The 288,358-nt window shown below is 39.9% G+C and overlaps 6 protein-coding genes across 20 annotated transcripts in view; 2 read left to right on the forward strand and 4 right to left on the reverse strand.

The window, feature by feature from the left end:
• The first annotated feature begins 35,353 nt into the window (after positions 1-35,353).
• MLLT6 (MLLT6, PHD finger containing) lies at positions 35,354-185,819 on the forward strand. 8 transcript variants are annotated; one of them, XR_009154832.1, is made up of 21 exons: positions 35,354-35,488; positions 53,105-53,184; positions 73,456-73,510; positions 75,036-75,145; positions 76,214-76,317; positions 77,784-77,877; positions 81,993-82,100; positions 96,815-96,916; positions 137,634-137,811; positions 139,167-139,766; positions 153,914-154,098; positions 155,346-155,463; positions 162,919-162,985; positions 166,398-166,537; positions 168,852-169,040; positions 169,560-169,648; positions 170,419-170,783; positions 172,804-172,912; positions 177,589-177,933; positions 178,463-179,463; positions 180,474-185,818. XR_009154832.1 is itself a non-coding variant. In XM_058180188.1 (20 exons), exons 1-19 carry the CDS (start codon positions 35,380-35,382, stop codon positions 177,946-177,948), a joined length of 3,162 nt encoding a protein of 1,053 aa, XP_058036171.1. In that variant the 5' UTR covers positions 35,354-35,379; the 3' UTR covers positions 177,949-177,964; positions 178,463-185,819. The 8 variants fall into 8 exon arrangements, 7 of the variants coding, with proteins under 7 accessions (XP_058036171.1, XP_058036168.1, XP_058036170.1 ...); XM_058180188.1 differs by having other exon boundaries at positions 177,589-177,964; positions 178,463-185,819; XM_058180185.1 differs by having other exon boundaries at positions 178,463-185,818.
• A 5,238-nt stretch (positions 185,820-191,057) lies between these two features.
• On the forward strand, positions 191,058-200,749 carry CISD3 (CDGSH iron sulfur domain 3). Its single transcript, XM_058183786.1, has 3 exons — positions 191,058-191,206; positions 199,958-200,086; positions 200,447-200,749. The coding sequence occupies exons 1-3, from the start codon at positions 191,075-191,077 to the stop codon at positions 200,630-200,632; spliced, it is 447 nt and encodes a 148-aa protein (XP_058039769.1). The 5' UTR covers positions 191,058-191,074; the 3' UTR covers positions 200,633-200,749.
• Positions 200,750-202,484: 1,735 nt separating this feature from the next.
• LOC131198763 (coenzyme Q-binding protein COQ10 homolog B, mitochondrial-like) lies at positions 202,485-209,289 on the reverse strand. The gene is made up of 5 exons (XM_058183785.1): positions 209,155-209,289; positions 207,377-207,565; positions 206,488-206,680; positions 204,137-204,238; positions 202,485-203,149 (listed from the first exon to the last, which is right to left on the reverse strand). Exons 1-5 carry the CDS (start codon positions 209,244-209,246, stop codon positions 202,991-202,993), a joined length of 735 nt encoding a protein of 244 aa, XP_058039768.1. The 5' UTR covers positions 209,247-209,289; the 3' UTR covers positions 202,485-202,990.
• Positions 209,290-215,656: 6,367 nt separating this feature from the next.
• Positions 215,657-230,671, reverse strand: COASY (Coenzyme A synthase). 3 transcript variants are annotated; one of them, XM_058180768.1, is made up of 10 exons: positions 230,336-230,665; positions 227,884-228,551; positions 226,270-226,484; positions 223,578-223,709; positions 221,821-222,010; positions 220,738-220,802; positions 220,182-220,266; positions 219,473-219,570; positions 216,292-216,438; positions 215,657-216,169 (listed from the first exon to the last, which is right to left on the reverse strand). In XM_058180768.1, the coding sequence occupies exons 2-10, from the start codon at positions 228,548-228,550 to the stop codon at positions 216,113-216,115; spliced, it is 1,656 nt and encodes a 551-aa protein (XP_058036751.1). In that variant the 5' UTR covers position 228,551; positions 230,336-230,665; the 3' UTR covers positions 215,657-216,112. The 3 variants fall into 3 exon arrangements, 2 of the variants coding, with proteins under 2 accessions (XP_058036751.1, XP_058036753.1); XM_058180770.1 differs by lacking the exons at positions 220,182-220,266; positions 220,738-220,802 and having other exon boundaries at positions 230,336-230,664; XR_009154877.1 differs by lacking the exons at positions 215,657-216,169; positions 220,738-220,802 and having other exon boundaries at positions 216,302-216,438; positions 230,336-230,671.
• A 1,505-nt stretch (positions 230,672-232,176) lies between these two features.
• NAGLU (N-acetyl-alpha-glucosaminidase) lies at positions 232,177-248,490 on the reverse strand. Its single transcript, XM_058180767.1, has 6 exons — positions 247,496-248,490; positions 243,760-243,907; positions 243,531-243,677; positions 242,375-242,460; positions 240,874-241,130; positions 232,177-235,958 (listed from the first exon to the last, which is right to left on the reverse strand). Exons 1-6 carry the CDS (start codon positions 247,909-247,911, stop codon positions 234,769-234,771), a joined length of 2,244 nt encoding a protein of 747 aa, XP_058036750.1. The 5' UTR covers positions 247,912-248,490; the 3' UTR covers positions 232,177-234,768.
• A 72-nt stretch (positions 248,491-248,562) lies between these two features.
• Positions 248,563-288,358, reverse strand: part of KAT2A (lysine acetyltransferase 2A) — a 45,709-nt gene continuing 5,913 nt past the window's right edge. Inside the window, exons 2-20 of one of the 6 annotated variants that reach the window (XM_058182097.1) lie at positions 277,747-277,870; positions 274,813-274,958; positions 273,518-273,607; positions 273,075-273,256; positions 271,847-272,038; positions 270,959-271,065; positions 269,620-269,730; positions 269,180-269,316; positions 268,406-268,614; positions 262,550-262,676; positions 260,882-260,992; positions 259,402-259,545; positions 258,288-258,402; positions 257,851-257,887; positions 256,804-256,867; positions 254,852-254,936; positions 253,807-253,899; positions 252,129-252,216; positions 248,563-251,316 (exon numbers count right to left, since the gene is read on the reverse strand). In XM_058182097.1, coding sequence (XP_058038080.1) covers positions 251,271-251,316; positions 252,129-252,216; positions 253,807-253,899; positions 254,852-254,936; positions 256,804-256,867; positions 257,851-257,887; positions 258,288-258,402; positions 259,402-259,545; positions 260,882-260,992; positions 262,550-262,676; positions 268,406-268,614; positions 269,180-269,316; positions 269,620-269,730; positions 270,959-271,065; positions 271,847-272,038; positions 273,075-273,256; positions 273,518-273,607; positions 274,813-274,958; positions 277,747-277,870 — 2,208 coding nt within the window. In that variant the 3' untranslated portion in view covers positions 248,563-251,270. The other 5 variants (XR_009155013.1, XM_058182099.1, XR_009155014.1 and 2 more) reach the window with 5 other exon arrangements.

The following is a 288,358-nucleotide window of genomic DNA, read 5'->3' on the forward strand; positions in this document are numbered from 1 at the left end:
GGAATCCATCCTTTCTGAAGATCCAGCTTTCTTGCTTTATCCTAAATTATTGTTTTAGGCTCCAATGCATAGACCTAGAAAGTTCTGGCCATAAAGAGATAAGATTTCAGCAAAAGGGGAGGGAGATTTGGGGAAGATCTGGAGCCTGCAGATGCTTTTAATCTTGAGACTTATGTGTAGCAAGGCTATATCTGGCCTGTAGACAACAGTTCCCTGCCCATAAGAACTTTTTTATAATTCTTTTTACTTTTAGAAAGGTATTGAATGAGGGACAATTTCTTGATAAAGCGAAGAGTAGATCTCAGGGGAAAATAAGGTAATAAGTAACAAGATTGAGCACTATATGAAAAAGTTTTAGAAAAAAGTTTTATCTCCAAAGAAAATAAATCAAAAGAGGATGTAGGGGAAGAGGATATGGAAACTGCTTGGAATAGAGTGAAAAGAATTATGCCAAATAAGAGGGTGGAGTTATCCTAGTGGGAATTATGGAAAAAGATAATGGATGGATGATAAACTGAAGAAGACTGTATATGGGGGAAAATGCTGCTAAAAATGAAAAAAGAAAAAGACTGTACAATATGTATATAAAGAAAATGGTAATTCCAAAAATTGTCATCAAAGACAGTGAGAAATCGTTAAGAGTACAAGAGTAAGAACTGCAAAGTGATTTGATGAAAGTTAAAAAAAAGTTAGATGAAAGAGGCTAAATGAGGACCTCCAACAGGATTAAACTAAGAATAAAAACTAACGAAATTATATGAGGTAAACCTGACATGAGAGAATGAAAGATGGAATGTTTCAGAGGTTTGTACAGGAATTATGGTGATTTGCTGTGAAAGTGAAACAAATGCTATAAATGTCGAGTCCAGAGAAACAAATGAATTAAAAGGAAGTTGTAAATGCTGTGACAATGTTGAAAAAAAATGCTAAAGTTAGAGGCAGAAGATGCAACTGGAGATATGTTAAAAATGAATATGGTCGGCTTATAGAATGGATTACGATCTGTTTCATGTGTATATAAAGGCTGCACCTGTGCCTAATCATTAGAAAAATGCAGTCATTGTTCCCAATTACAAAAGAAAGGACAGCAGGAGTACAAGGAGAAGGATTAGCTTGTTAACTGTGCCTGGGAAGATGTTTGGCACAATTCTGATTGAAAGGGTATGAAAGGTGTCAATGAGCATAATTTAGGAAGTAATGGTGTGACTTTAAGTTCCCTGTGAGGGTCAGATATTTGCTTTTCATCAAGTCACTGAGATATATATGATTATGAGGAAGAAACTTTATTATAAATTTGATGACTTTGAGAAAGTGCGTAATAAGTTCAGTAGATTTCAATTAGATTTATTTTTTTGCGAATGTGGAGTTGAAGGTTGGTTGTTAAACACAGTAAAGAATTAATGAAAATAACATAGTAGGGAATAAATGCTCAACAGTTGTTTCATCATTGAGCAGTCAGTAAGACAGGTAGAATAGAATAGAATAGAATAGAATAGAATAGAATAGAATAGAATAGAATAGAATAGAATAGAATAGAATAGAATTTATTGGCTAAGTGTGATTGGACACAAAAGGAATTTGTCTTGGTTCATATGCTCTCAAGTGTACATAAAAGAAAAAATACCTTCATCAAGGTACAACATTTACAGCACAAATGATGGTCATAGGATACAATTTAACACTTAATGATACAACACTTAATGATAATCACAGGGCACAAATAAGCAATCAGGAACAATCAATATCAATATAAATAACAAGGATTACCAGCAACAAAGTTACAGTCATACAGTCATAAGTGGAAAGAGACGGGTGATGGGAACGATGAGAAGATTAATAGTAGTCCAGATTTAGTAAATAGTTTGACAGTGTTGAGGGAATTATTTGTTTAGCAGTGATGGTGTTAGGGAAAAAACTGTCCTTGTGTCTAGTTGTTCTGGTGTGCAGTGCTCTGTAGCGTCGTTTTGAGGGTAGGAGTTGAAACAGTTTATGTCCAGGTATGTAACAGACTTATTTATTATTTAATGTACTTATAGGTGGGTGTATAAAGAATACTTGTAATGATCTTAGATGCTGGGGATTAGAATGCTTTTACAATTTTGTATAAATTGTTAATTGAGAATCTAAATGTTTTGCTGTGAATGTTAGATAAATACTATGATGCTGGGAGTAATATGTATATAAAAATGAAACTATCAAAAATGGTAAAAGAGTTTGGGAAGATTTGTAGCAAAGTCATTTAACACTGTAATCCCTTTTCTTGCAGAGAAGAAATATGTAAAGTAGATGGGAGGATACTAACTTGGAGAAAGGCTTAATAATATTAACATGAACATTATTTACTTCCCATTCTGAATTATAAAAAAAAAATTGGACTAGCCAGGATTTGTGGGGGGCGGGGGGGGGGCGGGACTAGGAGTTCTTTTTACCTTGAATATGTAAAAATTTGAGGCTAACAGTTTTATGTATTTATTTCTCATTGAGTGATCTCAGTACAGTAACTATTTCAATAATAGACTTGTCCATTTTTACTCTATCCCGTTTATACCTGCAAAATGTTTAAATTTTATCAGGGTTTCCAAATGAAAAAGATCTTTTCAATGCTTTGCTGTTGGTTGTTTTGAAAGCCAGAGTTCAGAAAATACCTTCACCCTGCCTTTTTTTTATTATATTGTTGGTTCTATAGAGATCTTAAGAGTCTGTTCATTTATCCTCATATACTAAAATATCGAGGGCATACTGATCTCATTTATAAACAAGTTCTTTGAGCTGACCAGCCAGATTCCTGCGTCTTGCTACTACGTTTTGCTATATAATTCCATTTTTAAAGCAAGACAGAAATTAACATCTTCTGATTGCCATTAGACACTGACTAAAATAAAAATATCAGTTATTGGTGATAAAGGATTCTATTGCAAGGACCATACTAATCAGATTTGTTCAAAATGCCACTTTACCTCCCAAGACATTATTCCAGTTTCTGGTGATGTTTCCATTAAGCAGGGTGTCTAGTTTTGACTTTTTCAGCAAATTATCTAGCAAAGTTGTCATAGCAAACCAAACAGAAATCTCTAATCCATCCTGCCCTCAAAGGATGGAGATCACTTTAAACAGAGATGCTGTCCCAAGGGTGGGAAGCACTGAACTACTAAAATAGGCTCAAACATTTGGTTACACTTTTGGTTACTTTGGCGGTGTTTTCCTTCAATTTAGGCATGTTTTGTTTTTTCTTCATGTTCTAGAGCCCTTCAGTAAATCAGGGACATCTTTAAAGAAGGTCATTGGGGGGAAAAAGAGGCTGCAAGAGTGTAATCCAGTATTTTTCAACCATGGCTATTTTAAGATGTGTGGACTTTAACTCCCAGAATTCTCTAGCCATTATGGCTGATATGGTACTCTGGGAATTGAAGTTTACAATCTTGAAGTTGCTAAATTGTGTAATCTTTCCAGTACTCTCAAAGCTCTATATTCCAGAGGTTAACTAGGTTCATGGAAGAGTTCCCTATCTTATAGCTGGGAAATCCTCCATTTTTACAATCTGAGCAATTTTATGATCTGCCTGCCTGCTTGCCACTAGCAACTCTCAACCTTCTCAAAGAAGGAAAAGGGGACGGGGAGTAAATATGCAAAGAGAAAAACTAATTTAAAAATGCAAGCCTGCCTTTACTCAATAAGTGCACTGAGCATCGTACTTAGCTGCCTTTACTCAATAAGTGCGCTGAGCATAGTAGAACTAATTTCCATATAGATAATTTGTACCATTGATAGAGGGAGATCTAACTGGATGGCTCCTGCTGAAGGAGCTTTTTGCATAAATTTATGAAGACCTGTAGTTCTCACTGCTGATCAGCAGAGGTCACTGTTTCCTGCCACAAAATTCCACCTCTGGAAACAATTAAAAAAAAAAAAAAGGCGGGGGACAGGAATTGCCTAGACTGCATTTAATTTTCTTTCTTTTTTTTTTCCGTCCTGGAATCAAAACACTACAAAGTCATGATTCAAACCATTTCTCCTTTGAATTCATCTACCACAGCAGCAGTAGAACATGATAAAAAAAAATTGGAAATAACAAGTGTTTTTTCAAAGTCAGCCAATCTCTCTTCCAAATCTTGCATTCTACTTTCCTCTTAGCCTTCAGTTTTCCATACCGTGCCCCCAAATAATACTTATCTCTCAGTTCTTTTGGGGGCTTTTCTGGGGTCCTCCCCTTGTTTAGTTTTTGTTTATTTTTACAGAGAAGAGATATATATGTTTCAGATTTTATCAGAGTTTAATGAGATTTCACTTTGTGCTACTTTGGTATAGTTTGGTTCAATTTGATGTAAAGGTTAATGCATGAGGCTAGAAGCCAAGAGACTGTGAGTTCTAGTCCTGCCTCAGACTTGAAGCCAGCCAGGTGTCCTTGAGCCAGTTGCTTTCTCTCAGCCTTGGAAAAGAGGCAATGGCAACCCATTTCTGAAAAGCCAAGAACAGTCTCTGAGACTTGGACACTACTGAATGGGGAGGGGGACCCAGTACTTTGACCGTATAAATATTGAATAAAGTTGGATATGTAGTTCAATATTTTTGGAGTCATGGATATACAGGAAGACCTATGACTACAATTGAGCCCATGCTAAGTGAGGCAGTTATTAGATGAGTTTTGCCCCATATTATTTATTTCTTGCCACAGTTGTTAAATTAATCATTGCTGCTATTAAGTTAGTAACATGGCTGTTAAGTGAATCTGACTTCGCCACTGACTTTGCTTGTCAGAAAATCAGAAAAGTTGATCTCAGTTGCCAAGCATCGGAATTTTGGATCATGTGACCATGGGGAAGTTGCAAGCGTCGTAAATCTGAAAAACAATCATGGGTCACTTTTTTTCAGTGCCTTGTAACTTCAAATCAGTGATGGGTTGCTCCTGTCTGGTTCTTCCGAACCAGTAGTAAAAGTGGAGGGAGGCTTCCCACACCCGCCCGTACATCATAATGCAGGGCTGGGCAACTATGGCCCCTTTATGACCTATGGACTTCAACTCCCAGAATTCCTGAGCCAGCATGCTGGCTCAGGAATTCTGGGAGTTGAAGTCCATAGGTCATAAAGGGGCCATAGTTGCCCAGCCCTATCATAATGGATGATCTGCACATGCGCAGACGTGGACGCACCCGTTGCGAACCGGTAGTAAAGGTAAGTAGAACCCACCCTTGCTTCAACTGGTCACTAAATGAACTGTTGTAAATTGAGGACTGCCCGTAGTAGTAGAATAGTTAAGATAATAAGGCCAAGATTCAAATCCACTTTCAAATTTTGAATTAGTCAGATTTTTCTATTCCCTTTTAGGATTGTGTTGTAGAAAAAAACTGGAGAAGGGAGTGCCATGTATGATGCTTCAAGCTCCAGGAAGAATGATTGGCTATAAATCTACCAGGAAGGCAATGGCCTTCCCTTGCCATTTGGAAATCCAGCCTATGCCCATAATTTTAATGGAACAAGACTGGAGGTTTTTTAAATATATACAGTATCAAATCACATAACCAGTGTGATAGAGAAAATCTATTATGTAATAACTAAGAGTTGATAATTACTTGATGGCCCATTCAACCAATCAACATAACCAGTATGTTTGGGATTGTGAAATCCATTATTCAGAACAGACCCTCTATAAAGTTTTTGGAGAAGAAAAGCCAGTGCAGGATGGAGTCAGGTAGCCATTGTATCGGATATGCTCCAGGAGATTCTATTTAGTGTCATTTGAGTAGCTATTTTCTAGTATGGAAGGGATAGGTTGAGCAGGACAGGTGAAGAACTAGATGAAAAAGCACATTCAGCTCAGAAATGGCCAGCAATTTCAAAGCCTTTGATCCTTTATACTGGAAACCTTCAGTTCAACTGCTTTCATGTATGAAAGATAAGTTATAACACTGAGGTCTTTTTTCCAGAGCTAACCTTTGAAAATAAGCCAGATACAGGAAGAAAAACAATGGAAATGCTCTGTCTTTTTTGCGAGGATCTGGACATTATCTCAAAACATTTTCATCCTTTCTGGCTTTCTTTTCTATATAAAAAAATAAGTTATTGAAAATACAGGAAAAATGCAGCATAGGTGCATAGAAGCTTTTGAATAGTGATGCCAGGACATCTATCAATAACCTGGTACTCTCTAGATGTTCTGAAATACAGCTTCCTTCCTTCCTTCCTTCCTTTTCTCTCTCTTTCTCTCTCTTTCTTTCTTTCTCAACCTATTTTACTTTTATAAATAATTGAAGGTGATAAACAAACATAATACTCCTCCCTCCTTCTATTTTCTGTAATGTAGGTTGGGCTGAGGGAGGGTGACTGGCTCAAATTCATTCAGTCAACTTTCTTGCCTAAGGCGAGACTAGAATTCACAGTCTCCTTGTTTCTAGACCAGTCCTTTAAACTGGAGGTCTCTAACCGTGGCAACTTTAAGACTTGTGAACTTCAACTCCCAGAGTGTCGTGTCCCACTCCTCCCCTGACGGCCGGGTCGGGGAAGTCTGTATCAAGCGTGGCTACAAAGCCTCTGCAGCTTTGCCAAAGTTCTGTCAGAGTTCTCAGGGCAGGCAGGAGTCCAAGGTGTGACTTCAGCAATCCAGATTAGACTTTGCCTGACTCAAAGAATGCCAGAAAGCAAATCCTTTAAATAGGCCATGGGATGTGGCTCCATGACTCAGCACTTATCCAGGCCTGCCCCTCCCTTCCTTTTGCTGACGGCCTCTCCATTCTCCGGAAGCGTGGATCCATCCACCCTCCAGCTGCCGGCAATTCTAGCTCGTGACTGGCTTCATGCTCCTCATGTTCACATGCTGTGGGGGAAGGGTTTATTTGCTCGGTCTGTCTGGGCATGGTGCCAGGATTGGGGCTAGAGGCATGCCAGGCCGTTCGTCTGCACTATCAGTCCCTGGCTGAGATAACAGGAGATGAGAGGGGCCCGGCTACGGAGAGGGGGGCGGGCGAGGCACAACACAGAGTTTCTCAACCAGCAAAGCTTTAAACAAACTGCTTCCATACAGTTCCCATAATTCCACACATCTAAGACAGAGGTGGGTTTCAGCAGGTTCTGATCAGTTCTGACGAACCAGTAGCAGAAATTTTGAGTAGTTCGGAGAACCAGTAGTAAAAATTCTGATTGGCCCCACCCCCATCTATTCTCTGCCTCCCAAGTCCCAGCTGATCAGGAGGAAATGGGGATTTTGCAGTAACTTTTATTATTATTATTATTATTATTATTATTATTATTATTATTATTATTATTATTATTATTATTATTATTATTATTATTATTATTATTTAATTTTTATACCGCCCTTCTCCCGAAGGACTCAGGGTAGTTCACAGCCAAGTAAAAACAACAGTAAATAAATGCAATACAGATAAAATAAATAATTAAAAAACTTATTCAATTTGGCCCCGATTTAAAAATACATTTAAAAACCATAAAACCCATTAAAATTTAAAAACCCAATAATAAAAATTCTAAAAATTCTATGCTAGTCCTGGGTGGAAGAATGGATACGTCTTCAGCTTGCGGCGGAAGGTCGGAAGGTCAGGAAGTTGTCGAAGTCCTGGGGGAAGTTTGTTCCAGAGGGTGGGAGCCCCCACAGAGAAGGCCCTTCCCCTGGGGGCCGCCAGCCGGCATTGCTTGGCTGATGGCACCCTGAGGAGTCCCTCCCTGTGAGACCGCACGGGTCGGTGGGAAGCAAACGGTGGCAGTAGGCGGTCCCGTAAGTAACCCGGTCCTAAGCCATGGAGCACTTTAAAGGTGGTAACCAGCACCTTGAAGTGCACCTAGAAGACTACAAGCAGCCAGTGCAGCCTGCGCAGAAATGGTGTTATATGGGAGCCACGAGCGGCTCCCTCTGTCACCTGCGCAGCTGCATTCTGGACCAAATGGAGCTTCCAGGTGCTCTTCAAGGGGAGCCCCATGTAGAGAGCATTGCAGTAGTCCAGGCGAGGGGTAACGAGCATGAGTGGCTGTGCATAAAGAATCCCGGTCAAGAAAGGGGCGCAACTGGCGGATCAGGCGTACCTGATAGAAAGCTCTCCTGGAGACGGTCGTCAAATGTTCTTCAAAAGACAACTGCCCATCCAGGAGAATGCCTAAGTTGCGCACCCTCTCCATCAGGGCCAATGACTCACCCCCAACAGTCAGCTGCGGTTGCAGCTGACTGTACCGGGATGCCGGCATCCACAGCCACTCCGTCTTGGAGGGGTTGAGTTTGAGCCTGTTTCTCCTGGATTCTCCTGGACTTTCCCCTGGATTAGCGAGGGAATGGAGATTTTTAAAGTATCCCTTCCCCTGAAGTGATTGAAAATTGAAATTTGAAGCCCACCACTGATCTAAGGTATATTAAAATTTAGTTCAAATGGAACATTTTTGTAGTCTGTGGAGGGAAAAAATGCTTCTCTATAAATGTCCAATTAGCATATGAAAATTAGCCAGTTAAACTTCTATTGAGCTATGTCTGTTAAATGAAATTAAATAAATAGCATTTAGCAGCCAACATAGTAGAGAGCATAGGGAAAACTGCCCCAAAAAATGATTGATTGTATTCATGTTTAGATTCAATGAAGGTTTTAATTATCCTGATATATTCATAATGTTTTTCTTCTTATTTTTATTGGATTAAATAATGATCAAGTTAGTTTCAAGGGATTCAGAGGCATATATATTGTTTTATAAGATCCAAGTGTGGCTGACACCTAAAGTTTTGGTTTTTTATCAGTTTGGATTTTTTAAAAAAGATGTTATTGGTTATTGCTTTTTTTTTTTTTTTGGCCATTTTTGACATAGCTGCCTGGGTTTGAAAAACATATGTTTTCACTTTTTGTTGATTTTGTTTGTATCTTTAACATTTAGAAAACACGTTCTTGACTTTTTTAAACCTTTCTTTGTATGAACAGAGCAGCAGCTAAAAAGTGTTAAGGATTTAAACCACCACTGCTAAAACTGAAATAACCCTTTGTGAAATATAAGCTCTGAAAGTTCCTAAGAATCAAAATGGTTGCCACCTACCGTTCCTTATCTGACCCAGTCATTTTTATGGGACTTTCCCCTCCTATTACAGCTGCTCAGTTCAATTCAAATTGAGTAGCTACCAAACCCTGGAAACTTACCATCTCCTGGGAGACAGAAAAAATGATTAGTCAGAAATTAGTCACACATTGCTATACCGCTGGAAGAAGCATGATGCGACTGTTGAATTTCGGTGAGTCATGAGTCTATTTCCCCCCCCCATAGTTTCTTGATGATGGAGTTGTCTTGGCCAAGAATAAGAACTGTAATTCAGCCCTACCACTGCATGCTTTACAGTTTTAGTTTGTGAATTTTCAGTTTTATGGTTACATTATAATGCATATACTTTTTGCTACAACATTTGGTTTTTTATTTGACATGAGCATCCTGCTCAACCATCTATAATTTCAGCCACTATGACCAAAGGAACCATCTAGATCAGGGGTCTCCAACCTTGACAACTTTAAGGCTGGAAGACTTCAACTCCCAGAATTCCCCAGCCAGCAAAGCTGGGAGTTGAAGTCCTCCAAGCTTAAAGTTGCCAAGGTTGGAGACCCCTGATCTAGGAATTATAAGAGGTGAAGTTCAACACATTTGGGAAACATCAGGTAGGCCATCCTGTATATATGGTTTGTATACTTAGGGGTAAGGAACGTGTAGCTCTCCAGAAACTATTGAATTAAACCTGCCAGCAGCTTTTAGTAGATGAGAATGGAAGTTCAGCAACATCTTAATTTCTAAGCTCTGGTTAAATACAGGTACTTACAACAGTTCGGTTTAGTGGCTGTTTGAAATTACAACAGCACTGAAAAAAAGTGACTTATGACCATTTTTAATACTTATGACCATTGCAGCATCCCTACAGTCATGTGATCAAAATTCAGACACTTGGCAATTGACCCATTTTGTATTAAAGTTACAGTGTCCCGAGGTCTTGTAACAAGCAAAGTCAATGGGGAAGCCAGATTCACTTAAACAACCATGTTAACTAACTTAACAACTGTGGCAAGAAAGATTGTAAAATGGGGCAAAACCTATTTAATAACTGTCTCACTTAGCAGTATAAATTTTGGGCTCAATTATGGTCATAAGTTGAGGACTACTTGAAAATAAATTGACTTTGTAAGATATATCTATAGATGACTAATGGTTGTCCTAGACCCCTAAACTTGAGCACTGGACACTGCCAATGTAGTCACTGCTGTATATAAAATCCAGTTGACAAAATATGGAATGTGGAGGTGAGAAATCCTTGTCTTATCTTTTGTATAAAACATCAAAGGAAGCTATCTGATTGGCAGAGTCATTGCAAACCAATATCTAATTCATTGGTCAAACAAATGCCCTGGAAAGCTGATGGTCAAGATATAGATGCAAGAAAATATATCTCCAACAATTACTTTCAGGTAACTGATATTTGAGAAGTGTGCTGCTTCTGAAACCTGGAGGTTGTATGGGTCTAGATATGGAGTATTCATTGTAGGGCTGCTAGCACCATCAGTCAGAGATGCTGTGGTTTTTTTGACATTTCTTCAACATACTGAGGTTTATAAAATGAGAATGGCATGAATTGTGTGGATGTCTGCAATCGGTGTATTCCAGAGACATCCTTAGTTATCAATTTCCTTGCCTTGAATTAAAGTTCAAGACAATTTTGGAATACTGAGACTTTTTACTATATTATTTGGAAACAAATAAATAATATTTTGTGGGAATCAAAATGTTTTTTCTATCTTAAGTCATTACAGAGATTGCGATTTTATGATTTCAGAAATTGGTCATTCAGGAATTAAATATTCTAGGCAGAAAAAGGGAAAGAAAAAAAAGTTTGATTTGTGGTTAATGTGGAGATTTTAAAAATGACAAAAATGCTATCATATTAGAAATGTTTCAGGAGATTTTCAAAGAATGTGGCCAGACATTAGTAGCTATAATGCCAAAAATATCATTAATGATGGCTGACATTTTGTTAGACTATGTCCTAAATATGTTAAATCTGTTACAAAAATTTTTGAACTGGAAATACTAGATTAAAAAGTGTGGATTACAAGATAGAGCAGGCAATCAAAGTGGAAATACAAATGGGAAACCAAGACAATGACCTGGATAATGACTTTTTATTGGATGTTTTTTTTTAAAAAAAGAGGTTTCTAAAACTTCAAAGAAGCTTCTGCAATAAAAAGAAAAAAGAAAAATTGAAGAGAAACCAAATCTTACAATAATATGTGAATGAATCAAGACTTGAAGAAAAGGAAGAAATATAAAGTTGGTTTATTTGGCCAAGGATAAAATAAAATAACTTTTTCTAAAGCTCTTTGCTGACATCAGGACTGAAAAGTTGATTATTTATGGATTTGCATATAAATAAGGGATGGATTGTGGAAAGAAAAGATTTGTTTGTAACCTTATAGGGGATGAGGAATTATTAAATTATTATATTAAAGTTGTTTTTACTTGCTGTGATGCAGATTAGAATTCTTCACGATTATTTCTTTCTCTTTCTTTGCATTTTCTATTTCTTTTTCTGAGTTTAATTTGTATTTCCTTTTACTTCTATAATTAAAACCTTTAATAAAAATATTTTTAAAAAGATTTCAGAGGACCAACTATGGACCGATAATCCTGACAAAATGAAATCCACCAGGTCACAAAGAGTCAAGAGCATCAACCACAATTGCTGCACCATTCAAGATGAGACTATTTTCTTCTCACTCCACCCCATCCCACCCCACAAAGGCATTCAGAGCTTCCAGAATAATAGCTGCATAATCCTGTTGCAGCAAAAAGTAAGAAAATATGTTGGCATCTCAAAGACAAATCCATTAGCATTAGCTTGCATGAACTACAGTCCACCTCCTCAGATTAAATGGATTCCAGCCCAGAAACTTTAAGACATAATAAATCTTTTAGCATTTAAGAGTTCTAAGACTGTTGTTCTTATATAAAAATGTTTCCCAATGATCAACAAATCTAAACAACAAAATAGACATCACAGTTGTTAAATACTTCTCTCAAACAATGGTATTTCTTTGCTTGTTATTTAATAACTCCCATCTACCAACCAAAAAGCAATACTCCCCTCTTGTGCCACAGTTGCACCCTTTCCTGGAAACAGGAAGCTCTACTCACTGGTCACTGAAGCCTTATCCACCTCCCATTTGGATTACTACAACATGATTGGTGTTGGAGCTGTCCTTGAAGAATATTCAGAAGTTGCAATTAGTGCAGAATGAGGCAGCATGGGCTCTTAACAATGCACCTTGTTGTGCACATATTATATCTGTGCTCCATGCTGATTCTCACCTTTAAACTCTTCATGGCATAGGTCCAGTTTATTTGCAGAACCATTTCCACCTGTCCAATTGCATCCAACAGAAATGGCATGCTGCACTTCTTGTTGGATTACAAAGAATGACCTCAAATGTTATAATTTTGCTTGCTGTCCCTATAGAACATCTTGAGAACAATTATCTCTAACCCTGCAGGCCTTTTGGAAGATAATTAATACATGGTTGTGTTCTTGGTCTTAGAGGAAAGACTATTAGTGAGAGACTTGATATGCTACTTGGTTTAGTCTAGTTGGATCTTTCTCCAACTATATGTAAAATTGTATTTTATGTTATGCTTTCTATTGTTTTTAACCTATTGTAATTGCCAAGTGTTGTTTTGTTGAGTAGCTACATAAATTGAAGAAATAGAAAATAATAATAATCTGGATTCCATGTCTTCCTCTGAGGAAGTGGCTTTCAACAGGAAACACCAAGCAGGCATTGACAAAAGTCTTGCTGACATGCTGTGGTCCATGCTGCAATAGAAAAAGTGCCTGCAGTTTTTACCAAATCATCCATTACATCCACATGATTTGCTCTTAGAACATAGAATATAGAATAACAGGGATGGAAAGGGTCCAACTCCCTGCTTGAGCAAGGACCTTACACCATTCCAGACAAATGATTATCCAATCTCTTCTTTAAAACCTCCAGTGACAAACTTCTGGAGGCAAACCGGTCCATTGATGAATTGTTCTCACTGTAAGGAAATTTGGATCTCTTTTTTAATAATCTTCTCCTTGAGTAAAGGGTACTCCAAGCACTCGAGTAATCTTCCACTCCTCAGGGCCTTTGGAGGAAGCCCTGAGGAGTGTAATAGCCCATCAAATATAGGAAGACTGAAAGACCCTAGTCTTTCTCTTCATTAAACTAGACACATCTAGTTTCCTCAACCATTCATTATACTTATCACCTTTGTTGCTCTTCTCTGCACTCTTCCTAGGTCTCAACGTCTTTTTTATATTGTGATGACCAGAACTGAACACAGTATTCCAAGTGTGGTCATATCAGTAGTGTATAAAACAATACTATTGTTTGTTGATACAGCCTAGGATTGCACTAGTGGCTCCAGCACATTGCTGACTCATATTTAAGTAATTATCAACGAGGATGCCTAGATCCCTCTCCCTCTCACAGTCAACTACTGCTGAGCCAGTGATGGCAAACCTTTTTGGCACTGAGTGTCCAAACCGGAACACACAGGCATGTGCGTGCGCTGGCACCAGAAACCCCGAAGACTAGCTGGCCGGCGCAAACATGCCTGTTTTTGGGCTGGTTTTCAGGCCATTTTCAGGTCATTTTCCAGTGCTCCGGCACCCACAAAGACCAGCTTGTGCCAGAATCCAGAAGAGTAGCCAGCGACGGCACGGGTGTCCACAGAGAGGGCTCTGCGTGCCACCTCTGGCAGGTGTGCCATAGGTTCGCCATCACGGACCTATTCTATACCTGTGCACTTGGTTATTCTTGACTAAGTGTAAGATCTTATTTTTCTCACCACTGAATTACATTAAGTTGAATAAGGCCCAGTGTCTGTCAAGATGCTTTTGCATTTTGTCCCTATCTTCTGAAGTTGGCTATTTCTTACCCTCCACTCTCCCCAGCTTTGCAGTCAACTGCAAATTTGATGTGTTTCCCTTCTATCCCTCATCTAATCCATTCATAAGATATTGAAGAATACCTAAAAAAAAACCTTGAAGTACCCCACTGCATACTTCCCTCCATTTAAGATGTAGTTCCATTGAGGATTAGATGCTGAGTACAGTTGGTCAGCTAGTTGCTATCCCAATTTTTCTATCATACCAAAAAGTAGATTTTGATCTACTTTGCCAAATGCTTTACAGAAGTCTAAGAAAATTTTGTCCACAGTATTTCCCCGATCCACTAATTTAATCCGTTTGTCAAAGAAGGCAATAAAGATTGTCTTGTATGATCTGTTTTTAACAAACTCTCGTGAGCTTCTGGAAATAGCTTTGCTTCTTTCTAGGTGCTCACAAATCTTGCTTGATTATCCTGTTTGGTTATTCTGCTCCATTATTCTGCTTGATTATCTTTTCCAGGATTTTGCCAAGTATTGACACCTGATTGATTGGTTTGTAGTTTCCTGGATCCATTTTTTTCCTGAAGATTTGAATTACATCAGCTCTTTTCCCTCCTGTAGTTTCCTGGTACTCCAGAAGTTAACACATCTGCCAACACTTTCAGAACCCTGGGATGTAATCCATCTGGTCCTGGCAATATAGACTCATCTAGAGTGGATAGATATTCTCTTACCATTTTCTTGCCTATTTGATTTGTATCCCTATTCTGTCTTCTTCTGAGATTTGAATAGGCTTTCTTTTCAGTCTGCCCTGAAAATGTTGACTGAACATCTGAACAAATGTTGACTAAGATCTTTTCATGCAAACCATATTCAGAATTATGCTTTTCCCAGACCTTCCTGCAACATTATGTTAATAGGCATTTTTTTTAGTGAAATATAAAAAAGCTCTTTGCTGATGTTCCATTAATCAGTCTTCAATAAGCAGCTCATAACCACCTGAACACTTTGCCACATCCGCTCTTTATTTCCCCATCCCCCATTCTGCAAAAACCACACAAGTAGGCAAAATGTTCTTTCTGAGGCTTTAGGATGAATCTCTCTGAGTCTTGTGTATGCACAAAGAGAGATGCAAATATACTCTACTATTTCACCTTCAAACCATCAATCTTTTCCTGTTTCAATTTGTCAGTGAAAACTTTTAGACATTGCATAGATTCTAAGAAATGAAAAGGAGCTGAAAAGCGAGGCTGGTTTTTCTTTGCCTCAGGAAAAAAAAATGCATGCCCTGGTTCAGTCACTGGCTTGTACTGTTTTATTACCCCACCCCACCCTATCCCATCTCATCCCACACATCTTTTTTTTTTGTAGAAGGAAAAAAGCATAACTAGAATGTTATTTCCTCTCTTGCTTTTACTTATCCACACATATACAAACTAACCACATGCAAACAAATAGCAAGGCAGACTATTAGTCACATGCAGCAGGTTGGATAAACATGATTCACCAAATAAAATTGTAATCACTGACTCATATTTTAATTAACTTTTGAGTTTGATGTAAAAGTAAGACTCTAGAGTACGAGGCAATGCAGGGTCAGGCACAGATGTTTTGAAGCCCCAGAAGAAGGCAAACGAGGCTGCAAGTAAATGGACAGGGAGGATGAAAGATAAAGGGATCTGGAGAAAATGTTTGTGAAGAAGTAGCGAGAGCATAAGAATGCAGGCCCCATCATCCAAGCCTTTTATATGTCTGCCAAACATTTGGAGCTTACATTGTGGTGCTTTCTAAGCAATTTTGACACACACACACACACACACACACCATTATTTTATTTTATTTTATTTTTTTATTTTTTTATTAAATTTTTATACCGCCCTTTTCCCGAAGGACTCAGGGCGGTGTACAGCCAAGATAAAACACGAAATATATACAAGTTAAAACATTTAAAACCTAGCAAATTACAAAAAGGCTGAATATTAAAATTTAGTTTTAAAAATTTAAAAATATTAATAAAACCCCAAATTAAAATTTGACACTATTATGCCAGTCACCATGTGAATATTACTGATCAGTCATCTGACTCTGTATTTGGAAATCTAGTAATCATTGTGGTTCATGGTTAGTTTTGGGATGAAGATCATCATGGAAAACTAGAGGTATACTCAAGACTGGAAAGTTGAAAAACATTATTGAAGAAGGTAACACAAATAAGTTCTTTGCCGGTTTCAAACAAATTGCATGATTCTGTCCATATAATCACCAGGAGTCAAGCTTAATTAGCAGCAGTTTTAGCCTTATCTTAGGTTACATGTCTTTTTATTTATTTACATACTAAATAGTTATGTGTAATCTGCCTAATAATCTATCATTTGGTCAAAATGAAATACTTTGGTGTTCTTTTCAACAATAAGAACTATAACTGAATATCTTTTGAAAAAATACAACTGTACTGTAAATGAATTGGAGTTAAAGGCTTTCAAAGCAATCTTTTGCACTCATTTACTTTCCATTCTTAAGAAAATATACAAAAGGTGTTAGGAAGTCCTGTCAAATTTAATGTCTTTCTGAGAAGATATAGAAAAGTTTGAATGTCACAGAAATGATCCAGATTCATCTGGATACTAATTAAATCCCAAACAGCTAATCACAGTTAACGGACAATACTCAACTAGAATGGGATAACACTAAAAATATAAGAAGGCCCCTGCTAGACCAGGTCAAAATTTCATTTAGCCCAGTATTCTGTGTCATACAATAGCTAATCAGATGCATACAGGAATTTCACAAGCATGAACAGGAGAACAATAGCTCTTTTCTACAACTACCCAGCAGTTGGTATTTAAAGTGTGCTGCCTGTGATTCTAGGGGTAGTAAAAAAAAAATCAACTATCCAGGCATCTAAATATTGATAGCCTATTCCTCCATGAACATTGTTGGATTTTTGAGAAAAGTTGTAGCACGGTGTTCAAGACAGCTTATGGAGCTTATATTATAATCATTGTTCAATTTCTGGAACTAGGTTAGTTACAAAAGGATCTCTGTGACTTGTGTGACCAGTCATAAAATTTCAACTTTTCCAAACATAATGTGTTTCCAAAATGGCTCTGCCTCTATCCACCTCCACCACCATCTCATTTTCTATCATGTTCATTTCACATATGTCCTCCTAGCAGGTGAACTTACTTTTAAACAAAACATTCACTGTAAGTGTCATATGTAGGGTAGAGACATTCTTATAAACATGATGGTTTACAATACACCATGCCAGTTTCCTCTTGAAAACCATTAGAAGTTTGTAGAACAGGAAGCCATTGCTATTTGTAGTGTATTACCTATTTTTAAGGACATTGCTGATCTGATTTATTGTTTATCAATCCATGTTTTCAAACATACACCAAATTATTATTAGTACTGTTTTATATTCATAAAACTATTTAATGAGCCATTAAGATTGATGGGTAAGGAGGGAAGGATTAAACATTCATATTTTTTCCATCTCATATCCTTTTCCATGTACATATCTCATGTTTTCCAGCACCACAGCTTGAATAATATTTATAGCCCAACAGGTTTCCACATATTCAGATTTGTATTTGAGACTTCATGGAACTCAAGGAAAGACATTTAGAGGTTATCAGCATAATTGTTACCCAGATTCTGCAACGTGTTGAAAGGATAGACTGTTTATTGCTATCTCATACATGAGTAGACTACAAAGTCTTCCTTTTCTTCAATATCTTTAAAATGAGACTTTTCTTTGGAGCTGTAAGAGACTTAACATTGAATTGATTTATTACTTGATCATTTGGTAACAAACTAAATATTTAAGCAATTAACATAGTAAGTGAAGTCAAGCATCACCATTTCAGTGTAGTTGAACTGAATTAAACACACATTTGCTGTTTTAAAAAAGATGCTTAAAGATGACAAGAATGAATGTTCAGGCTCCTCTCTCCTGAATGTAGTATTTGTTTTTACTTTACATTAGATCTACTAAAATTTTCTGAATCTGCTTACTGATGTCTGGTGGTCATCTCGGTTGTTGCAACCTGGTAACTCTATCTTATATTGTATGTGATTGAATTCCAATTTTGATCAGAAAAGAAATAAAAACTTTTGATTCCACTTTCTTTCTTTTGAAGAACGGTTTAATTTTTCTTTCGTGGAGATGTAAGAATTTAGCATGCTGTATTGGTTGACCTTGCCATATGAACATTTAAGGTGTTAATTAAAACAAAAATGAACAAAGAGATTAAAAGCATAAGGCCCACAAATGTATTACTCTTTAAATTAAAAAGTTAAAAAATTAAAAGGAACTAAAATTTTGGAGATGTTCATTCTTCCCTCCCTAATGGAGAAGAATATGGAACTGAGCATCTCTGAATGTTTTGGACTTATTGTGTAGTTAGTACTTTCCTGAGTAACTGATTTCCATAGGATTGTAGGGATTGTAACCCAACCTTTAAAGGCCACTATGGCTGTCAGCATAACTTTATTACAATCTATAATTAACCACATGTAACAAAAATGCATAAAACGACCCAAAACACAATTTTTAAACTTATTTTAAAATCCTGAAGTAAAAACAATACTTTCTAGGATAAAGCAATGCCAGTTTAAGAAATTTTGCCACACTTCTAGAAATGTTTAAGTTCCAATCATACAAAATCATTCTTGGAACAGGTGAAACTTCTAACAAGACCTAGAATTATGAAGATATGGACATGAGTTACCATAAAAAGGACACTGAAAAACATATGGGCTAGAAGTTCAGATTCCTCAAAACCACAAAGGCAAATTTGAAAACTTTCTGAAAAGATTTACCGTTATAAAGGTAAAGGTTCCCCTCGCACATACGTGCTAGTCGTTGCCGACTCTAGGGGGCGGTGCTCATCCCATTTCAAAGCCGAAGGGGCAGCGCTGTCCGAAGACGTCTCCGTGGTCATGTGGCCAGCATGACTCAGCGCCAAAGGCACACGGAACGCTGTTACCTTCCCACCAAGGTGGTCCCTATTTTTTCTACTTGCATTTTTACGTGCTTTCGAAACTGCTAGGTTGGCAGGAGCTGGGACAAGCAACGGGAGCTCACCCCATTACATGGCAGCACTAGGGATTCGAACCGCCGAGCTGCTGACCTTTTGATTGACAAGCTCAACGTCCTAGCCCCTGAGCCACCGCGTCACCGTTATATCTTCCCTCCAATATCATGGACAGCAAGACATTAAAGTATGGCAAAGAAAGTTCTACAATATATTGGATGGAGACTCCAAATAGGTAATGTTGATGATGTGAAGCATTATCCCTCCAATGTAAGTTACCAAGGTCAATCTGATCTACCTGAAGATCTATATTGAACATCGATTGTCAGACCGTAGCTCTAGCTCTTAATGACTCTTTGGTCTGCAGAGCTTGACATGAGAATGCATTGACATAGGAACCTTCTACTAGTTTTCCAGGAAGAGAAAAAATATTACTAAGCAGAGAATCACTGAAAAATTAAAGCTTAAACCAGGAGGTGGGGGGCAGGGGTTGTTTGTTTGCTTTGTTTTAATGCCTTTGAGTCAGGGTTGATTCCTGGTGACTGCCTGGATATGTGCTTTCCTTGGCAAGGTATTTGGAAATGGTTTACCACTGCCTGCTTCCTAGGGCTGGATAGAGTGACTGGCTCAAAAATCTTCCAGCTGGCTTTCTGCCTACGGCAAGACTAGAACTCATGTCTCTTGGTTTCTAGCCTGATACCTTAACTGATACACCAAATTGACTTTCTAAACTAGGTGATGTATGGAGACCTTTGAATCCAGTGGAATCACTCCAGTTTCTGAGTGAATTGTTGAATTGAAATCGGAGAAGATACCCAGAATAGCACTGTTAGAAATCTATACTGAGTTACATCTACTGTAAGAGCTTTACATTGTTATATGCATGTAAAGATATGTTGGCAGGTATGTGATTCCTTTAATGGAAAAACAACCAGAATGGCTTTAGCAAACTACTGTTGACTTTATCAGGAATAGATTTAATGTATTCATGCCAGTTTCTAGATTAGAGACTTGACTTACGGGACAGAATTATTTTACAGATGAAATCTGGTCTATATTGTTATGAGTGAATAATTGAGTATGAAATTCTGAATAATGAGGTTCTATATGAGTGAAAATTGATGTATGAACAATTTTACACTTTTACACTGTACGAAATAACATATTTGTAACATTAAGTTGATTGAAGAAAGATTCCAATAAACTGTAAATTTTGGAATTTTTCTTCTGGCCAATACAGGGAAATTAGTTACAGCATGCAAGGATATTTAGTGAAATATGGCACTTTTCTTGATCCAAGATGATACTACTCTGTGTTCTGTTTCAATTCTAGAAATCAGTTGGGAGTTTTCCCCCTATTCTATTGTTGTTCTTGAAACATATATGAAGACTTAAAGTTACACAATATGTATGTTGAATCCACATTGTGCTTTCATCACAAATAGATAGCAACATAGAATTCAGCTTCCTTCTTCCCTTTTACCCACTCCTAATCCTTTGAAATTATCATAGTGAGTATTTGTCATTGTTTCCTCCTCAACGTCCTGTCCACCTGGGATAGATAGCTACAGAAATCACAGTTATACTCGGAGCTCCACAAACATGGTGTTAGTAGCAACAATGCCCTTAATGGCAGTTGTCAATAAAAGACTATAAACTGATTTATTCTGAAGAGAATGGGCGTTGGCTTACCTGAACGCCCCTTCTAGGAGAGGGGGAAACGGCGGTCAGATTGGGGAAAATCCTCTGGCTTGCCGTAGGACCGAGTCTGCAAAAAAAAACTTTTAGTAGCTCCGCCTCCTGTAGCCTTCCAGCTTTTCGGCGAGGAGTTGACTGCAGACTGGAGTGTCGTGCTGAAATGAGAAAGAATTAGTGGTCCCCCACCCCGACGGTCCCAATCCTCAGTCGGCCGACTGCATAAGGAGGACTGACCGCTTCCCCTCTCCTAGAAGGCGTTCAGGTAAGCCAACGCCCATTCTCATTGTCGGGGAAACGGCGGTCAGATTGGGGACATACCCAAGCTTGAAGTCCACACGGGTGGGAGGAGGCCGAATGAGTCATGTTGAAACTTCGTGAATTGCCTGAAGCACTCGTCGCCCAAAGGCCGCATCAGAAGCTGCGATGCATCAAGTCGATAATGTCGTATGAAGGCAGTTGGGCTGGACCAGGCCGCCGCCCGACAGATCTCATCGATTGAGGCTTGAGTGGCCCAAGCCGCAGAGGTAGCAGCGCTCCTGGTTGAGTGAGCTGATATGCCACGAGGCATCTGAGCCGGATGTCCTTCATAAGCCTTGATAATTGTTGCCCTTATCCATCTGGATAAAACGGATTTGGTGACCTTCAACCCCATGGAAGATGGTTGGAATGACACGAAAAGTGATTCAGTTCTCCGAATTAATTCCGTCGGCTGATGTAAATCTTCAAGGCGCACGCCTAGGGTCTGCCAGATGAATTCTTCAGGCCGTTGAGGACTCGGGCAGAAGTTAGGTAGGACCAGTTCTTGAGATCGATGGAAAACCGTATTAACCTTGGTGAGGAACGTTGGATCCAAACGTAACACTACTCTGTCTTTGTGAAAAACACATAGATCCTTTCTAATCGAGAGTGCTGAGAGTTCGGATACCCTGCGGGCTGAAGTAATGGCCACAAGGAACGCAACTTTGAAAGATAAGAAGCGAAGGGATGCTTGTCGAATGGCTCAAAAGGACTCTTGGTCAAAATGGAAAGAACCTTGTGTAAATTCCATGAAGGAACCTGTGAACCACCGGAGGTCTCAAATTAGTGGCTCAAGGAAATCCCTGATGAGGGGTTCCCTGGATAAAGAGTGTGTTGATCCATAGTAAGAACTGAAGATATAGCCGCTAGTTGCCGCCTCAAAGTATTTGGTGATAGTCCAGCATCGAAACCCTCGTGGAGAAATTCTAGTACTTGGATAACAGATGCTGAAATAGCCGATATGGACCGTGTTTCACACCATGAAGCAAACGCCCGCCAAGTGGCCTGATAAATACGCCATGTGGTGTCCCGCCGGGCAGGTTGAATGACTGGGATAATCTGGGAAGGTACCCGAGCCTCTGTTAGCAGGCTCCGCTCAACCTCCAGACGGTTAGGCAAAGCCACTGAGGATCCGGGTGAAAACGGGCCTTGACAAGAGCCACTTTGTGTTCTGGAATCCTCCATGGGGCTTGCACCGAAAGTGACCGGAGATCGGCGAACCAGGGCCTTCTGGGCCAAAACGGGGCGACAAGAACCAACTCGGCCTTCTGTTCCAGAAGCTTGCGGATTACCCTGGGAATTAGAGGAAGGGGAGGGAAAGCATACAGGAGACCCTGAGGCCAAGGGCTGCGTAGGGCATCCACTGCCTCCGCTCCCCGTGACGGGAACCTTGTAAAGAAACGTGGGAGTTGATGGTTGGAGACTGAAGAGAACAGGTCCACCAGTGGGAGGCCGAAACGATATGAAAGGTCGTTGAACAACGAAGTTGTGAGGGCCCATTCCGATTGATCTATAATATTCCGACTCAGGGAGTCGGCCGTAATGTTGGTTACTCCCGAAATGTGCTCGGCCTTCAGAGAGCATAGGTGAGCCTCTGCCCAAAGACCTATTTGGAAAGACTCCTGCAGGAGAGAGAGAGAATGTGTTCCGCCCATGCGGTTTACATGGGCCTTTGCCGTAGTATTGTCCGTTAAGATCAGGACGTGATGGCCGGAGATGAGAGTCGAGAATGCTTGGAGCGCCAAGAAAATAGCTCGAAGTTCCAGGAAGTTGATGCTGTGACGGGCCTCGGATGCCGACCATTGACCTTGCGCCAGATGCGAATCGAGGTGGGCTCCCCAGCCAAAGAGACTGGCATCCGTGGTGATGGTTATTCGTGACGGTTCCCTGAAATAGGACCCCCGGCGAATGGCCGGAGAAGTCCACCATTCCAAAGACTCTCGAACTTCCCTGGAAAGAGCTACCGTCCTGCAGGACGAACTGATGTGGTGGCGCTGATGTGGAAGGAGCATCCATTGAAGGGGCCTGCTATGGAGACGAGACCATGGTATGATGTCGATGTAGAGACCATTTTTCCTAGCAATTGGGACAATTGGATAAGGGGAATAGGGCCTACCCACTGGCAATGAGAAGCCAGGTTGGACAAGCTGTTACGCCTGTCCTCTGAGAGAAAAACCATGGACGCCTCCGTGTCAATAATTGCCCCCAAATGAACAATGCGGGTGGATGGAGAAAGGTGACTTTTATTCCAATTGATGGAAAACCCATGATCCTGTAAGATCTGGATAGTAGAAGATACATCAACCTCCGCAGATGATAAAGAAGAGGACATGATTAAGATGTCATCAAGATAGGCTTGAAGCCTAATGGGTGTGGAACGAATGTGGGCTAAGAGGGCTGATAAGATCTTTGTAAATGCCCGAGGGGCTGATGATAACCCAAAGGGTAAAGCCCTGTATTGATAGTGATTTCCCTTGTAACAAAACCGGAGGAATTTCCGTGGAAGGAAGGATAGGGATGTGTAGGTAGGCCTCAGTTAAGTCAATGGAAGATAACAGGTCACTCGGACGGATACATTCCAATATGGTCCGAAGTGAATGCATCTTGAATTTGTGGTAAACTATGTGACGGTTGAGGGACTTCAAGTCAAGAATTGCCCTCCATCCCCCCGAAGACTTACTGACCACAAATAGGCGAGAATAAAAACCTTGACCCCTTTGCTCAGATGGTACAGGTTGGATGGCTCGTATGGAAATCAAGTGATTGATGGCCTCAGACACTAGAGACCTGGTAACCGGATTACGAGACACGGGGCAACGTAAAAAGGTGTTCGGGGGGTGGGACAGAAATTCCAGGGATAGACCATATCTTATCGAGTTTCTGACCCACTTGTCAGAAGTAGAGGCCTCCCATTGAGCCGAGAAATATTTAAGCCTGGCTCCAATGGGGAAGTCCGAATGAATCTCATTTTGAACGACTGAATCCCCTCCCCCTCCCACCTCGAAAGGGCTTCTTGTTGGTATATCTAGACCCCTGCCTAACCTGCCCGTCTCGAGGTTGGGGTCCTCTGGGTGGAGTGAAACGTTGAGACCGGGGGAGAAAACTTCCTGAGTCGGATGGACGAAATGACTGGGAACGAAAATACGGCTGCTGACGGATCTCTCCTCTTCTCGATAATGAAGGCAGTATCTTCCGTTTATCCTTAGTTTCTATTACTATAGGATCCAGGAGGCCCAAAGAGATTGGTCCCTGAGAAGGAGAAGATGCAAGTCGCCATTTGCTCTTGTTGTCAGCCTGCCAGTGCCTGAGCCAAAGAAGTCGTCGAGAAGAGATAGCAGAACCCATGGCTTTGGCTGAAAATTTAACAGCGTTGAGTGAGGCATCCGCTGAAAACTCTAAGGCGGCTACTATTTTGTTTATATCCTGGTGTGATCTGAGATCTGATGAAGGATTCTGCTCTGCAGCTGCTTGATCCATAGGAGAGCAGATCTGCTAAAGAAAGAGGCTGATGTGGAAGCTCTGATAGCCCAGGCAGAAGATTGATGACAATTCACAATCGCGGCGCGCTTCTCTTCTGGGCGAAGGATTCATCCGCCTGTCCTGCTAGGTGAGCAGTGGTTGTAAGAGCCACCACGGGAGCGTCTACTGATGGTACTTGCAATAGCTTATCCAGCTCCGGAGCTACATTGTAGAACCTCTTGTCCGCCGAACTCGGATTGGAACCGGAACCAGGAGACTGTAATTGGTGTTCGACTACATCCAGAAAAAGTTTTGGGGCTGGGATGACCTCCGACACCACAGCTGGTTGAGCAAACAAATGGCCCGAAGGGTCCTGGGACGATTGGGCTGGTGGTGAGATTCCTAAACCTGTGGAAGTTTGTGCTTTGTACAGCAAGGATCGAAACAGATGTGGTTTAAACAATCCCACGAAGGAGGGCTGGTCTGGGGCCAAGCCCTCATCGTCCGAGAGGGCCAGTTCACCTTCCTCTTCATCCGAAAAGGAACCCTGGCTGACGGAACTGGGAGTGTTCTTGCGCCTGATCTCGATTAGTCGATTGTCCAGGCAGATCTGATATGGGAGACGACGCTACGTGGCTGACTTTCTGGTTGATTAAATCCAGAACTCTGATGAAGGCATTGAGCCATACCCTGTTTAATAGCCTCTGATATATACATGCCGAAAGAATCTGGCAATTGAATAATGGGTTGTTGTGGTAATTGATTATTATTGGGTAGTGCAGGTTGTGGCAGAATTGGTAAAGCGTTAGTGGAGCAGAAAAACCAGCACATGGCAGAGATGAAGATGGTAGCATCTGACAGAGGGTTGCTGGTCCTGCTTGTTCTGCAAAATTTTGAGGCATGGGAGCAGCTGGAGTCAACTGCCTGAGTGGCTGTTGATCAGAATTGGAGGGCACCGGAAAGAAAGATGACACCTCCAACTGGTTATGAAATAGGGTGCCCACTTCAAATGGAGGGGTAAAGGCCGTGGACCTAGAGCGGTCAGGTGACCAGGCTCCTGCAACTGGAAGGGTTGCGGGTGTAGAGATTGTATTGGAATTATCCGAAGGAGTAATTGCCTCAGAACTGGGCCTCTTAGTTTTGTCAGCCTTCTTCAAAGATTTGGAAATAACTTTTTCCAAGGCCTTGTGTCGGCGTTCTTCAGCCCGGGAATTAGATTTGGGAGGCTTATTCTTACTGGATGATAATATTGTGAGGGAAGCCTCTGATGTGCCCTCTCCTGGATCGCTAAGATGGCGGCTGCGATCCTTGTCATTAGGGCCCCTAAGAGAAATTTCTTCCGCCATTTTGGCGTTTTCCCGCCAAATTAAACTTCTATGGTTGAGGTAACAATTTTTATTAAAAATGTTTTACTCACGACCTTCTGCAATCCCAGCTGATTCAGCTTCAAATGATTCCGCTTCGTTGGGCCGACAGCCGCAGTAAAAAAATATATCTCAGTCAGATCGCTCGCCTCAGCGGCTGCAAAAACGCGATCTATTTTGGCGCGCAAATACGGCAGAGGCGCAATCGGCTGCTTCTTCTAAGAGCCGCTCTGATACTCCCTTTGAAGTGTTGAAAGCGCCAGGTATAACGATCTCTTAATCGCTCGCCCGAAGGCTGCTAACGCGATAATGATCCTGGGCTTGAAAAACCAAGAACAGCTGCCTGGGCAAGAACTGCTGCCTGCTCGCTTAGATTGAGCGATGGCGAGCCCTCTGGGAGCGCGGCGGGGTAAGCCTGCCTCCGCTAGCCCAGGGATAGCCGGCTTGCCTCTGAAAAAAAAAAATGCTTGCAAGCCGGTCCTCAGCGGAGCTTGTTAAACCGCTCGATACGCTGGGAAATAAGCAGGCACTCTTTCGCTCTAAATTTAGACAAAAAAACTAGCCATAGGTGGAAGGAGACAGCAACGACACTAGTGGTCCTGGCAAGGACCGAGTCGAAAAGCTGGAAGGCTACAGGAGGCGGAGCTACTAAAAGTTTTTTTTTGCAGACTCGGTCCTACGGCAAGCCAGAGGATTTTCCCCAATCTGACCGCCGTTTCCCCCGACATTGAGAAGGCTTAAATTTAAAGTTTCCAGATTCAGGATATTTTGGCCCAGGGAGAATATTGCTACTCTTGTTTTCACCTAAGATACTAGGAACAGGGGTGCAACACTGAACTATGTCTCTATATTCCCAGTGTCATCAAAGCTAGATTATTCTGAGTTATTAATCAAGTAATAAAGGCAGGATCCAAATCTAATTAATAAATAAATGTCCAGATGAAATCAAATACACACTTGTCTGATTGTCAATCACAATGAAAATGGCCCTTGAACTATAGTTGGCCTAATAATATATTTTATATTATATTATATTATTATATTTAAATCAATTTTTAAACACACTTCACTCAATACATTTAAGGCAGTGTACAAATCACATTTATAGTGTCAAATAGTATAGAAGAAATTTATGCACAAGGGGGAAAACAATACTTTCTATCCAAATAATGGATACCGATAATTTTTTAAAATGGCAGATTACTGGTGGTATCTCTTATGCCATATAATAATAATAATAATAATAATAATAATAATAATAATAATAATAATAATAATAATAATAATAATAATAATAATAATAATAATAATAATAATAATATCAGAGTTGGAAGGGACCTTGGAGATCTTCTAGTCCAACCCCCTGCCCAGGCAGGAAACCCTACACCATTTCAGACAAATGGTTATCCAACATTTTCTTAAAAATTTCCAGTGTTGGAGCATTTACAACTTCTGCAGGCAAGTTGTTCCACTGATTAATTGTTCTAACTGTCAGGAAATTTCTCCTTAGTTCTAAGTTGCTTCTCTCCTTGATTAGTTTCCACCCATTGCTTCTTGTTCTACCCTCAGGTGCTTTGGAGAATAGTTTGACTCCCTCTTCTTTGTGGCAACCCCTGAGATATTGGAACATTGCTATCATGTCTCCCCTAGTCCTTCTTTTCATTAAACTAGACATACCGAGTTCCTGCAACTGTTCTTCATATGTTTTAGCCTCCAGTCCCCTAATCATCTTTGTTGCTCTTCTCTGCACTCTTTCTAGAGTCTCAGCATCTTTTTTACATCGTGGCGACCAAAACTGAATGCAGTATTCCAAGTGTGGCCTTACCAAGGCATTATAAAGTGGTATTAACACTTCACGTGATCTTGATTCTATCCCTCTGTTTATGCAGCCCAGAACTGTGTTGGCTTTTTTAGCAGCTGCTGCACACTGCTGGCTCATATCTAAATGGTTGTCCACTAGGACTCCAAGATCCCTCTTACAGGTACTACTATTGAGCAAGGTATCACATATCTGGTATAATTTTAGGATTATAATACAGTGTCCATGCTCAGTTCATTCAAAATTCCAAATGTAGTAATATATTTTTTCCAGTTGCCCTTTTCTTCCCTGCCACCATACTGTCTCTTTTTGTATGGCCTTCTCTCGCCAGAAGAGTAGGGTGGATTTGAATTATGTAAATTGGAATTTAATCCCTCAAAAGGCAAACTCACAGTTCAAGTCCAAGTGTCTTTTTGTGCAGCCAGATGGAAAGCTGATCTTCGGAATCCTGCTTTTTTTCTTCTTCTTCTTTTGTCCAAGAGCTGAATAAAGCTTAAGTCGTGTTTTTTTTAAAAAAGTTAAAACTTAAGAAAAGTTAAAACAGTGATTAGAAAATAAATATTTTTTTTAATGTTTTAAAACTTTGTCACTAAATGTTGACAAAAACATTAAAGCCTCTTCCTTTCTAACGTGCAATAAAGCCAAGCGTATTTTCAGCAATGTAGTGGGCATCAGCCTATATATCATCTGCCTGTGTGACTTTAAAAGAAATGCAGTAGAGGAGACAGAATCCCAGCAGGGAATCTCTGCCTTCTTGTCCCTTGATGTAACGCTTGGACAGGTGCAGCACAAAAGATCCTAAACTTGTGATTATTGGACCATTTGGAAAAGCCCTTTTTTCTAATAGAAAAGCAGGAAGAGTTTTAAAAAGACCAAAGGAAGTGTGAATGTGTATATGTACATGCTATATTAGAAAGGTAATAATCTGCAATGCGTGTGTTGCCTAACTCTTAATAAAATTACTGCTGGTACATGGCAAAATCTTATCACAATTGTAGGAACTTCTATGGCCTGTAGTGCCGTAGAATAAAATATATAATTATGGAACAGTGAATTCCATCGCAGGCCTGAGAATTGGTCAGTTGATAGCAGTTTTACTTAGCTTTGATTTACATGTGTGAATTGAGCTAATGTACACAATTAAAGTATTGCATGCGGAATTTTCTTATCTGAGGTACAGCAGTTTTTAATGGAATAGATTCCTCATGGCTACTCATCATTAAAAGTCCAATGGACATTTTTAGGGAGAGGCAAGTAATGCCCCCAGCACCACGATATCATGACACAAATGATAATGAACAATGATATTATTGTGGCTTGTTTCAAACATCTATAGGTGTAACTTAGATTTTCCACCTCTATCTCATTTCCAGTAAGAGTTGTCTTCTGCTGTTTTTTTGTTTGGTTTTTGTGCCTCACGGCACAGGTATTGATTTCTCATGACTGACTGGACCAATCCCTGAAGTTTTCCTGACAAGTATTTTCAGAAGTGCCTCCTTGCTAGGGCTAGGAAGATGTGACTGGCCCATTGTCACCCAGCTGGCTTTGTGCTTAACGCAAGGCTGGAACTCATGGTGTCCCAGTTTCTAGCCTGGTACCTTAACCAGTATACCAAAAGGCTTTCCTATATCAACATTTAGTAATTTTGAAAGTTTTGAACAGCGGCAGTCTCCACTAAAGCATGTAAATGTGAGATTTGAGATATTTGTTAATCAGGAATGTAAACTCATTGAATATGTACCATAATTAGGTAGATGATTATTGATGTTTGTAATGATGTTGATAATAATGACAATTATGATGTCCTTAGTTCAATTGTCTCATTTAAAGCTTGTCTGGCTTGGGAGATCCTATCAGCATAACCCTTAGTTTTATTGAAAACTTACGTCCTGCCCCCATAACAAGGTGACATCTCATCATAATGTAATAGACTTATAAGACCGCTACTCTGGTAACATCTGAGGCAGATTACAATTAAAAGTAATCAAATACATCAACAGTAGCATACAACAAATACAGTGTTACAAATGTGAAAATTTCCTAATTGAAAATCTCAAATAATATAATGCATCATTAAAGGTTTCCTTCAACAAATGTCTAAGCAGTTAGCAGCTCAGAAATCAAAACAGTAAGGAGCTAGGTGAATAAAATTGTACAATGTTCACATTCAAAATGATGAGCTTTTCTGAAATGCCTTTTCATAACTAGAGTGGCACCACCAAAAATAGTCTCTTTGTAACTACTCAGAAGCTGCCACATAGAACAGAATATCTGAGCAAAAGTGCAGACTCTCTAAACAAATGCAATACAATGGAATTCATAAGTGATAAACCAAGCTTTCCCTTCCATGGCAACATAAGGAGGAGGAGTTGCATACATTCATTCCACTGTCAAATATCTTAAAAGGTTGCTAAAAAGTTAAGTATTTCTTTGTAACTGGACTGATTGATGGCAAACCTTTTGAATTGTAAGCTGTTGATGAATAAGACATGACAAGTGTGAAGCATGCAAGTAAATGTAAAAACAGTAAATTCAATGTAAAGTAAGGTCAAAACAGAAAGCTAGTTTGGAGTAATGGTTAAAGCCTCAGGTTAAGGCCTCCTCAGGTCAGAACCTAGGAGAACATGAGCTCTAGTCCAATCTTAGGCATAAAACCAACTAAATGACCAGTCACACTCTCGCAACCCTAGGAAGCAGGTAATGACAAATCAGGTAAAGACAATCACTTCTGAAAAAAACTTGCCAGGAGATTGAAGGAACTAATCCAGACGTCATCATGAGTCAACACTAACTTGAAAGCACATATGTACACTCATGCATGTATGCGCACACCCACATACAGAAGTCAAAACCAGATTTTATATTAAAAAATCAAAGTGCTCTACTTAGCAGAATGAAGAAAAAATGAGGCCACTAAATGTACCAGGAATGAACCAACATAATCTAAAACACTCATCTAAAAATATTAGCTCAGTCCCTTTATGACTATTAACTCCAAATCTAAAATTATCTAATAATATCAAGGTGCATTATCTATTCATTTATCATTATAGTTAAATATTTCTTTTTTTCCAAGAGAATGAAATGGCTTTCACAATTCATATTATCTTCATCAAAACTTTATGATTCAAGAGAGGAAAGGAAATACCCTATGAGCTTTATGGCTAATTGGAGATTTGGATCTTACTAAATCTATCCCTTATACTGTACCTCCTGCACTGTGTTATCTCAAGCCCTTGCACTGATTCATGGAAACAAAGGCTTTTGTTATCAGATACATGAAATAAATTGAAAATATAGCAGGTGTGAAGATACAGAGGATGATGTTGCTATAGATTTATAGCAACATTTAAAACTAATTAGGAAGGTGAGAAAAAGGTATCAAAAGACTTCCTGAGTAACTTGAGTGCTACACCTGTCAAAGATATACTAAGCAGCCACATGAAATAAATTAAGTTATATTATACTTTGTTCAAATGTTTTTATTTATCAAAATATAAAATACAGAAATATAAAGAAAAATGAGGATAATGGGAAAATAATAGCAAACCTATCTAATCAGCAAAATCCAAAATCAGATTTCATTTTTTTCTACCTCAAGCACAAAGTCCAAAAGTGGTTTCCAAATAGAAACAAATGAATTGCGTTTTCTTTAACCAAAGCAGTCAATTTAGCCATCTCTGCTAATTCCATCAACTTTTGCAGCCACTCATCCATAGTGGGAATCAAAGTATCCTTCAATTTTTGTACATGAAGTATTGTTGCTGCTGTCAGCATATATAACATCAAGGTTCCATATTTTTTCAAGTTCTTTAGCCTTAAAAAAAGGTCTCTGGTTTTATCTTTATATTCACTTTAAGCATCTTCCATATGTGAATCCTACTCCAATATTTCTTTGCTTTGTCACATGTCTACTGGAAATGGTAATAAGTTCCTTCTTTATTTCCAGCATTCATTTTGGTGGTACCTTTATTCATTCTTGACAATTTCTCTGGTGTTAGATACCAACAGTACATCATCATAAAATTTTCTTTTAAATTATAATTTAATATGAATTTTAATCCATGTTTTCCCATTGTTCAAACATATTATATGCAAAGTTCTCTGTCTACATACATACAATGCTTTACATACTCATACAAAGATTTACATACTCATTCTCCAAGTGCAATTTCAAAAACAATTTATAAACGTTAGTAATAATATGTTCATCACTACCATACAATAAGATTTCCAATTCATTTTTTACAAAATCAAATCCTTAACTTTTAAAAGCTAACTTAAATCTTTAAATTATAAATATGCAAAACAATGGGAAACATGTCCTTCTGATTCCAATTCCTCTTTAGATTTGAGGATAGGGTCACTGTAATCGAAAGATAATATTTGACCATGAGTCAACCATTCTGGCCACACCACTTTTTCTTTTCTAAAAGAAGCTTCTAGGGCAACACCCAAAGGGGTATCTTTGCAGAGAAAAGTTATACTATATTTTGAACAAAGGAAAGAAAGCTTGTGTGTCTCCATCTATTTCTCACTCAGTTCATCCTCCACTCCACTCTATTCTCTTTGAAAGTTATTACTCCCAATGTAGCAGGTTTTAAAAATGGAGTTTCAAAGAGATCCAGAAAGGCTTCTTTAAAGTCTCATGTTTAACCTCCAAATATGGTTTGTTCCTTCATGCAGGGGGTCATTCCAGCATGAATAGTGGTAAGTCCATTGAACAGAAGAGTTTGTCACAAGCCACCAAAACTAATAGGGCCTTTCTTCACTTGTTTCTAACCCTGACACAAACATGACTTTTTTTTCCTGCTATTTTCCTGCTATCTGCTGTGTCTTCACTTCATTCTCATGAACTGTCCCTAGGTACGCCATTGCTAAAAGTAGTATTTCTCCCATTAAACTGAGATTATCCAACAACAGGCAAAAGCAATTAAATATCTTCTATGCTTTGTCAGGCATTACGTCAGAAGTGGAGTCAATAAAAAGCGTTTATTGGCAGTTTCAGCCCATAGTCACATCTTTGGTCCTTGGTCAGCTTCGGCTGCTGTTATTCTCATGTTGCCTTCTCAATGAGATGTGCCCAGTTTTTTGACAAGGCAATGCTAGAACAACAGCTGCTGAAGTTGACCAAGGACCAAAGATGTGACTATCAGCTGAACCTGCCAATAAACGCTTCTCTAATCATCTGACTCCACTTCTGACAGAATGCCTGACAAAGCATAGAAGATATTTGCTGATTTCCTTTGAATCTATAGCAATAGAGCTATATTTTTTAGTGCAGCACAGGGATTTCCTTTCTGCTTCTCTGTTTATGTAATTGTGTGCAAAAGTGTACATGTGCCATTTCACATCCACAACGAGTCCCCAACCCCCGGCCTGTGGACAGCCAGTGGCATGCCAGCAACTAGGTTTCACAAACAAGAAAAACCTCATCCATGAGATGCAGGCAGCACACAAAACCATGCCCCCTCTGGTCCGCTGAAAAACCTCTCTCCACAGAACCAGTGCCCAGTGCCCAAAAGTTTGGGGACCACTGCACTACAGAGTGATGGAACAAATCGGTAGCTAGTGAATTAAAATGATTCAGAGCAAGTCCAAATTGTGCTATAGTTCAACTGACAGCACAATAAGTACTTTGACCCTATGTTCTTGCTGTTTCAAGGCAAGGTAGCATAACATAATAGTGAGAGGATATGACTAACCCCACACCTCCCAATTGCTTTTTGAACAAAATGTGGAGGTATCTGGGAACTTGGCATTTGTTGCCAAATTCTAAATAAAGTGCTGCCTGTGACTCACTGTCGTGATGCCAATCATTTTTTTTAATTCAATTCAGAACAAAGTGTAAGATGAGTTGCATGAGAAGACGCATAATGATGATACACACAATTTACAGTCAGACTTGCTCTGTTCCTAGTGCAGGACTGTGATTATTGGTGACAAGCTTAGAGGAACAGTAAAAGGAGTAATCAACCAATCATTTTGCTTATCATGTGCTACATGTGTATAATCAGAACAGCACTATTTCAACAGTAAGCCAGAACAGCAGGCAAGCTTAAGAATCTGCAGTGGAGGCAGTGCGTTTCATAGCAGTACAATCCAGTTACCTGCAAACCCAATGAATAATATTTTCATTCATCAGAAGGGAAACATCTAATAACTCCATCCCTCACAAATTTGATTAGTCTTTTCTTAAAACCATTTCTTAAATGGGTGACACAATGAAATCTGATGTTGGCAAACTCATTTAACTTTATGTTGCATCAATAAGTACTTCCTTTTACCAATTCTTAATCTTTCCTTAGTTTTATCAGCAACCTGAATTCTAGAATTGTAAGAAATGGAAAAAGAACCTCTCTTTTCACCATGTAAAATTTACAAACTGCTTTCATGTCACCTCTTACCTTTCTTCACAAAAATCTCATCACTTTGATTCTACTGCAAACAGATGCTTAAGAAGAATCCACATCCAGGACAAGATTGAATTAACATTCTCCTTCTCCCATTTTTCTCTCAAATAATTTCATTTTGAAGCAACTGTCCAGATGCCATCCAATGCTTGTCTAAATAATTTGGTTTCTAGCCTAATTTGCTTTCCCAAATTTTCGGTCAGTATATAAGTCAAAATGCAAGTGAGAATTCAGCCAGATATTTACTTATAACAAAGTTTCTTTGACATTTTGATTAGTGCCAGGGAAGTGTATCTCTAATTTCCTCTAATTGATTCTTTCTTGTGACTCAACACAGCTACCTCAGATTTTGTCTGGTTTGAGATATTTATACGTTTCATTTTTTTTAATGGCTATCAGCCAGATGTTATATAATTTTTAATTGCTGTTTTATTGCACACTGAATAAATGTAGATGTTGTACCCTATAGGTTGCAACAATAAATTATAACTGATTGATATAAACTAGGCAGATTTTGAAGCCCACAAGCTCTCTTTCCTTTCCCCCTCCCCAGTAAAGATTTGTTTATTCGCTGCTTTGGCCAAAAGGTGGCGCTGATGACGTTTTTATCTGTCAATCGTTAGATAATAGGTTTTTAAACGAGTGTAATATTCCTCCTCCTTTCCCCCCCTCTTTTCTTCTTTTTTTCCTCGCTCCATTGCCCTATATTGGACAATGAACAAGAGAGGGAGAACGGAAAAGAGAGAAAGAAAGAGAAATGGAAAAAAGTGTTCCCGTACTTTTAGATGCTAAACTCCGTCTCCGTCTCCCTGGCTTGAGGAAGCCGGAAAAAGAAACAAATAGCACCCCCCTTCCTCCTTCAGCATGGTCACAGAAAAGCGGGTCGCGGGGTGCAAATGAGGAACGGAAAGACAGCAATAAAGCCGAATAAAGGTGCCGCACACCTACACTCCAGCGCTCCCCGGCTGCCCCCGAACCTAAGACTTCAGAGCCATAATTGCTGCGCGGTCGGCTGCAAGCAGCCCGGGCGACGTTGTGTGCGTGTGTGCGCGCGTGAGCGTCGGGTGTCGGTGAGTGTGTCGGTGTGCCTGGGGACCAGCCACCGCGTCTGCCAGAGCTCAGCGCCAGAGATGCCGCCAACCTCTCCTTTGCAAATAACAATGTGGCATTTTCGTCCGGGGGGGAGGCGTCCGAGCCTTCTGCCTTCTTCCCCGTCATAGCGGATTGTGTGGGGGCATATCTTTTACATATCAAGGCGGGTCGGGGGAGGAGAGAAGGCCCGAGATCAAGAAGAGGAAGAAAAGGACGAGGAGTAAATGCGTGCTTGGAAACAGCCGTGCCAGCAGTAACACAACAAGGGGGTGGTGGGGTGGGAAATCAGCAAAAAAGAAACTTATGGAAGAATGAAGGAGATGGTGGGCGGTTGCTGCGTCTGTTCTGATGAACGCGGCTGGGCAGAAAACCCCCTGGTCTACTGTGATGGGCATGGCTGTAACGTGGCGGTGCATCAAGGTAAGACCCCCCACCTAGCCTTTCCTCCCCGCGGATACCTTGGCCAAAACCTCCCTCCCCTTCCCCGCCAAACCCCGACTCGCCTAACTCTCCGGGCGCTTGCCAGAAGTGGCTTGGCAGATCTGGAAAAAGACCGTGGGGGTTAACCGGGACCACCTCCTCCCGCACTGATTGCCTCCCTAAAACCTTCGCAAGCTTTCAGTAAAATAAAAAAGCGGCGGGATTGGTTTTCGACATGGAGGAAGAAGAGTTGGAGGCGGGCTAAAACATACATCATCATCGCCGCTGCCGCCGCCGCCACCACCACCATCATCTTCATCATTGTTATTGTTGTTGTAACCGTGCATTGAAGGAATTCTAGCGCCTTTTGTTCCGTTGGGGTACACTTGACAGGGGAGAGGGAGGCGGATGCAGTGCTGTGCAAAAAAGAAAGAAAGAAAAAAGAAAAGAAAGGGGGTGGGGGAGAGAAAAGATTTGTGGAAAAAGGTTAAACCTGTGTATGTTGCCTATGAAAAGCATGATTTTAGCCTTTCCTTCTCCACTGACTATGAGTGTGTCTATGTGTACATGCTTCTAGTTATGGCTTTGTTTTGCTTTCCTATTCATTAATTTTTAATTGCACCACCATGTAAAGAGAGTGAGGATGGGATACATCTGAATGCCAACAGACTCCAGAAGCATAGAGGGGACAGGGAAGCGTCAGTTGTAATGGATGTTGTAAAAAATATATTATTTGACGTAGATTCAGAATGGCAGTGACCTCTGACTGTCTCCCTCAGCTTCCTTCCGGATTAGCTGAGCTTCTATTATTAGCTGCCCTGTAACATTGGGGGATTTTTTATTGTTTATTTTAATGGTGGGGGGTGAGGAGGGGGAGGGGGGACTTTTCGGCCTGCAATTGCAAGGTAAGTGAAGCAAAACAGAAGGTCCCAAGGACCAACCTGGGAATATACTTCTTTGAAAAGCCACCTGGTGTACAGAAAGCTGAAATGTGTGTGTGAGAGAGAGAAAGAGAAAGACAGAAAGAAGAACACTCTCTTATTACCACTTTCTAGTTACCTGTAGTAGATCATTAATCCTGGACGTATAAGACTGAGGTGGAAATACCTCAGTTACAACCTGCCTCAGATCTAAGTTTATTGCTATAGCCTCACATCCTAGCTAAGCTGCTGAAAGGAGAATGAACAGAATTTAGCATTCTTGCTGTGGTGAATAGTCATTTTAAAGGAGAAATCTTCACTTGGTCATGTACTGGACTTTAGTTTGTGGCAAGCCCACTGTTCTAGAACATTCATTTACATAGGAGAATAACTGGGGCTTCCTTCTTCCCTAGTCTCCAGACTTCATTTGGGATAGTTGAAAGTTTAACTTCTGTGGATATTCTCCCTGCCCACAGATGCTGTCTTCACTTGGCAGAACTTACTGGTTTAATCAGACTTTTGAAGTTTGATGGAAGTTAGAGGAGGTACCAAACAGAATTCATTTCTTTTTTCCCTCTCTTATAAATCTTACACTATAATAAATTTGTATAAAGTTTTATAACTGGTTTTATAACTGATATCTAAAAAAGGGAAATAGCTGTTACAGGAGATGACAGTATCTAATCAACTTTGACTGATCTGGATAGATTTAAGTTGCTGGATCTGGAATGAACCTAGAGAAGAGACCACCAGAACATCCCAAGGCAACAGAAAGATTTGGGGGAGGAAGCGGAATCCCAGAAGAACATAATGGCAACATGTATTGTGCGAAGATCACAGTATTTACGTATGCTTGTAATTACCTGGAGTCGAGCTTGACTTTAGTGGGCATGTCAGATATTATCTAACTTAATCAATGGTCTGTGGAAAACCAGTGATTTGTGGAGGTTCATCAAGTGGTCCACCACAACCTTATTATATTTGTTACCATTAAAGAACTTGCTAAGAAGAACCTCATTTCTGCTTCTCTGCATTTGACCATCAGCTGATTTCCAAAAACGATTCACTGCCCAAAAACTTATTTATGGAAATGCGTATGTGGATAATACATACATAATGAGTACTTCAATTCATAAAACTGATAATAGTGAACAGGAAATTGAATGTAGTTACTGACTCAAGTCTCATCACGCAAGTAACAAAAAGGATGAATTAGAAACCTAATACTTAATATCAAAACATAGGATTTTAATAAAGATCTTCTTAGTCCTCTAATGTTCAATACATTTCTATTGAACATTGTTGACCAGTAAGCATGAGTTGCTACAATGGCATGGGATACTTAATGTTTAATTTTGAATTAATGTTTAGTAAAACATTTAGTTTAAAAATACTCCTAAAATGCAGGGGATGGAATATACAAATGCAACTATAATCTCTATATTACTTGCTAAAAAAATGTGAACATCTCAGCTTTTAAAGACAAAAATGTAGGGGTGTGTGTTTAATTTGGCGTTTCCTGCATTTTCCAAATATTTATCTAGTAGTTCTGAACAGCAGAAAGTTTCGGATATACTGATCTAGACATACAATGAATCACACTTTATTCATATTACATATTATATATTTCATAGCATAAGACTTAACTTAGGTTGCAGCTGATCATTTTATCTAGTAGTTTCCACAGTAAAGTTTGAAATGAATCCTTACTGAAAATCAAGTCTATTTTAGTAGCTTTGATGCCTTTGATCTTGAATATCCAACACATAAAAAGAATTAGGCAAACAAGCAAAGGAGGGAGAACATTTAACAAAAAGAAACGTGTAAGGTAGAACAGCATCTATAGGCAAGGTTTTAAAAAGTTGGTGGTTGCAACCTCTTCCTTTTTATATGTTCTTCAATAAAAACCCACCTACAAAAAGAATAGGATATCAGTCACACTGCCAAATCCATTAACTTGACCTTTTGACAATACCTTCCCCCATGCTGCTGGTTAGCTGACTGTTTACCTGAATTAGGCAGCTACTGTAGATGTAAAGTTAAGCTATAAATACATTCATAGTGATTTAACAGTTTGTAAAAATGTTGACTAGCCTCCAAAATGGGTAGCATTTCAGATTTCCCTTTTGTCCATAGAACTTTGAAATATTGGCAATGCAATTTAAAAATCCAGGATTTTTATTTGACTTATATCAACGAGATTTATTAGGATGGGAATGCACATTTTGTTCCTCCAACACCATATTTATTTGTTAAAGTTGTATAGCTGCCCACCTTAACATATGACTGGATGACAAAGTGCATTACTGTGCTAGTTTTGCAGGAAAAGTTTACTTTTGTCTCAGATGTACAAAACACAGTTTGGTCAGATAGTTACCTTAAAACTTACATGAAGGTGTAAAGTTATCATAGTTGCCTTACCTGCACAAGTGTTGATGGTGACTAACCGGTAGCTTCATGAAAATCTATTGATTTAGAGGAGGAAACAGATATTTGCAGCCAGACTATATAACTTTTGATCGGTGGTGAAATCCAATTTTTTTTACTACCGGTTCTGTGGGCGTGGCTTGGTAGGTGTGGTGTGGCTTGGTGGGCGTGGCTTGGTGGGCATGGCAGGGGAAGGATACTGCAAAATCCCCATTCCTTCCCCACTCCTAGGGGAAGGATATTGCAAAATCTCCATTCCCACCCCTCTGGGGCCAGCCAGAAGTAGCATTTGCCGGTTCTCCAAACTACTCAAAATTTCCGCTACCGGTTCTCTGAATTACTCAAAATTTCTGCTACTAGTTCTCCAGAACCTGTCAGAACCTGATGGATTTCACACCTGCTTTTGATGAAACTGAAACTGAACCCTCCCTCCCTTTCTTCCTTCCTTCCTTCCTTTCCTCCCTATTGCAAAATTAACCCTAATGATAATGAGGAAGAGTAAGAGCTTTGTGTATCTTTTTAGTTTCTAGGCAAGGTGCTTGTGGATGGGTAACTTTTCAGTTTTTTGCTGCTCTCTTTACCATTTTAGATTCTGTCTTATTAAACTGGAATTGGACAAAATATTGCTCTTTATGAAGTAAGACACATGACCATCCAGTCAGAATTCCTGACCTCACTTTTCACAAATTGTATTTTTGTTTTATTTTTATTTTTTGCTGCTGCTTTATTCATTAATATGTGCCATTTTTTAAAAAGAATGATCTGGCTGAAATTTCCCAGTTCAGAAAATTAGATGCAGGCCAATGCCTGTGGTTTGTATCTCTCCTGTTGTAATGATGGAATTCCACAATTTTCTGCTTTCCTTTCTTATATACAACATTTAGCATGTCTGGGCACATAAGACAATTTCTTGAGAAAAATGAGTCCAACTCCATACTCTTCTTTTCAAATTCAGTCTCCTTTAAATAATACTATTAACACTATTTGCTTATATTTGTTGGTAGGAGAAAGTCAAACCAGACGGTGTTTAAAAGTTTAAGAGTTTTATTTGCCAGGTGAATGAACATTTTAATACCAATAGAGAACAATATTTGTAGCTCAAACCTCACTCCCTATCAGAATTGATGATGCTACTTGGTATGGGTGATGAAATGTTTGCAAGGAAAAAAACCCATGTTTGTTTTTTTTGAGCATTAAGGACCCCTGAATATTTTAGTATTCTGAGAGTAGAAACCTGATTGTTGGCAGGTGTTACTCACCTGTTAGGTACCCTTAGGTTTCCAGTTACTGTTCAAACTACCGCTTTTGACCTCGAAAGCCCTATATCAGGGGTCTCCAACCTTGTCAATTTTAAGACTTGTGGACTTCAACTCCCAGAGTATCTCAGCCAGCTTTGCTGTGCTGGCTGAGGAACTCTGGGAGTTGAAGTCCACAAGTCTTAAAGTTGACAAGATTGGAGACCCCTGCCCTATATGGTTTGGCACCTAGATACAGAAAGAAGATGTTGATTCTTCTGTCTGTATCAGTTATCCAGTATGCTCTTCCTAGATTACACAGGGAGAAGTTTTGAGTCATTATTGCCCCGAGTTTACCAAAACTACATACATTTTAAAAAGGGATAAAATATTTTTAACAAAATATAGGCAACCAATAAATATTTTTAATAAAATATAGGCAACCAAGGCCAGAAGGCACTGATTTTCAGTCATTGTTCCAGCCTTTTAACTTTTACTCCATGCCTTTTATGGAAGCCATGAAATGGAGGTTTTATTTTTCATTATCACAATTACTATAATTTACCTTTGTTTTGTTAAAACTTTGATTAGTTACGCTTTTTTAAAAAAAATTCAATTAATTATACCTACCAAGAATGTTTTTGAATTTTAAGGAAGCACTTTTTAAATTGTTTTATAAACTGCCCTGAGCTTGTAGAATAAATAAAGCATAAGCATAATAAATAATGGCATCAAAGGTACAAAGGTACAAGTAGTAGACTGGCGGCTGGCGGCCCCCAGGGGAAGGTCCTTCTCTGTGGGGGCTCCCACACTCTGGAACGAACTTCCCCCGGGTTTACGCCAAATACCTGACCTTCGGACATTCCGTCGCGAACTGAAGACACATCTTTTTATTCGCGCGGGGCTGGCTTAAATTGAATTTTATTAAATTTTAAATTTTATTAACTAATTTTAAATGGGGTTTTTAGTTCATTGTATACTTTTCAGGCCAATTTTAAAATAAGTTTTTTAATTGCATTTTAAATTGTATATTGTACTATCTGTTTTATTTTTGCCTGTACACCGCCCTGAGTCCTTCGGGAGAAGGGCGGTATAAAAATCAAATAAATAAATAAATAAATAAATAGACAGGATGGTGCATTCATACAATCATTCTGGATACTGTGCTTGATATCCTGTAGACTCCCTGTTCTACCTTTTAATTAAAAAAAGATGGAAAACTGGCATGCAGAAAAGTTAAACTCTAAACTCAAATTACTTAAAAGTACTTAAGTACTTTATTTAAGTAAAATACTCAAATAAAGTATTTATTTATAGATTGCCTCTTTAGAAAACCAAAATGCTAAGAAGATATAATTCATCATTTTATTTGAAAATGTAAACAATTGCCTATCAGAAAAGATCAAGATAATTTGGGGTGCTAGATAACATCAGGAAATATTAAAAGGGTACTGAGGAGCAGCACCATTAGTTTATCTTCTGGTAAATTGGTGGCTTCTACTGTAACTTGCTATGCCCTCGCAGCTGCTATTTGATAAGCAAACAAGTCCCCTTCCCATAAAAACCATTTTATTGCAATACTAATAACTTACTCTCAAAACTACACATACATCCACTAGCCCAGAAAATTAGATAAGACTGAAGAAAATTATCTTGATCAGGTATACATTGTTTAGCCGAGTTTTAAAAAGGAGCTTGTAGCCCAACATGATTCCAAAGAAGGAAAATTGATGAGGCATTTCCACTGAATGGTTAGATATATTTTCATCCTCATATCATTCCTTCACCAAACAACCAGTTGTAAAGGTCAACAAATTGTGTTTATTAATTATCTGTTTTTTAACTAGTGCCTGATTAATGAAAGTTTGAAATATTTTCATTTCTGTGTGCAAAGAAAAAGGCAACTCAGCTTTCCTACAGAAACTATCATAAAAACTGTTCTTAATTTTTTTTAATTTTTTCTCAAGAAATATACTAGATCCAAAGTCACGTGTAAATAAATACGTGATCCTTAAATTTGATTTAATTGATCTACTAAACTAGGCAAAGGGGCTTCTAGTTTGTTAATTTGTTTATCACATTTCTACCTTTCTAACAACCTAAAAAAAACACCTTTCAGCAGCTTACAATGAAATAAAAGGTGTGTAATATAAAATAAAACCCTCAATATCTAATCTTGCTAGCAACAATTAAGTGACAACATAACTTAAACATCCTCCAGAAAAGTTTCATCTTAAACACCTTCCAGAAAGCAAACAGCATCACAAACAAACCTCCAGTGGAAGACTATTCCAGAGGAAGAGTAGAAAAAAAATACTTTGGAGTTTCAACCACCTTGACCTTCCCAAAGTGGAGTATAATCAATTGCTTCTCCTAGCATAATCAAATTGGTCAAGCAACTTATGTGGAGGCATTGTGGTCCTATAAGTATTTTGAGGCTGAGTCTTGAAGGGCTTTATATGTTAAAATTGGCACTTAAACTACATTCAGGAGCTAAAAGGGATCCAATGCAAGGCTGCAATACAGATGCAATATGCTCCTACCAACTATTCCTGGTGAGGATCTGATTCTGATCCATTGTATTTTCCACCATTTTCCCATCATCTTTAATGCGGCCCTATAAAGCACATGTTACAGTAGTCTAAAGAAGTGGTGATGGGGACATGAGCCACTGAAGCAAGGTTCATATATGCCAGATAAGATCACATCGCTGTAACTGGGCAAAGGCCTTTCATTTGCTAATCTAGCAGAAGCTTCAAGTCCAGGAGGACCTGCTTCTGTAGGGATAGTGCAGCTCTGTCTAGAATTACCACTGAGGCCATAGAAAGAATCTGAAAATACAGTCTTGCTAGATTTACATTTTAGTCCATTCTTTCCCATCTAGGCCCACAGAGTCTCCAGGGATCTGGACAAATCTTTGACAGTGTCTTCAGGGTAGTTTTATGCTGCAATATAAAGCTGGATATTATGTCCAAAGCACTAGCTGACCTCCTCCAGTGGCTCCATGTAAATATTAAATAACTGGGAGAGAACTGACCCCTGCAACATCTCACAAGGGAATAAACACCGTGCCAGTGTCTGCTCAGCTCCCACACTGACTCTTCTATTGCTTCTATGCTCTCGTGAAAATGAGCCAACATAGTCTAAGAAAGGGATTTGTTCATGAAATTTCACTGAGTGAAATTCTTCTTCTTAGCCTAACTTACTTTGTGTGATATTGTGAATAGAAGATAGAAAGATGGAAGAAATATGAATATCCCTATCAACTTTCTTCAAAAAGAAGAAAGATTGATATTAAAAATATACAAATGGGTCAGTCCTATACATGCCCATTCAGAAATTAAGTTTTACCCTTTTCAATGAACATGTTCACAGATAAATGATGGTCTAAGGTACCTTACAACTGGCTGATGCTCAAGTTTCTGGAAGTTATAGTCCAAATAACTTCCAGAAACTTCTTTCTAGAAAACTGATGCATGTGACTGCAGAGTAACTTTTTAGGATCCCATCTTTTTGATATTTGTTCCTTGTAAATTAAAGCTCTTATCCTCCTTTGGGATTCTTGTGTTTTCATGTAGGATGCTGGAATTATTTATATGTTCATATCCTTATGGGCATATTTATAGGTTTTTTTAACTAGTTTTTCCTTTTATGGTAAAGCAACAGTAAATGCAAATAGTAGCAAAGGGAGTGGTGGAGAAAGGAAGTTAAAATGGAATATGAAATTTGAAAAAAAGAATATTAGTAACAGATCTTACTGGATGTCAGTTTAAGTGCCTGTTTTAAAATAAAGTTAAGCCAACTTGGGAAACCAGATCTGGGCAAATACCCAAACTAATAAAATAGCCAGGATTTTCAAACATGGAAAGGAGCATGAGAACTTCAGACTCCTGATTAGTAGCAGAGATCTGTCTTCCAGTACAGTCCTGTAGTAATGAGTCTGGCAACCATAAATATTCCCATGAGCCACTTGTCTTCACCATCAAATAGATCTTAGAACTCAGATATAGAATTGATTAATAAGAGTGAATCTGTAAATTCTGAACTTGCCTTTGAAACAAGGTTGAGAAGATGAGAATATTGGTCTAGAAATAAGGCATCACGGGAAGAATCACATTATAATGATCAGGATCTCAGTATGTTTCATTCTGCCCTATCAGCATGGTTTATTTTAATTAATTAAATATATCACTGGTATTTGTATTTTCTGTTGATTAGTCTTTTCAATCTAGTGCCCTTTATTCTTTTTCCTCTGCAATTATACTTACGTCCAGCTTCTCTGCATGCCCAACCTGGGTGAAATAGAAAATAGATGTGGATCTATATATCTGGAGAGGATATTTGCAGATCCCTCGCATCCTGGACATAAACTGTTTCAACTCCTACCCTCAAAATGACGCTATAGAGCACTGCACACCAGAACAACTAGACACAAGAACAGTTTTTCCCCGAAGGCCATCACTCTGCTAAACAAATAATTCCCTCAACACTGTCAGACTATTTACTGAATCTGCACTACTATTAATCATTTCATAGTTCCCATCACCAATCTCTTTCCACTTATGACTGTATGACTATAACTTGTGGCTGGCAATCCTTATGATTTATATTGATATATTGACCATCAATTGTGTTGTAAATGTTGTACCTTGATGAACGTATCTTTTCTTTTATGTACACTGAGAGCATATGCACCAATACAAATTCCTTGTGTGTCCAATCACACTTGGCCAATAAAATTCTATTCAATTCTATTCAATTCAATAATTTGCAGACAACTGCCTTAGTGCATAGGTATGTCAGCATTTGTGCATAAATTTAGAGAGAAATTTTCATGTTTCTCCCTTTATGTTTTTTATTTGGGTGCAAAATATTGAAGCACATACAACATTAAAAAAGTTTACTCGATGCACGTGTTCAGCCCATGAAATAATATTCAGCATAAGAACCGAGCTCACATTTGTTTGATGGAATAATCTACTCTTAATTTTTACATAATCTTAGGTTGTTTCAATTGTCTAATTTGCTTTTAAAACAAAAAAAAACAAAAAAAAACTTTTGATAATCTTGTAAATTACTAGTGGAGCGTGCTCTACTGGTATCCATAAATCCAGATAGACAGCTCCAAGCTTTGCTTATCTAATGGTTATCCAAATTTTTCCATAAATACAGATAAACTACTAATGGACAATTCTAGATCTTTGTTATTTAGTTATTTTGTTATTTAGTGGCTATCCAGATTTTTGCAGCCCAAATTTTGAATTCTTACGTTAAACCACACTTAACATAGACTTGTCAGTGCCATTCTGTATATTGTAGGTATTTGGTAATAGATTATATGATCCTTGTATTTTTCCAGTATATTTAGTTTTTGAAAAGCCAAGCTAGGCTACAACAGAATGCAGCATGTGCAATGTGTAATAATGATGGATGGGGACCTTGAATGGTGATCATTAATATGAAAATAGAAAAGTTGCAACTATAGGTTTGGAATATTTTTCTCAGTATGATTTCAGTGAGGGTGTGAAAGAGTATGATTTTAGAAAATATTATTTGTCACTTAACCACAGCAAGTTAGAATGGATTGACCAAGATGACTCATACATCTATCAGCTGTTTTTCTGCTGCTGAAAAAGAAAAATTTCTTCATTGTCACAATGGGAGGTTCATCTTTACCTGTAAATTACCTGAGCAAAATGAGTCTAATTTTTGACATTTTCTTCTCTGTATTCATACACACAAATACACATATACTGCCCAGACTCTTAACTATTTCTATTATATGTGTGTGAACATTCAATCTGTTATACTTTGTGGATTTGTTTTGTCCAGGTTTAGTATATGTATATGTTTATGTTTATGTATAATTTTTTGATGGTTTCCCATGGAAACCACTTGGACTGCAATCTTATACAAGTAGTCTTCAACTTATAATCACAATTGAGACCAGAATATCTGTTGATAAATAAGTGGTTCTTAAGTGAGTCATGCCTAATTTTACAACCTTTTTATCATGGTTAGGTGAATCACTGCAATTGTTAAGTGAATCTGCCGTCATTAAGCAAAATCAGCTTCCCCCATTGACTTTGCTTGCCAGTAGGGGGATTACAAATCGTGATTGCATGATTCTCCTAGGATCCTGCAACGTTTGTAAATACATTCCATTTACCAAGCACCAAAATTTTGTTCACGGGACCATGAGGATGCTGCATTGGTTCCAAGGACAGGTTGTAAGTCACTTTTTTCACTGCCATTGTAACTTTGCTCAGTCACTAAACAAATGGTTGTAAGTTGAGGAATCCCTGTACACATTTATTTCTGAGTCCTCTTCAACTTTGATAGAAGTTGCTTTACAGTCAGAGCATGTATAACATTTCTTTATTGAATATAGTTTTATTCTGTTTCTCATTAATCATGTTCCTTAAGGGGTTGAAATAAACTTTTGCAGTATGAAATACAGACACTAGATAGATTGAAGGAAAAGGAGGAAAAGGAGAAAAACAAAGGTGAAATCCAGACCATATAGACCATATAGACCAATTTCATTGAGGGCCACATCAGGATTGTGTTTGACCACAGGGTGGGCATAGCTGGGTGGTAGTGGGGGGGGGTTGCAGGGCTGGGGGCGGGAAGCTCGATGTCACTCGTGTGGCCGAGTGCTAAGGCAGGACTTTCCTCAGGCCTTCCCTCACTCTCATTATAATCTCCTTCCTTCCTTGCTTCCTTCCATCCTTCCCTCTAAATTCTCCTTTCTTCTTTCCTCTCCTATTTCCTTAGTTTTTCTTCTTTACTCTCTTTCCATTTTTCCTTCTTTTTCTTTCCTCTTTCCCTTTCTCCTTTCCTGCCCCTTCTTGCATTTATTTATTTATTTATTTATTTATTTTATTTATTTATTTATTTATTTATTTATTTATTTTGTCACAAAGTATATATAAGCATAAGCATGTAATAACTATACAATATATAATCATATATATAAGTAAAGGTAAAGGTTCCCCTCGCACATACGTGCTAGTTGTTGCCGACTCTATATACATATATATAGAGTCGCAGGAGGAAACCCGAATAACCAAAGACCTACATACATACACCCGTAAAAACCTCAGAAAACATATATATATATATATATATATATATATATATATATATATATGTATGTATGTATGTATGTATGTATGTATGTATGTATGTATGTAATAACTATATTAATTGGATATAACGAAAGGAAACAACAGGACAGGAACGGTAGGGAACGCTTGTGCTCTTATGCAGACCGCTTAGAGATGGGGTGTGGTTAATGGTAGACAGTTTTTGGTTGAAGCTTTGGGGATTTTGGGAAAAGACCACAGAGTCAGGTAGTTTATTCCAAGCATTAACAACTCTGTTACTGAAGTCATATTTTCTGCAATCGAGATTGGAGCGATTAACATTAAGCTTAAATATATTGTGTGCTCGTGTATTGTTGCAATTGAAGCTGAAGTAGTCTTTGACAGGAAGGATATTGTATTGATTTTATGAGTTAAACTCAGATCATGTCGAAGGCGGCGTAGTTCTAAATTTTCTAAGCCCAGGACTTCAAGTCTGTTGGCATAAGGTATTTTGTTGTATACAGATATATGCATGCTCAAATGCAAAAGAGGAAACATTTCTCCTTTTGTTTTGTTTTTAGTTTGTTTTGCTAGCCCTCTGCCAGCAAAAATGGAGCCCAGGAGGGCCACTCACGGCCCCCCTAGGCCCCATTTTCAGCTACAACAGCCTTGTGCAGCCCTTCACCAGAGAAAACAGAGCTCAGTGGGCGAACATGGTCCTCCCGGGCTCTGTTTTCGCTGGCAAAGGTACCGCAGGCAAGTCCTTTGCTGTTTCCAGGGCGGCTCTGTGGGCCAGATCTAAGCACTCTGTGGGCCGCATCCAGACCCCAGGCCTTGAGTTTGATATAGTGACAATATTCATATAGGAAAGAAGGTTCCTATATGAGAGTGTAGCTGAAAAGGACTGCCCAAGATTCTCAAAATTCACAATATGCACAATACAAAATTGTGCATATGAAAAGGGGCAGGGTTTTGCATGATTACAGCTCCCTTCTGGGATTATTTATAGGCATCGTTCCATTTTTAGGGCTGTTCATCTTGCATAAGCAACTTTGAGCAGCAAACAGTTAAAAACATAATATAATGCAAAACACAAACGAAACTACAATAAAATAAAAAAGCAGCTGCCTCTGGATGCTCTAACTCCTTCTGTACTAACAAAGGCAAGACTGTAGGTTATTGCAGTCAGAGCATTAGATGTCAATGAGCAAAACCATGAATCTGACTAAGTTGAATTGTTGTGGTTAGAGTATAATGGGCACAGCCAAGTGCCCCACTGATACCAATTTCATTGCCTTAAATTTCTGCCATATATAACCATTTCTTGCAGATCCATTTGATTTAGTAAGCTCCTGCAAAGCACATCTTTTGTGACTGCTTCTGTATTAATTATAGCTTTGGCATTAGGATTTTGTGGTCGCAATCATAGATCCTAGTGTCCTCCCCTAATGTGAAAATGAGATATTCCAATAATTATTTTATTCTTTTGAATATTTTTTTCCTGTACAAAATGGAGATGATTGCATTATTAAAATGGTGGGCTCTCTGCTGGATTTAGAACCCTGGCAATTGACCAAATTTTGCTATCTTTTAGAATTGCTGGCATTTTCAGCTAGCCTCTGGATGCTACTAGTGTGGCATCTCTTAAATACGACAGAAATAGATCCACTGCAGGACTTTTGATAAGAAGCAGCATAGTATTTCTCACACATCTAAACTGTTGAAAAGAACTCAGTGAAGCTTCAAATGTTGCTTGACCAAATATTAACCTTTCTGGTTTGCAAACATGGAGTAGGAGTAGGAGTGGAGATTCATGTATTTCTAATTCAGTCAGTATTTCAGAAGAATGTCTTGCCTTTGGAACCATTCTGAATCACGTCAAAAGAGTTGAGGTCCATATTGTATATATCTAAAGGAAGTTCAACCTAAATTTGAAAAGCTCCTCTATAGCTCCAGCACAGGCTATTTACACTGTATATGAATAATTAGATCCCAATTCCCTTCATAGCAACCAAAACAAATAGTCACAAGGGAATCGTTTCTGTGCACATCAGAAGTCTCAATGGATAACTGAGAAGATAGAGTATATATCACTGCTTTTTCCCTCCTGTGGCTCTGTTTTGATATGATGCATTAACTTAAAATAAGAGATTTTGTTGTATAACACAACAAAATTAAATTTTTTGTTATGAGTCCAACTCCAGGGTCAGTGCAGGGAATTCAGAGCTGGAATTCAAAGACATCTAACAAGGGAGAATCTATCAGCCATCAACTAAAATCCATATTCCTTGTAACACAAGTCCATTGCATTTATCTCTTCAGATGTAGTAGAGAAAAGTTTTGCTGTCCATCAGACATTTGAAGAGTGCCATGATATTCCTCTCTTCAGTCTTCTGAATCTCTTCTCCAAATTAACCAAGACCAGTTACTTTAATTTTTGTTCCTTACCATACTCTCTGATATTGTGATTACTCTTCCTTTAAATCAGAGATCTTCAAACTAGGCAGCTTTAAGACTTTAAGGTTATGCTGGCTGGAGAATTCTGGGAGTTGAAGTCCACAAGTCTTAAAGCTGCCAAGTTTGAAGACCTCTGATTTAAATTATAAAGGACATGGGTGAACTCATTTCACCTATGTCTTTTATAATGTCTAAGGCCTCAAATGGACCTAGTAAATGAAATATATGGCTACTGCAGAATAATGTAAAATTTTCAGAACACATTATGGTGTCCTGAAAACTTGTACTCCATTAAGGCAGCCTGAAATTGCATTAGCTATGTTTGCACGTACATCACGCTGCTGACTCACTTTTAGCAATAGAGCAAATCAAGCAAATGTACATATTCTAGCTTAATCTGAGTACTATTTTTGCTTCAGAGAGGCAGGGAAGAAAATAAGAAAGGTCTTTTACTTTGATTTATAACAAGGTTTGCTAATTTAATTCAGGCTGTATTTTAGGTACATCAAGGCTATTTCTATATACAATAAAATAAATAAATATATGTAATACAAAGTACTATACTTCATATATGTAGTACAAAGTATATCAGTTGCCAAAGGCACAGATCCTAAAAGTAATTTTCAATAGAAGAATTATTACAGGTATTTAGAACAAAAAATAACTACATCAGATATTCTTAAAATAAGCTGCCTGCTAGTAAAGGCAGCTTACTATTACTGATATACGGTATACTAAGTATAATCAATACATAAATTTCCTATTATAGAGTTGCACATCCCACAAAGAGTTCAATTATTTGGACAAGCTTTTACTACCGGTTCGCAAGAACTGGACCTAACCAAGAGCAACCTACCACTACATAGATCCAAATTAAAATAATCTGTTAAAAATAGTAAAATTTGAGTAGATTAAATTGAATTGCATTGATTTGAATGGACCTTTAATGGCAGCTGCATCTGGATCCAATATAATTGATGCATGTATCATTTTTAACAATAGACTTCTATAATGTACAATATGTATCTTTCTTGAGAAGGTGATTATAGAAATATTTTTTTTTTTCTGAATGGTAGAACCTTGTAGATTGAGCATCTGTCCTAATAACTTAGATCTAGAGATGAAACCTTTCAATTAGTTGGAACAATTCCTATTTGGAATTGTTATAGACCAGTGGTAGTCAACCTGGTCCCTACCACCCACTAGTGGGCGTTCCAGCTTTCATGGTGGGTGGTAGAGGTTTTGTCCGATACTGAAGCACTTTCCTTTTTTTAAATTTAATTGACTTTTTAAAAAATTTTCATAGCATTATTTACAAACATTTTCATTAGGTTTTCATAAAATTCCCCGTGACAATTTAAATTTCTGAAAATATACTATTTGTATCACCCATGCATAAGTTTAGTTCACGTTACGTAAGTGAAACTAAATGGCGCTATAGTGCGACTGCAAACAAAAGAGCCTCGTCCCAGAATAGATCGCGCATCTCCCCCCACACCACCCAGCTGCAACAGACAAGCAGAGCTGGTAGCCAGTGCCCCCCCAACCCAATCCACAATGCGCGAGAGGCATGCGCAGACGACAATACATGGCACATTACGTCACACTACTGTGGACCCAGTGGGCAGTTAGAAAATTTTATTGCCACCAGAGATACAAAAGTGGGCGGTAGGTATAAAAAGGTTGACAACTCCTGTTATAGACTATAACATTGTAATGATAAAGTCATCTCACTGAATAAATGCAGTTGGGATTTCAGCACTTTGAAAGGATTTCTAAAGGTTCGGTGATTATTAAGTTCAGTGATTTAAACTTGGATTGGTTGGACTCCTATACTATCAGTGAAAAATCAACTCTGTGTTGTTCATAGTTTATCATTAATTTTGGCAGAGTGCTTTCTGGGAAAGCTGGGAGTTCAGCTTAGCTACTCCTAAAAATCACTTTTATTCTCTGTCAATCAGTGAAGACATGTCTCTTAAGCATTTTTACTTCTCTTGATTTATTCTGTTTATTAACTGATACAGTAGCTTGGATTTTTATGTCTGTATCTTCCCTAGGACATTTTTAAATGATTATTATTTTTATGCCTTTTATATCATGTAAGTTGCTTTGGTTTCTTTCTTTACATGGGAAAAACGGCACCATATTTTCATCAATCAATCAATACATGTTTTTTTTCAGTGTAGCACCTTTTGTTCTGTTTCCTCTCCTACGTTCATGATTTTCCTCACTTTCATCTCTTTCTTTCAACAGGAAGGAATATTAATAACATGTTCAATGAGATTGGGATCTTTTTTCCCCTCTCCTTGCTAAAGAGAGATGCAGGACTCTCTTGTTTGCCAAGGCCTTTAATGCTTTTATTCATTTTCTGTTTCCTATAGTTGTTTGCCCGGCCTTCTCTTGGAACCCTTTGCATAATTTCCTTGAGATACACAACCTATACACTAATATTAAAATTTTGATGACTACAGAAGAAGAAAAATTACCACATTTGTTACATTTGCATCTGTATGGATTATTAGACTGCTATCTACCCTGTTTTCTATTCCACACATAGAAAATGCTTGTGGATTTGACCCCATAATCATTCTGCCAGGATTCTGTATATAAGTGTAACCAACTAAATGTTTTGGGGAAGTTCACTGACAAGACTTTTAGTGAAAATGCTTTCCTCTACTTTCATTTACAACAATTATTATTCTGCCTCTATAACTAGTTATATGTAGTTATTATGATTAATATTAATTTTTATTAAACAAATTTATATGACTGCCCACGTACCAAAAGGAGCTCTAGGCACAAACAAGAACAAAAACACAATGATTAAAAACCGCTCAAGTAAAAAAGACAATACTGAACCTCCACTATATGAATAAAAGTCATATCCATAGGTCAAATACACCATTCCTGTCCCATTAAGTTTCAGGCTATCCACACTTGGGGGAAAACCAGGTCTTCATTGATTTCCTGAAGGCCAATGGACCCATTGCCAGACTTAATACTTTTCATTCAATAAATCTTGTACCTTATAAATATTTTTGATTACAATTTTCAGAACCCATGAGCTTATAGGATTTGGTGCTGAAAATTTCTAGGAGATTAATCCTTAATACTTAAGCTGTTTTGCTAAATTTCAGTAACAACTTACAGATTTTGATAAACTTGGTACTAACCAGCATGAATTGTGGCCTGCCAGCTCCTTTATGATCTTTTGTTTTGTGCTATTGAGGAGCCTGCAAAAATAGGAAACTCACTGAGTACAATACTGTACATACATGGCTGGTTGACTCTATTCAGTTTGGTGGATCACAGATTGTGTAGACTGAAGAGCCATGCTTTGAGAGTTCAATCAAATTGCTAAGAGCCTGAAAAATACAGAATTGTATTCCATCTTAGATTTATGGCTGAAATCGGAAACTACCAAGCATACCAAGAAAAATATATAGCAACCCAAATTTCATTCCTGCATTTTCTTGTTTCTTCTCTTAGCGTGCTATGGAATTGTTCAGGTTCCCACTGGACCATGGTTCTGTCGAAAATGTGAATCGCAAGAAAGAGCCGCCAGGGTGGTGAGTACACACTGAAAACATGTCAGAAGAACAGAATAAAACTTACTCTGGAAACAGAGGACTACTACAATTGCTTCGCCCTGCATCTGGAGCATTGGTAGCTTCTGAACATGGAGCCTCTGTAACATTTTTAATAGCTGATGTCTGCATTATTAGATAGTTCACCTGCACTCGTAGGTCTAATTATAAATGCACCACTTAGAGAGCGTAGAAATGTCTATGTCCTATCCATGTTCTATACCCCTGAAAAGCCCCTTTATTTTAGGTGCAACTACATTTCTGTCATATTTGTTTCCTTACTAATACAAAAAAAGATATCATTTATGAAATGCGCATACCTAATTTGATTTTTTAAAGGGAGAAACAGTTGCTTTTTCTTAGAAAATAATTGAAATTTTCATACACCAAAGAATCTTTTCAATTCTAGATTTGCCAGTTTTTCAGGCAGTCCCTGGTCTTGTAGCTATAACAGGCAAGATTGGGAGAAAGAAGTTTTGTTTTGTTTTTGTTTTTTTCAAACAAATTTGATTTTAAAGTCATAAAGGACATGATGATTCCCTTTTACTTATATTATATTGGTACATTAGCAACATTTCCCATAGAAGATTTAAAAGGCCCAGTCACTAAAGTAAACAAGAATTGGTTTACTCTGTTAAATAAGGAGCAAAAGGCCCAGGAGATTCTGGACTATATAGTACTCAAGACACAAATAAATCCATTGCCATCTACTGGCTAAACTAAGAAAATTCTTCTACAACTTGTTTCTTCTTAAATAGCAACCTCAGCTGGTTCCTTTTAGTCTTTTGTTGGCTACTCCAATTTTGCTTGGGGGAGGGAGCAAATCTCATACTAGCCAGAAGTCTTCTGATGTCTGGTATGGCATCCCTCTTTTCCCCAGATTTAAAACATGAATGGATTTTGTGCAGATAATGAAATTGTCATGGTATAATTGACAAGAATGCCCAAAAGTTGCGTTGGCCTCAAAATGGAGAAGGTGTAGTTATGTCAGATGCAATCCCTTCGTTGACTAAAAACACCACACTTGGCCACTCAGTGCAGAAAGAAATGCAAGATTATGAAGGGAGTAAATTGTTTCCTGTTCCTGGAATTTTGCAAAATGCCAGTTTTGACAGCCTTTAGACCTAGCCCTGTGAAAAAGCAAAAAAAAAAAAAAAGATAGGGCAGTTGCCTACATTACGCTTATTACACATCTGGAAAAAAGATGTAAAACTTCAGAAAAAGACAACAAAAAAGGATTTAGATTTCCATAACATTGGCATATCCTGATTTGTATGTTAAAGGCAAATTTATGCAGAATTGCTATAATAGAGAGAAAATTACATTTTGGGCAGAACCTTAATCCACAGGACCTGTGTGTGTGGCCTTCTGGCCCAGGTGTGACTTCAAAGCTGCTTGTCTCAATTTTCCTGATTCCATACTTTTAGATTGGACATAAATCAGACATTTTAAAGTTGCCACAGTTGAGAAACACTGGGTCAGATAGTTCTGCCTAAACCAGGATGACCCAGAAAACAGAAGGGAGGGCGGGAGGGAACCAAACAAGCAAGCAAGGAAAATCATGAAGGAGTCTAGCTGAGACACAAGACAGATTGTTTTGTGAGACGGCTACATTTGTTAACTAAAATCTCCTTTGAATATCCATAATTTAGTATAGGGGGGCAGTAGTACAGAAGTAATTGGCCTTTGACTTCCTACAGAATAATTTCTGAGCTTCCCAAACTAATAAATCTGTTGGTCTCCCATCCAAGTAGTAACCAATCCAAATTTTCATGATTTTCATGATTATCCAAAATTGATGAGGTCCTGCTATCTAACTGAGGAAGTAGGAGTAAGAGGATGTTAGTAGTTAAGCCAAGAACTTCAGGATATAAAGAAACATATAGGGAGCCCTGGAGCAAGGAGGATACAGAGAAAGAAAGGAGGCTCATCTGGTTTTTTTGTGTGAGATAAGTGGAAGAGGACTCTGGCTTGTTGTTGTATTACTATTTTGATTCACTAGCTTTCTGTCTGGGAAAATTAAATAATTTCAAGAAGCACTAAACGGAGAAAAGAATGAAGTATCTGGTAATTCTAGCTAAAAGAGATAATGGAAGTAAATATGTCTTAAGTAGAAAAAAATGCAGTGCCTCTCAACCAGCACTCAAGATAGAACTAACTGAACCTTAGGAAGATTGCCTTTAACATTAGCTCAATGAGTGTAATTGCTGCTTACAATTGTAAAGAAATGAAATGCTCTAGGTAATATATCCACAAGAATGACTGCATATTTCCCAGTGGACTTGCAATGTGGATTCATAAGTTGAATATGTCCCCGGCTACTATAGTAGAAACAGATGTGGGGGGGGGAATCCTGCTGCCTGGGTTCTTGCTTATTGTAGCTAGTATTTCACCTAACTCAGGGATCTGCAACCTTAAACACTCAAAGAGCCATTTGGACCCATGTCCCACAGAAAAGAAAACACTGGGAGCCACAAAACCTGGGTGGGTGTGGCCAACTCCACATCACTCCCAAGCAGTCACATGACCTGGCCCAGCCATGCCTACTCGGGTTTTGTGGCTCCGACTGTTTTCTGTGGGAAATGGGTCTCTCTCCCTCCCTTTCTCTTCTGTTTTTCTCTCCCCCCACTTTCCTCCCCCTTCCTTCCTTCCTTCCTTCCTCTTTTTCTTTCTTTCGCTCTCTCTCCCTTCTCCCTCATTTGTTTACCTCTTTTCCCTCTCTCATTCTCTCCCTCCAGCTCTCTCTCATTTCTCTCTCCTTCTTTCTCTCCCTTCTCTCCCTCGTTTCTCTTTTTTTCCTCCCTCTCATACGCTTCCTCCATCATTTTCTCGTTTCTATTTCTCTTTTTCTTCCCTTTTCTCTCTCATTTCTCTTTCTCTCTTTCATTTGTTTTTCTTTTCCTCTCCCTTTCTCTCTCTCCCTTTCTCCCTCCCTCCTTCCTTCATTCCTTCCTTTCTTTCTTTTTCTTTCTCTTCCCTTTTCTCTCTCGTCTGTTTCCTCTTTTCCTCTCTTATTTCTCTCTCCTCTCTCTCCCTTTCTTTCTCTCCTTCTCTCCCTCGTTTCTCTTTTCCTCCCTCTCACGCTTCCTCCATCATTTTCTCGTTTCTATTTCTCTTTTTCTTCCCTTTTCTCTCTCATTTCTCTTTCTCTCTTTCATTTGTTTTTCTTTTTCCTCTCCCTTTCTCCCTCCCTCCCTCCCTCCCTCCTTCCTTCCTTCATTCCTTCCTTTCTTTCTTTTCTTTCTTTTCTTTCTCTTCCCCTTTTCTCTCTCGTCTGTTTCCCTCTTTTTCCTCTCTTATTTCTCTCTCCCTCTCTCTCCCCTTTCTTTCTCTCCCTTGTCTCTCATTTGTTGCTCTTTTCCTCTCTCTCATTCTCTCCCTCCATCATTTTCTCATTTCTCTCTTTTTCTCCCCTTTTCTCTCTCTCATCTTTCTCTCTCTCTTTCTCCCTTCTCTCTCATTCCCTGTTAAACCATTTCCAAAAGCAGGTGAGGGTTGGTGTTTTGTTGTTGTTGTTGTTGTTTTTTGCTGATGTTCTTTTTTCTTCTTTGGGTGCTTTTTACCATGTGATTTAAATCAAGAATCATTTCAGGTTCCCAGATAATTTCTTTTGTCCCCCTACTGTGACTCCCTGTCAGCTGGCTGGCCCCGCCCCTCACCCTCCCCTCCCAGTCACTCCTCGTGTAGCCTGAGAAGGCAAGGGTGACGGCAGGGATGGAGACTCGCTCTGAATGAGAGAGAATCACCCCTGTACTTTCCTATCATCTCACGGAGGCTTCTTCTGGCACTTCTTAGTGCTGCATGCATTTCGGTCGCTTGGGGAGATGCGCGACTTGCTCTCTGCCCTGAGACGCTGGCCCGGATCAGCTGCGGCCGATGCTCCGCATCATAATGGGGTTCAGGAGGAGAAGCAGACACCGTTTACAATGCGGAGCATCAGCCGCAGCTAATGAGCATGTTCAGAATGGAAAATTTTTATAATCTTTTAGATTTCTTTTAGGCTTGAATGTAAGCACTTGGGTTTATTTTTGGGTGGGTCTTATTTCTTTTGAGATGCAGGAGGCTGTGAGCACAATCACCTCATGGCTTCTCAGCCCCTTAACCGCGGCCCAAGGATCAGCTGATTCAGCGAGGGCCGGGAGTTCTGTCTCTCTGGGCACCTAGAGATGTTTCTCGCACACTCTTGCCAGCCCTAGTCCTGCCCACAGCACTAGGCAACTCCGCAACTCACCTGTGACTATTGAGCAGGCGGCAAGCATGGTTTGCGTTCGGGTGTTGCTCAGGTTGCTGCCAAGATGAGGCAAAAAGCCAAGCAGCCCGTCAGAATTGGCTCCCCCGTCTACCCGTCTACCTGGCTGCTGCTGATTGAGAAAAGGATGAAAAGACAGGCCAGGATTGGGTCAGAGCTCCTGCCGCTGCCAGCTGAGATCAGCAGGCCAGATTCGGTGAGGAAAAGAGGGAGAGGAGGTGCTATGAGAGAGCCCATTTCTCACATTCTTCTCCTCCCTGGTGATAGTGGTGCGTTCAGCTCACCAAATCTGGCCTGCTGATCTTGGCTGGCAAGAGAGAGACAGAGAGAGACAGAGGGATGAATGAGTGACTGAGTGTGTGCCTTTCAGTTGGCTTCCAGCGCCAGAGAGGGCAGAGAAGGGAAGCAGCCAGGCTGCTGTTACCTTTCATTGGGACGCATGGAGCAAGATGGGGCTCCTCATGCCATCTCTTCTCTACCCTCACTTAGCTACCCTTTTATCGAAGGGGATGGCAGTTGGGGAGGGGTGTGTGTGTCTCGCTCCATGCGTCTCACTTGTCCCATGCCCCACCCCTCGATAAAGGGGCCGGGTGGCTAAGTGAGGGGCAGGATGCTGGTATGAAGCTTGCAGCAGTGCTGCTGTTCATATGTGCAACTGCACAACAAGCCTTGCAGAGTCCTGCTCCAAGAGACAGTGGCTTGACAAGTCCCACATTTTTGGTGGAATTTGGAAGAGAGAAAGAAAGACTTCTGCTGCTTCTGCTGCTTTCGTTGCCTGTAGCCAAAAGTTCACAAAAGGCAGGAAAGTGAAATGCCAAACTTAACTCATACTCATACCTCGTGTATGGGCTGCTCCCAAGCAGGGCAGGGGTGGGGAGACCATCAGTGGTGCCCCATCCGGCTCCCACCTACTTCAGCTTCGCCTTTGCCAGGGTGGCAGGCACTAGAAGGGTGCTATCCTGAAGCCTCTCCGCTGCTTGGTTTGGGACAGATGGTGCCCGGCAGGCCCAGGTGTGGTGCACGGGTGGGTGGAGTGGAAAAGAGAGATGGTGCAGAGGAAACCCTTTCTTTCAAACCGTGATCATCACCTGCTCCATAGCCACAAGGTAAAACTGCGGAATAGAGGGGCCGTCGGCTGCAAGGTTGCCTGGCGCCGTGGGCAGGGCTGGGGCTAGCAAGAGTGCCCTGGAAATATCTCCAGGCACCCGGAGAGACAGAACTCCCAGCCCTCGCTGGATCAGCTGATCCGTGGGCTGCAGTTAAGGGGCCAAGCAGCCATGAGATGACCAGGGAAGAGAAGGGCTGCCTTCTGTGCTGGCCACGCCCACCCCCTTCACTAGGATTATTTTTGGGATAGGGCGTATATTACTCCCACCCCCAAAAAATTGGGCTACGCCTTACTTTTTGAATAGGTTGTATTTTCAGGGAAACACGGTATAAGATATAAAAGTTCCTCCTTTACAATCAGGAAATGATCTGTATATATTACTAAGTAAAAAGGAAAAATGAGTCAATTTCTCATCCATCTGGTATATTTAGATTCAAGATAACATGTATAGCAATACCCTTGCATGATGAGACTGATTTACAGTAATCTTTTAAGATATATCATTCCCCTGTTTGATTGAGGACAAAGGAAATTCCTCCTAAAAAATAAAGAGAAAATAAATATTAAAATTAATTAGAATTAAAACAAACTTTAAATTTGTCAATTAAAAATGAAAGCATTTACTCAAAGGCAAAAATAGAAAACCACAAAAGGCAATATGTATTTATGGTCCTGGAGAAATAATATTAAGGAGAGGAAAGCTAATGTTTATACTAAATTTTCTACTTGAATGCTCAAATTGCAATCTCTTAGGTACAATGAGATACTTCGAAAAGCTCAAATAACAGTAGAAACTAGATAGTAACAAGGTAGAAACCACTACCGGTAATATCTAAGTGCCAACAATAAAACCAGTTTTGCTGCTCCCATAAAGAAAGCAAAGCACCAGTAACTAGTTCAGCAGCCTCTATTAAATCCACTTACTGAATTGTGACAATAAGGTTTCTATGCAGAACTAAAGTAAGCCAACAATAATGCGTAATAAAAGGCAATCAGACAGGAAAACATCTGTCAGATTTCTTTGGGAACCAAACTATTTAAGTATGATGAATACATAGACACCTATGGCAAAATAATTCATAATATTGGCACAAGCGGTAAACATTCAATCTGCTATTTTTATGTAAGCTATCACAAAACGTGAAAGGTAAAAATCCTGTACATTTTCTTGTGCAGAAATTAATGCTTTTGATATGGCCTTTCAGCCTTTTTGAAGTAACAGAATAGAAATTAATCAGATTATGTCCTGAGTATAGAATTTTTAATTATGTTGAAATATTTTCATTTCCTTTAGAATCAAACACATACACATGCAATCATACACATTTTTATGTGCCTCAATGAAAGTTAAGGGGAAAAATTATGTTTGCAAATTTCCCATGTATTGGCAGTGAAATTGCACAGATATAGTCAGCATTTATATATTAAAAGCCATCTAAAAGGAGGAAGTTGTCAGAATTGAATACTGATCTGAAGAGACTTTAAGGCATGTCTGGATATGCGATAAGTCAGTAGTTGATTAATCTAAATGTAATAGATTAGTACAGCAGTCACCAACTGGTGGTGAGAAAATTTTGGTGGTCTGCAGAAAAATTATTTGGATTTTTAATATTGCACTAAATCAGGGGTCCTGATGCAATATTGCACTAAAACTACGGCCCCTGGGATGGATACATGCAATGAATGTTTGTGTTGCTCCACAAAGTCTCCCCCTTTGAGGTCTTTTTGTGTGGGTTGGAGGGGGGCAGAAATTCCAACTTGGGGTCTGCTTCAGCCTCCTGGTGCGGGGCTTTGGGCGAAGGCTGGAGGGAAGTGCTGCTGGTGGCGAAGAACCAGTGGGACTGCATCATGACCTAGAACTGGCTAACCATCTCAGCCCGTTGAGCCTCCAGGTGCCTGTACCTGGCCTTGCACTCCCACAGGTCTTCCCTCTGCTTGAAAACCTATGCTCATAGTCCTCAGTGAGGTGCTTCTACTGAGCCTCCTTGGTCAGATCCAATTTGAACTGAGCTGTTTTGCCAACTCTGTCTTGTAGTGATGCTTAGCTCCAACAACTGCTTCCTGTTGTAGTGATGCTTAGCTCCAACAACTGCTTCCTGTTGGGGCCCTAAGGAACCTGGGCAGGAGGTGAGGAGTTTTGGCCATGCCCACACATGACCACCTAGCCACGCCACGCATTAGGCAGATCATATTAGTGTTCCACGGGATTTAAAATTATGAATTTAGTGGTCCCTGAGGTCCAAAAGGTTGGTGACCCCTGGATTGGTATAATGTAGTAGGTAATATAATATTGTTAATGATTATTGCAAGACAATTGAGTTGCATTGTTCCAAGTTGGTTTCATATTAGCAATAGCACTTAGATTTATATACTGCTTCATAGTGCTTTTACAGCCCTCTCTAAGTGGTTTACAGAGTCAGAATATTGTCATGCCACAATCTGGGTCCTCATTTTATCCACCTCAGAAGGATGGAAGACCGAGTCAATCTTGAGCCGATGAAATTTGAACTGCTGAACTGCAGCTAGGAGTCAGCTGAAGTAGCCTGCAGTACTGCACTATAACAACTGCGCCACCTTGGCTCTTATTGCAAGTTTTTGGATTCTCATTTAAAAGTATGCTTCTTACTTAGGGTTGAAATGCTACTGGTTCGGGCTGGTTCGCCTGAACCGGTAGTAAAAAATGCTACTGGTTTGCTGAACTGGTAGTAAAAAATTTTTTTAAAAAAGTTCTGACAATCAGCTGAGCGACGCGCGATCGTCAGAACTTTTTTTAAAAAAGTTCTTGCTTTAAAAAGGTAAAAAAAAAGTTCCGATGATCACAGCTGAAGCATGAGTTGAAATCTTTTAAAAACTTTTAAAGCTTGCCCTGTTGTTCTCCTCGGGACCTGATGGCGTCGCTGGAACTCTGGGACCTCAGCTAAGTCTTGCGCCCCCGGTCATTGTCAGCTGTGGATTCAAATTGGTATTGGTCATGATTTGTTTCGTTTGGTTCGGTTTGGTCAGTTATTCGCTTCCTTAACTGATCTATGTGGCGCCCACACTCGGTTGTCTGGTAGCTCTACCACATACGATTTTGGCCCTGTTATCTTTATTATTTGTCCTGCGAACCAACTAGGGCCGTCCCCATAGTTTCGGGCCCACACCTGGTCGCCTATGCTCATAGTCCTCAGTGAGGTGCTTCTACTGAGCCTCCTTGGTCAGATCCAATTTGAACTGAGCTGTTTTGCCAACTCTGTCTTGTAGTGATGCTTAGCTCCAACAACTGCTTCCTGTTGTAGTGATGCTTAGCTCAACAACTGCTTCCTGTTGGGGCCCTAAGGAACCTGGGCAGGAGGTGAGGAGTTTTGGCCATGCCACACATGACCACCTAGCCATACGCAGCCAGTCATTAGGCAGATCATATTAGTGTTCCACGGATTTAAAATTATGAATTTAGTGGTCCCTGAGGTCCAAAAGGTTGGTGACCCTGGATTGGTATAATGTAGGTAATATAATATTGTTAATGATTATTGCAAGACAATTGAGTTGCATTGTTCCAAGTTGGTTTCATATTAGCAATAGCAATACACTTAGATTTATATACTGCTTCATAGTGCTTTTACAGCCCTCTCTAAGTGGTTTACAGAGTCAGAATATTGTCATGCCACAATCTGGGTCCTCATTTTATCCACCTCAGAAGGATGGAAGACCGAGTCAATCTTGAGCCGATGAAATTTGAACTGCTGAACTGCAGCTAGGAGTCAGCTGAAGTAGCCTGCAGTACTGCACTATAACAACTGCGCCACCTTGGCTCTTATTGCAAGTTTTTGGATTCTCATTTAAAAGTATGCTTCTTACTTAGGGTTGAAATGCTACTGGTTCGGGCTGGTTCGCCTGAACCGGTAGTAAAAAATGCTACTGGTTTGCTGAACTGGTAGTAAAAAATTTTTTTAAAAAAGTTCTGACAATCAGCTGAGCGACGCGCGATCGTCAGAACTTTTTTTTTTACTTTTTAAAGCATTTAAAATGCTTTAAAAAGGTAAAAAAAAAGTTCCGATGATCACAGCTGTAGCGCATGAGCTTGGAAATCTTTTTAAAAACTTTTTAAAGCATTTTTTTACTATCAGTTCTCCAGAACCAGTAGTAAAAAATGCTTTTAAAAAGTTTTTAAAAAGGTTCCCAAGCTTGCACGCCACAGCAGATTCCCCCTCTAGCTGTTCTACTTACCTTCTCAAGCCTCATATTGGCACATACTGTACATGCACACGCATAGCGTGTGTTTGGTGTGCACTGCACATGCGTACGCTTGGCATATGCTTAGCACACAGCGCACATGTGCAGCCAGCGAACCGATAGCAAATCACTGCTCTTACTATTTCTGAATTGTTCACATGGATTTAAATTATAAGGAATTCGTTACTTATAAATGCCCATTGGGGCATTTCTTAATTTATTTAGTCTGTGGAGATTCTCAGTCATCTAGGTCATAGTTGTCTCAAAGGTACTTTTTCAAAAGGCAACTAGACTGGTTTTTTCCCTTGAGGAAGAAGAAGTTTTATTTCTCATCCAAAAGCTTCATTGATTCTGGCAGGATGGTGGGGGGCAATGGAAGGATTAGTTCTGACAGGATGGGAGGAGGAGATGGAAGAATCATATTTCTTTGTAGTCATCTGGCCGTTAGCACTTTCCCTGAGAATTTTTGGGGACATTTGGGTTTCATTTGCGCCTTAAGGTCAGGGGTGAAATCCAGCAGGTTCTGACAGGTTCTGGAGAACCAGAAGCGGAAATTTTGAGCAGTTCAGAGAACCAGTGGCAGAAATTTTGAGTAGTTTGGAGAACTGGCAAATACCACCTTTGGCTGGCCCCAGAGTGAGGTGGGAATGGAGATTTTGCTATATCCTTCCCCCAGGAGTGTGGAGGGAATATGGATTTTTCAGTATCCTCTCCCTGCATGCCCCACTTCTTTTCCTGGTCGATGCTGCAGCTTGTATGAGTAAGCGGCTAGAAATATAGTCCATCGGGTCAAACGTGGCGAAAGTGCCACAGGCGTTGGGCGGTCGCCAGCCAGTATCCCTAGTAGCGGTCTGTGGTCAGTCACGATTTCAGAATTCCACCCAAAAACATACTCGGGGAATTTTTTGACCCCTGTCACAATGGCTAGTGCTTCTTTGTCTAATTGGCTGTAGTTCCTCTCTGGGAGGACATCGTTCTAGAGTAGAACGCTATAGGGGCTTCTGTGCCGTTTGAGTCTATGGCTGAGTACAGCCCCACCCCATAAGGGAGGCATCGCAAACCAGTACTAGGGGTAATGAGTCGTGATATTGGATGAGCAGGCTATCACTTGAGAGCAGGTTCTTTACTGCTTCAAAAGCCCTATTTTCTGACTTTCCCAAGACCAAACAGTATTTTTCCTAAGAGCCTATGCAGCGGTTCCAACGGTTGCTTTGTTCTTTAAAAAGACCGCGTAAAATTAACCAATCCCAGGAATGCCTGCAGCTCTGCTTTGTTTTTGGGCGCTGGAGCCTTCCTAATTGCCTTAACCTTGCTCTCAGTAGGGTGAATTCTTCTTGTCTATCCGTAGCCCAAGAAATCGACGATTCGACCCCTATCTGGCATTTGTTTGTCTTGACTTTTAATCCGCTGTCCGGAAAATGCTCAAGACCTTTCTTAACCGCTCCCCAATTCCTCCATGTTTTCCCTGAAATTAGGACATCATCAAGTAGGAACTACCCTGGGAGCCCTGCAGTAGTCGTTCCATCAGGTTTTGGAACAGCCCTGGTGCCACACTGACCCCAAATTGCAATCGGTGCACTTGAAGGCCCCCTGTGCGTCACAATCGTTTGGGCTTCGGCCAGCGGGCGCTCACTGGCAGTTGTTGGTAGGCTTGGGCCAAGTCTAACTTTGCAAAGACTTGCCCTTGCCCCAAAGAGTGCAATAAGTGTTGCACCACGGAACCGGGTAAGCGCTTTTCTGTAAGGCTTTGTTAAGCGCCGCCTTGTAGTCAGCGCAAATTCTAATTGACCCGTCCGGTTTGATGGGGTGACGATTGGCGTCTCCCACTTTGCGTGATCGACTGGCACCAAGATCCCTGATTAATGAGCTTATCCAGCTCCTTATCAATTTTGGTTTTAGGGCAAAGGACTCTCCTCGCCTTAAGCCTAATGGGGGCTACCTGGGGGTCTAAGTTGAAGGAAATAGGGGTCCCTTTGTACTTGCCCAGGCAGTCCTTGAAGACATCTTCGAACTCGTTAAAGAGAATGTCTTTCAGGTTACAGTCACTTCGGTAGATGCCAGTCACTCCCATGCCCAGGGCACGAAACCAGTCTAGCCCCAACAGACTGGGCAGAGTTCCTTCGACGATCGTGATGGGCAGGGTCTTTTTGTGAGGGCCGTACTCGACTCGGACGGAGGTGGTCCCTCGAACAGGGATGCGATTCCCCTGGTAGTCGTGGACTCGTAGTCGTTGTGCTTGCAGGTGGCGCTTTGCGACGGACGGCAGCGACTTCGCCAAAGTGTCCCAGGACATGATGGTGATCGCTGATCCCGTGTCTACTTCAAGCCTGCACCGTACTCCCTCTATCTTGGGCTTTGTGAAAATCTTCTTTTCCACTTTGGTTGAGGCGCGGCCTATAATGACAGTCGTTTGGTTAGACTTCGCCTTTCTTGTTTGAACCAATCGCGGGCCGCCTTTCCGGTTCAGCGTTTTGATTGGCCGATTTGAATTTTCGGCGGAAGGTTGGGCGCTCTGCAGACCTGAGCTAAGTGTCCTTTCTTCCCACACCGCCGCATGTTGCGTCTTTAAACCTGCAGCGTTGGCGCTGATGCTGCCCTCCGCAGCTTCCGCACTCGTCACGGTCCTCAATGTCGCGTTTCTCGGTCCGGCAGACCCTTCCTCATCCTCGCCTCACCTTCGGATTCGGACTGAATCTCCTCCTGGTGTACTGGCGTTGGCTTTGCTTCGCCTTGGATTGAAGAGGCTTTGCAGGGTCTCTGCTGCTTTAGTAGACATTTCGTGTGCTCTGGCTTCGCCCAGAGCGGTGGCTAGTGTCAGGTTGCTCTTGGCTAGCAGCCGTCGCCGTGGCGGATGTCCTTGACCCCTCGGATGAGTTGCTCGAGTAGCACTCGCCCAGGTCTCGGTATCCGCAGTCCTTGGGCGCTCTTCTTAAAGCGGCCATGTAGTCACCGATGGACTCGCCTCCATCTGTCTCGTTCTCAATTCAAACCGCTGCACGATTTGGACGGCGCCGGTGCGAAATGGTTCTTCAGCAAAGTCTGCAGAGTCGGCCACGATACCGATTGTATCGGCGTTGGCTCTGCCAGGGCTTCCGCAATCTCGATTACCTCCGGCCCGCAATGGCTTAAGAAGTAAGCCCGTTTGCGGTTATCAGGGATCCCCTGTAGTTCGTTGGCTTCTAGAAAGCTTTCGAAACGGGTCATATACGTTCCCCATTTCTCCTTGCCCGGGTTGTACGGTGCGGGTGGCGTGTTTGCCATTTCCGTGTTTCTGCCCTGAGTTTGCTGGGTTCGGAACTATCGTGCTTCAGCTCGGTTCTGGTTCTCCTTAGCCTCGAAATCCCACCTTCGTCGCCAATGTTAAGTTCGGGAAGTAACGAGGCTGGAGACCAGGGTAGTGACAACAGCTCTTTAATATAGGGTGAACCCAGCAATAGGCTGGGGGAAAAACCTCTCCTTTTATACAGTTCTCTTGGAGGCTTCGTCCAATCAGCAACGTGCTGATTTCCCGCTCAAATATTTAAAGGTACAAACATAAATACATAACAAAAGCCATCTAAAAGGAGGAAGTTGTCAGAATTGAATACTGATCTGAAGAGACTTTAAGGCATGTCTGGATATGCGATAAGTCAGTAGTTGATTAATCTAAATGTAATAGATTAGTACAGCAGTCACCAACTGGTGGTGAGAAAATTTTGGTGGTCTGCAGAAAAATTATTTGGATTTTTAATATTGCACTAAATCAGGGGTCCTGATGCAATATTGCACTAAAACTACGGCCCCTGGGATGGATACATGCAATGAATGTTTGTGTTGCTCCACAAAGTCTCCCCCTTTGAGGTCTTTTTGTGTGGGTTGGAGGGGGGCAGAAATTCCAACTTGGGGTCTGCTTCAGCCTCCTGGTGCGGGGCTTTGGGCGAAGGCTGGAGGGAAGTGCTGCTGGTGGCGAAGAACCAGTGGGACTGCATCATGACCTAGAACTGGCTAACCATCTCAGCCCGTTGAGCCTCCAGGTGCCTGTACCTGGCCTTGCACTCCCACAGGTCTTCCCTCTGCTTGAAAACCTATGCTCATAGTCCTCAGTGAGGTGCTTCTACTGAGCCTCCTTGGTCAGATCCAATTTGAACTGAGCTGTTTTGCCAACTCTGTCTTGTAGTGATGCTTAGCTCCAACAACTGCTTCCTGTTGTAGTGATGCTTAGCTCCAACAACTGCTTCCTGTTGGGGCCCTAAGGAACCTGGGCAGGGAGGTGAGGAGTTTTGGCCATGCCCACACATGACCACCTAGCCACGCCCACGCAGCCAGTCATTAGGCAGATCATATTAGTGTTCCACGGGATTTAAAATTATGAATTTAGTGGTCCCTGAGGTCCAAAAGGTTGGTGACCCCTGGATTGGTATAATGTAGTAGGTAATATAATATTGTTAATGATTATTGCAAGACAATTGAGTTGCATTGTTCCAAGTTGGTTTCATATTAGCAATAGCAATACACTTAGATTTATATACTGCTTCATAGTGCTTTTACAGCCCTCTCTAAGTGGTTTACAGAGTCAGAATATTGTCATGCCACAATCTGGGTCCTCATTTTATCCACCTCAGAAGGATGGAAGACCAAGTCAATCTTGAGCCGATGAAATTTGAACTGCTGAACTGCAGCTAGGAGTCAGCTGAAGTAGCCTGCAGTACTGCACTATAACAACTGCGCCACCTTGGCTCTTATTGCAAGTTTTTGGATTCTCATTTAAAAGTATGCTTCTTACTTAGGGTTGAAATGCTACTGGTTCGGGCTGATTCGCCTGAACCGGTAGTAAAAAATGCTACTGGTTTGCTGAACTGGTAGTAAAATTTTTTTAAAAAAAAGTTCTGACAATCAGCTGAGCGACGCGCGATCGTCAGAACTTTTTTTAAAAAAGTTCTTGCTTTAAAAAGGTAAAAAAAAAGTTCCGATGATCACAGCTGTAGCGCATGAGCTTGGAAATCTTTTTAAAAACTTTTTAAAGCATTTTTTTACTATCAGTTCTCCAGAACCAGTAGTAAAAAATGCTTTTAAAAAGTTTTTAAAAAGGTTCCCAAGCTTGCACGCCACAGCAGATTCCCCCTCTAGCTGTTCTACTTACCTTCTCAAGCCTCATATTGGCACATACTGTACATGCACACGCATAGCGTGTGTTTGGTGTGCACTGCACATGCGTACGCTTGGCATATGCTTAGCACACAGCGCACATGTGCAGCCAGCGAACCGATAGCAAATCACTGCTCTTACTATTTCTGAATTGTTCACATGGATTTAAATTATAAGGAATTCGTTACTTATAAATGCCCATTGGGGCATTTCTTAATTTATTTAGTCTGTGGAGATTCTCAGTCATCTAGGTCATAGTTGTCTCAAAGGTACTTTTTCAAAAGGCAACTAGACTGGTTTTTTCCCTTGAGGAAGAAGAAGTTTTATTTCTCATCCAAAAGCTTCATTGATTCTGGCAGGATGGTGGGGGGCAATGGAAGGATTAGTTCTGACAGGATGGGAGGAGGAGATGGAAGAATCATATTTCTTTGTAGTCATCTGGCCGTTAGCACTTTCCCTGAGAATTTTTGGGGACATTTGGGTTTCATTTGCGCCTTAAGGTCAGGGGTGAAATCCAGCAGGTTCTGACAGGTTCTGGAGAACCAGAAGCGGAAATTTTGAGCAGTTCAGAGAACCAGTGGCAGAAATTTTGAGTAGTTTGGAGAACTGGCAAATACCACCTTTGGCTGGCCCCAGAGTGAGGTGGGAATGGAGATTTTGCTATATCCTTCCCCCAGGAGTGTGGAGGGAATATGGATTTTTCAGTATCCTCTCCCTGCATGCCCACCAAGCCACACCCACCAAGCCACAACACGCCCAGCAAGCCACGCTTGCAGAACCAGTAGTGAAAAACTTTGGATTTCACCACCACTGCTTAATGATCACCTATATTGTCACCTGTGCAAATGGGGGTGAAATTTTCTTGGAAATGCTAAAAGGACTGACTTGTAGACAGGAGATAAGTGATGTCTTATCTCTTCCCTTCTGTTGAGAGAGGGGTGGTCGATGTTAACATAAATGGCCTCTTTTTACCCCTCTTTCAAACCAATGGTTCTCTCTATCCAGAATGTGGATTTTGCTGTTTTTGTTTATTTATAATAATTGATATAAAAATCAGGCAAACCCTTTTAATTTAAATTTAATTTTAAATTAAATGTTTAATTTAAACATTTAAATTATTTTAAATGCAGCTTTTCTGTCTTGCCGAACTCAAATGCTAAAAGTAAGCTCTTTCAAAAAGTAGCTCATAACTAAGGGAGATAACATGTACCATGCAGTTATTTTATCTTTTCTCCCTTAACAGAGCTTATTTGGTACAAAGAAGGAAAAAAAGAGAACCACTTCAAGGTTACGAATGGAAACTGCCATTATATGGATTTTGCCCCCTCCCCCAGATATGCACACAAATAAAATTCCATGAAATAAGCTGAATGTTTGCACAATGTAAGATTTTTTTAAAAAAGGGAAAAGAAAATATTCCAGGTGCTAGTGAAAATGTGTATAAAGGTTATGGGCTAGGTTGCTTTAAATAAAATTCTTTATAAAAGGCATTACAAAACAAATCCATGGGAACATATACATTTTAATTTACCAAAATAATCAGCTAACCAAATCAAACAAGGCACTTTCCTGTTTGTTACATAACAGGAACACAATTTCAAAATAAATTTAGTGCAGTAGGGCAGAGGTTTTTAAACTGCTTCAGCAATGAAACTTATTAATTAAAAATAAATGCTGATAAACCCCGATCAAGAATAGAGCTTTAGTGATAGAAAATTAGCCGTGTTTGAGAGGTTTTATTTATTTATTTGCCCTTAACCTCTCATGAAATTTCATCAAGTTCTTGCAGAATCCTAGTGTTCTAGTATTGAAAAACCCTGTATTACAACATAGGGTTGCAGCAGTAACTTCTGGTTATCAGGTTCTATGTAAAATAAGCACAGGTAGTCCTTGTTTACTGACCACAATTGGACCAGCAACTCAGAGTCACTAAGTGAAACTGATTATGCTAATGATTTTACCTCACTTTTCCTCAGCTTTACCAGATCTGTGAAGGTTGCAAATGTGACGATTTGTTGCAAAGTTACTTATCACCATCATAACTGCAAACTTGCTAAATGAGGATGAGGTGGGGTGTCACTAATTAAGGATTACCTGTACTATGTATCACTATAATTTGGTGTGTGTGTGTGTGTGTGTGTGTATTCCCACTATAGTATAAAAAGTAATATATGGATTTGCCTTAATTCATTTTCTGCTACCTTCGTTCATTTTGTACTTTCTGCATTAAACAAACTTTACTTAGAAATACCCTTTGAAGTGATTCTTTATCTCTGTTTTCAGAAATGTTTTGGTGTGTGTTTTTCAGAGAAAGAGCAGGACAAGAGGGTAGAGTGCATCAACTCACAGTGCAGGCTATACAGTAACTTTAATCAATTTTTGGTAAAGTCCATTGAAGCAACACCCGTCTTCATTTTCCAAATCAGCACAATCAATGTGTATCCTACATACTCAAGCAATGCCAACTGTTTTATTAGCCACAGAGAACTTTGAATTAAATTCAAATACAGTTTTTCTGGAAGAATCACTCCACAGCTTCTGTTTTGCTGGCTAAAGCAGAATGACATGTATGAAATAATAATATGGGCCCGAATGCTTAGGGAGATGATGCTTACTTCTGAATATCTACAGCTGGATCCCAAATGTCGGGGATCGATAGGTTCCAGATGTGATAAATCCAAGATTAGAAATTAACAGAATAACAGAGTTAGAAGGGATATTGGAAGCATTGGTGAAATCCAATTTTTTTTACTGTAGTTTCTGTGGGCGTGGCTTGGTGGGTGTGACTTGGTGGGCATGGCAGGAGAAGGATACTGCAAAATGTCCATTCCCACCCTACTCCAGGGGAAGGATACTGCAAAATTCCCATTCCCTCCCCACTCCTGGGGGAAGGATATTGCAAAATCTCCATTTCCACCCCACTCTGGGGATGGACGAGGTGGTATTTGATGGTTCTGAAATTACTCAAAATTTCTGCTACTGATTCTCCGAACTGCTCAAAATTTCTGCTACCAGTTCCTCAGAACCTGTCAGAACCTGCTGGATTTCACCCTTGCTTGGAAGTCTTCTAGACCAGGGGTCACCAACCTTTCGGACTTCAGGGACCACTAAATTCATAATTTTAAATCCCGTGGACCACTAATATGATCTGTCGAATGACCAGCTTGGTAGGCATGGCTAGGTGGTCATGTGACTGGTTGGGCGTGGCCAACTCTGTGTCACTCAAATCAAGGGGTGTCTTGCTGGCCTCTACTCACCCCTCCCCTCCCAGCCACTCCTTGCCTCCCCGCCCAGGCTCCTTAGGGCCCCAACAGGAAGCAGTTGTTGGAGCTAAGCAGCCACCACGAGAAAGAGTGGTAGCTGGCTCAGTTCAAATTGGATCTGACTGAGAAGGAGCTCAGCAGAAGCACCTCACTGAGGACTAGGAGCATAGGCTTTCCAAGCAGAGGGAAGACTTGCGGGAGGGCAAGGCCAGGTACCGGCGCCTGGAGGCTCAGTGGGCTGAGATGGTCGGCCAGTTCCAGGCCATGAGGCAGTCCCACTGGAACAAGACCCTCTTCACCACTAGCAGCGCTTCCCTCCAGCCTTTGCCCAAAGCCTCACACCAGGAGGCTGAAGTAGACCCCAAGTTGGAATTTCTGCCCCCCTCCGACCCACACAAAAAGAACCCAAAGGGGGAGACTTTCTGCAACAATACAACCGTTCATTGCACATATCCAGCCCAGGGACCGTAGTTTGAGGACCCCTGATTTAGTGCAATATAAAAAATGCAAATAATTTTTCTGCGGACCACCAAAATTTTCTCACAGACCACCAGTGGTCCATGGACCACCAGTTGGTGACCGCTGTTCTAGACAAACCCCATACTCAAACAGGAAACCCTATACCATTTCAAATAATAGTTGCCCAATCTCTTAATAAAAACTTCCAGTATTGGAGTAATCACAACTTCCAGTATTGGAGTAATCACAACCAAGTCATTGCACTGATCAATTGTTCGAACTGTCAGGAAATTTCTGCTTTGTTCTAGGTTGGTTCTCCCCTTGATAAATTTCCATCCATCGCTTCTTGTTCTGCCTTCAGGTGCCTTGGAGAATAAGTTGACCCCCTCTTCTTTTTGGTAACCCCTCACATATTGGAATATTGCTATTATGTCACTCCTAGTTCTTCTTTTACTAGACTAGACATATCTAATTTCTGCAACTGTTCTTTGTATGTTTTAGCCTCCAGTCCCTTAATTATGTTTGTTGCTTTATCTGCACTCTTTCTAGAGCCTCAACATTCTTTTTATATTGTGGCAACCAAAACTGGATGCAATATTTCAAGTATGGTCATACCAAGGCATAATTAAATGGTACTAACAAGATGCTGCTGCTTTTAAGAATTGTAGGAATTCTCATTCTTCACTGTCTTACCAAAGAATTTGGCTCCATTAGATAAAGTAAGCTCAGTTTGCTTTGTGAAAGAATTGTCTCCTATCCTTGGCAGCTGGATTGACTGCAGGGCAACTGTTGGGGAAATTGGGGAGATTCATGGATGGTTTTTACAGTCTTGTTTAAGCAAGGAGTAAATGGGCAGGCTGGCTGGCTAGCTGGCAAAGTGTTGCATGTTTACATTTTTTCCTAATAATCTGGAGCAGAGAGGTTTTGAACCAAAGAGGGTGGAAGGGTCTTTTCAATTGCAATTTTCCTGATGTGAGGCCACCTGCCATACACTGACCCCTTACTCTAGTTCCTCTTCTTTTTTTCAGTTGCCTCTCAAGAGGCATGTATATCTTGGTGAGAAATAGGCCTAACTTCCTAAATCCAATTCCTCAATAATCATTCTATCCTCAAAAAATCTTATTTGTTGGTTGGCCCTTCCTCCAATGTGTATACAGGCTGGTTATGACCCATCTAAACCTGATACTTTTCCTATAGTCTTTTTCCTTTGGGGGTAAGGAATGGTATATGTAAATCTGAGGACTATCCATTGTGGCTAAGATCAAGGTAAAGGATAAGAGAACAGAAATTCTGAAACAACAATTTGAGGAGTAAATTTGCCTTACATTGATCATTGCTCAATTAATACTGGTCCTTTGTGTTAAACTGAATCAAATTAAAATATTGCAGAATTAGCAAAATAAGATCATTTTTGGGTTTAGATAGTTTGCATGACTTTTTTAGGGGCACATTGTGATGCAATTAAGGAGTAAAGTATGGCTAAAAGCAAACAAGTATCCATAACCTTCCTAGTTGAAGAGCTACCTGTCACAGTGCTGAAAAGAATATTTTTTCCAAGCAATATGTTATTAATATTTCTTTATTTTAAAATCCGTTTGATTTCTAGTTTTTATAATACATTTAAATGTAAATTTCCAGCAATTTTTCCCTAAAATGTGTGATTTAAAATATACTTTTATCCAGTTTTCTTAAGTTTATAGAACTAAGAGCTGCCTCGAAGAACTTTGAATGTTCTTCTATCTAATCAAGAATAATGAGAATTGTAACTTTCTGGAACCCTGAAAGTACTGCATCACTCCTAACTTTGGATCTTTTTTAAATTTTATTTTAATGTACAGAGATGTGAGCTATGTCCTCATAAAGATGGAGCATTGAAGCGGACTGATAGTGGAGGTGAGTGTACTTTTGAAGATAACAGGGCAGTTCAGGTACCATTTCTCAATCTAAACAAGGAATGTTTGTTTTTGAGCTACTTTTTACATCCTTTCCTTCTGCCACATATCATGAGGACCATGGCGTATGGATTTAAAATCAAGATCAAAACGGTAGCACAGTAATAAGGGTCCCTTGTCTATGAGATGGATGGTCATATAAATTTGATTACTATAAGTATAAGCAGACCAAAAAAAATAAGCAAAATAATTAAAATTCAGCAGAACTATTAAGGTCATTATTAAGAGACATATTATGATTGGATTTCAATCATCCGATGCTCTTCAGAATAGTTCCACTTTTTAGATTCCTGAAACTCATAGGCAAAGTTACACTCCCACTCTCAAAAGCAAACATTTTTCGAAGGGTGAATACAGTTCATGGAAAACATTTCTCACTCTCTCCCAAATTTCCCAAGAGAAAAGGCCCTCAGCATATCCACATAGGACACAACATTAACACAGATACAGTCTTGAAGTCAACTATCCTGCAGGTACCTGAGAATCAAATTACTTTTCGTCAAAAATTTGAATTTATACCTGGAAGTCTATTGGCAGCCAATGCAGTGCCTGTAATAGAAGTTTTATGTTTGTTGCAGCAATTATTCCAAATGCTTGCCAACTCTATTATTATGAAATGACAATACTGACACTTCCTTATTCCATCCCCAGAACATAAGGCAATATGTCTTTCTTGATCACCATTACAAATAATAATGAGTATATTTTTGGTTCACTCAATGCCATTTTTTCAGGAAGTTTTTAGATTAATCAAGGCTCTTAGAACTGTGAACAAATAAAACTTGGAAGCATGAGAAAGAAATTATGGTTGGTTTGGAATCTTTGAGAGAGGAATAACAAAGATGTCATTTTCACTGTGACAATAAATCTTGTATATTACCAAAAAATAGAATGTCAGTCTTTCATTCAGGTTTTTATATCATCAAATCAATTGCTTGTTCAGTGCTGGAACTATAGTTCAGGCATCTACACAGCATAGAATTACAATGTTAATCTATAGCTGTGAATGCATATTTGAATAGAAATACAGTACTTCTCGCAAAGTTGGAGAAAATACTGTAATCTATATATTTATCTATATGTTTGTTGAGTCTCCAGGTGTGGATTGGTGAAGATGAAATTCAAAGCCCCGATCTTCTCCCTTGATAGGATTATATATTTTGAACTAGATTTGGGCTATATCTTTTTCTCTTAAAAGGAAATGCCCTGTGCATCAATAATTAGCATATGGGAGAACACCTAGAAGTCTTTTCCCCAGTCTTGTGTTCTCTCTATAGAGATAATTGACTCTTATTTGGAGGAATAAAGGCCTCACTTGTGGTCTGAAAAATGTAGTTTTATTACCTCAGTGAAAATCAGGCCATAAAAGCTTGATCCCCCACAGAAACCAATTACGGTCTGATTTATGCCTTTTTCTGATATGTTCCTTATTTTCTCCATATCATTTTTGTCCTTCTGGCATCCAGGCTGGGCCCATGTTGTCTGTGCTCTCTATATCCCTGAGGTGCAGTTTGCGAATGTTCTCACTATGGAGCCTATTGTCCTCCAGTATGTGCCCCATGACCGCTTCAACAAGGTAAAGGAGAGATCTATCACAACTTAGCTAACCCACCTCTATTTTGAAGTCTTGGGGCCAGGTCACACATTAAATTATGTCACACATTAAATTAAATAGTAGAGAATGCAGTTTCCCTGTCTTTTGTTAACATTATTGTGTGTGTTTTTAAAATTGTGGGTGCCTAATCCTTTTTCAATAAAAATGAGTAGAAATTTCTCCTTATGGTGTCAACTAATTGTGACTATATGGAAACATCCATGAATTTTGTGGGTCATAGAAGAAACCTGGTTTCTCAATGCTTCCTTCTGGGTTGTTTTTACCAACTTCTCAGTCTCCCAAAATCTGGCAGTTTCTAATAATGTACTATTTTAGCACTTCATAGGCTCAACTCTGCTTAGCTTCCAAACCCAGGCAAGACTGGCCAAGTAACTTAACAAAATATTATGCCTTCCCACCCCATTGCAAGATTTTAAAAACTTTTTTAAAAAGTGTTTCTTTCTCTTTTATAACTTCATGAAGAAAATATAAGGAACAACAAATTTGAAAAGTAGGAGTGGAAGTCTTAAGTCTTCCCCTTATAAACATGGACATATCAATCAAGATTGCATTCCCATGTGCTTAGAATAATATTATTCTCTCTCTCTCTCTTTTTCACACACAAGCACACACACATAAAACTGCATCTTGCTTTCAGAATTATGGATTTGGAAGAGACCACAAGATTCCCATCATTCAGAGAGAGAGAAGAAAACCAATTAAATCATCCTTGAGAAGTGGCTATTCCACCTCTTAAAAATCTCCAGAGATGCAAAACCAAAGCTTCTGTAAACTGTTCTATCATAATACATATCTTACTATCTGATGGTTATATTATGTGGCTTTGTTCTTAGGATCTTTTCAGAGATCATATTGATTGGCTATGAACTCTGTAGCCCCTATATTTGACAGGTAACAGACTATTCTATGCGGTCACAAATTATTATATATCGTCAAACAATGTCATTCTTAAATCTGCCATTTTGGGATCTCTACAGAGAGGCATATCGGTATTAGAAAAGCAGATGAAGTTCTATTGTTTTATTGCAGACTTGTTACATCTGTGAAGAACAGGGCAGGGAGAGCAAAGCAGCTTCTGGAGCCTGCATGACTTGCAATCGTCACGGTTGTCGACAAGCCTTCCATGTTACCTGGTGAGTCCATAAGTATATATTTCAAAATCATTTTCTTCCTTCCTTCCCAATTTCTGTTTCAATCTTTCAGTTTCTTCCATCACTTTTATGAATCAATGAAATACTGTTAGCTAGTAAGAATGAAGAATTCCTCTGCTTGATTGTAGCTTCTTCCTGGAACCTAAAAGTTTTATGGATGTTTTCACTCTGGCTTATTTCTCTTCTTCAGTCATCTTAAAAACACTGCTTCTAATGGAGGAAAAGGTTGTGTCCATTTTCCACCAACCTATCCTCCCAACATCCTGTTATTCACCCAATGAAAATCACAAGTCTCCATTTTCATTTCAAATCTGAGATTGGAGTGGCCATCATTTTGGATATTTAATTTTCAGTTTTTCTTTTTAAATAACATGTCCTTTGCCTTTGCACCAAATATGAAACAAAAAAATTTAAGTAGTGTTTTTAAAAAAAAAAAAAGAATTGGAGTGGGGAAAGAGGGAGGGAAGACCTTCCTAAGGGAGACAATGCTGCTTGATTGTCTCACTATTGCACCCCTTTTCTCATCTAGTTGTCATAAACATGAGTTAGGAAAATGACCAAGAAGGAGATTTCTGGGAAAACAATGGGAGGCAAAAGGGGAAATATGCATCCTGCCCTTGCTTTCCCTTTCCCTTCTCTAAATCTTTTCCTGTCCTTCCTTTTTTTGTATGACCCAAAGAGGCCCAAATTCCTAGTCTAAGTTCAGTGACAGATTTTTTGTTCAGTGAAGAAATAGACTGCAGGACAGAAAAGGCATAAATTAATAATACTCTGATAAAGGACAGAGTCTGACAAAAATATATATAATCCTTCTAGGTTTTTTTACTCTTTTTTTGAGTGGGGTGAGGGAAGTGGATTAGCTCCATTTTTCAGAAAAGAGGTCATTTTTGGCAATTAAAAAATTGAATCTTCTTTTGTTTGCCTTATCCTTTTTTCTCATCAACAATAGCAAGGAAAAATACCATTACCTGTTAACAAAACAAAATAAATTTTCTTATTGCTAATTAATTTATTTCTGTTAAAACGTTAGGATATATTCCATCAACATGTACTATATGATGGTAGTTCGAGTAGATTGTGTCTCCTCTCCGATGTTATTAGTCATTACATAAAATTTTGGATGTCTGTATGCAAAAAAGAAACTAAGGCAGTACTACAAGTCTCAGATCTTCATTTACAAATCAGAATCTGAATTGGCAGTCACCAAGAGGAGCAAGGAGATCTATGTATTGTTTTTTTTTTAGTAGTTCGCCCTATAACCATGTCAGGGCTAATAGTTCTGTTATTAGAACAGGGGTAAGAAGGTTTGTGGAGTAAATTATTTATTTTATTTATATAAGTCCTTTAAAAGATCAAGAAAGTTAAATTAGTGAGTTAGGGAAATCAAAGCCTGATTTGACTGGGATGCCCGAGGCCTCAGTTTACATCAGTTCACTTCCATATTTCAGTGCTCAAATGGCTGGACTTTTGTGTGAAGAAGAAGTCTTGGAAGTTGATAATGTGAAATACTGTGGCTATTGCAAGTACCATTTCAATAAAATGGTGAGTCATTACTTCTTGTTATAATCTTAAATAAAATGTAGATAGTTTTTCAAGGTCGAACAGAAGCTATGGAATATAATAAACCCAGGTATTTTTGCATGTGCATTATTCCTGGGTTATGATCCTTTCCCAACTGTTGGTCTCTAAGATCAAAAGCTTCAATCACAGGAAGTTCAAAAGTCAGTTTCAAGAAAGGAAACCACTGTGGCTGAATATGTAGGAGGAAACATTGTCTGTGGGTATGACAGAGAGATTAAACTTATTAAAACAGGTATGCACAATTTCTTCCAAGTCAAACACTCCCATTGGTTTTTGAGAGGCATCTTGAAGGTTGCACTGCTAACAAATAGCGCAGGTTAAAGAAGTGTGCAAACAGAACAAACATTATTTAATATTTTAATTAAATTTAGAAGTACATGAAATACAACTGATATGATTACAGCACATATACTGAATTGTATTTGTGTTCTGTTACATTAAAAGCAACAGTTCTATGGCAACTTTTGCATAGGTTCTGAAGGATAAATCTAAAACTTTTGGAAATGTTTTCCAACAATTCCAACATGGAACTGGATCTTGGGTTGTGCATATGTATCAGAACAACTTAACCAAGATAAAATCCTAAAAAATACTGGCTACTGAAAGTGAACAGTTGGTTTTGGTAAGGTTTTGGATAGTGGTTTAAGACAGGTTTTCCTTCTAGTGACTGCAATTATATATTCCTTTTATTGATACATTTTTGGTTTTAAAACCTGCAGTATTGGAAATATCAGATGACTAAAAAAAAACCCTTCACCTATATGAAGGAATTTTCATCAGAAGTCTACTTCTTCCATTGAGCCCCATCTCTTTAGATTAAGTGAGAATGTTATCTGAACCTAGGTAATCATTAATTTAAAAACAGGAACAGAATGCTATATCTTACTGTTTTTCTTTTTCTTTTGTTTTTTGCAAATTATTTGTAGCTCTTCCCTCTGCTACATATTTAGAAGCACTATCATTGTTCTTCTAAATGTTAAAACTATTTCTTGTGTGGACAATATTAACAGCCAGTTTGGAATAACATTAATCCATTTTTTCTGCCATATCAATCTGCTTCCCTAGCCATTTGATTTTTTTTTTTCCTGTTATTTTTAACATTTTCAATAGCATAGCTTAACTGAAGATTTCTCTGAAAATAGGTACCAAAATAAAATCTAATGGTGCAGTCATATTAGTTTACTTGTATCTGCCAGGTTCCTGAATAAAGTAGGGATTAGATCAGCTGAATTACGTAAGAATAGCATTTTAAAGGTAAAATAGCATATTAATAAGAAACTAAATCCTGCTGAGTAACAGCAATTTCTGTCAACTAGAGCATTAGTTGCTCCTTTCATACCAAGATTTCCAAGTTTCTTTTTTAAAAAATAGATTAAAACACTACTAAAATGGTATGGGAAAACAAGGAAGCACAACCTCCCTTTCTCTAATATATGTTCCATCATTTTTTCTTTTCTTGTTCATTCTTGTACATGAAGAAAGTTGAGATAAAAGTCATCATGTAAAAGTCTGCTTGCTCTTAATTTCCTCTCCCCCATTTTTTTTTCTTGTCCTGAAATTAGTTTTCCTCTAGAAATAGAATCTGATGTTGTTTTATGTTTGCATAAGCAGAATTGTAATATCTGGTCTATAAAGCTAAGTGTGTTTTTATCTGTTTTTATCAGATATATGTTGCTATTTTTTTGGTTCCTCATGAAACTTCCAGAAGTGACCAGATAGGAAGGAGAACATACAGTCCTTCCTGAACGTTTGTAACGGGGTTTATCTGTTCATTATTTCAACTTTATACTTAAAAAATAGTTGCCGTATCATACCATAAATTGAAAGGAATGTCTCCAGTGTATTTGAGAGCCCAAATAATTTTTTTTAATTAATGCTGAGTTCTCTATATGATGCCAATGCCATGTCTACATCAAGAAAATTATCAAATCGCTATATCTAGAAAATTAATATTTCAGGGCTAAAGTTTGGTGAGATCTCATTGCCCCAAGAATATTCCATAACCAACCACAGAATATTCCTCTGCTCTGGTGTCAGTGTGGTTTCTAGTGCACATTATAAATAAATCAATGCTTGGTTCAGAGAATGGCTTCCTGTCTCAAAGAAATGCCTCAACTTTTAGTTCTGCCTTTCATTCTGCATAGCCAGATGCTGACTACCTTAAAGCAGATAAATGAAACATTTATAGACAGATATAGATTTTATCCTCTACCACAGAATCACTTCAGACAAATTTTGGGATGCCTTTGCTTCTTTGGGTGGTTCACATACAGGGGTTTCAGGGAGAGGCCAATACTCAGGGCAAGTTGGAGAAGATTTAGTCAATATATGGAAATCAAGCATTACTTCCCGATAAAAATGCTGAATAGTCCAAATATCCTTTTTGAAATGAAATACTCCGCCCTTCATTACTAATGATCAAGTACAGGATGTCCTCTGAAGAAATGTTTCAGATATTACCTTGATTTTTTTTTTCATTTGGCATTATTTTTTTCATTATTAATATTAATAAGTGTATGGCTCCAAGCAAATGTGCTCTTACAGATTTTTTTAATCTTGTTTTCAGGACAACCTGAAGGAGGGAGGGAGGTAAGGAGGGAGGGAGGGAGGTAAGGCATAGCACTCCCAGGGCATAACTGGGGCCTCATCTCAACCTTGGATTAACTTTCAAAGCTAGGATGACGGAACCTAAGGAATTTAATAACAGATAGTGCTGATTCTGAATAGGTTGCCTCTCTTGTTACAGGGCTTAAAAGAAAAGACTCCATATCATATTAAATTACTGTCTTTATAGGCCTGGCTAAAATCTTCACTCCTATTAGGGCATCTTCCAGACAGTTTGATTCCTGAGACAGGAAATCCACATGGCAATTCCCCTTCCCCCTCCAACCCTCTGATTAGGACACTATCCATGTTCTACCATGAAATAAACAGAAGATAGATAGATGTAAGCACGTGCTCCTGTATTCTTATCTGGATTCTACTTCTCTTTGAGTTTTCAGCAGATGAATAGCTAGCTCAGCCATCTCCAACTAGTGTTTTCGATATGTGTTAGACTTTGACCCCATCATTTCCAGTCAATATCAGTTAAGATTTGGTGAGTTATAATCCATCATATCTGAAAAAATACCCTGCTTGGAAAGCTAAAACGAGTAGATCACGTCCTTAAGGACAAACCTCTCTCTCATTCTGTTCCTCAGAATCTGTCTCTGAGGGTATCCTAATTGATAACTTCCTAAATTTAATTTATGATGTTTTTTTTACTATGAAAGCTAGATAGCTCTGTAATAAAGCAGAAGATCCTGTGTTCATTAACGGCATCTCTAAACCAGTTTATACCTAAAATTCAAGTGTGCTGTCCCCAATTACCATCAATGGTACACTAGCACAATAGAGTCAGCATAGTATTAAGGATAGGACAGTACTGTATAATTAAATGTATCAATGTTGAGCAGTGACCTATGTTTCTAATTAGAATGTTCTTTCAGCAAACAATTGAAGTTTAGGATTAGAAAATAATATTCCTGGAGGAATAAACAACTGTTCCTGACCTAAGTTATGGTTTTCTCCTACATGTTGAAAATATAACAGTAACAGTAACAGAGTCATAGCAGTAGTTTGATTGTTGATAAAATATGGACAAGAGGGTATAGAAAAAAAAATTAAATACTCCCTCTGAAAACAACACTACTAATCTTTTAAACTGTAACAGATTACTATTAAACAACAATTGCTTCAAAGATCTGTGCTTTTGCACATTGTTTGTTTTTGAGGCAATCAAAAACTATGAGTCATTTTTATTAAGCTTTAGGGCTGACCAGTTTTTAAGCCAGTTTGGATCTTTTTCTTTAAAGATTGAGCCATGGTCCAAAATAATTATCTCTGGCAGCATCTCCAGTTTGAAGCTTATTTGATATAAAATGATAATTGAAAGATCTAGGAGGAAAAGGGTTTTGTAAATTATAAAAACCAAACTGTTATTGGTAGTAGAAGCCTATTCTTTCTGTTTGCTTTTACTTTTCTTTTCTATTTTCATCTGATCCAAAATCTTCTCCCTAATTCCCACTTGCCTCCAGAAGACATCCCGCCATTTTGGAGGTGGTTCCTTTATTGGAGGAAGGAGGAGTCGGTCAGCATCCCCTACACAAGAGAAGCATGTGTCTCATCATGAGAAACCAAAGAAGGTAAGAGAGAAAAAGACAAATAAAAAAGTAAAATACAAAGGCCACACATCAAAAGTTGAGAGTAAGGTCACATATTCCATGGAATATGTATTTCGCCTTTCTGATATCAAAGCAGATTAAATCAAATAGGTAAACCTTACCTAATTGTGGTATACTACAGTCTTGCTTTTCTTCTTTATCTGTCAGAATTAGCATTGGTTGCATAATTCAACATCTGGAAAATACTATTTGCTGAAATAATTGGATATTTCCAGGTAACAGTGAAGACAATGTTTGGTTAATTTGTATTAGTTTTCACAAACTCAGTTATACATTCAGTAACTAGCTAAGGGCAGAAGTTTTACAGACTCAGGAAGGTTGATGACTTATTCTATTGTACCAATAAATGAGAATATTTGTGGCTTAGGATTGAAATGAGAGGTCTTTGGTGCTCTCTGACCTTGCTTTTTTTTTTTTTTTTGCAGATGTTTCATTACCCTAACTAGGTAGTCTAGGTATCACTAGCACTGATTATATTACCTAGTTAGGGTAAAGAAAATAAGCAGAGTCAGAGAGCACCAAGGGCCCCTCATTGGTCTATTGTGGCCAAGAGGGAAGTTGTAGATATGCAGAAAATCCAGTTAACTACAAACCACATAAATCCTTCTCTGTCTTCATATAAGTATCGCCTTCAAGGTTTCAATCCAGGCTTAAATCCACTCTTATAAGTACAAGGGGAATAGAATCAGCCTTCTTAATTTTATGACTGTTTTCATTTTGTGACTCTCTCAGTACCTCTGAGCCATTGAGGAGCATAGTGAAATAAATAACTTTTGCCACTTTAATCACTTTTTATAAACTAGATACTATTATAAATGTGTATAGAAGTTGTCAGTGTTATTGTTTTCAAAAAATGGTGGTACTAGGAGGAAAGATGTTCCTATTAGAGATGGCACTGTTATCAGTGTCACTTATTTTCCATTGGCACAGCTTTTTCCCACCAGTCACACTCCAGAAATAATGTAATTGAAACCTAGGAATTCTCAGTCAGCATGGCTATTTGCCATGTTGTTAGGAATGCTAAGAGATGCAACCCACATCTGGAAGGCGCCAGTTAAGGGAAGTCAGATTACATCTGAAAATATTTTGTTGCAATGGACAACGGAAATTGCTTTTTAAAAGAACTTGAAGAAGGTGGAACAACTTGGGAGCACAGACATTTTGGATGAATGAACGGATGAACCAAATTATCTTTTCCTTTTTTAATGAAATCAGCTGTAAAAAAGGATTTAACTGAACACATCTAATGCAATATAAACTCTGTTGAATTCATTGTGATTTATTTCTGGATGGAAGAAATGAAAAAAATTGGATGGAGAAAGAATTCTAGAATTGGACTTAATTTTCAACTTTATAAATGGATCTTCAATGCCCTGGGTTTATAAAAGGAAAGCATTCCCATGTATTTTTTCCTGTTATATTTTTTAATGAATAAGAGCTAAATGTTTCTCTATTGCTTTGTTGTACAATAGTTCATACTGCACAGTAAGAAAAATCCAATTGTAATATCCTAGTTTGTTATGCATCAACTATGGTGTGGGAAGATCGTACTCAGAAGTAGAGCAAAACGGAAAAGCTATTTTTAATCCTAGGAGTTGAAATTCAAGAAGAAATATTAAAGACAACCATAGGCAAAGTGCCTTCATAATAGCATTTGCTCTCACCACTGCCACTCTCCCTCCTTCCCTCAAAAAAGTTGGAATTAAAGTTTCCAAGTAAGTGGATATGATTTACTGGCATGACTTCAGTTCCTTTTTGTAAAATTAATATTTATCTGGAACAATATTAGGATCAGTTTCCATGTCTTTGCAACAGAAATTGGGGGTTCATGTTTTATCTTGTTAACATGCTTAATCCATTTTAGAAGTCAAACTCATATGTCTAAAAGCAGACTACACTAGAATATTGCTTCTGCAAAATGCGGAAAGTTTTTTCGTCATTAGAAACTGCTGTTTGTCTGTAGATAGCCTGTCCAATTTCCTTGCAATGCAGGCTTTGCTGCTCTCCTAAAGTCATCAGCTGCCAGGGAAAGCAATGGAAACTGGAAAGGAAAAAGAGAGACAAGAGGAAACTTGGCTTGGTAAATGTAGTAATGGAACAAAGTATTTAATATGACACCAGACAAAAACAAAGCAGAAGGATGAGCTGGATGGTAGACAACTTGGGAAAAATAGACAACACCTGATAAGCTACAGAAGGACTGTATTTACATTAACTTAGAAGGAAAGACGAGGGGAGAAAAAGCAGTGTCTAAGTATTTCTATTTTATTCTTCCTGAACTATCCCTTGTCCTTTCATCCCTCTGTTGTAAAAATGGAGAGTACAATTTGATGATGCAGAACAAGGACAAAAAGGGTAGGGTGGGCCATTGGATTGTATAAGGAATCACTGATATTTTATCTTCTATTTCAGGGGTGTCAAACTTGCGTCGTCATGGCTACACGTGACATATTGTCACTTTTCCCCCCTTCACTAAACCGGGCTTGGGCATGGCCAGCGCGTGACGCATCCAGCCCACAGGCCATGAGTTGACAGCCCTGTTCTGTTTCAACAGAAAATAGAAAAATCTGTGTCCAAATGTCCTGATTATATTCCCATGGCAACAATCCAATCAAATGGGATCTTATCTTGCGTATCTTTGATGGTGTCTTTACGGTCCTGGAAGGATCTACCATTGCATATACTACTGTCCTTGACTGGATTCACCACATAAACAATGTTTTGTTTAAACATGATTTACTAAAAACTACTACAGGTAGTCCTCGACTTACAACAGTTCATTTAGTGACTGTTTAAAATTACAGCGGCACTGAAAAAAGTGACTTAGGACCGTTTTTCATACTTAGGGCCATTGAAGAATCCCCGTGATCACATGATCAACATTCAGATGCTTGGCAACTGGTTCATATTTATGATGGTTGCAGTATCCTGGCGACACGTGATCAGCTTTTGCAACCTTTAAACAAGCAAAGTCAATGGGGAAGGTGGATTCATTAACAACCATGTTCTTAACTTAACAAATGCAATGATTCACATAACAACAGTGGTGAGGAATCCGTAAAAATAGAGCAAAGCTCACTTAATGAATGTTTCACTTAGCAATATAAATTTGGGGCTCAGTTATGATCATAACTCGAGGACTACCTGTATTGATTGGATTTGCAAACCATACTTGCCTTATTTAGAAGCTACAATGGCTGAGTTCACACAACACTGTAAAGCTAAACCATTCCCTTGGTGCTGGGAATTGAAATGTGGATATCGGTTCTCAGAATTCTCAGGTAGACTGGGGATTCTACAGAACATGACCAGGTAGACCTAAGCTTTGTGTCTTATCTTCAACAACAATGCATCCTATTTTCAGATACAGATAGTTCTCATTTAATGAACATAATCAGTTTCTAACTGATTTGTTCATTAAGCGAGACATCAATCACCACAACAGACTTAAGATCTCACTTCTGCTGCAGTTGTTAAGTGAGATATCACGTGATTGCAGCTTGTGATTTTACAGTTTCTCCATTGATTCTCTTGATCAGGAGCCAAATGGTGATCATGCAAGGACCAGTCATAAAAGTTACTTTGTCAGCACTATCGTAACTTCAAATGGTTGCTAAACAGGGCAATCCTTAAGCAATAATTACCTGTACTGAGCATACTATTGCATTTGCAATATATTATTATTATTAGTAGTAGTAGTAGTAGTAGTAGTAGTAGTAGTAGTAGTAGTATTTTATTTACACAAAATGACAGTATACACAGCAAATGAGATAACTATGCTGGATTTCGTATCACAGATCACTAGTCAAACACTTCCCAAGCATTTAGGACTGCGTGATGTATCGGCAAATTATGCGAGCAGATCCCAGTAAGGTGGTCTTCTGCAGCTGACCAATGGTGATCTTGCCAGCACCAATTGCTTTTAAGTGCTTGCCTAGGTCTTTAGGCACAGCTCCCAGTGTGCCGAGTACCACTGGAACCACCTGCACTGGTTTATGCCAGTTGTTTTTTATTATTATTATTATTATTATTTACACAAAATGACAGTATACACAGCAAACGAGATAATTATGCTGGATTTCGTATCACAGATCACTAGTCGAACACTTCCCAAGTGTTTAGGACTGCGTGATGTATCAGCGAATTATGCGAGCAGATCCCAGTAAGGTGGTCTTCTGCAGCTGACCAATGGTGATCTTGTCAGCGCCAATCGTTTTTAAGTGCTTGCCTAGGTCTTTAGGCACAAGTCCCAGTGTGCCGAGTACCACTGGAACCACCTGTACTGGTTTATGCCAGAGTCTTTGCAATTAAATTCTCAAATCTTGATATCTGTTGACTTTTTCAAGTTATTTCTCATCGATTCTGCTGTCACTAGGTATAACAATGTCGACTATCCACACTTTTTTCTTTTTCACAATCGTGATATCCGGGGTATTGTGTTCCAAAACTTTATCAGTCTGTATATTGTTGTTGTTGTTGTTGTTGTTGTTATTATTAACTTTATTCATTAAACATGAAACTCAGTCAACTGAACATTCAAAAATGCATCACAAATACCATTGACTGGCGCTAATGGTTGATACGGGTTGCTGCCAGCATCCTAGGTATCAACCAACCAACCTACCTATGTACGATGTTCCGAGTAGCACAGTTTTTTGCAGTTCCACTGGTGTTATTGCAGTAAGCTGCAATTTGTTGATGTATCTTATAAAATTCTTGGACATTCTATTATTATTATTATTATTATTAATAATAATAATAATAATAATAATAATAATAATAATAATAATAATAATAAAAATAAAAATAAAAATAAAAATAAATTTATTTGCTGCCCATCTCGCTATTTGAGGCAACTCTGGTTTGTCCATCATGTTTTGTTTCCCTTTCCAATGGTGTCTCATCTGAACAAACTCTGATGAGCTCTACAAGTATAGACAGCAGCCCTTTCTACAAAACAACATATGCATCAATTAAATTCACCCTCCCCCCACATTTTTGGCAAGTCAAGCAATTGTAAAAAAGAATACTGAATCTAGTGCAGCATCCTTTCTCACTATGTTTATGAGTAACTGATAGTCCATATCTGAGCTTCTCTGATACAGGAAAGAAAATATTCTCCTGATTGACAGTATCCAGGTTTTCATTTGGCTTAAATAATAATTTGTTCTAAGTTTCCTACTGCATTGCTTATACATTAATTGACAGTACTGGCCAAGGCAATATTATCAGTAGCTGGACCAACGTCTGTCCCTTTGAAAAGTGACAGACGCCTAGAGAGCACTTGGAGGTCCAGTCATTCCGAAGCTGATCGGACACTAGTTAGGTCTTATTCTAGTACCTACCTAGTGGCAATGAGGGAGGCGAAGCGTTCTTACGCTTCCACCCTCATTGCGTCGGCAGATAACCGCCCGGCCGCCCTGTTTCGGGTGACCCGCTCTCTCCTTCATCAGGAGGTGCGGGATGACCTGTTGCAGGGACGTGCTGAGGAGTTTAGTGGTTATCTATACGATAAAATCGCTCAGCTCCGGGATGGTCTGGACCGAAATTGGGATGATCCAAGCAAGGGGGAGGAGGCACGTCTTGTCGAGTTTGTTTGGGATGAGTGATCTTGTGACTCCCGAGGACGTGGACAGGTTGTTGGGGAGGCTCCACGCCACCACATGTTTACTGGACCCGTGCTCTTCCTGGTTGGTGCTGGCCACTCAGGAGGTGACACGAGGCTGGCTCCAGGGGATTATCAACGCTTCTTTGTTGGAAGGGGTTTTCCCTGCCGCCTTGAAAGAGGCGGTGGTGAGACCCCTCCTTAAGAAGCCTTCCCTGGACCCAGCTATTTAGGATAATTATCATCCGGTCTCCAACCTTCGCTTCGTTGCGAACGTTGTAGAGAGTGCTGTGGTGCGGCAGCTATCCCAATACCTGGATGAAGCTGTCTATCTAGACCCGTTCCAGTCCGGCTTCCGACCCGGATACAGCACAGAGACAGCTTTGGTCGCGTTGGTGGATGATCTCTGGAGGGCCAGAGACAGGGGTTATTCCTCTGCCCTGGTCCTATTAGATCTCTCAGCGGCTTTTGATACCATCGACCATGGTATCTTGCTGCGCCGGTTAGGGGGACTGGGAGTGGGAGGCACCGTTTATCGGTGGTTCTCCTCCTATCTCTCTGACCGGTCGCAGACGGTGTTGACAGGGGGGCAGAGGTCGGCCGCGAGGCGCCTCACTTGTGGGGTGCCACAGGGGTCGATTCTCTCGCCCCTACTGTTCAACATCTATATGAAGCCGCTGGGTGAGATCATCAGTGGCTTTGGGGTGAGATACCAGCTGTACGCTGATGATACTCAGCTGTACTTTTCCACCCCGGGGCACCGTAATGAAGCTGTTGAAGTGCTGTCCCGGTGTTTGGAAGCCGTACGGGTCTGGATGTGGAGGAACAGGCTAAAGCTCAATCCCTCCAAGACAGAGTGGCTGTGGATGCCGGCACCCCGATTCAGTCAGCTGCAGCCGCAGCCGCGGCTGACTGTTGGAGGCGAGTTATTGGCCCCAAAGGAAAGGGTGCGCAACTTGGGTGTTCTCCTGGATGAACGGCTGTTGTTTGAAGATCATTTGACGGCCGTCTCCAGGAGGGCCTTTTACCAGGTTCGCCTGGTGCGCCAGTTGCGCCCCTTCCTTGATCGGGATGCCTTGTGCACAGTCACTCATGCTCTTGTCACCTCTCGCTTGGATTATTGTAATGCTCTCTATATGGGGCTCCCCTTGAGGTGCACCCGGAGGCTTCAGTTAGTCCAGAATGCAGCTGCGCGGGTGATAGAGGGAGCTCCACGTAGCTCCCATGTAACACCACTCCTGCGCAGACTGCACTGGCTGCCTGTGGTCTTTCGGGTGCACTTTAAGGTCTTGGTTACTACCTTTAAAGCGCTCCATGGCTTAGGGCCTGGGTACTTACGGGACCGCCTACTGTTACCTCATGCCTCCCACCGACCCGTACGCTCACACAGAGAGGGCCTTCTCAGGGTGCTGTTCGCCAAACAATGTCGGCCCCCAGGGGAAGATCCTTCTCTGTGGGGGCTCCTACCCTCTGGAACAAACTTCCCCCTTGTTTACGCCAAATATCTGACCTTCGGACCTTCCGCCGCAAATTGAAAACACATCTATTTATTCGCGCGGGGCTGGCTTAAATTTCTCTTGGTTTTTAAACTTGTATTATGAATTTTAATGGGTTTTTAGTTTTTATATGTTTTAAAATCTTAGGCCAATTGTGTAATAAGTTTTTTAATTCGTATTTTAATTGGATATTGTATTGTTTGTTTTTATTTTGGTTGTACACCGCCCTAAGTCCTTTGGGAGAAGGGCGGTATAAAAATCGAATAAATAATAATAATAATGATAAAAAAAAATACAGAGGTTTTGAAGTTAATCTGATTTTTTAAAAAAAACCTGAAAGCATATAAAGGACAAAAAGCTATTTCTGAAATCTGAAAGAGTGAACAGAAATAGACTCATCTTTTTAAAATGGTTTTTAGATGTTATCTTTTTTCTTTCTGCAATATCAGACAGAATTAAAATGGTTAAAATGTTCAGTATTGTGATTTTTCTTGCTACATCTTGAAAATACACCAGAATGTTTACATTTCATCCTTGTTTTCCAGAATCAGTAAACCTCAACAAAGTAGAGAATATGAAGTTCATAATCTGCAACTAGAGTTTCAGGAATTGAAGATACAAACTTGACACCAAATTAGCATATGAAAGAAGAGAGTTCCAAAGTAGCTTTCTTTCTGAATTTCCAATTTTCTTCAGAAAGTATTGTGCTAGGGTTTTATTTTTTTTTATTTTTTTAGTGAAGTATTTATTTTGCATTTATTTTGTTTAGTGTATTAAACCATGTGAGCCATCTTCATTAGATCCTCTATTCATACATTTCCTATTTCATTGAGATCACATAGTATGTTGTGTGTTTTATCAAAAACTATATATCTCTTTGAAAGCCAATTTGGTGTAATGGTTAGGCACTAGGCTAGAACCAGTCCTTATCTTGCCTTAGGCACAAAACCAGCTTGCTGATTCTGGGCCAGTCAGGAATCAGTGGCAAAATTGCACCCACACAATTGAGCAACTAGACCAGTGTGTCCATCAAAACCTTGTCTTAATAAAAATCTTTTTATCTGCCAGTAGAGAAAAGGAGTTAGCCTAACTTCTAGTCTATGACCTGGGAGCATAGGGTATGACAGTCAATCTGTTTTGAACCAAATTATTGGTTTAACATCTTGAACAAGAAAATAACCTCTAAGTTTGGAAGTTCTTTCTCCAGGTATCATCTACACTGTGAACTCCTGTGAACTCCTCTAAGGCAGGGGTCAGCAACCTTAAACACTCAAAGAGCCATTTGGACCCGTTTCCCACAGAAAAGAAAACACTGGGAGCCACAAAATCCTTTTTACATCTAAAATGAAGATAACACTGCATATATTGTTTTCTACCTTTATGTTATGTATTTAAAAACTTATTTATGTTGTTGCACATTGGTTGTGAAGCATATTTTGAGTGACAGGGAGCCACAGCAGAGAGATGAAGGAGCCACATGCGGCTCCAGAGCCACAGGTTGCTGACCCCTGGTCCCTCACTTTCCTAGACCTAAAAGGCCTACCATATAAGGTTGTTGTAAGGTTTACAAAAAGTCAGAGGGATTTTTCTTTAAGGATCCCAAGAAAACTGATTTATGGTTTGTGACTGAGCAGAATTGAAAGTTTAATTTCAGATAGTGTGATGGAGGGTTAAAAAAAAAGGAGGGATATTTTTGCACATACTAAGAGCTTCTACTATCTTTGACATTATCATTGTGTTCCAAAATAATATTTACCATTGAACCTTAATTAAAACCATTGTGTTCCAAAACAATATTCCAGCACTGAATCTTAGTTAAAATTCTGCCCTGCATGTGATTCAGAGGTACTTAGTTTGCCCCCCTCCTTGCGGCAATCTTCACCCACCCCTTCACACTCGTTTTCCTGGATAGGCTATCATGTTTCACCAAAGCTGAGGGTGAGGGAGCCTGCATTCAGATAAAGGCTTGTCCTTGTTTGCAGAAGAGGAAGGGCAGCCCATCAGGCAGGGCACACCAACATATCTGATTGCCCAGCACTGTCTGCTTTTCCTTCAGTGCCCATACTTACAGGAAGAGTTGGGGACGGAAGGTGGGGGTAAGCCCTTGCTGGCATCTGAAGAGCTCCTATTTCACTCACCCTGACGTTGGAGATCTACAAGTTAGTATGTGCAACGAGGGCACCGCCTTCCTGTGCTCAGATGAGAGCTCCCTTTCCTCCTCCCCGTCCTTGCTTTACTTTTTTTTCCCCTTCTCATTTAACTATCGGCCTTTTTCTGTGCTTGCTCTAATGCCACCCAACCCCCAGCTGCTTGAAACTGAGTGTTTAAAAAAAAGAGACTCAGAGAGAGAGAGAGAGACTTCTTGTTGGTGAACTTTGGGCAGTGAGATGAACTTGGCAGCCCCAGTGCGAATTGCAAATCCAGGCATTCCCAAGGCAATTTCTGCTGCAAAGGAGTGTGAAGCTGCAAAGGAGTGTGAAGGTAGGGGTGGCCTTTTATTTAGACACACGAAGCATGGCAGCACCCCTTCCTCCACTCAGATTTTCTAATTAATGACAATATGTGTTGTGGGGGGAGGGAGAGGAGTTTAGCATAAAGCAGGCAGATACGGAAATAACTTTGTATGGGTACCTGGGCGTCTGCAATGTATACCGAAGGGAAGTGAAAGTTCTCAAGGAATGGTAAACAGGTACTTGAGAGCCAAAAGGGAAAACGTGAGGTGGGGAATACTGCTGTGTATATCAGAATGGCTGAGTGAATTTTTCAGTTTTATTCTAAGATACTGCCGCTAACATTCAAAGCGACAAGTCCATGAGTATTTTTGTACCTACAGAGAAGAAATCCATGCTTTTAAGCATGTCTGTACGTGATTCTTAGTTTGCATGACTTCACCTTTCATGCTCTGTTTGGCATTTAAGGAGAATTTAATATTAGTAAGAAGTTTATAGATGTGGGCCATGTATATAATAATGATATACAGCAATGATATCCTTAATATTACCCTGCCCCCATTTCTTCTGCCTCTGATAGGCCACACCCCCTAAAATATAGATCATATGTTTATATATATATATATGGCATATCTATGATAGCAATGGCATTTAGACATATATCACTTTACAGTGCTTTACAGCAGTGTATAAGCAGTTTACAGAGTCAGCAATGCCCCCAATGATTTGGGTCCTCAATTTGGGATAACTAATCTATGTTAAGCTAGGAGATTAAAAACTGCATCTGTTTAAAAGGACATTAGGACCAATATTGACGTGTATCTTTTAAAGCTAAGCTGAAAACCCCAAAGTAGCAAAAAACAGTGAAGCCAGGATATTTTATGTTAATATGAATTATAAATGAAGAACATTAATTTAAAAATGGCTGGTAATCTTTTGTTATACCCCAAAGTAGCAAAAAAACAGTGAAGCCAGTATATAAACAAATCTAATTTGATGTTGCAGGTTTATGAATATTTACTGGGACCAATATCTACTGAATGTGGTAACAATTCAGTTCATAGATTAGAACTGTATACAGTTATCCAGGAACCAGATATGTGACTATTTGTTGTTGTTAGTTGCAAAGTCGTGTCCGACCCATCGCGACCCCATGGACAATGTTCCTCCAGGCCTTCTGTCCTCTACCATCCTCTGGAGTCCATTTAAACTCATGCCTACTGCTTCCAGCCACCTCGTTCTCTGTCGTCCCCTTCTTCTTTTGCCCTCAATCTTTCCCAGCATTAGGCTCTTCTCCAGTGAGTCCTTCTTTCACATTAGGTGGCCAAAGTATTTCAGTTTCATCTTCAGGATCTGGCTTTCTAAAGAGCAGTCAGGGTTGATCTCCTCTAGGACTGACTTGTTTGTTCGCCTTGCAGTCCAAGGGACTCGCAGGAGTCTTCTCCAGCACCAGAGTTCAAAGGCCTCAATTCTTTGGCGCTCAGCCTTTCTTATGGTCCAACATTCACAGCCATACATTGCAACTGGGGAAACCTTAGCATTGACTATATGCACTTTAGTTGGCAGGGTGATGTCTCTGCTTTTTAGTACGCTGTCTAGATTTGCCATAGCTTTCCTCCCCAGGAGCAAGCGTCTTTTAATTTCTTGGCTGCAGTCCCCATCTGCATTGATCTTGGAGCCCAGGAAAATAAAATCTGTCACTACCTCCATTTCTTCTCCATCTATCTGCCAGGAATTGAGAGGGCCGGATGCCATGATTTTAGTTTTCTTAATGTTGAGTTTTAAGCCAACTTTTGCACTCTCCTCCTTCACCCGCATCAAGAGGCTCTTTAGTTCCTCTTTGCTTTCTGCCATTAGAGTGGTATCATCTGCATATCTGAGGTTGTTGATATTTCTTCCGGCAATCTTAATTCCAATTTTTGATTTCATCTAGCCCCGCCTTTCTCATGATGTATTCTGCACATAAGTTAAATAGGCAGGGTGATAGTTTACAGCCTTGCCGGACTCCTTTCCCAATTTTGAACCAATCAGTGATTCCGTGTCCAGTTCTCACTGTTGCTTCTTGACCCGCATACAGGTTTCTCAAGAGACAAATAAGATGGTCTGGTACTCCCATCTCCTTAAGAACTTGCCACAATTTGTTGTGATCCACACAATCAAAGGCTTTAGCATAGTCAATGAAGCAGAAGTAGATGTTTTTCTGGAACTCCCTAGCTTTCTCCATGATCCAGCATATATTGGCAATTTAATCTCTAATTCCTCTGCCTCTACGAAATCCTGCCTGTACTTCTGGTAGTTCTCGATCCACATACTGCTGGAGTCTAGCTTGTAGGTTTTTAAGCATAACCTTACTAGCATGTGAAATGAGTGCAATGGTGCGATTGTTTGAACATTCTTTGGCATTGCCTTTCTTTGGAATTGGAATGCAACTGACCTTTTCCAATCCTGTGGCCATTGTTGAGTTTTCCAAATTTGCTGCCAAATTGGATGTAGCACTTTTACTGCGTCGTGTGTGTGACTACACTGTTTATAAAATAACTGTGTTTTTCCCCTTTTAAATTTTTCTTGAATTCAAAAACCTGTGGAACCACTGCACCTCCATGGTATCTTGCTTGCTGTTGATTGTTTGTTCCTTTTATCTCCTTTTTGATTCTGCAAAGGAAATGCCAATCTCCAACATACATTTATTTCCAGCTTATCTCTACTCATCATATATGCACATAGGCATTATTAAAAAAATAAAAACAGTAAGAGCTACAATCTGTGCTTTGTTTTGAAATCTGACTGTGTACCTAAAGTGAAAGTAGAAGCCAAAATAAGCTTCTAGGATAATAGGAACCATTATGGGAGGTTAGAGGAAGGCACTCAAAGGCAACTATTTTGTGTGGGGACCACAGCTTGTTCTCAAAATATCAGCTCTCATCTCTAACGTCATTACCTCAGGGGTAAGTTTTCAGAAGTAGGTCCAGGTAGAACAGACTAAGAGGTGGCATAGGTCACTATCATCAAAGCCTCTCCTCAGAAAAGAGCACAACTGGCACAAAACTTCCATCAAACTGTCCAGCTGTAACTGTAAGTCTAATGCAACCTCTAAGGCATGGACTTGCTTCTTCAATGGCAATGTGATTCCATCAAAAGACCCTAGAGCAGGGGTCGGCAACCTTAAACACTCAAAGACCCATTTGGACCTGTTTCCCACAGAAAAGAAAACACCAGGAGCCACAAAACCCTTTTGACATCTAAAATGAAGATAACACTACATATCTTGTTTTTTACCTTTATGCTATGTATTTAAAAACTTATTTATCTATGGTTGGTGTACTGGGGGTCGAAAAGCTCAATAAATTATGTGCCGATGGGTGTTGCACATTGGCGGTTGTGAAGCATATTTTGAGCGACAGGGAGCCGCAGCAGAGGGATGAAGGAGCGGCTTCAGAGCTGTGGGTTGCTGACCCATGCCCTAGAGGAGCAGAGAAAGAGCCAGTTAGTTTCTGGATAAAGAGGAACTTGGCTTTGCTGGGATGGAACGTGAACATTTTTTCCCCCATCCAAGAGTTTACAGTCCCTAGGTATTGGATCAGGACTTCCACCCACAACATTGTTCTGTCCCAATGTGGGGATAAATATCATCTCAAACTAACAATGATTGCTTCCACAGCTTCATTTAAATGTTAAAGAGAAGAGAAGATAGAGAAGAACGCTATAGCACCTTCCAATGGAGAAACCTTTAGACCAGCCAAACTCTCATCCTCCTCCATCATCCACTCAGGAAAAGAGCAGAAAACAGGGGCTCAACTTCCTACCCCAGGCAACCCAGAAGAATAACATGACTGATGGTCATGTTGAATGCTCCTGGGAAATCCAAGAGGATCAAGAAGGATGCTTTTCGTCCAACCAGATCACTTTCAGGTCATCTACCAGTGCAAGAATGTAGTTTCATAACTGAACAGTGACTAAAAAACTCTTAGGCTCAGAGTTTCAACATAATCTGCTATCTATTCTTTCTTAATGCACAACCTAAGCTCTACTACTGAGCATTTTCCAAAAATAAAAATTAGCAATGAATCATCAAGGAATTGACGTATTATAGAAATTGAAATTCACAACAGCAAATCCTTATTTTAACCAGGGCATAGATAGAAGGAAAACTGAAAGTCTTGCACATGGGAAAATAAAATAAAAAAATAATTGCTGATCCCCAAAGGCAGATTGGCTGCCTCACAAATGTAATTTGTCCAAACCTTATTTGGAAGTATCCTAAAGTCTTACAAGGAGAATTAGCCCTTTCACACAAACTGGCATGGACAACCATCTTTACCAAGTAGTTTAACCAATTAATTTGCTGGATCCTCAGCAGGTTTAAGAATATTGTCTGATTTTTACAAATTGCATTGCCCAAAGGAAATTTTTGTTATAATTTAATTAAGGCTAAAAAAAGGTCACATCTGTAATCCCTCAAGTGGCAAAACGATGTGATTGCCTGTCTTTTTTGAACCTAACATGGGTTTGGATTTTCTGAGAGTAAGGCAAACTGGAAGGGGGGCATGTTTTTTCTTTTCTTTTGGCAAATGCAGGGGTATCAAACTTTATTTCATTGAGGGCCACATCAGGGTTGTGTTTGATCTCAGGGACTGGGGTGGGCGTGGCCAGCTTGACATCACTCGTGTCAGGGGCTTCTGTGGTGGCCCAAGCACTCTGCCAGTGAAAACGGGCTCCCGAGCTCCATTTTCAGCTGCGACAGCCTCCTGCCGCCCTCTGCCATCAAAAATGGAGAGCTCCATTTTTGCTGGCAGAGGGTGGCAGGAGGCTGTCGCAGCTGAAAATGGAGCCTAGGAGGGCTGCACACCGCCCTCCCGAGCTTCGTTTTTGCTGGCAGAGGCACTGCAAGTCCATCCTTGATGTTTCTTGGGCAGCCCCGCGGGCCAGTTCTAAACACCCCACGGGCCGGATCTGGTGTCCGGGCCTTGAGTTTGACATCTCTGCTCTAGAGTGAATACCAGGCTGTAATGGATGGCAAAGGAGAAAAACTATACTCTTCTGTATCAGCTTTCCCTTACTTGTACTTTTACACCTGTTGCTAGAAAAGGCAAAAAAGTTAGCTGTGATTTTGATCTTCTTTTACAGAGTCGAAAAGACAAAGAAAGGCCTAAACAGAAGCACAAGAAGCATTCAGAAACTGAACCCACAAATCTCACACTGTCTTCCACACCCATAGTCACTGAGAAGGTAACAAGAAATACATGCGAGATATTTATAACAGATGTCTGAGATGTTGTTTTTTTTTTTACAGTTTTTGTTTTTTGTTTTGTTTTGTTTACATTTATACCCCGCCCTTCTCCGAAGACTCAGGGCGGCTTACAGTGAACGGCAGTCTGTGTCTACTCCAGACTTTGCCCAAGTATCTTCATGCAGTAGTTGATGTTGAATGTGCATTCAGTTTTCCCCAAAACGCAGGATTTTTCATTTGTCTAAAATGGACTGTTTTTCATAGCAATAGCACTTAGACTTATATACTGCTATACAGTGCTTTTACAGCCCTCTCTAAGCGGTTTACAGAGTCAGCATATTGTTGCCAACAGTCTGGTTCCTCATTTTACCGACCTTGGTAGGATGGAAGGCCGAGTCAACCTTGAGCCGGTGGGACTTGAACTGCCAAACTGCTGGAAATCAGCAGTCAGCAGAAGTAGCCTACAGTACTGCACTCTAATCACTGTGCCATCACAGCTTCATAACTCCAAAGATGAATTTATAAATGATGAAATTTGGAAATGAGCACTAATCACTCACATCATTATACTGTAGGGTTCCCCATAGCTATTAAAAATATAGTGCAGCAAGCAAACACATGTTGATTTTTTAAAATACTGATTTTCCACATTGGAGAATTCACTCTTGTTTAAATTTAAATGCAGAATGAGAATTTCTTATACAGCCTTTTTGAGAGTTCTTTTAAGAAGAGAAGACAGATAAGAGGGGGGGGGGAGAAATAAGAAAAAAAAATCATACTCCACATCAATTTGTTTCCGCGTCTAATTGCTTACATTTTCCCTACCCTCCACTTCCTCACTGCCTGGCAAACTCCAAGTCACAAGAATTCCATATTGCAGCTGTTGGCTGCTAATGATACAATCACTAAACTGAGCCCTCCAGTGATTTTAGAAGCATGTCCTAACTCGTTCTTGAAGCACATGTGCCAGTTCAAGCCTCCTGCAGCATTAATAACTTAATGGCAGAACTTTACTTTCTCTTTGTCTTTTTCTGTCTATTTGTAAACCAGGATGGAAATGCAGTCTCTTTTTGCTAGGATCGAACCCAGTTTAAGTCTCTATATCAGCCGCGGCCATTATCAGGCAAAACAAGGACATACAAAACCTTTAGGAGAAATTTCATTTCTACATCTTTCCTTTCAAGAAAGGATTGGCAAGAAATGTTTATGTGCAAAAACTCATCTTTCAGTCTGCTTCTTTGTCCTGCCATTCTGGTATTTAATCTGATTCGAGACAGCTAGATGCTTGCACACAGACATTTTTGCCCTAAAGCATAATGTGGAAGTAATGCATTTTGGGGGGTATTTAGGCTGGAAATAGGTAATAGGTTTGAAAAGAATACAGTAGAAGGTGGTTCTGAGAAGTGCTGCTTTCCACCTATTGTCCTATTGCCACCTCAGGCCAAATGGCAGGGTTTGGAAGTTATGCAAACCCTGCACAACCTAGTTACAGGAGTTGTATATGCTACAAGCAACAACCGTTTTCAAACTACCTACCTGTTTCTTGAGTCTTAAGCTTGCAAACTCCTTTTGACTTGAGAACAGCAGCATCTTGCCATAATAGGCTTTGAAATGACAAAATGTATCTAAAAACATAACCCAAAATGCCATAATTCTGTACTTGTATCCATCATCTGATACAGGTTAAGAACAGATAGCATTGAATTGCAACCCCAATTGAGCCAAAAAATTTGTTGCTAAGCAAGACAGTTGTTAAGTGTATTTTGTCCCATTTTACGACCTTTCTTGCCACAGTTGTTTAGTGAATCACTGCAGCTGTTAAAGTTAGTAATAAGGTTGTTAAGTGAATCTGGTTTGCCCATTGACTTTGCTTGTCAGAGAGTCACAAAAGGGAATCACATGACCTTGGGACACTGCAGCAGTCATAAATATATGCCAATATCTGAATTTTGATTCACATGATTAAGGATGCTGCTATGGTTGTAACTGTGAAAAATTGTCCCCTCTTTTTTCAGTGCCGTTGTAACTTTGAATGGTCACTAGACAAATGGTTGTAAGTTAAGAATCCCTTGTTTGCTCTCTTCAATAGACACTCTTGCTTGGAAATGCTTATTTGGTTCTGGACTGGGCAATATCATAAACTGTACACTTTTAGAAGTTCTAAGCAGATGGTTGTTTCAGTGCATGCCTAATTTACAAAAAAGGTTTATCCCGTTAATTTAGGAGATGATTTTTTTCGAAGAGTTAATTTGTCATCCTGATTTGGATTGGAAGGGCTGATTATGTCTGATGATTTGGAACAAAATGCAGAATGCATACAGTTTGAGATGGGAAGGTGTTCTAAAGCAGTGGTTCTCAATCTTAGTCTGCAGACCAAGAATGCAATGTAGTCACTGGCTGTCCACAAAGACTTGAAGAAATGTTATGATTTAAATTTTGAGTTAGATCTTAGGGGCCCGTGGCCACAAAAGGTATTTAAAGGGAGTCCATATAAAGAAAAGGTTGAGAATCATTGCTCTAGAGCAGTGATGTCCAAACTTGGCCCCTTGAAGAGTGGTGGACTTCAACTCCCAGAATTCCCCAGCCAGCAACTTGCTCATATTTATAGCTCACGCAGGCTGGGGAATTCTGGGAGTTGAAGTCCACCACTCTTCAAGGGGCCAAGTTTGGACACCCCTGCTCTAGAGCAAATACGTACTAATCAAAGCATACCTTTAAACATTAATAGTAAATCTAATACACTGGTACCAAACTTCAGGTTCTATACTGATATACTTAAGCCATTTTAGATGATACTATATATTACATTGCTTACTTCAAAATAATGGTTAGCAGTCTTTCCTACATCCAGGGCTTCTGATATTTTATTCCCAAATTCTGCTACAAGAAATCTGAATAATATTTACTGCTGTACTGAGGTATTAACTTGATTTTTCAATCAGCTAAAAAGCAAGATACTTTTTGCCCTACAGCAAAGGGTTATTTTTAAATTCCTTGCAACACAAGTTCATAATGGATCTTTAAAAAGGAGCACTGAGGCTTCCAAATGAAAAGTTAGGATATTTGCCAAATAAGACAACAAAATCATTCAGAAACGAGAGAACATAATCTATGAAACTGGCAAACTGTTCTCTCCTTTCATTTGAATATCATTTTACTAGATGACTGCACAAGACAAACCCTCCTGCAGACTTGTACTTTTTCCTTGGTTTTAGTTCCAAATAGATCCGCTAATAGAAGTTTTCTTTCTTTTTTTAATTGATGGTGGACATACTTGGAATTGGAGAGATGAATTTATAAAATGGCTGCTATGCAAACCCAGTCATAAAATAAAACATGGGATGGGGCTTGGAGTCTGTAAAATGTACAAGGAAAGATTTAGCTGAATTAATAATGCCAATCCCATTATTGTTGCTTGCCCAAAACATGGAGTGAAATCCAGCAAGTTCTAACAGGTTCTGGAGAACCGGTAGGGGAAATTTTGAGCAGTTTGGAGAACCGGTAATAGAAATTTTGAATAGTTCAGAGAACCGGAAAATACCACCTCTGGGGTGGGAATGGAGATTTTGCAATATCCTTCCCCCAGGAGTGGGGAGGGAATGGGGATTTTGCAGTATCCTTCCTGTGGAGAAGGGTGGGAATGGAGATTTTGCAATATTCTTCCCCTGCCACGCACACTAAGCCACACCACGCCCGCCAAGCCATGCTCACAAAACCGGTAATAAAAAAATTTGGATTTCACCACTGGACTAAACCTCCAGATTTTGCTGCTGTCCCTCAGCTGAAGCAGCCTCTTGTTGAGAAAAGCTATTAAGCCAGCATTTCTCCATTGTGGTAACTTCCAGATGCATTGTACTACATTTCTTATCCCTGGCTAGCATGTTGTCAATCCTTTGAGGTAGGACAGACTAGGAAACTGACTCTACAGATTTAATTTGAACTATATTTATAGGCTATGCTAACAGTACCTTGAAAGCATGCCATTGTTTTCCCTGCCCTCCCTCTTATATCCCATGAATTATGGCAGAACCAGTCTGAGTTTCTTCTGAATATCGTTTGCTTGTTTGTGTACCTGTTGTCGTAACTGTCTCTACATTGCTTCTCCAAGGGCATTTTTTCTGGCTCTCTGTGCATGAGGTAGACAGAATTCTTGATCTATCCATTTGGGGGGCACTTGATTCACACATTCATATTAGATTTTTCTTCCCAGATTTTCCGATGGCTTCCCACGCCATTTCGGAAATGTGTCACTTTCTAAACCAGATGGATCTGGCTAGCCCATTGTTCTGGGCATCAAACTAGATTTCATTGAGGGCCACATCAAAGTTGTATTTGACCATGGGGGCTGGGGTATCGTGTCCTATAGCCACCTGTTGTGGCCCGAATGCTGTTCCAGCGAAAACAGGCTCCCAAGTCCCGTTTTGGCTGCAATGGCCTCCTGCAACCCTCTACTAGCAAAAAGAAAGCTTAGGAGAGCCGCTCCCGGCTCTCACAAGCTCCATTTTCACTGGCAGAGGCACTGCATGCGGATCCTTCGCTGTTTCCAGAATAGCCCCACAGGCCAGATCTAAGCACCCTGTGGGCCAGATCTGGCCCCCGGGTCTTGAGTTTGAGACCCCTAGTTCTAGAAGATGTGGGCTGATTAACTTACAGAAGGAATTCCTCAATTTTTGAGTGTATGGCTGATTTAGGTGGTAGCTTTAGTCTAGGACTGCCTCTGTGGCATCTTTCTTTTGGCCCATCCTACCAGGGAGGTTATTTCATAATTTCATTTCATTTCATTTCATTTATTTGATTTTTATACCGCCCTTCTCCCGAAGGACTCAGGGCGGTGTACAGACAAATAAAAACAGACAAGACAATAATCTATAAAATGCAAAATTAAAAAACTTATTATAATTTGCCTAAAATTTTAAAATATATAGAAATTAAAACCCCGTTTAAAATTAATAATAAAACTATACAATCCATAAAATTTAAGCCAGCCCCGCGCGAATAAAAAGATGCGTCTTCAGTTCACGGCGAAAGGTCCGAAGGTCAGGTATTTGGCGTAAACCTGGGGGAAGTTCGTTCCAGAGTGTGGGAGCCCCCACAGAGAAGGACCTTCCCCTGGGGGCCGCCAGCCGACATTGCTTGGCGGACGGCACCCTGAGAAGTCCCTCTCTATGAGAGCGTACGGGTCGGTGGGAGGCATATGGTAACAGTAGGCGGTCCCGTAAGTACCCAGGCCCTAAGCCATGGAGCGCTTTAAAGGTCATAACCAAAACCTTAAAGTGCACCCGAAAAGCGACAGGTAGCCAGTGCAGTCTGCGCAGGAGGGGTGTTACGTGGGAGGTACGAGATCCTCCCTCTATCACCCGCGCAGCTGCATTCTGGACTAGCTGAAGCCTTCGGGTGCACCTTAAGGGGAGCCCCATGTAGAGAGCATTACAATAATCCAAGCGAGAGGTAACGAGTGCATGAGTGACTGTGCACAAGGCATCCCGATCAAGGAAGGCGCAACTGCGAACCAGGCGGACCTGGTGGAAGGCCCCCTGGAGACGGCCGTCAAATGGTCTTCAAACGACAGCCGCCATCCAGGAGGACACCTAAGTTGCGCACCCTATCCTTTGGGGCCAATAACTGCCTCCAACAGTCAGCTGCAGCTGCAGCTGACTGAATCGAGATGCCGGCATCCACAGCCACTCCGTCTTGGAGGATTGAGCTTGAGCCTGTTTCTCCCCATCCAGACCCGTCGGCTTCCAAGCACCGGGACAGCACTTGACAACTTCATTGGGGTGACCTGGGGTGGAAGTACAGCTGAGTGTCATCAGCGTACTGATGGTACTTCACCCCAAAGCCACTGATGATCTCACCCAACGGCTTCATGTAGATGTTGAACAGAAGGCGAGAGAATCACCCTGCGGCACCCCACAAGTGAGGGCCCTCGCGGTCGACCTCTGCCCCCCTGTCAACACCGTCTGCGACCGGTCGGAGAGATAGGAGGAGAACCACCGATAAACGGTGCCTCCCACTCCCAATCCCCCCAGCCGGCGCAGCAAGATACGATGGTCGATGGTATCAAAAGCCGCTGAGAGGTCTAATAGGACCAGGGCAGAGGAATAACCCCTGTCCCTGGCCCTCCAGACATCATCCACCAATGCGACCAAAGCTGTCTCCGTGCTGTAACCGGGTCGGAAGCCGGACTGGAACGGGTCTAGATAGACGGATTCTTCCAGGTATTGGGGTAGCTGACGCGCCACAGCACTCTCTACAACCTTCGCAACGAAGCGAAAGTTGGAGACTGGCCGATAGTTTCCCAAAATAGCCGGGTCCAAAGAGGGCTTCTTAAGGAGGGGTCTCACCACCGCCTCTTTCAAGGCGGCAGGGAAAACCCCTTCCAACAAAGAAGCATTTATAATCCTCTGGAGCCAGCCTCGTGTCACCTCCTGAGTAGCCAGCACCAGCCAGGAAGGACACGGATCCAATAAACATGTAGTGGCGCGGAGCCTCCCCAACAACCTGTCCACGTCCTCGGGAGCCACAGGGTCAAACCCATCCCAAACAGGCTCAACAAGACGTGCCTCCTCTCCCTCGCTTGGATCATCCCAATTTCGGTCCAGACCATCCCGGAGCTGAGCGATTTTGTCGTATAGATAACCACTAAACTCCTCGGCACGTCCCTGTAATGGGTCATCCCGCACCTCCTGATGAAGGAGGGAGCGGGTCACCCGAAACAGGGCGGCCGGGCGGTTATCTGCCGACGCAATGAGGGTGGAGGCGTAGGAGCGCCTCGCCTCCCTCATTGCCACTAGGTAGGAATAGGACCTAACTAGTGTCCGATCAGCTTCGGAACGACTGGACCTCCAAGTGCTCTCTAGGCGTCTTCTCCGGCGTTTCATCTCTCTCAGCCCCTCGGAGAACCAAGGGGCCGGTCGAGATCTGCGCCGGGTCAGAGGCCGCAAAGGCACGACACGGTCCAAGGCCCCAGCCGCGGCCTGTTCCCAGGCCGCACCTAGTCCCTCAGTCGTGCCGCGGGCCAGATCCTCAGGGAATGGCCCAAGCTCCGTCAGGAACCTCTCAGGGTCCATCAGGCGCCTGGGACGGAACCAACGTAGAGGCTCCGTCTCCCTGCGATGGTGGGTGGCAGTTCGGAAGTCTAGGCGAAGGAGAAAATGATCAGACCATGACATTGGTTCTGTTACTAAATCGTCTAGTATCAGATCATTTGACCACTGACCAGAGATATAAATCAGGTCCAGCGTGCCTCCCCCCATGTGCGTAGGGCCATCATTTACTCGTATCAGGTCCAAGGCCGTCATGGAAGCCTGGAACTCCCGAGCTGCAGTCGATGATAAGCCAGCTGATGGCAAGTTGAAATCCCCCATAACTATAAGTCTGGGGGTCTCAACTGCCACAGTGGCAAATAACTCCAGCAGTTCGGGCAGGGCTGTGGTCACGCAGCAAGGAGCCAGGTACGTGATCAACAAGCCCAACTGATTCCTATGGCCCCACCTCACATAAAGGGATTCACAGCCGGCAATCTGAGGAACAGTGGCCTCCCTCAGCTCTAGATCTTCCTTAATGACAACCGCCACCCCTCCACCCCTACCCTGGGCCCTCGGCTGATGGAATGCTCAGAAACCTGGGGGGCATAGTTCAATGAGGGGCACCCCCCCTCTGGCCCCAACCAGGTCTCCGTAATGCCCATAAGGTCCGCGGACTCCCCCTGAATAAGATCACAGATCAAGGGGGCTTTATTTACCACGGACCGGGCATTACATAACATCAGCCGAAGATCCAGGCTCTGAGGATCACGGCCGCCCGAGGAACGGGTAGGGACTAAGGGGCCGGAGCACGTGATCGCTTTCAGACATCGCGCACGTGCTCCCCAAACTCGATACGGCCCCCCCCTCTGCCATATCTGCCTCTCCCACTTACCGTACAGATTGAACCACCCTCTAGTCCTGGAACAAACCCCTCCCCCCCTGCCTTCAGACCAGATGTAGTAATGCCGCGAACTGGCACCGGGGCTGGATCCCTCCCCGACGGGTTCTCCCTCCCACCCGTCTTGTCCCTCCCCCCCTTTAAAAAACCCTTGTTTAAAAATCTATTTAAAAAACCCCATACATTCTTCTTAGCAGCATGCCACCTCTCTGGGTCCCAAAACCCTTCGTTGAGGTAGGCCCTCGATAACTTGGAGGGCCATTCCTGCGAGGCGGGGGAACCCCGCAGTTGTAATAGGTCGGTGGACGAATATCTCATGAGAATGTCAAGTTCAAGACAGCAGAAAGTGTACATCCCAAGCCGGCATAGATGTTAAGCAAGTTCTAGACCCGCAGACTTAGCCACTTCGTCCCTGTCCTCATCACAGACGGAGAAAGGGAGGCTGAAATGCCAAACCCACAATCCGTTGAAATCCGGGGAACATAACCAGCCCAAGTCCAGATGATCCAGGAAACAGCCAAGGGGACCAGAGGTCCGGCCAAATCCGATGGCCTCCCTCCTAATAGTTGGTACAATAATATCCTCCTCGGTTGCCGACCGCTAAGATGACATAATGTCCCTCGGAGACCCGGGCTCACTCCGTCCTGAGGAAGGGGCTCGTACGGTTCGGTGGTCAGATGGAAAGCCACACGTAATACCATTGCCGCTAATGTTGTCACTGCCGCCGCCGTTCCTATGGCCGCCATTATTCACGCTGGATCTATGTTAAGTTCATGATCCAGCCTGCCGCAGGTGGAAATCCTGAGCATGCCGCCAGTGATGAAAAAAAAGCCTAGGCCGTTGATAGATGTTACGGCGCAGGCTAGGCCTAGCCAAGAGTCAGCTGGGGGGGGGAGAATAGCCGATCTTCGGGTCCTCAGGAGCCCCAGCCCACATGGCCCACCACACTGCCGCCGACATTATACGAGGCCAGGGATCAAACCAGGGCCTGTCCGGGCGGCTACCCCGCCCCAAGATGGCCCCAAGATGGCCGCCGCCATCCGCTGACTCACCGGTCGTAAAAATGCGGCCCAGGATCTTGCCGCTGCTAGAAACTGCGGCAGGGGCTAAACATGCCCGAAAGTCAGCTGGGGGGGGGAGAAACGGCTGATCTTCGGGCCCTCCAAGGCTCCGGCCCGGACGGCCCACCACACTGCCGCCAGCATTCTGCTCACGGCCGGGGATCTCCAAGCCAGTCCGGGACGGCCGCCCCAACCCCAAAATGGCCGCCGCCACCATCTGCTGCTTGCCCAGGACTCCGGCCCCGCTCTCGGCAGCCGAGAGACCACCGAGGTCCAAAGACCTCGCTCTCGACTGCCGGCGTGTTAACCGACCTGGGGCCGAAGTCCATGCAGCCCGGCAAGCGGCACAGCGGCATCACGGCTGGGAGCACCAGCCGCTGCCTTCACGAGCCTCAGAACGCCGCCGCCATTACACGCATGCGCAGAAGAATTACCTAACTAGCCCAATTAGTTAGCCCATAATTTCTTGTCCTTCCTCTCTACTTTCTCTGCTGCCTTTCTGTGAACTTTCTTCTGACCAGTGAGCTAGCAGTTGTTTGGAAAGTTAGCATAACCTTCTTTGTTGTCATATAACAGCGATTAATAGGCAAATTTATTTATTTATTTATTTATTTATTTATTTTGTCACAACAATATATATAGGTATCATACAAAAAGATTATATAGTATATAAACACATATATGAGTAAATATAGGAGGTATAAGCATATATATATATATATATATATATATATATATATATATATATATATATATATATATATATATATATATATATAGAAAGAAGAAAAGAAGAAAAACAATAGGACAGGAACAGAAGGCACGTTTGTGCGCTTATGCACGCCCCTTATGGTCCTCTTAGGAATGGGGTGAGGTCAATAGTAGAAAGTTTTAAGGTTAAAGCTTTTAGGATTATGGGAAGAGACCACAGAGTCAGGTAAAGTATTCCAAGCACTGATGATTCTGTTACAGAAGTCATATTTTCTGCAATCTAGATTAAAGCGATTGACATTAAGTTTAAATCTATTAGTTGCTCTAGTATTATTGCAATTAAAGCTGAAGTAGTCTTTGACAGGAAGGACATTACAATAGATGATTCTGTGAGTTAAACTTAGGTCTTGTCGAAGGCGACGGAGTTCCAAGTTTTCTAAGCCTAGGATTTCAAGTCTGGTGGGATAAGGTATTTTATTGTTTTCAGAGGAATGGAGAACGCTTGTTGTAAAATTTTCTGGACACGTTCAATTGTATTGATGTCAGAGATGTGATGAGGGTTCCAAACAGGCGAGCTGTATTCTAGAATTGGTCTAGCAAATGTTTTATATGCTCTGGTGTGGTGTTTTTGGAAAAGAAGCTACGCAAAATTAGGTTTACAACTCTTAGAGCTTTTTTTGCTATGTAGTTGCAGTGGGCTTTGGCACTTAGATCATTTGACATGAAAACTCCAAGGTCTTTAACGGGATGGGGGTCGTCTGTAAGGTAATGTCCATCTAGTATGTACTTAGTTTTTGGGTTCTTTTTTCCTATATGTAAGACTGAGCATTTGCTGGTTGAAATTTGAGCTGCCAATTTTTAGACCAAGTGGTTAGATGATCAAGGTCGTTTTGAATGATAGAAGTATTGTCTGTGGTGTTAAATAGTTTGACATCGTCAGCAAAGAGAACACAATTACTTGAGATATGGTCACAAAGATCATTAATGTATAGTATAAAGAGTGTTGGTCCAAGGACGCTGCCTTGAGGAACGCCACTCTTGACAGGAACAGGATTTGATAAAGCATTGCCAATTTTGACCACTTGTTGTCTGTTAGACAGAAAAGCAGATATCCATTTGTGAAGGGGTCCTGAGATGCCATAGGATATTAGTTTTAGGAGAAGTTTATCGTGTACTACTGAGTCAAAAGCTTTGCAGAAGTCTATGTAGATTGCATCTATTGATTTGCCTTGATCAAGATTTGTAGTCCATATGTTTTTACAGTGGAGAAGTTGTAAGTTACATGATAATTTTTTCCTGAAACCAAATTGTTTGTTGGAGAGTAGGTTGTTAGTTTCTAAGTATGAGGTAATGGATTGGTTGATGATTGATTCCATGACTTTGCAAGTGATGCAGCAAAGAGAGATCGGTCTGTAATTTTCGACTAAGCTGGGGTCTCCTTTTTTGAAGATAGGGATGACTGAGGCTAGTGACCAAAGTTTAGGAAGGGAACTGGTAGTGAAAGCTTTATCAGAGATAATACTTAGGGGTTCTGCTATATTAATAGAAAGTTTTTTTATAAAGTATGCACATAGTCCATTGGGTCCAATAGACAGCGATGGTTTTAAGTTATGAAGAGCTTTTCCAACATTATCTTCTGTGAAATCTATATGAGTTAAGTCATCATAATCATTGCTGGTACGTTTGTGGAATGTCGGATATGTGTTATCGGAGTTAACAAAAACTGAGCCAAAGAAAATGTTGAAGAGGTTTGCTTTAACTGTTTCGTCATTGCATTCTTTGTTGTTAGAATCTTTTAGTGGTGGGATGGATCTTGAGTCTTTAAGTTTATTGTTAACAAAATTATAAAAGGCACGATTGGAATTAGTGCGCAGAAGGTTCTCTTCTTGTTTGGTGTGGTAATTTGTGCATTCAGTTTTTATTTGGTTGCATATATTTCTGTAGCGGTTTTTGAAATTGGCAACATAGCCTTTTTTGTTTCTTTTCCAGAGGGATTTTTTTTTTGATTGAAGTTTTTTTATTGATATGGGTAGTTTGTTTTTCCTGATCACGGTAGTCATTTGTGGAACATATAGTTTAATGACTCTATTGATTTCAAGTAGGAAGACTCTATAGTGGTCTTCAGCGGTTATGCAGGTTGCAAACAAATGAGCACATATAGGTTGGACTTAATCAGCAACCATCTTGTTCCCTCAGCCTATTGATTTATTAGACATCTTATAGTGAGGGTTATGTACACTGACCATATTTTCATGGGAAAAACAAAGAACAAACCTGAAAAAAGTCTGCAAGTTGTTCATAAACCTAAACATTTTAATTGTTCATATTTATGATCTTGCTTTACAAAAGAACGTGCAAAAGAAAATAAGAAAAACTACAAAAACGTAATATGAATATCTAAAATTAAATAATATATGTAGATTTATTTTAAAAAGGCAATCAGTTTCTATATTTTTCAAAGTAATATGTAAGATTGTGCGTTAAATGGTATCATTTGTATAGCTAAAGTTAAATGATCAAAATAAAGAACAAAGGTGAGTTTTGGAAAAATAAATCTAAAGGACAGTGTTGTAAAATGAAGGACTGTCCTTTGTAATAAAGGACTTGTGATCACTTGTAATTTATGGGCTTACTTATCAGGTCAGCAGCAAAGTTTCTGCTAGAAGCTATATGCTAACATTTTCTGCAGAATTTGTTTTCTGGTTCATCTCTGTTTGTACAACTTTTGGAATCCACACAGAAAACAAACTGGAATGTCATCAGTGGAGCCTACTCACTCTCACTTATTATATACATAAACTATTTTACCTCAGGAATCCTGCTGCTACTCTTGTTTGAATAATTCCTGGGAAACTGCCATCTGCCTTAGTTAAACCAGCTTAAATTAATTGGATTTAACCCAATCTGATTTTTGCCAGTTGATTTAATTCAATTCTGTTGCCAGAGTGTTTGCCCAAAAGAGGCCTAGTCACTTATTTTATTTTTCTTTTCCAGCTTGAAAAAACATTTGATGGGCATGAATTAAAACTGTATTTTTATAAAGATTATGGCTAGCTACACCAATGGGTAATAGATCGGCATCTATAGTAACACTACTACATTTTTTATGGATTAGGCTTAGTAACATTTCCTAGTTTAAAGCAGGGGTGAATGCTCCCAGTTCATGTGATCCAACAGCGATTGTGGCCGCTGGTTCGGGGATCTGGTAGCGATGGTGGAGTGAAGCTCCACCCACCTGCCCGGGTGTCATTACTTCCTAGTTTTAACCAGGAAGTAATATGTTTTTTACCTTCTGCTCATGCACAAGAGAGTGCAGCACATGCACTTCCGAACCGCGAAGGAAGGTAAGTAGATTTCACCCCTGGCTTAAAGTAATACAAATCGTAAATAATCTGGAAATAAAATTTTCACAGATTTTGTTAACCATGATTGCTGGCACAAAGACTATTGTAGATAAATGATTATCTAACAGAAAAGAATATGTATAGCTCAGGAATGGACTGTTGAATCCTTGGTGCTCTCTAAACTTGGTTGCTTCCTTGCAGACATTATCTTGAATGGGTCTGCAAGCAAACAATTGAATTGGATATTAAAATAGAGGGTGACTGCCTAGTACCCACCATACATTATTAACAGCCTCCTTAGACAGTGGGCAGAGTTTTTAAGAATTACAAATTTTTAAGAACATCTGGAGGATATCTAGTTGCCAGTGACAGCTTTAAATTTGGGCAACTGGGGTTCTGGGGTTCTATTTGATCCCCAGAGATTTCTCAGCAGGTTCACAACACAATTAATTTAAATTACTACTCATTGTGAACCACAGCTGCATTTTACCAAGATGCTTTAATCTCTCCTCCCATCACCAGCACTAATAAGTAGCAAAGAAAACATTGCTAAGTCAAAGTGCTGGCAAAGGAGCACAAAGAGCTGCCCTCCGCTCCTAATCTTACACTCTTCCAATTAGACTTCCTGAGTTCAACAGCTTAAGACAGCTGTTCTCCAATAGCATCACTGATCCTGACATTCCTACTGCAAATCTTCAACCTGGAGTTGCCAAGTTTGTGATAAAAAGGCAAAACATCAGCTTTCCTCAAACTGGAGATGCAAGAGTTGATGAATTGTTTGGTATTAGTATGGCAAAGTGCCTGTGATCTGAAGCACTGTAAAATATTTCTTGCTCAGAATTACTCAAGGGACTATACTTACATACGGCCTAATTACAAACTGCCTAGCAACTTGGGTATATTTGTATTTGTGTATATGCATATTTTTCCATGCATTTGATTCTTAAAATATTTTTTTTAAAAAAATTTGAGGTGAGATTCAATATTTTTACAGATGAGTATTTATAGCTTATACTGCCAAATTTCATAGTATTCTTATTAAAGGAAAAAGTAACATACAGTCATGTAACAGCTATAAATACTAACGTACTGCACTTATTGTGAGTTGAAATGATACATCTAGAACAGGGGTCTCCAACCTTGGCAACTTTAAGACTTGTGGACTTCAATTCCCAGAGTTCCTCAGTCAGCAAAGCTGGCTGAGGAACTCGGGGAGTTGAAGTCCACAAATCTTAAAGTTGCCAAGGTTGGAGACCCTTGATCTAGAACAGAAGTCTGATTAAATTTGAGAAAAAATCCGTCTCTCTCTCTCTCTCTCTCTCTCTCTCTCTCTCTCTCTCTCTCTCTCTCTCTCTCTCTCTCTCTCACTCACTCACTCACACACACACACACACATGTTACACACAAACCAAACTTAGATACTCAGAGTATGAAATGGCAATTTACTGTAGGTTAGTAGACATATGGTAAATGCAGACAGAAGGTTTATTAAAAAAGTTTTTCACGTTTACACCAAAAGGCCAGCGAATATCAGGAATTATTGTGTAGAGTACCAATGTAATCCAGTCAAAAGAGTAGAGTGGATGTGACCCACAGCAAACTGCAGGAATTGGCACAGTGAGACATAAGTGCCCAGCACCCTCCTGAAGATGAACAATACTTCCTGTACTGCACTGTGAGACAGTCCCTTTCCCAATTAACCAATCTGATAGTAACAAATCTGAACATAAATTCCATCTCAGTAGCTTACTTCAAGCTAGTATTTCCCTTTGGAATTTCTTCCTGAGATGCAAAAAGGCCAAGTCTAGTATAAACTCACTGGACATTTTATAAACTTCGATCATAAAGGCATGTCAATGTTTTGTTTATAGGTAGGTAGGTAAAATAAAGATTTTTAGAACAGAAGATTAAAACTAATACAAACTAATAGGTATAAATCAATAAAAAGAAAAAAAGAAAGAGAAAGCTAAAAGTGCAAGAAAGGAAAAAATGGAAATAGAAAAGAAAGAAAAGGATACAAATAAGTAGCTTCTGATATTCTTTACGCCAGTTATAAGTACAAATATAAATTTAGCTTTTACTCTGTGGTTACAACATAACTCTCTTCTTTCTATAATATATCTTGTCTAACCATCAAAACCATAAGTCAGTCAGTGGTGGTTCTTTGATGATGCTTCATGTCTGTGTTGTTTGATCTTTTAAGAATAAGTGGAGGCAAGGAAAATGAACCGATAGGAACATCCACCCTTTCATGCTAGTTTCCTAGCATCTGGCTAGTTGAGGTAGCCAATCTCTAAACAAAGAAGTAATAAGAACTACAATAATTAGTTGTAAGGGGTAGACCAAAATTACCTTTGTGATGGCACACATGCTTGTGAGATTTGTATCCCTGCTTCTGCCAGAGGGACGCATGCTGATGGGAGCTACTTCATCCATCCATTGTCCTCATCTTTTGCAAGTGACTGGAAGTGGGAAGGAAAGTAATAAGAGAGAGAAAAGTATAACTATATATTTGTTTATTTCATTTATATCCTACTACAATCAAAACAGACTCTGACAATAATTATATTTTTTACTTTCATATATGCATTACCACTTTGTAAGATGGGAATTTGTCTGAGCCACCTGAAATTATTAGTTCTGGACACTGAAAAACATTAAGTCCTCTCCTTCCAGAGCTGAAGGTAATTTGAAAGTAGGATCTCTGTTCACTTTCATTTCCAAGATTAGGTGAAAATAAGTTTTACAAAATGTTGTATTGTACTTTGAAGAAAAAGCAATGAAATAAGAAATATGCCTCAGATATTTAATGAACTATAACTTAGCAATATATATTCAGGCTTAGCATTACTTGCTCAGATCAGCCTCTTCTAAGAAGTACTGCCTATCTTCAGAATAGGGAGAAAAGAAGAGAAACAAAACTATGGCTAGAAGCCAAATCATTTTAATTTGTAAAATGACATTTGAAAATATAGGACTTAAGAATCAGAGAAGTACACAGATCTGACTATAGCAATATTCAGAAAGAGAAGATGACCAAAGCTTACAAATTCAGGAAGCAACCAAAAAAGTGAAATGTGCTAGAACAGGGGTGTCAAACTCAAGATCCCGGGGCCAGATCCAGCCTGCAGCTTGCTTAGATCTGGCCCGCGGGGCCGCCTTGCAAACAGAGAAGGACCAGTCCGTGTTGCCTCTGCCAGCAAAACCGCAGCTCTCCCAAGTTCCATTTTTGGCAGCAGAGGTTTGCAGGAGGCTTTCACAGCTGAAAATGGACCTCACGAGGGCCACATATGGCTCTCCCGAGCTCTGTTTTTGCTGTCAGGTTGCAGAAGGCAGTCACAGCCGAAAATGGAGCTCAGGAACCCATTTTCACTGGCAGAGTGCTCAGGCCACTACAGCCCCCCCCCCCCGGACATGAATGATATCATGCTGGCCATGCCCACCCTGGCCATGCCCCCCCTAGCTCCCCCCGAGGTAAAACACAACCCTGATGCGGCCCTCAATGAACTGACGTTTGAAACCCCTGTGCTAGAATATCAAAAGATAATGAACCAAAAAGAATGTGAATATCTAAGGGCCAAAAAGTAGAAAATAATTGAATTGACCGAAAGTGTTAGTCTTTGCAAAATAGAAATAAAGTGAGAGTATTTCTATGCTATGATCAGTTATATTTTGGTTACGAACATAATAATAGTCATTGATTATAAGTCTAATAGGGTAATTCGTACTTTTCAACCTTTCTAGAAATGGATTCTTTCAGAAAGTGAAATAAGCACTTTTGGTGCTGTTTCTCTTCCTCCATTCTCCATAATTCGGTTTCCCTTTACTATAGTATCCATTATTTAATCTAATGGAGTAAAGGGAGATTCCTTATGTTCTACCATGACTCTAGCTTTAGGAATCTCATCAGGGGTTAAAATTTGCCATTAAGAAAATTATGCTTTACCATAAGACAACCTGTTAAGGGGCCCAGAGTTAAAACTGCAAACAGCAGGATATTTCTCTAGGTCAGGACAAAGGTGAGGCTACAGAGAGGCCTACTGCAACAACAACAGAGGCAGGGGGCTTGAAACAGGTCAGGATTACATTATATTAGTGCAATTTCTTCTGGAATCAATCACATTTTCCAATTAAATGCATTCAAGTTTTTTCTAACCATGTAAAACAATATATCTTTAGTCCTACGATTCTGGAAGGCAACTATGATTTCAAAGAAATACTCATATCCCCACATACAGTCACATTCATAACGGATTGTTCTTTATTACCAGTTGTACTATACATAATTCTGGATGTGGGTAGTGAGTTAGGGACGTTAGGTGAGGCTGATAATAAGATCTTGGGACTGAGACAAGCTAAAAAGTGGATTGATTGGTAGTATATATGGGTAGTCCCTGATTTCCAACCATTTGTTTAGTGGTTTTGAGCTATGAAAAAATTACTAACAACTGGTTCTCGTGCATACGACCATCTCAGTGTTCCAAAATGTGATCAAAATTCAGGCGTTTGGCAACCAGCATGTATTTACATGACCAACAAGCAAAGCTAATAAGGGAAGTTAAATTCATTGAATATATGTATTAACTGGGAGAAAATCATAAAACCAGGCAAATTTTACTTCTCTCAGTCCAAAATCCTAAAGTCACTGCTGATAGCAATATTTGGTCATCAAATACTAGCTCCTAGGCAAATATAGGAATTTTACAAATTATCCTCAGTAAGATCAAATTACTTACTCACTAACTGAACTCATGTAGGGCATACTATATCATTAATGCAGTGACTGAGGTAAAATGGGCAATCCCTCTGAATTCTTCTGATTCAGAACAGCCTAGATATATACAATTGCTCTTATTTGGTTGCATTCCTGAAAGCTAATTTCACAGGTGTGGTCTATCATGAAATCTATTGTCTTTGAATAAAGTTAGCATTTGGTGTGCGAATATACTGCTGAGCTTCAACTGTTAGCTTGTATTGTGGCCTGGAATGGAAGAGGCTTAACTGATCAGTTCAAGAGGGATAGTCAAATTAAATTCAGAATAAATGTATTTGTAAAGACATTCCAAAGATTATTCTTGTATTAATTCATGTTTGCTTGGGCATCAGTGGACAATTTTAAGTGTTGTGGCACAATCTGAATGAAAAGGGTATGCATCATTATTTTCTCTTTCCCTTCTCTTACCCAACCTCGTTCCTTTGCACATCTGAAAATCCACTATCTTCTCATGCAGATGCACATGTCTATACTATGGAAAACCTAATCACTTTGTATACGAGTGTTTTACTAAGACCTTTCCTTTTCAATGCATAAAAGAGTGTTATACTGTTTTTTGAGGGAGGTGGGCATTTCGCAAGCAAGTATCTTAAACACTTGATTCTGACCTGAATTAATGTAATTCCAGCCCTTCAGACTCAGAGACCAACACAACCAAAAATGAATCTAGATATGTGAAGCTACAAATCATTTTGTGACAGGACAGGACAGGACAGGACAGATATGTATCGTATCCTACATATCCATCCTGGTTCTGAATTACAACTAGAGGTCATAATGGATTCTGGAATCGTAAGCAACTTTATTATATCATCTATGACATAAAAATCTTCCACCCATTCAGCTAGTCAACTCTCCTGTTGGGATGAAATTATTGATGGCCAATTTTTATGCCCAGGGCTCAAAGGATGAAATTATTTCAATTTATCATCAGTAAACAGGGCACCTTGAATTTTCTTGGCTTCCCCCCTTGCATTTCCTAAACATCTTACAATACTTGTAGATGCTCAATCTGCATATGGATTGGGACTGAGATAACATTGCCTTTGACTTCCTAGGATGTAAGATTCACAATTAGAGGGCCTGAGATCCACATTATTCATTGTTCTGCAAATGAGTCGCCTACTTTGCCTGCTAAATATTCAGACAGTATACTTCTATGTTTGGAAAGTGAGATGAAAAGATGTCTATGGAGATTATCATGTGGATTCTATGTACCTTTGGGATGTAAAGATCTTTGTCATCCCTTAGTTTTATGACTATAAAATCAATCTTATTCTTGAAGTCCAAATTCCCATATCTCTGCCCAGAAATGAAATGTAGAGTTGGTCAAAAGATACAAAATTATAAGGAAGCTTTTTTGTAAAAAAAGGATGGTTCCCTACATCTATAACATAACCCCCTATGTTAAGAAGATTGCTCCTCCACCATTGTTGTTATTACTCATAAAGTCATATCTGACCCATTGCGAACCCATGGACAACATTCCTCCAGGCTTTTCTGTCCTCTGCCATCCCCTGGAGTCCATTTAAGGTCATGCCAACTGCTTCAGTGATTCCATCCAGCCACCTCATTCTCTGTCGTTCCGTTCTTCTTTTACCCTCAATCGTTCCCAGCATTAGGCTCTTTTTCAGTGAGTCCTTCCTTTTCATTAGATGACCAAAGTATTTTAGTTTCATCTTCAGAATCTCAATCTAGAAGGCCAGAATCTGACCTTCTAAAGAGTAGTCAGGAGTGGACTGACTGGTTTGACCACCTTGCAGTCCAAGGGACTCACAGGATTCTTCTCCAGCACCATAGTTCAAAGCCTCAATTCTTTGGCATTCAGCCTTCCTTATGGTCCAACTTTCGCAGCCATACATTGCAACTGAGAAAACCCTCCACCATACTGTTACCTGTTATCAGGAACCACTGTCTTCTTCAGTTCTGAGCTATTAGGACTTTTAGGATTGTTAGGACTGTTACATAAGGCGTGCATTTTTATCAAAATGCATCTCAGAGGTTTCTAATATGGTTTGCATGAAACAGTGACATCCATCAACTGCTTTGGGGGAATTTGAATATGTGTGTGTGTGTGTGTGTGTGTGTGTGTGTGTGTGTGTATGTATATATGTATATGTAGGTCTTTGGTTATTCGGGTTTTCTCCCGCGTAAAATTGGAAGTGTCTTGGCAATGTTTCGACAAAGTCTCATTCGTCATCTTCAGGCTTCAGCTTCGTGCTTCTGGGAGCAATGTGTGATCGCAGCTGTTTCTTCCTTTTAACTGCTAGTGGGGGTCTAAACTGATTGGGTGCTCTGATTGGATGGCGGGTTTTTTGTGCTCTGATTGGCTGGGGATTTGTCCTGTTTGGGTGGGAGCTTGGTTGTGCTCAGTTTAGTCTGTGTTGCAGGGGGATTTGAGCTGGTGAGCTGCATTGCTATTGTTTGGCTTCGTGGTCGTGCTACATCTTCATAGTGGGTCAGTCTGCTGCATGTATGGATTGGAGGGGTTTGAAATGGCTAATGTTGCAGCTGCGGTCTGGCTTCTGGTCTTGGTCATGCTTCATGATCAGTGTGGGTTTGGGTCTGCTTTCTGGGTGGATGTGTGGTGGTGACATCCTGTGTGGACCTCGTGAGTGTTGGTCTGGTGTCATTCCTTGTGTTAGGGACTCGTTTGTCAATAAGGGCGGGTTTCCAAATGGCTGGTAGGCGGGATCATCTCCTTTGTTCATGCTATGTGGGCGTTTTTCTATCTCAATGGCTTCTCTGATTATTCTGTTGTTAAAGTGTTCAGATTCTGTTATTAAAGTGTTCAGTGTGTGTGTGTATGTATGTATGTATACATACACACACACACACACATATATATACATACATATATACTTGTTTTCTGACCTACATACATATATACATATACATACACACACATATAGCAACAGTATTTGGACCACCCATCAGTCTTTCAAAAAGTATTTGAACAGATTTTTAATTCTCTGTTTAGATTATTTCCTGATTTGTTCTGCCTGTCTTTATCATAAAGAGAATTAGGGAATGTTAGGTCTGAGACACTTTCTCAGATTCCATTCCTGCTTTGACTGTTGCCTTGGCTTTAGCTCTCTCCTTTGCTCTTCAAAGTTATCCTCGTAGGCCATTATACTTTGAGACTTACAGCCTCCATGCTAATTTAGATAAATGTACCTTAGGTCTTCCTCTGTTGAACAACTTGGGCTATTGTGTTTCCATAAAAATAATAGAGATAGATCCAGCCAATTATTATTTATTTAGCATATGATGGGAACATGACAGAAGAGGAGTAAACATATATACACAATCCACTTAATTATATGCGCAACTTCTATGGAGTATAGCAGTAGCCTCTTAACTGGATGTCCAATTCAGCAATCCAGCTGGTTGCCTCTGGCATTGCTTCTTGCAGATCTTCTAGGGAACCAGAGAACACACATCATGGGCAATAGTCTCTAGCATTTCTTAAGCTTCTTGGGCTTTCTGGGTGGTGCTAAATGGGTGACCACGGCCAAATGTTATGGCCTCTTGGGTCTCACAGCAAACACGAGATGCATAAAATCAAATAGCCAGTCAATATCCATTCTGTGTTAGGAAATGGTGGGATTGTTATGTTTTGGGAGTGCTTTGCTCCATCAGGCAGCACGATGATAGGATCTACTTGAATCCTTCATTGTACCAGAGAGGCCTCGAGGATAATGTGAGACCATCTGTCAGAAGATTAAACCAGAAGTGGACTTTGCAACACAATGACCCTAAAAATTTCAGTAAATCCACCAAGCAGTAGTTTAAAAAAAAAATAGAGGGGTCTTGAATAGCCAAGTCAAAGCTTGGTTTTGAATCCCACAGAGATGCTATGGGGTGATTTGGAAAAGGCCGAACTTGCATGAAAACCCTCAAACATTGCACAGTTGAAAAAAATCTGTATGGAAGGATGCTAAAAATAATTCCTCCCAATAGATTATCTGGTTTTGAAAAGTCAATGAATTCTACTAATCAAAAAAAAAATTGACTCAATGTGCTCTTTTATGATATTTTGTGATATTAGAGAAGCATCTTTTTAAATGTATATTTAGAACCTCTCTTTCTCTCTTTCTTTCTCTCCCCTCCCCCTGTGTATGCATATAAGTGTGTTTGTATATATATCCCTCCCTTCTGTCATTTTTCTTAAATTGATTGTGGGTTTTCTTTGTTTTTAATTTTTTCCATTTTCCACTTCTGTAAAATTTGCTCAAGATAAATAAATAAGGCACTTTTTACTACATACTCTATTCCATAGACGTGGTGCTGAAAATGGATTTCAGTTTAACTATGAAGAATTCAGAGAGTTATTGTCTGAACACAGATTTTTCACTATATATATCCAGTTTATCTCCAGCCTAACTGGTTGCTGGAGAATAGAGTGAAAACTATTAAACCCAATATTGTTTAGTTTGATTAAATTATAGGTCAGCCTTTTGGATAGGTCAGCTATTTTTCCTCTGCTTTTTGTTTAAACAAAAAATATCAATATCAACAGTAATATTGGGCATACTATTGGATAATATAAAGTTTTAAAATGTATTGCAAATCTTATGATTAGGAGACGAGTTTTATTATGACTGTATATAAAGCAATAAGATGATATTAAGTTAAGATAGCAGAGCAATAGTAACATAGTGAGTTTCTCTACATTCTTTTGTGGGGTTGTATGATAAAGAAATGCTGTACAGAAAAAATCAAAAACAGTTATCACTTGTGCCATCTTCAGCTTCTTCAGTGAATCAAGATGATTTATAAGTTGTGCTCTTCTCTGGTAAACTAGAAAACAAACCACAAAGATTATTGGAAACAAAACTCAGAATTGAAGTAGTCTTCATACATCAAAACTGTTAAAGGATTATTACACAGTAACGGGGGTTTGTTGTCAGGGTAATGATGATTTAATAGCTGGCCAGCTACTGTAATGCTGTAATGATGATGCAATGATAGTAATGAGTCAGCAGGGTTATTTGACTGCTATCCCTTTAAGAGACTGTATTTTAAGAGAGCCCTGTTTGGGCGTATCTCTCTCCCCGTGAACTTCCCTGCTATAGCTGCTGATTGATTGACCTTTGCCTAGTACGTATATGTATATTCTTTTGTAGAGATAAACCACTATTTATTATTACAAACCTCAGTTTGCTGTTTTTGCTCCTGGGTAGTCTCACATAGTCATATTGTGCACACTCTGACATTTGTTGATTTGTTAGATGTATTTTTTTTCTTTATAAAAGGAAAATGTAGCAATTTTATGTTACGGTTATCTAGAGTTTTTCCTTATCTATTTCACTCCTAATTCTTTCCCATTTTCAATATACCCGTGACTAATATTCATGTAGTTACCTATGGAGTTATTTGGATCAGGGAGCTTTCTTATCACATGCTAAGTACATTACTCTCAAGAATTTAATGAAACTTAAAACTTGGTTGCTCAATTTAACCCACTGCTTTCCATTAAAAACATTATACCCTATCAGATCTCAGTTGCTATAAAGAAGGGGAAAGTTCTTCTAAGAGATGGGGCAGCTATATTAGTAGCTGCTAATATAGCTATGTATTCACAATTTTCCAGCAGTCCTGTGTAAGTCTTAATTACATATGTAGGAGTTGTGCAAGATTTACTGTCACTTAAACTTATTGGTGGATGCTGCATAACGTTAAGTCATGGTAAATGAAGATCATTTTCTACCTTAAGTTTGTACATCAAGGCTAGTGAGTAAATTGTCTTTCATGAAAGCTGTAAAGTGTTCATTCTCTGCACTTCATACTAGTTGAAAGTCATGTGAACAGCATTCTGCAAGTTGATTGTTGTGCTTGGCAGTAATTCTGTAGTCATGGTAAGCATAATAATGTGGTAGCATAATGCTGTCCTGAATGGGGAAACATCCTGCTATGTACCTGGCAAAAAGCAACATCTTGAAGGCAAATATATGCACCGAAGTTTGTATTTTTGAGACGTGCCAATATAATCAGAAATCAGTGCTGGTTCTGCAATGAGTATATATGCCTAAAGAGATCCTATGTGTCATGTGTCAACTTATGAGAATCAAAGGAAATCCTGAATGAACCTGGATTGGTATATATGCATGCAGCCTTTCTGTTCCTGAATTCAGTATTGAAGAAAAGATGGTGGCAAATATGTAGCCCAATAAGTTCTCCTGCCTTGGGCAGGGAGTTGGAGTCCTCCAAGATCCCTTCCAGCCCTCTGATTCTATGATAAAATGATCAAAGGGTTGTTGTATTGCCTGTGAAAGAAGATAAAGCATTTGGAGCTTATTTATTATTCTGATATCTGACAGATTAGGTGGGAGGATTTAGAAAATTATGAATAATATAGAGACAATTCAGAGGTTTTTTTCTGGTCCACTTCATTCTGTTTCTCAAATCACCTGGCCGGCAATATTAATATACTATAAAACAAATATTATGCAAATAATAAACTCTTTTACATCTATTCCTTAAAATATACAATTTCATCATCCAGATGCCTTTTGATAGGTCTGATGATGCTTATCAAATGCTTTGGTGCTTATATAAAACTAAATATGGAAACAGAAGTATTCTTTTTTTATAGGACCTGACATAAAGAGTTACTGACCAATATCAGTGAGGTCTATACATATGAAAGGAGGAGAAAGAGAAAGAGAACTATTTTTGGCTATTGCCATTTACAGTGATTATGCTGAAATCTAATTAACGGGTAAAACTTGATGTAGGTTTGTGGCTGTGGAATAGAGAATTGGATTTTGTGATTTTTGATAAATTTATTTTCTATATGACTAGTTCCTTTATAGTGATCATTCATGAAACCTGTTTGACAAAAATAGGTCTCTAATTCACATTTTATATAAGATCCAAAAGGTTTTGTTCACATATTTGCTGCAGTTAGTTTATATTCAATTTCATTTGATTTTGTTTTGTAAAAACATTGACAAACATGTAGAACAAATATGTTATCTGGCTTTCTAGTTACCCCTCATTTTTAATATTAAAGTTAAAAATCTTTAACTTGCATTATTGCATTTTTAAATATGATTATAATTTTCTTCCCTTTTTTGTTGTTCATAATAGTAGCAAACACAGCCAAGTGCAATTGGCTACATATTTTATTTATTTATTTATTTATTTATTTGTCACAACAGTATATATAAGCATAAGCATGAAATAACTATACAATATATAAGCGTATATATAATCATTAGTATGTAATAACTATATGAAATTGGATACAATCAAAGGGAACATTAGGACAGGAACGGTAGGCACGCTTGGGTTCTTATGCACGCCCCTTACAGACCTCTTAGGAATGGTGTGAGATCAATAGTAGATAGTTTTTGGTTAAAGCTTTGGGGATTTTGGGAAGAGACCACAGAGTCTGGTCGTGCATTCCAGGCATTAACAACTCTGTTACTGAAGTCATATTTTCTACAATCAAGATTGGAGTGGTTCACATTAAGTTTAAATCTGTTGTGTGCTCGTGTATTGTTGTGATTGAAGCTGAAATAGTCTTCAACAAGAAGGACGTTGTAACAGATGATTCTGTTCTAAAGCGGAGTTCTAAATTTTCTAAACCCAGGATTTCAAGTCTGGTGGCATAAGGTATTTTGTTGTAATCAGAGGATTGGAGAACTCTTCTTGTAAAATATTTCTGGACATTAGAAATGTGGCTCAGGCGGTGTGGCTCAGGCTGTAAGATAGCCTGTTATTAAACAGGGAGAGCGGGATGACCCATTGTAGGGACGTGCCGAGGAGTTTAGTGGTTATCTATACGATAAAATCGTTCAGCTTCGGGGTGGCTTGGATCAAAATTGGGTGGATCCAGACGAGAGGTCGGAGAGCTGTCTTGTTGAGACTGTTTGGGATGAGTTTGACCCTGTGACTCCCGAGGACATGGACAGGTTATTGGGGAGGTTGAATGCCACCACATGTTTACTAGACCCGTGCCCCTCCTGGTTGGTGCTGGCCACACAGGAGGTGACACGAGGCTGGCTCCAGGGGATTACGAATGCTTTCTTGCTGGAGGGCGTCTTCCCTGCCGCCTTGAAAGAGACCCCTCCTCAAGAAGCCTTCCCTGGACCCAGCTGTTTTAGGTAATTATCGTCCGGTCTCCAACCTTCGCTTTGTGGCGAAGGTTGTAGAGAGTGTGGTGGCACGTCAATTACCCCAGTACCTGGATGAAACTGTCTATCTAGACCCGTTCCAGTCCGGCTTCCGGCCCGGATACAGCACGGAGACGACTTTGGTTGCATTGGTTGATGATCTCTGGAGGGCCAGGGATAGGGGTTATTCCTCTGCCTTGGTCCTATTAGACCTCTCAGCGGCTTTTGATACCATGGTATCCTGCTACACCGGTTGGAGGGATTGGGAGTGGGAGGCACCGTTTATTGGTGGTTCTCCTCTTATCTCTCTGATCGGTCGCAGATGGTGTTGGCGGGAGGGCAGAGGTCGACCCCGAAGCACCTCACTTGTGGGGTGCCGCAGGGGTCGATTCTCTCGCCTCTCCTGTTCAACATCTATATGAAGCCGCTGGGTGAGATCATCAGTGGTTTCGGTGTGAGTTATCAACTGTACGCTGATGATACTTAGCTGTACTTTTCCACACCGGGCCACCCCAACGAAGCTGTCGAAATGCTATCCCGGTGCTTGGAGGCCGTACGGGTCTGGATGGGGAGAAACAGGCTCAAGCTCAATCCCTCCAAGACAGAGTGGCTGTGGATGCCGGCACCCCGGTACAGTCAGCTGCAATTGCGGCTGACTGTTGGGGGCGAGTCATTGGCCCCAATGGAAAGGGTGCGCAACTTGGGCATTCTCCTGGATGGACGGCTGTCCTTTGAAGATCATTTGACGGCCATCTCCAGGAGAGCTTTTTACCAGGTTCGCCTGGTTCGCCAGTTGCGCCCCTTCCTGGACCGGGATATCTTATGCACAGTCACTCTTGCTCTCGTGACATCTCGCCTGGATTACTGCAATGCTCTCTACATGGGGCTTCCCTTGAGGAGCACCCGGAGGCTCCAGTTAGTCCAGAATGCGGCTGCGCGGGTGATAGAGGGAGCCCCTCATGGCTCCCATGTGACACACTCCTGCGCAGACTGCACTGGCTGCCTGTGGCCTTCCGGGTGCGCTTCAAGGTTTTGGTAACTATCTTCAAAGTGCTCCATGGCTTAGGGCCGGGCTACTTACGGGACCGTCTGCTGCCACCGATCGCCTCCCACCGACCCGTGCGCTCTCACAGGGAGGGACTCCTTAGGGTGCCGTCAGCCAGGCAGTGCCGACTGGCGACACCCAGGGGAAGGGCCTTCTCGGTGGGGGCTCCCACCCTCTGGAATGAACTTCCCCCAGGACTCCGTCAACTTCCTGACCTTCGAACCTTCCGCCACGAGCTTAAAACACATCTATTTATTTGTGCAGGACTGGACTAGAATTTTAATTTTAAAATTAATTTTAATGGGATTTTATTATTTTAATTGTAATTTTAAATTTTGGCCTATTTAAATAAGTTTTTTAATTAGTGTTTTATCTTGTATTATATTTGTATTTTTATTGGGCTGTAAACCGCCCTGAGTCCTTCGGGAGAAAGGACGGTATAAAAATTTGATTAAATAAAATAAATAAATAAATAAATAAATTTGATTAAATAAACACAGCTGCCTGCAATTACTGCAGGCTCGAGTCTCACTAGGCCCAAGGTTGACTCAGCCTTCCATCCTTTATAAGGTAGGTAAAATGAGGACCCAGATTGTTGGGGGAGCAATAAGTTGACTTTGTATATAAATATACAAATAGAATGAGACTATTGCCTTACACAATGTGAGCCGCCCTGAGTCTTCGGAGAAGGGCGGGATATAAATGTAAATAAAAATAAATAAAAAAATAAAAAAAATTAGTGATTAATGGGAAATAGGTGCTACAACTCAAGTTCCCATTGGGAAAGAACAGAGAAGGGTATATCTAATACTCTTTGAATGCTCAGATGAAGATTTTGAATAGAAGATCTTCTTAATCAACAAGATTAAGTAAGGTTCTACATTTAGGCAAAAAACAAAAAACAAAATGCACAGTTACCGTATATGTGGTACCTTGCTCAATAGTAGTACCTGTGAGAGGGATCTTGGAGTCCTAGTGGATAACCATTTAGATATGAGCCAGCAGTGTGCAACAGCTACTAAAAAAGCCAACACAGTTCTGGGCTGCATAAACAGAGGGATAGAATCAAGATCACGTGAAGTGTTAGTGCCACTTTATAATGCCTTGGTAAGGCCACACTTGGAATATTGCATCCAGTTTTGGTCGCCACGATGTAAAAACGATGTTGAGACTCTAGAAAGAGTGCAGAGAAGAGCAACAAAGATGATTAGGGGACTGGAGGCTAAAACATATAAAGAACGGTTGCAGGAACTGGGTATGTCTAGTTTAATAAAAAGAAGGACTAGGGGAGACATGATAGCAGTGTTCCAATATCTCAGGGGTTGCCACAGAGAAGTGGGAGTCGGGCTGTTCTCCAAAGCACCTGAGGGTAGAACAAGAAGCAATGGGTGGAAACTGATCAAGGAAAGAAGCAACTTAGAACTAAGGAGAAATTTCCTGACAGTTAGAACAATTAATAAATGGAACGACTGCCTGCAGAAGTTGTGAATGCTCCAACACTGGAAATTTTTAAGAAAATGTTGGATAACCAACATCTCATGACTGAGATGGTGTAGGGTTTTCTGCCTGGGCAGGGGATTGGACTAGTAGGCTTCCAAGGTCCCTTCCAACTCTGTTGTTATATTAAGAAATAACAGTCAATTTCATCATAACTTTGAAGAGGAGGTAGGAATTTCAATCCAAGAAAAAAAGGTTAAGTGACAATAACCCCTTCCTTGCCAAGTTTGTATGTAAGGTTTTCAGTTCTGGCAGGACATTATTGTCAGTTTCCTTTCAGGGATCATATAATTTAAATAAATTCAGCTACTGCTAATGCAGCTTTTATGAGCTGAATAATCTGTATACAAGAGGGAACTTTGAGGATTGCTAAGGGTTAAACATACTTTGGGGAGGGGGGAAGGGGGAGGGGGAAACCCAAAAGAGGAAAAGCTTCTAAGAGTAACCTAATGAGACTTGAACATGATCAGAATGCTGCATGACAGAAACAAAACTACAGGGAGAAGAGGTTGATGCACATCTTGGATTAAGTCATGGCTGGCTGGTTTAGTGTAGTTGAAAATTTGAACCATTTCAAAATTTGATTAATTGTTTCACTTGTAGAAATGTAGCTAAAATAATGGTATCCCCCACACTTGAAAGCAATATTAGCAATTTGTAGTTAGAGAAACAAAAAAAAAATTAGAAAAAAGTTAGAGAAAACAAAAATACAAAAAAAAAACAACTCAAAAAAACAAAACAAAAATATTTTTGGAGGGAAGAAACATCTTAAAGACCCGAGAAAGATTAGGCAAACAAACAAAAAAATGAATATATATCTTCTATGGTCCATGGCTTCTCTATAATGACATGATTAGTCCCCCTTGGATTGTACAAAGACACTTGACTTTTTCAAAGATTAAATCTAAGATTCCAGAAATAAACCCCCTAAAATCAGGGCTGGTCTATTCTGGCTCTTTTTTCTGGACTGCATCTATTCCTGTTGTGACAAGTTTCTCTAGAGTTTACTTATTTATTTTTTAACAAATAACCTCCACGATGACATTTTCCCCTCTGTTCCTTAATTGTGAAAGCAGATAGACTCAAGTCCTGCAGCCCCTTTTTAGCTGTTCCTTTCAAATGACCACTGTTTCTCTCTGGGAATTCTGCAAAGAAAGGTTTAAGCGCTAGTCTAACAGAAGCTATGATTCATCATGGAGAAAGGTAGAGCAGGTAGACCAGATGCATAAGAAAGAAGAGGAAAACCTTCTCACAAAGCCCTATATTGATACTATATTAATACCTGTACACGTGTTAATGTCCCTAGAAACTGCAAACATTAGTCATTGGCATCTCATGCTATATTTTTGTTTTTGTTTTTTTCCTTCAGATCCTCTTCCTCCTACCACCCCTGAAATGTTCTAACCTCTACAATGCGCCCTTATTATCCTTTGCAAGCTGCTTGGTTGAGACGTATTATTTCTGGTTGAGTTTCTGATTTTTTTTTCTGATTAAAACATATTATTTCTGGTTGGTTGAGACATATTCTTGATTTTCTGATTGGTCTCTCCTTTGCATCATCAGACACAACCAAAAGTAGAGGCATCAGTTTGAATCATAGGGGTCACTGATTTGTGCACAGATCTATTGATCTCTGAAATCAATCCTAGTCTAAAGCAGAGTCTCCTTGTAGGAGATATGGGCAGCATAAAATGTAATAACTAAACAAAATTTAACCAAGCAAGTGCCAAAAGATTATTTTTTTAAAAAAAAAGTCATCTTTTTTGGCACCATTACCATGTCACTATCTCTGGCCACACAACGGAGCTCCAAAATAATAAAATAGGCCTGGACCTGTGTGTGTGTGAGAGAGAGAGACAAAGAGACAGAGAGACAGAGACCTGGAAGCCTTTCATTGGGGTTGTTACTTGGAACCCTGACATTGTGTGTATATGTGTGTGTGTGTAAAATTGTAACATAGCTAATTAAAGCAATTTCCTGCATCTCAAATGATTAGAACTCTTCTCCCAATTGCTCTGTCACCCTGTTGGATTCTTACCTTCTCCTAAATCAAACCCCAGCTCTATCTGGGTTTGGCTCTTTAATTCGTATAGTTAAAAAATGAAAAAAAATTTTTTTTGGTTCATTCAGTTTTCCAGTTTAAATGTGTCACAACCCATTTCTACCTCAATCTGTGATTTTTTTTTAAAAAAAAGTACATGTTTTAAGTATTTGTATGCATTTGACCTATTTACCTCACATATATATTTTGCAGGATGTATTATTTAGATTATTTTATTTTATTTTCATAAGTTTATACATTTGCACATTTTCCCTCCAAATATGCACATTTTAACACTTTTCTTTAAATATATCATCACATTTGTTCTGAGAAGTATAAGTTAATTAAGTTCACATTAAAATGCAAATGAAATCTATTTCTACCCAATCTTCTAGTATGCCTTAAACATGGAGATTCCATTTCATATTTGTTTCTCTTAGCAAAAGTTGGCCCAATCTTTAAAAATTGCCTCATTCGTTTTATTTATAAAATATATAACTCACTATCATTTATTACACAACCTCAAATTAGGGAAAGGAAAAAAACTGTACAGTATAATAAGCCATTTCATCAAGCACACAGACAACTCCTCTGTTGTTAAAACTGGTGAAGACTTTAGTTTTTAAGAGGATATTCAGTATTTAGTCTTTTGCCTCTTTTTATTAAGTTAAAGTTTAAAATATTATATTTAAACATTTTTATTGCTACTATGTTTTGCTGCTGCTTTATTATTTTTCTTCTGTGATTTATGGATGTTCTAAGCCACCTAGAACTCGGCAGAGAAATATATAAATATTTGAAATGAATATCTTAAAGTAACTTAAAAACTCACAATGTAATACAGAGTAATTAAAGTATTAACAGCAGGATAACATACAAATTTAACTGAAAGCCTGAGAAAATACTTATGGTGATAAAAACTTGTAAGCTGTGACACCAATTGTAACTAAAAAAAAAATGAGACAATTTTACAACTGGGCACTGTATCAAAAATCGGCTTATAATGAATCGCTGGCAAATATGGCATTCTCAAGAAGTTTGTTTTTTAATAGACAAGCTGGTTTGTATTGTAAGTGGGGGAAACTACTTGGATATAAAGTTTGTAGGGCTTAATTTAGGAATCAATTCTTAAGCTAATAAGGATTTTAAGCAATGTAGATGTTAAAAATTCAATAAATATTAAAATTCCTCTTTTACCAAAGAAAGTGTCTGCCCTGTTGTATATATAGTTACTGGTATATGTCAGTTTTAAACTGGAAATAGTTCACTTGCTAGAATTTCTGTATTGTGACTGTTTTCACCTTAATAAAAGTTGTTAAAGAGAACTCCTGGGAGAAAAATTGCTTTTCAGTTCTGACATCTATCAGAGATCTGATCATCCCTAAACTAAACAAGCTTGGTAGTAAATAGGTGCAATTTGTTCCTGATAAATACTTCTGCTAGGAGGTGAATTGCAAAGCTTTGCACTGTCTACAGTTTCCAGAATCATACCTACATTAGGTTTTAAATTATGGATGCAATGAAAGTCATTGTGGCTAGCCTAGGGGTCTGCAAACTTGGCTTTTAAGACTTGTGGACTTCAACTCCCAGAATTCCTCAGCCAGCAAGGAACTCTGGGAGTTGAAGTCCACAAGTCTTAAAAGAACCAAGTTTGGAGACCCCTGGGCTAGGCTACTTGGAGGCACATTCAGTCTTCTCCAGTATACATACTGTACAGTACATGCATGTCTTGAAACCGGAAAACACAGATACACAATAGATTAATTTCTTTAACTAGATCCTGTACTTTGTTATCATCTGGGTTTTGATGTGGAATTTCCCATTCGAATGTGTCTGTGCTACGTTTTGTCTAGTATATAATCTTTACATTGGCTGTGGGGGAGAGGATGAAGTTTTATTCCAGAAATATGGAAAAACCTTCTGAAGCTCTAGCTCTCTAGGCTTTTCTTTCTTCTCTGCTAATTCTTGCCTTCATGAGCTGTTGCATGGCATCTCTGTTTGAATGAGGGACACTCTTGTCTGATTTAAATTGTTCATTGTTCTCTCTTCCTCCTCTTGCTCTCAGCAGACCTAATCTAAACCATAGTGCACAGTTCTGGCTTCAGTGGCTTTTGTGCACCCTCCCCTCCCTACTCTTACATTCTCTAGTTTGAGTCATTCCTTAAACGCAACTCATTTCACAAGAGAAGATCCTCTTGGCTCACAGGACAGGATATGCAGGAGTATTGAGAAGAAACTGATTCAGGGTATAATTTTCCCTCAAGTGATAGCTTATTCTAGTTAATATATATTGACTGTGTGTGGTTGATGTTTCTACATCTGTATTCATACTCTAAGGATGTATTTATTTACTCTCTGAATATTGCTGGTCTTGCAACTCAGAGAGTTGATGATGAAGAGCTCAGAAAAGTTCAGAGGGAAAACAGTTATGTTTCCAAAGGGTTGAAGCAAAAAGCAAAGCCCAACTAGTGGCTGGCTGTCTTATGCCCCACTGAAGTTATTCCAGTTGCTATCGTACATCTAGTAGATTGGCCAAAATCCAAATGGCTGGGAGCCTGTCTGGCTGGAGCCTGACAATGCCTCCTTAGCGCTCCGGACGGAACGCTCTGCAAGGCCATTCGACGCAGGGTGGAAAGGCGCAGAGAGGGCATGTCGGATGCCTTCCTCTGCCAGGTACTCTTCAAACTGGGCTGCCGTGAATTGGGGCCCATTGTCGGACACCAGAGTGTCCGGCAACCCGTGAGTTGCGAATAGGTGGCGCAGTGTTGCGATTACTGCCTCGGCCGTGGTGGACTTCATGAGTATGATCTCCAACCATTTGGAATATGCGCCCACCACCACTAGGAACGTTTGGCCGTGAAAGGGGCCAGCAAAGTCAATGTGGATTCTTGACCACGGCCCTTGGGGCTTTTCCCATTCTCTGACAGGGGCTGTTGGGGGTAGCGGTCTGGACTCTTGGCAAGCTTGGCATTTCCCTACCCTCTCAGCAATCTCTATCCCATGAGTGGCCACCATACATAGCTTCTAGCTAACCCTTCATCCTTACGATCCTGGGTGACCTCGTGGAGGAGGTCCAATACCTTTCCCCTTAACTTATCAGGAATTATTACACGATCACCCCATAACAGGCACCCCTTGAGCCGAGAGCTCATCTCGCTTTAACAAATTCTTGAACTGCTCGCCCGCGCAGCGGGCCACCCTCTCTGTACCCAACCGAGTACAGTCCTTAACACAATGTCCCGGTATGATGCCCGAGCCACTTCCTTCGATGTGACTGGGCCAGAGTCCAACGAGTCAATAAGGAGGATGGGTGTCCCCGGAGTGGGGTCTTCGGTCGCCCCTGGCAGTGGGCATCGGCTCAACGCGTCTGCATGCCCCACTTCTTTCCTGGTCGATGCTGCAGCTTGTACGAATAAGCTGCTGAAATTATAGTCCATCGGGTCAAGCGTGGCGAAAGTGCCACAGGCGTTGGGCGGTCGCCAGCCAGTAATCCTAGTAGCGGTCTGTGGTCAGTCACGATTTCAAAATTCCGCCCAAAGACATACTCATGGAATTTTTTGACCCCTGATACAATGGCTAGTGCTTCTTTGTCTAATTGGCTGTAGTTCCTCTCTGGGGAGGACATCGTTCTAGAGTAGAACGCTATAGGGGCTTCTGTGCCGTTTGGAAGTCTATGGCTGAGTACAGCCCCCACCCCATAAGGGGAGGCATCGCAAACCAGCACTAGGGGTAATGAGTCGTGATATTGGATGAGCAGGCTATCACTTGAGAGCAGGTTCTTTACTGCTTCAAAAGCCCTATTTTCTGACTTTCCCCAAGACCAAACAGTATTTTTTCCTAAGAGCCTATGCAGCGGTTCCGCAACGGTTGCTTTGTTCTTTAAAAAGACCGCGTAAAAATTAACCAATCCCAGGAATGCCTGCAGCTCTGCTTTGTTTTTGGGCGCTGGAGCCTTCCTAATTGCCTTAACCTTGCTCTCAGTAGGGTGAATTCCTTTCTTGTCTATCCGGTAGCCCAAGAAATCGACCGATTCGACCCCTATCTGGCATTTATTTGTCTTGACTTTTAACCCGGCTGTCCGGAAAATGCTCAAGACCTTTCTTAACCGCTCCCCCAATTCCTCCATGTTTTCCCCTGAAATTAGGACATCATCGAAGTAGGGAACTACCCCTGGGAGCCCTTGCAGTAGTCGTTCCATCAGGTTTTGGAACAGCCCTGGTGCCACACTAACCCCAAATTGCAATCGGTGCACTTGAAGGCCCCTGTGCGTCACAATCGCTTGGGCTTGGCTGTGCGGGCGCCTACTGGCAGTTGTTGGTAGGCTTGGGCCAAGTCTAACTTTGCAAAGACTTGCCTTGCCCCAAAGAGTGCAATAAGTGTTGCACCACGGAACCGGTACGCTTTTCTGTAAGGCTTTGTTAAGCGCCGCCTTGTAGTCAGCGCAAATTCTAATTGACCCGTCCGGTTTGATGGGGTGACGATTGCCTCCCACTTTGCGTGATCGACTGGCACCAAAATCCCTGATTTATGAGCTTGTCCAGCTCCTTATCGATTTTTGGTTTTAGGGCAAAGGGACCTCCTCGCCTTAAGCCTAATGGGGCTACCTGGGGTCTAAGTTGAAGGAAATAGGGGTCCCTTGTACTTGCCCAGGCAGTCCTTGAAGACATCTTCGAACTCGTTAAAGAGAATGTCTTTCAAATTGCAGTCACTTCTGTAGATGCCAGTCACTCCCATGCCCAGGGCACGAAACCAGTCTAGTCCCAACAGACTGGGCAGAGTTCCTTCGACGATCGTGATGGGCAGGGTCTTCTTGTGAGGGCCGACTCGACTCGGACGGAGGTGGTCCTCGAACAGGGATGCGATTCCCTGGTAGTCGTGGACTCGTAGTCGCTTGTGCTTGCAGGTGGCGCTCGCGACGGACGGCAGCGACTTCGCCAAAGTGTCCCAGGACATGATGGTGATCGCTGATCCCGTGTCCACTTCAAGCCGCACCGCACTCCTCTATTTTTGGCTGGTGAAGATCTTCTTCTCCACTTTGGTTGAGGCGCGCCTATGACCACCGTTGTTTGGTTGAATCGCGCTTTTTGTTTGAGCCAATCGCGGGTCGCCTTGCCGATTCCGCGCCTGATTGGCCGATTTGAATTTTCGGCGGAAGGTTGGGCCGCTCGACAAACTTGAGCTAGGTGCCCTTTCTTCCCACACCGCCGACATATCGCATCTTTAAATTTGCAGCGTTGGCGCTGGTGTTGACCCCGCAGCTTCCGTGATTCATCTCGGTCCCCTTTGTCGCGCTTGCGCGGCAGACCCTTCCTCGCCTTCACCGCCGGATTCGGTCTGAACCTCCTCCTGGTGTACCGGTTGCCTTCGCGCCGCCTTTGGGACCGGCTTGCAGCGTCTCTGCCGCTGACATTTCATGTGCTCTGGCTTCGCCCAGAGCGCCAGCGTAGGTTGCTTTTAGCAGCCGCCGCCAGAACGGATGTCTTTGACCTCGGATGAGTTGCTCGAGGAGCACTGCCTAGGTCACGGTATCCGCAGTCCTTGGACGCCTTCACGCGCCATGTAGTCACCGATGACTCGCCCATCTGCCTTCGCCTCCGAATTCAAACCGCCGCACGTATTTGGACGGGTGCAGCAAAGTGGTTCTTAGCAAAGTCTGCAGAGTTGGCCACGACACCGACTGCAACGGCGTTATTCTGCCAGGGCTTCCGCGATGTCAATGACCTCCGACCGCAGTGGCTTAAGAAATAAGCCCTTTTCGTTATCGGAACTCCTGCAGTTCGTTGGCTTTAGAAACTTTCAAACGGGTCATATACGCCCCCATTTCTCCTTAGCCGGGTCGAACGGTGCGGTGGAGTGTAACTGGCCATCTCGCTTTTCTGCCCTGAGTTTGCTGGGTTCGGATCGTGCTTCAGCTCGGTTCTGGTTCTCCTCAGCCTCGAAATCCCACCTTCGTCGCCAATGTTAAGTTCGGGAAGTAACGAGGCTGGAGACCAGGGTAGTGACAACAGCTCTTTAATATAGGGTGAACCCAGCAACAGGCTGGGGGAAAAACCTCTCCTTTTATACAGTTCTGCAGGAGGCTTCGTCCAATCAGCAACGTGCTGATTTCCCGCTCAAATATTTAAAGGTACAACTGTTAATACATAACAGTTCATTGTTCTCTCTTCCTCCTCTTGCTCTCAGCAGACCTAATCTAAACCATAGTGCACAGTTCTGGCTTCAGTGGCTTTTGTGCACCCTCCCCTCCCTACTCTTACATTCTCTAGTTTGAGTCATTCCTTAAACGCAACTCATTTCACAAGAGAAGATCCTCTTGGCTCACAGGACAGGATATGCAGGAGTATTGAGAAGAAACTGATTCAGGGTATAATTTTCCCTCAAGTGATAGCTTATTCTAGTTAATATATATTGACTGTGTGTGGTTGATGTTTCTACATCTGTATTCATACTCTAAGGATGTATTTATTTACTCTCTGAATATTGCTGGTCTTGCAACTCAGAGAGTTGATGATGAAGAGCTCAGAAAAGTTCAGAGGGAAAACAGTTATGTTTCCAAAGGGTTGAAGCAAAAAGCAAAGCCCAACTAGTGGCTGGCTGTCTTATGCCCCACTGAAGTTATTCCAGTTGCTATCGTACATCTAGTAGATTGGCCAAAATCCAAATGGCTGGGAGCCTGTCTGGCTGGAGCTGGCAGCTGTAACAGGCTGGTGGAATTAAATCTATGCCACAATATTTTAAGATAGAGGCAATGACAGTAGTGTAGTAATGTAGGCAAATGCAACAGCTATTAGGGTAGGAGGGGATCTGACAGCAAAAGAAAGAAGCAGTCAGAAGGGATGAAGAAAGATGCTTAATGGTGGCTAAATGAAAAGCAATTGCCATAAACACAAAATACTTAACTGAACTGAAAAAGATTTAAATAGAAGAGAAGGAGAAACTTCTGGTCCTCCAGAATTTACTACTATCCTCACTATTGATTGTGCTTGCTGCATTGCTGGGAATAGTCTTTTAGTGGCATCTGAAGGGCCACAGACTCTCCACTCTCTCCCCCCACCCCCACCCCAATATAGAGCACCCACTCTGAGCCAATGAGATTGTGAGTTTGGCAGCAAAATTCATGGCAGGAAAAGGCCTTGTAACAGCAAAGCAAGTTGGAAAACTAAGGTTTCTTATTTAGTTTAAATGGTAAAATTTACAGGCAACTGCAGTTGTCAGTCAAGCCATGTAAAAGTGACATCCTTGAGAAGAATGGCAAACAGTTTGCTTCCTAAATTGGTTGTTATGTTTGAACTTTAATGGAAAAGTCTGAGCTTCTCACCAGTAATCTCTGAAAACATCTGGGTCTTTCTGTTGGCTGTTTGAAAATTTAATGAATTTTCCATTTAAGGTTCATTTTGGAGTCACATTTTGGCCCAGCATTAATACATTACTATTATTTCAGTCATCTTTTGGCATTATGGCTTTTAAAAGGTCTTTGATGTGGTTTCTGAGTTATTTCCACCCCCAACATGTGCCTCTCTGCATTCCTAAAACTTTTGCATGTATTACGAATAGCTTCCAATGTACATTAGCAGTGAGGTACTGATAAGTAGGAAACCCTCCTTCATATTTCTCTTTGAAAGGGAGTAGTTAATGAGATTGGTTTTCTGAACTAGCTTGCTATATGGATGATGGGTGATGGTGTTTGGGGTTTTTTTTGCATTTCTTTGAGGAATACTTGTACCATCCTTGCATTGCCTTCAGGGGCGGATTTCAAAATCCATCGCTACCTGTTTGCTCATGGGTTTGTGCTTGTGGCACTTCTGCACAGAAGTGTCCGGGTGGGTGGGTGGAGCCGCTGCCACTACCGGTTCGCCCAATCCGGAGTCAACAGGTTGCAACCCAACACTGACTGCTTTCCATTTTATTGGCCTCTGCAATGTTTAGTAGATGTGAAGACTCAAAGAGATTGTTACAGATCCAAATGAATTTATAAATCAACTCAGTTGATTACAGGTAGTCCTCAATTTATGACCAGAATTGAAGTCAAAATTTGCATTGCTAAGCAAGGCAGTTGTTAAGTGAGTCACGTCCCAAATTACCATCATTTTTTGCCATGATTGTTAAACAAATCAGTACAGTTATTAAATGAATCATGTGATTGTTAAGCACTTTGTTTGTCAGAAGCTCCCTAGGAAGGTTGACAATGACAATCCCAAAACTCCTGGATGCTGAAACTGTCGTAAATACATGCCAGTTGCAATGTATCTGAAATTTGATCTTGTGACTTTGGGAGATGCTACAACTGTCATAAGTGTTAGAACTGGTCATAGGTTACTTTTTTCAGTGTCGTTGTAACTGTGAACAGCCATTAAAGAAATGGTTGTAAGTCAAGGACTACCTGTATTCATCCAAAGTGTTATATTCTTGGAGAAATTATAGAACATCAGGACTTTCAAGCCCTGATTTTCATGTACTCATCTGGAATGCATATTGCATATTGCATAGAACTGGTTGATTGACAAAATGCTGTAGATTTTTATTTAACTAAATAATATGATTGTACACAATTAGCGTATTGCGTAGAGAATGGAAGGAGAAAGATTGTCTCCTCAAAATGATATCACCCAAGTGAATTGCCCATGCAGGATTATCTCTCATTCTCATGTATAATTGCTATATCTGTTGCAGAGCACCTAAGGTGTATTTTTGGCTTCACTCTTGGTCTTCCACCTTCCACTTTACTGTCATTCATTGTTTCAGTTTCTTCTCCTTTTAAAGCTTCTTCTCTGGGTTTTTCCAAACGTTGTTTGCTTGGAGAGCTGCAAAACCACACTGTAAATCAGCTGATAGATAAATTGCTTCCAGTTGTACATCACAAAATGTGTGGGGCTAAAGTGACCTGGAAAAAGATTATTAAGTATGATCCCTTATTCAGTTAGGAAACTTGAATAGGAACTACTGAAATAATCCTGAAAGAATAGTAAAACAATATTTACATGGTTTGTATTGGTTATAATCTCTGGAACAGTAAAATCCAAGTTATGGCTTTCCCTGGCAATTCTGTATGGTATAATTTTACATTAATGCTGATACGGGTGATTGAGCAGCAATTCAAAAATAAAATAGGGAGAGAAAGCTTGAGTGTTTAAATGTTTGCTTAAAAGAAATAAAAAATGCCTCACAAGGACATGGGAACATGGACATAAAATATTAAACATAAAATATTAATTACATTAATCGCACAAGAATAAGGTAATTTAAAAGTTTTGCTTGAAGATACTATCTGAGATACAGGGGAGAAATCTTTCAGAGACCAGTTTTAGGAGTAAAATAGGAAGAAAAAGCATGAGACACTATTAATCTATCGCATATATAACATGTTGAAAGCAGATTGGAGAACTTATTCTTCCTCTTTTTAGTTTTCCAACCTGCTGGATGTATTTACATATTTGTACACAAATCCTATAACTATGGTTGACCTATGCTGCTTCTGGATGATCATAGGTTTTTAATTTTAATGTTATTTTATCTGCAGTTGTTATAGCTAAATCCACCCAGTCACTTATTGACTCTATTCAGCTATATAAATTTGAAAGAGAGAAAAAGAGATTGTTGTATGAGGGATTGGTTCTCTTGTAAATGGTTATCATAAGACTATGTATTATTAATCCGGTTTAAATTCATTATCTCCTAACTTCACAATGGCATCCTTTGGATTTTTTGCTATTATAACTCTGAGAATTCCTACAAATTTTATTTTTATGCAAATGAAATCCATGGGTTCAAATGATAAGATTTACTTTTTAAAACTATTTATATAACACCCCCCTTCTATCTCATCAAGGTGATTCTTGGTAAGGTTCAAAAATGAATCTGGATTAGGCACTAGGAATATTTTGCTAAAAGTAACTATATGACAGTGGGATGAAATGTTTCAAATAGTGATGGACTCATTTTAAGCAAATGCCTTTTTCTGGCACGTCCTCATTTGAGTTTTAAAATACTCGTCCATGGAAGAAAACACGATATTTTTCAGGCAGGATTCAGAATGAGAAACAATTTCTGAGGCTGTCATTTTGGTGATGCAGATTGTTGCCTCTTTTTAGACATTCTGAGCAAATATTTCTGAAATATAAAATATGCCATGCAGTAACATATGTGAAATAAATCTCCAGCACATGACTTCTGAACTCTCTTATTTGTTCATTGCAGCAGAGTTCCACCAACCACCACGAGAGCAGTAAAGAATCCTCAGAGATCATCAGGTCGGAGGTGAAAGGCAAAAGATCTTCAAGCCATGGCACAAGCCACAAAACTAAGAAGTCTGGAAGTGGGAAAAGCTCAATAAGTTTTGGCTCATCCTCATCCAGTGTAACATTTCCACCAGCAGGTAAAGAACAGAAAGAAATAGGAAGAATGGGAAGGGGAAGGTATCAGACTAACATACTGAATTAGCCAGGCTTTATTGAATGGCAGGTGGGCAAGTCTTCTAAATGGTAGATAAGTCTTCACTATTTTACATTACCTTTGGCTTCTCTTAGGGAAGAGGCCTATTATTAATTCTCCTCCTGCTGTGCATTGACCAGAAGTAAGTCCAAGCAAGTTCTTTTCTTCTCTCTACCCACCCACCCCAAATGTTCTTACAGATACAAAGTTAGGCTTCAGGGATTGTTGGTAATCCCAGTAAATTTTCATATGTTCAAATGGATGAAGTAGAGTTGATCAATGGATAGTCAGATTTTCATATCTTGCAAAATTCTTTCCTATCCCTGATGACTATCAGAGTACAGATGGACGATACAAGAAAAGGAAACACAACATATATCACTTATGTAATTCAGCTGTATTTGACTTTTTTTTTCATTTCTTTAGACAAATAGTCCCTGGTTGCCACTCTCCTTTCTTTGACCATTGATAGTGTATTGATACTGTGGATCCATTGCTCTAATTGGTGGTTTTAGGAAATTATGATTATTGCCCTCTCTGTGTCTCTGAAATAGAGATAAGAATATAAGTAATAGCAGTAATAGTAACTTAATTCAGTACCTATAGCTAAGAATTTATACAGTACATATTACAATATATCATATCATATATGCAACCAAAAATGCAATATGCACTTAAAAGTCCAATTGTTCCTCTTAGTAAAGCAAGAATAAGACAACATTTAATTGACATAGTACATACACTCAGCTTGATACCATAAAATGGTAAGGCTCACATCTAACATTTCTCACTAATTCCAAACATTTTCTATATGTACTACAGGTAATCCTTGGTGAGGGACTGGCAACTCAGTCATTAAATGAAGCAATCACTAAGTGAAACTGTGACTGTGTTTATAATATTAAATTCATCTTTCCTTTGCTTTATAGACCCATAAAAGTCATATAAATAAAAGTTCCAGAGATTATTTTTTCATCACTGTTGTAACTGCAAAAGACCACTAAATGATGACTACCTGTATGTAAATAGCAAAACGTGGCCCAAATATATTAGATGACTTTGAGTTTATTTATTATACATAATGGAGCTAAAGGTGACAAGGCCCATGAATGCAAATGCATGCAATTAGTTCACAAAAGCTAATTTTTAGTTCAGTAATGGGATGAGGAATTTAATTGTAGCTTTGAATTGATTTAATTGTGATGAGCAGACAGGGAGCTGAGACATGTGAGAGCTCTAGTGAAAACATCTCCTGTCAGCTTGCTGTATATTTCACGATTCTGCTTGATCCCCTTTCAGGTACCTCATGCAGCTCCTTGCCCTTCTCCCAGGATTTTGTAACCTTTCCAAAGCTTGAGCAGCAGCCGCCTGAGGAAGAGAAATACCACAAACCCATCTCTTCGTCCTCGTCTTCCGCCCACTGCTCTCCATTGTCTGAAGGGCAGAAAAGTGATGTCTTTGAGCAGAAGGTGATCTTTTCAGGTTTTGGCTCCATCATGCGTTTCTCGACCTCAGCCATGAGTCAGCAGAGGGGACGGGATGCTTCCCCTGTGGACTACAAGACCTCCAACTCTGTTGGTGGCACCCCAAGTGGGAGTGGTGGAGTCAGCAGTGGCAGCAGCCACAAGCGCATGCCATCTCTTAGCGGGGAAGAAGTAGAAGTCGTGAAAGAAAAAAAGCACAAGACCAATAAGAAAAGCAAGCATGGACCAGGGAGGCCCAAAGGTAGCAAGAATAAAGAAGTGCCAGGTACCCAACTGGTTGGGACTTCAGCTGCCTCTTCTTTGCCTTTCTCTGGGGGTTCTCTGGTCAGCTCCACCATCAGTGGGTCGTCACGTTCATTCAGCCATGGATCCACCCTTCCAAGCCTCAGCCTAGAATCACCACTTATGGGATCAGGTAGGTAACATGCTTCTCCTGAGGCCTCTGGCCAGGATGCTACATATTTTGGTTGATTCAAGTATAGGATTTGTGATCCTAAGAAAATGAGATAAAAGATGATGCAATGATATATTTACTAGGATTTTTTCCCCCCTTCAGGTTGACCCTGATCGAGAAACTCTTATTAAAAGCATATACAATTGAAAGATGACTGGGAAAATAAATTATGTTAATCCATAATGTGGTTGTTTGGTTTTGGCTCGAGTGTGCCATGTGAACGCAGCTTTTTAAACCTTAATTCATAGCTAAAATTACTGTATGAATCTAGCAAACAGTGATTTAATCTCAGGAGTGCTCTGTTTCTGCCAGCACAAAATCATCTTAGTTTCTTAATTAGTTTATAATTGCCCAAGCCAAACACTACTGTGTTTTTGGTATCACTTATTGTTCTTGTAACTCCAACATACCTCTAAAACTGAGGGAAACTTATCACTGCCCATTCTAGTAATGTCACAATCATATATCCTTATTGCAGGGGTGAAATGCTCCCGGTTCTGACCGGATCACCTGAGCCCGTAGCAATGGCAGGGGGTGGTTCGGAGAACCGGTAGCAAAAATTCCTGCCCCCCTTCCCATTCCTAGGTGAGCCGTGTGATCATCAGAGGTTTTTGGGTTTTTTTTACTTTTAAAAGCATTTTTTCTTCGGCGGAAAAATGCTTTTAAAATTTAAAAAAAAGTCTCTGACAATCAGGCAACTGAGCTGGGATTGTCAGAACCTTTTAAAAGCATTTTTTTCTACAACCTCTTTGGCTGTAAAAGTAAAAATAAAAGTCAGCTACTTTGGCTTAAAAGTAAAAAAAAAAGTTGGCCATGCCCATCCAGTCACATTACCCACCACTACCATCACCAAGCCACGGCCACAGAACCAGTAGTAACAAATTTTACATTTCATTACTGCCCTATTGCCCTTGAAGGCTGAAAATAATAGAAAAAATCAAGTTTATACACAAAACGCACAAAACAAAAAGAATTATCTGTGTCTTATAAATTGTGAAGTACTGCTTTTCCTTTATCCTAGGTCTGACTCTTCATAGTTCTTCAGTTGTATTGGTTACTGTTCATGTCTATTAACTCATTTATACTGGATTGTTTGTTTCTAGGCTTATTAATCATGCCTATCTGCATTTCTTAATGCGAAATGAGCTGTTTGCTAGGCAATCAAATAATTCCAAGATGAATGATGAATTATAGCCTGGATGCTAATGACTCTCAAACACAGAGTCACAACACCTTTGTGAAATAGCTTGAAGAGGAGGGATCTTATCTGAATGAAATTTATAGATCCCTTAGATTTTCCCTTAGATAGTTTGTAGATTCCTCAGTTTCACATAGTTTTTCTCACTTGATAAAGAAGTTCAAGAATAGAATTTTTTTTTTTTTATTGGCCAAGTGTGATTGGACACATAAGGAATTTGTCTTGGTGCATATGCTCTCAGTGTACATAAAAGAAAAGATACGTTCATCAAGGTACAACATTTACAACACAATTGATGATCAATATATCAATATAAATCATAAGGATTGCCAGCAACAAGTTATAGTCATACAGTCATAAGTGGAAAGAGATTGGCGATGGGAACTATGAAACGATTAATAGTAGTGCAGATTCAGTAAATAGTCTGACAGTGTTGAGGGAATTATTTGTTTAGCAGAGTGATGGCCTTCGGGAAAAAACTGTTCTTGTGTCTAGTTGTTCTGGTGTGCAGTGCTCTATAGCGTCGTTTTGAGGGTAGGAGTTGAAACAGTTTATGTCCAGGATGCGAGGGATCTGCAAATATTTTCACGGCCCTCTTCTTGATTCGTGCAGTATACAGGTCCTCAATGGAAGGCAAGTTGGTAGCAATTATTTTTCTGCAGTTCTAATTATCCTCTGAAGTCTGTGTTTTTCTTGTTGGGTTGCAGAACCGAACCAGACAGTTATAGAGGTGCAAATGACAGACTCAATAATTCCTCTGTAGAATTGGATCAGCAGCTCCTTGGGCAGTTTGAGCTTACTGAGTTGGCGCAGAAAGAACATTCTTTGTTGTCCTTTTTTAATGATGTTTTTGATGTTAGCTGTCCATTTGAGATCTTGCGATATGATAGAACCCAGAAATTTGAAGGTTTCTACTGTTGATACTGTGTTGTCAAGTATTGTGAGAGGTGGAAGTATGGAAGGGTTTCTCCTAAAGTCTACCACCATTTCTACGGTTTTGAGTGTGTTCAGTTCCAGATTGTTTTGGTTGTACCACAAGGCTAGTCATACGACGTCTATATGTGGATTCGTCATTGTCTCAAATGAGACCAATCACTGTTGTGTCATCTGCGAACTTCAGTAGCTTAACAGCTGGATCATTGGAGATGCAGTCATTGGTATACACAGAGAAGAGAAGTGCGGAGAGCACACAGCCTTGGGGGGGCCCTGTGCTAATTGTACAGGTATTTGATGTGATCTTGCTTAGCTTCACCTGCTGCTTCCTGTTTGTTAGGAAGCTTGTGATCCACTTACAAGTCTGTTCCGGTACCTGTAGCTGGTTTAGCTTAGTTAGAAGAATGTCTGGAATGATGGTATTGAATGCTGAACTAAAGTCTACAAAAAGGACCCTTGCATAGGTCTTTGGAGACTCAAGATGTTGTAGGATGTAGTGCAGAGCCATATTAACAGCATCATCTGTTGATCTATTTGCTCGGTATGCAAATTGCAAGGGGTCTAACAGCGGATTCGTGATGGTTTTCAGGTAGGAAAGCACTAGCCTTTCAAAGGTTTTCATGACTACAGATGTTAGAGCAACTGGTCTGTAGTCATTCAGTTCCTTGATGGTGGGCTTCTTCGGCACTGGGATGATGGTAGAGCGTTTGAAGCAAGAAGGAACATAACACATCTCTAGTGATTTATTGAAAATATGGGTGAAGATGGGGCCAATTGGTCAGCACAGACTTTTAAGCAAGAAGGAGTTATCTTGTCTGGGCCTGGAGCTTTTCCTGGCTTTTGTCTGTGAAATAGGTCCTGCACTTCCTTTTCTGTGATCACTAGGGGTTGTGAACCCAATGAAATGGGGTCAGTTGTAGGAGGCTTGGCTGTTGTTGGTGTGTCTGAGATGGGGTTGTGGAGATAGGTGGCTGTAGTTTCCTTTCAAACCTGCAGTAAAACTCATTCAGGTCATCTGCCAGTTGTTGATTACCTTCAGCCTGGGAAGGAGGTTTGCCATAGCCGGTGATATTTTTAAGAGTTTTCCACATGTTTGCTGGTTCATTTGCTGAAAATTGATTCTTTAGCTTTTCAGAGTAGCTTCTTTTTGCTGCTCTTATCTCCCTTGTTAGTGCATTTCTGGCCTGATTGTACAGCATTTTATCACCTTTTCTGTAGGCTTCCTCTTTGGAATGTCGTAGCTGCTTAAGTTTAGGTGTAAACCAAGGTTTGTTGTTACTGTGTATTCGCAAGTTCCTTGTAGGTACACATAGGTCTTCACAGAAGCTGACATATGATGTTACAGTATCTGTGAGTTCATCCAGGTCTGCAGAGGTATCTTTAAAAATATTCCAATCAGTGCAGTCAAAACATGCCTGTAGCTTTAATTCTGATTCCTCCGTCCAGGTTTTCACTGATTTAATTATTGGTTTTATGGCTTTAAGTCTTTGCCTGTAAGCAGGTACAAGGTGAATCATGCAATGATCAGAGTGTCCTACAGCTGCACGTGGTAAAGACCGATAGGCATCTTTTAGTGTTGTGTAGCAGTGGTCTAGAGTATTCTTGCCTCTGGTGGGACAATTGACATGCTGAAAGTATTTTGGTAGTTCTTTCCTTAAGTTTGCCTTGTTTAGATCTCCCAAAACAATGGCCAGTGAATCAGGGTGTTTGGCTTCAGCCTCCATGATTTGGTCAGCTAGAGTTCGTAATGCCTTGTTTACACAGGCTTGTGGTGGGACATAAACAGCAATTAGAAGAAATGAGGAAAATTCACGAGGCGAATAGTAAGGTTTGCAGTTGATAATTAGAGTCTCTAAATTGTTGTCACAGAATTTGTAAATTATGTTAAAATCTTGACACCAGGTTGAATTAATATATAGGCATAAGCCTCCTCCTTTCTTTTTACCAGATGTTTCTGGAATCCTGTCTGATCGTTCAATTTGAAATCCTGGAATGTTCAGGCTGCTATTTTCAATTGATTCATTTAACCAGGTTTCAGAGAAGCATAGGACTGCTGAATTGCGAAAATCAGAATAGTATTTGTTTAAGAGGAGTATTTCATCCATCTTATTTGCAAGTGAGCGTATATTTGTTAGGAAAATTGAAGGCAGAGGAGTTTTAATGCGACTTCTTAATCTGTTTAAGATCCCAGATCGTTTACCTCTTTTCCTTCGTTTCCGTCGTTTGGTTTTTTTAGTAATCCATGGCTCCGTGGGAATTGCCTCCTCCTGTGTTAGAATCTCCTCCGTGTTTGTAAAGACAGGCGGGGGTGAGATTAAAGAAAGCTGCTCCTTAAAGAAATGTTCCTTAATTTTTAGCAGATGGTCTCGTGAGTAGGAAATCCGTAGTGAGTCACAGAGAACAATTAGAAATAAAGAAACAATTAGAGAGCATTTCACCGAGGCAGCCTTCGTCGGCGCCATCTTAGGCGCCATCTTAAGAAGAGATGTGAACAGAAGTTAGCCAAGTATACAGTATGCTGTACATTGCCATTTCTGCAATACTCTCTTGACTTCCTAATACCACAACATATTTGGAACCATTTACACAAAAAGCAAATAAAGTGTTGCCTCAGCCTTTTTTTTAATGAAAGTTCAAACTATTGCTCTACCACCATGTTTCACAGGTTGGATAAAGTTCTTCTGCCAAACACAACCATTTTAATTGAAGCTAAAAAGTTCTTCTTTGATGTCAAGGATGCGCAGAATTTTCTTCCAATCCTCTGAATTATTCATGTGATTTTACTAATTGTAGATGGATAGCAAGGTTCTTTCGGAAGAATAGTGGTTTTCTCCTTGCAGCCCTGAAATGGATATCTTGGTTATTCTGTATTCTCCCCTGCTGGTGATCTCATGAATACTTTTCCATTTTGCCAATGGAAAAGAAGACTTTATGTTAACCTGGGGTTGTTTGAAGCTTCCCAAAGTATTATACACCTTCCTCTTGATGTGATCTTGGTTGATTGATTATTCTTGGGAATGTAACAGTGGTATTGAATGGCCTCCATTGTACACAATCTGCCTGACAGTGGACTGTTGGAGTTTACACTCTTTGAAAATAACTTTGTAACCATATTAACCCAATGAACATCAACAATTGTTTTTCGGAGGTCCTCAGAAATCTCCTTTATTCAAGCCATGACATACTTCCACATACCTGTTTTGTGATGATCAAACAAATACTGAAGACATCACCCAGAATTTTGTTCTTTAAATAAGACAAGACCTCCCACACTCAACTTGTTTATTGAAACACCTGACTAATCTCCCATTCAAATGATAATCCTACTTCAAAAGATTACCTATTTTTGAAGCATCACCATAGGATAAAAGATACTTGTATGTGATGCATTTATTCTTTTAAAGCGTTTTATTGATTGGCTGGTATTAATTTTAATTTTTAAAAAATTAGCTAAGATTCTCAAAAGTATTTATGCTCCATTGCCAGTTTTCTGTTGCTTTTGTAGCATCTGAGTATGGACCACTCATTAGAAAGAAGGCAGGCAGCAGAATCCAATGCATTCCATTTCTTCCTTTGTCTCTGTGGTCTGGCTGCCAGGTTGACCTATGTAAAGATTGCAGCCCAGTTGATATGACTGCTGTTACTCTTTTTCAAGCAGTGCCTGATGCTTCTCCAACATTCCTACATAAGTTGAAATTGCATGTTTTCTTGACCCATGAGAAGCTAAAGAAAGCTGGGGGGGGCATCATTCAGGTAATGAACTCACCTGTTCTTAGGATGATTACTTGTGAACTTTGCAAGAAAGGGTTAAGAGTAAAGAGCCTCAAGGCTGAGCATGTTATGGCTCGCTTACTTGGCAACTGCTTTGCCGATATCTGGCTTGCTCTCAAGCACTTCTATTCAGGTCACAGTAAGTAGAAAGAAGAAGAAAAAAAGGAAGGCGGGAAGAATTGGACGTTAGCATCTCCCTGGTTTCCTAGTGACTGCAGCCTTTTACTTTCTCTACTTCAGGGCAGGGGAGGAGCCAAGGAAGAAAAGGAGAGAGAATTCAGGATGTAATTATTTTTCAGGGCGGAGCTGTTACAAACCACAAGCCTTCTATAATCTCAGCCTCTGGCAATAGATTTCCTCCCACCCACCCTTCTTATCCCTCCCTCTATTGTGTTCAAAGAAAGGGAGGCTTTTTATGTCTGGTAGGTCCGCCTGACAACCAGAGTCCTGATTTTTGACATACATTATGCTGGCCTCTGAGTACAGAATCTTCAACGAAGACCAGTTCTCAGATGACTGAAACTGTGGGCCAAGGCATGTTTTTAAACGCTATTCGTTGCATGCAGGACATTGCATCTGAAGTAGCATCCAAACTTGCTCTCTGATTAGACAAATGCCATGATAATGCCAGGATCCGTTTAAACGGAAGTGAGGATAGGGGCAGATGCTTTTCTGCTTGCCAAATTCTTGTCATCCTCTTTCTACTTTTTTTAATGCCCTGCATGGTTTGCTGCGTAGGCAGCAGCCATCTGTATGGGCAGAATATTAGTGGAGAGTTATTTCAGATCTGTGCAGACAGAGTAAAGAAGGAGGTGTGGAAGGTGCTTAAGAAGAAATATGTCTCAGTCTCAGTTAAGATATCTGAATAAGTGGGTTATAGGATGGTTGATTGAGTCTATAGGCCTAAGGTGCAAGAGAATGTAGTAATCTCTTTTCTGTAGTGTAAGTATGCAGTAAGAATGTAGGAAATTGGGTTTCTTTTCAACCCTGTTTTTTTTTCCTTCATAAAATTGCTGCTGGGTGGGCTCAATCTATAAAGTTCTGTATAAGAGAGTTGTCTTGGTTAGGGCATCAGGTTAAAAATTGCGAGACTATGATTTCTAGTCTTGCCTTAGACATAAATTTGTGTCCTTGGAGCAGTCACTTCTCCTAGGAAGGAGGCAATAGCAAGCTATGTCTGTGTGGAACCCCAATTCACATCAACCCTAGATATTTGAGCCAATAGTATGGATGTTGAGAGTTACAATCCAGAACCATATTGTTAAGGCATCTATTGCCAACAGATTTGGATGTCAAAACATTGAGGAATGCTTCTAGTTACTGTTTAGGGCATGTCAAATTTTTTAACTTTCAATTTCCAAACGTTAGAAGTACTCAAAAGTTGTGACATGCCTTGGGGATTGTAAAAATATTTTGGTTACCAGATGTGCCTGGTAAGTAACTACATAAATTTTGTAACTTCTTTTTTACATTTTGTTTGTTTTATTAATATATATGTAGGTTTGAAAAATGAGTAAAGTGCTCAGAAGAGCGTAAGACAGGAATGAAATGGAATATTTTAAGTTAGCAAAAACAGCACATTGTAGTTACACTAATTCAGCCTTTTTAGAAACATATTTCTATTAGTCAGAAACAACAAAGACTTGTACACAAAATGATAAAAAGATTTTCACAGCGGTGTTTTGCATCACAATCAGATCTCTCGGATTTTGGGGTTTCTGATTGATGCAGTTTTATTCAAAACCATTGGCAAGTTGACATTTTCCTTTGAATTACTGCAGTTCTGCAAACTGTTGTGGGTAGTCTATACCCTCATGGGTGAAAATTCTCATTTTATCCTGACTCCTGGGCCCAAGAGAGCAATTACTTATCTCTGCCACTCCTGCATAGAGGTTCAGCATCTGTTTTTAAGAGTTTTTGTATGTAGGGTTTACAGAAACAAAATATAAAAAAGACAAGAGTGGTGGGTGCTTCCCCAACCTTCTGTTAGAGAAAAGGAAATCTTGTTTTGGAAGGTATGAAATCAACTTGGCATTTCATGTATATGATTTGAATCTAGTTAATCACAGCTTCTTCCTACCATAAACATTCTGTAATCAAATGTTGTCTTTCCACATTGAACAGGTAGAACAGGAAGACAGCTATATATTGGAAAAAGAGAGTGATAAATTACATTTGAATTTTTCAGCTGCAGCCTAACTCATTTTTCTCAGTTCTCAATGAAAATGGGAGCCATGCACACCTCAGCCTTTAGCTCTGTAGATAGGAAATTCTTAGTATGGAGGTCTGTAAAATAGAATAAAAGGATAATTAGTACCCATGAAAGAACCATAGTATCAGATCATCAACTTTTATAAAATAAAAAGAGCTAGTCCCTATTCTTTCTGTAAGGTAGTATTATGCCATTTTTAAGAAAGGCTATATCCAGGGGACGCTGTGGCTCACTGGCTAAGATGCCAAGCTTGTCGATTGAAAGATTCAGCGGTTCGAATCTCTAGTGCTGTGTAATGGGGTGAGCTCCCGTTACTTGTCCCAATCTCTGCCAACCTAGCAGTTTGAAAGCACGCAAAAAATGCAAGTAGAAAAATAGGTACCACTTTGGTGGGAAGGCTCTGTGCGCCTTTGGCATTTAGTCATGCCGGCCACATGACCACAGAGACGTCTTAGGACAGCGTTGACTCTTTGGTTTGTAACGGAGATGAGCACGACTAGAGTCTGGAACAACTAGCACATATGTGCAAGGGGAACCTTTATCTTTACCTTTATATCCAGGGGGCTTTAGCCAATAAATAAATAGTTGTAGATATTTTTGATGAATACTCTTTAGTACAAGGAGACCATATTTAAAAAAACTTTATATCTATTTTTTTTTTTTTAAATTGTTTTTCTAATCACTAAAAAGTGATCCTGGAAGTATAGGCAGATAAATATATTATTCATACACCCACATTGCAAAGGTAGAATTGTGCCTGAGATCTTGTGAGTTATGACAGCCATAAAAGTTGTGGGGAAATCCTGTATTGTTTTGTTTTAGAGAGATATAATAGAAGGAAATTGAAGTTGATTATACTATAGCAAGGGTGTCAAACTCAATTTCACTGAGGGCCACATCAGAGTTATGTTTGACCTTGGGGGAGGCAGGGGGCGTGGCCAGCTCGACATCACTCATATTGGGGGTGCCTGTTGTGGCCTGAGCATTCTGCCAGTGAAAACAGGCTCCCGAGCTCCATTTCTGGCTGCAACAGCTTCCTGCAACCCTCTGCCAACGAAAACGGAGCTCCGTTTTCACTGGCAGAGGCACCACGGGCCAGTCCTTTGCTGTTTCCAGGACAGCCCCGTGGGCCAGATCTAAGCACCCCGTGGGCCAGATCTAGCCCCTGCGCTTTGAGTTTGACACCCCCGTACTATAGTAATAGTGCTACTTATTTATTTATTTATTTATTTATTTAGTCAAATACATATTAAATAATATATATATAAGTATAAGCATGAATTGAATACATAAAATGAATACAGCTAAAGGGAACATTAGAACAGGGACGGTAGGCATGCTGGTGCTGTTATGCAAGCCCCTTATTTATGAAGGACTGGAAGGGTGTGTAATTAGATAGATAGATAGATAGATAGATAGATAGATAGATAGATAGATAGATAGATAGATAGATAGATAGATAGATAGATAGATAGATAGATAGATAGATAGATAATGGATGGAGAGGGAGAGGGAGAGAGAGAGAGAGAGCACTTTCATGTAGCTTCTGACCTTGTTCCTCAATTTTCTTTCTCTATTCATGATGGAAAAGGAGCATGTTCAGGCCTTAGTCTCTCTCATCTGACAAAAATAAGGTGCCCAAAGCAGCTTTTTCTGAGGACTTCCCTGCTAGGTTTCTTCCTCTTACTGAGCCATCTAGAACCATCCATACAAAAAAATGGCTAGTAGAGTAACCTCCTGTTAATTTTTTACCTCATTTATTTTTATGATGAGGAAAAAAGTTTTTTAAAATCTTAATCAACATCTTGAGGTGGAAAAATTGCCTTGGAGCAACTGTGGAGCAAGGAGGGGACGAATATTGCAAACCGGCACCCTCCCACCCAAGCACTTTAGCTGTAGATGGAAGAGAAGAATTACAGGAGCTATAAAGAAGGAATCCCTGCCAATGAGCAATTGCTTTCCCTCAGCTCCATACAAGAGGCTGTAAAATGGTCCTGATCACATTTCCAAGAACAGGAATCAAGCCAATATCCATATGTACCTAGGATAAGCCAAAAAATGATGGTGCGTGTCTCAAGATACAGAGCTCAACCTTTTGCATATGCAGCTTGTGATTTGGATCACACCATCGCAACACACCATTCCATTATTTCTTCCACCCCCATAAGTCCTCCTGCCAAGAACTAATAGTTCAGTTTCTTAAAATCTGCAGAAACCCGGCGGCAACTTAAGGAAATAGAAGAACTCTAAATTGCATTCCATGGCGGAAGAAAAGCATGGAAGGTCCAGCATTTCCTTGATTTGTTATTTGTCTGACCAGGAGAACCTCTGTCTCAGAGCACCACCAAACTCCCCCCCCCACACACACAATTAGTCCATCACTGATTTCAGATTGTTTTAAATCCTAGACAGCCTTCTTGGATTTTAACCATTCAGGCCATAGTTGGAAAGAAATTTTCTTACTTCTTAGCACTTAAAAAAAAGCGACAGACCTAAGGTATCATTTCTCAAAGTTAGACATATCTGTGTGGATAATCTTCCTATTCAAGCTGCTAAGTAACCAATATTATTGAAATGATAAGTCTTTTTTTTAATTAAAGTGCAAACTGATACAGAAAATGCAATTTCAAAGATGAACATGAAATTTCCAGAACATTTGTGAATTTTACAACTCAAATAATGTAAGAATAATATTACATCTACTGATTTTTTTAAAAAAAGCTTATGAATAATGTGAAAGTAAAGAGAGCTCCAAATGTCAAATACACACACACACACACACACACACACACACACACACACACACTTTTCCCCATCTTTGCTAAAAAAAGACAGCTCATATAGATTCCACTGCCATGGAATTTTAGCCAGTTTTTCCAAGATAAAGGGAAGAACTTTTAACTCAGAGACACTCATGCAAAAGAGCCAGGGCTCATTCCTGGCATCTCCAGGTGGGACTGGGAGAAACTCGACTTAGGCCCAAAATTTCTGTTGTTAAGTGAGACAGTTGTTAAATGAGTTTTGCCCCCATTTTATGAGTTTTCTTGCCATGGTTGTTAAGTGAATCACTGCAGTTGTTAAGATCGTAAGACTGTTGTTAAGTGAATCTGGCTTGCCCATTGACTTTGCTTGTCAGAAGGTTGCAGAAGTTGATCATGTAACCTCAGGACACTGCAACTGTCATAAATATGTACCAGTTGCCAAGCATCCAAATTTTGATCACGTGATCATGGGGATGCTACAACAGTCATAAGTGTCAAATATGTCCATAAGTCACTCTTTTCAGCACCATTGTAACTTTGAACGGTCACTAAATGAATTGCTGTAGGTCAAGAACTACCTGTATTCTAATTTTAAAAGATGGGATCGTCTTGTTGTGACAAATTTGTGACAAAATTTGTGGAATGATGACATGGAATGATGCTCAGCAACAAAGGAGAAAATAGGCAGGATTTTAGTGATACGCATTGTGTGTGCAAATAATAATCATATCCTGTACTGCAATTTTTCCTTTCTTTGGGAGAACTACCTGGAGATGCTCATCATTCTTAGTGATATCTTGGATGGTCAGTCGGCACTATATGCAACTTATTTTTTGACTCATACTTGCAGAATAATTTTGTTCTGATCTTAATCAAAGAGATTAAGCAAGAGTAAAAGTAAGAATGTTTCCAATCAGCCTCAAGACTATCAACCTTATTTGGTATTTGATATTATTAAGAGTTATAATTTGTGGTAGTGATGTCATGACTACTATTCTAAATGTTAGTTTGTTAACTTACGGAATAAGTGGAGATCATATGATTTTACCATTGCTCCTGATCAATACCATCAGTCCACATGAGCATGGTCATTGTTAGAGATGCTGAATGTTTTCCAGCAATATCTGAAAAGCAGTGTGATCCTAAACCCTGTGTATCTACCTCAGGGGTAAAATCTAAAAATTTTCCCTACAGGTTATGTGGGCGTGGCTTAATTGATGGGCATGGCTTGGTGGTCAGGTGACCGGGTGAGCATGGCCAATAACAATAAATAATAAAAATTATAAAGTACACAAAACAATAAGAGGTACCAAAAACCAACTTTCACACTTTACACACACACAACGCAACACAGCTGACTCACACACAATGTAAAAGCAGCTGCACTTCACCCAAAAAGGCCCCTGCAGCAAGCAGGAACCTCACACAGCCACAAAAAGCCCAAAAACTAACTTTCACACTTTACACACACACAACACAACTGACTTACACACACACAAAATGCCACATACAGCTATGTGAGATTTTGTGTATTTATGTAGTTAGAGTAAAACACTACAGAAACACATCAAATCTCAGAAAGCTGCACAAATATTTTATTTTATTTATATTTTTAGATAAAAGCAGCTAAATTTAGAACTTCTTTAACTTTAAAACTTAAACTTTAAATTGCTATGTCTAAAAAAAAAAAAAAAATCCTAAAAAAAATCCCAATTAACTATTTTTTTAAAGCTTCCCCCCCCCCTTGCTTACCCAATGAAGGGGAAAGGCAGGCAGATTGAGTTGCTCACCGATGAGATGGATTGCAGCCAGGCAGATTCAGTTGCTAGGTGATGCAATTGATTGCAGCAGCCGAAGTAATGCTGGAATAGCGAGCAAGACTGAAAGAAGCAGGAAGCTGCCAAGTAGGCAAGTGGGGACCGGGCGATTGGGTGGGCATGGGCGGCGGGGCCAGGGATTTTTGCTACTGGTTCTCCAAATCACCCGCCCCCATCACTACCGGATCGCGTGATCCGGTACGAACCAGGAGCATTTCACCCCTGTATTCAACCAGCTCCTAAAACACTTCATCATAGTCAGTCATGCCCCTTAGGCTTATTTGCTAGAAGGCATAATACATTTTTTAAAAATGGGAAGGGACAGCGAAGAAAAAATGGCTTGTACATCAAAAGCCAAATCACAAAGTTCTTGACAGTTGACAGTTGAGAAAGCTAGTAGGATATTGTGGAGAAATTTATACAGAGTAATGCCACATAGAACAATACAATGTTGTTCTCAGGTCACAAACACACATTGGGGTGGCTGATAGATTAATAACAGATCCGTTCCCCTTTTTCTCATCCTATTCTCTCCTCCCTCCACATCTTTTTAGTTGGGGCTCAGTAATTGGATCTTTATAGCATTTTATTTGCATCATCTAGGTTTTCTACAGTTATTTTTTTTTAAATATTTTAAGCCCCCCAGAATTAACCTATGGTAAGATTGGTGATCAATATATTTGATAAATAAATAAGAAAATATGGAAATAATTATGCCTTGAAAGAGACGCATGTGATCATGTTCTAGAAACTGGAAATAACTGTTGGCAGGTCCTGACAGAATTGTTTCACAAAGGTGAAGAAGACCTGTGTTTAACACACAAAATCATCTATTGCAATATCCTTCCTATAAAAGACTACTTCAGCTTCAATCGCAATATTACAAGAGCAAAAAATAGATTCAAGCTAAATGTCAACCGCTTCAAACTTGATTGCAGAAAATATGACTTCTGTAACAGAGTTGTTAATGCTTGGAACTCATTACCTGACTCCATAGTCTCTACTCAAAATCCCAAAATCTTCAGCCAAAAGCTGTCTACTATTGACCTCACCCCATTCCTAAGAGGACTATAAGGGACTTGCATAAGAGCACAAAAGTGCCTACCGTTCCTGTCCTATTGTTCCCTTCATTATATCCAATTAATATAGTTGATATATATTTTTAATTATATATATATATATATATATTTTCTTCAAGATATGCTGTTTTATCTATGACATTTGTTTGTGTATACTGTTGTGACAAAAAGAAATAAAAAAAAAGCAAAGATGTAGACAGAAAGAGGAAGGAAAATGAAACAACAGCTCTAAGCCAACTCTTAACAACAGATACAGAGCAGTTGTTTTTTGTTTTGTTTGTTCCTTGGTGTCTTGATTGTTTTGTCTCAAGCCCTACATTAATATTTTTCATACAGGGATCTATACCAGTAACAAGGATCCCATTTCTCACGGGGGTGGGTTGCTGAGAACTGTGTGCAGCACTCCCCTCTCCTCTAATCTTCTGGCTCACCAAGGCACCTCCTCACTCCCCCAGTTCACTCGCTCACCTTTTGCTGGCACCATCCCATCGTCTTCCTCTTCCTCCGTTTCTACTACCCAGGTAAGGTCTTTAAACATCAGTCACTAACCATTTATGACATCTATTATGATGAGAGAGCTTCATCTCTTCTCAAATTGCTCATAGACAAAAAGGTCATCCTACTTTCTCAGTGATTATACATTTGTATATATTTGTTTTAAAAAATATGAATCAGAAAGTAACCATACAAAATTTAAATAATAAATAAATAAATAAATAAATACATAACTGATAAACTGCATTTATGGTTTATTAACAAAAAATAGGTCATGAATGCTTCTCTTAAAGTAGGAATGATTAAGTTTTTCAGGTTTCAGGGTTGCATCTCTCTCATTTACATGGGTGCTGTGGAGTTGATGGAATAATATCATTGGAAGGTATACGTACATATATGCTGAGTTAATTTTATGTAATGGTTATGGTGCTAGGATTAGAAACTAGAAGACATTGAGTTTTAATCATCCCAGAGGTATAGAAACCAACTGGTGACTTCGGGGTTAACCCAGTTCATAGCATTGAAGTGGAACCTTTATGTACACTGCCTTGTAAAAAACAAACATAGGATATAAATCTAGTAGTTAAATAATAAATTACACCGGTAGGCTAAACAAAGGGGTTGGCACCCTGTGATTCATATACCGAGCATGTCTTCCAGCATCAAACAGCACTTAACCCATGAAATTCAACGACAGTTAAATTATGCCATTAAACAAAGGTATTATCTTAGCAGGTTTCAAAAAAGAGGCTATTCAGGTAGGTTGTTCCAGGTATTTGTTACACACACACACACACACACACACACACACACACACACACACACACACAAACACACACACACACACACACACACACGTGATTATTCTTTGAAATGTTCCAATCTCCAATGATATAGTGCAGATGATCCAGGGTGTGCTAGAGTTCTTGCTTTTGGCTTTGTATTTCATAGCATACATTTATTTGTATGTATATACTCCAGACAAAGGAAGATGGGCAAAGCCAAATTTCAACCCACATTTGTGGCTGAAAAAACCCAAAATCATTTAAATAAACATTTATTTTAAAACAAAGTGAGCTTGTGTTCCTTAAGTGAAATGAGACTAAGGTTTTGAATCCTTTTCAGGCAATTTATCAGCTGGCTGCTTCTCCACCAAGAGATAGTCCTTTCAGTATTATGAAGAACTTTAGAAAAGCAGGAGAGAAGACACTGTTCTTAAAACAAAATGTTTGCGTTTTCCGTTTTCTTCCTTCGTCTTTTTCCTTTTTCACAGGTCTTCTCACTGGCAGGACCCACATTTAGCCTCCCTTCCTCACACATTTTTGGAAGTCCCCTCACCTCTGGACTGTCATTAAATCCTCTGCTCAACCAATCTGAAAACAACAGAACAGGTACAGAAATTTGAAAAAAGAGTTGCATGCAAGCATTAATCTCTTTAGAAAATGGCCTTTCAAAAATCAGGTCTATTTACATATTTACTTCTCATTCCTGCTTTTTAGAAGACTCTGAGATCTTTAGAGCTGGTTAGCTTTCCATATGTCAATGTAAAGGCAACTGAGGAGGAAAAAACAAGATTTATTCTGTATTCAGAAACACATCCTTTACAAAGAACAAGTTATCTGGCAACTCAGTGCAGCACACGGCAGACCACCTGATGTCCCCTATATATATTTTTTAAAAAATACAGCTCAAAACAACTACAGTAGCCAAGCATCAGAAACATGACCTAAGGCTCCTAAGAAAGTTAATCCAGCAGGCCATGATCAAGTGCCAGAAAAATGAGACATGTTGCAGGGTGACCATGATTGCACAAGCCTGCCATCTGCTGGCACTTGAAACCAACAGCATCCCTTGAAACAGGTAGCAGCAAGCCTCTTAGAGTTACACAATGAAACTGAGCTATATAGGGAGATTTCCATTTTAAAGAAGTATAGGCATAATAATAGTGTAAAATACTAATTACACAAATATTATATGTTCCTATGTAAATTAGATTTGGAAAGAGGAAGATCTGGGGAAATAAGATTTGGGGAGAGATACTTTTTGGAGCCATAATTTTTTTTTTCATAAAAAAGTTTTATTTTTAGAATCATATCAAACAGCTCATCCAATGTACAGTTATATACAATTAGTCGGGCTTGCCCAGTCACCACCCCCCTTTTTAACACTCTTCTACCTTCTTCTACTTTCCAGACCTTCATCTCCTTCTCTTATCTACATCCTCTCCTCCCTCCACCCTACACCTTCCTTCTCCCTCTTCTACCCCTCTTCCTTCCTCTTCTTCTCTTTCCTACCTCCTACTCTCTCCTCTTTTCTCCCTCACCATCGTTCTAAAATGGTAACTGGGCAAACCCGACCCTACATTAATTATATTTATACCTCTTCATTTATACCCCTGTACATTAACCATCACTCCATCCTTTACCTTCAACCCCCCAATTCCCCTCCCCCTTACCCCCCACCCCCCACCCCGACTTCCCAGAACAAAATGCAGGGTATCAAAACTAACAATCATAATCCAAAATAATTCCTAAATTATAATCTCTAGTCACCCCAACCATAATCACACTCTCAATTCCCCTCTCCTTCAAAAATATATCTAATACAAAATATTTCCTAAATTTACTCATATGCTATTCAATATTTTTTTATCTGATACTTATTTTGAATATAATCAATCCACATTTTCCATTCTAAAATATATTTTTCTTGTGTATAGTCTTTCAAGTAAGCAGAAATTTTGGCCATTTCTGCCAGATTTGATACTTTGAGTGTCCATTCTTCAATTGTAGGTAATTCTTCTTTCTTCCAATATTGAGCAATCAAAAGTCTTGCGGCTGTTATTAAGTTCAAAATCAATTTAGTCTCTATAGCTGTACAATCCATAATTATTCCTAGTAAAAAGAACTGTGGAGTAAACTTAATCTTCTTTTTCAAAATATTCTGCATGATCCACCATACTTTAATCCAAAATGCTTTAACTTTTTTACACCATATATGGTAATAAGTGGCATCTTCACAATCGCATCTCCAACATTTAGCCTGTACATTAGGATACATTAGGACTAGCTTGAATGTAGTTTTAAATTGGGATTTTTAAAAAAGGGGTTTAAATGAGGTTTTAAATTTGTATTTAAAAGTTAGAGCATCAATTGAATTTAACTATCTATTCTTTTAGCTGTTTTTTATCTATTATATGTTTTCTGTTGTTTTTTGACTGTGAACCGCCCTGAGTCCTTCGGGAGATGGGCGGTATACAAATATAATAAATAAATAAAAAATAAATAAATACACACATGACAACTTTGTGGGGTCTAAATGCCATCTATAAAACATCTTATAAAAATTTTCTCTCATATTTTCCACTTGTGTAAATTTAACATTCCTCACCCAAATTCTTTCCCAAGTTTCCAACATTATTGGTTGCTGAAAATTTTGTGCCCACTTAATCATACAATCCTTAACCAATTCAGTCTCTGAGTCTATTTCTACTAATACATTATACAACCTCTTAATATGCTGTTGGCCTTGATCTCTCATTTGTTTTAACAAATTATCCTCAGTTTGCTTAACACCTATTTTTTGATCTAATTTCCATCTAGCTTGTAATTGTCCATATTGGAACCATGTATAATTTTTCCCTTCTTCCCCCATCTTTTCTCTGGATTTTAATTGTAATTCCCCCTTTTCCATACAAAGAAGTTCTTTATAGGTAACTACCTCCATCTTTTGATATATATTTATATTTTCTATCATGTGTCTCGGGATTGCCCATATTGGAATCTTTCCATCTAATTTATATTGATATTTCCTCCAGACCCTCAATAATGCATTTCTAATTATATTATTTTTAAATATTTTATCTACTTTCTTATCATATAATAAATAGGCATGCCACCCATATAACAAACCATAACCTTCTATATTCAAAACTCTTTCCTCAGTTAAATTAATCCAGTCAGTAATTAATGATAAGACAACTGCTTCATAATACAATTTTAAATTAGGCATTTTAAGACCTCCCCCCTTTCCCTTGTATCCTGCATTATTTTTAATTTTATTCTTGGTTTTTTGCCCCTCCATACAAAATTATTAACCCCCTTTTGCCATTCCTGTAATTTGATATCATTCTTAAGTACCGGTATCATTTGAAACAAAAATAGAAACCTGGGCAAGACATTCATTTTTATAGCCGCTATTCTTCCCAGCAAGGATAGTTGTAACTTCTTCCAATTCTCCATTTCTTTCCATACCTTCTGCCACAATACCTCATAATTATTTTTGTATAATTTGACATTTGAAGCTGTAATATATATTCCTAAATATTTAACCTTTTTAACGATTTCAAAACCCGTAGTTCTTTCTAACTCTTCTTTTTGTTATATATTCATATTTTTAGTTATCATCTTTGTCTTTTGCTGATTCACCCTAAATCCAGATACTTTACCATACTGACCAATTATATCTTTTAAATCAGTAGCTGAGTATATTGGTTGGGATACAGTAACAACCAAGTCATCTGCAAAAGCTCTTAATCTATAATCTTGATGTTTAACTCTAATTCCCTTTATTCGATCAGAACCACGTATTTTATTCAGAAGAATTTCTAAAGTTAAAATAAAGAGTAATGGGGACAGGGGACATCCCTGTCTCGTCCCTTTCCCAATTTTAAAAGTTTCTGTTAACCCACCATTTACTATTATTTGTGCTGTTTGCTTCTGATATATTGCTTTAATTGCATGGATAAAATACTCCCCAAATTGCATTTTTTCTATTACTTTAAACAAAAACTGCCAATCCAATCTGTCAAAGGCTTTTTCAGCATCCAAAAAAAAGAGTGCCGCTGAAACTTGGTTGTTTCGTTCCAAATATTCAAGTAAATTTACAATTTGCCTCACATTATATCTCATCTGCCTACCCTTAATAAATCCTGACTGATCATTATGAATTATTTGATTCATCACTGGCATTAATCTATTAGCAAGTATCTTGGCAAATATCTTGTAATCAGTATTTAAAAGTGATATAGGCCTATAATTCTCTGCTTTAATACCATCTCGATCTTCCTTCGGTATTAACGAAATAAAGGCTGTCCTCCATGAAGGGGGAACATCCCCTCCCATTTGAATTTTATTAAATAACTCTTTAAGTGGTTCAACCATCTCATTTTGTAAATTTTTATAATAAACAGCTGTTAAACCATCTGTACCTGGTGCTTTACCGATTTTAAGTTGCTTAATTGCTAACAAAATTTCCTCTGAAGTAATTAATTGATTCAGTTCTTCTCTTTGATTTTCTGTAAGCTCACAAATATTTTGTTGTTGTAAATATCTTTCTATCTCTGTATCATCAATCATATCCCTAGTATATAACTTACTATAATACTCTAAAAATGCTTTTTTAATCAAGTTCTTTTGATAAACTTCCTTACCCCTATATTCTATTTTATCAATCGTTCGTGATTTCTGTTTTTTCCTTATTAAATAGGCAAGTCATCTTCCTGGCTTATTGGCATTATTAAACGTATTATGTTTGACATATTGTAAATTAGTTGCTACTTGATCTGCCATCAACATATTAAACTGACCTCTTAATATATTTATTGATTCTTTTATTTTACTATTTCCTGGGCTATTTATCAATAACTGTTCTTTCTTTTTAATTTCCTCTTCCAATTCCTTTTTCTTTTTCTGCAATTTATTTTTGTATTTAATATTCATTTGTATAAGATTTCCTCTCATATAGGCCTTGCTAGCGTCTCAAATCATCTCTATAGATGTCTCTTTTTTCATATTCATAATAAAAAATTCTTTCATTTGCTTTTTACATTCATTTACAATCCAGATTGTAAATTTACATTCATTACAGTTCATATTTAAACAAATTCTCATTCAACCTCCATGATCTCCTAGCCTCCTTTTCCTGATCAAATTCACTCCAAACTGGACTATGATCAGATAGAGTTCTTGAACAAATCTTCGTCTTCTTCACTCTAGAGTACAAATCATTAGAAATCAAAATAAAATCAATCCTCGAAAATGATTGATGCCTGTCAGAAAAGAAGGTAAAATCTCTCTTTTGTATTTCTCTCCAAATATCTCTTAATTCCAAGTCCTCCATCATTTCAAAAAAAGTCTTTGGTAATTTCGCCCGGCTTGAAATCTTCCTTAAACTCTTTTTGTCTTTTTGAGTATCCAACACACCATTCCAATCACCCATTAATATATATGATTTATAATCCCAAAATACTATTCTTTATATAAAAACTTGTAAAAATGTTCTTGTTGTTGATTCGGAGCATAAACTATTAATAATGTCTTCTTTCCCTCCAACAAAAGTTCGATAGCAATGTATCTTCCTTGCTTATCCACCTCAATTAATTTTGCCGATATATCCTTCTTTATATATATAACTAAACCGTTTTTCTTTTCCAAAGAGGAGGCAGCAAAATGTACTCCCAGTTTTGAGTTTATCAAATATTTCTGGTCTAAAGATCTAATATGTGTTTCTTGTAAACAGGTAATGTCATTTTTAAATTGTTTCAAATAGTGAAATACTTTCCTTCTCTTCTGTGGTGAATTCAAACCATTAACATTCCAAGATAATAGTTTAATTGCCATTATCGGCCAAAGGAAACTTTTGGAACACCAGCCGCAGATCACATTTTGTTTTAGGCCTTGCTCCTCCCACTGTTTCCATTGTAGTAATTGCCAGTTGTTGTGCTTTCATCTCTTGTTCCTTGCGTTTAGCAGCAGCTCTTGTCAGCCTTTGTTCCTTTGAATCTGAACCCGTTGTAGGTATTTCCAACACTTGTAATAAATCTTGTAATAAATCCATCACAATCTGTTCTTGTGCCTGCTTCACTTCTCTTTCCTTCACTTCAGCCTCCCTTCTTCTAGCTTCCAATGGGGGAAGACTTCCAACTTTTAATGCCTCAACATAAAATTCTCTTGCTTTTCCAACTGTATTGAGACGATGTACTTTCCCTGCATAATATACTATTATACCAGTTGGAATATCCCATCTATATTCAATCTGACGTTTTTTAAGTTCATTCACCAGAAGGCAAATTCCTTCCTAGCCCTTAATATTTTTGATGGAATTTCCTTTAATATTAAAATATCTTGACCAACAACCTGTATCTTCTCCCCCTTATATGAGGCTTGCAGAATCTGATTTCTCACTGTACTATTTGTAAAGTAAATAACAACATCCCTTGGCAACTTTTTTTGCCTTGCTATTCAAGAGTTCACACGATATATTTTATCAATTTGATAAGCCACATCTACTGGACGGACTGCTAATATCTCAGCAAATGCTTCAGAAAAAAATTCCCTTAAATTCTCTTCTCTATTTTCTTTCAAGCCACAGATTCTTAAAGCAAATTCCATATTTCTATATTGTATCAAAACTATTTCATCATCTGTTTTTTCCATTTTACTTTGAAATTCATCCATTTTATTTTTTAATTTTGAGTTAAATTGCTTGATTTCTTCAACTTCCTCTTCTAATAAAATCACATTTGTTGCCAAACTTTGTACTGCAATTACAAATCCTTCTTTAACTTCTTTATTTCCCACTTGAATTTCTAATATCTGCTCTTTCATTTCAGACATCTCATCAGTTATTACTTTAAATTTTTCTTGTATAAAGTCCTTCAAATTCTCTTGTAACGCCTCTAAATTCAATGTTCTAGTCTCTGCTGTATGAGCTGGAGAGGCACCAGCTGATGAGATTCCAGAACCCTTTGTTACAGTAGACTTTAATTGTTTGGCTGCCATCTTCTATAAAATTATTTATTTATTTATTTATTTCCAACTTAATATTCAGTTTAAATCTTCTTAACCTCTGAAAAACACAGTCTTTTAAAGCAATATTTAAAAATCTCCCCTAAATTCTATCAGCAGGCAGCAAGGAGTTAAAGTAGCAAATAACATGCAATTTACCAGCGGCAGACGACAAGCAATAAAAGTATCACTTTCGCTTTCCACTCGTTAGCTTGTTAACAATTCGCCTCCATTTTCTTGCTATTTTCAAGCTTGTTACAAAGTAACGGGGAATTGGCTTGGCTACTTGCATAAAGTTCTCCCACTTTTGTTCTGTCCGGTATAATCCTTTATTATCCAAAATAAATCTCGGTGTTTGGTCGTGGTGATTGGTTTCGCCAAAGCAGAAAAATCCTCTGATCTGGAGCACTTCAGGTTGCTGGAGGGAACTTAACCCTTCAAACCCCTTTTTTCTCAGGGGTTTTAGAGAAGTTCTACCTCTACCCTGCAGCTCACCTCCTCTTCTTCTCCCGAAGAGGGGTTTTTTCGAACCGCTGGACGGCAGATTTAAGCTGTCCTTCCACATAATCCAGAGGTTGGTGATCGTAAAGATCACCGCCATCACCTACGGTGCCAAACAGGAAGTCTTTGGAGCCATAATTTGATGGATTCAGGTTATGCAACCTTAGATTTTATGTTTGAGGTAAACACAGTTAGGAAGCTCCTAAGGCCTGTTCCTTGACATTTGCCAACAGTACACAGAGTGTGATGGCCATATTATTCCCCTACCTCGTTGCTTGTTCAGCTATCCTTTCTAAGCACTTGTGACATAAGATGTCATGTGTTTTTCCTCTGACAAGATGTACTGAAGGCATCCGGGGGGGAAAAGGCAGATGAATGATAGGGAGTGCTTGACCATGCTGGCTGGAAATTATGGAAGTTAAAGTCCAGTACATATAGAGGGTACCAGATATCTAAAAGTTTCTATAAATCTTTTGCAAGAACTGGAAAAGGGGGAGGGGATACAATTGTCTGAGTTGTAATTTTTAAAAAAATCACTCCTTGTGTTTACACTTCCAGAACCAGATTTGGAAGACTGCAATTTTGCCTGCCGAGGGTCATCACCCCAAGAAAGTCTTTCTTCCATGTAAGTTTTATTTTACCAAAAGAATATATATGGAAGGCAATAATGGAATGTCGAGGATAGGATGAGATCAGAAAGAGGGCTGTTTCACCTGACAGATTAGAGAGCAGAGAAAAAGAGTATTAGTTTACTTTTTTAAAAAAAAAAACAGTTTTCCACATTTCTTCAAACCCTTACTTTGCCATCTGTCCATATGTGTTGGAGTACAACTCCTATCATCCCCTGCCATTTGAATGTTCTTGTTTCTGTGCTATAGAAATTTGCCTGACTCTTGCTAGCTTAGAAGCTTTCTAGGTTAAATGCTCTCCACCCAACCCAGAGTCAGTAAAAAGCAATGAGGAAGCACAAAGCAAAGCATCTGTGCTTCCTATTACCAGTTCCTATCCTGCCTGTACTGTATTCATTCCAAATCATTCCTGAATGGTGTCTCGATTTATGCATCTACCACTTGCTAGGCAAGCGAAGCAAGGTCATTCATTTTCTCCTCTGACTTTTGTTACTGCCCCATGCCATCGTGTTCACCAACCAGTAGGAAGAACCTCCATCGGTTAGATTCTGGTTTTTTCTCACTTGTATCTAAGCATGCTACAAATGACAATCTCTTTGTTCTTCCACATCCCTATGACATTGCCTTTCTCTTGTCCTCAGCCTATGCCTGAGAGAGGCTAGAGACATTTTTAGCTATTGCAAATTAGTGTTTCCCCTCTTAAACCAGCAGCCATCCATAAGAATGTCAAGGTGAATAAAAGCTGACCTGTTTCACCAGCTATTTTGACAATGGCTTAATCAGCAGAGAATAGACAGATGCCCCCTTTTCTTGCAATTCTGAGACATTCTTTTCCCTTCGATGTTGGGAGCTTTTTGCAGCCCAGCTACTAATTGGCAGCTGGGAGAGCAGTACAGTAAAGCAGGAAATCCTCCTCTTTCATATTTTATCAGGCAGCCCTCCCGTACCATCAAATGTTTTGACTGCCAGTTGTTTTGCTCTTTCAAAACTCCACAAAGAAACTGCTCTGAAAACAAACCTCCTTAGACCAGAGATAAAGCAGAGTGAACTTAACTCTCTAGTCTTACTACACAATACTTCACCTCATTCCCATCTCACCAATCAGCTTGGCGAGGAAGCTTTTTCTTTTTCATGTATTAGATTTCAGCAAAAGATAAAAGGCAAAAAGGCAAAAAATGGTGGGTTAGGAAAGGTAGGATTAAGGGAAAAGCAAAACCAGAAGTTCAAAGGGGAAAAGGAAAAGCAGTACTTTATGCTGTATATGAATACCGTATAGGCTTTAACTTAACTGCATAAGCAAAATCAGAGTACCATATCTGATGGCAGTCTAGAAGAGGAGCTGTAGAAGATACATACATAGGAATTTTATGCTGCTGGTAATATGGATGGATAATATCACTAGCTCTGTTGTTCTCTAATCTGGTCTTCTATCCCTATCCCACATCCCATCTGGGCATCTCCCAAATTAGTATATGTGAAATAGAGAAACCATGGGAAGAACCAGGATAGAAATATCCCTATAGAGGAGGGAGCATACCCAACATGATGATTGTGTAACTAGGAGGCCTGTAAAGTGGGAGAAGTGAAATGGATTAGCTGCTGTAGCCACCTGTCTTATTTCTTGAAGGAAATGACTGAAAATGATAAATATAGGTAATGTTAATAATTCCTCCTTTTCATTTCCACAAAATCTCTCCTCTCCTGCACCTTGTTGAAAGCTTGGAGATGTATAAAAACAGGGAAAGATGATGGGTATGGAAGAAACTCAGGAAACAAGTGAGTCCTTCGGGAGAAGGGCGGTATAAAAATTTAATAAATAATAATAATAATAATAATAATAATAACAAATGCTAATAGAGAAAACAAAGGCTAGGAGAGAATTGGCTGAGGTAGAATCTGTTCAGTGACTAGACAGAATAGTGCATATGTCTGCCTCTAAACACCCCTAAAGTTATTACTGACTCATTGTAAGTTTGGGGCAGATAGCGAATAAGGAAACAAGCAAGCAAATAAATACTGGTACAGTTATTGACAACAAGGAGGAAAATACTGCTACCACCCAGGTACAAGATTGGGATAATTAAATATATATTTATATAGTTAATGACAACTTAAGCAAGTCTCATTCATCAATTGTAGATATGGTAACAGAGGCAAGGAGGAAATTGGTATAGTCAGATCATAATCATACCATTAAGTGTTGGGTTTAGTGGAATAGGGCCGTAAGGATATAAGATACTAGTATGCTCAACACATTTGTGGCTTGTTTACCAGGCTAAGTTCACATTGCTTTCTTGAATTCTTGGGTGTGGTTGTTTCTGTCTTTTCTGTATCACACATGCAAACACACACATACTTTCTTGTGGAAAAAGGGAGTGTCACCTAAATTTATCTTGGTAGCTGGAATTATCTATATTTTGTTACTTCTGTGACCAAAAAATTTGCTATTGGAGAAGACTGCAGCATCTGGAGAATTGTAGATATTAATTAAAAGAAGAGACCAAATTTGTAGGTTTGTAGACTGAGTAATTGAAATAAAGCAGCCAGGCAGCCTCAAATACTCAATAATTAAGGATATTCTTGACACGAGAATAGGCAATGGGTAGCTTTTTACTATGGCTGACGGTAACAAAATCCCTGCAAAACCCATGCAGAATCTACATTGTTGTTCTGTCCCCTCCCAACCACAACCAAAAAGACACACGAGTGGACTATCTTTGCCAGCAATTTACTCTGACGACAGATAACAGTTCTGGCAACGAACCTGCGATTGCCTGCCAAGTTCTCCTCAGACCAGCGTAATTGCAGTTCAGGAATAAACAGAAGCCAAAGTCTGAATCACAAAATAGCACAGCCAAAGCTCCCAAAAGTCTGTTTTTGTCCGTCACGGAGCCCAAAGGCAGCTCCACCCACTTTTATACTCTGTGGGGTGTGGCTCCGTGACTCAGCACTCCCTGTGCCAGCCCCTTCCTTCCTTTTGCTGTGCAAGCTTCACTCGGCATCGCTGCCTTGCATCTAGCCACAATTGATTCTCCTCAGCTGGCTCTTGGAGCTCTGCCAGGGAGGAGGAGGAGGGGTTGGGGGAAAGAGGCCATGTCAGCTCCTCCTCCTCCACCTGGCCTGCCTCTGGGATCTGGAGCGGAGCCAGAGACGAAGGTTCCACAGAGGGAAGCCCTGTCGGCTCTTCCCCATCACTCTCTGAATCACTCTCAGCCAGGAGGCTCGGCTCGGGGGCTGCAACAGACACAACAATTGTATACTTTATTCTCAGAATTTAGCTTTTTGGTTTCTCTGCCTTGGACCCCAACTTTTGTGGCCTTCCAAGTGTAAAGCAGCTAGGACTAATAGCTATTATGAAACCAAGAAGTATGTTGATTATTAATGATGCTTTGTCCTGCACCATAATAGGTCTCCCATCAGCAGCCTTCCTACTCTCTTTGACCAGACAGTATCAACTAGCAGTGGACAACTGGAAAATGTCCCCCAGGCCACACCAAACATTGAGCAGCTCCTGGAGAAACAGGGCAATGGAGAAGCTGGTGTCAATAGTGAGTTGTGGAAGGGATCAATAGGTTAAGCCAAGGTTGTGCAATTTTGTTGGTCTTTGGCACATTTTTTAAAATTGTCTTTGAGGGCTGCAAAGGACAACCTAAAAGTGTCACTGGATTGAGCAGAGACATGGGGTTTTGGGGTTTTTTTGTTTGTTTGTTTGTTTGTCTTTTTTGTGTGGGTTTTTTTTTCCCCTTTGGAAGAAACTTTCAGAGGTTTTGCAGGGACTTTTAGCCTTCCCAAATTCCATCAAGACAGAAAAATAGACCTAATGTTAGGGAGTCTTAAAGGGGCAGGGGAATGAATTGGGCATCCTAAAACTCTGCAGACAATCCCACCAACCCTTGAAAGCTAAAAAATGTTGATCCTGCTTATTCCAGGGTTGCTCTGAGTTCTGCAGAAGGGGTACTGGAAGGCTACTTTTAACTTGCAGACCACAAATGTGCCCTTGTAGTTAAGGCTGAGGTGACCAAAAAGAGGCAAAGCCTTTGTCAAGTAAGCCTCTATGGTACCTTCCATTCATCTCTGCAGCCTTCCCCATGAATGTTCCATCACAAGGAAAATGGTAACTTGATACCATCCAGAAGCAGGCAGATGTGTCCTTAAAGGAAAGAGTTTAAGATCATTCTTCCAAATATGAATGTGAACATTAATAGGTTAAGTCCTTTCTGCCCTCTGGGATGTTTTCTACCAATCATAGGAAGGAAGAGACTCATTAATTAGTTTTACTACAATTTCCATCATGCTTCATCATCGTGGATACTAAGTGGAGATCTGAGATGTATAGTTTAACCCTGATGGGAGGTTTGTGGTTGGGAGCTAGTAGAACAGAGAGAGAGACTGGGAAGATGAATTCAAATCTTCCCACATCCTTGGAATAAATTGTAGATGCTTTTCTCTGAATTCTTTTTTGAAATAGTAATTCTAAAGAGAGGGGGAAATCCTATGCTATATTTTTTTTTCCAATGGACACTTTTTAATTTCAGAATTAAAAAAATCCAACAATTGATCATCATCATACTTTTTTCTAGATACGCTTTCTGGTCATGTGTTCAATCAATATATGGAAGAGTGTACACTACACTACACTAGAAGTGTAGCCCCAGGTTTCACCCATGTGCTCCATCTCTGTAGTAGTCCTGTCTCTCTAATTTTCTTATCTTTCTTTCCATCAAAGGGGTAGATATTGCTACCATGTATGGCTCCACTGAGTCCATAATATGTTGACCAAATTCATAGATGGAATATAAGAAGGAGTTTATACTGCCTTTACCAACTTAGAAATTACTAATTGCACAAGCTACTCCCTAACTGCTTGGTCATTACAGGGTGTTGAAAGCTAGAATAACCTGTAGCAACTGAGATACACTTAAGGTGCAGCTCTTTGGACCCTATTTAATTAGTATGATTATAGTTTTTCAGACTTTTCATTTTATTTTACCCTTAAATATAAACACTGTGCAGACAAGTACATGTAGTCAGATTAATTAGACTGTAAAATATGTAAGTATCCCATTATAATATAATTTTGTTTAGACTCAACATTACATTTATTACATTTGCTTGGATTTAACATTACTGGAACATGTTATACTGTATTGGATTTTTCTTCTAAATTTTTGCAATGTAAAAACTTTGAGATAATGACATAGTAGCAGGAGTGAAATCCAGCAGGTTCTGACAGGTTCTGGAGAACTTGCAGCGGAACTCTTGAGTAGTTCGGAGAACCAGCAAATACCACCTCTAGCTGGCCCCAGAGTGGGGTGGGAATGGGGATTTTGCAGTATCCTTCCCCTGGAATGGGATGGGAATGGAGATTTTGCAGTATCCTTCCCCTGCCACACCCACCAAGCCACAGCCACCAAGCCACACCCACAGAACTGGTAGTAAAAAAATTTGGATTTCACCACTGCATAGTAGGTATAATTAACAATGTTATATATATAAACTTTGCTTACTAAAAAGAAGCCAGAAAAGCATGCCTTAGCACATTAGGGTGATTGAAGCCATGTTCCTTTTTACATGCATTACAAAGACAAATTCCTTGTGTGTCCAACCACACTTGGCCAATAAAGAATTCTATTCTATTCTATTAAAAAGGACTGGGACTTTGATTGGCAGGTCATGCCGGTAATTTTGAAGCTAGTGGCTATTAATGCAGATGCTCAGTTCGTGACTATTTAATGACGGTAAATGTTCTCGTAAATTCCATTTCCTATGTACTGTATTTTAACATTGTGTTAACATTGTTACCCTTCCCTTTTCCATTCTCAATTTTCTCTCTTTTCCTTCTCCCGCTTCTACTTCCTGTAGTTGTAGAGATGCTCAAGGCACTTCATTCACTACAGAAAGAAAATCAGCGCCTTCAGGAACAGATCATGACTTTGGCAGCTAAAAAGGAGCGCCTGCAGCTTCTAAATGTTCAGCTCTCTGTTCCCTTCCAAATGGTGACCACCAGCAATGGCCCCTCAAGCCAGACCCAATACATCTTAGCTCCCAACAGTAAGCGGACCTAACTGTAGTGGCTTTTGATTCTTGAAAGAGGCGTCATTGCTAATATCTGAATAACATCAGACAAAACTTTTTGAGTCATTGCATTAGGGATGGTTGGTGCCGGTTTCTTTTTTAAAATGTACTTTTGCTGTGTACTCTTTCTAATGGGTTTGGTTTTAGAGTTGTTGTTTTGTTGTTGCTGTTATGACTGCAATGTTTTGTGAACTGTATCCTCTGTTCTGAACTACTTTGCAATATAGGAAACTACAATAGATCATTAACAAATACACTTTAAAAATGAAAAGTAAAATATGGTTCCAGGCAGAACATACACACACACACACACACACACACACACACACACACACACACACACACACACACACACACCCTGAGGAATAATACAGTGTGACCAAGGGAAAAACCTTTTGAATTAGTGCAGTGCTGACTCCTTGCTGAAATGATGCTCTGAAAAGTTGCTCAGCAGCATAGTGGAATGTCCTTTTGATTCTTTCTCTTCCCCTCTAGCCTACAACAGTGACTCATTTAGTATTAGCAAGAGCTCCCCATGCAAGAATAGTTTTGGTATCGAGAATGCACTGTCTACTTCCTCTGAGGTAAGAAGCATCTCTTTTTCTGGTTTTCATTTTCACTTAGCAGACTATCATGGTTCACACATTCTGAATGAGACTGTAAGACTGAGAAGAGTGTGCAACCTGTTACTGAAATACGTGGGTACTGTATTTGCACATAAATTATCCACTTGAAATATCAGTGCATTATTCTCCCAGGTAATGTTCCATTGACTTTGCCCAGCTCCAGTCCTAATATATATTGGGCCAATTCTGATGCCAGAAGCTTGGCCCCATCTGTCATATTTCTCTTTAGTTTTACATCTGTGTTCTGGGCCTAAACTGCTAAGTCTTGAAGTACTGGGTGCATTGTTCAAATGCCCAAGATCTTTACCTTCTTCTCCTTCTTCTCCTTCTTCTCCTTCTTCTTCTCTTTCTTCTTCTTTTTTAAACAAGGCTCTTAATTCCTGGGCTGCAGGGTACTTTGGTTTTGGTAATTTATTGGTGATGCTTACTCAAATTGGAACCAGGAAAACCTGGCTAAAAAATAAAAGTAGTTGTGATAGTTAAAAAATTCAAGATAAATTTTGTAAAACTATGCACTTCCCATTCCTATGCATATTCCATCCTGTAAAAATACAGAATCCCATTTTTTGCTAGTGGGTTTAGAATATCTGTTTTTGTAAAAAAAATATGTGGAATTGCTGGAGATGATTCCTATTATTTCATACTGATCCTCCCTCCCTCCCTCCCTCCTTCCTTCCTTCCTTCCTTCCTTTCTTTTTCTTTTTCTTTTTCTTTTTTTCTCCTTCCAGGATCTTCATTCAGGATGCCCAAGCAGGAGCAGCTCTTCTCTGTCCTTCCACAGCACACCACCACCTCTGCCCTTGCTGCAGCAAAGCCCTGCCTCACTTCCTCTAACTACTGGGGTCCAACAGCAGCCACCGCCACCACCAGTGAATGGCCTGAGCAGAGCCATGGGAACTGTTCATGGGGGAAGTGCCACAGCTACTCACAGCCTTGTGGATGGCCTCCTTGGCAGTCTGGCAGGAGGGCAACAGATCCCCATCAATGGCATCCTAGGAAGTTTAAATAGCACTTTGGCCAACCAGACCCAGAATCCAGTCCTGGCACAAACCAGTGGTCACCCTGGTCTGCAGCTCTCCATGAGCCAAAGCAGGTAAGAAAGAGGGAAGACTACAAGAAAGAAGCCAAGGAGGCAGATTTTTAAGGACTTTTTTTGCCCTAAATTTGAGGACCTGTTCCACTTTATTTACTTCTGATATTTTTTTTCACTGCCATAACAACATATTTCTAGGCTGTTTATAATCAAAACGTAGCAGCAATAAGAACCACACATATTGTAATGACAGTCAAAAAGACAGTGAACTTAAAATAATGCTGGCAGAATAAGAAAAGTGTGAGCTTCGTCTTCAAACATTTGTTGGAAAAGTTGTGTTTTAAAGTCCTTTCCAAATAGCAATTTAAAGAGAAGAGCTAATAAGATATCACGAGGAATATAATTTAAAGGGTCAAAAGAGCAGAGAGAGGCATTGCTTCCAGACCTCCATCCCCTTTACCTTCCAAACTGAACAGTCAGGCTGGCCAGATTCAAATTGAGGGTATGGTTACCTAGTTATATTGAAGCTTTATCCTTTGGGATTTATAAGCCAAAGACATCAATACCTTTGCAGCACCCATAAGATAGGCTTGACACTGCAATTAGCTTGTACTCATCAGCACGACGCCTGCTACATTTTTTTTCAACTTCAATACCAGATAGGCTTCAAAAGAGATCCATTAAACCAATATGGAGAAAATGAGAGCAGGAGCATGACACCATTGCAACTGGGGAAATCAGCCAATTCGGCAAAGGGACCCCTGGATCACCAATTCCATCTGCTCATCTGGGTACAGCCAAGAATCAGTAGCATTTCCAAATTGCAGACCTGCTTTTTTAGGGACAGTGTAGAGAGAGAGCCAACAAAAGTGTGTATAGTCAAGGCTATAGTTTTCCCAGTTGCAATGTATGGCTGTGAAAGTTGGACCATAAGAAAGGCTGCGTGCCAAAGAATTGAGGCCTTTGAACTCTGGTGTTGGAGAAGACTCCTGCGAGTCCCTTGGACTGCAAGGCACTCAAACCAGTCAGTCCTAGAGGAGATCAATCCTGACTGCTCCTTAGAAGATCAGATCCTGAAGATGAAATGCAAGTACTTTGGCCACCTAATAAGAAAGAAAGACTCACTGGAGAAGAGCCTAATGCTAGGAAAGATTGAGGGCAAAGAAGAACAGGACGACAGAGAACGAGGTGGTTGGATGGAGTCATTGAAGCAGTAGGCATGAGCTTAAATGGACTCCAGAGGATGGTAGAGGGTAGGAAGGCCTGGAAGAATGTTGTCCATGGGGTCGCGATGGGTCAGACATGACTTCGCAACTAACAACAACAAGAGGGAGAGCATTCAATCACCACACCGCTGGACAAACAACCACTTGGTGGTGTTGTAATTTATCCATAACTTGCTTTGTCCCATCAAGACTCTTATAGCCCATCCAGACATTGAATAAACAGTGGCTTGTACTTGGCTCTGAATGAGAAATAGATTTGGTATCAGTAGTATATGGATGATACCTCACCCTAATTCATAGGTGACCTTTCCCAGCTTCATGAATGGATAAGAGTCAACCCCATAGCATACTGTATAAAAGAGGACATAGACTCGAATGTTGATTCCCCTGCCCACATATTGACCAGTATTACCTAACCCAGAAGGTAGTAGACCTATTGTAAAATCATATTCTAGGCGAGTAGCATAGTCAGTGAGGTCAAAAGTGGCTGATCAATCAAACAGGACAAGGAGAGCAGTGTTAGCCAGTCTGCTTCACTTTTATCAGTGTTGGATATTTAGGGAAGGATATACATGTATAAGCAAAAGTATTTTAAAGTATTTGTAAAATGTAACCCGAATCCTGTTATTCTGGTTTCCAGTATGGCAAAGGGCAATTAAAAAAATAACAATAATATTAGTAAGAGATAATGCTTAAGTAAGCCAGACCTGGTAGCATTTGATGCAGCAAGAGAAATAACTGAGCTTTCCAAGCCCCCAATGTCTTGATTCTGAAGTGGTGGAATTGAAGTGGTCTTTTGCAGCAGTGCTGCATGGCACAAAACTGCCCCATTCTTTTTGTCTTCTTTCTTCCAGTCTACCTAATGTGACTCACTTGTCAGAACAGCAGCGGCAGCTGCTCAGCCAGCCTGAGCTTCAACTGCAGCAACTGCAGCAGCTCTTAACATCGCAGCCACTCAACCCGGTAAGTAACATTTCATCAGACAACTGCTGAGGAAGAACTATTAGCTAAAACAGCAGGGCATCAACTCAAGGTGTAGAGTTTTCAAAAGAAGACAATGTTTTTTACTTCCCTTGGTCCCTGGACTTTAGACGAAATCCAGTTTCCATGCTCAGTATAATAAGAATTTTCTTTGAAAGCCAGACCAGATGCTTCTCATCTCCTTGTAGCTGCCAGATGAAGATAGGGAGCAGATACTGTGAGAATGTGTAACAAGAAACCATGGTTTTCTGATAAATGTCTACAGGAGTAGATTTGAGCACCTGAAACCCAGACAAGCAGTAAAGGGCAGCAGTGAGCTAAAGATTGCTGAAGTGCTAATTCAAAGTCCCAAAGGTGCATTTTTCAAGAAGCAACTGGACTTAAATTTTTCTTTGAAGGCATTTCACTTCTCATCCAAGACGCTTCTTCAGCTCTGAGAAGCAAAACATCTTTAAAGAAAAAAACCAGAAAGTCCAGTTGCCTCTTGAATAAAGCATCTTTGGGACAACCATGACCTGGATGACTGAGAATCTCCATAGACATTTTGCTAATTCAGAGGTTTGCAGCCCAAATCCATCAGCCTATGAAAAACCAAAATTTAATCACGCAGTTAACTACCTTTTATTTATTTATTTATTGATCACATTTGTATACCGCCCTATCTCCCGAGGGACTCAGGGCGGTTAACAGGCATATAAAAAGGACATATAAATACAGATTAAAACACAAATAAAAAACTTATTCTAACCAGCCTGATTACCAAAACCAATTAAAATCAATATAAAATTTAAAATTTCAAAAATTTAAAAATCTAAAAAACCTAGTCCAGTCCTGCGCACCTAAATAAGTGTGTTTTAAGCTCACGACGGAAGGTTCTAAGGTCCGAGAGTTGGCGAAGTCCTGGGGGGAGCTCGTTCCAGAGGGCGGGAGCCCCCACAGAGAAGGCCCTTCCCCTGGGCGTCGCCAGACGGCACTGCCTAGCTGACGGCACCCTGAGGAGTCCCTCTCTGTGAGAGCGCACGGGTCGGTGAGAGGTATTCGGTAGCAGAAGGCGGTCCCGTAAATAGCCCGGCCCTATGCCATGGAGCGCTTTAAAGGTGGTCACCAACACCTTGAAGCGCACCCGGAAGGCCACAGGTAGCCAGTGCAGTCTGCGCAGGATAGGTGTCACCCGGGAGCCACGAGGGGCTCCTTCTATCACCCGCGCAGCCGCATTCTGGACTAACTGCAGTCTCCGGATGCCCTTCAAGGGGAGCCCCATGTAGAGAGCATTGCAGTAATCCAGGCGAGACGTCACGAGGGCGTGAGTGACCGTGCATAGGGCATCCCGGTCCAGAAAGGGGCGCAACTGGCGTACCAGGCGAACCTGGTAAAAAGCTCTCCTGGAGACGGCCGCCAAATGATCTTCAAAGGACAGCCGTTCATCCAGGAGGACGCCCAAGTTACGCACCCTCTCCGTCGGGGCCAATGACTCACCCCCAACAGTCAGCCGCGGTTGCAGCTGACTGTACCGGGATGCCGGCATCCACAGCCACTCTGTCTTGGAGGGATTGAGCTTGAGCCTGTTTCTCCCCATCCAGACCCGTACGGCTTCCAGACACCGGGACAGCACTTCAATAGCTTCATTGGGGTGGCCCGGTGTGGAAAAGTACAGCTGGGTGTCATCAGCGTACAGCTGGTACCTCACACCGAAGCCACTGATGATCTCACCCAGCGGCTTCATATAGATGTTGAACAAAAGGGGCGAGAGAATCGACCCCTGCGGCACCCCACAAGTGAGGCGCCTCGGAGCCGACCTCTGCCCCCCCGTCAACACCGTCTGCGACCGATCGGAGAGATAGGAGGAGAACCACCGATAAACGGTGCCTCCACTCCCAATCCCTCCAACCGGCGCAGCAGGATACCATGGTCGATGGTATCAAAAGCCGCTGAGAGGTCTAATAGGACCAGGGCAGAGGAACACCCCTATCCCTGGCCCTCCAGAGATCATCCACCAACGCGACCAAAGCCGTCTCCGTGCTGTAACCGGGCCGGAAACCGGACTGGAACGGGTCTAGATAGACAGTTTCATCCAGGTGTAAGGAAACTGATATGCCACCATACTCTCTACAACCTTCGCGCGGCGGGTTGGAGACCGGACGATAATTACCTAAAACAGCTGGGTCCAAGGCAGGCTTCTTGAGGAGGGTCTCACCACCGCCTCTTTCAAGGCGGCCGGAAGACTCCTCCACCAAGGAAGCGCCAGAATTGCCTGGAGCCAGCCTCGTGTCACCTCCTGGGTGGCCAGCACCAGCCAGGAGGGCACGGGTCCAGTAAACATGTGGTGGCATTCAACCTACCCAACAACCTGTCCATGTCCTCGGAGCCACAGGGTCAAACTCATCCCATAAAATATCACCAAGACCACCCTTGGACGCCTCCCTGGGCCACTGCAATTTTGGTCCAAACCGTCCCGAAGCTGAGCGATTTTATCGTATAGATAACGTTAAACTCCTCAGCACGTCCCTGCAACGGGTCATCCCGCTCCCCTGATGAAGGAGGGAACGAGTCACCCAAACAGGGCGGCTGGGCGGTTATCTGCCGGCGCAATGAGGGAGGAGGCGAGCAACGCCGCTTCCTCAGTGCCACTAGGTAAGTCCTAGTATAGGACTTCACTAGTGTCCGATCAGCCTCGGGCGGCTGGACCTCCAAGAACTCTCCAGGCGTCTTCTCCGGCGCTTCATCCCCTCAGCTCCTCGGAGAACCAAGGAGCCGCTTGGGACCCGCGCCGGGTCAGAGGCCGCAAAGGCACGACACGATCTAAGGCCCCGCGCGGCCCGTTCCCAGGCGCAACCAGTTCCTCAGCCGTGTCGTGAGCCAGACCTCAGGAAATGGCCCAAGCTCCGTCCGGAACCTCTCAGGGTCCATCAGGCACCTGGGACGGAACCAACGTACTGGCTCCGTCTCCCTGCGGTGTTGAGTGGCGGTCAGAAAGTCCAGGCGAAGAAGAGAGTGATCTGACCATGACAGAGGTTCAATAACTATTTCCTTCAAATCCAGATCTCTCAGCCACTGACCAGAGATAAAAATCAGATCCAGAGTGCCACCCCCAATGTGAGTAGGGCCATCAACTACTTGAGTCAGGTCCAAGGCCGTCATGGAAGCCGTGAACTCCCGAGCAGCTGTCGATGACGAGCCGGAAGATGGCAAGTTAAAGTCCCCCATGACTAAAAGTCTGGGGGTCTCAACTGCCACCCCAGCAAGCACCTCCAGGAGCTCAGGCAGGGCAGCTGTCACGCAGCAAGGAGCCAGGTACGCGACCAGCAAGCCCATCTGACATCTATGACCCCATCTCACAAAAAGGGATTCACACCCGGCAATCTGAGGCACAGTGGTCTCCCTCGGCTCTAGACTCTCTCTAATCACAACCGCCACCCCACCACCCCTACCCTGGCCCCTCGGCTGATGGAATGCTCGGAAACCCGGCGGGCACATTTGAACAAGGGGCACGCCCCCTTCTGGGCCCAGCCAGGTCTCCGTAACGCCCATAAGGTCCGCGGCACCCCCCTGAATAAGATCGTGAATTAGGGGGGCCTTATTGGCCACGGACCGTGCGTTGCACAACATCAGCCGAAGGCCAGGGCCCTGAGGGTCCTGACCATCCGGGAAACGGGAGAAGTTTGAGGGCTCGGGGCGCGCGATCGCCTGCAGACATCGAGCGCGCGCCCCCCTAACACGATGTGAGCCCCCACTTCCGCCATATCTGCCCCTCCCCCTAACCGTGGAAATGTCACCACCTCAACCAATGGAGCACCAACCCCCATGACCTCGGACCCACCAACCCCCGCCACGAGCATGCGAGGAACTGGACTCCCACCCGGCGGGTTTCACCCAACACCCGCCCTTAAATCCCTCCCACCCACCCCCAACCCAAACCTATCGATTTTCATCCAGGCTTTTTTAAAGGCTTGAATATATATTTTTATTGATAAACTATTCAATAGTTACAAATAATGTCTCATTTCAGACTCATTTATTCTGCATTGTTTGAAAAGCACCCTCAGTATTTAGTATGATCAAAAAGAGGAAGAAACATACCGACATTGGTGGGTTGCTACTGGTTCTCCCCGGTTTGGGAGAGCCGATAGAAGAGATGTTGATATGACAGTGAACCGGTTCACCCCGACTGTCATCTGGGCCCTCCCTCCCGCCCCTATCCTATACCTATTCCTTTATTCGTTCGTTTTTAGCCCAGATGAAAGGCTCAGCAGAGCGAATTGCAATGCCTCAGCTGTTCAGCAAGTCAATGCGTTTCCGCAAAGCACAAGTTTGATGTGTATGTGAGTGAAGCGAGCACGTGCGCACAAAGTGCGTGCACGAAGCAAACTGGTGGTAGCACCGGTTAGAACCCACCACTGCATACAGCACACAAGCAGGCAAAACAAAGAAAAGGAGTTGTTTTCATACAAGCACTCTTCAAAGGCATTGGGTCAATTTTTCTTTTTCTTTTCTAGATTTTTTTTTCCAGCTCTCCTTAAGAAAACCCCATAAGATACATATCATAAAAACAGCAGTATTTGGCATGGGTATTTTTTTTCTCTTCTAACTCTTCTGGTATAAGATGTAAGGGAGCGCTGCTACAATCTTTCTGCAGCTGATCATGTTCATTTGGTTCTTAGGAGCAGCAGACATTGATATTCCAGATGATTCAACAAATTCAGCACAAAAGAGAATTGCAGCGGCTCCAGATGACCAGTTCCTCCATGACTGGCCTTGGCCCCGTGACCACCACATCCCTTCTCCACTCCAGCAATAATGCACCATCAGCTGCCAACAGTGCTCTCCTGGCCTCTATCTCCCCTCAACAGCTTAATCCTGCCAGTTCACTGATGGCTTCCCCACCGCTCAGCACACCTGGGAACAGCCTGATGTCAGCAGCAGGAGCTGTTATTCCACCTGTCCTCACAGCCCAAACAAACCCTTTCCTCAACCTGCAGGGAGACAGCAGCAGCCAGAAAGGAATGGTGAGCATCTTATAAGAAGGCCAGAAGCAAGGTATTGCCTGCCAACAGCTGAGCTACTTTGGTGGCATAGCATATTCATAAATACTTTAACTCTGAAAAAGACATTTTCTGGAATTAGGACCCCATCTAGCTCTACTACAGGGTGGAGGTGATTTTCAGGGAAGTCTGGTAGGGAATCTAACATGGCTATGGATCAAATTTGAATATACGATTTGGGCAGAACTCTAGGTAACGAAGTAAATGTTGGGAAACAAGAAAAAAGTTTTGAAAATACAGTGGAATGCATTCTGTCAAAGAATGGGTTAATGAGCAGACAGATGCAATGGGAAAGAAGCTGGACAAAGCTAAGTGGAGGATTCTGGAAATGAAAAAAGGAAAACTATATTTAGAAGGTACTTGGGATTAGAATCTCAGAGGATTGTTTCAAATCTGTTTTTCTTCCTCCCATTTTTGTTTTGTTTTTTAAATGTATTGTTTGGGTTATCACCCATTTATACAGTGCTGTTTTTGCCATTTTTCCCCCCTCTAGAGCATAAATGAAAAGGGAGGTGCCTCAGTGCAAGACAAAGGCTAACTTTTGGTGATACTGGGCTGCTTTCTCTGCCATAAGAAAACAGTCTCCTTGAACCTTGGATCCCAAAACGTAGAGCAACCATATGAAAGGCTTCCGAGAAAGTCTTCCTTGCCACAGTCACAGTGACACCAAGCGGAGGCATGCCAGACGTCTACGTTCCTTGGTTCTGAGCCTGTCATTTAGTGCCCTTCTAAAAGAGACTGGTGGTGTGAACACCTCCTTTCCCTTGTTGGCTTGGTCTATTCTGCTGCACTTAAGTCATAAAACGTTGCACTTCAGATGGAAAAGATGAAGCAGTGTTTGCCTTCCAAGAATATCCCCTCAAAGATGGGACATATGAGCTGGACACAACCACAATCACCTGATGATAAATGTTATTTTTGCAGAGCATGTTATTTTTAAGGATTAAGAAATCCATCAATGTTTCCCTGTCAGAAGATCCAGCTACAGCAAACTAGGATCAGATGTTTTTGAGGTTTCCAATAAGTAAGAAGGAAAGGGTTGGAAAAATGGTATTTGGAGGTCCATGTACATGAATCCTACACAAAGGGTTTCACTTCCATAGGCATTTCAGATGTCTACATCTTAACTGACTCCTGCTGAGGTATTGTGTATCTGGGAACAAAAAGCTAGTCCTGTGTAACTGAGAACAGTTACCTTGGTTTCCCCAAATCTCTGCCAGCCACATGTCTTAAAAAAAAAAAAAAACCCTACCTGAAGGAAATGGCCTCATTTGTTCGTCTTTAACCAAGGGACTCATCTTTCTGTCCTTCAGAAGTCTTTGCAGACAGTGTATGCTTACAAATAATCCAGAGTCGATGCTGAGCTATTTCCAGCCACTCACAAAGAGTTTCTTGTTCTATCACATCAACCACTCAAAAGCTCAACACCAAAGAGGCATAACAAAGGTTTTGTCTAATGGCAGGAGCTATTCCAACCATCTCCAAAATCAGCTGGTAAGAACATCTTTCCTGTGAAACAGATCTCACTCATACCCCATCTAAGGAGAATACAGGTCTTCCCATCACTGGAAGATCTATTTCCATCTCCATTTTGTAACCAGATGGTTTAGCAACAATATAAATTTCCTTCTCCTTCCAAGGAAGGGGAAAAAAAATGAAATGGAGATCAATATCAGTTATTCTGAGTAAACCAGCGCAATTTTGTCTTTGTTGGATAAATCCAGATCTCTTAAAAAGAAAGATTCTGGGTAATAGAAGCACCTAGGGCCTTTCAAAGTTTTCCTGCTTCCATGAATATACAGACATTTTACGTTTATTTTTGCCACCTGCTACAATTTGCACTATTTTCAACCACTGGTGGTGAACAATTATTTACAATCCCATAATGCCCACTGTTGTATAAAATAAGGTCTGGGGTTTTTTTTCCCATGTTGCTTGAGCAAAGCAATAGTATCTACCAGATAGATGAGTTGGACTCTTAAAAAATATGACATCAAAGCAACTTTTCATGAATTTTTCTTTGATTTGTTTTGTTTTATTCAGACAGATATGTTTAGTTCCAAGCTTTGCAAGCTTGTGTGTGCATACTTACGCACAGTTTAAAGGTTTGTTTGCTTATTTTTATGAAGTTGTTTAATAGCTTCTAGAAACTGTCAAAAACAATAAATTTTCCAAATGACAACTGGGAAGTTTTCTTTCCCGTCATGGCAGCTTTGGCACAGGTTAAGGAGCAGATTGAACACTTGACTTGCATTTCAGCTGAGCGTAAACATAGTTTTTTTTAATCAGAAAACTAAGCTGTCTCAATACACTTACTCTTTAGATAGTCAACTCATCTTTAAAATGTATCCAGACCATTGCATTCCGGTTTTATTTTGTCCTTCATTAGCATGTTTATAATTTTTTTTGGTCCTTAATCGGCTGCTGTAATACAGAATGGCTATGAGTTGTGATGGAAGTAATTTGAAGTGGAGGCTAAATCCAATTTTTGTTCCCCTTTTCAGGCAACTAATGGGCATTATCTCCAGAATTCTTATTGCAACCTGCAACTGCATTGCAGAAAATTGTTGTCCTATAGAACCAGCAAAATTCATAATCCTATGACTTTTGTCTACTTATCTTGGTGCGGGGGGGAAAGATTTTTACAACTACAGCTTCTCTACTAGAATTACAAACATGATTAAAAAAAAATACTGCCATCAATAAACGCTTGATATACATCTGCACCATAAGGAGTAGTAGAGCAAATTTATTATTAAAATATTTTGGAAAAGAGTTATTTAAATATACAAAAGAGGTAAAGCTGAGAAGAATCTAAAACATTGTGTGAGGAAATGCTTTTCTTTGCAATGAGGGCAAAACTAGACATCACCAAAAAAAAGGAAGGTTCGACCACATATTTTCATCGTAATAATAAAAATAGTGGATTGGGAAAAGGGATTTGGAGAAGAGAATTAAAATGGGAAAGAACTGTTCATCTGACACTGCACATTTGCTCATTCAAGGCTTGCATTCTAAAATCTGATATTACTGGTTTCTTTCTAGCCCATAAAGCTTTTGCAGGGATATTTTTTCCTCCTTTAAACTCTTTTCTGTTTGTATTGTGCTTTGAACCACAAGGTGGATAATCTGTATTCCTCCAAATATTGGTGAACTTTAATTCTCAGGAATCCTATTCAATATAATCGATTATGGACAATGCTGGGATCTGTGGTTCAGGATCACCTGAAGAACCTTATGTTGGGGAATGACACAATTCTACAAAACTCTCATTGCACAAGATCACATTGCATTGGCCATGTTTTGTGAGTTTAAGTGCTCGGAAAGTGGGAGATATCAAGCCCCAGTTGAGCTACCATACAAAAGTTGAAAAAAGTTTTAACATCAGAAATGTAGTTCATCTTTACATTTATATACCATGTTTCCTATGGAAACACAAGGTGAAATACATGAAAATCACCCTTTCCTTCACATAACAAAAATATGAGATAGATTGTAATGAGCAGTAGTGATCATGGTCTGCTATTGCCATTGGTCTGAAATCTTCCACTGAAGTTTCTGGTTGAAGGAAAACTTGAACTTGAGTCTTCCTAGTCCTGTCCAACACCTGAACTATTAACCTACAATGGCTGTATGAACTGAATTGAAAATCAATAAGGAATAGATAATTCAGCCTTTGGGCAGCAGGTGATACTAAGGCTGAATTCAATTCATGATCCTATGTATCAAACGACCCTGGTAGGCAATTCGTCTGGCTAGAGAGACGTATTCATGTAGTTTAGTTTGTCCCACCTGATCTCTATAGACCAAAGTAGAGGGCACAGAGAAGGGCAAGAGGAAGAATCACAGCAAGGCAATAATCAGACTGACATATATGAATCTTTTCCAACAAGTTAGTTTTGAGTTAATATCTCAGTCCTTCCCTAGCATGAAGGTAAAGTAAGGGAGGGGAGAAGCATATACAGACGTGAAGGTTTCTGTAATTATAGCTGTCACAATAAAAGTAGTTCTGTCCTATATGGCATTGGTTTTACCTTGGTTGACATCCATGCAGTATCTATATTGAGTCCCCCGTGAATTGTAAATGGCAGAATCCACAGGACTCAATAATACTTTTGCTTCTTGCACTCAAGGTTACACATTCAGAAACATAATTAGGGTATATTTAAGACATGTCTATACCCAAAAGATCAATTAGATGCTTTCTGAAAGCATCCTAGGAATATTCCATTTTTTGGGGAGTTCCAAATCTAAGATGCAAAACTCCAGATCATTACTGGATGGCAGAAAAGTATACATCTTTACTATCATATAGTGTTATCTGGATGTTTGAAGTCTGAATCTGACATCCCTACTACTTCATGACCAGACAGGTTCCTAGCATATTATATGGAAGAGAAAATAAGCAGCTGGTGCTTAACTGTAATTTGAAAGGCTGAAAAGACCTCTCTTGGATAATGTGTTTTTACAAAGCTCCATTTCTCTTCTCACGGATATCAAATAGAGAACTCGGTACAGCAATTTTCTTCAGCAATAGAAACCTTGTGGAGCTGCATTAGACATTTTGGCTGTATAGACATTATATTTGAGAAAAAAGTTATACTGTGCATCAAGGAAAAAGCCATCTGGAGGCTAGGCTGGCTTGTGGAACAGTCTGGAATACCACTTCCTTGCCTCTCCAGGAATACTGTATGTAACACATAAAAATGCAAGTGCAATTCTGAAAAAGTCCCAAGCAAGCACTAGTTCAGATAAAATTGAAAGTTTTTGAAACAGGATTGTTGGATGTGGAACAGTGCTTGCCTGTAACAATCATATAGAACACAGTCACTTAGTTTTCAATTACAGAAATCAGTGCACTAAGCAAATTAGACATAGAAATACGGTCAGAAGATGATAACAGCAACTCATTTCTGTACTGTTGTCAAGGTACCAGGAATTGTGCTCAAAGGAGTCTATTTTTATTGGATAAAGTTTGCTCATTAAGAGAACAAAACATAATAAGTTATTTTTTACAGTCCATTGTCTTCTTAACTATATGAATTGGAGGTAGCTTCCAGTTTCCATTCCTTTCAGGTCCCTAGGGTTTTTTGTATCATACTTGTCACTTCAAATGTTAATTTGAAATTGGTGTTTGATCCTAGAATCTAGTTTTGCTAATCACTTCTCTTACAAAAAACTAGCCTGGGAAGGTATGAAGGTTAAAGAGCCAACATGTTATACAATATTGGCTAAATTTGTGAAGAAAGCCCACTGAGTTACTTGGAGCTAGTCATTATCTCTCAATTTAATCTATTCCTGAGAAGTATTGCAAAAAAAAAAAAAAAAAAAGGAGGAAAGAATTCCACATTGGCATTCCCTGCTCCTGTAGCAGGCTATAAATTTAACAAGAAAGGAAGAAAATAAAGCACATTCATTGTGCTTTGGCATCTCAAAAGCATTCTCCCTATTTTAAAGTATCAAAACCATCCTGATCTATTGTTCCTATCTTACCAACAATCTTTTCTGCTTCTTTCTGGAATGTTAATTCCAGCCAAGAGGTCTATCAAGCCATTGCTGAAAATAGGACTCCAAATTTTATTGAAGACCCTGAGAAATTATGCTTAATCTCTCTCTCCCTCCGTCTCTCACCCCCCCCCCTCTCTCCCGTCCCCACTCTCCTTGTGTTTGAAGCCTTCTATCCCCTGGTGTTCAATAGAATTTCTGGCAGCAAACTCAACAAGTTCCTAGTGTATAGGGCTATATTTCCACTCTACAAATAGATGACCACTAGAGGGCAACAAAGTTACAGAAAATGCTAACTTTTTGCTAGTGGTTATTTGGCTATATAGGTTGATTAATATGTTGAGGTAAGAAGTACTTTTTTTGTTGATTTTTAATCTTGTGACTAATAATCAGTGACCATGCAAGCTTGGAAATTCTAATTTATGTGCGCTTCTCAGAGTCTTGTTATTGGAGTTATTTTTTTAAAAAAGTGTGCAAAATAAACATACAAAACAAACCGTGATCTGAATGAACTGCATGCAGCCAGTTTGCAATTCCCAGCTGGAAGGCAGACCAGGCATGATTAGGTTAGCATGAATTGGAAATTCAGATTTAAACCAGTCTCTGCTGTTGAATTCTTTGCATTATATCATATTCTGAGTTCATATGTAAAATTAAGATACCCATGCTTGGTTTGGTTTCCTGTTTCTGTGAACAGGAAGAATAAACTTAGTTTAGTATATGAGTGAATGCAGCTAGTCTATTGAATTCTAATGTCATGATAAAAATTATCTTATTCAACCACTTGATTTACAAACTTCTATTTATCCCAACCAGTAAAAGATGGTGCATATTAAACTAGAGATCTTCTCTAAAACAGAAAACAGAACTTAAACTGTCCAATTGAAGTGGTATAATTCACTCTTTTTCTATTTCTATTGTTTCTTATCTTTTGTCTTGTTACAAAAATAACACATGTAATACATATATATTTTTCCTAAATGAGCAGGTAGTAATTGGAAAATAATATGGATGGCAATCCTATGTAAATTTCACCTGTAATAAATTCTACTGAACTTAATGGGACTTAATTTCAATTTGCGTAGAACTATAACCATAGGTTAAAAAATAAATGTGGAGGTTAAGCCTCATTTTCCATCCCCAGTGATAGAGGTTCAGTCTAATCTGTTTTAATGAGCAGCAGAGAGGTGCTGTGCTTCTCCAAGATCAAAAGCACTTCTAAATTATTCTCAGTATGCAACCTACTGGATGATTATTTCTCAAAGAATAGTTGTTATAATGCAAGGGCATGGGGTTTAACCCCTTGACTCTTGAGGTATCTTCTATTTATTTATTTTTTTAAAGCTTCAAACTGCTTTAGCCCTTCCTCACAAGAGGTCCTCTGCATATTATGGTCCATTTGACTGCTCTCTCTGCACATTTTCTAGAGGAACCACCTGTCTTTCAAACTTGGTTGCCTGGATTAGTATCCCAGAAATGGAGCTGGGGTTCACCTACCATGCTAAGCCAAACTATGACCTACTTGTTTGTTGCTTAGTGCCTTGTGTGAACCCCAGCCATGTAGTTTATCAGTCATGTTTTATGATTTTAGTGTATTTTGTGAATTCAAGTCAGTCAAAATATATGACTTCAACCCAGCCTGAAAGTTGAAAATGACTTAAATTTTTAGTGTCAGAAAGCTATCATGGGATTTAAGATTCATGGTAAACGTTTAAAGTGACTAATAATGTGCTTTGAAAGAGCACTGGAGAAGAGTACCAGAATCTCTTTTTGGCAGGAAGAGAACAGAAATAATTTTTAAAAGGTGACTAAGTTCCACATTTGGTTGCACTGGGGTATGTTTCTTTACCCATCTTTTGATGCTGATGTTTCAATTTTAGTACTTTGCCTGTGTCTAACACTTCCCTTCTCCTCTGTTGTTGTAATTTTTAATTAAATAAAGGAAAAGATGTGTATATTTTTGGCAATCAAGTTAATGTAGCTAAGATATATTTTTTCCATGCTGCTTGACTGTTCTTATTGTAATAAATATTAATATCAAAATCAGAAAAATAATAAAACCATCCTGGGTTTTCTTTTAATTATAAACATGAGTGATGACTGTTGAATGGTCTTTTTTCTTCTGTTATAGCAAATATAGAAAAAAAGACAATTGAGTCTGAAATACTAAGGCGATTATCTTCTTCCAATTTTCTTTTACAATATAGCTTGGAGTGAATTTTACTGTAAGTCCTCCCATTGTTGTAATGCAATTGTTTCTTTAAAATTCTGCATCCCTTTTATCATACTGTCTTTTATTTGTTCTGTCTGTGTATCATTTTTAATAGGAATTTATATGTACCTCCTAACAGGCAGTCTTCTATATAAACATTTCAAATTCTTATTTTATTTATTTATTTATTATAATTTGTCAAACAGAAACAAAAATGGGAATAACATAAAAATACAATGACAGGGACTATAGGCAGGTTATTGTGCTTATGCATGCCCCTTTTACGGACCTGTTAAGTATGAAGTGCGGTCCATGGAAGTCAATTTGTGATTAAACCTCTGAAAATTTGTAGCTGAAAAGGGAAAATTTGTCTTAAAAACCCTCCTTCTTTTTCGAAGTCACTTATTTTATTCTTCCAACAATCTATAAATACATCAGCTAGGGTAAATTTTGGCCTCTGCCAAATAATTCTTGCTGTATCTAGCCTGTTTCAGGAATCTGAATGCGCCGTAACCACATCTACATCCACAATTACACTCTACACATAATTATATTAGAGGTGGGTTTCAGCAGTTCTGACCAGTTCTGGAGAACAGATAGCGGAAATTTTGAGTAGTTCAGACAACTGGTAGTAAAAATTCTGACTGCCCCCATCTCCCCATCTATTCCCTGCCTCCCGAGTCCCAGCTGATTGGGAGGAAATGGGGATTTTGCAGTATCCTTCCCCTGGAGTAGGGTAGGAATGGAGATTTTACAGTATCCTTCCCCTGCCATGCCCACCAAGCCATGCCACGCCCACAGAACAGGTAGTAAAAAAATTTGAAATCCACCACTGAATTATATCCAGAATAAATCTGAAAGTGAAGCTAGAGGTGAGATTGCTGGGCTTATTTCTGTTTATAGCAATAGCAAAATAGGGCAATAGTACTTAGACTTATATACTGCCCCATAATGCATTGCAGCACTGGGTAGTTTCCATTGTCAGTATATTGCTCCCAAAAATCTTCATTTTACTGACCTTGGAAGAATGGAAGGCTAAGTCAACCTCGAGCCCCATGTCATCCTTATTTTTTCTACTCGTGACAATTAGGTATAAACTAATCTTATATGCATTTCTTGTACATAAACAATGTCAGCATTTTTAAAAATTTATTGAAAATCCATTTCCAGATATTTTCAGTATACTCGGTCCTGATTTAGCCCCAATTATAAGAGGTTTTTAGAATTCCCCCTTCAAAAGAGAGCTGTAATATTGGAAGGCTAGATAGTCGACATTCTGGAAATTTTCAGATTAAGTTCTCTTCTATATTCTGTACTACAAAGGATTTAAAACTCCAACCTAAAATGAGAGAATGTAAGTAAAAATATATTTCTTCTGCTCTGCTGGCTATGATCAACTCTCAAGTTGAAAATGTATTGAAATCATTGATGGTCTTTGGTAACTGCCTAGACTAGTCCCTGCAATTTTCTTGGCAAGATTTTTAGAAGTGGTTTGCCCTTGCCTTCCTCCTAGAGCTGAGAGAGGAGGACTGACTGGTTTTATGCTTAAGGCGGGACTAGAATTCACAGTCTCCCAGTTTCTAGCTTAGTGCTGTAAACATCATACCAAATTGGCCTTCACATTTATTGTTGGTTGGTTGGTTGAAAACATTTATATAGCTGCCCATCAAAAACCAAACTTTTGTCAGCTTACAACCAAGAATACAATAATATATACGCAATAAAAGGAAGAAACATTAAAATAGAAAAAGTGGGCATCACAGCCACTCTTTTCTGATGTGACCCAGTCTCCTTCCACACATAACCTTGCACTAGGTTAAGGCATGGAGAAAGAATACTTAAGTGCTTTCCTGAAGATTAAAATGTGGGGAGGCATTGGACCTCAGGGGGAGGGTGTTCCATGGGGCAGGGGCTGCAATCAAAAAGAGAATGCTCTAAGAAACCCACAAATTAGCAATATTTAAGGGAAGATAATCTGGAGTGTGTTTGTCTAGAGGCTCTAGTGGGACAGGCAGATATCCTTAAGGAGAGAGGGTCCCACAGATGACTGTTCATTTAAATAAATATATTGCTCATATGTTGGCAACTACAATGTGTAAATATCTGCATCCAACCCAGCTATGAATGGAATTTTTAAAAAAGATTCTTCGATTGTAAGGTGAGTGCAACAAAATAGTCAGAAGCAGTCTAAGCAGAAACCAGAAGGGACTATCCCAGAATTTCTCAACCTGGGCAGTTTGAAGATGTGTAGACTTCAACTTCCAGAATTCCACAGCCAACAAGGCTGGCTGGGAAATTATGGGAATTAAACTCCACATATCTTCAAACATTGGACTATCTAATAATGACAAGAGAGTCATTATGGAAGAAAAAAGGAAGCAAGGGCATAACGTTTTTGGAAATAGCCACGGACATTCCATTTAAAAGCATCCAAGATGCTCAATTTGATACCGGTAGAATAATATCAAAGAAACGTGTCTTTGAAAAAGTTATCATAAATGCCAGCAAATCTGAGTTGCAAAATTCCCAATAGCCATGAGATAGCAGCAAAAAAAGATGTTTTCAGAGTTTATGGATCTTTTTGCAACCCAGATCTGATCATCCTAACTTCATTTCCTAGAGGGAGTTGCCTCAGGTTCTGTTGGCAGCAGATACTTCAAAGGATGCCATTGTTCTAGCATCCCATAAACATCTCATTCCCCCATCCTCAGAGCATACTATCCCTATGTGCAAGAGAAACTGAAGATTCTTTTCTTAATTTCTTTCATCCTAAAATATATACTGTACACCCACAAACACAGAATCATATGCGAGTGACTTCTTTGTGATCAGGAAATCTTGTGATCAGACACATGCTACAGTATTCATAGACACCACAGCCATCTGGAATTGTACCAAGAGGAAGAGACTCACACATGGCAATGGGTGTGTTGAACAGGCTGGGCCCTCAGACGAGCATGATTTGATTTGGATGGAAGCAGAGAGGCATCTGCTTCACAGATGCAAATTAAGAGAGGAAGTATCATTCAATTAAAAAAAAAAGATAGGGAAAGAATGCAAAACATGGCTTCTACAATTCTTTGCAATCTCTACTCAGTAGTGACTATAGGAGGCATCAGTATTTTCTTGTGGTTAGTGAAGTGACACGTTGCATCCGTGTGTCATCTCTGGTTCCCCACTCCTGTTGTATATCTGTGTATACATGTGCATTGGGAAGCACATGCCATGTTACACATCAGTGTTTTTCAACCTTGGCAATTTTAAGATGCATGGACTTCAAGTCCTAGAATTCCCCAGGCCAGCATGTTCCAAACCTGTTTTGTTTGTGGGCATTAGCAAAGAGTCACTGTCTTTGAGGGTATGTCCTGCAAAAACTCAGAAGTTTTCCCCTAGTGTTCCAAAAACTAAACAGTCGTCACTGGAGTTTTTAAGAAGAGATTGGACAGTCACTTGTCTGAGATTGTATAGGTTCTCCTGCTTGGGCAGGGGGCTGGACTAGAAGACCTAAAAGGTCCCTCCCAGCTCCTATTCTATTCTACTCTATTCTAAATTTCCATCTCTAAAGCAAGTTTGGAATTCTGCTCTCAAACACCTTTTGAGCAGAGCCCGAGCGAAGAAAGATGGGGATTATATCATAGCTGAGTAAATAAATAATCTACTGGTTTCTATTGGGGCATCATATTAAAATTTTCTTTTAGTTTTCTGGAAGTGTCAAACTTTCATCTGGAGTTGAAGAAGAAGATGAATCTTAGTTTTTCCACCTTCTTTCTACTCTGGCATTGCTTATCATCCCTCAGAAAACTGCATTTGACTTTTTAAAAAAAAAAAACTAAATTTTGTTTAGATTACTGCATTCTCCAGATCACACTTGCTAAAAAGCCCATGCCTGGGGAAAAAAATGTATATTCAGAGTAACAAAATCCCATGAAACTTTATGCAACAGGCAATAGGGGATGCATTAAGATTAGACCAAATCATGTTGTGTAATTATTCCAAGTCTTTTGTTCTGGCCTGATTTTTTAAGAAAGAAAGAAAAAATAGAAAAAACATGAAAGTTATAAAGAGATCAGCTGATGGAACAATAAAGTTATGCTGGATGCAATCAACAGGAATGTATAGATAGTACTCATTTACCAACCACAGTTAGACCAGAAATTTTGTCATTAAGTGAAGTGATCACTAAGTGAAACTGATTGGGCTTGTGATCTTACTTCAGCTTTCTTTTTTTTTTTTTACAGGCCTGCAATGGTTATAAATGCTAGGTCACCAAGTTGTTTTTTCATCACTGTTGTAACAACGTATGGTAACTAAATGAGGCAGTGACTAAACAAGGACTGCCTGTATATCCTTTTAAAGATGCCGATAAAATAATTATCTACCTTTGCGGCATAAATTACAAAGGAAATAATTTTTTAAAAAATCTCTTAATTTCCACCTTTCAACAAATAGTTGACTGCTATCTCTTTGCTTTGGAAATTTCCAGTTACAATAGAAATAAATGTATTTATTATTTATTCATTTGGTAAATGTGTTTGGCCATCATCCCACATATGTGACCCTGAGCAACAAATAAAGTTTTAAAAGAAAGGCACAACAAATAATAAAAAACATACCAATAAAAAAGATTAAAACATTAAAAGCTGAAAACATAAATGTTGGAAATCAAATCCAAACTGGTGATTTTTAAAAAAATTTTTTGCCAGAGGTTGAAGTTTATGTAACACATCATGCATCTCCAATCATTTGTAATCATGTTACAAAACTTGAGTATCAGAAAAATTCCAAACGTTTGGAGCCATAAATATCTTACCTATTTTACCTATAAATAAATGGAAATAAACTCAAAAGATGGTCATTTCATCAGTTCCTCTTCTTTGACATTTTACATTCAGATGTACTGTTTCTCTCACATCCTATACTTAAATATAATGCTTTCAATGGCGTATGAAAGGGGATAGGTAATAACCTAGTTCTGCTATCCGTGGGACAGGAGCCATTTAGGAATCCGATGTTAAGGTACTTAAAACAGGCAGTTTATTTTTTATTACTAGTAGGCGGTGTGCACCCTATACCCTTAAAGGCTATTAATTCTAGTGTCATTTTGTTCCTAACGGAAATTTAGTCTTGAGTGGCAAAAGAAACAAAAGGGTGCAATCAAACGTTTTAGCACACGAATGCAACCAAATCGTCCAACTCTAATCACCCACGTCTCTCGGATGTTTCAGATTTCAATCCCCATCACCCACCCCAGCCGTCACCAGCTTGCAAAAGCTTTCTCAGCCGCGGCGCCCCCCCGGCAACCTTTCTCCACCAGTTGTGGGCGGGGCTTGCCATTCCCCCCCCCACACCCACACACACAAGCGCGCACCGCTGCTTCCTGGCGCGCGGATGCCGCGCGCGGCCGCGAAGGTGACCCGGGTGGTGGGAGGAGCTTGTTTGCCAACCATGCCCGGGCTGCAGAAAGCCAGGGGTCTCGTGGCTTCACCAGTAGGTTCCTTCTGTCGGCTTTTTTTCTCGCAGGTAAGCACAGGAGCCTGGAAAGTTTGCACTTTCCCCCCCTCTCCTTTCCTGCGCCCCGAAATTCGATGACTTTTCAGTTTGCGTTGCCTTTTTTTTTTTCCCATAGGGAGACCGAAATGCAATTTTTGAACGTTTTCTTGAGATGTCCGTACAGAAAGATATAGGTAGGGTAAGTGAGGCTGCTGCAGGCCTTCAAATAGGAAAGGAGTGAGCGCCAAATGATGCAGTGAGATTTATTTTTGACTCGTTAACATTTCAAAAATACAGTAGGATAGTATTTACTTTGGTATCTCCAGCATGGTATAATGCAGGGGGTCTCCAACCTTGACAACTTTAAGACTTGTGGAGACTTCAACTCCCAGAGTTCCTCAGCCAGCAAAGCTGAGGAATTCTGGGAGTTGAAGTCCACAAGTCTTAAAGTTGCCAAGTGTAATGTATTACTGTAAGTTTTGGCGGGAGTTTTAGGCGGGAAGTATCTCGCTTCTGATTGGATGCAGCCTCTGGCTGAAGTGTATATAAGGAGAGGTTTTTCTCCAGAGTTTTGCTGGGTCACACTATATTAAAGAGCTGTTGTCACTAACCTGGTCTCCTGCCTCGTCAATACCCAAACCTAACATTGGCGACGAAGGTGGGATCTTGAGGCAGAGCACCAGAACAGAGCTGAACTCACTACGAGAATCAAACCCAGCAAGGTGATAGCGAATGCAGCGATGACCGGCTACACGCCACCCACTCCGTTTGACCCTGCCCAGGAGACATGGGGAATATATATGACCCGTTTCGAAAGTTTCCTGGAGGCAAGCGAGCTACAGGAGTCTCCGACAACCGCAAACGGGCTTACTTCATAAGCCACTGTGGGTCCGCAGTCATCGCCGTCGCAGAAGCCCTAGCGGAGCCAACACCGCTACACTCCGTATCGTGGCAGACCCTTCAGACCCTCCTGAAGAATCACTACGCACCAGCCCCGCCCAAATACGCTCGACGGCACGAGTTTGGGGAGCGAGGCAACAAGAAGGCGAGTCTATCAGCGACTACATGGCAGCCCTGAGACAAGCCTCCAAGCATTGCGAGTACCGCGATCTGGACGAAGAGCTGCTGGAACAACTTATACGGGGTCAGAGACATCCGTTTGAGGAGACGGTTGCTAGCCAAGAGCAACCTGACATTGGCAAACGCCTGGACGAAGCCAGAGCCCATGAGATGTCCAACCATGCAGCAGACACCTTACAAAGCGACTCACGCCGATGGCGGGCGCAAAGCCGAGCACAGTCCACCACGAAGAAACCTATCGTGAGTCAACCAGCGAAGAGGAGGAAGAAGTCCACTACACCGGAAAATCGACAAGGAAGACCCGGAGGAATGCGGAAGTTGCGGGCGACATCAGCGCCAAAGATGTAAGTTCAGGGCGCCATTTGCGGCGGTGTGAAAGGAAGGGCACCTGGCTCAAGTCTGCCGAGCACCCCAACCTTCCCGCCGAAAATTCAAATCGGCCAATCAGAGCGGCTCTGAGTCAGAGATGCAAACCCACATTCCGAAATTTCAAACCAGCCAATCAGAGCGCGAGATCGGCGAGGCGACCGCGATTGGCCAGGAAAGAAAGAGCGCGAAGTCAAACCGAATGACTGTTACCATAGACCACGCAGCTACCCGCATCAAGAAAAGATCTTCACAAACCCGACAATTGAAGGCGTACCGTGCCGACTGGAAGTAGACACAGGATCAGCTATCACAATCATGTCCTGGGACACTTTTGTGAAAGCCTTGCCGCACATCGCAAAGCGCAAGCTACAGAAACAACGGCTCCGGGTGCAGGATTACCAGGGCAACCGCATCCCTGTTCGAGGGACAACGACCGTCGAGGTCAAGTACGGGACATACGAAAAGACCCTGCCCATCACGTTAGTCGAGGGAACCTTGCCAAGCTTGCTGGGGCTAGACTGGTTCCGGGCGTTGGGAATGGGGGTGACTGGCGTCCACCGGAGCGGATGCAACCTGCAAAACGCCCTAATGGAGGAATTCGCAGACGTATTCGAGGACCGTTTAGGCAAGTACAAGGGGACCCCTATCTCCTTCAATTTAGACCCCCAAATAGCTCCCATTAGGTTAAAGGCAAGGAGGGTTCCTTTTGCACTCAAACCTAAAATCGACAAAGAGTTAGATAAATTAGTCAGCCAGGGGATACTAGTGCCAGTTGACCATGCCAAATGGGAGACGCCAATCGTCACCCTATAAAACCAGACGGGTCCATAAGAATTTGCGCTGATTACAAGGCTACCTTGAACAAAGCATTGCAAAAGAGCGCCTACCCAGTTCCAGTAGTGCAACACTTATTGCACTCACTAGGGCACGGACAAGTTTTCGCCAAATTAGACTTGGCACAAGCGTACCAACAGCTACCCGTAGATGCTAGCACAGCTGAAGCCCAGACCATTGTAACGCACCGGGTGCCTTTAAGTGCACCCGTTACAGTTCGGGTGAGTGTGGCCCCGGGCTATTCCAAAATTTGATGGAGCGGCTCCTACAAGGGTTACCGGGAGTCGTACCCTATTTCGATGATGTGTTGGTATCAGGGGAAGATTTAAGAGAACTGGGGAAGCGGTTAAGGAAAGTTTTGGCCATTTTTAGGGCGGCAGGATTAAAAGTCAAAGCAAGCAAGTGTCAGATAGGGGTCGAATCTGTTGAATTTTTGGGCTATAGAATAGACAAAAGGATTCACCCACTGAGAGCAAAGTCAAGGCGATAAAGAGAGCCCCAGCACCCAAAAACAAGACAGAACTCCAGGCTTTCCTGGGTCTGGTAAACTTTACGCCGTGTTTTTAAAAGACAAGGCAACCGTTGCTGAACCGCTGCATAAGTTGCTTGGAAAAAACACTGCTTGGTCGTGGGGGAAGTCAGAGAATAGGGCATTTGAGGCAGTAAAAAGTTTGCTATCAAGCGATAGCCTGTTAATACAATACAACAACAGACTGCCGTTAGTATTGGTTTGTGATGCGTCCCCCTATGGAGTAGGAGCTGTACTTAGCCACAGACTCCCAAACGGCACTGAAGCCCCTATAGCGTTCTATTCACGAACGATGTCCCCGGCTGAGAGGAATTACAGCCAGCTAGATAGGGAGGCTCTAATAGTGTCAGGGTGAAAAATTTCACGAATACGTTTTGGGAGAGACTTTGAAATTATCACTGACCACAGACCGCTATTGGGATTACTGGCTGGCGACCGCCCAACGCCAGTGGCACTATCACCCGGCTGACCAGATGGACTATTTTTCTGGCCGCCTACTCTACAAACTGCAGCATCGACCTGGAAAGAGCTGGGGCATGCGGACGCATTGAGCAGATGCCCATTGCCGGGAAATCGAGGACCCTACTCCGGGCACCCCGTTCTACTAATTGACTCTTGGGACTCTGGCCCAGTCACATCGCAGGAAGTGGCTCGGCCTCCTACCGGGACGTTGTTTTAAGAACTGTAATCAGTTGGGTTCAAGGGATGGCCCGCTGCCGGGCGACCGTTTAGAGAGTTTGTAAAGAAAAGAGGGAATTGTCTGTGCAAGGGGTGCCTGCTCTGGGGGATAGGGTGGTAGTTCCAGAGAAGCTGAGAAAAAGTCCTGGAACTACTGCATGAGGGTCACCCAGGAATTGTAAGGATGAAGGGCTAGCCAGGAGCTATGTTTGGTGGCCCCTAATGGACAGGGAAATCAGTGACAGGGTTGGCCGATGCCAGGTATGTCAGGAATCCAGACCACTACCACCCACGGCCCCAGTGTTGGAGTGGGAGAAACCCCAAGGCCCTTGGTCCCGCATACACATTGATTTTGCCGGCCCTTCCACGGCCAAACATTTCTAATTGTGGTGGATGCATTCTCCAAATGGCTGGAGATCATCCTAATGAAATCCACAACCGCTGGAGCTGTCATTGCAGCACTAAAACACCTTTTCGCCACGCACGGGCTACCGGACACACTCGTGTCCGATAACGGCCCACAGTTCACCGCAGCATTATTTGAAGGGTACCTGGCTGAAGAGGGTATCCGACATGCCCTCTCAGCGCCGTTCCACCCTGCGTCGAACGGCCTTGCTGAACGCTTTGTTCGGAGTGCGAAGAAGCGCTATCACGGCGGCCCGGCGATTGGCAGGCACAAATCGACGCATTCCTAACCGTCCAACACAGGACCCCTGTGTGGCCACCGCCGCAGCCCAGCCGAGCTATTAATGGGCGGAAGCTACGGTGCCCGCTAGACCGGCTACACCAACTACGTGCAGGACGGGTTCAAAACAAAACCAGATAGAATCCGGGAATTAAACATAGGAGACTCAGTGTGGGCACATAATTACAGCGACGGCCCAAGCTGGAAGAGGGGATAGTCATAGACAAAACGGGCCCCAAATCTTATCTAGTGGAAATAGACGATGGCAGAGTTTGGGCGCCACATAGATCAATTAAGAAACAGATTGAGCGATAAGGCAGAATTAGGCGAGACCAGCCCTGACTATGATTTAATTAACCCCACAGCTGACTGGAGCCGAGAACAAACAGAAAGCGAGAACCAAACAGAGACTTATCTGAGTCAGGCGAGGTCCAGCGACACCCTCCGGTCCCTCTAGAGGACAGCAGGTCCGAGCCGGCAATAATCCAGGGCCGGATGGCGGGAGGAGGAGCTCAGAGGAACGAAAAGTCCCTCCGCAAGCTCGACTCAACTCCAGAAAGTGAATTGCGCAGGTCCGGGAGAGTCAGGAGACGCCCCACGTACCTGCGGGACTACGTAGAGAAGTAATATGTAAATATTGGCAAAGTGCCTTCTGGGAGGGAAGGAGTGTAATGTATTACTGTAAGTTTTGGCGGGAGTTTTAGGCGGGAAGTATCTCGCTTCTGATTGGATGCAGCCTCTGGCTGAAGTGTATATAAGGAGAGGTTTTTCTCCAGAGTTTTGCTGGGTCACACTATATTAAAGAGCTGTTGTCACTAACCTGGTCTCCTGCCTCGTCAATACCCAAACCTAACACCAAGATTGGAGACCCCGGTATAATGTGCAAATTTTTTCCTGCATGTATTCTGCCTCTCAGGTTCTCAAATAATAGCTTTCATATAGGTCCAGCCTAAGGTGACATTCAAACTCTGAATTTCCTAGCAGGGCACCAGAGCAAACTTTTCCTAGTTTACCGAATAGTTCTTAATGCCATATTCAGAGTGGGTAAGTGATGAAATATATTTCACATTGTCTCAGTGCAAACACAACCTCGTGTACTTCAGTGTAACATGACGCAAGCATGACAGGTCAGTTTGCATAATGTCATGTTGGCTTATGGTTAGGAACAGACGCATATGTGGGGCCAAAGCCTAAAATGAGAAATACACCACAAAAGATAGTTCAAAAAAATAAACAAGAGCACAGTTGGATGTACCTTTCTCATACATGCCTTTTTAAAAGTGATTCTCACTGGCTTCAGTGTGGATATTCCTCTCATAAACAGAATTAATAAATAAATTCCTGACACAAGAGGAGGTAATGATTCCTAGAGGAATAAGTTGTAGTTGTATAAAAAAAAACACTTTTATATAAAAACCCTTGGAGTTATGGTTCTTATAAAAGCACTTTTCCAGGAATGGAAAACATGGGTCTCTGGTAATTGCTAAACTTGAACTTTGATCCACCACTGACATAAGCAAGGGGGAGGGAGAATGTTGAAAGTTAGTTGTACTTCAACAATACAGGTAGTCCTCCACAGGCAACAGCTCGTTCAGTGGCCGTTCAAAGTTACAACGGCACTGAAAAAAGGGACATGACCATTTTTCACACTTATGACCATTTCTCTGAATCCCGTGGTCGTGTGATTTACATTTGGATGCTTGGCAGCTGACTCACATTTATGATAGTAGCAATATCCTGGGGTCATGCAATCCTCTTTTGCGACCTTCTGACAAGCAAAGTCAAGAGAAGCCAGATTCACCTAACAGTAAATGTTGCTAACTTAACCATTTCAGTGATTCACTTAACATATGCGGTAAGAAAAATCGTAAAATGGGACAGAAATTCACATAACAAATTTCTCACTTAGCAACGTAATTTTGAGCTCCATTATGGTTGTAAGTTGAGGACTACCTGTATCTAGGAGACCACAAATTTTCCACCCCTCCTTTAACAGAAGTTTATTTTATTATTATATATGCCTGCAACCACTTCTCAGTCCTAAAGAAAACCAATGCTGATGGTCCTTTGGAAGAACAGATACTAAAACTGAAGCTCAAATACTCTGGCCACCAAATGAGAAGAGAGGAGGACTCGTTGGAAAAGACCCTGATGTTGGGAAAGATTGAATGGGAAAGGAGAAGGGGATGGCAGAAGATGAGATGGTTAGATAGGATCATCGACACAGTGGTCCTGAGTTTGGGCAGAATCAGACAGTGGAGGATAGGGAGGCCTGGCATGGGAGTTGCAAAGATCCTGACACGACTTAACAACTGAACAACAAGCCACTTCAGCCCTCATGTAGAAATCAAGCTGCTTAGAAAGTCAGAACAGGAAATCCTTGGTCCACATCCCAGGACTTTCTGAGATAATTGGATAAAGCAGCTAAAATGCTGGATTAGTCCTCCCTTAGGCATGGAAGTCACCCAAGTGACTTAGGCCAATCACTTTTTCTCAGCCTGACCCACTCACAGGGGTGTTATAAGGAAAATCAGTAGAAATAATGTACACTGCCTTTACTTATACAAAATAGAGCAGTATATAAATCAAGAATAAAATGATTTGAGGCAGGGGTGAAATCTAAAAATTTTCCCTACCGGTTCTGTGGGTGTGGCTTAATTGATGGGCATGGCTTGGTCAGATGACGGTGGGCGTGGCCAGTAACAATAAAAAATAAAAATAATAAAGTATACAAAACAATAAGTGGTACCAAAAACCATCTTTCACACTTTACACACACACAACAAACACAACACAACTGACACACACACACACAATGTAAAAGCAGCTGCACTTCACACAAAATGGCCCTTGCAATAAGCAGGAACCTCACACAGCCACAAAAAGCTCAAAAACCAACTTTCACACTTTACACACACACAACAAAACACAACTCACACACACACACACACACAAAATGCCACATACAGCTTTGTGAGATTTTGTGTGTTTGTGTAGTTAGAGTGAAACACTACAGAAACATACCAAATCTCAGAAAGCTGCACAAATATTTTATTTTATTATTTTATTTTATTTATATTTTTTAGATCAGGGGTCTCCAACCTTAGTAACTTTAAGGTTTGTGGACTTCAATTCCCAGAGTTCCTCAGCCAGCAAAGCCAGCCAGCATTAGTTGCTCGCTGAGGAAATTGATTAGCTAGCAAATGATTCTGTCTGTGCTGAAAGTGAAACTGCTGCTTTTGGGCTGGGAAAGCCATGCATTAGATCAGTAATCAGGTAAGTGCCTTAGAATCTCTTAAAATGAAGTTTTCTAATTGTAGAAAACATGTTTTTTAAGATTCTGCTGATGAGGAATTCAGGTGAGATCGCCAGAGGAGCCTTTAATATTTTTTTTTAAGTTTAAAGGCTCTGCCGATCTCAGCTGAGGGGCGGGATCCTCAAAGGCTTTTTTTTACTTTTAAAGGCATGTTTTCAGCTGAAGAAAAACTACTTTTAAAAGTAAAAAAAAAAACCCTGCTGATGGTGCGGCTTAGCAGAGGCAGGGGGGCGGGGCCAGGGATTTTTGCTACTGGTCCTCCGAACCAGCAGCTGCCATCGCTGCCGGATCGGATGAGCCGGTCCAAACTGGGAGCATTTCACCCCTGATTTGAGGATATCAAATCATTATGTGCCATATAAAAACAAAACTCAAAATATATCCATTAAGGTAGTCCTTGACTTACAACCATTCGTTAGTGACCATTTGAAATTACAATGGCACTGAAAAAAACGAATTGTGACCATTTTTCACATGACTGTTGTAGCATCCCCATGGTCACGTGATCAAAATTCAGACACTTGGCAACTGGCATGTATTTATGACAGTTGCAAGGGTTATGTGACCTGACAAAGTCAGTGGGGAAATCAGACTCACCTAACAACCAATAAGTAATTTAACAACTGCAGTGATTCACTTAACAACTGGCAAGAAAGATTGCAAAATGGGTCAAAATCAGGGGTGAAATCTACTTACTTTCCTTACCGGTTCGGAAGTGCACGCGACGCACATCACATGCATGCGCTGCGCATCACATGTGCGCGCAGACCTTCTGTGCATGCGCAGAAGTTAAAAAACACATTACTTTCTGATTAAAACCAGGAAGTAATGACACCCGGGCGGGTGGGCAGAGCTTTGCTCCACCATCGCTACCAGATTGCCGAACTACTGGCCATGATCGCTACCGGATTGTGCGATCCAGTCCGATCCGGGAGCATTTTACCCCTGGGCAAAATGCACTTAACTGTCTTGCTTAGCAAAGGAAATCAGTTGTGATCATAAGTAACTTCCTGTATTTAGTTAGACAAATGCAACAATCAGATCTTGAATGCACCGGAAGATGACTTTGGAATTGAATATTTAACGTAGAAAATGAGAAGGTATTTGTACCTTTGCTCTGCTATATTCAATTTGTGCAGAAAGTAATGAAAGAGAAAATAAAAACCTGTGCTTCTCCCTATTTTCAGTTGCACGCCTTAAACTTTTTACCTAATAAAAGGATGGCATTAGTTAATCAGATGTCTCTTTTTTTTTCATAAAGCCAATGCTTTCTTGTTTGCCTGCCTGCAGATAAGAAGCTGCTCAGCTCTTTCATCCTCATCAGCCAAGCCAGTGATTGCAGCCAAGGAACCTTTTCCGGTGGACTTAATAGCAGAGAAACGCTATGCCTGGTGTGCTTGTGGACATAGCCAAAAGCAGGTAGCCTTCCAGCATTTCTCCAGGTTTCTTTTATCTTCATTTTGGCCCAAACTTGGAGTCTAGTGTCTTAACAAAACTGGCAAGAGGGTCAGTCCAGTTTTGCAGTAGTATATTGGCTAAGTTTGAAGAACCCAGTTCTCTTCTTGCTAATGCAAAAAGTTTTGAAACTGTTCAACACATACAAGCTTTAAAAAAAAATTGCAAAACAAACTTGCTTCTTCAGGCTTAGCTAAGTCCCAGTTGCTCAGGCTAGGATGTTTTTGTAATGTGAGCAAAACTGTAACTATAAAATCCATAGACAGACAATGCTATCTTTTGTTAGGCTTGTTTACAGTCTTGGTTCTGTGTGTATCTTAACAGCCCTTCTGTGATGGAACCCATAAGAAAAGCGCCCCAGAAATGTCTCCTCTGAGATTCACAGCTGGAGAATCGAAAAAGGCCTGGTTATGTGGGTGTAAATATACCAAGAACCCTCCCTTCTGTGATGGTACCCATAAAGAAGATTTTGTGCAAAAGACTGACCTTCATTCTCAGCCACAGGTATAATGGGAGACCATTGTGGGAATGAAAGAAGTGACTGAACCCATCAGGAAATCAGACCTGGGCTTAATGCTTCAGGACATCCTACTGTGGAAACCTTATTAAAGTGAATAGGAGCCAGTGGACCCTTGCAAACGTGTATTCATGTTGGTAAAGATTCGACAAGAAAATGAGCATTATATCCCTCTTGCCTTGGTGAATCCTCACAGTGTGTGTGTGTGTGTGTGTGTGTGTGTGAGAGAGAGAGAGAGAGAGAGAGAGTTCAGTGTTTCACTTGCTTTATCCCTACTCCTTTAAAATCAATTCTATTGCAAGTCTTTTATTTGACAATTCGCTGCTAATAAAATCAGTGCTCAAAAATTGGTTCATTAGAACAAATATTTTACTTTGCTATCAAAGGGGCCTCAGAGCCACAAGCACTCCCCACTTTGTAGGCCTCAGCTCCCACTGACCATGAATACTGAAACTGATAGTACTTGCCAATTGCCACTTTGAGACGACAAACAGAAAACAATTTGTAGTTAATATGTGGAATACTAATTAAAAAGCAGGTAAGTACAAACTGAGCAGCAGTTATAGCTGAACCATGTTTATGGAAGATCTGTTCTAAGATAAGACAAGAGAAGACGGGGTATCAAACTGGGGGCCTGCGGGCCAGATGTATCACGCGCAGATCACACCCACCCCAGCTCTGTGAAGGGGGAAAACATTGCAATACATCACGTGATCACAACATGATGCGGCGAGTTTGACACCCATGAGATAAAATAACCTTTGTCATCATTTTTTTCTGTGAACACACTGGCATACATAATTGTCAAGCACTATTAAAATGTTGCCCATGTTATATTAGTAAATATTTACTAACAGGCAGAATAATAGAAGCTTAATGCATGTGGCTTTGGGTACTTTATAATAAACAATCCAGTTTTACGTTTGATTTTGACACATAATGCAAACACGCACAATTATTTTCCCTCTGAGAGATACAAATTTTATTTTTCTCTTAATTTTCCTCCTTAGTTCTGCATTTTAATACTTCTAGGGAACCCTGAACAAAGATCCCCTCATCTTCCAGGATATTATCACTTGGACTTCCTCAGAATAGGGAATTACCATTTTTGGCACAAGTGATAGTTTTTCTGCTGTGCTTAAGCAGTTAAGCAGCCATCCGAGTAGGAGTCAACTTGGTGGCGTCATCTCTGTTGCAATTAAACTCAGCCTTGTCAGCAATTCCTGTCTTAGGCAATCACTTTCTTCTACCCAGGCAGCTCAGGTATAAAATCTACTTTCAAGAGATCAGAGTTAGATTGCATCACTGTCTATATAACTTCTAGGGCTAGACTAATAATTGCAACTTCTCAATTACCCATATTTTTCGGAGTATAAGACGCACTCCCCCCCCCCAAAGTGGATGGAAATGGCTGTGCATCTTACACTCCGAATATTGCAGTGGGGAAGGGAGGTTAGTGTGGCACTGATCAGCTGTTGTATAACAGGTTGCCGTGGCAGCAAACAAGCCAGTTGAATGCTGGGAGGCAGAGGCAGATTTCCCCCCCCCTTCTTTTCTTCCCCAAAAGCTAGGTGCGTTTTATAGTCCAGAGCATCTTATAGTCTGAAAAATATGGTACTTAATAGCAGCCTTGTGCTAAATGCTTCTGCTGTTCACAAAAGCCTCTGCTCTACTAGAATTTCGAGTAGAAGAAAGGCTGGCTCACAAGGAACAAGTTTTGATCAATTTTGGTCTTCTTGTGAGCTACTAAAGAAAAATGCATTGCCCTCCCCTGCTTTTATTCCATTTTCAATGAATTCTAGAGTGGTTTGAATTAATCTGAAAGGAAAGAAACAAAAGATTGATCCCATGTGACCTAGAAGAGGAGAGAGGCGTAACAAAAGAAAGGGAGAGTCTAGGAACTTACACTGTAAATGCCACTGAAGGGGCTGTGCTTAGCTAGTCCTGTTTTCCTTACATTTAAAGAAATTATTCAGTGGGCCAATAAATATGCTGCTTCTTAAAAACCTAAAGTATAAAAAAAAACCACTTCTGTTTCAAAAATAATTAAAAATTCCATTATAATATTTGTGGTTTTCAGTGATGGTCAGGGGTCTCCACTGTAACAAAGAGTCATCTTTACAACAGCATAATTAAATACCCAATAATTTAATCTTATTGTAAATAAAATAGAAGAATCGTTTAAATAATGTGCATCTTTGAGAGTTTTTTTTTACACGGTAAATAGGCATAAATAAAGTCATGTCTGAATTAAAAACATCCAAGAAATGATACAGATGTGGGCAAAAAGAAGACTTTGTTCTATGAGATCAGGAAGGTGGACTCAAACATCAGTATTTCCAAGACCATCGTCACGTACAGTGAATTGCCTGGTGTGGCTGGGCTGACGTTCGAGTGCTGTACAGCTTCTCTGCTCTCTGTTCAAAGGCCGAGGCCATCTGCTTGACTACTTCATTAAAGAAAAGTTTAGCCAGTTGCGAATGGAGGCTGGATTTGAATTCAAAGGAGACCTGTGAACAAGTTGAAATAAATAAATTTGTGTTAAATAGACACCTAGACACGTATATATACAGGTAGTGCTCAACTTTCCTCCGCAACACAAAATTTATGTTGCTAAGTGAGAAATTCGTTAAGTGAATTTTGCCCCGTTTTATGACTTTCTTTGCCACATTTGTTAAGTGAATCACTGCAGTTGTTAAATTAGCAACATGGTTATTAAGTGAATCTGGCTTCCCCATTGACCTTGCTTGTCAGAAGGTCACAAAAGGGGATCACATGACCATCATGTGGGCTGGGAAGTGGCTCACCAGGCTAATGTAGCCTGTTATTAACACACAGCTGCCTGCAGTTACAATTACTGCAGGCTCGAGTCCCACCAGGCCCAAGGTTGACTCAGCCTTCCATCCTTTATAAGGTAGGTAAAATGAGGACCCAGATTGTTGGGGGGGCAATAAGTTGACTTTGTATATAAATATACAAATAGGATGAGACTATTGCCTTACACAATGTAAGCCGCCCTGAGTCTTCGGAGAAGGGCGGGATATAAATTCAAATTTTTTAAAAAAATCATAAATATGAATCATTTGCCAAGCATCTAAATGTACATCACATGTCCATGGGGATGCTACGATGGTCAAAAGTGTGAAAAATGGTCAGTCACTCTTTCAGTTCCATTGTAACTTCAAACAGTTTACTTAGTGAACTGTCGTAAGTCAAGGATTACCCGTATAAGATTTCTCATGCTGGCACCACATCTATGCCTGCTTAAATAAATGCATAATAGTACCAGGACATCAGTACCACAAAACCTGAACATGAAAGTGAACTGATCAATCAGTGACAAATTTACAGTGCTGCAATAATTTAGAGTATACACGAACCTTTGTACTTGTGATAAAACTGGACTTTGCCAATTTGCACATTCTTGCCCCATATTCTGTTGGTTTTGGAGTCACTCCCCTTTCTCTATCGGGAACTAGTATATGAAAGACACTTACATAAAATTTGAGTGTGCAGGAATCCAGCCGTCCCATGTTTCCTGGCTTAAATTGCCACAATGTCTCCAGATGCCGAAATAACCGCCCATCTTTACTCACAGCCTGAAAGATAAGACAAATCAGCAAAATTAATACCTGCTTGCTTAAACTCATTTAAACAGGAGAAAAACAGCTTGCATTTGGCGATCCTTTTGCTGGAGCTGTAGGATTAATCTGGTGGTCATTGAACTCAGGCAGAATGTGACCATTAAAGCTAGCATCCAAAAAACTTTCTTTTCCCATTATATTCATTCAGAGTGACAAAAGAGAATTTGCTTTAGAAATTATTTAAAGCAACAGAAATTCAGGGAAGTTCTCACAGGTCCATTTATTTAATAAACCAAAAGACGAGCATGGATGTTCTGAATTGTTTTCCTGCACCTTGCAGCTATCTTGGCTACAAAATTCCAAAGGAATATTTCAGTAACGAACGTCCCTAATGGGGAATAGCTTAAAAGATTCCTATACTAGAGAAACTTGGAGAGTTTTCTTTTCCAGTGAGGAAAGTCAGAGAAACTCTCCACCTGATCTGTGTCCAGAAACATGATGGATAATTAGAGCAGTTTTCAGATATGCAGCCTTCAACACCCAAAATTCCAAGTAAATATGGTCATTGTTGGGTTTGGGGAGTTCAATTCTACTCAGCTGAGGGTGCCAAGGCTTAGGAAGGGACACAGGATGCCCACGCAACAAAAACTTTTGTTACAAAATATATATTGTCTTGCAATATATATATGGGAAAGGAAGAGGGGGACTGGAATCACTTGAGAACTGAAAACTCTTGACTTAGGACCCAACTGTGACACTATCACAAAATAGCTGAACTTTTGAATACATTATGGTACTGTGCCTTAATAGAATTTCACATATACATTTTGCTACATTTTTATTTCTTTAATAGATTTGTATGGCTTCTCACCTTGTAAACATAATTCTGGGAAGCAGACAATTTTTTACAAAAAAACTACAGACCAAGCAATAAGAGCATAAAGGAACAAACTGGGGAAACTAGTAACCAACCCATCTGGCTTTAACTAATAAATTAATATCCCTGCCTGAAAGAATATCCATGACCTAAAGGCATTCTAGGAACGTGGTGGCTCAGTAGCTAAGACACTGAGCTTGTTGATCAGAAGGTCTGCAGTTCAGCGGTTCGAATCCCTAGTGCCATGTAATGGAGTGAGCTCCCATTACTTGTCCCAGCTTCTGCCAAACTAGCAGTTCGAAAGCATGTAAAAATGCAAGTAGAAAAATAGGGACTCTGGTGGGAAGTAACAGCACTCCATGCACCTTCGGCATTTAGTCATGCCGGCCACATGACTATGGAGACGTCAGAGAGCGTCTGACGTCTCCATAGTCTTTGGCTTAGAAACAGAGTCTAAGTCTTCTAAGTCTAAGTCTAAGTCTTCTAAGTCTTTGGCTTAGAAACAGAGATGAGCACTGCCCCTAGAGCTGGAAACAACTAGCATGTATGTGCGGGGAACCTTATCTTTACCTTTTTAAAGGTATTCTGAAAGGACCACAGAATTGGGGGGGGGCTTGACCCAATGTCAGGTGATACATATTTCTTGATTAGGGATCAGTATTAGTATCATATCACCTCTAGAAGAAAAACAACACTGGAATTTGTGTTTTCAGATAAAGGATTTGAATAGCAAAAATATTTTTTTGAGACCAGCACTCTATAACGATACTCTCCAGATACATTAGACTATTGAAGGCAGCAGGTTATGCTCACCTATAGCAAATCTTCATGTGGGAAAATATTAAAAAACCTTGGTATCATTGCGTTAAAAAAAAGGGAACCCAACTTTCGTTTTGATGACTTAGCTGACGTTTGTCACATATCAACTGATAAGTAGTTGCAACACCAGTGTTCTTTCTGAAAGGACAATGACATAAAACAGTTTCTCCCAGGGTATGTGTTAAGAGAGCAGTGCCCAAGAAAAGGGAAATGAGTCATAAGCACCAGTTCAAACCAGATTTAAGCTGGGTTAACAATATTATGACACAGGGACAATCAGGGGAGTTGTCAAAAAAGTCAAGATGACAGTCACACAGTTGAAACACACAGCTGGCTGATCCACAAAATGGCTGACCACACTTCAACCTGGTAAAATGTTCTAATCTAAATAAGTGTGTTAGTTTCAGGTTCAAAGCGTCATTACAGCCCAGAAAATCGGGTTAACTGAATGAACCATGGATAAATTATTTGGGGGGTTAGAGTGTCTTGTGAATGTGTCCAGTTTCTGGAAAAACAAACCACTCAATTTGTAACTAGAACTTAAAGCCATCTGAATATCATGCATTACCCGGATCTGGCAATGAGGCACTGAAGAGATCTCCGAGACATAGCGCTCAACCACAGGAGGAAATCCCACTTCCAGTTCAGCCTGGGAGACTTCTTTGTGATGGGAAATTATGCGGGAGCAGTTGCACCAAGGAACAAAGAGCTGGTAGCTGTCAACATCAGCAATAATGTCATACATCTGGTCAACAGAGTACCTGCATGAGCAGAAGTAATGGGGATGGTGAGCAAAAACCATCAATCAGCATTTAAAGACAAAGATACCGTTGGAAACTCTAAATCATGGATCAAGTGAAATTACCCTCCAAACTTTCATTAGCGTTGCTCAGTTTAAGCTATGGATAAATATGAAGTCTATATCTGAAATATTATTCAGTTTTGATCATTGCTTCTCAAACAGGTATGAAAAGATCAAAAGAACTTCTGTGAAAACAAGCATTTCAGGTTGAGGAAACGTTCCATTTATTTGGTAGATGAAAATAAGGTGCTTTCCCACCAATTTTTGGCAGGACAATCTCAGGATGTGAGAAATGTGCATATGTGCCACATCTGCTTAGTAAGTTATGAAAATCCAGCCATTAGGTCTTTGGTCTGATCCGTCATAGTTCTTATATTTTTAATATATAAGAAGTAATCAATAAAAGTAATCAATAAAAGGATGCCTCTAAAGTTGTAGATCTGTGGATACATACCTATATCTAGAATGGTCTAAATATATGATTACATATTACCAAATGTTTCAAAGTAGAGCGAAATCCTAAACTCTCAAATCAGGAGATATTACTACCAGACAACTGGATATTTCATTAAGTGAGATCTCAGTACCGCTATTCTATCAAGTGAGATCTCAGCCAGGAATTGCTTACAATCATGGTTAGAACTGAGCTACTCACGGGAGTTGACGGATTTCAGTGTATTCCATACGCTTGGCACCAAGTAGAGGAGCTGCAAGATTGAGAAAGAGCCGGACCTGCTTTCTCATAATTGATCTGGAGTCCAGGAAAGAGCAGGAATTCATAATTAGAGGACCAAGGAACCTACTAGAGCTTAAACATCTCCAGTGATGCATAATGGGGATGATCCTGTAGAAAAGGGAAAAGGAGACATCAAAGATGGCAAAGCTTAGAAGAGGGAATGGTGAGTTTCTTTATTTCTCAACTGAAGGCAGATAATGCTACTGATAAGAGCTTCCCTTAAGACTAACAATAGTTGAGAGACAATTCTCAACTTCTCTAAGTCTTAAGTTCATAAGATTCCAAAATTCCCAGATAATGAATAGCTACACACACCAAGTAACAATTACTAGCCAATCTTAACTAATTCAAGGGAAAGGAAGGGAAGGTTAGTATCTAAGAGGAAAATCTTGGAAGAAAGGAAGAAAACCCACTCCTATAACACTGCTAGGAAAATTATATGGACATATTTGTATTGTTTAGTTGTCAAACTTGATTGTGACTATATCTTTTTTATTTGAAACACATTTAAAGGGCATTGGTAATGCTTCTCTGAATAATTGGCGAATCCAGAAAAGCAGGATGGTCGATTTTGACCCTGGTTGAATCCTTTTTTCCATTTCCAATAGTGTATTTATATATTTAAGAGCTGTTTAGAAAATTTGGTTTTATTTTTGCTTTCATCCTATACTTGTTTTTATCTCTTTTAAGGTTTTTATTTTTATTCTGTGACAAGTAGAATTAGCTTTGTTATGGGAATTACTCAAATATTTAATTATTAGGCAGTACATAAATAAACTAAGTTAAGGTTGCAGTTTAATCTAGAATCAGTAAATAATTTCCACTGAATTTAGTGCAGCTTAATTTAGAGTAGACTTTCTACTGAGGTGTGTATGATCATCTTACTGTGAAGAATGAGGAGTTCAAAATGCCCTTTTTTATTGTTACATCAATTCCAGATATTAAATATATTTTATTATTATTAAATTATATTACATAATTTAACAATCTGGCTATTAAATCCATTACACTGAATGAATTATTTTACTGATTATCATACTAAGCAAATGTATTCCTAAGCCTCAGAAGTTAACTAAGTGAAACTCAATTCATTTTCATTATTGGAAATAAATTATACAGTGTGTTCAAAAATCACTTTTAATGAGGTTTAGTTTTAAGTAGATATGCTAGGTATGAATGTTCACTGAAGTGATACCTAAGAATCGTTTACTTGCTACTCTGCAGAAATAAACCTACGGGATTGGGTGGCACCATTCCCAGATGCTCCGTTTGCCGACGATGTCGGCAAACAGAAATGATGCGGTGGCCATCAGAAAAATTGGATTCTCGTGTCTTGTTAAAGCTTTAGCAAACTTGCTTTAATAATAATAAAAAAAAGAGTTGCGGCTTTCACATAAACACGTTCAGCCTAAAAGAATCACTTTTCTATGGCATCCCCATAACCCACCAACAAAATAGCCCCGATCTAGCCCAGTTTAACATATCGTGTGAATCCAACCCATCAACCTCCAGCCATGGGACCGCCTGCCTTCTTGCTCTTGGCAGCCGTTTAGCCCGCCGGTGAGGACCAGATTCGGTTGGGGAGAAAGGAAACCGGCAGCAAGAGAAGGAAAGACAGAAACCCCCCCCCCCCCCCGCGATCATCGGGACCCAGCTAACCCCAAGCCACCATTTCTTCCTCTGGCACACGCTCTTACCGTGCATCTCTTGGAAAGCGCGGACGCAACCCGCTCCCGAAAAGTCCTCGAAAGGCATCCGAACTCTTGCTAAGGTGCCTGGTTCCAGCCATTGCTCAAATGTGCCGTCCGAGCGCCAACGATTCCGAAAGAGCCGGCGAAAGACCAGATCTCCGCCCCCTCTCCTCCCCTTCACACCCCTCCAGGCTCACCCGATACGCCCACAGCAGCCAGACTGGCAGTTTTTGATTTTAAAGACCATGAGCTCCATTGTTCTTTACAAAGATAGGAAGTAGTCCAGTCCCCCGTTTCGAATTTTAAAAGACTTTTTAACATGCAAGGGTGAGCTAGGATCGTACAGCGTGCACTGATGAAATCTGGTTGGCAATTTGTGGCCAAGGGTAACTTTGATGGTGAAGGTTCGTTCTCAAAGCTGGTGGAAAAGTTTCCGAACGTCTCCTTACCAGGCTAAGTAATATCTTCAGCGGAGTTTAGGATTCTTCGGTGAGGATGTTACCTAGCCTGGTAACAAAACGTTCGGAAAACGACCCACCAGCTCGGAGAACGAACCTTCACCGTCCCTCATCCGAGCTACAGATATTCGCCACTATTGCAAGGGTAACTATCTGCTCCGCCCCGCACAGTATTCGTTGGAGTGTTTTAACCTTGATTTTACCGAAGTAGCAGGTTGGTAGATTCAGACAAGCACTAAACCACAACAAAATTATCCAAGGTGAAACCTAACAGCACATTGGTGCAAAGGCTGTTTTGTGAGGATCGAATTTTGCTTGCAGTCCTTTCTTTCTTTACCCAAACTACCATAATAAAAGCTAGTAAGGAGTGTGATTTGCTGTCAGTTTATATTCTGGTAGCTTTCCTGTCTGTGGTGGGGGTGGGGGTGTTTTAGAAATTCTTTTTGTTGGGCTGTTTGCTGTGAACTTCATTAGCAGTTTTTGATTAGGGTATTCCTTTGTTTTTTGATTTGTGTTAACTTTGGAGTTAATCTGTGCTGATCTGGATGCTGATTGGTGGTGGAGAGGTGCTTGGGTCTTTTTGTTCCTTTTTGGACTGGGTGATTGTCTATAGATGTTGTTAATGTCTATGTGTCTATTGATGGCTGATTTGTCCAAGTGGCAGGCTTCTAGAAATTCCCTGGCATTAGCTTGGTCTAGGATTTTTCCAACTGAAACTATGGTTAAATCTGCCTCTATGGAATAGAATAGAATAGAATAGAATAGAATAGAATAGAATAGAATAGAATAGAATAGAATAGAATAGAATAGAATAGAATAACACTACTAAAAACTTTAAGTTTTCAAGAACTGTTAATTAGGTAAAAGTGGTAGAGTGTGATAGAAATGGGATAGTGGATAAACAGGTCTGGTTTCCAAGTCAAATGTATAATGACACAAGTGGAGGGCCTGTAGCCTCCCAAATTATTCATAATTCCATAACTGGAGTCTGAGCAATCATGAAGGATGTCAAGAGCTCAGGTCCAGAATAGTAAAAAGTTTCAGATTTAGATGGAATATGTGAGTAGGCTACAGACTTGCAAATGGGGTCTTAAGTGAAGGGGGAGGGGGAATCTTGGACTGCATTAATAAGGCAAGAGGAAGAGGTTTACAGTTTTCCTTTGTCTTGGGGGAATTTAAAGAGCTGCAGTTAAAACCAGGCAAGTTCCTCTTTCTGAGCAAAATATAAGTGGAGAAAAGAGAGGGAGTGAATTAGGCCATATTTATTTTCAAAAGCTTGAATATTTATTCCAGTAGGCTAAAATGAGTTAATGCAAGCAAGACAGGTAGGAATGGGTGGGGGTAAAAGATGCAAGTGTTTCCAAAATTCTTTTAGAAGGAAGGTATCCTGTCACAATCCTCTTCTTCTTCAACCTTCCTCTTCCCTTTATTGAAAAATTGAGTGAATACTTGCTCAGGCTCACTGTGCTCACTCTTATTGCAAAACACTGTCCCCTTTACCCTAAAGGCGCTTTTTAAAAAGGCAATTGAACTTTCTTTGTTTTTCCTTTAAGATGTTTCACTTCTCTTCCAGGAAGCTTCTTCAATTCATGAACTGAACCTGAATGACTGAGAATCTTGACAGACACCGTCCCCTTTATATAGAAGAATAGAATAGAATAGAATAGAATAGAATAGAATAGAATAGAATAGAATAGAATAGAATAGAACAGAACAGAACAGAACATAATAGAATTTTTTACTGGCCAAGTGTGATTGGACACACAAGGAATTTGTCGGTGCATAAACTCTCAGTGTACATAAAAGAAAAGATATGTTCATCAAGAATCGTAAGGATAGCATCTCCTCTTCACTCCAATTTGTACTCTGGTATCAAAGGGTCTGTCACCTTTGGGACATCTAATTACATAATAAGTGTGATGTCCTTTCATTGTCTTGGAAATCCTATTGCTTTATAATTAAGGTAAAGCAGTTGTAAGAGTAGAAGAGTTAAATTTCTTTGGCTGTTTTACAATAGGTCTTCTAACACTGGTAGTATTTTGTCTATTGTTCCACTCAATGGAAAAGGAGTGGAGAAGAAAGATAGATTACTGCGGATCAATGTTTAGCTATAGAAATAGTGTTCACAAGAACCACTGGTGACTTTCTTGTAGACATTTCATACCAAATTAGGTAACATCATCAGTGCTGAGAGAGATTTGATGCCTGGGACCACAAGTCTATTTTATTATGTGTCAGAGAGCTGCCTTGAGATGACTTCATGAAAATTGGAAAGAATGTGTTTGGCCAAATCATGCTGTGCTAGATCAGAAGTACTTTAATCTGAATCTCTGAATCTTTAACTTAGAATTGGAAGATGGAATCTAGAATTTATTTGTAGAGATTACATATAAAAACTTGTGCACTGCAAAACATAGAGGGCAAATGTGCTGAGCCCTACTATTAGCTCTATGAAAAAAATCAAAAAAAGCATTGACTCCATTTTTTATATACGAATACTCAAAGTATGATAAAAAAAGATGATCTTTTAATTTCAGGGAAGAAAATACTTAAAATAGGCATTAAATAAATTCTGTATTCTCAAGACTTGTTCAGAAGGAACCAAGGAGGAGCCAGAAGGAAAGTCATAGTAGCCAAAATGGAAATAATGGAGATTTTGAGACAAAATAACTAGTAATAGCAATAGCGTTTAGACTTATATATCATTTCACAGTGCTTTATGCTGCAATTCTTGATTTTATGGGAAAATAAAACTGAGTGTAGTCAAATACAAGCCTTGGATTTCAAGAAAGTGGATTTTAATAAAAAAATAATCTGAATTTAGGGGAATCTGAAAGGAAAATGAATTCAAAATGGGTTAGGAATTACTTTAAAAAAATGAAAAATTAGAAATCTAATCGCAACTACCAGTATCTAAAAATAGTAGAGGAAGCTACCATGATTCTAGAAAATGCTGAGTGAAAAGCTAAAAATCAGAAAGGACGTTGTTTTATGAAGATAAAACAAAAGGTAACAAAAAAAAAAATATCAGAAAAATTCCATGCCTATTTTAGCTCAGTCTTGAATGGTGGAATAGATGTTCCACTATATAACTGTACAGATTTAGCTAAAGAATTGGATTCCACCTTGTGATTCCTAATCAGGTTATAACTGAATGATTTCTGGTAGTCCACCTGATGGATTAGTCTGAACACTGAGAAATTCTGAACAAAAATGAAGCACAGCATAAGGTCAATCTAACTTTCAACATCTACGAAGATTCCAGAACACACAAACTGATGAGAAATTAATATCAAAATTATAAAGTAGTGCTTCATAAGCCAATTATGAATAAACAGTGTAATATGGCTGCAAAAGAAAGCCAGATGAAATTTTAAAGCTTATAGATTAATAACTTTGCAATACCTCCATCTGGAGGTTTTTGGTAGCAGAAGGATTTGCCATTGCCATCTTATGGAATGTTTTCAAATTTGGCATATAGTCAGGCCATTTCCTAGTAGTTTCCCTGTTTAGCTTCTGAGGCCATTAATCAGGTGCTCTACCTGCTGAGACAGATGCAATTTTTAGGCTGCATTAATAGAACATAATTTCCAAATAGAGAAGCTTTTTGTTCCCTTATATTCTTCACTGTCCAAGTCTGCACTGAGTGCTGTGTTGAGTTCTGTGTGACATATCTTAAGAAAGATTCAAAAGAGTTGGAATGGGTGAAGAAGACACACAAAGATTATCGCAGATGCTAAGAAACTGGATGTGTTTAGGCTTAAAAAAAGATTAGTATGGTTAGGGGCATTTTCCTGTCTCACAGGGAAATCACACATTAAAAGATCAAGACCTCTTTTCTACCATCCCAGACAACAAAAATGTTTTAAAAATGGAGATTATGGCGGAATATTTTGGAAAGTTGAAAGATTAGGATCAGTTTGATAGTGGAACAAGTAATCAATTGAGGTTATGGGTTCTCTGTCATGAAATGTTTTCAAGCAGTGGCTGGACAGTCATCTGTTGGAGATTAACTATACTTTAGATTTTTGCACCAATTTCACTGACAATAGAAGCTGTGAGATAAGTATCAGTGGTGGGTTGCTATCGGTTCACCCCAAATCAGACGAACTGGTAGTGGCGGCAGCAGTAGGCTCTGCCCACATGCTTGGATGTCTCTGAGCATGCACAGCTTAAGTACATGCGCAAAAGCATCATGTGTGCGAGCGCATGCATGCCCATGAGCAAACTGGTAGCGGCCAAAATTGAAACCCACTACTGGTAAGTATACTCCTCAGAGCACTGCCTGGTAGTCCTTTTGACAGGTAAGTATAACTGGAATTTTGAGAGCATTCTGTAGCACTTCCATTGAATAGTTTCTAGGAGAGGGCCTTGTATATCCATAAGAGAACTGTCAAGACTAGGTGCAAACAACCATGACATAATTAGGCTAAACTGGTGAGGATTACTCCTGACCAAACTCAAAGTCTCAAAGAAGTTCCTTCCTCACAGTTAATCCTCAAGTGTTGATTTGTCCAGTCAATTTTCCCTCCCCACAAGCACAAGTTGACACCACATAAGGCATTGGGTGTAGGAATGTCTCTAATGTTCTTGCAAATAAACATAATATGAGAAGCTGGTACTTTTAGAGTATATTATTTTCTTCATTTCTCTTAAATTAAAAGACTCTAAGTAAGCAGGAAATCTGGGCAGCATTGTAGTTGGTGGAGGGTATTGGCTGCAGGAGTATATTCTTAACTAGCAGGGCCCTTGTTTCATAAAACAAGTCATATCATGAATATGAAGTTTGCATTATTGTTAAGCAGGAAGAGAAGTGGCAATTTGATGCAACGAAATGTCAGAACTGTCTGAATCAACTTCAAGCCAGACGTATTCAAGGCAAAGAGTATATGATCAAAATACTCTATTTGTTATTGCAATGGGAAAGTGCCCCTAATTCTCTGTATTATGTGGCTCTTCTTCCAGAATAAGACTGATGTCCCACTGCCACCAGATATGAAATAGTCAAATCTCTGGAACATTAAGCTATAACATTAAGGGCCAGAATAGCTCAGGCTGTAAGGAGCCTGTTATTAGAACACAGTAGCCTGCAATTACTGCAGGTTCAAGCCCAGCCCAAGGTTGACTCAGCCTTCCATCCTTTATAAGGTAGGTAAAATGAGGACCCAGATTGTTGGGGGGGCAATAAGTTGACTTTGTAAATATACAAATAGAATGAGACTATTGCCTTATACACTGTAAGCCGCCCTGAGTCTTCGGAGAAGGGCGGGATATAAATGTAAAAAAAAAAAGATTGGTATCAAATGCTTATTTGGAAAGTAATTAACCTACTATGAAAATTATTCTTCCCCATCCATAGGTTCTACCACTATAGTATATGTCTGGCACATTACCCTCCTTTTCAATCCTTTGGGGGGGTATATTTATATATTTATACATCAAATGTGATCTAATTTCTTTCTTAATGGAATCTCCCTGCCACCCATCTGAAAGTGTACGCATTTGTTAGATGAAAGAAGGTTACAAACTTTGACTCATAGTCCATGAAATCATATCGTCCAAATAATGAAAGCCAGTGAAATTAAATTAGCTTCAAATGAATATGAATAAGATGGTGAGACATGTTGGCCTTGCATTCACAATATAACCTCAAATATAGATATAAATGCATGCCATACCTTCAACTAAAATAATGAGAAATGTAATTGAAATATTTAAATTCAAGTGATTTTTGAAACGCCAACATGAATCTTTAAAAAATATTTCAAATTTGATTTTTAAAGGGACTTTGAAAAACAATGACACTTTATTTTGCTGCAATTTTAAGGTAAATTATATGCTTGGTAAAAAACCTGCCAATTTTTTTTCTATTTATCTCTTTCAGAGATATAAAATTAAATTAGGCAATAAAATTGAAAGCAAATTCATATTAGAAAAAAAAATAATTTAAACTGTATTTGTGAATATTGATGTCCCAGAGAAGACTAAGTAGGAAACCCACTCACTATTGAATCAGAAAAGTTCCCATTAATAACACACGATCACACAAAGCCAATATATTTGCTTTCTTTATATGTAACTTTTGCATAAAGGATATCAAGTACAAAACAGCGGAGCCTAAACAGAGCACTTATGCCACGCCTATGTAACACTGAAAGTTCTTCTTTTGTTAGCAGCATTAATAAAACTGCTTCCATCAAAAACATGTAACATCAGTGGCTTCACATAGCAGTATCTTCCTGCTCAGCAGGTACCAACTGAATAATAAAAAAAATCAAATCCTACGATATACAAAAGTTACTTCATGCTTCTCCCTGAACATTTTTCAAGAGGAAAAAAGGTCAAAGGGAATATCACCTCCCACAACACCAAGTGTTTGGAACTCTGTTTCCTTTATCTCTACTCTCAACTTCTGCCCTCGTTAGAATGAGTACTCCTGATGGGTGCACATTTTTCCATACTGGCAGTACTGAGGGGGCAGAATGAAGAGGTGATTGCATCTCAGTTCATGGCTCTATTTCAGATTTGATGCGTTTCTGAAGCAGGGCCCAAGCTTTTTCCACCTGTAAAAACAGAGAAAGAATTATTCAACAAGCATATTGGGGACGACTCTCCAAAGAAAACCCATTTAACAGACCCAGTAAGATGCTGCCTTACTTATTGGCAGCTATTATGTTTTTCTTACCATTTTGTGTGTAATTTCTGGCTCCCACATTGTGCAAAGAACTACATGTGACTGCTTCACACGCTGGCTGTTAGGCATTTGGCTTTGTATCCGCAGTTTGGCGGCTTCTGAACTCAGGCCATCTCTCTCTATGATGCGTCTTATGGCCTTGAAAGAAACAGAGACAGAAAAGTGGTAGAGCAGGCAGCTCCCTTTCTTAAATGATGCCTTCTGAGCGTGGCCTAGGAAGCATGACTGTTCTGTGCAGCCCCTGCCTTGTCCTTTCCCTTGAGTTCCAGCAGGCCCACCCCACTTAATCTTCTGGAAAGCCATGAAGACCTGGCTTTTCTTCCCGCGCCTAGATAAGATTTAAAAACTAGCAAAAAGGAGAGAACTAGTTAAAGTTGCACAATTTAGAATACTGTTCAGTATTTAGAAACACGTTACATAATCTGCCATCATAATTAAATCTCTAGAGGGTAGCAAGAGCTGAGCAAGGATTCTGATGACTGCACAGCAGAAGATGTGGGAGAAGGTGATCCTTCAAATGGATTGCTTACAATCTACAAAATCCTCAGGTCGTTTTTGCTGCTCTTTTTCTTCAACTGAGAACATATTTTTAACCACCTTATCTGCATTCCTTAGCACTGAATAGGTAGCAAATAAGTGTGTACTTGAAGAACAGATGCAGAAGGAAGCTTAGCTACTTCTGTGTTGGGAATCACAGCTAAGAAGTAAAGACAGACTGAAAGACTGTTCACTCTTCTCTTCCTGCAATTACTAATGACATGTTAAATTATATAAGCAAGACATGAAAATCATAGCTATTTTATGATCCTGTTGACTTCCTATACAACAGCTGAAACAGAGATGTCTTCCACATTCAAGACTGCCATTGCAGTTTGGGTCCTCATGAGCTATAGAGCTTGGAAGTTAAGCTTATTAACCTTCGAGTCAGTTTCAGCTCTAGAGGAAATGTTGTGAGAAAGTGTAGCTTCTCATTGGTGAAAACTCCCCCACCCCCTTGGGATTTCCCCCTCCGGCCAAGGGACGATGGGCTTCGGCTTCTCCCATCCCCCTCTTGAGAAGAGTAGTCACTTCCTTTTTTCATCATTGGGAAAGTACGCAACTAGGGTAAGGAGTGGGGTTTTAGCAGTGGTGCAAGTGTTCCTGCTACCACATAAGGAACACGATGGTCATCCCCTCCTCATTCACTGAGTTTTAGGGCGTAGCCATAAGGGTGTCTGAATAGCAGAAGGAAAGTGGGTTGAGATTCTGATTCTGCACACACATCTGAGACAGAAACTAACATTTTGCAAAGCTATCAAAATGAGTACATTCTTATTTTCCACTGATGCGTTTAATCTCCTTTTAAAATTGTTCAAAAGTGTAGCTACTGCTCATGAATTCTACAGCATAATTATGAGAAGGTAAAAAGGAACCTCCATATTTCTACCTTGACTCTCCCAACTGGATTCAATGGATGTTTCCACTTTCTAGTGTTAATTTGTATTTAATTGGGTAACTTTATAGGGCTGTTGCAAAATGACCTTTTCAAATTTACCAGCGCGTTAAAAACCTTCTTATACCACATCCACACAGCACATTAGTTAAATATTAAACCTTAGTCATTTTTTTGGCCTCATTGGAAAATCTTGTGCCAGAGAATTCTAAAATATCCTTGAATTTGGAAATTTTTACTATAGTGAGTCTTTGTGAAGAGATACAACAGAAATGCAATTAAATAAATGAAAACTAAACTATGATGTGAAAAATTTCTGTCTTTGGATGCTATTGCCAAATGTAGAATATATGAGGTAAAAAAGGTAAAGGTTCCCCTCGCGCATATGTGCTAGTTGTTCCTGACTCTAGGGGGCGGTGCTTATCTCCGTTTCAAAGCTGAAGAGCCAGTGCTATCCAAAGATGGCTCCATGGTCATGTGGCTGGCATGACTAAACACCGAAGATGCATGGAACGCTGTTACCTTCCCACCAAAGGTGGTCCCTATTTTTCTACTTGCATTTTTTACCTGCTCTTGAACTGCTAGGTTGGCAGAAACTGGGACAAGTAACAGGAGCTCACCCCATTACGTGGCACTAGGGATTTGAACTATTGAATTGCCGACCTTTCGATCAACAAGCTCAGTGTCTTAGCTACTGAACCACCGCGTCCTATATATATGAGGTTTGTTCTCTTATATTCTTGTATATACTCTTAGGTATATATACAATATTTTTTTTTAAAAAAAATTAAATGAGGTTTTTGCTAAGGAACTATTACCTTTTAGATAATAGAGTTAACTATAATATTAATTTCTTTATGTGATACTGCTATGTGAGCTTTTATATTACTCTTGCTTTAGTATTTTTTTTAATCCTGGTTATTTCATATTTATTGTGATTTATTAATTTTGTGATACAAGTTGTTTGCATTTTTAAAAATCTTGATATAAAATATTCCTATCTATTTATCTACTTTACCTTTCATTGTACAGGCTATCATTGAAAGCTATGTTACAGTTTTCCAGAACGTATGCATCAAATATCTATACACAGAAGACAAATGTCCATGTATGATCATTATTTAGAATGACTGTGTTGGCATATGCACCATTTGCCAGATAACTGTAACAGCAAAGCACTGGATTCTTCTTAAACAACTACTGAATAGCTTTATAATGGCTTAAGGTAAAGGTAAAGGTTCCCCTCACACATACGTGCTAGTCGTTGCCGACTTTAGGGGGCATTGCTCATCTCCGTTTCAAAGCTGAAGAGCCAGCGCTGTCCGAAAACGTCTCCGTGGTCATGTGGCCGGCATGACTCAATGGCAAAGGCGCACGGAACGCTGTTACCTTCCCACCAAGGTGGTCCCTATTTTTTCTACTTGCATTTTTACGTGCTTTCAAAACTGCTAGGTTGTCAGAAGCTGGGACAAGTAATGGGAGCTCACCCCATTACATGGCAGCACTAGGGATTCGAACCGCTGAGCTGCCGACTTTTCGATCGACAAGCTCAATGTCCTAGCCCCTGAGCCACCGCGTCCCTATAATGGCTTAAATAAGAACCCAAATACCTGCCTGCTCCAATTTAAATTTAGCTACTTTGCACCAGCTATTCTTTCTGGCAAACATGACAAATGCCATCTACCAAACAGGAAGAGAGAGCTCTTGATTGCAAGAATTATAAAACCCAGAAGTTCTTACCTCATTTTCAGGAATGATGACTGTCCAGACCTCATGCACCATTTCTGACCAGCCTGCCTCAAGCAACATAGCTGCATCCAGCACACACACAGCCTTTCCTGTAGACCAGAAATTTGAACAGAAGGCAGTTTCTGCTAAGAGAAGGGGGCTACAGTATGCTTTAATTTCATTTCCAAATAAATCGGGTATCATAGCTCATTACAAGCAGTTACTGTGATGGCACAGTCAACTCATACTGGAGAATAAACAAAGGTATTGATAATTTATAAACTTATCCAAATGTAAAATTCTGATTTGTTGCTTTCAAACAAGCAGCAAAGCGACAAGTCATATTATTCTGCAAATTGCTCTGGAAATCTTTGAGACTGAGGGAGCCAGGGGTTCCAATGATTATATAAATAATAACTGCTGCATCATGGGCTAAGTCTAACTCTAATGCAACTAAACTCAGATCAAACATACATTACTCCCAATGTTAGGATGGAACCAGATGGCCTGTAAATGAAACGAAATGAATTTATCTCAGTTTTCATATGCTGTACAGCTGAACGATCCTCATGCTGGGACCACATGACAGTCTGCCATAAGGAAAGTCACAACAACTCTGCTTAGGTGAGCTCTCCTGGCAAGGTTCTGCTCATCTTTCTGAAATCTTGCACCTATGTAACTTATTCACAAGTCTTGCCAAGATCCCCAAAGACCTTCTCACCCTGCTTGGCTGCCTCTTCTATCTTTTCTTTTGCCATTTGAGCCATCACTGGCCACATGATATTGTTCAGTTGCTTCATCTGTTCCTGTAAGAGGGAACAAAGAAAGCCCACTTGAGAAATTTAAGGTGACCTGCTGCTACAAGTGAAAACAAAACAAAACCCTGGGGATTGCCAAAGTGCAGTACCAATCCAAGAGGTATGGTATGCAAATCAGAATTGGGTCAAGACATGCACTAGTATACAGACAGCTATCCCAGCATCACCAGTTCTAGGAGTTCAATTTTTTCCCAGTCTCAAGACCACTTTGTATTTAGTATACAGGGAGAGGTTCTCCCTGCGTGCACTGTGCTCAGGTAACACCTTTCACCCACAAATGGAAAAAAACAAAAAAACACCTTGCTGTGAAAGAAGGTGAAAGGGCAGAGTTAATGGGGTGGAACAGAGAGGCATTCTGATGTCAGTGAATCAAAGGGTAAACCAAATATGCTGAACTGGAAAGGAAGGAATGTCAATACTGAAATTCAGGTTTTACCCCAAACTAAGGCAGCATTTTACCTGGTCTCCAAATACTTTGGCTCCCAACAATTTTCTGTTGATGGCTCCATCTTCTCTCAAAATATCTGTAAAGATGAGTTGGATTCGCCAAACACACCAGAAAGAAATCTTGTGCAGCTTCCCCTTATTTGTGTTAAGAGACCCTCAAAAGTCAAATCCCTCTCAGAATTCACAGGTAAGTCTCCCATCTCCATTCCTACCATAATTCTTAGGGTAATTAATTGGTTTTCACTGCCATTTTTGAAACACAAGATTTGCCAAACTGTGATAATTTCATTCATGATTCAAAACATTGGATAGAAGTACAAAAGGATAATAATGTAACATTTTTCCCCTGGGGGAAAAAACATTAAATAAAGAATACTTCAAAACCTTATGGTAGTTTCCTGCAGCTTTCCCCAATCTGGTGATACAAAAACTGGAGGTATAAGAGTCACTTAGGTGAGATGAACAATGTAAATTTGTGATGAATAACTAAATGAATAAATAAACCCTAGAATTTCAAACTTCTCTAGAGAGCAATAGATTTGGAAAGTCACTTTATTGGATGGCTGCCCAGAATCATTTTAACATATGAATGCAAACAAAAATAACCTCTGCTGAGTTGTGGAGAAATGCTTAGAATATAAGAACCAGCTACAGTGGTAAGTAATAATGTTATTTTTCCTGGAGTCTAGCCTCCAATGTCACCTAGCCTGATCTCCTCCAAGAGTGACTAACTTTGCCAAATAATATTTTCACCTAGATTAAGTGGCAATGCAATATACATTGTATGTTACTGGCCTGCTTGTTACCCCAGTTTTTCTCCTTCCATATCTATTTTTCCAATGATGGCCAAACTACTCTGATATCAATGCATGTTTATAAACTTTGTCTGCTGAGGATAAATGCAATTTTGGCAAGAAAATGGGGAGAATAAATTTGGAAAGGGGGAGAATACATTGTTTTAAGTCATAAAAGCGGATTGGCAGAGGATCAGAGAGAAGAAAAAACAAATTGAGGCACAACCCTTGCTATCCTTTCCCTTGCAGTTTTTTGGGTGAACTGAGTTAAAATATGGCTTCCCCCAAAGGTCAGTCATACCTGGTCCAAATGCTTCTATCACCTGCTGGTATACAGGACCATCTGGTGTGTAAAGGTTGTGTCCCAATCTGTCCATATCCAAATGGAAGGCACCAAGCTGAAGCAAATACTGGGCAACAGAACTTTTGCCACTGCCAGATCCACCTGTTAGCCCTATGATGTAGGGGCTGGAAGGAAGCGATGGATTTTTCTGAAGAGAAAAGAAGATTGATTTCATTAAGGGAACTGTGTATATTCGCTTTCATTTGTATTATTGTTCGACATTACAAAAGTACAACTATCATTTTTACATTGGCTCTTTTCATAGCAGCACTGTTCTAGTGAACAAACATTCACTACATACAGCCTTGTTACATTTGTGTAGAGCTACATTCATAGTCCTGCACACTGTTCCCTGTAGAGTGTGCTCTCCATTCAAAGAGCTTGGCCTCTTTTCTCATGGTCTTTGCTTCCTTGAGTATCACAATGGCTGCTCCTAGTGACTTTGCATCCTTCTCCCCACCCCTCCAGTCTGTGGTGAAGGGAGAACATTAGCCTCGTTCAAATAAGCCACAGCTCCAGACTGTAAGTATCTGAAGACTCAGTGCTTGCTAATAGCAAAGGCTGCTCTAAAAAAAGGGGGAGAGGGAAGGGGAGAAAAAAGTGAAGGGACATGGTAGAGACCAGAGGAAGGCGAACAGCAGCTACGTTTCTAGAAAGCCTTACTTTGAAGAATGGAAGGGGCCAGAGACAACCCAGGTAAAAGAATTGTTCACAGTAAATACTGGAAGGCATGTTCAGACTCTTCTTTGACCTATCTTTTATCTCTTAAAAATCCAGCAACAAAGGTGGCAATCCATACTTACTGTATTTTTTGGAGCATAAGACATACCTTTCCCCCCCAAAAAAGAGAGTGAAAATCTGGGTGCGTCTTATACTCCGATTGTAGCCCCAACCAGCTTCTCAAATGGAGGTTTCAGAGGCTGAAAGAAGCTTCAGAAAAGAAGCTCCCAAACAGAGCTTCAGAGGGTTTTTTTCTGAAGTACTGTTTTGGAAGCTTTCAGAGGCAGAAAAAGTTTTTTCTGAAAAGGAGTGTCAGTTTTGGAAAGAAATTTTCTTTTTGCTTCTTAACTGCCAGATATTTTATCTGGGGAAGTTGGGAGGGGGTTGTTGTTGGAGCGGTAGAAAGTTAGTCATAACAACATTCCATATTCAAGGACTTTTGCTTGCGGCTGACGTAGGCTGCCTGAAGATTATCTAATTGAGTGTGAAGAGTTGATTAGAAAATGTGATGAACTTGTGGGTGTGGGGCAGGGCTGTGAACCATCAATTGGGTGTGGAAAACCTGGAAGCTTTCAATTTTGGGTTTTCCCAGCTGTGCCAACATGACATCTCTAATAAATTGGAACTTTGAGGAACCTCAACCCTCAGAGCTTTATTTCATTGGGGGTGTTCCTTAGAACCCTGACACGGAGTTTCAGAGGCAGAAAAAAAAAAGCAAGACACAGAGCTCACAACCAAGGAACCTGTTGCTAAAATTCACCTCTGGGAACAGCTGATTGGGGTTACTCCAGGAGGCCAATCCATCTGCTAATCAGCTTCCCCCCCACAAAAAAAACTAAGGTGCGTCTTATACTCCGGTGTGTCTTATACTCCGAAAAATACGGTATTTAGGAATAGTCCCTTTTCAACTCAAAGGGCCTTACTACCAAATAAACACATAATTGCACCCTCACCCTCTCATACAACTCAAAAGCTAAAACAAACAAATTACTTACCTGAGGTACAGACAGCAAAGTTCCGAGAAGTCTGTATCTCAAGCTAGAAGAGCTGATTTTTTCTTCCTCATTTATGGCATGTTGAGGGTCAATAGCCAGATTGATCTTGTGGACAGCCAGTTCAGAAAGGTTCTGTAAGACATTTGTTAGAGACAAGTTGCTTTTCTATACTACACCACACAATCTGGCAATGAATATTTATTATTCTACCACTGCAGGCAATCCTCACTTAGTGTCTGGTCACTTAGTGACCATCTGAAATTATGACAGACATTCCCTTCCAAAAGGTACTTATGACCTGGTTCTGGGATCCCTATAGTCATGCCCCACTCCCCATAATCACATGATTGCATTTTAGGTGCTTGGCAACCCAGTTCGCGTTTATAGTCAGTTGCAGCATCCCACAATCATAAGATAGTAATTTCTGGCATTTTTGCCAGTTTCTGGCATTTACTTTTAATTTCCAGCAAAAAAAATACCCATTAGATAAAAATGGATTTGTTTAATGAACACCTGCAGGTTTTACAACACCTGCAAAAAAGGTCACAAAACCTGGTAAAAGTATAATGCCACTTAACAATCACCAAGACTGTAATCCTCAACCTAGTTATGGTTGTAAATCAAGGATTACTTGTAAAACCTATTTGCCTTTGCATCCAAAATTAATGTCATTTAATCCAAAATTGTTGCAGATGGTTATTTAACCCCCTGGTGACAAGCAGAGCCAAAATGGTGGAAATAGAACTTGGTTTCATTTAGTAACAAGTTATAAAAAGATGTAAAATGCATCCATTTTAATATGCTGTAACTACATTTACATTTACACCGGATCTAAGGGACACGGTGGCTCAGGGGCTAGGACGTTGAGCTTGTCGATCGAAAGGTCGGCAGCTCAGCGGTTCGAATCCCTAGTGCTGCTGTGTAACGGAGTGAGCTCCCATTACTTGTCCCAGCTTCTGCCAACCTAGCAGTTTCGAAAGCACGTAAAAATGCAAGTAGAAAAAATAGGAACCACCTTTGGCGGGAAGGTAACAGCGTTCCGTGCACCTTTGGTGTTGAGTCATGACCATGGAGACGTCTTCGGATAGCGCTGGCTCTTCAGCTTTGAAACAGAGATGAGCACCACCCCCTAGAGTCGGCAACGACTAACACATATGTGCGAGGGAAACCTTTACCTTTACCTTACCTTTACTCTCTATATCAAGAATGTCAAACTCCCAGCCCATGGGCCTGATGCATCATGCACTGGCCACGCCCATGCCCGGTTTAGCAAAGGGGAAAAAAAGACGCGATGCATCACGTGACGAAGCCATGATGACGTGAGTTTGACATCCTTGCTCTCTATCTTCTCCAATGAACTAAGGCAGTATATACATTTGTATCAGTTTTATTATTTGAACCACCTTGTAAGTGCAGGATAAAAGCAAAGAGAGATCCAGGTCTCTTCAGCTTTATGGCTTTATACCACTCTAGGTCTCGAGTGACCAAGCAACAGGTTCTCTACCCTGGTATGGAAGTGAAATAGATAAAAATAGTGGTTTATGTTCCATGTTTAAGGGAACATAAGACAAACATATCTAATAAAAGTGTATAATAAATGTAATAAATATGCTTATGTTTATCTAACAAATATGTGTAAAAACATCTCAGGCACTTGTAACCTTTTTAATTAGTCTTTGCTATGCAATTCCAAAGGAAAGGCCATGAGCCCTAGATCTAGCTGCCACAGTGGTTCCTTGAATTGATAGATTTTAAACAATTAAAAAAAAATTTGGATGGATGATTACATTAGGGATAGAGATTACTATTAAGCCCTTTGTTAAATGTAAGGATTGAGAATGTCACCTATGCGCACAAAAGCGTGTAGAAGTCTTGTCTGGTGGGGGTCGGTGGAAGCGAGCCGTGCTATATACTGAAGAAACATTTCTCTACCTATTTTGTGCTTGTATTAAAATTCTAAATACCACAGTATAAGTAAATTTTTGCAAGGTATTTTGCTTCTACAGAGGTCCAAACAAAGCAATCCCTTCAAGTTTTTTGAGGAAGCAATATGAGCCCTTACAATTCCAGGATTTTCTGTAAATGAATGACCTCAGAATAACAATAAAAATAAACCCCATTAAGATGATCACCATTAAATCTGAATACACCTCATTTGAATTAATTTGCTGTTAATGTAATTGCATAAACCGCATAATCTGTGGTAAAACTTCAACAAATATTTGAATGCCCTTAAACCCTCGAATTAGCATATACTAGTCCATTAAATAGGAGTGGAGTCCAAATGAAAAAAAATCTGTTTCTATAATAAGCTAAAGTGAGGTTTCACTCCTCTATATAATTGAAACTCTTACTAAATAGAATAGAAAGCTGGGATCTCCAAACATAGAGTCAAACTCAAACTCTAAACTCTATTTGGCTATCAAAGTTCTGCCTAAACAAAATATTTTTCCCTGCAAGCAGAACACAGGCTGTTGTGTTGTTCTGCTTGAATGTCCTTAAGCAGAACAACACAGGCTGTTCTCTCTTGGCAGAAAATTCCAGAATTTGGGACCAGTGTCCAAGTACTTCTGCTAGTGATGGGGCTGAGGAAGAACTATGTTCTGAAGACCTTACGTTCTGGCAGATCCTAGATGGCAGATGGTTTTTCACTTTGTACCCAATAGTGGAAAAAAGATTCCCACATACTTACATTTTCTGCCCTCTTTCTGTTGACAGAAAGACCACCCTTGAGCGTCTCCTCACTGACTACAATGCACTTCAGGTTCGGATCAGTGATTGATGGACCAAAGGGATCACATAGAGGAACAATGCTAAATAGCAGGGAGGGCTTGACATCTACTAGGAATTCAATAAGTTGATTCAGACGTTGTTCAAAAGGTAGGATCAGCTCCTTTAATAACTTATCTGTTGATGGAGAAAATAAGAGGAGAATGTAGTAAAGCACAGCTCCATCCTTCCTTAGTCTCTCAAGGAGGTGCCCCAATATGAGAAAAGTTCATAGTGCTACAAAGTTGTGATTTTCTTACCTTGGAAAAAAGAGAATGTCATATTGAGAAAAGGTAACAGAGGCTGCATATATAATAGCCATGAGTTTGTGATAAGCGGTTTCCTTACCATTGGCCTACCAAGCTAGTAAAGTACAAATTGAAGCTAACTTATATTTACTTACTGAATATAGAGTTCTCTCACCACAATTGCTCAGGGCTAGAAATAATTTCCTGTATATTTTCCTTAAAAAACAAAAAGCAGTAGATGAAATGGTATAAAGTTACGGTGGAATTAAGGAAGGGTGCAAGGATAAAAAGCTATTGATAAGAACAGTGTAATAAATAATGCTGGTGTAAACAATGTTTAGCTATAGTACCTATTCTTATATCTTTAATTATTTGACTTGCTATTTCTTATTCCTTTTCTAAACTTTGTATCATATAGCTTAATCCAAAAAGGCAAAGTGTGTATCTATATCTATCTATCTATCTATCTATCTATCTATCTATCTATCTATCTATCTATCTATCTATCTATCTATCTATCTATCTATCTATCTATCTATCTATCTATCCACAAACATAAATACACACATCCAAGGATTGAAAAAAACCCAGCTGTTTTATCATTGATAAAAAGCTATAGAAGGCTTAACTCATCGCAGCCATACTCATTAGCTGCTCAAAATACAAAGACAGATCCATTTAAATTAGCTTCCACTAACAAACTTAGATGTTAGATCTGGTATCATACTTAATAAACACGGCCAACTGCCATAATGGGGAACAACATATTTCTAAGTTCTGCATATATACTTGGATAATACTTCTAGTAAAAAAAGAAAATTATATGAAATTCTAAATATTATCATCACATGTCTACGCAACAACTTATCCTCTACATTGTCAGTCCCGATTCCAGTTACAGCATTCAATCATTGTGTACAAAAAAAAATCTGAACTATTTTAAAAGTTTCCCAAATATTTCTAAATTCTCTAAATGGTTTTGCAGGAGAAAGGCATATATGGTTCAAAGAGGGCCGTGGTGGCTCAAGGCTGTAAGAAGCCTGTTATTAAAACCAGCTGCCTGCAATTACTGCAGGTTCAAGCCCCACCAGGCCCAAGGTTGACTCAGCCTTCCATCCTTTATAAGGTAGGTAAAATGAGGACCCAGATTGTTGGGGGGGGCAATAAGTTGACTTTGTAAATATATACAAATAGAATGAGACTATTGCCTTACACACTGTAAGCCGCCCTGAGTCTTCGGAGAAGGGCGGGGTATAAATGTAAACAAACAAAAAAAAAAAGAGACCTACTTTCCAAAAGATCTTTGTCAGAGACACCAATAAGGAGCCGATTTTCTGCCAGCAGACAGCTCACACTCAGAAGGATCTTGTGACCATTGTGAAGTCTATCAAAAGTGCCTCCCACCACTACATCAGAGAAACTTTGCAGTTTCTCATTTGTTTTCTCAGTCTCTTCTTGTGGGGGCAGTTCTCCATCATCATCTTGTAATTCATAGTCAGGATATAATAAAACAGACCTCAGTTTAGGGCAACAGCTATAACAACTGACGGCATAACGTTCTAGGCGTTGTTTGATAGGATTTGATTGCACTCCATCTGCACTTTCATAGTCTGTGAGCACCACCTCAGGTGGCTGGGAAAGGTTCTGTACCGATCCTAGCCCTGGAGGGTTAGCTCCTTGATTGAGAAGGTTGGTGAGCAATATTCGGACATCAAGGTGACGATGGATGTCAGCATTAGCGTACAGCTTGCTGATAAGGTTGTGTACTTCAGATGTGGCAGGAACATAGGCAAAACGGGGCTGGGTAGCACCCGACAAGCTGAGTCCTGGCTGCAGTTGAATATATAGGGTTTCTTGTACCAACCGGGCAGCTGAAGCAAGAATGGGCATCAAGCGTAGAGAAAGTGCCGGCAGTGGGGATGTCAGAACAAGTAGACCAGAACGGAAAATCGACATGCTGTCCGGGAGGACCATTCAGAAAGATATATGCAAAAAAGAAAAGTTAAGATAAGTCAAAGTAGCTTTAACCTACAGAAAAATAATGATCAAAGAGTTTATGTATTAGCACTTAGTTTAAAATGACAAACCACATTTTAAACTCCAGAAAAAAAAATCCCCTTTATTGTAAAGTAGAAAATATTTATTTAAAATCCTTAACTGACTGTATTTATTATACACTAGCACTAGACAAAATATTATCTTTCAGCCTAACCTTGGTAAGATTGCTATGAAACCGCAGTGTGTTTGAACTTGCTGGAGGAAATGTAACAACAGAGAAAGTGTCCATAAACAGCTGTGCTGCCCATTTCCTTTTTGCTTTTTTTTAACTTCTGCTTTGACATTAGTTAATATGCAATTAAGCAAATGAATAATAGTAAGATTTCTTTATATCTTTCCATTTTTTTAACTCTTAGTGGGCTATAAAGGAGAACAATGAAGATAGCAATAGTAATTGTAAAGTAATCCCTTCTTGCTTTCCAGTGTCCTCAATTCTCCCACCTTTAAAAGATAAATGTCACCCTAACAGGTTAATTACATCATATATTTATTTTTAACTGCCCAGCCCCACCCCCCAATCAATCCAATGGTCATCTCTCTGGAAATAAAATCCACATATATTCATTTAGATCACTACATGATCTATTTTTTAGCTCAATAGCTCCCCTCTTCTTCTTGATACTTCCTAACTCTTAATTGTGTTCAAAAGTTAAAAACATTAAATTGCTACAATATAAATATCAATAGAACTGGCTACTGAAAATAAATTATTCAGATATAATAAAGTGGAACATTCCCCATTAGTATAGCTGACGTTCTATGGCAGTGACTTCCAAGTGTCATGAAGGTGTGCAATTTAATTTTGCATATAGTCTATGTGTACATTTGTATTTCGGGGTGGGGGGGGAAGGCTTCAACACTTTTGAAGATCGCTAAATCTACTTTGGATTTCCAAAAGCAAACATACTTGCAGCGAAGTCGTGTGTTTTACCCATCTTGACCCCATGGACAACTTTTCCTCCAGGCCTTCCTGTCCTCTGCCATCTCCCCCCCCCAACCCACCCCCAGACCATTTAAGCTCACGTGTACTTCTAGTAATAAAATTAAGACTGCACAGGAATTACATTTTTTACTTTTATTATATTTCTATATTTGCTACTATTTTAAGCTGCTCTTCAGTAAGTCGAACAATAAATAAATAAATAACGGGAGGGGGAAGAAAGAGATTCTTCTTCCAGCCTTTATCCGAAATTAGCTGGGCATTCTGCAGCTGTAAACCAAAAATATGGAAATTCCAAGGCTGTTATTGGGGTTATTAGAGCACGGAGGTCGCTCTCGCCGTTCATAACCCACTTTCTTTAGCCTCCCATCTTCTCCTGTTATATCACCGTAGCTCTTGTTACTTTGCAGATTTGCATTCTGACCTTTCCTGCTTTGCTTTTTTTTTTTTTGGGGGGGGGGGGATACTGCAACAAAAAAGGGTCCAGGGCTTGTTGGGAAAAGGAGAGGTGGGAGAATGAATAAGCCACCTCTGCGGACCTCCCGTAAGGAAACCTGCGAAAAACTTAACAATTAACCCAGGTTGAAATCGCTGGGGAAGAAGGCGCGAAATGAGGGCAATTCCTCACTCCCGCTGCTCCGCAATAATAACCCCCGACCCACGAGAGACCGGGAGCGTATCTCCCCCCACTTTCCTATAAGCAGCCCCCCACCCCAAGGAAGGGAGACCCCCCGCTTGCTCACCTGATAGGAAACCTCAGCGAAGTCAACACCCGACCCGGAAGTGTCTCTGCTCAAACTGGAAGCGATCCTCGCCGCTAGAAGGAAAATATTTATAGCCCCCGAGCGGAAAGTTAAGCCCAGAGCGGTGGGGGTGGGGGTAATATTTAAAGGAAGAGGATCCCTTTGCATCGTATCCGTGAAGTTGACGGAAGAAGGAAAAGGGCGGGTGTGTTGCTTGCGCTTGGAACATGTGGTCTAGAATGCCCGAATTCCGAGCCTAGTTCCAGTTCTCACTGTTGTAGAACTGGAGAAAAAACAATTGCTACCAACCTGCCTTCCATTGAGGACCTGTATACTGCACTATACAGTATACTATACTCAAAAAGTATACTATACTATACTATACTCAAAAAGAGGGCTGTGAAAATATTTACAGGTCCCTCACATCCTGGACATAAACTGTTTCAACTCCTACCCTCAAAACGATGCTATAGAGCACTGCACCCCAGAATAACTAGACACAAGAACAGTTTTTTCCCCGAAGGCCATCACTCTGCTAAACGATTAATTCCCTCAACACTGTCAAACTATTTACTAAATCTGCACTACTATTAATCTTCTCATCGTTCCCATCACCCATCTCCTCCCACTTATGACTGTAACTTTGTTGCTTGTATCCTTATGATTTATACTGATATTGTTTCCTAATGATTTGATTGCTTATTTATTCCCTATGACATTAAGCGTTGTACATTATGATTGACAAATGTATCTTTTCTTTTATGTACACTGAGAGTGTATGCACCAAGACAAATTCCTTGTGTGTCCAATCACACTTAGCCAATAAAGAATTCTATTCTGTTCTGTTCCATTCTATACGCACATAACTATATTTTGACAAGGGGGTCATAGAGGAAACCCTCTTCCTTGTATGCCTTTCCTGTTGTGTCCATTCCTAGATCAGAATTCCTTCATCATGGTTGATCACGCCTTGGCCCCCCTCCCGTGACAATATTGCCAGGTGGTCTATATTGCTGGGCCACCCTTGAAAACCATCCAGAACAAGTCTTTCTCAATCTTAGCTGCTTGAAGATGTGTGGGACTTCATCTCCCAGAATTCCTCAACAAGTGAGCTAAAGGGGAGGATTCTGGGAGTTGAAGTCCACGCATCTTAAGAGTGGCCAAAATTGAGAAACAAGATTCAGAAGCTTCAAATGCAGCAGAACAGCAGGTAATTATGGGGTTTGCCCTGATACACCTATTAAGATCTATTCTAGATCTTCTCCCAAGCATTGGGCATTGGTTGATCAGCCCCTTGAGGATCTTTGGTTGTCTGCTTGGTTGCTATTTTACATTTATATATTGTCTATTTGTTAAAAAAAAAATTCTTATTGTATGTTTGTGCTGTATGCTTTCCAGTCACACATTCCATACTGTAAACCTTTAATAAATAAATGTTTCTATATGTAGTTATCACTATAGTGTCTCTTGAACATGTCATTTTAACCTGAAACTAATCTGTAGTTTCCATTGAAGCCCATTTTTGGCACTTTTTAGAGTGCCAAAAAGAGTATTTAAGTAACAAAGAATATTGTGGGTGTTTAAAGGATCTAATTTATCTGTAATAAATATCTATCTATTGGGCTCACTGAAAGAAGTGAGATTCTACAATCTGCTAGAGCTGTGCATAATTGCTCTTTGAGTGCTTCCTAATGTTAATGTAAGCCTATCTATCTGAATCCAACTGTATTGTTTCTTGTGAAAGCTAGATAGACAGATCCTTTATCCTCACTTTTCTTCTTTAACTTGTCAGTTAGAAAAAGTTCTAATCCACAAGACTTTTATACTCAGTCTTGGTATTTGCAATCCCCAGAAGAAACTATAGTTATACCAAAGAACTCAGTTCCTTATATTCAAACCAAATGTTTTATTTTATTACAGATATCCCTTGTTATCCTTGTTACATTTAAGATAACTAGCAATAAAATAAAAGAAATACAATTAAATGCAAAACAAAATTAGTTGTTTGAAATTCTCTGGTCACTCCTTAGCCTTAAAAGCAGTATTTATCACACTTCTACATTCAGAAGAACATTGTGTGCTCCATACTTCATATATTTGTTAGAAGATGCTATGACTTTTTCCATCTTATTTTTAGTTGTAGCAGATACTATGGATACTTTATTACAGCACCTACATGAAAATGATTTATTTCCAGCTTTGCCGCATTATTCAAACAACTTGGGAGTCTCTCTTAAGAAAGCTTGTACATCTTTGGAAGCTTTCTGGAAGGTGCTAAGGGAAAGCTGTCCCAGAGTTCTCTATTATTGAAGCAAATCTGGCAATTTATGCAAGTTGTAGATGAAGATAAAAAACCGTAATTATCCAAAAATCATTTTTAAAAGCATTGTAAATTGTAAATTACAACAGTACTTATATAGGAAACTACCTATTTAAGAAGACAGTTAAACAATGTATATTCTAATTACTGGTGCTCTTCAGGATTTCTGACAAATTTATTCTTGAAATACTAGAGATTGATATAAGAAATCTAGCATGAAATGTATATGTTTTATGACCAAGCTATAGCCCTTCTCCAAAAGTCTTGGATTAAGATGCTGATTATGCCTATTTAAAATAGATATATTCCTAATATAACTAGCATTTTTGTTGCTTTGTTTTGTTCTAAAATCCTAGATTTTTGCAATGTATGTGTGCACAGCAATTTGAAGCCAATGTTTTAAGTTTCATTGTTATCTGTTTGCAGCTCAAGCCAATTATTTCTTTTTCTGAAATTGTACTTACAGAAGGATAGCTAAGTGATTACAGAAAAAGATTTATTACACCTTTTTGCCATCAATTAGAAGGGTTCCAGCAGCCTTACGATATGTCTTTTGAAATACACCAAGTCTTTGTTTTGCCCCTCTTTGACCACAAGAGGGCACACTCATACAACAATAAAACTCGGAAATCACTAGATTAGACTTTATGATATATATGAATCTGGGCAAATGTAAATATAACTTTGTAATTCAAGAAGCACTGTAAAAGATTATGACCAGAGGAAAATAATAAAACACATGAGCTAAGAAGAGGATTTGGGGAAATTGTCTTAACTAGATGAATTAATCTTTTTCAATAGATCAATTAGACCATGTAATTATCACATGCTCCATAATGAAAAGATAATGGGAACTGTAGATCTATATACCTGGAAGGCAGCTAGTGGGAACAGCTTGGGTACTCTCCCTAAAGTTATTTCCAAGTCCATGAAGAGGAAAACATTGGTTCATCTAAAAGTCCTCTATAAGCCAATCCCATGCTTGTGAAATGAGAACTTTAGTTGAATCCCTTCTTCTGCATTCCAAGCTGTTCTTACTAACTTTGGAAGGACATCCTACAAAGTAGCATATAAATGATCAGCAGGCACTGGAATCAGTTATGCATCTTTTCTTTTGTTATTATATCTATAGAGGAAAGAGAAAAACATATTTCTCTATAGTTTTTTAGTTTGGTGATTCTTTATTACACTGAATTTTCAACAAAACTAATATGGCTTTGCCTATAGAGGTTCTGCATAAATCAAGAGCAATTTCCTCTATAGGCACTTTCTCAGAGGAGCAAAATTACACTGGTATCAATTGCATAGAATGATCTACAGAGGGGAAGATGGCTTAGTAGGAATATAGTTGTCCTGAGGAGCCAAACATGGCTTTGTGACCATCTGTACAAATAGCACTAATTTCTGCTAATACAGTCAATACACTTTTGAATTTAATTGGAGCCATACTCCGATTATTTGAATAACAAAGGCAGGTACCTCTAAGATGGCTCAGCAGTTAAAGACACTGAGCTTGTCAGCTGGAAAGCTCACAGCCCAAGTTCAAGACCCAAGTGTCATGTGACAGGGTGAGCTTTCATTACATGCTCCAGCTCCTGCCCACCTAGCAGTCCAAAAACACACAAATGCAAGTAGATAAATAGGTACCACTTCAGTGGTAAGGTAATGGCATTTTGTGTGCCTTTCACATATAGTCATGCTGGCCACATAACCACAGAAATGTCTTTGGACAATGCTGGTTCCCTCGGCTAAGAAACAAGGCTTAAGTACCACCTCCTAGAATCTGACATGAAGGGGTAAACCTTTATCTTTACTCTTGTTGAATTTTTGCCAATGATTACAAACCATATTCCTTTGCTACTCATTAGAAGTATTACTTCCATGATTTTGCACATAGCCTGATGTATCTCTTTTTCTAAAAGTTGAAAACTACGTCTTTTCTCCCGTACAGTTCCAGTTCTATTTGTGGACATTGGGACATCTGTTAAAATAATTAGAGTGAGCTTTGACTCAGTAAACCAATACAAGACAAAAACAAAGCTGGAATCGATAATCCAAAAAGTTATATCGAGAACGGAGTCTCTCCATTACACTGCCATCAAGTGACTGTACTTCATGGCAGGGGGTAATATTTAAGATATATCTCTGTAGCTATGTCTAGCGTATTGCCTGTAGGTTTTGATGGATACTGTTTTCCATTGTAGATAAATCTCCTTTCTACTTTGATGACAGCTTGGTTAAATTGATCCTGGTGAAAAGGTGTTCCAGAATTGAGGCATATCACCAAGGTGATAACGAAAAGCTTCCAACGCATCCTGTAATAGTCTAGCATCAGCCCTGCGAGCTGTTTGTTGGCATAGTCCAAAATGTTGCCATCAGGTCCCCAGAGTGTTAGCTGGTTTCGTGCATTGAAGTCATACAACTGCTCCTCTTTTTTGCTGGTGGCCATTTTGTGGGCAGCTTCCAGCCATCCTCCCAGCAAAAAACGCCTGTCACTGGAGAGAAGAGCATCCAGTTCTGGAAGAAGGTCATAGATTAGAATACCTCCAGTAATCAGGAGTTCTGACAGCACACGTTTCTGAAAAGCCTGTTTGATTTCCAAATAGTAATCACTTACTCGCTGTTGCAGAACCTGACGTACCACATCCACGAGGTCATAGCAGAAGGTGCTGCTGTTGCCCAGTTCACCAGAAGTATTCTGAAACAGCTGCCAGGCTTCATAGACATCACTCTTATTGTACCAGACCTCTGTGTTCATCCGAAAAGAAGGACGGTGAACAAGGGGGCTGTGGTTGTGATTTACACAAGGCCCTGAACAATTGTAGACACTCTGGAATAGCAGTTGCCAGGCCTTTACTACTTGCGTGTTTCTGACACCATAGCGCTCTGTACTGTATGTGGCAACCCACTGCTGTAGATTTACTGGCTCCTTGAGCCAACCTAAATCTGTTATGAGTTCGTATATCACATCATTTTGTTCAATACCTTCAGGGGTGAGGCCAATGCCAATCATAGTAGAGTTGAGAAAACGTCTGGCTTCAAAAGGACCTTGGTTGATGCTCTCCACCATGCCAAAAAGGCCATGGTTCCCACCAAAGTTGTGAAGCATACACCAAATGAAAGGCTGCCCGTAGAAGGACTCAGTCCAGAGGTAGACAGGCTTAGATTCAGCAAAGAGGTCCAGCACCAGCATCCTGCCTAGAGGTACACCTTGAAGAAGGGCTTTAACTTGAGCAGGTTGCCAGAAGTCTCTTTGGTGCTGGAAAAGCCAACCTTGCATCAGCCATATGGCATGGGCGTCAACTATGAGGGCAGGCACAATCCAAAGAAGGGAAAAACACACATTCAGAATCAATTACTTTTATTCAGTACTCTATTTCTTATTCTGTTTATTTCTTGATAATAATATAGGTTCGGTTTCTTTCTGTATACAAACCTGTCATACTGTTGGCGTACTATATATTTTTCATTTAGCTGCCTAAAATTATTTGTATTTTGTGCCCTGGATTTCTCTTGGAAGAAAGTGTTTCTGATTCTGAGTTTTTTGTTACAGATCCAGCAATCACAGCAATATAATTAATCATAACCTGAAATCTATAGCTGTAAATCTACTAGGTATAAAACATAATATGCGAATTAATGTGGTGCAATGGATAAATTGAAGCTGAGGAAGCCTTGATTGAAATTTCTATTCAGCCAAGATTACTTGGACAAATCACTATCTCTTGGTTATCTTTCTGATATAGATATTAACAAGAATAAAAATATGAAATGCTAGGAATACCCCGAGTACCATGATAGAAGAACAGGACTTAATATATATTTTATGTGTGTGTGTGTGTGTGTACACACACACACATACACCCACAAAATTATTTTTATCAGAGTTGGTATGTTTTTTTCCTGCTGTGCTTCATTTCTAATTTAAAATTATGCAGAATAATATCTCTGAGCAACATATAAACATACGAAGATACCTTATTCTAAGGCAACAAATTAGCAATTCTGTATGTATATAATTTAAAGAAAAAGAAAAGATACAAAGTTCATAAAATCTCAGCAACAAGAAACAGAATAATGCCCATTTTTGAATAAATAAGCACAAATCCTTACATATTATTCATACTCTAGGTCAGCATACCCTGCTCTAGGTAGCTGGACAAAATCATTCACATGATGTATGTGCTTATTTGCCATTCAGCAAGGAAAGGACCATCTTACCCCTCATGGAAATTACAGAAATGTTGCAATTAATCACCAAGGGAGATGGGTCTGGTGATAATATGAGACAGGACCTTCTTTATAGCAGCACCCCAGGAATGGAAGAAGCTTATAGCTTTTAAGGAAACTGTTTTAATTTCCTCAGATTTTTAATAGTTTATTTGCAAACTTGGGTAAAGGTAAAAGTTCCCCTCGCGCATATGTGCTAGTCATTCCTGACTCTAGGGGGCAGTGCTCATTTCCGTTTCAAAGCCGAAGAGCCAGTGCCGTCCAAAGACATCTCCGTGGTCATGTGGCTGGCATGACTCAACACCAAAGGCATACGGAACACTGTTACCTTCCCACCAAGGGTGGTCCCTATTTTTTCTACTTGCATTTTTTACCTGCTTTTGAATTGCTAGGTTGGCAGAAGCTGGGACAAGTAATGGGAGCTCACCCCATTACGCAGCACTAGGGATTTGAACCACTGAACTGCCAACCTTTCGATTGACAAGCTCAGCGTCTTAGCCACTAAGCCACCACATCCCCTTGCAAACTTGGTTAATAACTGCTTTAATGTTATCGATTGGGATATTTCGTCTTACTGTGAACTGCCAATGAGCTCTTTATGGGAGAAAAGGTTATAAATTTTAGTACATTATGAAAAAATATTCTGACTTTCCACAGCCTTTATGGATATTAATTCACCATTTGAAATTATGAAGAGGCTCTACTATTATCCTTGCAATATAAATTCCCTTTTTATAGCTCTGCAACCCCATTGGATGAAGCTGAACATTTATTATTATTATTATTATTATTATTATTATTATTATTATTATTATTATTATTATTATTATTATTATTATTATTATTATTATTATTATTATTATTATTTCAATTTTTATACCGCCCTTCTCCCGAAGGACTCAGGGCGGTGTACACCAAGATAAAACAAAACGATACAAAAATATACAATTTAAAATACAAATTAAAAAACTTATTATATAGGTGGCCTAAAAACTTTAAAAATATATAAAACTAAAAACCCCATTAAAATTAGTAGTAAATTTAAAACCAATAAAATTTAGGCCAGCCCCGCGCGAATAAATAGATGTGTTTTCAATTCGCGGCGGAAGGTCCGAAGGTCAGGTATTTGGCGTAAACCCGGGGGAAGTTCGTTCCAGAGGGTGGGAGCCCCCACAGAGAAAGATCTTCCCCTGGGGGCCGCCAGCCGACATTGCTTGGCGGACGGCACCCTGAGAAGTCCTTCTCTGTGAGAGCGCACGGGTCGGTGGGAGGCATGAGGTAACAGCAGGCGGTCCCGTAAGTACCCAGGCCCTAAGCCATGGAGCGCTTTAAAGGTAGTAACCAAAACCTTAAAGTGCACCCAAAAGGCCACAGGCAGCCAGTGCAGTCTGCGCAAGAGCGGTGTTACACAGGAGCTACGCGAAGCTCCCTCTATCACCCGCGCAGCTGCATTCTGGACTAACTGAAGCCTCCGGGTGCACCTCAAGGAGAGCCCCATGTAGAGAGCATTACAATAATCCAAGCGAGAGGTAACAAGCGCATGAGTGACTGTGCACAAGGCATCCCGATCAAAGAAGGGGCGCAACTGCCGAACCAGGCGAACCTGGTGGAAGGCCCTCCTGGAGACGGCCGTCAAATGATCTTCAAACGACAGCTGTTCATCCAGGAGAACACCTAAGTTGCGCACCCTATCCTTTGGGGCCAATAACTCGCCTCCAACAGTCAGCTGCGGCTGCAGCTGACTGAATCGGGATGCCGGCATCCACAGCCACTCCGTCTTGGAGGGATTAAGCTTGAGCCTGTTTCTCCCCATCCAGACCCGTACGACTTCCAAACACCGGGACAGCACTTCAACAGCTTCATTGGGGTGGCCCGGGGTGGAAAAGTACAGCTGAGTATCATCAGCGTACAGCTGGTATCTCACCCCAAAGCCACTGATGATCTCACCCAACGGCTTCATATAGATGTTGAACAGAAGGGGCGAGAGAATCGACCCCTGCGGCACCCCACAAGTGAGGCACCTCGCGGCCGACCTCTGCCCCCCTGTCAACACCGTCTGCAACCAGTCGGAGAGATAGGAGGAGAACCACCGATACACGGTGCCTCCCACTCCCAATCCCCCCAACCGGCACAGCAAGATACCATGGTCGATGGTATCAAAAGCCGCTGAGAGATCTAATAGGACCAGGGCAGAGGAATAACCCCTGTCCCTGGCCCTCCAGAGATCATCCACCAACGCGACCAAAGCTGTCTCCGTGCTGTATCCGGGTCGGAAGCCGGACTGGAACGGGTCTAGATAGACAGATTCATCCAGGTATTGGGGTAGCTGCCGCGCCACAGCACTCTCTACAACCTTCGCAACAAAGCGAAGGTTGGAGATCGGACGATAATTACCCAAAATAGCTGGGTCCAGGGAGGGCTTCTTGAGGAGGGGTCTCACCACCGCCTCTTTCAAGGCGGCAGGGAAAACCCCTTCCAACAGAGAAGCGTTGATAATCCCCTGGAGCCAGCCTCGTGTCACCTCCTGAGTGGCCAGTACCAGCCAGGAAGGACACGGGTCCAGTAAACATGTGGTGGCGTGGAGCCTCCCCAACAACCTGTCCACGTCCTCGGGAGCCACAGGGTCAAACTCATCCCAAACAGACTCAACAAGACGTGCCTCCTCTCTCTCGCTTGGATCATCCCAATTTCGGTCCAGACCATCCCGGAGCTGAGCGATTTTATCGTATAGATAACCACTAAACTCCTCGGCACGTCCCTGCAAAGGGTCATCCCACACCTCCTGATGAAGGAGGGAGCGGGTCACCCGAAACAGGGCGGCCGGGCGGTTATCTGCCGACGCAATGAGGGTGGAGGCATAGGAACGCCTCGCCTCCCTCATTGCCACTAGGTAGGTCCTAGAATAAGACCTAACTAGTGTCCGATCAGCTTCGGAACGACTGGACCTCCAAGTACTCTCTAGGCGTCTTCTCCGGTGTTTCAGTTCCCTCAGCCCCTCGGAGAACCAAGGGGCCGGACGAGATCTGTGCCGGGTCAGAGGCCGCAAAGGCACGACACGGTCCAAGGCCCCAGCCGCGGCCTGTTCCCAGGCCACAACTAGTTCCTCAACCGAGCCGTGGGCCAGATCCTCAGGGAATGGCCCAAGCTCCGTCAGGAACCTCTCAGGGTCCATCAGGCGCCTGGGACGGAACCAGCGTATAGGTTCCGTCTCCCTGCGATGGTGGGTGGCGGTTCGGAAGTCCAGGCGAAGGAGAAAATGATCTGACCATGACATTGGTTCTGTTACTAAGTCATCTAATTCCAGATCATTTAGCCACTGTCCAGAGATATAAATTAGATCCAGCGTGCCTCCTCCCATGTGCGTAGGGCCATCATTTACTCGAATCAGGTCCAAGGCCGTCATGGAAGCCTGGAACTCCCGAGCTGCAGTCGATGACAAGCCAGCTGATGGCAGGTTGAAATCCCCCATGACTATAAGTCTGGGGGTCTCAACCGCCACACTGGCAAGTACCTCAAACAGCTCGGGCAGGGACAGCTCGGGCAGGTGGTCACGTAGCAAGGAGCCAGGTACGTGATCAACAAACCCAACTGATTCCTATGGCCCCACCTCACATAGAGGGATTCACAGCCGGCAATCTGAGGAACAGTGGCCTCCCTCGGCTCTAGATCTTCCTTAATTTACTGCCCAGATGCCCTTCCTGACACCATGCGGAGGTCAGATATTTTTTCTTTGCACCTTAGGAGAGAAACATCTGCCGCTACCTAGGATTGAACTCTCAATCTTCCAAAAGGGAGGCAAGTAGCTTCACCACTAGGCTGCCAAGCCACATTTACTATTATTCTTGCAATATGCATGGCTAAATGAGCTAAAGATAATGAGTTAAAGGACTAAAGATGAGCAGAGATAACAGAAAAACAGAGCTAAAGATGAGCAGGGATAAATAGGGAGCAAAAATAGGGAGGAACATGAGGCCCTGTCACTTCATACCTCCAATCATGGTGCGGAAGACAGCTGTGCTGACCTTGGAGAGGTAGGTGGTATTTGATGAAAGTGGGCGCATCTCATTGAAGGTGTCAGCACTGTATATATGATCTGTACCAAACTCTTTGATAAGCTCCTTTAGAAAAAGGGTCCCTATGACCTGAAACATGGGGTCTTCAGGGGACAAGAGGTAAGTACATGAATAGGTGCAATCAAAATGGCTCCAGTTCCCCAGCTGTGTGGCATTGACCTGTGGAAAAACTCTAACATGGAAAAAAAACAAACATTATGAAACAGATTACAAAGTCAACTCCAAATTCTTGTGTGCTAAGTGCTACAAATTTCTGCAAGCAGATTTAGACTCGAGCAAAGAGAATACTCAATGATTGCTATGGCAGGAATCCAGAATATTAGAAAATGTCAAAGCAAGAAATACACTCAAGATCATGTGTCATTTGGACACAGATGTTAAGAGGTCCGGTTAATAATAAAGGAAAATATATTCTGCTTGGGTCCAAAGCACTTCACAGAATTATTACTTAAACACATTCTGAATCCCCCCCCCCAAGGAGTTTCTCTTATTTCAGCACTGGCTTTCACATTAATATTCCCCTCAAATATGAATAATAAATAAAATAAAATAAACAGTTCTCATGCCTTCCCTCCACCAAAAGTCCTACATCCTCTACTTAAGTCCTCACTTTTTGGGCCAGCCTGTCATTCATCCCATGGAGAAATGAATAAGTACATCCTTTCCATAAAAAAAACCCCAAGTTTCCTTTCCATGAAGTCTGAAAACTTTGGGGTCTGCTGCCAGTGAGTACAGGTAGTCCTTGACTTACAACAGTTCACTTAGTGACTGTTCAAAGTAACAACGGCACTGAAAAAAGTGATTATGACCATTTTTCAGTTACAAACTTTGCAGCATCCCCATAATCATGTGATCAAGATTCAGATGCTTGACAACTGACTCATATTTATGACCGTTGCTGTGTCCCGGGGTCATGTGATCTTCTTTTGCGACCTTCTGAAAAGCAAAGTCAATGGGGAAACCAGATATACTTAACAACTGGGTTACTAACTTATCAACTGCAGTGATTCACTTAGCAACTGTGGCAAGAAAGGTTGTAAAATGGGCCAAAACTCACTTAAGAAATGTCTCACTTAGCAACAGAAATTTTGGGCTCCACTGTTGTCATAAGTCGATTACTACCTATATAGGCCAGTCTTTCCAAGTGTATGCCTTCCAGCTTTATAAGGCCAATGACCAGAGTGGCTAAGGACTGATGGAATTATTTTTTTTAAAAGGCTATAGACCAGTATTTGTTAACCTTGGCAACCTTAAAATAAATGGACTTCCAGGATTCTGGAACTGAAGTTCAAACATCTTAAAATTGCCAAGGTTGAGAAATAATGACGCAGACGATGCTTGGCCAGATAGAAAACAGTCCGTCCGGGCATCAGGTAGTTTCTTATATGTGCAACCAAACTTATTTTGTTCTTTTACCTTAGAATGCCTTGAGGGATATGCCCAGAGAATGCGGGAAGCACTGTCAACATACCCAGAGACCTCATCCTCTCTAGGATCCTGTACTGGGAAGGTAAAAGAGTCAGGATGGAGCAATGAAGCAAAGCCACAGAATAATCCACAATGTTCCCCGCAACCCCAATAAAATTGGTCCAGAAGAAGGCTCATTTCTGGAAAGAGCTGTGCGTTCTGTGGGCACAGAATGTGCAATTTGTATATGAGCTGTGTGACCTAATTTTCTGATAATTCCTGTTTTACTCAAAATTGTGGTGTATAATAAAGGTGAGATACAAATACATAAAAATGGAGCTAAAAAGGACTCTGTTCTTCATTTCCAGAATTTTCAATAATATTGGGCTGCAATTCATTATAAAAGCTCCCATAACATCCTAAAAAAAAAAGAAATAACCCTGATTTATTAAATCAGCTGATAAACCTAGCATGCTGGTTGGGAACCCATACTTGACCAATTGTGATGCTTGATGGCCACAGACAAGTCAATATTTTCTACAATAACTGTGATAATACAATGCAAGAACCAATCTCCATGTCAGCCAATTTAAGTTAAGAGGAGGAAGAATACCTTTGATGAGGGTTTTTCTTTTCTTTTTCTGTTATGTACACTGAGAGCATATGCACCAAAATAAATTCCACTTGGCCAATAAATTCTATTCTATTCTAAATAAAATAAGAGTGCAATATTACAAGGACCAAAAATGTCCATGAATCCATTTCAGAAACTATGAGACTGGTTATGGTCAGTTTACCAGAATAATAGTCCTGTTAATTTTGGCATCTTTAGTATAAAGAATGGACATCCTTGTGTCTTTGAAAATGATACTAGGAAAGGCTCTTGCCAGACAAAAACAGGATTGTAATTTTCAGAAAATCCAGGTGCTGTGCACCACGTTTCCCCCTGCATTACATCACTATGAACATCCCCTCCAATCGTTTCCTGAAACGTAAGACTAAAAATGGTTCAGCTTCATTGCTTTAAAACTCAGTGGGGCAGATAAGCCCACATTTGCCTACTACAGTTTGCCACAAAAGGCATGAAAGAAGATATGATAGAAGACAGAAGGCACCCTACTGCCAGAGACCAGGCTACGTTTTCCATATTGGCCAGCCTAGGTACCTGCAAATTTAGTTTTTTCTGATGCCAGGAGAAGGGCAATGGTCCTGCCCAAGAGTGCAAATTCCCCATCCGGTTCCAGGCTAGGAAAACAGGGCCAGTGAAGTACTCATCAATTTCTGATTGCTTTAGACCCAGCGACAAATACACCTGTAAGAACAATAGTTGCTCTGGAGAAGATCCTGGTTTTAAATATTGTTACTGCCACAATAATATGCTTAATAACACATACTCGCTGCCAGATGGCTTCCTGCCCGGTGAATGCCAGCGCCATGTTAATACCATGGAGCGCCATCCAGTCAATCTCCTGCTCCCAGCGTTCCCAGTTCCACCACACAAAGGAATAGCTGTAAGTGCAGACATTTTGATAGAAGCGGAACCTAAGGAGAAAAATACAATAAATGCATAAACAATAAACTAAATGTACTTAATGAAATTATTCTTCATAAATTTTTAATTTTTAATTATCAAATTTTTATACTGTATATCACACTTGCATAACTTGCATTGTAATAGCAATAGCACTTAGACTTATATACTGCTTCACAATGATTTACAGTCCTTTCTAAGTGGTTTACAGGGTCAGCCTATTGCCCCAAACAATTTTACCGACCTTGGAAGGATGGAAGGCTGAGTCAAGTTGAGCCGTTGAGAATTGAACTGCTGGCAGTTGGCAGAATTAGCCTGAAATACTGTGTCACCACGTAATAAGAAATTCCTTCTCCTATCACATTAAAAATGATAATTTGGAAGAATTGACTACAAGTAAACAGTACCTAGCCCAGGGGTCTCCAACCTTTCGGACCTCAGGGACCACTAAATTCATAATTTTAAATCCAGAGGACCACTAATATAATTTTTTTAACAAGATAAATAGTATTTAGTGCAATATAAAAAATGCAAATAATTTTTCTGCGGACCACCAAAATTTTCTCACGGACCATCAGTGGTCCACGGACCACTGGTTGGTGACCACTGACCTAGCCAATCTTGACTGGTTATGAAAAGTTTTCATAGCATCAGACATAGTTAGTATTTTGGCTGGAGCTCACCAGAAAATCACAAGATTCTGAGCTAGACTGGGTTATTTGGGGATAAAAACTTTGGAAGAATACACTGACCAACCATTTACGTAGTTTTGGGGAAAAAAGAAAGAAAAAATATTTGCGTATAATCAAGAAGGGTCAAAATGAACTGAATCTTTATCTGTTTACTTGGGAAAGTTATTCAATGTGGTAGCCAGATCACACGAACCATGGGGCTTTAGGGCTGCCATTGGTGGAAAAGGATGACTCAATGGACTGAGATTAGCCTGTACTTGTTATCATTGCACTCTAGCCATATTTGATTTGCATGGCCTGGTAAACCTAGCATGATCTGTGACAGTATATCTCCAGCCAATCAGGGGCATCATGAAGGAGGAGTGAATTGTTAGTTATTTCATGTGTTACAAGTAGTCCTTGACTTACAACAGTTCATTTAGTGACCGTTTACTGAAATTACAACAGCACTGAAAACAGTGACTTATGACCATGTTACACTCTTATGACCTTTGCAGCATCCCATGGTCATGTGATTTATATTCAAATGCTTCACAACTGCGTCATAGGACCATTGCAGTGTCCCAGGGTCATGTGACCATCTTTTGTGACCTTCTGACAAGCAAAGTCAATGGGGAAACCAGATTCACTTAACAACCGGATTACTAATTTAACAACTGCAGCGATTCACTTAACAAATCTGGCAAGAAGTTGTAAAATGGGGCAAAACTCACTTAACAAATTTCTCACTTAGCAACATAAATTCTGGGTTCAATTGTGGTCATAAATCAAGGGCTACCTGTATTATACTTTGTCACAAAAGAGAGGGCACCTTGAGATCTGTGAAATGAGTGAAGAAGAGTCAAGTGGCAATTTAACATATAGAATAGAATAGAATAGAATTTTTATTGGCCAAGTGTGATTGGACACACAAGGAATTTGTCTTGGTGCATATGCTCTCAGTGTACATAAAAGAAAAGATACGTTCATCAAGGTACAACATTTATAACACAATTGATGATCAATATATCAATATAAATCATAAGGATTGTCAGCAACAAAGTTACAGTCATACAGTCATAAGTGGAAAGAGATTGGTAATGGGAACTATGAGAAGATTAATAGTAGTGCAGATTTAGTAAATAAATATTTGCACAAAGCATGAACTCATATCTGGCTTGGGGTCATTCATGCTTGGTCACTTCCAGCTGGATGACTGCAACATGTTTTACATGGGTCTGTCCTTGAAGACTACCATAAGTTACAACTGGTCTAAATTATTGCAGCTCTCACAACATTGGGCATATCTCAGTTTCCTCATATTACAGCTTTGCTGCATGAGCCACACTGGTTCCCAGTTTCTTTCAGAGCACAATTCAAGGTGGTACTCATCACCTTTACAGCCAGGGTACTAGTGGGACCACCCCTCCCTATGGGTATTTGCCTATTAGTAGATTAGATATAGGGAATATTCTCTAAATCCATTATCTGAATGCTGCCACCTAGAGGGACCTAGGAAGCATGGCTTACCATTGTAAAATAAAAACAATTACAGATAGTCCTTGACTTACGTCCACCATTGAGCCCAGGATTTAGGTTGCTAAGTGAGAAATTTAAGTGTGTATTGCCCCATTTTACGTCTTTTTTTGTTAAGTGAATCACTGCAGTTGCTAAATTAGTAATATGGTTGTTAAGTGAAATTGGTTTCCCCGTTGACTGCTTCAGAAGGTCTCAAAACATGATCACATGATCCTGGGACACTGCCACTGTTATAATTATGAACCAGTTGTCAAGCATCCGAATATAAATCACATCTCCATGGGGATGCTGCAACGGTCGTAAGTATGACAGATGGTCATAAGTCACTTTTTTCAGTACCACTGTAACTTCGATCACTAAAATGAACTGTTGTAAGTCAAGGACTACCTGTATAGTCCTCCACTTAAAACCACAATCGAGTCTAAAATTTCCATTGGCAAGGAAAAGTTGTTAAGTGACTTTTGCCCCATTTTTCTGTGATGTTTCTTTTGCCACAGAGAAGCTAATCACTGCAGTTGTTAAGTGAATTTGGCTTCCCCCATTGACTTTGCTTCCCTTGTCAGGGAAGGTTACAAGTGGTGATCATGTGACCCCGGACAGTATCCAAATTTTGATCACGTGACTATGGGGATGCTGCAACAGTCGTTAAGCGTGAAAACTGGTCATACTCATTTCCCCCCTGCCATTGTACCTTTGAATGGTCATAAATGAATGGCTGTAAGTTGAGGACTACCTGTATGACTCAAGTTCATTGGGAAAATTTCTGTTGCTAAGCAAGGCAATTGTTAAGTGTGTTTTGTCCCATTTTATGACCTTTCTTGCCACAATTAAGTGAATCACTACAGTTACTAAGTTAGTAACAAGGTTGTTAAGTGAATTTGCCTCCCCCATTGACTTTGCTTGTCAGGTTGCAAAAGATGGGTCATGTAACTTTGGAACACTGCAACAGTCATAAATACACGCCAGTTGCCAAGCGTCCAAATTTTAATCACGTAAGTGTGAAAAAAGTCACAGCGTCTTTTTTTTTTTTTAGTGTTGTTGTAACTTCAGTCCCTAAACCAGCGGTTGTAAATCGAGGATTACCTGTACAGGCGTGGGACTTGAAGGGAACCAGTTTGCCTTAAACAACTATTGGACAATAGGGAGTTTTCAACAGGTCCCAGATACAGCTTTTATGTCAAAACATTCTGCGAATTTCATTTCAGCACCTTAATGATTCAAGTTTCGATCGATTGGCAGACTGGTGAATTTATCTGAAGCGGAACTCGGGTTTTCCGGGCCCGCCTTTAAGGATGGCTTCCCATATTTTCAAGGCCAAGCCGATATGCTCCCGCTTCGCATATGGAGGTTTGGGGGGGACCCTCTGCCTTCCTTCCGATGTCGAATCACCTGTTGGGGCTGGTGACGGTAATCTCCGCGGAGACAGGAGGCAAACTCCGCGGCAGTCGGAGCTGCGTCCCAGACCAGGACACGTGGCAGCCGCAGAAGTCCTTCAAGTAATGGTAGATTCCCGAGGCGGCGGCCACTCCGCTAGAGCCGGAGACGTTGATCGTGCCCGGCGTCTCCGAGCTCAGCCGGTATGTGTCGAGCCCGCCAGGCCCGGCCAAAGACCGGTTCACGGATACCGCGAAGGCAGAAGCCGCCCTCTGGCCCAGAAGCCGCTCCAGGAGTTTCCGCACCGCGGTTGCCTGACGGGCTTCTTCCGCCTCCGGCTGCAAGCGAGCTATCGCCTCCCATTGCCACAAAGGCCGGGAATTAGCAGCCGCTGCGGCCGCCCAAAGCAAAAGCAACAGCGGACGCGACATAGAAAGGGACCCCGACGGGAAGCTGCAAGGCAGGGAAGTTCCGGGGAGCGATCGCTCCCGAGCACGTTGGCCAATGGCTGCCGCAGCTCCTTTGCAGGCCAATTGCTTTCCTTGCCACGACAATCACGGGAGCCGCTGCTGGCTGAGAAATTCCCAGCCTCCTTTGGTTCGCGCGCGTTCTATACAATTCTCTTGGGTTAAACTTGATTTTGGGTTTATGTAGTTATGTAGAAGCGGAGAGAGGAGGCCTGTGCGAAGCGACATGCCTATCAAAACTTTCAACGGAAGCCACAGAAACGTGAAATCGAAAAATATCCCAAAGCCCGCTGCAAAAAGCAGAAAAGCTAATTAAGCCACCCAACCAGAAGTGGCTCTTCAACCTGTTTTTAAAAGCTTCTTAAAAGTCCTAAAAATCCGGTCAGAATTTATATCAAGTGTTTTTCTTGCTTCTAAGTGATCAGAATGTACTTTTCACATAGGCATTTAAGAATATAAAAAAGTGTTTTTAAATCAAGAGGATGGCCTCTAAAAGATTTTTAATATTGTTTTTCTTCAGTCACGAAAATTTTTGACAAAATGATATTGAACGTTAAGATGGCAAATTTGACACAAGCTCAATGTTACCCGCCCCCCCCCCTCCTTTTTTCCTTCTGGTTATTTTATTACGCAACTCCATAGACACTTGTTTGAAACCTAAGGAAGTATTCTGAAATATAGTCATAGAATTGCTGAAGGATGATGGAAAGATACATTCATAGAAAAAAAAAACCCATTTCATAAGATGAAAAGCATGAACAAGTTATAGGAATGCTTTGCCCCATACCACTTTCTGGTCGCATAAGGTAAAGGTTCCCCCACACATGCGTGCTAGTCGTTTCCGGCTCTAGGGGGTGGTGCTCATCTTAGTTTCTAAGCTGAAGAGCCAGCACTGTCCGAAGACGTCTCCGTGGTTATGTAGCCGGCATGACTAAATGCCAAAGGCCCACAGAGCACTGTTACCTTCCCACCAAAGTGGTACCTATTTTTCTACTTGCATTTTTTGCATGCTTTTGAACTGCTAGGTTGGCAGAAGCTGGGACAAGTAACGGGAGCTCACTCCATTACGTGGCACTAGGGATTTGCTGAACCGCCAACCTTCTGACAAGCTCAGCATCTTACCCACTGAGCCACCCACCGCCTCTGGTCGCATAGGAATGTCTATAATAGCAATCTTTTCACCACCCAGTTGTTTTGAGTTCCTTTTCTCTCCCCGAGGAGAGAACTGCTCTATTGTAGAATTTTAAGCTCTGGGTTCATGCAATGATAACAAAAGAACTAAAAAAAGGAGCTATTTATAAAGATAACAATGCTGTATAACATGTCAACTACGCAGAGAACTTCTTGTGAAGAGCTGCCTGCTTCAACTGATACACTTCGATCATTCCCACTCCTTCAGGCCAGGTGCTACTTTTTTTGAACATAAGAGGTGAGAGACATCATAGAAGTAGCTCAATAATACATAGCAACACCTCTTTCTAGTAATGGCAGTACTTCAGTGGTAGAAATTGCCCAACTGCCAAGCCTTAGAAATTGCTACTTCTGGTCTTTAAGAATTAATCTTAGTATTATGTCTGTATCATGTATTCACGCACATAGGAACTCCATTCTGTGCGCAAGGAACACAATTTCTATATTGAATTAAAACAGTCTCCTCCTATGGATATTCCTAGTGTATATCTTCCATATTGCCTATTGATGTTCAGTTTAAAACAAAAATGAAAACTTCAATCACAATTTTTTTATCAAAAAAGGAAAGATTCATTTCTAGTTCTATTTCGGATACACTTTTATCTGAAAAATTTAAAAGTTTGGAAGGGGTAAACAACCAAAACAGACAAACCAACATTTCAAGTAATTAAGGGCATAATTAATAGAAGTAATGTATATGCTTAATCTAAGCAGATAAGGGTCCTTGAGTGGCTCAGACTGCTAAGACAGTCTGTTATTAACAGCAGCTGCTTGCAATTACTGCAGGTTCAAGCCCCACCAGGCCCAAGGTTGACTCAGCCTTCCATCCTTTATAAGGTAGGTAAAATGAGGACCCAGATTGTTGGGGCAATAAGTTGACTTTGTATATAATATACAAATGGATGAAGACTATTGCTTGACATAGTGTAAGCCGCCCTGAGTCTTCGGAGAAGGGCGGGATATCAATGCAAATAAAATAAAAATAAAATAAATAAATAAATAACAGAATCCTGTTTCTTCATATAAAATATACAAATAATTCTAAGGACTTTTTGAACACTATCTTGCAATATGTGAAAGGCAGGACAGGAAAAGAGGAGCAGCATAATTATTTAGAATAATCCTTAATTGTGAAAGCTCAATAGGTACCAACCCAACAAGGTGACCATATTATGAAACCAATAGAATAACAAAATAGCAAAGTTGGAAGGGACCTTGCAAGTCTTCTAGTCCAACCCCTTGCTCAAGCAGAAGGCCCATTTCAGACAAACAGTTGTCCACTCTTTTTATAAGCCTCCAGTGATGGAGCACCCATAACTTCTGAAGGCAAGCCATTCCACTGGTTTATTGTTCTCACTCCGAGGAAATTTCTTAGGTTGCTTCTCTTCTTGGCTAGTTTCCAACCATTCTTGTCTTGCTTTCAAAAATAGGTTGACCCCCCCTCTTCTTTGTGGCAGCCACTCTAATACTGGAATACTTGTCAGGTCACCCCTAGTCCTTTTCACTAGACTAGACAAGCCCAATTCCTGCAACCGTTCTTCATATGTTTTAGCCTCCATCCCCCTAATTATCTTCGTTGCTCTTCTCTGCACTCTTTCTAGAATCTCAACGTATTTTTTATATTATAGTGACCACATACTTTTGTAGAATTGTATACTGCAGTATGCAGTATTCCAAAAGTTCAGGACTTTTATTGTAACAATTATCCTATCCCATCCCATCCTATCAACCTTGTAAATCTGAATATGTTTTCCCCTTCCTCACTTTATCTTTGTGTGAACTAGGGAGGAGATTGAAAGTTTTCTCAATATTTTCTTGATTAGTTTAGGCTCTGCTTATCTGACCATTGCCTTCCTTGGAGCTTTTCCTCTTGTCCCTCAAGGCCATTCCCTATTCATTTTACATTAGGTACCATGGGCCAGTTGTTATCTTTGTACCAATTACTTCTCAGGGTTGTTGAGGACAATTGGAATGTTGTACATGCAGGTATAAGATCTTGGGGAAAAAACTGTATATAAATCTAAGAAGTAAATAAACATAAGTATCTTATGAAACATAAGAGAAGGGTAAAAACTGATCTTAGAGGAAGTGGTGATTTGATTTAATTTTGCTTAAGATGAGAAGGTCCTGCTTCATAAACAGAATGGGAAACTCCTTGTTTGGGGACCAATCGTTGTCCTGAAATAGAAAGTGCATCAGGATAAATCACAAATCCTGCTCCCCAAAATCAAAGAGCTACTAAAAGTATTTAAACCAGTTACTAAGCCAAGTAATAATAGTACTAACAACAACAACAACAACAAGTATTTCTTAAAATTGGAATAAGCATGAAAGAAAAGAACACACTTTCTTTGCTTAGACATGTCCTATATTTTTATTTCATGTATTAAAAATGGAATGGCAAGACTATTGGAAGGCCAGAATGGCAGAATCAGGTCCTGCGATTGTACAACTCAAGCACAAAAGTGGTGGACATAAGGCAACAGGAGAGAAAAGATGGGTGGCTAACTGTTGAAAAGCTTTCCTCTCCCCTCCCTCCCCCCCCCATGATTCCTGAAAGAAGCACACAAAGCAATTCTTTTTCTTATGAAAGGAAGGAAAAGGAAGGAGGTGCATGTGCTGAAGATGGAACAGAAGAAAGCATATGATTTAATCTCCATGGCAACTTCTTTGGCGTCTATGTCTGAAACAAAAAGTTCAACATTGACAGAAGCACCTGGATAATCGTGAACAAAAAATTATGTATTATGCTGCCCTTACCAAATTATGACTTTCAGAGCAAGTATTTAGTGATTTCCAGCTGCAAAGGCAATTCACAAAACAGGAAACAAAGTAAGTGATAATTGAATGAGAGTCATTTGTATACTACCTTTGCTCACAATTTTTTGCCTTTCTGTTCCCTTGGCTTAGAAAGTTTTGAAAAAAGCAGACACTGTTTGCAGACAATCTGTACCTCCCATTTAATGCTACCTACTAAAAACTTTCATTACCTCCAAGGCAATCTTTTAAACCCTAACACGTCCCCATATGTGACAGATGGTAATTCTTGAATAGTAAGTGTTCTTGTCAACTTATTCCCTGTAAAAGGAAGAATAACCAGAAAGAATAGTTTGTTTTTCAGTTGAGAAATAGTATGTATGTGTTTAGCTCCGTTCTGTTCCATAACGCCGTAGTACATATATTAATATGACGTATATGCCTATCATCACGGAAGTTAACCATAATTGATCCAAAAATGTGGTAATTTAAAAATATCTTAGCAGTGAAACTGGCTGCCATAAATGAAACAATAACATCGCTCCTAATATCTTTCAAGGTAACATAGATGGCCGATACTCACAGAATTATGTGCAGCAAAGTGCATAATGGGAATGTGTGTGAGAGAAAAATACAATCACCTTTGTCGCTGACATAATCAGAAAAGCACCAGAGATGGAGAGGCTTGAAAAGTCACAACCAATGAAGGCAGAGTTCAAAACCATTAGAGTTACAACCCTTACAGTCAGCTTCCAGACTAGAGATGTGATGACCCTTAAGTGCAGAAGAAAGATAATAAGGAATGGATCGTATTTTGTGACAAAAGTATAAGCACAGAAGGGACACAAATTTTCTCATTTTGATTTGGATAGGAGGAAGTAATCTTAAATGTATCACCATTCTCTAGGAGAGAGTGAAGTTTCATTCAAATATTTGAACAATTCTGCAAGGGTACAGATCAGTGAGTTGGAATTCATTAGACTCAATGAGAAGACACAATAAAAAGAAAAAATGACAAAGAGCTATTCTCTTTTTAATTCCTTCCCATTAGTTCTTTCCCTTGAAGTCAGATCTGATTCAACCTAAGATACAAAAGTTCTTTTCCTATAAACAACATTCAAGCATTAGTCACTTGTGAACTGGTTAAAAGAATGAATGGGCTTCAGACAAGGTCCCAAACAAAGGCTCTTTAAAAAACTCTGTAGTTAAAATATCCACAAGTGTTCATCCTCCAGGTTTCACTTGACTACTCCTTTCCTACATTCACATGTCAAAAAATAATGGCAGAACCTTAAAAAAGTGCAACAAACAAATTGAATTCTCTGGATCAACTTTGGAAAATTTCCCCGATCTTCTCGTGCTCTATAGATGTTCTTCCAACTCGTTCTAGCACAATATATATGGACAAGAGGCAATTTCGGGGAAACTGTTCCAGAATTTGGACAAAAGAAACTGAAGAAATGGAAAACTGGAAGAAGTTGCAGCAAATCCCTCATAGCTTCTATGACAAGCCAGACTCCTTCCGTGATAAAAAGAGTTATGTCCTGGAAAGGCAGGTGCAACGGATAGAGAGATCAAGCTCAAAAATTAAGAGGCTGATGGCAGATCTCAAGTCTATTCAGGAAGAGAGAGATCTGTGCATATTGTCTCTTCCTTTTCCCAACATCAAGCAAACTTCTGATGTCCAACCAGTCACATCTACTTGTGCGTGAAGTGTGACAAAAGGCAGCAAGAAAAATGTCCAATTGTTTAAAAGCTGGAGGGGGGCTGATAAAATGGAGATGAAACCCCAGGCAGCCAGTAGCTGTCCTTACTTGTCAATGAGTCCTCCTTCCTTCAGCTTGAAATAAAAAAACTTCTCCAGGGTGTTGGCACACTTACAGTAGTCACTCTCAGGAGGGTTATACTCACGACAGTTGGTAATGACACGCTGCAAGTCAGCAATAAAGAGCTTCTTGGTAATGTAATAACGATTCTTGAGCCTTTCTGTCATCGTCTTCAGGTCTGCAGAAAGAGTCGGTGGAAGGAAGAGACATGATCAATTGTACAAGAGACAATGCAAAAATGCACATGCCTTTCTGATTTTGTAATTCATTCACTCACAACTATCCTAAAAATAATGAAAAGTAAGAAAGACACATGGGAAGAAACATGCAAGCTATAGAGTCTTCTAGAATTATATATAGTTCTCTTCATGAGTTAGTGTAAATGCAATCAGAAGTATCAAAATGACTGAAGGTAAACTCACATCTCAGTTTTAAGAAAATTAGTAGAAACTGCCAGTGAAACATTTCCAAAAGGCTATGAAAAACACAAAGCCGCTAACTGTTTGAAGATGAACTTATTTATAGTTCTTATAAATATAAATATTTATAAGTTCTTATAAATAAGTGTTACTTATAATAACATCAGCAATCTGTGCTTCCCACTCAATTGATTTCAATGGTGCAATTGCCAAAAATCAGTAACTTACCTTCCACTATTCTCTTGCTCAAAATTTTGCATAAATCGTAAAGTTTACTGAACACAGTTAAAAACGATCCATATACTCCAAAATATCCCACCCAGAAAATTAGAATATTTCAACCTTTCTTACACACATAACAGAGGGTTTCCACCTCTTGATGTCCTCAACACCTTTCATTTGGTCCCTGACCCAAAATGTTTTCCCACTCTTAATTTGTGCAAATCTGTGCACAAATTTGTGCAAATACTGCAAATCTTTTTGGTTGACTATGAAAAAGAAGATAAGACTATGAAAAAGAAGATAATGGATGTTCTAATTACCCAATAGAAGAAAATTTCCCCCAGTTCTATAACATTATTATAATCCAATGAGAGATTACTTTCCAACCATTTAAATAAGATTTTTTCCCCACTACATATACTGACTGTACCCATTTTTTTTTTATTCAATAGAGTCGATTACTCTAGAAATCCATATCTAGCTACCTACCAATGGGAAAGCGGATAATCTCATAGTAGTCAGGAGCTTCGGATTTCTTCACGGGTTCCATAAATGGCCATGCACTAGGATGGGTCTGATAGGTGACAGACAGACAGCAACTTGAGTAATAAATAGATTTTTTTTTCAAACAGAAACTAAACCCATGCCTTACTAAGTTCAGTCACAAAGTAGCCTGTAGGTATTTGAGACATAGAAATGGACTTCTGTTGGATGGGTAAAGGAAAAACGGAGAAAGGGAAGGTATTTCTAGCAGAGGTGAAATGCTCCCAGTTCGGACCGGATTGTGCGATCTGGTAGCAATGGAGGCAGGTAGTTCGAAGAACCCATAGCAAAAATCCCTGCACCCCCCACTGCCCATGCCTCGCTGTTCCTCTTCTCTGTCCCTGAAACTCTCGGTGGTGATATAGCTGCAAATGGCCTTAAATGACTGCCACGGCGCTTCAAAGGGCCCCACTACAGCTGATCAGCGCTGTAGGCCTCTATTTTTAAAGAAGGTAGGCCGGTGCCTCCCAAAAAAAAGGCAATTGGTAGACCAGTGCCTCTATTTTTAAAAAAGGTAGACTGGTGCTTCTATTTTAAAAGAAGGTAAACCGGTGCGTGCCCAAGTTTTGTATACTTTATTATTTTTATTATTTTTTATTATTGGCCATGCCCATTCAGTCATCTGACCACCAAGCCATGCCCACCAATTAAGCCACGCCCACAGAACCGGCAGGGAAAATTTTTAGATTTCACCTGATTTCTGGCACAAAGAAAGTTTTCTGCCAGACATATCCTTTTCGCATTCTAAATATTTTAGTTTAACTTCTTGCTAAATGAAGAACTGTTTCACTCAAAATCCCACCCAAGGTTACTTTTAAAAATACCATTTTGTCACCACAGTTTGGATGTTTTGCTTTCCCTAACATATTGGCCTTTTATCTATTTGCACTGTAATCCGTGGGTGGCTCAGGCTGTAAGATAGCCTGTTATTAAAACACAGCTGCTTGCAATTACTGCAGGCTCGAGTCCCACCAGGCCCAAGGTTGACTCAGCCTTCCATCCTTTATAAGGTAGATAAAATGAGGACCCAGATTGTTGGGGGGGCAATAAGTTGACTTTGTAAATATACAAATAGAATGAGACTATTGCCTTACACAATGTAAGCCGCCCTGAGTCTTCGGAGAAGGGCGGGGTATAAATGTAAATTTAAAAAAATCAATTAATATATATCCCACCTGTACTTTAAAAAAAATTAAAATAGTTACAAGTAGTCCTTGATTAATGACTAATTGGAATTTCCATAATTAAGAGATGTGGTTGTAATGCGAGATATCACGTGACTTCATTGCTTAGCAATGTCAATCCTAAGCATGTTGTTAAGCAATGATCGCAGGTCATTAGGCAAAGACCTTCTCGCAATTTCCTGCCAGCTTCTAACAAGTCAGTGGGGAAGCCAGGAGGAAGTTGCAAGCCCCACGTGGTTTGCAAGCAGGCCAGAGCTGCTGCCATGTAGGGGTTGGTGCACAAAGGTGTGCCAGTCGCTGGCACAATGCTAGTGCAACAGGACTGGGGCTGGCTCCTGCCAGGAAAGGAAAACTTACCAAACTGACTTGTGACTTTTCCTACCGGTTTCCCCATTGACTTTACTTGTGGGAAGCCATGGGACTGTGTAACAGCTGGAAGCTTGAGGATCAGTCATAAGTACTACTCATTCAGCATTGATGTTAACTTCCAACAATCTCTGAACAAATTGTCATTAACCGAGGAGTACCTTTATTCAAAGTCTAGCTCTGTCTATGCTGTTCACAGATCAGGGCAAAAATTTCAGGAAAGGTTCGGCAAGTTTTACTTGTCTAGACACCACATCATTGAGAAACCACACTTCATTTTGACTGTCGCTCTTGTGTTAAGAGAAAAGTTCTTATTTATACTCCAAGTGATCTTGAAGTCCCACTTACCTTGATTTGGGCAAGAAGATTTTTCAAAGTGGTATACAACTGGTCTGGATCCTTGAGCTCCTTTCTGGAAGGAAATTTTTTAAAACAAGAGTGGTGGTGCTTTTGGTGATGAAAATATTAGAAATTGCAAGAGCTACAGAGTATTTATAAAGACATCTGCATAACCTAAAAACGACCAAGCCAACTCCAACTGGGTGCCCTCAAGAAAAATGAAGATTATACCAACTTTCATGAGATCATCATAGCGTCTGAACCTATGGTTTAATGTAGCAATATTTAAAGAGCTTCAGTTTGAGGAAGACATTCTTAAAAGATATACTTGAAAAACTAAAAGAAGTTATTACAAGATCAGCAGATATTTTCAAGCAGCATGCCGTTAATTCTGATAAATTTGTTGGAGCCAAAAGCAAAGTATTAGATAAAAAAAAAATGGCCATTTTACCGTCTGGCATCATGGTTGAAAGGCTGGCCTAGAAACCAGGTGACTATGAGTTATAGGCCTGCCGTAGACCTGAAAGCCAGATGAGTGACTTTAGGCCTATCACTCTCTCATTTCAACCCATTTCACAGAGTTGTTGTGATGTGTGTGTCTGTGTCTGTGTGGGAGGGAGGGAGGGAAGGAAGAAGGGGGAGGATGAAAGTAATTGCAATAATAAACCCGAGCCTTTGAGAAAGACTCGACAGGTGGATAAATGTCAAATCAGTCTAAACATCTGGCTGACTATGTAACCAATCATCATCATTTAAAATTTAATTTAATTTCTAAAGTAAATGGATTCATTTGAAAGTCATGGGTACTCTATCTTGAATGCATCAGGCAGCATGCATTAAATCATTAGCTGGTCCTGCTCAGTGATGCTTCTTTTTGTCTTATTCCATCATTCTATAGAGGAAAGAACTTTTAGAAAATTTGGGGACATTCACCCTTCTATATTAATTGTCCTCTACCAAATTCATTAAGGCAGACCGACAGGTTAAAAAAACAAGCAGAAACGTTTTGGGGATATGCGTGGGTGAGAAAAGAACATGAAGTGCCAGATGGCTTACCCTTTTTCTTTATTCAGAGGCTTCCATCCTGTTTCCCCTGGAAAAGAGAAAGAGAGAGAAAATCACTTATTGTAAACACAGACCAGAGCTAATTTGTTTTTGTTTTTTTTAAAAGCCAGTTCATTTATTACTAGTGCTAATTGGGACAAAGAAAATACAGGACACAAAAGCAAGCAAGGGAAAAGTTTTGGATAAACACCTGTTCTTTGCATCAGACACATAGATCCGAATCTGGACCTAATCCTCCCTCTGCAATAAATCATATTAACAGTTTCCTTTGTCTGCTTCCTCAGAGGTTAGAAGCAAACACAGCGGAAGCATTGAATGTGGGAAGAGGACACAGCCAAAATCATGTCAATTCTTCTTTTAGCTTTATTAATGTTCATTAAATGCACCATCACACCTGTACTCTCAGGTATAAGCCCTGCTCAACTCACGGATGCCTGGGATGCTTTCAATTGGGATATGTCGAACGCCTTCTTTGAAACAAGTGAGGCCAGGGTAGACTTTACGGATCTGAGCTTGCTTTCTCTCTATCAACTTCTTGATAATCTGTGGGAAGAACCAGAAACTGTCATGACTTGCATTATCATCCCTGGATGCTTCTGCAAAATCAGGGCAATGAAACAGGCTAAGCATCTCTTAGAGACAGCAGGCAGATATGCAGCTAGGAATCTACTTCCTGGCCAATTCCAAGCTCAGCCTTCAAGCCGAGCAGCGTCAAGATGTTAGGAAAAAGTTGAAAAGGCAGGCAGGCAGGCAGGCAAGAGCTGAATCTGAGAGGAAGAATAGAGAGGATTATTGTGTAGCATCAACCATGCATGATTACTGGCTATGTTGGCTGAAAATTAAGAAAAATGGGATTCAACTACGTCTACAAAAACATGAAAGGACTGTCATAGGCAGGAAGGCCTCCCTTATGGGAAGATTTAAAGAGAGCAGTTATGAACATTACCTCTTCCTATGGAACATGTGCAAAGTGGAACACAGAAACCTTTCCTTCTGTGGGAGGAGAGCCAAATTCTTACCACAAGAGTAAGTCTGTTTCTGGAATACGTCGCTTAACTCTGCAGAATGTGTTTTCCATATAAGAAAAATACATAAGTTTTGAAAAATCCAACCACAGATCAGCACGTAAATGTGTGTGTGTGTGTGTGTGTGTGTGTGTGTGTGTGTGTGTGTTGCATGTGAAATAAAAGGGAGAGGCAGAAATTTGAGGATAGAAGTATAGACAGGACAAAGAAAGAAATGTATCCCTAAAGGCTTAATAGAGGGGAAAAAAGGATGAGGCTATTTAGGATTATACAGAGAGAAAGGAGATCATTTAGGTATATTCTACACCCAAAGTCAGAACCAAATTTGCGTATGTCCATGAGAGAGAGATGGGAGGAGAGGAAAAGGGAGAGCGAGGAAGGGAGGGAGGAAGAGAGAGAGAGAGAGAGAGGCCTATTCAGCAGTGTGAATTAGTAATAGTAATAAAGATGGTCCAGACATAGTTGACAAGAATCAGAGATGGGTCAAACAGAGATGTCCCCTTCTTCCACCCCTCACCTCTTTCTGCTTCTTGATAATGTGTGAAAGCTCTGTGTAGGGGATCCGAGGATTTAGCTCACATTCCATCAGGGTGGCTCCTTCGTAGTCCTTGATGTAGCCAAGGTAGCGGCTCTTGGGGACCTTGATATCTTTTGAAAACCCCTGAAGGCCACGGAGAAGAGACCCTAGTCATTCTCCAGAATAAGTTAAATGTAATTCAGCAATGAGAAATATAACTGATCTATTCTGAAATGGTGCTTCATCTCTTTCTTGCTGCCTAAAGTATGGATCCAGCTCATTTCCCCCATCATATTCAAGAATGTATTGAGGGGGACGAGGGATTCATGGAAGCTACACTTAAGTTACAGAACTGTATAGTGAACAGTATCTTTTAGACAATCAGTCTCCAACCTTTCTGGATTTCTGGACAGGTAGCTGGGGTACCAGCAGTGGGAGAGGGGGAGGGGATATTTCATGCCCTTGCCCACTGCTTGCACAAATGGAGCTTCATGTGCTTATCCACTGCTTATGCAGCCCAGTTTCCAACGGGCTATGGCCCGATACCGGTCTGCAACCCAAGGGTTGGGGATCTGTGTTTTAGACACATTTAAGAAGATCTTTTTTAAAAAAATTAGACACACTGGGTTTACCCATTTAATGTTTCTTAGACATACAATAATGTTAATGCCATAATTCCTAGCCAAATTGGTTGGGGATTATAGGGACTATAGTTCAAAATAACTGAAGAATACTAGATTGGGGAAGGCTGATACATGTGTACACCTACCCACCCAACTTGTTAGAAATGAATGACACCAATTTAGAATATGAATTCACAAAAATCACCTTTATAAAGTAACACAGAAACTTAATTCAATTAAAATTATTTCCACAAATAAATATTTCTACAACTAGGTAAATTAAGGCCTGCTTTAGAGATCATGCTAGCCCCAAATTTATGGCTAAAACTTTTTTATATTTTGTAAAAAAAACAATGAGCTTTGAGAGCAGATCCATCAAGTTGCATTTCTGAAACTAGGAGAGATTGGAACTAGTTCTGGCTGAAACTCAAGCCCAGTTTATATATCACTTATCCTCAGATGCCCGTAGGTTGAAGTCAGAGCAAAGAGGTGGTGATGCAAAAGTGGAAAAGAAACCTCATTCCCTATCCAGACAGGTGTAAAGAAAGAACACATGGAAAGCTTATGGCTTCTTGTGCCTATTATGTTAACTATTTTATAAATCGTAACTGCTTGTTTATTTGTACGTGGCACAGAGTCACTGTGAGGGAAATGAGCACTTTCTAAACATGATATATAGTACAAATAAATAAACCATTTAATGTGACCTAATATATTTAACATGACATGTGAATGCAGCTATATTAGCAACTATGTCCATAGGCTTAGGAAGACAACAAGGCCCTTTTACAAATGTCTCTCCTATAGCTAAACCAAAAGCCAGTTCCAAATAGAATTCAGCAGCAATGGTGTGGTACCTGCTTTTTGAAATAGCCAATGGCATATTCATCTGCATAGGTGAGAAAGTAGAGAATGCTGTGTTTGATGTGGTACTCCTTCAGGTGGTTCATAAGGTGAGTCCCATAGCCCTTCAAGGAAGTGAAGAAGAAAAAGGGGGAAAATGATCAGGACAAAATCTGGGAACGATCCTCTTTCTATCATTGCATTTATACTTTATCTTTCCTTCTAGAGCTCAACACGATCTACCTGATTTTTCCAAAATCAAGTTGCTTTCTATGAAGCAAATTGAGTAAATATTTAAGACTAGGCCCAAACTCAGATCTCTACCTGAGTAGCTGAAAATTCATATAGGAAGCTAATTTATGTAATGTGATTTGCAATTAAATAGAAGTTAATTCTGAGGTGAATAATGTCCTGTATAGAAATCTGAGCAATAAATAAAGATAGTTAGCAGTAGCAACAATTACAAAAGGTTTTAATATGGAAAAGGTGAGGCATGGATGATTAACTTCTTGAAAGGAATTGTCAAAAGTGTCAAAAGTTGCTATAGAACACATGTTAAATCCTACTCCAAGTTAACAAAAAAACAACTAATCTGTTCAAATAACAAGCCATGTTCCACAGCGTCATATTACACGTAACATGACAATGGTCTGGTTTGCCCAATACTCTTAAGAGAATGCCTGCGTTTCTAAGATACAAATACCAACTATCCAACGCTGTCTAAGCCTAGTCTAACTCTATGAACTACTCTGCATTTTGAAGATAATTAGTACTGGATCCATGCCAGTGTGTTTTATTTGATTCTTTTGAGAAGCACAGGAGAAGCACTGCAACACCATCTGAAAATCTCAGAGCCTTAAATGTGACTTATTCCAGACAGTGCGAAAGTGCCCTTGAATGTATCCTTTTCCTGCTTTGGATATTAGTTATAAAAGGAAACTCATATCGTTTCCCACACAGCATTTTAAACGCTACATCAGCTTCAAATTGTTTTTTATACTTCTAAATATTTTTACACTCTTGCTCTCCATTCACTTGCTGCCTCCCATTCCTCAAGTACATCCTCTATGGCTTCCCACTTCCTATGACTTGAGCTTCCTGCTTCTTCTTGTTCTTCCTTGTTTCAAACCCAGTTTGAAGTCCAAGGCAGAAGGCTCTGAGTTTTTAGCACTCCCACATTAAAAAAAAAAATTAATCCATTGAGAATGAATCCTGAGACTGCAGCAAAGTCCAAATGCAATTCAAATGCACTGAGAAGCCTATGAAGATTTTAGCACCTCCCATAAGCCAGTTTGAACAAGTAAGGATGCTGTTACTTTAAAAACAACCTCTTCATACTTTGGTCTTTTGACATAAGAAAACAAAATTCAAGCTGGGTTTCTCTGCCCTATTCTGATCCAGGGACACTTCACTGATTATAAGCAGTGAGAGTTCCCTGTATGATTGGCTGGAAGTACCCCAGCTAATACTAGCTGACCCTCAACTATCCTGTTTCCTCCAAAATAAGACATCCTCTGATAATAAGCCCAATCGGGCTTTTGAGCACATGGCAATAAGGCCAAGCGTTTATTTCAGGGTTCAAAAAAATATAAGACAGGGTCTTATTTTGGGGGAAACACGGTACTAGTTTAGAACCTGTTTTAAACCCCAAAGAATGTCACAGACATTCAAAACAACCCTACCTTGACTTGCTCATTAGATGTGACGGCACAGAAGACAATCTCGGTGAATCCTTGTGTTGGGAACATCCGAAAGCAGATCCCGCCAATCACTCGACCATCCTTGATTAACGCCAGAGTCTTGTGCTTGCTGCCAGGAAAATAAGCAGCAGAAAGAGGAGCTTGTATTGGAAGGAGAGATGAACACAACTAAGAATGACACCCCTGCTTCATCCATCTTTTTGAGATGTAAGAGGGGAATACAGCAATGCCCAAACATTAATGCTATTATAAACCTGAATTAGTTTAATTAACAATTCTAGCTGACATAGAACTTATTTCCCAGCTGCAACCCCTTTTTTTTTGCAGAGCCTTTTGTGTCACCTTGGATTACCACTATTTCCACACATCTCTGACTTAGCTGCCATGCTTCCTCCTCTACCTTATTTCTTAACATTTAAAACAAAAAAGGCTTTCAAACCAGGAAGTTGGAGTTTTGCACAGAGCCACTTCCAGCACTATGTTTTTTTTAAGAATACCTTTAAATTCCAAGTGGGCTCCTTATACTTTGTTAGAATATAAACAACATCTCTCCAAAGACATAACTATTTTCTTTCTTCTGGTGTTCCTCAGAGCACACAAGACCTGCTTTTGATCTCAAGCCTCAGACTGATATGTTCGTGGGGTCTCTGCTGTGATTTGTTGTTTTAGTCCAGGGTGCCTGTAGTGTTGTATATTTTTAACAGCTTTTGTTATTTTGTATTTTTATTAGTCAGCCACCCACAGTCCATGGGAGTGGGCAATTATAATAAATTACCAATAACAAATATGAAGACCTGCAAAGAAAAGTAAAAGGCTTGTACCAGGAGGAATAAGCACTTGGGTGCAATCCCAAAACACCAGAAATATCTCTGGCATTGACAAAATCACCATCAGTCAATTGCAAAATGCAACTTTCCTTGGAACAGCTTAAATCCAGCTTCCATATCTTTAACACAATCAAACAACGACATCTGCCTACACCAGATCCTTGGGAAGGACTTGATAGACAAATATCAAATCTAAGCTAACCTTCTGGTTGATTGTGAGACCAATCATAATAACGTCCCTTGGTGAGGCACTGATGTGATTGTGATCTTGTGTACTCTGAGGAAGGTGACAACTATGCCAGAGGTTGAACCATACTGGACAGGTCTCAGCAGAGGAGACAGACAAAAAGGGCCTCTCCCAGAAAAATAAATCAGAGAAACACATATTGTCTTGGTTGTCACATCAAGAATTGCATTAGAATTGTTGGAGTATCTGGATATCTGGTGAAAAATGGGTTACAGAACTCAGGACTGTTGGCTGAGCAATTAGGGCCAAACTATCAGTGCCAAACTACTAGAAGGAAACCCAAAGGTGCTTTTTTCAAGAGGCAACTGGACTTTCTACTTTTTCTTTGAAGACATTTTGGTTCTCATCTAAGAAGCTTCTTTAGCTTCTTGGATGAGAAGCGAAACGTCTTCAAAGAAAAACCAGAAAGTCTAGTTGCCTTTTGAAAAAGCACCTTTGGGACAACCATAACCTGGATGACTGAGAATCTCCATAGACATTTAGCTATAGTGGAAGGAAAGGTGTTTACCCATTGCAAATATACAGTAATTGAAAACAAATAAGGATCTGTTATTACAAATCAAGTCCAATAAGAAGAGGATATCTGAAATAAATGCATCCGTTCTGGAAAAAAAAACATCCCGAATCAGAAATAACAGAGCAGAGATTAACTTCCATTTATAATATGAAATATTTGCAGAAGCAGAACTGAAAGAAGTGCAAAGGGCAAAGAAATCAAAGCCTTGCCAGATATAACCCTGACTACAGAGGCAAAGCAGGAGGAATTGGCAGTAGAGGTAGTCAGCACAGCTATATAATTATTTTCATTCAGAAACCAGGCATTCACTCATCTGCCTCAGAAAGAGAAAAGTCTTCTAACTGAAGAAGTAGAAGAATTGAAACAAAGAATAGTTAAACATCTAGAATAGCACAAAAACAACCAAATAAGATTGTCTGGACTGAAGCTTGTTCCAAAGAAAGAGCCAGCACAAACATTAAAATATGCCAATACTGACTGTAATATTAAAAATAAGCACTAGCTCGCTGCACGAAACGAACCTATTAATTTACAAAACCGCTGCAGTTGTAACTGAATGCCTGGAATGCAAAATCAACAAAGAAGAAAAAAAAGGGGGGGGGAGTGCATCATCAAAATGTAAGATCAGACTGGAAAATAAGATTTGCAAGCAGAGATCAAATGCAAGTAAACTAGAAAGAAAAGAAGCTAAAGAACAAGACCAAAAAATACCTAGTCAAGAAATACCAGTCAGAAAGATTTAAGAAAGCACTGGAAATAATAAAACAGCAAATATCAACTATAGCTAAAAAGGTTAGCAGATATGAATCTCAAAATTGCAAATTATAGGCAGAATCTCTGATTTCAATCCCTATTAGAAATGTTCCTACCAATCTATCAATGGAAAGATTGCAGTGAATCAATTAGCACACAGCAAGGAAGAAAACAGTACAGTTTTAGGAGAAGATATGGGATAATCCAAAGAAATATAGCAAGAATGCAGATTGGTTAAGGAGGCAGATAAGAATAAAAAAGAAGATGAAATGAAAGAACTTGTAATAACAGTAGAAATGGTAGAAAAAAGGGGCAAGTAAGATCAAGGATCAGTGAAGATGAATTATGTGGATTTTGATTGAAACATCTGACTAGTCTATATCCACTTATTGCCAAGCAGTTTATTAATATGCTGCAAGGAGATGAAATTGAAGAATGGCTAATTTGTGGCAAAATTTAGCTGATGATAAAAAATCCATCAAAAGAGGCAACTTCAGGCAACTATAGGCAAATTACCTTACCAATAACTTTCAAATTGCTAACTGGTGTGTTAGTTGATGCAGTCCAACAGCATCTAAGTTGAAAACAAGCTTTTTCGACCTAAGCAGAAAGGAAACTGCCCAAACAGCAGAGGAATAAAAGGTCAACTCTTAATTGGCAAGAAGATTTTGGAAAACTGCAAGACAAGGAAGGCCAGTTTGAAAGTACCATGCATTGATTACAAGAAGGCATTTGAGCCACAATTGGATAATCAAATACCTGGAAATAATAAAGGTCAACAGAAACATCAGAAACTTTGTGTGAAGATAGATGGCATAATGGGAGACATGGTTGCTAGACAATGGAGATAGATTGGGAGAGATTACTATCAAGAGACAGCTCTTCCAAGGAAACTCACTATCATCACTATTGTTTGTCATTTCACTGATTCCTTTGTCAAGAATACTGAATAACTCAGTTCAAGTTATGCTACCTCCTTTACATGGAAGTTGTATGGAAAAACAACATCTGGAATAGAATTGCTGCTAAACACTAACCATATATACAGTTGATATTGTAATAGGATTGGACAAATGTGCCATCAAACAGTATGGGACACATCCAATCCCATAAAAGAATGAAAACTGAAGGAATCAAGGTGCAAATAATATCAAGAGTCTGGATGAAGATGATCACTACAAATAGCTGGGCATCCTTCAAGTTGACAGCATCAAGCACACAGAAGTTTAAAAAAAAGGTTAGAAATGAATATATCTTGAGAATGAAGATGATCTTAAACGTCCAAACTCAGGAGAGGAAATACTATCAAGGCAATTATCATCTGGACAATTCCAGGCATTGGAAAAGCAGACTGCACTCAAGCAGAACTAAAAGCCCTGTATAGAAAGACTAGAAAAATAATGAAAATGAATCATGCTTTTCAAACTCCAAGTGACACTGACAAAGTGTACTTTACCAAGAAAAATAGGTGGGCGTAGAATGCTGTAAATACATCAGACAGTTTAAAAAGAAAACAGGGCATTGAAAGAATATCTGTAGGACAGTGAAGAGAATGCATTAAAGCTAGTATACCAGGAAGGCTTAGTAAATACGCCTACCAGAAATACCAAATGAAGAGCAGAAAAGAGATGGGAAGACAAAGTATGATATAACCAATAATACATCAAAAAAAATAGCGGGCAAAGCAGATAATAACAAGACTTGGCAACGGTTAAGAGCAGGAAAGTAGGAGAAAGGGACAGAGGGGCTAATTCTGATTGCACAAGACCACTCCTTAAGAACAAATACATACAAAGCCAGAATTGAGAAGACTGGGGCAGACGACAAGTGCCACCTCTGCAAAGAAGCTGAAGAAACAATGGATCAACTGGCTAGCTGTTGCAAGACTACAAACAATGGCATGACAAGGTAGCCACAATGATGCATTGCAAGATCTGCAAGAAATACCATTTGCCTACAAGAAAGGACTAGTGGGACTATAAAATAGAGAAAGTAATAAAAAATGAAAACCTTAAAGTGGTCTGGGACTTTAGAATTCAAAGAGACAGGCATCTGCCACATAACACTCCAGGCTTAACAGTTGTTGATAAGAAAGACAAAAAAGTCTGGATAGAGGACACAGTAGTACCTGGAGACAGCAGCATAGAAGAGAAAGAACTGGAGAAGATAACAAAATACGAAGACTTGTAAATCATCAAACATCCACATCTGCCTACCCCAGATCCTTGGAAAGGACTCAATAGGCAGACAAAAATGCCAGATCCAGTCTGAACATCTGGCTGACTGAAATGAAATAATAATAATGTCAGATGGCTGCAGCCCAATATTTCATTTGGAAGCATGCCCATTTGGTCAGTGAAAAAAAAATCTGTAATAATACAGATAGTCCTCAACTTACGACCACAACTGAGCCCCAAATTTCTGTTGCCAAGTGAGACATTCGTTAAATGAATTTTGCTTCATGTTATGATCCTTCTTCCCACAGTTGCTTTGTAAATCACTGCAGTTGTTAAGTTAGTAACATGGTTGCTAAGTGAATCTGGCTTCCCCCTTGACTTTGCTTGTCATAAGGTTGCAAAAAGGGATCACATGACCCCAGGACATTGTCACCATCATAAATATGAGTCAGTTGCCAAGTATCTGAATTTTGATCAGGTGACTACAGAGATGCTGCAAAGGTCATATGTGTGAAAACAGTCATAAGTCATTTTTTTTCAGTGCCACTGCAACTTCAAACAGTCACTAAATAAAATGCCGTAAGTCGAGGACTACTTGTATGTGCAATGGAGCATTTATGATATAAGCTGAAGCAAACGGAATTAGGACTTGATTAGGACAGTTGGGTGTCTCATTGCAACTGTTTTATAAAAGAACCAATGCCTTCCCAACAGATAATATTGGGGTTCCAACTCATGAAGCTGTAATTCACAAAACATTTTTTTGAGAGAATAATTAGCTAAATCTCAAGCTCTACTGCATATCCTGTTTACTAAAAGGTTAATGTAATTACAGAAAATAGGGTTCAGTACATGGCAGAGGGATAGAGAGATAAAGCAAAGCTGTATATTTTTGAAAGGAGAAACATTTTATATACTAATATGGATAGGGAAAACATTATATACACCATCTTGATTCCAAGGTCCCCTTGATTATTTATTTATTCAGACAACCAATTTCTCAATCACATTTATAAGCCTTTATCCTCAACCTATTAGAACTAGTTTACATATAATCAGCCCAATTCCTGGGACTCAAGATTTGATGGTTGCCATGTACATGAACTTACTAGGGCATGTGAAATTTTGTCAACTTTCAATTTCCAAACGTTAGGGGTGCTCAAAAGCCTTGGGGATTGTAAAGATATTTTGCTTACTTTAAAATAATTTAGATGTGTTTGGTAAGTAACTTCATAAATATCATAACTTTTTAACATTTTGTTGATATGATACCCAAGGTGCAACCTTCACTCTCTCTAACAGCACTCCCAAACCTACGGGTCAAAAACCAAGCGGGTGATGTATTCCTTGGGCATTCGAGGCAGCTGATGTGAAAAAACATTCTGCAGCCCAACCAGCCACATAAGAATCTTCTTGTTTGATTTTTGAGAAAGTGAGTTGCCAATGACATGGAATTCGATGATGCCACGCCGTTCCTCTAGGCGGGCTGTTTCATCCCGGGCTGCATTTGCTGACAAGAGACTAGTCTGCAAGCAAAAGAAACATTCTGGTAAAAATGAAATAAAATAAAGACAATACGCAAAATATAGAGTCAAAGGTAGATTAAGACATTTATTGGAAGAAAGGGGGTTTCATCCCCTATATGACTATCACTAAGTGTTGTATCTTACGATTCTTGACGAATGTATTTTTTTTCTTTTTTTTCCTTTTATGTACATTGAGAGCATATGCACCAAAGACAAATTCCTTGTGGGTCCAATCACACTTGGCCAATAAAGAATTCTATTCTATTCTACATGGATTACTTTCATCCTTCTAAATCTATACAGATAATTTATTTATTTTTTTAAAAATTGTTAAAGCTTTAAAATTAAAACCTTGATTTAACAGACTTAAGTTAATTAAACTGGAGTTTCTATTATACTTTTGATAAAAAAGCAGAAAAAAAAATTTTTTTAATAAAAGGAAAAAATACGGATCTGGCAATACATTCTGTAATTTGCATAATACAATATACGGGGCAGCTATTGAAGACTGATTTTGCAGTGTTTTATGATGCAAATAAAAACGGGGACAATTAACTAATTATACCTCAGGCCCTAGCATGGCGGCCGGATCAGTAATGGTCAGCATCACTTCATTAACAAGCTCCATTGGAATATCACCTAACACACGAATTCTCTTTGCATCCTCAAGGGTCAAACTTTCTGGAAGCTTCCTTTTCTCACCTGTGTGGGAGGGAGAAAAAAAATATATAGTACCCAAAAATATCAAGGTGAAGCCATATATTATAGAAACATATTAGACACTGGCCTGGGTTTGGTTCCATATTTTTAGGTCCGACTTTAATGTTTTGCTCTTTTAAAACAAAAACAGTAGAATTAAAAAAATATTCCAAGTTTAACAGAACCCTTTAGAAAAAGAGAATTTCAATAAAATCCATTCAAATGATGTGGGCTTTTATACTATGCTTTTCTTTCAGACATTTTGATTTTTGCTTTACATTCCCTTGCTGCTCCTAAGGATTTTACCTGGCACAGAATCCAGTGAGCTCCCATCCAGATTAATAGATGTCAAAGATGAGCTGCAGCTCAGAGATTTGTTGAACAAAGGAGTGCTAGCTGCAGGAACAGTGCTGATAGCTACACAAGACAAAGGGACAGCAATAGTGTATACATTAAAATAGGAAGGCTTTATGACTTCTGGACGCAGTTGAGATTGTTTAATTCCTCAAGCTTCTGCACACAACAGCTTATTTCATTTTTATCCCATCCCTTCTGCAAGGAACTCAGGATAGCACACATGAATTTATCCAATGCAGTGCTTGCAACAATTTTATTGTGAATTGATGAAGGTCCTGAGATCAAGCTTATTTTATTTTATTTGTATGGCTACTCATCTCACCTAAGTGACTGGGTAGCTCACAACAATGAGAACAACAATCTAATAAAACAAGTTAAATCTAACAAGTTAAATACACAACATATAAAACACTGATAAGTACTTTAAAACTAGTTATGGTCAGTGGCCAAAGTCCATACTTGTGCAAGGTTAACAAAGTCATTATGGAATCTCCCCACCATTCCAGGCTCTCAAAGATGGTGACAAAGCTCTACATTCAGGTTCAATTTAATTTTTGATTGGAGATTTCATCAAAATCTCCCTAAAAAAAATATATTGTCCTTCTTCTTCAACTTGATGATCCACCCTACAACTCTAATTTATTTCCAGCGATAAAATCGCAATCTACTACCAAAGGAAGAAAACTCTGAAGAGATGTGTTAACTATAATAATGAATTTTTATTGGGGAACTTGTCTATTCTCATATCTCCGTTGATTGATCTTATTTAGGAATGGCAGGGCTTCTCCAGTCTTGAATTCAAGGTGGTTAAAAGCAGTTTCTTGGATGGTGAGATGTGCACTCTAAACTATCTGATTTGCAGCAGTTTTTTTTAAAATGCCTGCTTTCTATGCAAAAGAAGATTGAAATCTCATTCATGTAACTATCCGAATTTACTTTAGTAAGGAGAAAACCTGTAGGAATTGAACCATTGCCATAAATATGACAACTGTTTTTGTATGTTATATTTCATCGGAGGAGAAGGGACATAAAACATTGTAGCTCAACAATCAAACACTTTGGGGTAGAGGCTGTTTTGCACACAAAAGACCCCTACCTCAGACCTCCAGATCACTGGAGCTGAGGAATATCTCTGGCTGTCATCTCAGAATATCTCTGGCTGTCAATCAGAGCGGGCTTTACTAAGGCAGACAAACGAGCATTTCAATTTACTATACGGCAGTTTTCAATGATACCTTTTGCAATTATACCAACAAGCACCACTTGAGTTAAAAGGAATATTACATACCTGGCCGGGGTACAAGTGGAGCTCCTTCAGTTGCAGGCATAGTGAAGTCAGCTTCCCAGATTGGGGAGCTCTCCCCATAGATTTCTTCCTCCAGCATTGACAAAAATCTGGATATGAATTGGAAAGAAATCAGCACAAAAATCCAATTATATTAATGTCAACTTATTGGCATTCAAATCCCACTTTATTATTAAAAACAGGTCAGTACATATTCATACAGTAAATGGAACTGAGCCCAACTCAATGGTGCATAATTCACTATCTCAAATCTTACTTCAGAAACGGTGGGTAGGTTTTATAAACTGCGATGCCTCTTCCTTCTCTCCACTAAAAAGTGCAGGTAAGCATACTCTACTTTATATAGCTGGCTTGCAAAAAAAAAACACCAGAGAGAGAGAGCGAGAGAGAGAGAAAGGCTAAAATGCACATTGCAACCTTGGGCTCTTATATGACAGGAACATGATATTTGAAGTATTTCAGACGATGCTGAATCACAATTCCCAGTAGCCATAATTAAAATGACCAATGATGAGAAATGCTGGGAGCTTTAATTCAGCAGGAACCATAGGGTCAGTAGTTTCTCACCTGTTACATATACAGACGGAACCCACACACATGCAAAACCAATTTTTGCTTTATGGAAGCCCTTCAAAGCTAATCTAATTGAATGAAAGCTACCTAATAGAGCTAATAAAATAAAATAAAGTGGATCCATAAAGATTATTAACCCTGTGATTGCCGCATATGCCTTCCCTTCCAAACTAAAACAACACAGTTCTGCACTAATTGACCATCTCAAAAAGAGCTAGGCTTCATCTATTTAAAAAAAGCCTTTTTTATTTTCCCTTCCTCCACAGTGTCTTCTCGTTTTCGGAATTTTTGCCTTACTTGGGGAAGTGAGTGAGAATGAGGGTCCGTTTCTCTGGCACCAGTTTATCTTTCTCCACTCGGAATTTTTCAAGCAGCTGCCTGCGAGTAACCGTGAAAGTGGACTTGAGGAGATTGCGCCCAAAGACCTGGGTGGTCTCATAACGTGGAAGACTGTCACAGCTCTGGGGAACATGGCAATAACACAACCACCTGGAAAAGCATGAGATGTGAGTAGTAAGAGGGAAAAAAGCAAGCAGGAATCTAAGGCACCAAGGACCGTGTTTAGGATTCCAGAAAGCCTTTAGCCGATCTCGCTTGATTCAAAGCAAAGACTACTTTGAGGTAAGAGATCTGAGGGCAGAGATCCAGGGGAGTACAATCTGACTCCATAACTGATAATATCCATTGGGTACTGGTGGGAGTAGATTTAAAAAGGTAATCCTCAACTTACAATCACACTTGAGCCCAACATTTCTGCTGCTAAATGAGACAGTTGTTAAGTGAATTTTGCCCCATTTTATGAACTTTCTTGATACACTTGCTAAGTGAATCACTGCAGTTGTTAAGTTTGAAACATGGTTGTTAAATGAATCTGGCTTTCCCCACTGACTTTGCTTGTCAGAAAATCGCAAAAGGTGGTCACATGTCCATGGGACACTGCAACCGCCATAAATATGAGTCAGTTGCCAAGCATATGAATTTTGATCACATGACCATGGGGATGTTGTAATGTGTGGAAAATGGTCAGAAGTCACTTTTTTCAGTGCTGTTGTGGTCAGTAAATGAATGGCTGTAACTAGAGGACTACCTGTCACAGATTCTTGGCAACTGACACATATTTATGATGGTTGTGATGTCCCAAGGTCAAGGGACCACTTTTTGTGACTTTCTAGCAAGCAAAGTCAATGGGGGACTGTTGTCAGTCAAGGACTACGTGTAGTAACTTTCTAGGTTTTCCTGAACCACAACTCCCAATAAACTCGTGTGCTTGAACAAAATCAGGATATTCCAATGTTCCTCGTCTCTATATTACACACACAAAAAGATAGTTTCTGGAGTTTGAAGGTTTTTTTCCTCCTAGGGAAAAAAGTACTGTGTTCTGCATTTGCTAAAAGCCCTCCTAAATTTTGTTCAGCATGTATTATATACATGCTGAACAAAAACTAGATCTATAAAGCAAATGGTGGCAAGAAGCATAACTTTATTCTCCCTTTGTTGTCCCCTCTTCCTTGTTCCCTAGGCTCACCGCGTGTAGTTGACTTTGTATGTTGCCACATCATCATTTTGGGAGCGCTGGCGGAATTGGGATGGCGTTTCTAGCTTCCAATAGTTTAGGCAAAGAAGAAACATTTTAGAAAGCTCAAACATGGTTTGTCGCTCCTTAGGAGGTAGATGGCTGAACTTATATTGTACAAAGTTTAAGACACCCTAGAATTAAAATCAGAAATACCAGGTTTTTTAAGCAGTAGGACAAAATTATTATATCTCATCAATTTGCATTTATCTTCTACTTTTACTGACTATTTTTTTTAAGTGTCTGGGTTTTTCGCTCATGTCAACTGAGACTGCAAGGCTAGATGCTTTCTTCATGTTGCCTGTTCCCGCCCGCCCCCCTCCCAGGCAATGGGAATTAGACTTGACTTTAACATCAGGCTAACATCTTACATCTGCAAAAATACAGCATCTTACCTGCTCAATGTTTGGCTTCTCAAAGGGGGGACTCCCAAGAGAGCCCTCAACGACTGGACGGCTCATCTGTAGAATGCATTTTCTTAGAAGCTGCAGAGAAAGAAAAGCAAATCCAATCTCTATATCACATATTTCCACAGGCCGTTTTATAATCCGATTCATTTGAAATGTCTAGGGCAGTGGTTTAGAAAGAAGTGATATGCCTACCAAGCTCCAATTATTATGTTAGTAGTTTAAAGCCAACCATTGACTGCATCAAAGAAACAAGCAAAAAGGGAGTAAAAATTAAAAAAGTCAAGGGGAAGAGCCCAGGGGAAAATAAATAAAAACTTAGGCAAATACAAACCTCATTCTAATATATTTGCATGGAGAGGACAAAAATTCCAGAAAAAAGTATCCAGTGCCTTATTTTTCTATAGAAAAAAAATTACATACCTCCTTGCTGTATGTATAGTTCTTCAGTTCCTTGAGTTTCAAAAATGTATTTAAGTATCAATAGATTTTAATATTTTTTTTAGCTTATTTAATATAAGGTGGATGTTATTGCTATTAAATGGTAAAATTTTCTAGATAACATCACATAATTAAAACACACAGTGAGTGTGCTCTCTTTTCCCCCTCAAATATTTCAGGTCAACTGTTGACATGTTCTATAAAAATAATATTAGATGGGTGTGTGTGTGTGTGTGTGTGTGTGTATGTGTGTGTGTGCATGTGCCCCTGCACATATATGCAAGTCTGCACACGTACACACCTTTGTTAAATTATTCACTAAAATGAATGCTAAATTAGATAAATCAAGATATTAAAAAAAAAAGAATCCAATACAAGCCAAACATTTTCCAGGGACAGTTATCCTAGGCAGCCTTTTTTCCCCTTAGGAAACCAACGTTACCGAACAAATGCAAGACAGTCATACTCATTTAAGAAGCTAAATTCAATGACATTTTATGTCAGTAATTATTTATAATAGTAAATAGTGGCAGATTTGTACAATCAGCAGACTCTGGGTGATGCAGCATAAGAAAACTAGAGGACCAGAAAGTAAACCAAAATGAGTTGTCCCCACTCAAGTCAGGCCAAAGGTAGGCATAGAAGCTACTATTTAAAAAAAAAATCATCTGGCCCATATTCAAAGTATCTCCAGCAAGCTAGATGAGCAGATCACATTAGCAAGGCACTTCTTAATACTGATCTGCATAATAAAGACATAACAATGAAAAATAGCTGATTTAGGATAAGTTGACCTCAAATAAGCTTCTATGCCAAAGAAGTACTCTAGAATCCTATCTCACCTTGAACAAGTAGAAATAAACTTGTTTGGTGTCTGTGTCTTCCTCTTTATGCACAGACATGAAGAGGTTCTCCACATCTACCACCATCCCCAGAAGACGGTTGATCTCTTCCTCAGAGACATTCTCCAGATGAGAAACATGGTCAGCTAAAGGTAGGCAAGAAAATCAGATATGCTTTGAGCTTCATCTCTTTACACTAGGAACCCTGTTGGAATATGAATGAGATTCTCTGTCTATTAATTTTTCTCTTTGTCTAATGAAAGTGATAGAAAACTGACAAAGAAAACAGATGATTGCTATGGTGATCATGGTCAATCATAAAATGAAATTGCTGCATAAATCAGGCCTGATATTGCTTCTGATATTACAACTTACCTTTTCCCCCCTCTTCTTGGGAAGGTGCATATAATTTATCTAAAGCAATAAACTGCAGCTATCCACCATTTTTATTTTTAAGAATGCTTACTGGAATTTTATGTGAAGCACAAAGGTATTTTTGAAAATAAAAATACTGGTATTTCATAGCTTCCCAACTTCCCAACTTCTCTAGTCAGGAGTATTGTTCTCCTAACTGATCAGAATTTTAAGTCAAGATCTGTTCTTGGCTTATGATTCTGGCTTGGATTAATCACTTCCCTTTTTATCCAACTTGGAAGATTATTGAAAGGAGAATTAAATTAACATGACAAGACCATTTGATGTCATACACAAGTCCAGAAAGCTTTACAAGAAAATGAGTGATCTAATTGCTTTTTCTCTAAAATAGGTATATAAACAAAATCAGGCATATCCAGAATTCCATTGTTCCAAAAGCCGCGTGCTTTTTCTCTTTCTCATTTTTTAATCTTTGTGTTTAGCCCTCAGTGACCAATTGATTTCCCAGTGCTCCTAAAGAAGTATTTTTCAAGAAATAAGCAGCATAGGAGGGCAAACAATTTTTTTTAAAAAAAAACTTTAACTAGAAAGTCACAACAATGGAAGAAAAACAAATTCTGTAACACAATCCAATCAGTTCAAGTTTAAAATTTATGTAGCTGAAGAATAGTAAGCTAAAGCATAAGATAAATGACCGATCTAACAACCAACTAGAACTGCTGTCACCAATGTCAAGAGCTGACAAGAGAATATTGCTTGTTGAAAGAAGCAATCCATTCAAAGACATAGGCTGTTGGTTTGAGCTCTGAGCTTGGCAATTTGGTTGCAAAGGATTCATCACCATGCAAGGAGACATCGTCAGTGCATTTTGAATTGTGCTCGTCTGTCAGAACACAGGCTTTTAAATACCATTAGTCTGAATAGCAATCGCAATAGCTCTCAGACTTATATACTGCTTCATAGTGCTTTTACAGCCCTCTATAAGCGGTTTACAGTTAGCATATTGCCCCCAACAATCTGGGTCCTCATTTTACCCATCTAAGAAGGATGGAAGGCTGAGTCAACATTGAGCTGGTGAGATTTGAACTGCCGAACCACAGCTAGCAGTCTGCTGAAGTAGCCTGCAGTGCTGCACTCTAACCACTGCGCCCCCTCGGCTGCCTGAATGTTGTTTGTTTGGATATTTATTTATTTATTATTTATTTATTAATTCAATTTGTATACCGCCCTTCTCTCGAAGAGCTCAGGGCGGTTCACAGCCAAATAAAACACACATCATAAAAGTTAAAAACATTATATTTCTGAGTCATGATCTGATTTTGGGCTGTTTGATTGGCTGGCTGTTTATTTATTTATTTATTATTTAAATTTCTATACCGCCCTTCTCCCGAAGGACTCAGGGCGGTTTACAGCCAAAATAAAACAATCAATATAAAAGTTAAAACCAGTTTAAAAACAAAAATTCAAGATTGGCTGGACCATTTAAAATAAATAAAAACCAATAAAAACCCCATTTAAAACCATTAGGCCAGTCCTGCGCGATGAAACAGAAATGTTTTCAGCTCGCGTCAAAAGGTCCGGAGATCAGGGAGTTGGCGAATACCCGGTGGTAGCTCATTCCAGAGGGTTGGTGCCCCCACAGAGAAGGCCCTCCCCCTGGGGGTCGCCAGCCGACATTGTCTGGCCGACGGCACCCTGAGGAGACCCTCCCTATGGGAGCGCACTGGTAGATGGGAGGCCGCCGGTAGCAGCAGGTGGTCCCGTAAATAACCCGGTCCTATGCCACTGTTGTTTCTGGACTGTAGTTAAGAACCATCTATGTGATGCAGATTAGAATTAGAGTTGTTATTTGGGTGCTTCTGAGTCATAGTCTGATTTCGGCTTGTTTGATAGTTTGAGTGGCTGGCTGTTGTTACTGAGATGTGGTCCGATTTCTTGTGAACTAATGAGTTATAATTTTGTTGCTGCATAGTGGGGTGTCTGTTCATTTTAAATGCTACCTTCGGGATCATGGTTGATGCAGTTCTTTCAAAAGTATTTAAAGATTTGTGTTCTGACAGACAAGCACAATTCAAAACACACTAATGATGCCTCCTCGAATGATGATGAAATATTTGCAACCAAATTGCCAAGCTCGGAGCTCAAACCAACAGTCTAACTACCAACCCGAGCTACTAATATTCAAACACATTCAAAGATGTTTTTGGAAGTCCCCATCAGGCCCAAACCTAAATGAAATATATGGGAATAGCCAATATCAAATTAAGATTTTACAGTTTGGAAAAAAAAATCCTACTCTTTTCACTTCCCTGCTGTTGGCTCTATGTTATGGTTCTAGCAGATAAGCTTTCATCCGGCTAGTAGTGTTTTACAGCAATGCTTTTCAACCTACTGTAAGCTTTCAGATGCTTGGGTTTCAAATCCTAGATTTCCCTAGTCAGTATGCTGCACATCTGTGCTAATGGTAGTAGATCCAATTTTGAAATCTCTCCTCCTGTCAACCATATATTTCAGTCTCAGTGAGAGAAGATTGTGGTGGTGAAGTGACTCTAGAGTTACCTAGTGTATGTCCACAACTACGGCATGGTTCACTAAGATTGGTGACTGTTTGTTGCAAATCCATACGGGGAGCTGTGGGAGGATTTGGGTTCTTCCAACCATTGCACTTGCAAGAGTCATTAGCCTGCAGATGGGAGAAAAACAGAGGCAGAACTTAAGCCATTGAACACATAAAGTAAAGACAAAGGTTAACATTTTCATTGACCAAGCCACCCTTGGCTTTTGGAGGTGCATTCTAAAAATTAAGGAGATCTGTGATAAAAAAGTGAGTGTGTTTTTGTTTTGTTTTTTAGATTTGATCTGGCATTTTTCTTTTTTAAAAATAATACTTATTGAATTTCCAACATATAAAACATAGAATACAAAAAACACAACAACAACAAAAAAACAAAGAAAGAGGAAAAAAACATAGCAAAAGTTTAACACTAATGACAGCTTTTCCATATCGGTATCTCTATCATAACAAACATATTTACAAAAATTTTAATTCTATATATCTTTATCTTAAATTACATCCTTATTTGAATTATAGTAACATCTATTCATAATTCAATTTTGTATTCTATTATTTCTTCAACAATTTTATCTTCTATGTATTATATTTAACAGATTATTCCTTAGGTTTTGCGTTTTCTCTCAAGCCAGGAATACCATCTGTTCCAAATTTGAAAATACTCGGTTTCTTTCCTCTCCTTCATTTCAATAGACAGTCTATCCATTTCTGCACAGTCATATTTTTTTAAATTATAATTTGGTCTGGAGCAGTATCTGATTTTTCCAATTCTGTGTTAGGACAATTCTACATGCGGTTAATATATGTAGCGTTATATATTGTATTTTTTTCCTCTATTTTCCCTTCAAAAATGCCCAAAAGGAAAAGTTCCAGCTTTATCTCTATCCTTTGTTCAGTTATCCCTTCCAACCACTTTCTTATCGTACACCAGTATTTTCTGATCTTAGGGCAGGTCCACCACATGTGGTAGAACGTTCCTTGTTTATGTCCAAATTTCCAACCTTCTGGAGACCTGTTCAAGAACATCTTGGCCAATCTCGCTGGTGGCAGATGCCATCGATAAAACGTTTTGTAAAGGTTCTCCTTATAAGCAGTTGACATCGTTAGTTTTAGTTTCTCTCCCATAATTTATCCCATTGATCTAATTGAATATTGTGTCCAAAATTTCTCACCCAACTAATCATTGTCTCTTTCAGTTTCTTCTTCCATTTTAAATTTTAACAAAAAATTGTAGGTGTTTGTAATCATTTTTTCCTATTCCTAATAGTATCTTACCATGTTCCAGTTGTTCTGTATAAATACCGTGTTGTTCTGTATAAATACCGTGTTGTTCCTGGTCTTTTTTGTATTTTGTTCTAATGTCCAATCAATTTTTATCCCCAGTTTCTCAAATTCTGTTCTGATTTTAAATTTACAAGTTCATCTAATAGTTCTGAATACCTTACTTTTATTTATGTCCAATACATTGGGGTAAATTATGGCCTCCATTGTTGATATCCAAACTGGAACTTTCATATAATAATTTTTCCTTATATTATCCCAAATATTTATCAAAGCATTTTGCACTAGATGTCTCTGGAAGTATGTATGGGTTTTATTTTTTCCTTCCCATAGGAACGCATACCCTCCCAACTGAAGGTCGTGGCCTTCCAATGTTAATAGTTATTTCTTAATTGAATCCAATCCTTAAACCACGTTAATGCTGCCCCTTGATAATATAATTCCCAGTCAGGTAGGCTGAAGCCTCCTTTGGTTCTGGAGTTCTGAAGAAGTTTGTGTTTTATTTGGGCTTTTCCCCCCAACCAAATAAATTTACTTATTATTCTGTTTAATTGATCAAAAAATGTTTTCCCTAATCTTATTATTATTGTTTGGAATAGATATAACAATTTAGGTAGTACGTTCATTTTTATTATGGCAATTCTAATAATTAAAGATATTTGCAATTTTGCCCAAATGTCCAAGTCTTTTTGTATTTGTCGTATACCAATTTATCATAATTATCCTCTTTTAATGTAGAACATTTGCCGTTAACCAAATTCTCAAATATTTTAGCTTTTTGACAATTTGAATCCCCAATTTCTCTTCCAATTCCTCATCTTGCTTTTTGGTATAATTCTTAGTTAATATTTTAGCTTTTTCCTTGTTTATTTTAAACCCAGCCACTTTACCAAATTCTTCAACTTCATGTATCAAGGTGGTTCCCGATTCCAAAGGTTCTTCTACAATAACAACCAGATCATCCACGACAGCTTGGACTTTATATTCCTCCTGTTTACATTTCAATCCTTTTATCGTTTGGTTTTGTCTAATTTATATTTATAATATTTCCAGTGATAATATAAATAAGAGGGGTGACAGGAGACATCCCTTTCTTATCCCCTTAGTTATACTAATCTTCTCCGTTGTTTCCCCATTTATTATTTCAGCCGATTGCTTCGAATAAATTGTGGTAATCATGTTGATAAATTTCTCCCCAAAGTTCATAATTTTCAATCCTTTTATCGTTTGGTTTTGTCTAATTTATATTTATAATATTTCCAGTGATAATATAAATAAGAGGGGTGACAGGAGACATCCCTTTCTTATCCCCTTAGTTATACTAATCTTCTCCGTTGTTTCCCCATTTATTATTTCAGCCGATTGCTTCGAATAAATTGTGGTAATCATGTTGATAAATTTCTCCCCAAAGTTCATAATTTTCAATTGATTAATAAGAAAGTTACAATTTAAATTATCAAACACTTTTTGAGCATCTACAAACATTAATGCCAAACATTATCCGAGTGGGCCTTATAGTATTATAATGAATTAATAATCATCCTTGTATTGTTACTTATATGCCTGTTTGGCAAAAATCCATTTTGGTCCGAATCAATAATTTCATATTTTTTTGGCTCTTTCAGCGATTATTGTTACGAATATTTTGTAGTCCACATTGAGTAGCGAGATTGGCCTATAGTTCTTGATTTGCTGTGTATTTGTAGGATAAGTGTATGTGTATTTTGGGATAAGTGATATCAGCTTATCCTCCATCTATATCTTTGGTAATTTGGATTGCCCTAGAGCTTCACTGTATATATTCAACAATAACATTTCCAATTGTCCATATCTCTTTATAAAACTCAGAGGGGATACCATCAGGTCCTGGAGTTTTTGTTGTTTTTTTGCTTTTGAATAAATTGTGGTAATCATGTTGATAAATTTCTCCCCAAAATTCATAATTTCCAATTGATTAATAAGAAAGTTCCAGTTTAAATTATCAAATGCTTTTTGAGCATCTACAAACATTAATGCCAGCTGCTTATCCGGGTGGGCCTCATAGTATTCTGATGAATTCATAATTATCTGTGTATTGTTCCTTATATGTCTATTTGGTAAACATCCATTTTGGTCCGAATCAATAATTTAATTTAATATTTTTTTGACTCTTTCAGCCATTATCATTACGAATATTTTGTATTCCACATGGAATAGCAAGATTGGCCTATAGTTCTTGATTTGCTGTGTATTTGTAGGATCTTTTGGGATAAGTGATATCAGTGCCTCTATCCATGTCTTTGGTAATTTGGATTGCCCTAAAGCCTCATTATATATGGCTTTAGGGAAATCCTTTAGTATGTTCAACAATAACATTTCCAATGGTCCCTGTATCTCTTTGTAGAACTCAGAAAGGATACCATCAAGTTCTGAAGTTTTGTTATTTTTTTGCTTTGAATAAATTGTGGTAATCATGTTGATAAATTTTCTCCCCAAAATTCATAATTTCCAATTGATTAATAAGAAAGTTCCAGTTTAAATTATCAAACACTTTTGAGCATCTACAAACATTAATGCCAAACATTATCCAGTGGGCCTTATAGTATTATAATGAATTAATAATCATCCTTGTATTGTTACTTATATGCCTGTTTGGCAAAAATCCATTTTGGTCCGAATCAATAATTTCATATTTTTTTGGCTCTTTCAGCGATTATTGTTACGAATATTTTGTAGTCCACATTGAGTAGCGAGATTGGCCTATAGTTCTTGATTTGCTGTGTATTTGTAGGATCTTTTGGGATAAGTGATATCAGTGCCTCCATCTATATCTTTGGTAATTTGGATTGCCCTAGAGCTTCACTGTATATATTCAACAATAACATTTCCAATTGTCCATATCTCTTTATAAAACTCAGAGGGGATACCATCAGGTCCTGGAGTTTTTGTTGTTTTTTTGCTTTTGAATAGCCGCCTTCTTCTTCATCATCATGATTTTGTTTAACATTTCTTTCATTTCATCTGCTATTAGGTAGATTTCTATCCTTTAAATATTTCTTATTATCTTCCTTCTTTATTTCCTCCTGCCTATAAAGTGTTCCAAAATAATTTTGGGCTATTCTCTTTTTTTATCTATACAATGATGGATATTCCCTTCTTCATCCTGTAACAGTGTTATTAACCATTTTTTTTTGGTCCTTTCTCAATTTATAGGCCAGACATCTCCCCGGCTTATTGGCATGTTTGAAATATACCTGTTTCATTACTCTAAACTTTTGACCCAGCAAATTTATTTTATGTTTAATCAGATTATATTTTTACTTAGTTCCAAATCTATCCAAATCATATCTATCCTGGACCATGAATCATTTTTTTAAAAGTTTTTTTTTATTTTTTACATACAAACAACAACATACAATATATCTTTCCTGAACAAAATACTGGCCAAGTACATGTTCACATGCAGTTAGGTCTTTCCTGACACTTCTTACATGCTTTCATCAATAAATTTTCTCTCATTTTTATTTCCCTATTTGCATTTCTCTTAAATATCTAGTCTTAACCTTCACCCCCAATTTTAATCATTTATCAAATTATCCCTCTTTCCCCCCCTTTTTTCTACTCCCATTTATGTTAAACCCTTATATTCCCATTTACTAATTATATTTTCTATCTTCTGCTTAACATCAACATCGAATTTTTACATTTCAATGACAATTTATAAATTGTTAACCATAATCCAAAAAAAAAAAAATGAAAAGCAAGAAAAAACTCATTTTTCTTCATATTAACTTCTACGTTATCATTAATACATCCATGATAATCTTCCAACATTTTTTCTCCTTTTGAAGAATCTCAATATTCATATACTCCAAATCTCATTAATATTTCAACCAATAATTTATTTAAATTCTTTTTTATTTTCTCCTTTTTTCTCTTTCTCTTTTTTCCTCTTAAAATTCTTTACTCTCTTTGGTTGTCCTGTATTTCTATCCACACTCCTTTTCTTCCCTTCCCCCATTTCTCTATTGGTCCCTATATGATCCTTTGACTTTATATTTTTCTCCTTCCCTTCTTTCTTTCTTTATCTCTTCCTCCCCTCATTTTTTTTATCCTTCTTGTTTTCAATATTTTTCCATTTACTCTCCTCATTCCCCTTTTTAGAAATTTTTTATTGCTGCCACTCCCAGTGTAATCTTCTAACTTCTTTGTGCTATTTCCCTTTTTATTTTCCTCTTCTTTATAAATCCCTTCACCTATCCCCTTATTTAAAATTTCACAGTCATTTAATAATTCATCATCAATATTTTTTCCTTTGTCTTCTAACGCCCTCTCTTGCTTCATGGTTTCTTTGGTTGCCATAAGTTCCAGTGCAGTTCTTAATTCTTCTGGTTTCTGCTTTCCATAAGGTCTTGTAATTATTTATTTTATTTCTTGTTTTAAAGTCATATGCATCTTTTTCATCATTTCGATTATTCCCTGCGCTATTCTGTATTTTCGGGGTTGTATTTCTTGTTTTATTATCAAAATCAACAGCTTGCAGACAAAATCCTCCCTTTTGGTTCTCACCAGCCTTATCACTCCAGTAGAGGAGTTTTCCACAACCCATGTTAGTCAATGTAGTTTTCTCTTCCACCTGAGGGTGTCTCTTTCCAATCTACAGTTCTAATCAACAATTAACGAAGGTATCCATTTTGTTTCTTTTACTTAGAGCCGCACTTCATTTTGCTTTAACTTTTTAATTGTTCCAATTAGTTCCATTTAAAATCTATGTCCCAGTTTGATTAGTTCCAACTCATAGAGGAAGAAGAAAATCAGAGAAATTTCACCACATTGTAATTTTAAATCCCCTGGGGTTTTTTTCTTTTTACATTCTAGCAACAGATTTTAAAAGTCTCCAATTTTTCCAACTTTATTTAAGATTTCCTTATTTTTTCTTTGCTTTTGAGGGGTCTCTACTTCAATTTTAAAAGCCAAATTTCTTTCGGGTCTTTGCGTAAATGCTTCCATTTCTTTTATTTTGCTGTGTTTACAATCCTTCTTAGTTTAGCCGCTATGCCACCGCCAATTTTTTTTTTTTTTTTTTTTTGCTAATGTCAAATTAAAGTATTTTCTTGTGAGCTGGTATTCACTCACCCGGCTTCAACATTCCATCTTGTCGCGATGCTTCCAGTCGAATCTTGAACCATGAATCATATGGGTTAGAATAAAAAGTATACTGTTTGTTTTGTGGATTTCGTTCCCTCCAGATATTCTTTAAGATACTCTTGCATCATGTCAAAAAAGTGATCAGTAGTGTCTTCCTCTTCTTTTCCCCCAATAAATAATCTTGTTTTGAGTCTATGACTGCATTAGAATCTCCCAATAAACAAACATTTTCACTTTCCAATTCTGCTATTTTGCTATGTAATTCATAATAAAATTCCCCGTTTGGTATTCAGTGTGTAGATAGCTGCCAATTAAATCTTTTTTTTTGGTCTTATTCTTATTTCAATTAATAAAATTCTACCTCCCTCATCAGCAAAAAATTGTCTTGGTTGAAACCAATCTTTAATATATACTACTACTCTCTTTTTTTGTGATGCAAGAGCTGAATAAAACTTTTCTAGTTTAGGGGCTTCTAATAGGTGTCCTTGTTGTCTTTTAATACGGACTTCTTGCAAACCTGCAATGTCTGTGTTATATTTTTGGAGTCTGGATAGAACTTGCCTCCTTTTGGCCTGAGAGTTTAGACCATTTATATTAATTGAAATTAATTTGATTTCTTCTTCCATTTTATCTTTTGTTGATGGCCCTAGTTCCTTTCGTTAGTCTCATTTCACTTTGTGTCTTCGACCTCGCCCCTGTTCCTTCCTGTTGTTCTCCTTCAATCCTCTCTTGTAATTCAATTTTCAACTCTTTTCCTTCTTCCTGACGCTTATCTTCTATCTTCTCCCCATTCTCCCTCTCCTCATCTGTTGCTATACATTGATCATAAATTTCCTGGGCCTTGTCTGGCGTCTCCCACCTAATTTTTTTGTTCTGCCAAGTCACTAGCAAGCCTTCTGGAATAAACCACCAGAACATTATTTTATATTTAACAAGTTGGGAAGAGAGGAAGTGGTGGTTTCACTTTTGCTCCCTTACTCTCCTAGGTATTTATTTGAAAGTCAGTATCTCTTTCCTTTTATACGTCAGCGATGTGTCCCGTGTTCTCCTATAAATTTCATCTCTAGTTGTTTTGTTTTTTGTGAATCATACATGTATCTCACGTGGCAACTTATGTCACCATGCATAGTTCATATGCACTCTGTACAGTTCATCAATACCATTTTGCAAGTCAATCCTATTCATCCTCAAATTATCAGCCAACAATTCTATCATAAGATTCAGGAGGTCTTCTTTATTTTCTAATATATTTTGGAATCTTAGGTAGAACACAGATTTGTCCATTTCAAGATACGTTATTGCCACTTCGAGCTCTTGGTTTGTTGCCATCAATTTCTTTACTGTCTCATCTAGTTATTTTTTCTGTCTGTTCTGTTATTACTTGTTTTTGTTCTTTGCTCCTTCTTGGCAATTGTCTCTTATATTTCTCCCATTCTATCATCTAATTTCCGTATGTCCCCTTTTACTTCACCCATATCGTTCTTTAGTTCTTCATGGTTCTTTCCAATTGATTCTTGAATTTTCAAAATCACCTCCTGAATCATATTTAGTGTTGTCTGCATACTTCGTAAATTCATTGCAGATCCTGCCTTCTCGCATCCAACGTATCTCCTATCAATTTCTGTCCTGCTGGAGAGGCAGTCATTCGCGTGATTTTCTTTGCAGTTTTTGTAATTGTCACTGTACTTGTCATATCCAATTTCCCAAAGAGTGTCTTCCACAAAACCATAAAATATCTAATTCCTTTCCTCTCCAAAAACTATATTTCCATTAGTAATTATTAAATATTTCTTACTTTTATAACCTTACTCACCTAATTTACCATCAATTAAATTTTACAATTAATTAAGATAATCAAATAATTAGATAATGTAGTTAATTCTACCGTTCTACTCAACAATACCATTAACAATTTCACTCTAAATTTATTTAACAATATCTAAATAAACTAAAATATAATACCTCAAAGAAATGAAAAAAGATCAAAATATAAATTATTTAACACTATTTAAAACTAACTTTTATCAATCAAATTCAGTACAGTCTTTTCTCTTTATCTGTAAATTTAATATATTTAATTAATTAATTATTAATTAATTTATCTATTTATACTATATTGATACTACCAAGGATCAGATAATAAAAAATCTATGTATACACTATGTTATTTACTATTAAATAATCAATATAGACAATATACACATCTGGCCACTAATCTTCCCCCTCAAAAGTCTTCCTCTAATTTTAAGCAAGTCTGTCACTCTCCTACTTCATTACAGTCCACACCACTTCCATTCACTACTTTCTAAGTCCGAGGTCCAAGATGTCTGCTTCTGCTAATATGCACCGTTACTGTCATTGTCACTTCACTTCACACTCCAAATCTTGTCATTTCAGTTTTTGTGACCGCAACCTCCAGTCATTCACTCCCAATCACCACAAGTTCAATCACGATCTTTATCACAATTTCCAAAGTTCTTTCTTTTCCTTTCAACTCTTCTGATCACCCTCTTTCCTCTTTTCAACCTTCTTCTCAGTACTTTGCTCCAATGCCAAAGTGCTGCTTTTCCCCTCTTTGGAGACTCACTTATCAATCAGTTTGTAGATTCCGATAGATTAGTGAAGCAGCCCAGGAACTCACTCTGTCCCGTATCTAGCCACTGAAACTTCTTGCTGCTTTTCACTCCTTGCTTCTTTCACCATTCAAATAGGACGTCACTTCTCCGGATCCGACCATTACAGCCAGTCTCTTTCTTGCCGAAATTCAAGGGGTTCCTCCTTCCATAATGGGAGATCGCATTTCTCCCCGTTACCCCAAGCGGTGTCCCCTCTACAGAGTCAACCTCTCCAGGGTCAGACATCATCTCTAGCAGCTTCCAGAAATGAAAATTCGATCTGAGAAAACAGGGCTCCATTTTCCTGAACCGCAGCATCGTGACGTCACTGAGTGCATTTTAATCCAATGAAATTTTACCTTTATAAGAGTCAGTGACCAACAAAAATTAATATTAGCATTACTGTCATTCTCATTTGGCAACCACAACTGGAACCAACAACTTGATCATTAAGCAAAGCAGTTACTAAGAGAAACTATGTTTATGATCTTATTTCAACTTTCCTTTGCTTTACAGACAAGCAAAGATCATAAGTGCGACTTTAGATGTAAATTTATATTCTCATTACTGTCTTCACAGTGAATGATGACTAAATGAGATAATCACTAATCAATGACTTCCTCTGCGAACTATCTAGTTTCCTAACTATGCAAAATAACAAAATTAGAATGATTAACAAAAAGCTATAAAATTAGTATTTTAGTAAAATGTGTATGTGTGTTTTATAATTAAAATTTCTATTGAGACTATAAAACTGTAATATAGTACAGCACTGTTTTGAATCTATGGCACAAATATTGAATATAGCCCTAGTTCTGAGGCACATCAGAAAATTATTAATTTTATATAGAATATGTAATACAAGGAAGGTTTGAGAGGAAATTTTGCAATTTTAAAAATATCTGCATTGTATCAAATTATATAGAATATACATAGAATAGAATAGAATAGAATAGAATAGAATAGAATAGAATAGAATAGAATAGAATAGAATAGAATAGAATAGAATAGAATAGAACAGAACAGAACAGAACAGAACAGAGTTGGAAGGGACTGTGGAGTCTTCTAGTCCAGCCCCCTGTTCTGGCAGGAAAGCCTATACCAGGGGTGTCCAAACTTGGTCCCTTTAAGACTTGTGGACTTCAACTCCCAGAGTTCCTCAGCCAGCTTTGCTGGCTGACGGACTCTGGGAGTTGAAGTCCACAAGTCTTAAAGGGACCAAGTTTGGACACCCCTGGCCTATACCATTTCAGACAAATGATTGTCCAATCTCTTTTTAAAAAACCTCCAGTGTTAGAGCAGTCTCAATTTATGGAGGCAAGTTTTTCCACTGATTAATAATTCTATCAGGAAATTTCTCCTTAGTTGCTAAATTGCTTCTTCTTAGTTCTAGGTTGCTTCTCTCCTTGATTAGTTTCCATCTATTGTTTATTGTCCTGCCCTCTGGTGCTTTGGATAATAGATTGATCCCCTCTTCTTTGTGGCAACCCCTGAGATATTAGAACACAGTTATCATGTCTCCCCTAGTCTTTCTTTTCATTAAGCTAGACATACCCAATTCCAGCAACTATTCTTT

Source organism: Ahaetulla prasina, chromosome 4 (assembly GCF_028640845.1).
Source record: "Ahaetulla prasina isolate Xishuangbanna chromosome 4, ASM2864084v1, whole genome shotgun sequence".
Classification (NCBI taxonomy): Eukaryota; Metazoa; Chordata; class Lepidosauria; order Squamata; family Colubridae; genus Ahaetulla; species Ahaetulla prasina.

Excerpts from the sequence above, each read along its gene's own strand:
- MLLT6 (XM_058180185.1), top strand. The coding sequence starts at position 35,380 with ATGAAGGAGATGGTGGGCGGTTGCTGCGTCTGTTCTGATGAACGCGGC. Across the intron at positions 77,878-81,992 it reads AGTACCATTTCAATAAAATG|AAGACATCCCGCCATTTTGG; the intron begins GTGAGTCATTAC and ends ACTTGCCTCCAG. Across the intron at positions 169,041-169,559 it reads ATACATCTTAGCTCCCAACA|CCTACAACAGTGACTCATTT; the intron begins GTAAGCGGACCT and ends CTTCCCCTCTAG.
- NAGLU (XM_058180767.1), bottom strand. The coding sequence starts at position 247,911 with ATGTCGCGTCCGCTGTTGCTTTTGCTTTGGGCGGCCGCAGCGGCTGCT. Across the intron at positions 243,908-247,495 it reads ACCGTCACCAGCCCCAACAG|GTTCCGCTTCTATCAAAATG; the intron begins GTGATTCGACAT and ends TTTTCTCCTTAG. Across the intron at positions 243,678-243,759 it reads AGGAAGCCATCTGGCAGCGA|GTGTATTTGTCGCTGGGTCT; the intron begins GTATGTGTTATT and ends TTGTTCTTACAG.
- LOC131198763 (XM_058183785.1), bottom strand. The coding sequence starts at position 209,246 with ATGGCTGGAACCAGGCACCTTAGCAAGAGTTCGGATGCCTTTCGAGGA. Across the intron at positions 206,681-207,376 it reads ACTGAAATCCGTCAACTCCC|GTACTCTGTTGACCAGATGT; the intron begins GTGAGTAGCTCA and ends CTGCTCATGCAG. Across the intron at positions 203,150-204,136 it reads CCTGCACACTCAAATTTTAT|GTCTCCTTTGAATTCAAATC; the intron begins GTAAGTGTCTTT and ends ACTTGTTCACAG.
- COASY (XM_058180768.1), bottom strand. The coding sequence starts at position 228,550 with ATGTCGATTTTCCGTTCTGGTCTACTTGTTCTGACATCCCCACTGCCG. Across the intron at positions 219,571-220,181 it reads AGAAGAGGCAGCCAAGCAGG|GAAAGGCTGTGTGTGTGCTG; the intron begins GTGAGAAGGTCT and ends TCTGGTCTACAG. Across the intron at positions 216,170-216,291 it reads CAGAAATTACACACAAAATG|GTGGAAAAAGCTTGGGCCCT; the intron begins GTAAGAAAAACA and ends CTGTTTTTACAG.
- CISD3 (XM_058183786.1), top strand. The coding sequence starts at position 191,075 with ATGCCGCGCGCGGCCGCGAAGGTGACCCGGGTGGTGGGAGGAGCTTGT. Across the intron at positions 191,207-199,957 it reads GTCGGCTTTTTTTCTCGCAG|ATAAGAAGCTGCTCAGCTCT; the intron begins GTAAGCACAGGA and ends GCCTGCCTGCAG. Across the intron at positions 200,087-200,446 it reads GTGGACATAGCCAAAAGCAG|CCCTTCTGTGATGGAACCCA; the intron begins GTAGCCTTCCAG and ends GTATCTTAACAG.